Source organism: Mercenaria mercenaria, chromosome 2, assembly GCF_021730395.1.
Source record: "Mercenaria mercenaria strain notata chromosome 2, MADL_Memer_1, whole genome shotgun sequence".
NCBI lineage: Eukaryota > Metazoa > Mollusca > Bivalvia > Venerida > Veneridae > Mercenaria > Mercenaria mercenaria.
Window position 1 is genome coordinate 67,559,199 of NC_069362.1, and position 248,991 is coordinate 67,808,189.

A 248,991-nucleotide genomic window follows, 5' to 3' on the forward strand; every position below is an offset into this window, starting at 1 on the left:
AGATTGTCTTCTTTTTTAGTGTACACGTCCGGCTGTTGTGGTTGCATTTAACAGACCAAATATAATCAAATTTGGCCAATTTGAAATGTTCATCTTCTATTTTACTTTTGAACACACTTACAGTACTTACTACTAAGCACAATATCTTCTGGTAGCTGGTTCCAATGGCCAATGCAGTGGTATGGAAAGGCTTGCACTCGTAACATTTTATTAGGCCAAAAAAAAAAAATATGTATGTTTCCTGTGACATGCCAGAAAAAAATTGGGTAGAGCGGGTGTGGGTATTTCCGAACAGTTAAGCAATAATGTTGAATGTTCGGAAATACCCACTTATATTGCCATTTAAAAACAACTTGTTTATAGAGTGATTCCAGCTGATTTAGCGTGTATAATTCCGAACTATATAAGTATACAGATATTGTCAGTATAGTGTATTGAAGATATTACCTATTGGACGTGTATTTCCGAACAGAGGGGGTAATTCCGAACAACAGGGGGGCTAATTCCGAACAGTTCCAACTTCTTAAAAACAGAATGTTTGTTTGTTTACAATGATAAACAAAGACATTCTTTACGGTATTACTTGCATTTTTAACAAAGAAACTTTATAAAACAAAACATATAACTGGAATTTACAGAGCATCTGTATCTAAACCTAAATTTGCAGAAGCACAGCACAACATCTGTGACAACTTTCTACATGATTAATGTCCTAAAACATTTAATATGGTATTAACACCCTTATACATGATGGAGTGTGCAGTGTTAAAAATGTCTTAGAATCTGTGTTTAAATTAACAGTATTTGCATTCAAACGGAAGTTTGTCTGTATAGCCCAATAATTCATCTGCCACACATTTAGGGTGAAATCTGCATCCACAATTGGTGCATGTAGGGTTTTTTCACATGCATAGCAGTAACGTGGACCTTGTCGTGCAGGGTTGTCTTGGCACGCAAAATTTGCTTGCAACTCTTGACAAGCTCATGCTATTGCTACTTGAGTCGCCGCCTCCTCTACCAGAGTCGCAGCCTCCTCTACCAGAGTCGGATCATATTGCACATGTTTAAAACAAGCCAATATGAATGAAAAGAAGTTGAACTCATTTTACAAAGTAGTAGATTTATTTATTTGTTACTGTATCTTTTTTTATATATATATTTATTTATCAACTTATTTATTTATTTATAATCTAGCTCTAGTTATTTGCTTCAAATATGGTACAAGTCTTTATATATACTTATTTTGGATAAACTGTTCCTCATACATTGATTGTTTGGAATTAGCCTCACATTAATTAACAAGTGTGTCTAATTCCGAACGGCTTCTTTGATCTTTCAACGTTTTCCATAATGAGAAATGCAGTTAACTCCCTTCCCACGGGACACTTGTGATGTAAGAATTCCATCAAAACATTGTCAGCGGTAAAAACCAATACTTTTAGATCCTTACATACTACTTACATCAAAATACGAAAACAGGTAAGAACGACATGCATGCAAGCTGTCATATAAATTGTAGTCAGTTATTTTGAAAAGGTGCGCGACAAAACTTTGCATTCATTGCAATATGATATGGAATTCATTGTTATCATGTATGTGACGCCGTGGATTAGATTGCTGCCTTTCAAGAATACGAAAATGTAATTGGAAAAATGTGTTCGGAATTACCCCCCTGTTCGGGATTACCCACACCCGCTCTAGGTAGGTTGATTTTTTTTTTTTTTTTTTTTTTTTTTTTTTTTTTTAGAATACACATCTTTACAGTAGTGGAATTCCCTTGTCTTTGCTTTTGCACATATATGTCTGTACTAGATGGTAGATGCTATACACTTTAAATACACTGCTTTTTATACACCCTTTTGGCTTTTAGTCAAATTTTTAAATACATGCTGTCAGAATATTTCAACAGATGCACCTTTGGTTTTCCATTGGTTCAAGCCTAGCTTAAACTCATGATTTTTTATGGCAAGGCAGGGTTGTAATTTTTTTCCCCTACCACCTGCCCTGCAGGACTACTAACCACTAAAATCTGCTTGCCCTTAATGAACAGTCACTTGCCCTTATAATTGACATGTTTAATATTGTCACTTTTATGAAAGGAGTATTATACAATAAGTGAATTTCAAATGTAACACTCGGTAGACAAATACTATTCTCTTGTACCCTACATTTCCTTTTTAAGGTGGCATATTTGTTCTTCTTAAACTTCCTTTTTACAGCAGACATTTTTATTTTTCTTTCCTATATTTTTGTCAGCAGCACCAGCCAGTTGCTCTCCAAAATAACTGTAGCGATAGTAATAATAATTTAAGTCTATCCCCTCCCGTGTTTTCCTAAACTATTAGGACAGCATAAAATATTTAGTTATTTTCATTTTCTCAAGACTTATTTCCCGAAAATAATTATTTTGAAAAGTGTCCCCAAAACATGGACATAATTATCATCATCCACACACCCTTTGTGAAAGCAAAGAGCTATAAAAATAAATTTATACTTCTTTGGTGAAAGCGAAAAAAAAACAATTATCGGAAATTATTCTGTTTATAAGTTAAGTAATTGGCCTTGTTTTCATCATTAATTAACACCCTCCAAAGAGCTAAAAGAAGTGTGTCGGTATCATGGCATCTGAAGTGAAGATCAAAGCGGTATAGTTGCCCGAGATTGTCATGGCATTACGTCATGTTTTCGCGCCATGTGAAACATCAATGTTTGATCGTACCGCCTCGCTTCTTTAGACTGTTGAGAAGAAATCAATAAAAAAGTTTCTTCTTTTTTTTTTTTTTAAAAGCGAATGTACAACATCATGAATGAACTGACAGGTAAATGTGTCAAACAATTATACCGGATATCCTACCTCTGTGACCTGTTTGCCCTCAAAGAATTTACATTATTGTTACATTATTGTTAGAGAAGAATATCTTACAAAGTGTCGTGTCAAAAATAATACTTGTACGAAAAGATTCATTTAAAACTTAATTAAAAACCGCAACAACATCATACTGCGTTATTCTAAAGCCACATTTCTATTTACATTCACGAGGTCACGAAACCTATTCTGCCGCGCAAACAGAAATCTGTTTGCGAAAAATCGTTTTACTCCATGTATTTAAATTGCTGCCGCTTTTTCATTATTTACGATTTTTTAATTCTGTTTTTTATACTTTCTGTTCAAAAGTCTGAATTTTATGACCATATTATGTATCATTTATTTACTTTAAGAAAGAAATAAGTAATTAAGATCGCGCTGTTTGAAATGTTACAAGTGATTACATGAAAATTCGGCCGTTTTTATAGATTTTGCCTACATTTTTGTCAATGTCTTATTAATATTATTATATAATTTAAACTGTATTACTTCTCAAGCGGTGTTGAAAATTTGAAGCGATTATATTAAAAAATGAATGCACTACGCGCGTTTTTTTGTGTTCGTGTCGATAAACAAAAGTAACGGCGAGATTAGGTATTACGATAGGTCGCACGTGCTCGTGGAATGGAAAATTACCGGCATGACGTTTTGATATCCTTATGATTCGCGGGTTAATTCCAGTCAATCCAGGTATTTTTTCGTGATATAATTTCAGAATTTGGTAAAGTTACGACGTAAAAACCTCTAGCCCGATCGGTCGAGTATACAGCAAAGTCCACTCGTCCAAAGAGCTATAAAAATAAATATTTCTTTGACTCGTCCTATCCAGAATTTAACTCGTCGATGTATATATAGAACTGTCAGATCCTTCACAAGAAACTGCCTGTCGACTTGTTCAAAAAGCCCGGTGAATGTACATCGATCCGATGTTCCTAAATGAGAGCATATAATTTTTTTCGTACCCGCAAATTTTCGTTTAGGGTCGGTCGGGTCACCGGAAACATACATATTTTTTTTTACGCCTTACAGCAAGGTTTCATTACTTTATACAGATGTCCTCTGGTTGCATGAGCATTAAAGTCCATCAACGTTAAATGCGTCTGATACTATTTTTTAAAGGTAAAAGTAAATTTTATTTACTGTTGCTTTTTTGAAACAATGAACATGTTTGCTCTGTAATACATTTCTATGAAAAGAGAAAAAAATCATCCTTCAATACTGCAGTAACCAAAGTCATAGAGTAAGTAACCTTGGTAACCAAAGGAATATAATGGGTTGTAAATGGACACTTGTGCACTGACACTAAAATTTTGAAAAAGAGTACAGTAAACAAAGCAATATAGTAAGTAACCCCAGTAACCAAATGCATATAGTAGGTTACAAATGGACACAGTTGTGCAGCGGTGCACATTTTGGGCCATATAATATTATGATACCTTACCACCAGCAATTTGGTGGTACCCATTTACAGCTGGGTCAACTGAGGCAATTGTGATAAAGTGCCTTGCCCAAGGACACATCGCAGTTGGAGTAGCCAGGAATCAAAACCGGGGCCTTCACCTCCATAGGAAAGCGTCTTTGCCGTCTTGACCAATGTGTCCATTTTGAACACAGTTAGTTTATACTAATTTGTTTTAGCTCGATTGTGATGAAAGCTTCAAGCTTATTTGAACCACTCTCGAGTCTGCTTCCTGGAAAACCAGTACTGGTGTCATATGAGAAGTCATGGTCTGACCCCAGTGGGGCTCGAACCCAGGACCCCTGGATTGAGCGGCGACACCTTATCCACTAGAGTCTAGACCACTGCTCCCCTTGAACATAGTTATTAAGTCATAGCATTTATGTCGATAATACAGTGTTCTAAGGTTAAGTTTCACTAATCTTTCATGGTATGACAAATTTCTTAAATCTGGAACTATTTTGTTCAAATTGTTGCTCTTCTCTAGAAGTTGCCTACAGTTAACTAACTTTTTCCCCAACTGTAACAGGACGAATAAGTTTGATTTTCGATAAATAAACTTGACAACAACATGAATGATTTTATAAACCTACCTTGCTTTCAAATTTCAAGTTTATTCCATATCAAGGCTTATTACAAGCATGTAAGAATAAGATAAACAACATCTCATCGAAATGTGTAATCCACCATTTTCATAGTCATGTGATTACTAAAAATGTTGCTAATAAAAACCCAGTTTTGATTGGATGCAATATTACCCCTTTCGCCAATCAACTGGATTGATACAAACGGTATTAGGAACGTCCAATGTTGAAACATGGCGGTCGTGGTTTCAAATTATTTTAAGATCATAGTTTACCCACTGTTTTCTTCAAAAAATTAAGATGATTTTGTGATAAAATAGCAGTTTTATATTGCTTCTTTGTGTTACTTTCTAGAACAATTTTGAAAGAAATAAGTTTCTTATTCTGTAAAAGATTACAACAAAAATCGTGCCTGAACATGTCCCAAAACTGCTAAATAATCATCACAGTCCACCCGAATGATTAGTCACAATGAAAAGCTGGATGTTTTTGTGATATTATATCAGTTAACTAGGCAGTACTAATAGTTTTCTTCAAAATGGCAGACGATACAAACAAGGATATTAAGCAGTTTCAGGTGAGAAATACATTAAAATCTGCCTTCCAAAAAAAAAAATACAGTGATTTTTATACAGTATGTGCTTTAGGGAAAGCCAATCTATCTATCTTCTTTGTATAAATTTTTTATTGTGCTTCACGAAGGGCGAGCATATAGTAAGTTGCTGCCTCGTCCGTCTGGCCGTCACACTTTTGTCCAGAATATAACAAACTCATGAGTTGAATATAGTCGCATTAACTAGGTACTTAAGGCTTCTAGTTCTTCAGAGGGCTGTCCAAAGATTCACTGTTGACATGGTATATAAATGGTAAAAAGGTAACTTACACAATATTTCCATTTTGATGGAAACCAAACAGTTACTTTGCAATGGCCTTAAATGTGATTTTTTCTATTCCTAACATAAAATAATTTCAGTTTTCGATTCAAGATTGTAGTTTGTTGTTGTGGATAGTAATTAGAAAACCATTTCAGACCATTTCAGTTCATTTGTGGTGATTCGGTATAGGCGAGTATGACCCGGATTACGCACAATTATACTGGTCTGCTCAATTACAGAAATCTGTTTCAAACAATGTTTTGTTTTGAATTTATTTTCATACTCAGGGGTGTGGAATTCCTATGTCCGACTTGTCCGACTCGGGACTTTTTGACAGCAGACAAGTGAGTTTTCACATTCCATTTGTCTGCGGACAAGCACAAATTTTCTGGTTTGAAATGAAAAAGGAAAGAATAATTTAGAAACGCAGAACAGTGCTTCAAGTTTATGGAGTTTATAAAAGAATTTGACGTACGAAACGGATGTTTCACCAGCCGAGTGGCCTCTCAATTTCTCGAGTTTTGGGAAAACCAAACTGCGTCTTAATTTAGCATCTCTTTCTCTGCATTCTGATTGGTTCCCTGTCACAATCTCGCGTGATTTTTGCACACGATAACTCGGCGAATAGAAACCGGAAATTTAAACAAATATCACAAAGTTTTGGACAAATTCGTTGTTACAACTTCGTCTGCCAAAAAAAATGGAAGTCAACAGTCAAAGCACAAAGCGCTCGCTAGTACGAGTCAAGAAGTATGATGTTTTCTGACAGTCAGAAAGTTTCATGCTTTCTCACGTGGCTTCGCATGGCATGATGGGCATGCTTTTAGGCCTCGCGGACGAACACAGGCTAAAGTGTCAAAACCTTTTTTTTTTGAAACAGCTAATACACTTTATTATGTTTGCTTTTGTAACTACTTGTAGATTATTGTCCAAAATAAAGAATTATTTGCATGCTAAAATGTTGAAAATCTGGGCAAGTAAGTTTTGACTGCGGACAAGTGAAAAACAAGTGAAAAATATTGGGATTTCCACACCCCTGATACTTTTTTGATCATGACACATTTGTCCAGCTTTTAACTGTTTAAGATGAAATTTATATTTTGAATATAAACTTGACGAAATAAAACAAAAAAATTTAAAAACTGGTTCGGAATGGGCAAGTTCGCTGTATTAATGGCATTTGATAGAAACTTCACTTAATTCAAAGAGCTATAAAAATAAATAGATCAGCAACTTGAAAGGCATATATATAGAGCAAATCTTGCCAACACGGGGCACTAGACAACTTTTGGGGACAGGTATCCATACCCTCAGGAAGGGGAATTTTTCGTCGTTTTAAGACAAAAAGGAGAAGTTTTTAGCCATATAAATGATATATATGCTACTACTTGTAACACTTTTTAATACTGTTTTCAATCATTTCTAACTACAATCTAATATACTATATTCCAGCAGTAACCTTCCTTAGAGGCACTATAATGTAACTTGAAAGAGAGTTCATATCTAGTTGTGTCAAACAACCTATTATCAGGGGAATTTTCTTCTGAGAAAGGGAAAAAAACCATATTATTTTATGAGGGGAATGGGGCCCATATTCAGCCCCAAAAATGGCCAGACGAGTGCCCTGCAACATCACGTGGGAACTGAATGAGATCTCGTTTTACCAGTGTTATGAAATAGACAGCAGAAGGATAAAAATTTGTGTCGTGAAAAACTATCGGATTGTTTGTTTATTATGATAATGTTTTTAATGTTTTTTTTTTTTTTTTTTTAAATGTTATTAGTATTTTCTACACAGGGAAGGAATGGATTTACGATTGGAAAATTAAGAAATCAGCAGTTGTCGTTTGATAATTGGACCCGATTCGGTTTATTACGTGTTGGCTGTATTGCCAGTGTAATACTTTAATAAGCGTCTGTTGATTTGATCAGGAGTAATCAAGTCAGCAAATGCTTCAACAAGATAACGCAGTTACACAAGCTTATGTGAGATTTTTCCTGTTTCTATTCTTTGTATTTTATACTTCTTTGCTTAATCATAGAGGCCATTGAGACAAAGTGTAATGTCAAAGAATCATAACTCTACCTTAGGGTAGCTTTATTATACAAAATAAGGCTTGTCTGGAGCATTATTTGAAAAGTATTAATGGCATTACATTGAAACTTCGAAAAATGATACAGGCCATTGACGGGAAGTGCAATGTCTAAGAACCATAACTATACTTTACCTAGTTTTTTTAATTATCTCCCTTTATTATACAAAATAAGGCTTGTCCGGAGTATTACTTGAAAAGTATTAATGGTATTTCATTGAAACTTCACAAAATGATAGAAGCCATTGACGGGAAATGCAATGTCAAAGAACCATAACTCTGCCTTACCGTAGTTTTTTAATTATCTCCCTTTATTAATTTTTTTTCTTTTTATTATCTCCCTTTTAGCTTGACTTTTTGAAGATAAAGTAGAGCTAATGCACTCTCTCCGGCGTCGGCATTCAGGGTTTTTTCTAGCTAATTAGGGAACATAGCCTATACCCCCAAAATTGGGAATTTTGGCGCGTAAATGTTTTGAATTGGGAAATATTTAGTCCCATAGGATATAGTAAAGATGTGTTTAAGCACTTTCTCATACATTTGTTTCACATTGTACAACCTCTTTTAACATACTTCCATTACAAAATTGTCCATAATTTGGTCAATGTTTGTGCAATTTTGATGAAATTTTTTTCAGAATGTAGATTGGGAATTTTTGCACTCATTTTGGGAAAAATACATACTTTTTGGCATTGGGAATATAGCTGAATAACGGCTATAAAAACGGCAAAAAAAAACCCTGCAGCCTTTTCAATATTTTATTAGAATTAATTGGAAAAGAGAACTGGAACACACAGGACATTGAGAAATGTGTCTTGATGATAATGTGACTTCTTTAAAGCTACTCGCCCAGTGTTGGTGTAATGTTTCAACATGTTTATTTCCACCAAGTTTGGCATAGAATGTATATATAACACTGAAAAATGATGGGGTGAAAAGAAAAGTTACAGGGCTAGCGCTGAGTTGAAAAAAGTTTGAGCCAAATTTTTACATCGCGGATCGAAGAGGCTCGCATGCTCATTAGCGTGTCCACGACAGGGCTTTGGTGGGGTTTTTGGGCTTTAGGATATTTCAAATGCTTAGATTGCAGCAGAAAACACCATTAACTGAATGGTCTGTCCTTGTGTAATAATAAGCAAAACAGTGCATCAAGGATAAATTTATTTTTAACCATAATTTATATTTCTCAATATATTAACAGTATAGTCTCGCACGCCCATTCGCGTGCCATGACAGGGCTTTGGTGGGGTTCACAGGGGGCTTTGCCCCCTGAAGCTTTTGGGCTTTAAGGTACATTGTATTTCTAATGCTTAGATTGCGGCAGAAAACACCATTATTCACAAATGTTAAATCTTACTAAATGCTTCATTACTGAATGGTCTGTCCTTGTGTAATAATAAGCAAAACAGTGCATCAGGGATAAAAATACAACGGATTTGTATACAAATGCGATCTCTCTTATTTTCCATTTTTAGCTGGATTTAGAGTCCTAGTTTCACTTTTCACAGATATTGCTTTCTTTGCAGGAGGTAAACTAATGGGTTCAGAAATAGGTTTCTCAGCCTTAATGACAAGCAAGAAATTAATTTAAAAACATTTTATTATATACTTATTGGCATCAATAATGAATTACTCATTTGAAATAATTTTATTTAATTAAACTTTTTTGAACAAAAGAGATCAAACACACCCACCTTTCAACAAGATAATAAAAGATGGCCCATTATTCAATCAAGGAACTTCAGTCATGGCATGTGCCACAAACAAACACCTTTGATCCATGTATATTCATTAATCTATCCATTTAGCTGACAGACAGACAGATACTTTATTCACCCAAGGTATATGATATACAACATGAGGATATGCAATATGTTTGTTTTTTTTTTTTAACAATGTATTGTTTGTTCCGGTAGCAGTCAACAGAATATAAAATATGAACTATTAAATTAGCAGTATACATAAGTGTCAAGGGGGAACTCATAGAATTGTATCTCATAACTCATTTACGTAAGTGCAAATTACTTGTAATCTTTCTATTCAAGATTATATCTAGCTAAACAAAATGAGAGATGCTTTTAATTACCCCAAGGGCACAGGTTTATTGTCACTTGGTGGTGTTAATGGACCATAGACTGTGCCTCTTGTTTATTGCATGTTTTGTCACAGTCTGACTTGGCACTCTTTTGGTCCAAAATAACATTATATAAAAATTGACTGGTTTTAATTCTTAAAGTAGGGGATTTTTAGAGTTTGAGCCATTTCTGAATTTTCTTGAGCCAAAATTAGCATTTAAAGCATTTTGCTCAAAATGCCCATTCCAGCGCTAGCTCTGAGTTAAATATTGGTAGAAATACAAAAAGAATGTAAATTTTCTGCATTATTATAAAAGTGTTGCAACAGCTTACTACCTTCTGCACAATAAATTGGTTATTTATAAGAATATCTTGCAAAAAGCCTATGTCAATAAGTTTGTACCACTAGTCACTTCAGAGTACTCACCTTTTATGGACTTTCGAGAGAAATTATTTTCACCTGAAATGTGTGGGTTAGTCCCTTTAATTGCCAAAAATGTATATAAAAAAAAGAGTGTAGCTTATAGAAGTTTATAGAGTTATAAGAGTGTGCTTATAGAAGCACGGCAATATTTTGTATAACTACTTCATTCACCTCCAGCAATAGAGAGCAGTACGCTCTACTATAATAGCATCTAAATGATGTTCCTGTTTCTTACTACACTAGTATACAATACTAGGCATACTTAACAGCTGTCAGCTTTTATTGTCCGCGCCTTTTTGCCTCTTTCCATTGTCCGTCACATTTAATTGTTTGTCTATTATTCTTCTGTCTGCCTAGGGATGTAATATTTCTTTTGCAGGTTGAAATCATTTCTTTATGTTACCCATGTATCAAAGAAATATAATTTTGCCCCCCCCCCCCCCCCCCCCCCCCCTTCGAAGGAGGGTTATATTATTTTGCAGATGTTGGTCGGTATCTAGACCAATCCGTTTCCGGATGATAACTCAAGAACATTTGGACCTAGGATAATGAAAGTTGATAGGGAGAGATTGGTCATAAAAAGGAGATGACCCCTATTGATTTTTAGGTCAGTAGGCTAAAGGTCAGTGTCACAGTGACCAGGAACAGTAACAGTTTACGGATGATAAACTCAAGAATGCTTGTGCCTATGATTATGAAAGTTGACAGGGAGGTTAATCATGACCAGCAGATGACCCCCAGTGATTCTGAGGTCAGTAGGTCAAAGGTCAATGTCACAGTGACCCGTAACAGTTTAATGGTTTCCAGATGATAACTCAAGAACACTTGTGCCCAGGATCATGGAAGTTTAAAGGGAGGTTGGACATGACCAGCAGGTGACCCCTATTGATTTTGAGATCAGTAGGGTAAAGGTCAAGGTCACATTGACCCGGAACAGTTAAACCATTTCCAGACGATAACTTGAGAACGCTTTGGCCTAGGATCACGAAACTTAATAGGGAGGTTTATCATGACCAGCATGACCCCTTTTGATTTTTGGATCAGTAGATCAAAGGTTAAGGTCACATTGACCCAGAGCGGTAGAACTTTTGTGTACAGAGACCAAAAAATTTCTGCAATTACTGAATGCATCAATGGGGGCATTTCTTGTTTTACAAGCTCTTGTTATTATAATAATACATGGTTTATACAGCAATGTGTTAAACACAAAAGAATGACATCATCAATTGTAATAGTGGTTTGATTTTTTATGTGTTTTATTGCAAATATAAAGTAATTCCCTCTAATGTTATAATTCCTTGAATAGGGTTAATTGTAATGTTAAATCATAACACAAAATATATTGGAACAAATCCAATATTTACTGACATGCCTGACAAAGGTGGCAGACAAGTTCCAGTAATTTTCATTTTTGAAGCTAAACTACTTTAGGATTACGTTAAAGAAAATTTATCTTGTCATGGACTTTTTGAAAAGGCATTACATTTGCTTTCTATTTGTATATCCATTGTTTTATGCAAGACAGTTTCTGAAAAATATAAAACAAACGTTAGCTTAATGTTGATCTTGTTTTACATGCAATATATAGAAAACACAAATTATATAACATGATATGCCAGTAATAATGTTTTAGTGAATCCAGAAATGCACGTTTCTGTATGAAAGTATGAAGCAGAAATATTGAGTATATTGCAAGCAAAACTATTTAAAAACTCAAATTCAGAGGTGCTCATTTTTCCAACAGTGCCATTTGTCAGCTTTGTTCTTGAATTGTTTTGCTCAAATTTATTTTATATACATGTTTTGTATATTGTTTTGTAAATTTAAATACTAGTTCTGGTACCTTTCATGTATAAGGTTATTATTTAATGTAACTCTGAAACTAAATAACTGTGCGACTGTTACTAATTTCATTTGCTCCCCAGTTTTAACATAGCATACAGATATGTTTGTGCCACTTTATAGAAAATATTTGATTACAAGTAGCAGGCACCTATTATATAAGACAGAAAGGATTTTTATGTTGTATAAAATGGAAATTAGTGTCAGATTAAGTTGGCTTATCTGTAAAAAAACATAAAAACTTTCTGTTTATTGATCTTATCGTTTGATATGTCAACAAAGAAGTATTTTGTTGATTAATGTCCATAACTTTCACCACAGTCCAGCAAAGAAAATCCTTGCGTTATTTATAATTTTTGAAAAAAAAAAAAACTGTTTTAAAATTGATCATCTTACAGAAATTTGTTGTATGAGAGATAATGTGTTGTCTTTATGTATGTTCTATGTCATAGAACTTATGGATTGGAATTCTTTCAATTGTTGGCATGATATCAGATGGCAAGGTAACAGCTGATTCTATTTGGGCAGGGTTATAGTCATTACCTATCAAATTGATATTAATTACTTTCCTCTCAATATGTTTACATTGTCACCGACAGTACTATTGTTTTAGTGTGGTGAACTTTCTGCCACGGTTGTCTGTCAAACCTGCTGGAATAGGTCCTTAAGTTCATTGTACTGCTATTTGTATACTGTTTTGTAGAAAAAAAATAGAAACGTAATAGAAATTTCGACATAATGTTTCCTTTTCTGATAGCAATCATTTCAACAAAATACTGTTCCTTGTAGAAAAAAAAGTTTCCTCAAGAATATAGGAAAATTTGTTTAACATAAAATGTCTAATGATGAATTTGTATATTATAACTAAATATATTTAATTCATAACTTAAAACATTTAAATGTGAATTTGGATACCATTGAAATAAGCATGTAATTGAAAACTTAAATTCAGTTGTTGGTGTATATATGTAAATTCAGAAACAATGATGGGAAATAATAGGGTTACAGGAGATATAACTTTTAGACACAGAAGACTGAAGGTGAGATTTTACTTTGTCTCTCTGAGATCTTGCTTCGTCCTAATGAGATAAGTTTAATAGTAAAAGTTGATGTTGATTCAAGCAGTTTCTTTTTAACAAAATTTGAATAATGCATATGTCTGGACTTGTTGCAAGTAAATGTACACTTATGGAATAGTTTGCTGGTCAATAGTCAAAGCTATTGCCCTGGGTCTGAAGGACCATTTATGTTTTGACTTTAGTCCAGCAAAATTTATTATTATTATTATATAAAACTATAGATTAGGCGAACTATGGACCTATGATTTATATAAGGAGTCACATAATAGTATGACATTTTTGTATTATTAGAATTAAGCTAAGAGAAAATGAAAGTACCATATTGATGAAAAATGATTATAAGATTTGACAAAATTCAACATGGAACAGCATTTAATTGTTTACCACAGTGATGAAAACTGATTAATTTCCTTATTTATTATATAATTTAGTAGATACTAAAATATGATCTTGTATAAATTAATATTTTGTGTAATAGTTGAATTTATATTTGCATTGAAGATAAGGTGGATGACTGTATTGATCTATGGCAAATATAGATCACCTTTTAAGAAGTACATCAGATCTGTAAAGTTGCCAGAAATCAATGTTTGGTTATTGATGTGGGATTGATCAGGCAGCTGCCCAGTCACTGTAGCATGTTTATGATTCAAATACTTAATCATCCCAAACTTTATTTAAGTTATTTTGACATATTGATCAGATTGTTGCATGACTCGGGTTATTAAGTTGACAAATAAACCGTGTACAAGTTTCTTTTTCCAAAATTTCTTTAAATGAATGCGGAATTAAACTTTCAGGTGGTGTATTATTTCAAATCTCAGTATTTGCTTTTGAGAAAAACATGAATGTTAAGGGAACAGTGAATTGTATATAGTTATGTTAAGGTATTAAATCGTGTAGATATTAAAGAAAATCTGCTTCTGTTTTAGGAATGGTCATTAACATAATTCTTAAAATGTTGTGTTGGATATTGCCAGGTATTTAGCTTAAATATACATTAATACTGTCTTAGTTTTACATTATTCAGTCTAACTTGACTACAGAAAGCTATATATTAAATTGTAGTCATGATCTTGACAATATGGTTATATGCCTGGTTGTTGTGATGGCTAGTGTGTGCAACAAGGGCAGCATGCAGTCCGCTAGTACTGCTGAGAATATTCTCTTTGTACTAAGTTACAGTGGTACTGATTTGATTGTTTTTAAGAGTGTGTAAAAAGAAATGAAAAGGATCTTGTTTCTAGATAGACATGAAAGAGATATAATCATATAATGCCAGTTTATGTTATTGATCCTGTATGGAACGCTCTGACATCCTTTAATTAATTGTATTGAGAAACAATATTCAATTAACACCAGTTCTCTGTCGGATAGATATTTTATATGGTAGACCAGCTGCTTCTTACATGAATAATTAAATGCTGTACAAGGCTGCATTGCTTTTCAATAGACATGAACTGTTGAATTGATAAACTACAAAGCTTATTATGTTTTAGTGTTGAAATCAGGAAGTTTACGAATAAATGAATCAGTAAGTTGTTTTTCTTGATATATTTAGATGTTATTCTTAATTCTAATATGCTTGTTTCTGTTAAAACACGCTTTAAATACGCTAAAATGACGTAGATGTTTTTTTTGTGACCAAGAAAAAGCGCTACTATATTTTATTTATTGTTTTAGATTCAGGGCATATTAGAGTCAAAATAATGTATAGCAAAATGGTGTTTTACCTAAATTAATACACTCAAAACCAATTATACGTGGCGAGAATAATTCACACCGGCTACGCACTCATGAAATTATTCCTTTTACATATACCCTCTTTTCATGTATTTTAATAACGTTAAAACACACGGTTTTTAGCTCGACTATTCGATGAATAAGTAGTAGCAGCATTGGCGGCACACCTTGGTAGTTTTTTATACTAGTCAACATTTTGACAAACTCTTGAGATAAAGCTTTGAAACTTTCAACACTTATGTACCGTCACCATGTCCAGTTTTAGGCAAGAATATATAACTCCACCAAGGATTTTGGCTGAATTATGGCCCCTTTTAACTTAGAAATTTTGGTTAAGTTTTTTGTACCAGTTCAAATTTTGTGTAAAGTGTTTGACATATGGCTTTGACACTTTTATCACTTGTTTATTATAACAGTCTCTATCTGTAGGCAGGAGTACATAACTCTGTCAACTGTTTTGGCTGAATTATGGTCCTTTTTGGATTTGGAAATTGGTACAATTTTTAGCTCACAATTTTGGTCTAATCTTAATGAAACTTGGTCAGAATGTTACCCTCAATAAAATTGTTTATCATCATGATTTCCATCTGTAGGGTACATAACTCTGTCAAATATTTTGGCTGAATTATGGCCCTTTCTGGACTTGGAAATTGCTTCAGTTTTCGTACAAGTCAGCAATTTGTCAGAACTATTTGACATGTGGCTTTAAAACTTTGAACACTCGTTTATCATCATGATTTCCATCAGTAGGCAAGAGTACATAACTCTGTCAACTAATTTGTTTTTCATACCAGTCCATATTTTGCCTAACCTGTTTGTCATATGGCTTTGAAACTTTGACCACTTGTTTACCATCATACATGTAGTCTACATAATGTACGCAAGACTATATAACTAGGACAAGGACTTTAGCTCAGTTATGGCCTTTTTTGACATAGAAATTAGTTAAGTTTAGCATACCATTCCATATTTTGTCTATTTTGACTGTTTTATATATCATATATGGCTTTGAAACTTTGAACACTTGCTCACCATTATGTTCACACAATGCCATTATGTTCACACAATGCCATATAGTGCAAGACTTATCCAAATCCACAAATGGTACATTGTTTGTCTTATCTATTTTTTTTCTCAAGTCTGAAAATCTCTGGTAATATTTTGACCCTATACTTCTATCAATTCTTCAAGTTGAGTGCGTTGTCAACAGACAGCTCTTGTTCTATACATTATTTCTTAAATAAAAAAGTTGATAGCTTGATATGTTGATTCTTTGCTCTGGATACACAATTTTAGTAATAATTCCAAACTTTAGGCATATTAGCATGATTTTCTTGATTTCATGGGTGGAAGTCATGTTAAGTAGTGTCAGAGGGACCTTCGGTTTACAGCTCTGCTGTTGTCTATAACCCCTTGTAGTATGTATCTATACTATTTCTCTCACTTTTATTTCTTTAAAGACTTTACTGTTTATAAAAGGATGTTGTTTGTGTATTTGCAGGCTCCAGATATGGCTGACTTGTTAGAGTATTTTGAGGCACGGAGTCGAGCCCTGGATGAGGAGGGTCAGCTGGTGTTAGATGCTTCCACTCTACAGTTCATGTCCCTCATCAAGTTTAATGGGATCTCAATACTCCCTCCTGTTGTAAGTGTATCTTTCAATGTGACTCCTGTCCCTGTGTTTGCTCTGTCATATTCTTCTTCATGAACAGATGATGTATTTCTATACTGACATATTTATTACCCTTAGAACAATAGTTGAGCGTCAGATGAAAACATGATATTTTAATTTAAAATAATTTTGTTTGCAGTATTTGTTAAAAGTGACCATTCAGCCAGGGAGTGAAGATAGTGTATTTTCAGTGGTTTTTTTTCTTCAGATTTTGGTAAATGGGAACAGATCTGTTTGATGGAGAAAATAATATAAAGACTAAGTAATTATAAAAATTTTGGGGGTGGGGGGTTGGGGGAGAAAAACTGCAAAATAAAAGTGGTATTTGTGTATATGTTTGTATATATCTAAATTTATATGAGTTTGTCTGTTCTGTACAAAATGGCAATCTAAAGTGTCAGAACTGTGATGATTGATGGTAAATAAAACTAATATATTTTCCAGTTAACTCAGGGAAGACGGGAGGAGATGATGTCATACAAACACGAGGCATTACGACGAGAAAAATGTACTCGTGCTAAAAAGAAAGAAGAGTTACATGCAAAAGTGCAATCAATTGTTGCTGGAGTTGAGGTAAACATTCTGTAAATACACTATTTTGTTCTTAATGATGTATAGATGGAAGCAGTTAAAATTATAAATTCTGTTTTCTCTATACCTTTTTCAAACAGGAAGTGTGCTGTTTGTATGGACATTGCTTTGTTATTTCACTGCATGCCTTTATTCAGCATCATTTTGTATAGATGTATAATTTATATTTCAAACAAAATTTTGATAATAAATATCTGTATGTGGCATGAAATAAGGCTACCGGTATTACAAAGGCTGACATGGCAAAATATCCCATAGGCATGACCAATACCAGAAACTGTTTCGATATCAGTGAACGCATTTAGTAAGCAGTGTCATTTTAGGTGGAGTGTTTGGATGACTATCTGTCTATGGGGTAACAAAATAGTTTAGACTGTTGTTAAAATTGTTAAAGAACTTGTATGTTTGGGAAACATTGTTTAACGAGTGGAGAAATTGATGTTGCAGAGTACATACTCATTAAAAAGCCGTAGCCAGCTTCCAAGAACAAACGGAATGTACAAGTTGCTAGTAGGTCATGTTGGTTCTTACACTTGTTTTGTAACTTTTGCAGGGAAACATTCCATTGACTAGAACACCAAAATGTTACTATAATACTTACTACAGAAAGATCTACATTTTGATACTGTTTTAAGTAAAAACAGACTTTACAACAAATGCTTTCTGTTTTCAAACCAAATATAAACCAGTTATTACCAAAAAATTAATATTGAATGTAAAGAGTGAAATTTACTCGCAGTCAAGTTATTATAGAATATTTCATTCATTGTTTTGGTCAGGTACAACTAAGGAGCAACCGTAACCAAGTGGTTGCTGACTTCAAATAACTTACCCCTCACTGCTTTGGGTTTGAAGTGCACACTTGAGGTGTATAACTGTTTTATATGAGAAAGCCATCCTGTTCGGTTACAGAATATTAGTGCTTCTACCCAGGTGCCCGTCTATGCCTGAAATAATACTCAGACACTCGAGCCGTCTTGCACCATCAAACAAAAACAAAACAGACAAACTGTTTGTTAGAAATGCTGTTAAGATTTTTAATTTTAAAAAATCGACAGTCGTATGACTGGTGACACCTTAACTTACAAGACAAGTGTTATAGACTTCCTGGTAATTTCTGTGTTATTGAACTCTGCATGGAAATGGTGTAACCTTACATACTATTTATGCACACCTGTCATGCTATTACCTTGTTATAACTGGTGTAAATATTTCTATGTTTGAAAGTATGCATGTTCAGAGGTTTAACACTGTTACTGTTTTTACACTCTGCTCTATGACTCAAGTCACATAATCTATACTCAAAGCACATGGTGATGGAACATAATGGCATGGTGTGCTTGGCTGTTTATTTGTGGTTCAGAGATGAAAAAATAATTATTGAAAAACAAGTTGTTGGAATAATCTTAATTTTATTTAAAACTTGTTACAGTTGATAAGATTTTTAACAAATTTAAAAACAAAACTTGAGATCATATATACAAGGATTGTGAGGAAAGTTTGTGGGCTGGATTTTTGCAGTTATAGATGGCCGTATTGCACAGAATCATCATAAAACCAGCACAATTACTCAATTATATTTTAGGAATTTAAAGGAAATAAAAAGTCTTTACTATAAGATTCCATACCAAACTATTTTATTTAATGAATTAATAAGCAAGGTAGCCAATGCATGTAAGCACAAGGTTCCTTGAAATCTCAAGAATCCAGTGCAAGACCTGTAAGATTCATTGTCATTACCGGGTCAGGCATGAATATATTTTTAGGAAAGGAAGTCAGTATCTGCAGAAACAGCATTTGAATAGTCTTTTCTATTAGCTGTGATTTCATATTACAATTAGAATAATCAGGAAGGTTTATTTTGAGTTGACTTTTTGTTCAAATTTCAACTTGTCTTTAACAGCAAACTGCCTTCAGCAACCAGATTGTGTCTCCCTAGATTGGACTTTAGTTTGAATTAAAATAAATCTCTTAAAATATTTTAAAAATTGTGTTGAACCCTCGAAATTGATCATTCACAAAATATCTTAGTTTCAGCTTACTCCCAAAAGTCTTGGTGAGTAGAATTGTACGTTTGTTAATTTGCCACATTTGAACATGATACTCTTGATGATAGTTTGTACCAAACAGTAAGAGGTATAGCTAATGATAGTTGATGGTTTATGATTTCTTCACAATTTCTTCACTTTTATACTGTATTGCAGGAAAGAAGAGCTGCAAAGCAAGCATCAAAATCTCTGAAATCATCAAAGTCACCTTCTCCTGCTTCAAGAAAATCATCTGACAAATACAGTTCAGAGGTCATCTCCAAGGTCACCACCAAGGTCACAAGCCCTGCAGATGTGAAAGTGCCATCAGAAATAGTCATCAATGTAACAAATTCTGGAAAAGAGACTAGTGCTCCTCAGTCAAAAACATCAAGCAAATCCCCATCAAAGTCCTCATCAGCAACTGCCACCAAACATTCAATGTCGCCTTCAAGGTCAACTTCTCAAGGCAGTGGTGATACTAAAAAGAAAGAACATACTAATTATAAATCTTTAGGTAAATTAGGAAGTTTATCCAAACAGAAATCTTTCTCTTCTCAGCATTTAGATAGGTCAGGAACACAAGCTGGTAAATTTGATTCAGATACTTCATCTAATTCAGCAAAGAATTTGTCTCTTTCTCCAAATTCAAGGGCTCTCCTACCCCACCCACCTGTGGGTAGACCACCATCAAGAGGCTCTTCAATGAGGCAGTCATCGTCAACCCCAGATCTCAGGAACATAGATGTTGCTGTGAAAACAGAAGATTTGAAGAAACCTATTCCCTCTAGAAGAAGTTTGTCTCCTAAAGGTGGTCGACCACAAGCACCTGAAAGGGACATTTCAGTGAAAACTGATAATAATAACAAAAATACAAAACTTAAGGAAAAGGAAAGTTTGAAAAAAGATAAGTCTCAAGAAAATAAGCCTAAATCGGAAAGTTCTAATAAAAGGAAACAGATTGTAAGTGAAAATAAGACAAAACAAAATGAAACTGATTTGAAAAAGTCCGCTGAAAGCAGTACAAAGAGAAATGTGGATTCTGCAGCAAAAGATATGAAAGTCAGATCTAGTGCAAAATCTCAACAGCAAAATTATGCATTACAAAATCCACTTGAAGTTCTGGAACAGGAACTTTCAAAGGAAGAGGAATTTGAAATGAATAAAAGATTTGCTAAACCAAATGTTCAAGGTGCAGTTGGGGAAGTGAGGCAAGAGTTGGACCCAATTCAGACAGCAACAGCGGAGTTGTTTCCTTTCCCTATATCAGAGGAACAAGCATTGGCTACCCTTGACTCACTGCAGTCAGATTTTGCTTCACTAGAACAATTTGATTCCCTGCCGCAGGATTACAATGGGATACCTCTAACATCTTTGAAACAGCAACAAATTATTCATATGCTGACCAAACTCTCTAGGGCTTTGAATATGGAAGATACTTTAACTTCTACAACAAATAGTAATGCTCCAGGAGAACCTGTAAGGCAAGGGGCAAAAGTTGAAAGTAGTAGTGATAACAGAAGTGTTCCAGATGGTGCTAGTGGGAGGAGTTACAGTTATTCTGGGCAAACAGACCTGTCTGATATAGTGCATGATTCATCAGTGAGTGTGACCAGTGAAAATAACACTACAAACAGTTCATTTCAGAACTCAAGTGCTCATTCTAGAGCTAGGATGAGTCCAACTGGGTCTTCAATATTAAGTTCAGCCAGTTCAGTGAGTGCCTCTCGTTCAAGAATGAGTCCTAAATCACTGAAAAATACTGTTCACTTTTCAACACTTGTGACAGAAATTAGCACAAGTGCCAGTCAGTCTTATGAAGACAAAATATCTTACAGAAAACTTGATATAACACCTAAAACTAGTGAAAATTTTGAAGATTCTGTTGATGGACACATGGAGTCAAAAAACTTTCATAGTGAAGGACAGGGACAAGGGCCAGGTCCTTCATTATCAATGCCATCAAGTGGTAGCAATATGTTAAGTAATGTTGCGTTAAGTCCTAGTGTAGACTCTTCCGGATCTCCAGGTGAATTCCAGAGCCATAACCCATTTGAAAACAGTAGTCAAGATAGTGATTTAAATACGTCAGATAAAGAAAATGAGTTTGTCCCTGCTGATCCTGAAAGTTCAGATGAAAATTATTCTGGTGATGCAAATGTAAGATCAGGTAGAAATCAACCAGTGTTAAATGTGTACACAGTCAATATACCTGCAGGACCCATAGGAGATAACCACCCAGCTGTTGTACATGTAAAATCTAGTGTTAAATCTGACATGTCTAGTGGGAGCACTTTGAAAGAAGGCCAGGAAAAAATATTGCAAGAAAACTTTTCAAAAACAAACTTGAATTTAGACTCTCAGTATCATTATGGGACCAGCACTGCTGATTTAGACAGATATATCCAAGGTAAAGTCACACCTGATGAAAGTATCAGTTCAATGCAGGAAGAAATTACAAGGGCATACTTACTTTCCCACAGTAAACCAGATAGAGACATTTATCAGGTTGATGAAAATTGTGAATTTAAGAAACCCAAGAAAATTGCTAAAAAGAGACCTGAGGTAGATGACTCTCCAGTATTTTTGAAGCCTGTTATATTTAGTAACACTGGAAATTCTTTACAGGAAAATAGGTCAATGCTAGATGAGGAAGACATTATAAGGAGTAACTTGCAGAAAGTTCAGCTTGAAGATACAGATAGTGAAACAGAACAAGTTGCTGAGAACTCTGAGGAAGAGTGGGAGTCAGTTAAGGATGAGGAAGTTGAACTGGTGAGAGACGTTCCAGAATTAAATGTTATGGAAGAAGATCACAAGTATGGCCAACAGAAAAATCTAGAAACTGTGAATGTTTTTGAAGAAATTGATCAGCCGCTTGAATGTGAGGAAGACAGTGAAGATGAAGTTCCAAAATATGGAAAAGAGCTGGCTTTAACACACAATGATGCTGAAGAACAATTAACAGATGAGGAAGAGACTGAACAAATTCGAACTGATGAAGAGAATGACCATGTCAACTTGTTCCAAAATAATATGAAGATATCTGTTGAACATCAGGCGGGCACTGAACAGCCTACCAGAATTCAGGAAAACATTGAACAACCTTTAAGTATTCAAAGAGACAATGACCAACCAAGCAGAATCCAGGAATACACTGAACAACCAGTCAGAATTCAGGAAGACACAGAACAAACAATCAGAATTCAGGAAGACACTGAACAAGAAGTAAAAATTCAGGAAGTTAATGACCGGCCTATCCGAATTCAGGAAGACACTGACCAACCAGTCAGAATTCAAGAAGACACTAACCGATCAATCAGAAGTCAAGATATTGAAAGAGAGGAGGAAGCTAAAGCTGAACATATACAAAAATATTTAAACCAAGTACATGAGCAGTCTCTGCATCATGAAGAAAATGATGCAAATGAGGACGATATCAGTGCACGTAACTCTCAAACTTTTCCGAATGTGATGGATGATATTGGTGCTTTAATACAGTCTTTCACTTCCAGTATTCAGAATATGAATCATCTATCACAGGAGGAACTATTTCGACTTCAGGCTAACCAGTTTGAGTTGATACAGCAGAAACTGATAGAACATCAGCGAGCCCAGCTAGAAGAGTTGTTTGTGGCACAGAGGAAGGAGCAGATGAGCCTGGAACATGAAATAGAGGTGAGCTCTAGATTAGGATGAATATTATACATGTGTTATACCTTCATGTATATTCCTTTTTTCATGTGATCTGTGTTCTCTGTTATATTATCCATTAAAGCTGTAAACTTAGTACATATTATTGATTAGAATAAGCATTGGCATAATTTTAGAATATTATTGTTCAGTATCCGTTGACCATCAGCCCCTTACTGATTTGTTGAAATTGAAAGTAAATATTCAGATGTTTGAAGTTCAGTTGATGAACAAAACTGCTCAGTGTTCTGATGATATGTTATTGGATATATTGAAACAAAATAATGATGTGTTGAGTAGAAATTTGACATGCAAAACAGATATTTTGCCAAGTTTTGTTTTTAATTTCTTTGCAATGTCAAATTTATGTTCATAGTATTAGCATTTGATACTTTCATAACAGTGTAATTTTGAATGAATAATCAGGTGACGGATACTTAAGAATGTATATGTATTGTAGGCATACCAACAACAAATAAAGTCTGTTGACACAGACGATAATATCAGCCTGCCTGACCCGCTAAAGCCTCAGATGTCAAGGTCAGGGCCACAGGTCACTCAAGCGTGGCAGTCACATCAACACCTGCAACAACACCTCCCAGTACATGTAAGAATTAATTTGTTCCTGTAGATCAAATGCATAATTTTAGGATAGTTAAAGAATCTGCTTTTAAAAAACTTCACTTGAAACTTTAAGCTGTAAACACCATCATGAAAAAGGTTTTGAAAGAAATCTTTTCTTGTTGAGCTTTCGATGTTCGTTTTGATGTATATACTGAAATAACAAACTATTTACTTTATTTTTACAAGAGTTCAGCAAAGAGTCCACCGTTCCCTGTGCGGCCAGTCGCATATACTGGTCCTTACCAAAACACCAACATGTCTTTCAACACGAGTTACAGCACCATTGCACCATACCCGGATCCAAGCACGGTAGGGCCTTATCAAGACCCCAGAATGTGTATGGTTTCCAGTATTGATCCACGGGCAGGTGTGTCTATGAACATTCCAGTAGGGTATATACCAGACCCCAACATGAGTAGTATAAGTCATAACACAAGCTACAGCACTATACCACACAGAGATCCTGGTATGCAACGAGGAAACCCAGCTTCAACTCAGCCTTTAGGTGTAATTCACAGCCAGGACCCAAGCTCGAGTCAGACCAGTAATCCTTTCATCTACCCATCAAGTCCGAGTCTGTACATCAATCCGAAAGATAGAGATAATGTGTCCGAAGTTAGCGGGTTTGCGAAGGCAACACCAAAACAGCTGGTGTTCTCTAACCAGTCAACACCAGTTCGGGTAACAAAAACGTACAAGCCTATCCAACATTCTCCAGTGAAGCAAATGTCATCCCAACGTCAAGATTCAGGCGGATATGTCATACCTGATAAGGTTAGTTGTCACAAGCTATAGTTAGAAACTGTTAACACATCAATACTTTGATGGTACTAGGGATGTAGGTGTCTTGTTATTTTGATAATGGGTTAACCATTAGTCTTACAAACAACTTACCAGTTAACCAGTTTTTGAAAATACATAACTGGTTTACCATTAAATCTTGCAAATAGATTACTGGTTAACCAATAGATTACTGGTTAACAATAGATTACTGGCTAACCATAAAACTTTGCAAACAAATTACTGGTTTACCTAACACAATGATAAGCATCCATTTCTCAGGTTTTTCACATTCACATGCTGGTAAAGCTGTGAGTATATTTAGACATCATTACTACATTTTTGATCTCTTATACAATGCATCCAACTTATTTCTCAGTTTTTACACTGTTCAATTTTAAAGTTATTGATAACACTAATATTTAGTCAGTTCTAACTTTAATATGTTTTTCTGTCAGATTGGTCAAACATTGTATTTGTGTTTCTATACTTCAGGTATTTGATCCAGCAATGCAGCCAAAGTTTGCTCGTGTGTCTGCTGCAGTGAAGGGCTATCTCACACGACGTCTTCTGAGGACACCAAAAGTTCAAGAGATTGTAAAGAAACTGTCTGTAAGTGAAATGCTTAGAATTGACCCTCATTATGATTGCAGTTTTTAGCTCGAATAATCGAAGAATAAGCAGAGCTACCCTACTCACCATTGCGTTGGCGTCTGCGTCACACCTTGGTTAAGTTTTTCGTACCAGTCCACATTTTGACAAAACCTTTTGACATATAGCTTTGAAACTTTCAACACTCATGTACCATCACCATGTCCAGTTTTAGGCAGGAGTACAAAACTCCATCAAAGATTTTGTCTGAATTATGGCCCCTTTTAACTTACAAATCTTGGTTAAGTTTTTCATACCAGTTTATATTTTGTGTAAAATGTTTGACATATGGCTTTTAAACTTTTTTCACTTGTTTAATATATCAGTCTCTACCTTTAGGCAAGAGTACGTAACTCTGTCAAGTATTTTGGCTGAATTATGGACCTTTTTGGACTTAGAAATTGGTTCAGTTTTTGAACAAGTCCATATTGTGTCTAAACTGTTTGACATATGGCTTTGAAACTTGGACCACTTTTTTACCATCATAGTCTCCATCTGTAGGCAAGACTACATAACTAGGACAAAGATTTTGACTCAGTTACGGCCTTTTTCATTTACATGGAAATTAGTCCATATTTTATCTAAACTGTATGATATTTATTGCTTTGAAACTTGTAACACTTGCTTACCATCATAGTCACACAATGCCATATCGTGCAAGACTTACCCATTTCTGCAAATACAGGTACATTGTTTGTTTTATCTATTTTCCTTTTTTTCCATGAAAATCTCTGGTTATATTTTGACCCCATACTTTCATCAATTCCTTGAATAGTCGAGGGCGCTGTCAACAGACAGCACTTGTTTTTATACTTCTGAAGAATAAAATATTGTAGTTATAAATTATGATATGGTAAAGTTGAGCTTCTGTAAGGAATTCAGAAACCGTTTTGTTAGCAGCAGAATAGTTTACATGTTTCAAGACAATGTTACAACTTAGATGTAAATACTGGTGATCTTAAAGGAAATTGGATCTCTTCAAAAAAATTACAGTACATCTTACTATTACAAGGTTTATGTAACAACAGATCATCAGATAAGTTCACAAAAAGTTTATGAACAAAGCTGAATAGATTGTTGTCAGAGTAAGAAGAAACAACAAGTTTTATGCTCTACTGGTAAGTATTTTTGTTTTGATATAGCATTTTGTTACACACATGCTTACAAACTACACTTTTTCAGGACACAAGAAATTTTGCATTTAATTTCCAAGCAGAGACCCCGATTAAGAAAGGGACATTTTCCCGTGAAGATAGGATACTGCTTGAACGTATTGTAGCTCAGGTAATGTACATACTCTCAACATAAATATCATCATATGATGCAAGGACTATAACTCTTACAACAATATTGCATGAATTGTCTTCCCTTTTACTGAGAATTTCAGGTTTAAGTTTTCATGCACTTGCACTCTATCTGTGTTATTACTAAATGGATTTTATTCAAGCTTTAAATAGTTGCTCTATGTCATCATCCACATAGAAATATACATAACACTGGCATCAATATTTCATGAATTATCTTTTTACTTAGAATTTTAGGTTTTGTTGCTCTTTTACTACAAAGATTTGATTTAAACTTAAAAGTTGTCACATCATCAACATCATATGACACAAGGTTAATAACTCTCGAACAAATATTTTGTGAATTACTGTGAAATCATTAATATTCATGGGGGACTAATTTTCGTGGTTGACTCAATCCACGAAATTTAATCCCAATGAACAAGTAAAATTCCCTTTCATTTTATATTCAAAAGTTGAAATCCACGAATTCATATCCCCACGAAATTGCCGTTTTGACCAAAACCACAAAATTTCATGATTTTACAGTATATCACTTTCATTGAATTTCAGGTTAAAAATTAAAACACTCGCTTTATCTCTGTTATTACTAAATGGATTTGATTAAAACTGTTTTGAAACATCACCATTTACAGAGGAAGTAATTAGTCACTCCAGTGATGGCTATAGTTTCTTTAGATATGTCCTGTTTTACTAACGAGCTACTTTTGGTATCAAGCAATAGCCGATCTCACTTCTGACAGCTCTTGAGTGTTTGGGGGTGAGCAGGTCTGTAGTAATACTGACTTTGAAACTGCTGATTATTTCAAACCTATGGACTGAAAGCTGTCAAACTTCGTAGGATGATTGCTTACAGTCAGTAGATCTGTGTTAATTTGGTCTAATGTCAAGGTCGCAATAAAATAACATACCAAGTAACCTCCTACAGGACATCAAGGAGGCATATGTGTTTTTGAAACTGTTCTTGTTACAGTAATTGTACCCCCCGACAACAAAGTTGTAAGGGGGGGTATACTGGTTTCAGGTTGTCTGTCTGTCTGGCCGTCTGTCCGTAGACGCAATCTTGTGCGCACCATCTCTCCTTATCCCCTTGACAGAATTTAATGAAACTTCACACAAGTGATCAGTACCAACAGTAGTTGTGCATGGGGCATGTTAGGTTCTTTTAGAAAAAAAATTTGCAGAGTTATGGGACTTTGTTTTTTTGTTACTATACTATATACATAGACACAATCTTGTGCGCACCATCTCTCCTCATCCCTTTGACACAATTTAATGAAACTTCACACAAGTGATCAGTACCAACAGTTGTCGTGCATGGGGCATGTTAGGTTCTTTTAGAAAAAAAATTTGCAGAGTTATGGGACTTTGTTTTTTTGTTACTATACTGTATACATAGACACAATCTTGTGCGCACCATCTCTCCTCATCCCCTTGACACAATTTAATGAAACTTCACACAAGTGATCAGTAACAACAGTAGTTGTGCATGGGGCATGTTAGGTTCTTTCAGAAAAAAAAATTTGCAGAGTTATGGGACTTTGTTTTTTTGTTAACATACTATATACATAGACACAATCTTGTGCGCACCATCTCTCCTCATCCCCTTGACACAATTTAATGAAACTTCACACAAGTGATCAGTAACAACAGTAGTTGTGCACTGGGCATGTTAGGTTCTTTCAGCAACAAAAATTGCAGAGTTATGGGACTTTTTTTCTTGTTAACATACTATGTACATACAGTCTGCATATGCAATCTTGTGCGTGCCTAATCTACCAAACCCTTACACACAATTTAATGAAACTTCACACAAGTGATCAATACCAACCCTAGTTGTGCATGGTGCAAGTTACATTCTTTTAGATAAATATTCTGCATAGTTATGGGACTTTGTTTTTTGTTTTTATACTGTATACATACAGTCTATATACATACAGTCTATATACATACAGTCCACATAATTATGCAATCTTGTGTGCGTCAAATTGCAATGTACTGTGTCAGTGCATGCGGAGGGGTACATTCATCACCTTTAGTGATAGCTCTAGTTTTAAATCTGCTTTCTGTTATACCTTTTAAGAAATGAATTGGTTTTTTCATTGTTCATGTACTTCCAGCTTCAAGCAAACTTGCTGGATATCCATGATGTATTTTTTGAGATCCCGATATCAGAGAGAATGGCAATTATCTCCGCGGCTAGACAACAGGAACAGGACCGGAGAATGAGGCAGTCTGTAAGTGACATAAATAAACTCGTTCTTATACTGCCTTATTTGTGTAAAGAAAATCAAGGCAGTATTTGAGGGCAAAATTTTATTAGATAAACAAAACTTTATAATTATGCCCCCCTTCGAAGAAGGTGGGGTATATTGTTTGCAGATGTCTGTCTGTCGGTCGGTCGGAATGTAGACCAATCAGTTTCCGGATGATAACTCAAGAACTCTTGGGCCTAGGATCATGAAAGTTGATAGAGAGGTTGGTCATCACCAGCAGATGACCCCTATTGATTTTGAGGTCTGTATGTCAAAGGTCAAGGTCACAGTGACCCTGAATAGTAAAACGGTTTCCGGATGATAACTCAAGAACGCTTGGGCCTAGGATCATGAAAGTTGATAGGGAGGTTGGTCATGACCAGCAGATTACCCCTATTGATTTTGAGGTCAATATGTTAAAGGTCAAGGTCACAGTGACCCTGAACAGTAAAATGGTTTCCGGGCAGTAACTCAAGAATGCTTAGACCTAGGGTCACAAAAATTGATAGGGAGATTGGTCATGACAAGTAGATGACCCCTATTGATTTTGAGATCAGTATGTCAAAGGTCAAGGTCACAGTGACCAGGAACAGTAAAATGGTTTCCGGGCAATAACTCAAGAACGCTTGGGCCTAGTGTCAGGAAAATTGATAGTTAGGTTGGCCATGGCCAGCAGATGACCCCTATCGATTTTGAGGTCATTAGGTGAAAGGTCAAGGTCACATTGGCCAGGAACAGTTAAACGGTTTCTGATCTTCCTGTCCAAAACCATAGGGCCTAGGGCTTTGATATTTGGTATATAGCACAATCTAGTGGTCCTCTACCAAGATTATTCAGATTATTTCCCTGGGGTCAAATATGGCCCCAGCCCGGGGGTCACATGGTTTATATAGACTTATATAGGAAAAAACTTTGAAAAACCTCTTGTCCAAAACCACAGGGCCTAGGGCTTTGATAGTTTGTATATGAAATCATCTAAAGGTCCTCTACTAAGATTGTTCAAATTATTCCCCTAGGGTCAAATATGGCTCCGCCCTGGGGGTCACATGGTTTACATAGACTTATATAGGGAAAAACTTTGAAAATCTTCTTGTCGAAACCACAAAGACTATGGCTTTGATATTTTGTAATGTAGCATCATCTAGTGGTTCTCTACAAAGTTTGTTCAAATTATCCCTCTAGGGTCAAATATGGCCCCGCCCCAGGTGTCACATGGTTCATATAGACTTATATAGGGAAAAATTTAGAATCTTCATGTCCATAACTTACATCATTCAAATTTGGACCACATGTATAGTTTTGAGTGGCAAGATGAACCTTGACATGAGTTGACCTTGACCTTGACCTAGTGACCTACTTTAACATTTCTGTAGCTACAGCCTTCAAATTTGGACCACATGCATAGGTTTGTGTACCAAAAAAAAAAACTTCGACCTTGTTATTGACCTAGTGACCTACTTTCACATTTTAAAAGGTACAGGCTTCAAATTTGGACCACATGCATAGTTTTTTGTTCCAAAATAAAATTTGACCTTGATTTTGACCTAGTGACCTACTCTACATTTCTCAAGCTACAGCCTTCAAATTTGAACCATAAGCATAGTTTTGTGTACTGAAATGAACTTTGATCTTGAGATTGACCTAGTGACCTACTTTCACATTTCTGAAGGTACAGGCTTCAAATTTGGACCACTTGCATAGTTTTGTGTTCCGAAATAAAATTTGACCTTGATTTTGACCTAGTGACCTACTTTTAAATTTCTCAAGCTACAGCCTTCAAATTTGAACCACATGCATAGTTTTGTATACCGAAATGAACTTTGATCTTGAGATTGACCTACTTTTACATTTCTGAAGCTACAGGCTTCAAATTTGGACCGCATGTATATTTCTTTTTGTGTTCTGAATTGAAATTTGACATTGATTTTTACCTATTACCTACTTTCACATTTCTCAAGCTACAGCCTCCATATTTGAAGCACATGTATAGTTCTGTCTACCGAAATGAACTTTGACCTTGAAATTGATCTAGTGACCTACTTTCACATTTCTCAAGCCACAGCTTTCAAATTTGGACCACATACACATTGTTTTGTACCGAAATAAAATTTGACCTTGAGCTAGTCTTGAAATTTGGAACATTCAAAAATGGCTCAGTGGATGGCGCCAAGATCACTCTGTAATCTCTTGTTAGGTTAATAGGTTAAAGGTCAAGGTCAGATTAAACCAGAATGGTAGAACTTTTGTTTACAGTGAGTATATAATTTCTGTTCCTTGTGCAATTACTGAATGCATCAAGGGGGGCATTTCGTGTTCGACGAGCTCTTGTTTATATTAGATACTGTAAAATCCTTTAATTTTGTAGGTACGAAATTTCATGGTTTTAGCCAAAACTGCTATTTCTTTGGAATATGTATTCATGAATTAAAAATTTTGCCTATAAAATGAATGGGATTTTTTTGGGGGGAGTGGGGTTAATTTCATGGATTTACAGTACAACCTCTCCAGAGCGGCCTCTCTTAAGCAAAAAAACCTCTCTATAACAACATCATCAAAATTTCCCTAAGCTGGTATATACTATCAAATTTACCTCTCCAGAACAACAACCTCTGCATAACAGTCAGTATTTGTATCTCAGCCGGGGTGTTGCTCTACAGAGGTTGCACTGTACTCAACCACATTGATGAAAATCAGTCCTCTGCAAATATCAGCAGTTACTGTGATTACACACACATTGGTAAGTCAGCAAGCAGGAACTTATTTGAAAGAAATCTGTATTATATTTTTTGATATAAGAAAAAATCATTTAACAGAACTTGCATTAGAATGAAATTGTATTTCATTAAAATAACAGTACATATGCAGTCTTATAGTGACATAATTTAAACTGTATTACAGGAGAGATATAGCATGGACACTGTGTCAAGATCACAGCCAAAGCTTAGCAAGGCTACACTGAAGGCAATGGAGAGAAAGAAGAAAGCACAGTATCCTTATAAACATTGAAACATTTATACCTGCATTCTGCAGCAAATCCAGTTGTAACAAACAACAGACTGAGAAAAGAAACTAGAAATATAACACAAATTAATAACGTTGATTTTCAGTTATTTTGAAGGGGTTCTGCAAATTTCCAGCTGGCAGTCTGAGTCTTGACTAGTTGTTTGTTTGTCTAGTTAGGCTTTTTTTTGAAGATCTATGTCACTGGATAAAAGCTTGATAAGCACTGGCAATGAATATGAGCTTGAAAACTGTAAATTGAACTGAAAATGATTTAGGCACATAAAACTAAACTTTCCTTTACCATTTTAAAGATTAGCAGAAGAGTCGGTATTTGGCAGTGTAGAATTTCGCCCTAAATCAGCCCCACCTGCAACTAGCAGTCCACACCCTTCCACAGATATCAGGTAAATACTTGTAGCTTTTTTACAGTTTATTGCTAAAATATCGTAATGTGTACATTAAATTGGATCATAATTTCTGTTAAACGACACCAGTTTATTAAGTTAAAATGATATCCATTTTCATGTAGGTTTTGAGAGTTGTTTGAATAAAGAATAAATTAGCAGTGAGTGTTTAAAAAAAAAAAAAATAAGGAGCCAAGATGCTGTATATATGTTTTCTTTTACCTTAGTGATCCTTTACGTCGTCACTACCATTCTCTATTTGTCAGGGCTTTACGACCTATACAAGGTCAGATCTCACCAATCACAGCAGACCATCAAGTGACTGTCAGGTAGTACAAGTTTATAATAATTTTATTCTTAGAGTATTTGTTTTTTTTTTTGGTCCTTAAGCTTGATTACTGTATTAAAATTTAAACATACATAATGGAATTTTTGTTTCGTTATTAGCTCGACTTCGAAGAATAATCTAGCTATTCTACTCACCCTGGCGTCGGCGTCACACCTTGGTTAAGTTTTTGCATGCAAGTACATACAGCCATCAATTAAAGGCATATAGCTTTGAAACTTATTTTATCTTTTTCTAGGTCAATTACCAACCTCTCTGGGTCAAGTCCCATAACTCTGACATGTATTTTGAGCAAATTATGCCCCCTTTTGGACTTAGAAAATTTTGGTTAAAGTTTTACATGCAAGTTACTATCTCCAAAACTAATGCAGATATCGATTTGAAACTTCACGTGTGTCTTCGGGGTTATAAAACTAGTTGATAGCAGCAAGTCCCATAACTCTGACCTTCATTTTGGCCAAATTATGCCCCCTTTCGGACTTAGAAAATTCTGGTTAAAGTTTTGTGTGCAAGTACATACAGCTATTTCTAAAAGGCATATAGATTTTAAACTTATTTTTCTATTTCTAGATCAATTACCAACCTCACTGGGTCAAGTCCCATAACTGACATGTATTTTGGGAAAATTATGCCCCCTTTTAGACTTAGAAAATTTTGGTTAAAGTTTTACATGCAAGTTACTATCTCCAAAACTAATGCAGATATTGATTTGAAACTTCACACGTGTCTTTGTGGTTATAAAACTAGTTGATAGCAGCAAGTCCAATAACTCTGACCTTCATTTTGGCCAAATTATACCCCCTTTTGGACTTTAGCAAATTCTGGTTAAAGTTTTGCGTGCAAGTACATACAGCTATTACTAAAAGACATATAAATTTGAAACTTATTTTTTTCTTTTTCTAGATCAATTACTAACCTCACTGGATCAAGTTCCATAACTCTTACATGTATTTTGAGCAAATTATTCCCCTTTTTGGACTTAGAAAATCCTGGTTAGTTTTGCGTGCAAGAACATATAGCAATTACTAAAAGGCATATAGATTTGAAACTTTTTTTTCTTTTTCTAGATCAATTACCAACCGCACTGGGTCAAGTCCCATAACTCTGGCATGTATTTTGGGAAAATAATGCCCCCTTTTGGACTTTGAAAAATTCTGGTTAAAGTTTTACATGCGAGTTTCTATCTCCAAAACTAATGCAGATATTGAATTAAAACTTCACATGTGCCTTCGGGGTTATAAAACTAGTTGATAGCAGCAAGTCCCATAACTGATATGCATTTTGGTCAAATTATGCCCCCTTTTGAACTTAAAACTCTTTTAATAACTCTTTTTGGGTAATATTTCCCTGCTTCTGGGACAATATTTCGAATAGTCGAGCTTGGCTGTCTTACGGACAGCTCTTGTTTTAGGTATTCAGATGATGTTTGCTTGTAAACTAAATTTCATTTTATTAATGCAGTTTTCTGTTGTAAAGATTAACGTAAAATAGAAAGGGTTATCTGTAATATTTATATAATCATACAATCATACAATTTTGTAAAGGGATTGAAGAGATCATATAAATTGTTTTACTATTCTTAAGACATTTTATTCAAATAATTGCATTTTGCTGCAGAGAAATGAAGGAGAGACCAAGAACTGCACCAGAGAAGAGAAAGTCGACAGAAACTGGCAACAAAACCAAGAAAACAGGTTTGCTGATTCTGAAACATAATATCTTGGAATTTCAGTCATTTTTATCTGGATTTAATTTCTTTGTTTGATGCAAACATTTGATCTATATACACTTCCCACTGAATAATAAAGATTTTGACTTATAAACTGGTTGCTTGCACTCAATGCAGTTGGACCTTATAGGCCACTTTGAGTGTGGGAGATTTTGGGTTTGATCCCCGGCCGTGTCATACCAAAGATGTAAAAAATGGTACTAGTAGCTTACTCACTTGGTGCTCAGCATTAAGAGGATAGTGCTAGGACTGGTCAGCCAGATCTCAGTATATGTGACTGGGAGGGGTATCATGTCACATGACTACAGCGTGATATTCCATTGAGGTAGCACTATAAAGTTGGGCATGTCGTCACTGCTACAAGTAGACACCGTCATTTATATGACTAAAAAATTGTTGAAAAAGACATTAAACTCGAACACACACACAAAGATACTGATAAATGAATAAATCCAATGATCCTGGAGGTGTTAGAATGAAAGAAAGCAAGGTCATGATTCAGTTCCTCAGTGGTTTACACTGAAAATGGGTACCAAAATCCATAAAATAACAGTAAAATTGTGGAAATTGATATATGTTTAGATGCACTCATTTGCTATTGTAAACAATTCATGCCTATGACAGAATATAGTACTTTAAAAGAGAGAAAAAAATCCAACAATTTTCTTGTTTTCAAATATTTTAGGTAGCAAGAGTGGGAAATCGTCTACAAATACAACATCCAACAAACAGAAGACAGCACCTGCAACAACTAAAACAAAGAAAATGGAGAAGGCTTGGAGATGATGAATTTAATAACAATTATAAATGCTGTATAAACAAGTTCCAACAATTATGTGAACTTCAGTAGGAATCACCTGCTTAAATTAAAATGTTAAATCGGAAAAAACTGTTTATAAGGAAGTTTTTCAGTTACAGAAAATTTTGTAAAGAATTTTTCACTTTGGTGTATTTGAAAATGTTTTAATCCTTATCATGCTGGACTTGATTGATTCTGCCTTTGTGACCAGTTTAGATCATGATCAGCCTGCAAATCTGTGCAGTCTGATCAAGATCTGCACTGTTTGCCATTCAGCCAGTATATTTTCAATTCACTGTTTCTAACAGCGAGATTACCACTGTATAGTGTCACTGTTCTAAATTTTGAGAACTTCACTAAAAAATATACTTCAAAGTTGTACAAAGCAAATTATATAAAACATCCACATACTATATATACATGTATACTGTATATTGTGAAATCATGATGTCTGTTAGTGTGACATTGCACAGGTACAGTTTGGTTACAACTATTGAAGTCATGAAATAAAAGGTAGTTTGTTTGTTTTACTGGTAAACACTTGTGAAACACAGTGAAAGATATTTTGATCGTACACTGAAACAAACATACACCATTTATGTATGTGTGTGTCTGAAGTACATGTATGTAACCCAGCCTATTGAGACAGATTTACACTGGAATAACAATTAATTGGAACATTCCAGTACAGACCTTGTTTGCTGCAATGTTGATAGTTTCAGCAGTGACAAATATTTTTATTACACATTGCAAGTTTGTGTGTTCATGTGCAAAATACAATATGAAGTTCCAGGTATGAACTCAGCTGTTCCATTGAAGTTATTGTAAAGTGGTTAAAAGTATTTATAAAGATACTGTGATAAAGTGTGTGATAACTGTATCAAGTAAGGCTTGTAAATCATACACTTAGGGATGGCCTGAGAAATTTAATGATTGGCATGTGCATATTACATCTCATTTTGTTTCTGTTTTGAATGTGTAGTACATGTTTACACATTTGTATGCACAGAATAAAGTGAGAACTTATTGTTATGATGTTATGAATCTGCAGTATTACGTTTAATCTTTTTTTGATTTAATTCCCCAACACACATTTTTACCAAAAAAAACTGTTCTTTAATTTTCCTAAAGGAAAAAAAAAAGAGTGCATTTCCTGTGTAAGATTTTGGTATGAATCGTGTTTTTTTTCTCGAAGTTGTAAGAAATAAGTAATTAAAAGACAATAGAGCAGACACTTGTTCTCAGAAAATCGTTCTATTTATATTTTATGTATTCCTTTATTTATATCTGACCGTGCTGTGTTCTTTATAGTTAATTTTCTAGTTTCTTTTTTAAAAAAAAGATTGTTTTTGCATATGATTGTTTTTACATATGATAATTTGATGATTGTTTTACACTTGTTTAATTGATAATGGATTATGAAACCGATTTGTTCAGGGAAGGTTTTTTAGAATGACATAAATTTCAAATAACCTGGGGCTTGTTTCACATTTGGATCATTATACTTTAAGATTTGCTTCAGCAGATTTAACCTTTACCCTGCTGGTGGCAAGCGATACTGCCTTTGCAACCAGTGCAGACCAAGATCAGCCTGTACATCCGTGCAGTCTGATCATGGTCTGCACTGTTCGCTATTCAGATAGTAAATTTTCAGTGAACACCCCTTCGAATAATAAATGGTACTGCCCAAATTGAATGATGGATCAGTTCATTTTAGAAATTTAGCAGGGTAAAGGTTAAGTATTAAGCAGCCACTCGGCTATCTACCCAAATTGAATTTGTTTGAATTTCAGCTTGCCTTAAGAAGCCACTTGCCTTATTATATTGTACTGCTCACTTGGTTGGCTGTTAAATACAGGTCTGACAATATATGAGCTGTGCCATGGGAAAATCAACATAGTGGCTTTGCGACCAGCATGGATCCAGACCAGCCTGCGCATCTGCGCAGTCTGGTCAGGATCCATGCTGTTCGCTAACAGTTTCTCCAATTCCAATAGGCTTTAAAAGCGTACAGCATGGAGCCTGACCAGACTGCGAGGATGCGCAGGCTGGTCTGGATCTATGCTGGTCGCAAAGCCACTATGTTGGTTTTCCCATGGCGCAGCTCATATGTTTATAAGAACTATGAACTTTCTATACTGTAACCAGCTGGGTATGTCTCAAATCAATTTACCAATGAAATTGTTATCTTTAAATACCTTTGCTCTTTGTAAAAGTCTTTTATGAATGGTTTCTGTATTATGTTAAGATATGCTTATGACACCTGAAGCCTAACATTGAAATTGCAAAATATTTTGAACTTTCATAACCTGTCTGAATAAATGCCATAGAACAAATGTTTGAACTTTGTTTTTTATCTAACAAACATGAGGTAAAATGGTTCTGTGAACAATACGAGCTGTGTGTTGAGATGTATTACCTGGGAAGCATGAACTGGATCATTGCAGCAACACACCAAAGCCTTAACAAAGTGAACATAATCCGTTACATTAAACAATACAATACCATTTCTGACAAGTTTGTTACAATTTTTACATTCCACCTTTCATGGCGAAAGAAGAATTCTATGATCCCGCCCCATCTCCTGAAAAAAAAAACCAACATTATTCTTGCCCTTCAGTATCCGGTCTCCATCAGAGCACACACACACCCTGCTACCTTCCAACTCGCACACCTTCCACCAAAAACAAAAGGAGGTGTGTTCAATAAATGCTTGACGCCCCTGGTGGCATCCTTGTCGATACAAAGCAACCTAAGTCCAAAACGAGGTCAAGCTCAAACTGAGGTCGGGTGATGTTTGAAGATGAGGAATGGTCACAGGTTACATCTGTATTAGTATCAGTTCATTCTTGTAAGCGGTATTGATGCTAGACGAAACTCCCATTTGGTTAACCAAGTGATGGCACGTATAAAGCAACATAAGTCCAAACTGAGGTCAAGTGATGTCTAAAACTGAGGAATGGTCACAGATTACATCTGTATTAGTATCGATTCATTCTTTTAAGCGGTATTGATGCTAGACGAAACTGTCCCATTCTGTTAACCAAGAGATGGCACATATAAAGCAACCGAAGTCCAAAATGAGGTCAAGGTCAAACTGGGGTAAAGTGATGTCTGCAGATGAGGAATGGTCACAGTTTACATCTGCATTAGTATCAAGTCATTCTAGTAAGGGGTATTGATGCTAGATGAAACGGTCCCATTTGGTTAACCTCGTACAGACGCACAGACAGGACAATCACTATATGCCTCCCGCATCAGTAGATGCCGGGAGCATAAAAAAAATCTTTAAATTTTGTTTCTGTGCCCCTCTGACATAACCCTTTTGGCATATATTGCCCTGCTTGGCTGAGCTCTTGTTTGTAAGCTGGTATCGCAGTAACCGCTTTTGAGAGTGGATTGAAACATCACACATATATTCACTGTCATAAACTGACTTACACTGTACAGGTTCCATAACCCTATTTTGCTTTTTTTAGGTCACATGTCACAAAGTGACAAGGTGAGCTTTTGTGATCGCGCAGCGTCCGTCGTCTGTCCGTCCGTCAGTAAATTTTTGCTTGTGACCACTCTAGAGGTCACATTTTTCATGGGATCTTTATGAAAGTTGGTCAATGTTCATCTTGATGATATCTAGGTCAAGTTCGAAACTGGGTCACTTGCGGTCCAAAACTAGGTCAGTAGGTCTAAAAATAGAAAAACCTTGTGACCTCTCTAGAGGCCATTCTTTTCAATAAATCTTCATGAAAATTAGAATGTTCATCTTGATGATATCTAGGTCAAGTTCGAAAATTGGTCACATGCCTTCAAAATCTAGGTCAGTAGGTCAAATAATAAAAAAACCTTGTGACCTCTCTAGAGGCCGTATTTTTCATGGGATCTGTATGAAAGTTGGTCTGAATGTTCATCTTGATGATATCTAGGTCAAGTTCAAAACTGGGTCAACTGCGGTAAAAAACTAGGTCAGTAAGTCTTAAAATAGAAAAACATTGTGACCTCTCTAGAGGCCATACTTTTGAATGGATCTTCATGAAAATTGGTCAGAATGTTCATCTTGATGATATCTAGGTCAGTTTCAAAACTGGGTCACGTGCCTTCAAAAACTAGGTCAGAAGGTCAAATAATAAGAAAACCTTGTGACCTCTGTAGAGGCCATATTTTTCATGGGATCTGTATGAAAGTTGGTCTGAATGTTCATCTTGATGATATCTAGGTCAAGTTCGAAACTGGGTCAACTGCGGTCAAAAACTGGGTCAGTAGGTCTAAAAATAGAAAAACCTTTTGACCTCTCTAGAGGCCATATTTTTGATGGATCTTCCTGAAAATTGGTCAGAATGTTCATCTTGATGATATCTAGTTAAAGTTGGAAACTGGGTCATGTGCAGTCAAAAACTAGGTCAGTAGGTATAAAAATAGAAAAACCTTGTGACCTCTCTAGAGACCATATTTTTCATGAGATCTTCATGAAAATTGGTGAGAATGTTCAACTTGATATCTAGGTCAAGTTCAAAGCTGGGTCACATGCCTTCAAAAACTAGGTCATTAGGTCAAATAATAGAAAAACCTTGTGACCTCTCTAGAGGCCATATTTTTCATGGATCTTCATGAAAATTAGTCAGAATTTTTATCTTGATGATATCTAGGTCAAGTTCAAAACTGGGTCACATGAGCTCAAAAACTAGGTCACTATGTCAAATAATAGAAAAAACGACGTCATAATCAGTTCAAAACTTGGTCATGTGGGGACAGGTGAGCGATTCAGGACCATCATGGTCCTCTTGTTTTTACAAAATTATGCTCCTTTCTTTGGTTAATTTGGTATATAAGTTGGAACTAAGGAGAAAATGAGTGACGCTTTCCTAGCATGACGGATGTAAACCGCTTATTTAAATGAATATTTTGTTGGAATGTCTTCCTTTGCTCTCAGACTTGTTTTACTTAAGCACTATAGGGCTGTCATACATTTACACTGCACCCCAGGAAGTGCATATTTACTTCAGAAAGGGGTGTTAGGGTACTTCTGCATGTTTCAAACAAATTTTGCTCTATAATGTAAAGTTTTACCAAACTTGTGTTCAAATGGAAAGGTACATAAAAACAAACTTAGAATTTCCAAAATTTTATTCATGATCAAAATCATTCAATAAATATAATACTTCTAAATAATATATACACTGCAGCAAATGAAGCATTTTGTTGAATCACTAGAAGAAACAAGGATACATTTGAATAATGTTTAAATGAAATGTTTTAGAAAAATGAGTCTCCCACTCTACATCTACTGCACAACAATCAATAAAGATTATGACTGCAAGGTTTTTACCCTCCCATCTAGAACTGTAGCTTTTTTGAGAAATGTCTTTTTCAAAGTTTTAGGCTATAAGCACTAAAATGAATTTTTACAAACTATACATATTATCATCTAAATAATACAATATACAAAGTAACTATCAGTATTCAATTCCTAAAGTAAGATAGTGTTGTTAGATTGAAGTTTAATATACAAACATAAATACATCCTTGTGCTTAAGTAATAACTTGTTACTAAAACAAGAGGGCCATGAAGGCCCTTTATCGCTCACCTGACCTATTGACCTAAAGATCATCAAGATTAACATTCTGACCAAGTTTCATTAAGATATGGTCATAAATGTGGCCTCTAAAGTGTTAACTAGCTTTTCCTTTGATATATACCAGTGACCCAGTTTTGACCCCACATGACCTAGATTCGAACTGGACCTAAAGATCATCAAGATAAACATTCTGACCAAGTTTCAGGAATATACAGTCATAAATGCGGCCTCTAGAGTGTTAATTAGCTTTCCCTTTGATTTGACCTTGTGATCTAGTTTTTGACCCCACCTGACCCTGATTTGAACATGACCTATAGATCATCAAGATTAACATTCTGACCAAGTTTCATTAAGATATGGTCATAAGTCCTAGTTTTTGATCCAACAAGACCCGGATTCAACCTGGACCTTGAGATCATCAAGATTAATATTCTGACCAAGTTTCATGAAGATATAGTCATAAATGTGGCCTCTACATTGTTAACAAGCTTTTCCTTTGATTTGACCTAATGACCTAGGTTTTGACCCCAAATGACCAAATATCGAAATCGTCCAAGATTTTATTACGGGTAACATTCTGACCAAGTTTCATTAAGATTGGGCCAAAAATGTGACCTCTAGAGTGTTAACAAGCTTTTCCTTTGATTTGACCTGGTGACCTAGTTTTTGACCCCAGATGACCCAATATCGAACTCGTCCAAGATTTTATTGAGGGTAACATTCTGACCAAGTTTCATTAACATTGGGCCAAAACTGTGACCTCTAGAGTGTTAACAGTCAAATTGTTGACGATGCCAACGCCGCTGCCACGGACGACGGACACAGGGCGATCAGTAACTCTGGTTAAAGGTTAACAAAATGACATTTCTGTGATGATAACAATCCTGGATTAAGAGAAAACACATCATGTTTGATTTATTTCTGCCTTAATGCAGCCAGTGCAATCATAGGGCTAACATGCCACACCTTTAAATATCCACTTGACTAATTTAAGTTTCCTTTACACTTCTACTCCGATTTCACACAGTGATACTGTTTGTTTTTACTTCAAGAGTAATGGTTATGTTACAAATGAACTAAATGACTTTTCACAACCTCTGATAATTAATGTTACCAAACAATGGCATCCAAATGTTTAATACAAGCTTAAAACTATAAACAATAAGGCTTTGGATGTTAAAAATGACAGAAAATGACCATTTTAGGCAATATTGTTTTAGGATAAAGTACATTTTGGCACTGTTCAAAGGAAAGCATTCAAGTTATTCTGAGGTAATTTGTGAAGCCCTTCAAAAAGTATGTATAGATTAATCAGTTTCATAGAAAAGACAAATGTCACAAAAATTAAAGTACAGGTAAGTAATCAAGTAAAATGCCGCTATACACACTGTATACTTAATGCACAATTTGATGGTTGTCATCAACTTCAAACTGGAGTCTTGTGTTATGACTATTAAGTGTCTTGACAAAGCAACATAGCAGCAATACCGCTCATTTATATTGTCCTACCTATTAGAAAATAAAAATCCCAAAGATTCATGTATTAGTAAATATTCAAAATCCATCTGATGACAATCCTTCATTAAAGTAAACATACCTAGGCAAACACTGAACATCCAGACCATTTAATTTCAGTCAAGCTTCATGAAACAAGTGTCTAATAATCAATATTATACTAATACATTTTATAAAGATAACTATCATATCTAATATCCTATTAATCAATATTTAATTTTATAATGATAACTGTCATACATGCTGTTAATCAATTATTCATTTTGTAATGACAACTGTCGTATCTAGTATCCTGTTAATCAATAATTCATATTGTAATGATAACTGTCATATCTAGTATCCTGTTAATCAATAATTCATATTGTAATGATAACTGTCATATCTAGTATCCTGTTAATCAATAATTCATATTGTAATGATAACTGTCATATCTAGTATCCTGTTAATCAATAATTCATATTGTAATGATAACTAGTATCCTGTTAATCAATTATATTACATTTTATAATGACAACTGTCATATCTAGTATCCTATTAATCAATATTTAATTTTGTAATGACAACTGTTGTATCTAGTGTCCAGTTAATCAATTATATTACATTTTATAATGATAATTATCACATCAAGAATCCTGTAATATCAAACAAATCACCGGTAACTAGAAGTACTGAACTTTATTAAAAATGGTGCCTCAATGTAGCTGTTCAGATGCTTAGAGACCACTAAAACCCTTGCTTACAATCTGAAATTCAAAAAATTATAGTATATATTCAACCTTATAATGTTATGTAAAATACAATCCGCCTTACTTTGCTTATTAAATGCTATTACGTACTAAGAAAGTTTTGTTTACCACCAAGAATATATACCACAAACTACATCTGAACAGTTCAAATCACTTAAGACAAATCAAGAAAATCTTAGTATATCTAATTATACAATGTATCATATTAAAGTATTAAAGTTATTACAGTAATACAATTATTGTATATAATCCCTTAAATACAGGACAATTAAGAAAGAATGCCAACTTATAATAACAGGATACTACAACTCTTGATGGGGTACAGGAACACTATTCTGTAAAAATAACTGTCTTCAGACACCTTTCATTTACCTGAACAAACATTTCTTGGAACTAAACTGAAAAATTAGACTCATATTTGAGTGAAATTTTTGTAAACTGAAAACACATGTACTGGTCAGCGATCAACAAATCCAGACAACCATCAAACCTGGACACCCCAATAAACGCTTTACTTTGTCACTAGCATTGATCATTTGTTGCCAATCAGACACTTGCTTTCCAACAAGATTCCATAGCAACATCCTTTGAATGCAAGTATTTGACACAAAAATTACCTTTTATTTCGTTCCGCACAAAACATGTATGTTTACATCATAGGGGAAGTGGAATATGATTCACTGTGCATGTGCAAAAATTTCGTTGAGGCCCATCACAAAAACTAGAGGGCCCCCATTTCTGGGCCTCAAAAACACATGCAATTGATATTTAGAGGTAAACAAATATGCTCTTTAGTTTGGAGGATGACCTAACTTTATTCAGTTGAAATTTCAAGTTTAGGGTATAAAAATTACTGGAGATATCATGAAAAAAGTTTAAAAAGTGTCCAGTGGTTGGTCTCCGACCAGTAAGCTTGAAGGATTTAAAAATTTAAAGAACAAATTTAACTACAGCTGCCATATCATTCACTATGACATATATACACAAACATTGGTAAGAAAAAAACAAATAAAATGTAATATGTTAGGGCATGTAACAAAAAAACACACACTGTAAAATGTAGTTAATATATAAACAAATTATAAACTATTTTACAAATAAAATCAAACTGGTAAAGAACATATATTATAATATAACCTTTAACATAAATTGCATATCAAAACAGTTATTTTTAATATTGTCATCACATTAACTTAAAAACTTCTAATTATAACAAAAATGAAACTTTAAATGGTACAGGGCTGGCAGTTTCCACATTTTGAACTAAATATAGTTAGTTAAATATTTTGAAAATAAAAAAAGGTAAACATCTGGTAAATATTTCAGTTTTACATAAGAATGGTCAAACTTTATTCAAACAATGTTTTCAATTTCACCCAAGGGTATAACTTTTGAAAAAAAAGGTCTTTAACTCCTATGTCTACTCCATAGTGTGGTACTGTGAAGAAAATTTCAAACAAAGAGATATGACTTTCAGTTAAACTTAGCCAAAAATGTATTTTAAACTTATTCTTCATGGTGAACAAGTGAACATAAAATCTTTACAAGAGTTAGTATGCAGTTACCATCAATTAGTGACAGATGTGGCAGTTAGTATGCAGCTACCATCAATTAGTGTCACATGTGGCAGTTAGCATGCAGCGGGTACCATCCATTAGTGTCACATGTGGCAGTTAGCATGCAGCGGGTACCATCCATTAGTGTCACATGTGGCAGTTAGCATGCAGCGGGTACCATCCATTAGTGTCACATGTGGCAGTTAGCATGCAGTGGGTACCATCCATTAGTGTCACATGTGGCAGTTAGCATGCAGTGGGTACCATCCATTAGTGTCACATGTGGCAGTTAGCATGCAGCGGGTACTATCCATTAGTGACAGATGTGGCAGTTAGCATGCAGCGGGTACCATCCATTAGTGTCACATGTTGCATTTATCATGCAGCTACCCTCTATAAGCATGTTTCTTAAACATCTGTTAATCACAATTTATTTATTTATTTGGGTTTTACGGCGCACCAACACAGTATAGGTAATATGGCGCCAAACAGGACTACAAATTTTGGTTTCACATCTCACTTACATCAAAATAAATATCTAGTAAATCTTAAACTGTACATCAAATTAACACAGCATATCATATATTCTTTAAGATGGCAACAAAATGAGGTCTTAAAAATAATGATAAAATAGTTACAGGAAGTACAAGTTAACTTTCATGCACTCATAAAATGCAAAAACTGAATACACATATACTTATTTATTAGGACTATTATGGTAAAATATGTCACACACATTCACATGCATCATTTTGCATGCGATGGACAAAACATCACACACCTTCATGACACTAAGAGAATATCACACTAGTATGAATATTGCACAATATACTGTGAACTCTTTTATGTTGGAAAATTGGTTACAACAGAAATTCTGAAAATATGTATCACAATATTTCAATAATTCTATTTTTACCAAACATCGTTTTCTTTAATATTCAAGGGAAAAACTGCAATTCAGGAAGATTGAAAGCCAATCTCAGGGTTTCATTTCATCATTCTCCTGAAGTAGACATTTGCCTAAATGATTATACATATAAAATAAAAGCTGTTTGTAAACACACCCTCCATGGTGGTCTATCTCATTTTCAGTCCCAAGATCATTATAACCTAGCTCTACTGACCCCAAACACTGTAAGGACCATCAATTGACCAAAGGCAATCATTCTCTGAAGTTAGTGAACTGTATGGCAACATGTTTTAAAGTTATTCAGCTGGAACTGTTTTCAGTGTCAATGTCACTGTGACCTTGACCTACTGTGCCCCAAAATAATAAAGGTCATTACTGACCATAGACCCTCATCCTATGAAGCTTTAAGGCAGTAGGCCAAAGAACTCTTATGTTACTGATCCATCTTGAGGTCACTGTTTAAGTGACCTTTGACCTGCTGATATATATGGATCATATACAGACCACAGACAATCATCCTATGAAGTTTGACAACTGTAGTCTAAAGTGTTAATCAGATATCAATCGGAAATTGATTTTCAGCTTAAGATTACCTTGACCTTTGAGCAACTAACCTTAAATCAATAGGGGTCAACTGCCAGTCATGACCTGCCTACCTACTGGCGGGGGGAGGGAAGGTGTGTTTAAAAACATTGATAAATAAACTGTCAAATTACTGTTAATATCATTTTGGTGCCGGATCTTTTTAGTATCATATAAATAGCATAGAACACAAAATACGAGACCAAAATCAAACATGGCACTACAAGTAAATCAGTCAGGACTCTATAAATTCTTTGAAAGCAAGTCCTGCAGGACTAGCTGCATAGTATTTTCACTTGTTCTTATACGAATTGGACTTGTCCTGCTTTTCATTAAAGAAAAACTGTGTTATCATAATATGCCTATTTTGTCCTGTATAACAAAAAATACAAGTATTGATATACAAGTATCATGGACTATCAAGAAATGTGGACTAACAAGCATCTAGCTAAAGTGATCACAATGGAGTAACAGAACCAGATGGAATTTAGAGTTGCAAAATCAAAAGTCAGCCTTCATTTCGGTGATGACATAGTTCCGACATTTCCGCAGTTTCTTTATTGTTGCAGGTCAAGTACTACTGTAAGTTCCACTTGTCTTGACCCGATTTCTACTTGTCAGCAAACAAATGGATCAGTTGAGCCCTGACTGTTTTCTATCTCATGATTATAAATGTTAAATGCATAAGCAGAATGCAACATTCATTAGGCAAAAACACTTTGCTGAATCTCTGGAGAGAACTAATGCTTGTAGGATCAAAATGAATTCTGCATCTAAATTTAACAGTATCAAAAGCAGCAAAATCATGTAGAAAGAAATTAGCTAAGACCTTTGCAATTACGGTTGTAGGACATTTGCCCCCCAATGAAAAAATGTACTACCAGACATTTGCCCCCCAGTTGAAATGGCAGATAGGACATTTGCCCCCCCCCCCCCCACTTCTTATTTTTAGAATGGACATTTGCCCCCCAATATTTTTATCCTATGTGCCAGTAGATTTACTGTGTTTTATGTTGTTTTATTATCAAAATTACTCTAAAAGGTAATTTTCAGTAAAAAAAAAAACCCTATTTTATTGATAAAAATTTGATGAATATACATACCAAATGGTTCACACATACTACATAAATTTGTATATAAAAAATCTCTAATCATTTAAAAAAAACTTGGGAAACTGAATGATATACACGTATATGACTATTTCAATAGTAAAATTTGTGTAATTATTCAATGAGTTTCATCCATGTTTATACGTGAAATACTGCTCAGTGGAGCATTGCTTGCTCAAGCACCTGTGCTCAGTCCAGCAATCCATAGTTGTTTTCCTGATCTTTTTCTGTTTTTGGATTGCTTGAAATCCCTGATAACTTAAGTCATTTTACTCTTAACTTTCACCCTTAAACCACTGATGCTTTACTGTAGATGTGACTGTGGTACATGTTGGCTGGTGATTGTGTGTCATTTCTGTGAACGTGCGAGTAATGTTTAAGTGTGCTTGTGGATCAAATTATCTTTCAATTTAAGCTAAAAAGGTAAGGAATAAGAACAAAATTAACTGGGGCAAATAATCTTCTATAACTAAAATAAAATTTATAACATTGTAATTTACATGCTTAGTTGAATGTTTGGCCCCTCACAATTATCACATCTTGTAATGTAAAATTAGAAAGAAAAAAAAATATCTATAATCCAAGTGTTTTTCACAAACATCTAGAAAATTATTTTCATCAAAAATTATTTTACAAGTATACAATCACTCTGAAGAAATGAATAAACGATAATTAACACTGGCAGATGTGTTACTGCCTGACAGCTTTAAATAATCACCTTAAAGATAAAAGAATAAACACAAACATTAGAAAATAATTTCATCAATTTTCTGTCTATTGGATTTCTTTGCAACTTAACAAAAATCAAACATTGTAACCAGAAAATGTAAGTTAAACTTTTTGATAATGAAGTTTAAATATTGCAAGTATGTCCCCAAAAACATCCAGTTGCAACAGCCAAGTATCAGAGTCTGATGCCGTGTGTTGTGCAAATCACCATCATAAGTTACCCATAAGAATTGCTGTAATATGCACAAACATACAAATAATTTACCCAACCGGAAACATTTCTTTCATCATATCAAATCCTAGCACCATTCACATATCTATTACATCATCTACCAATTCTCTTACAAAATGAGCATTTCGGATTTATTTGCTTACTTTGAGAATTCATTATACAGTAACATGTCTATATTTTTCTACATTCCTTTTACATCTGCCAACAAACTTATCAATATCTACGAGTCAATTTTCTATTTTTACATTGCAATCTTAAATTAGACAATAAACAATCTACAAAAACCTTTCAAAAAACTTTCACATTTATAATGTGTTGTAATATGTTCAAAGAACAAGTATTACAATGTTGGTTGTTAACGTTCTATGTTACATAAACGTAATGCCTTAGTTGAGATGACTAGGCAAAGCTGACCACAGGCTAAATGGAGTTTATATTACTCCACGGGCAGTTAATTTCTCTTGTAACATCTGGAACACTTGTCGCTGCTGTTCTACGCTCATCAATAACACACTCTGAATCACCTTGGAAGGATTTGGCAATCTAGAAAAAAAAATGTCAGATATCTGATAAATTAATTTTCATATTAAATAAATCTGAATTCCCGAGACAGTATATATCATTTTCATATCTATATTTAGGTAACATTTGCCTGACCATGTTTAGACAGAAGGTATATATTTTATTAGTAATACAGTTCATACCATTTTATATGTACAATTATACTAAAAGGGTAACATTTTACCACTGAGCTAGGGAAAAATACCTGACTTTTTTTTTTGCGAAATAATCTTTAAGCAAGTTGTATTGCCAACGGCAAATAAATTACCAACAGCAAATAATGCCAAATTCAAGGTATTTCACTTTTATGAATCAGTCTTATTCCATGCCAATGCCATACGGCAAATAAATTCTTTCTGAATGAAAAATAAATTCACAGCAATAGAAAATACACTTCCAATCTCTTAGAGAAATCTGGTATGACATAAAACCTTTTTTTTAATTTCCCAGGCAGTAATATTTCCTAATAAGTGAATACTTACTTTATAAAACTGGAGTGGTAAACATGTACAAATGTTGCCATGAGAAACTGACAGTCAAACCTATCCATGATACCTCCATGACCTGGGATTGTATCTCCAAAATCCTGAAATAATATATAACATTTTGAAGTTTCAAATAATATATACACTCTCTAGTACAAATATCTGTCAGCGGCTTTTTTCCACTTCAGTTCATATTTCATTGACTGCACTGCGTATTTCCATAAAAATTTATGAAAAACAACTTCCATTATAATAAGAAGACACATCAATCAAATCAAGTCATTGTTTGGGTTCAGTGAAGACAGTACTGGCGGGTCACTGTTTGGGTTCAGTGAAGACAGTACTGGTAGGTCACTGTTTGGGTTCAGTGAAGACAGTACCGGATCACTGTTTGGGTTCAGTGAAGACAGTACCGGGTCACTGTTTGGGTTTAGTGAAGTCAGTACTGGCGGGTCACTGTTTGGGTTCAGTAAAGACAGTACCGGCGGGTCACTGTTTGGGTTCAGTGAAGATGGTACTGGGTCACTGTTTGGGTTCAGTGAAGACAGTACCGGGTCACTGTTTGGGTTCAGTGAAGACAATACCGGCAGGTCACTGTATGGGTTCAGTGAAGACAGTATCCGCAGGTCACTGTTTGGGTTCAGTGAAGACAGTACTGGCAGGTCACTGTTTGGGTTCAGTGAAGACAGTACCGGGTCACTGTTTGGGTTCAGTGAAGACAGTACCAGGTCATTGTTTGGGTTCAATGAAGTCAGTACTGGCGGGTCACTGTTTGGGTTCCGTGAAGACAGTACCGGCGGGTCACTGTTTGGGTTCAGTGAAGACAGTACCGGGTCACTATTTGGGTTCAGTGAAGACATAACTAGGCCATTGTCAAAAGCCGAGAACATCAGGGTTTCAGAAATCCTATGTCTGGCGCCCAGGGGCTACCAGGAAATTCTGTCGGGCTATTAAAATTTTTTTAGAGCGTACCCACCAGGCTTCCATAAAACTTATATCGAGTAACCCAGAAATCAACACTTAAGTCTTCATGAAGGCAACATGAAACATAATTTTGACAGTTGTCTATAACCCCCTTGTTTATCAAGAGATACACGCCAGAGTCATTATCTTACCACCTACTGTAACAATCAGCAAACAATTAACCGTTTAATCATACCCGGAGTCAAATATTTAAAGAAACATGTGCACACAAGATTTTAGACTGATCCAATAGCATCAAAGTCACTGTTTTATAGTGTTCAAAACAATATGCAAATCAGTCTAAAAACCTGGAACATAATGAAGACAGAACTAGGCCATTGTCTTGATGCAGTGCAGATAGGACAAGGTCACTGACTGGATACAGTGAATACAGAACTAGGTCACTGTCTGGTTACAGTGAAGACAGAACTAGGTCATTGTCTGGTTACAGTGAAGACAGAACTAGGTCATTGTCTGGATACAGTGAAGACATAACTAGGTCATTGTCTGGATTCATTGAAGGCATAACTAAGTCATTGTCTGGAAACAGTGAAGATAGAACTAGGTCATTGTCTGGATACAGTGAACACAGAACTTGGTCATCGTCCGAATAAATTGAAGACAGAGAACTAGGTCATTGTCTGGATACAGTGAAGACAGAACTAGGTCACTGTCTGGATACAGTGAACACAGAACTTGGTCATCGTCCGAATAAATTGAAGACAGAGAACTAGGTCATTGTCTGGATACAGTGAAGACAGAACTAGGTCATTGTCTGGAAACAGTGAAGATAGAACTAGGTCACTGTCTGGATACAGTGAACACAGAACTTGGTCATCGTCCGAATAAATTGAAGACAGAGAACTAGGTCATTGTCTGGATACAGTGAAGACAGAACTAGGTCACTGTCTGGATACAGTGAAGACAAAACTAGATCATTGTCTGGATACAGTGAAGACAGAACTAGGTCATTGTCTGGTTACGGATACAGTGAAGACAAGATCTAGGTCATTGTCTGGAAAAAGTAAAGAACTAGGTCATTGCCTGGATAAATTGAAGACAGAACTAGGTTATTGTCTGGTTACAGTGAAGACAGAACTAGGTCATTGTCTGGTTACAGTGAAGACAGAACTAGGTCATTGTCTGGTTACAGTGAAGACAGAACTAGGTCATTGTCTAGACTGGATTCCACTAGGAAGTCAGTGAACAAGAAAATGATCTTACCTTTATTTTAAATGCTCTTTTGAAACCACTGGCAAAGAATCCTCCAAATGGTCCAATCACTGATGCAAAGGTGGACATTGAGACAGAGTGCAACATAAATGGATACATCTTCACAGTGTACCAGGGTATCCCTACCTGTAACATAAAACAATGACATTAAGGAATTGACACATCTTCACAGTATACCAGGGTATCTCTACCTTTAACATAATAAAACAATGACATTCAGGAATGGACATATCTTCACAGTGTACCAGGGTATCCCTACCTTTTACTATTCAGACAGAGTGTGACATGAATGTGTACATTTTTACAGTGTAGCATAGTCCCTACCTGTAACAGCATAGAACTAACAAGAGCTGTCTCCATAGGATGACACATGCCCCTGATGGCACTTTGAATGAATAGTTATGGCAGATGTTAGAGTTTAGGACCTTTGACCTACGGAGCTGGGTCTTGTGCGCGACACGTCGTCTTACTGTGTCACACATTCATGCGTAGTTATTTTAAAATCCATGCATGAATGACAAAGATATGGACCGGATACGCCCATCAATGCACTATCATGAAAAATGACCTTTAACGTCTAAGTGTGACTTTGACCTTTGACCTACGGACCTGGGTCTTGCACATGACACGTCGTCTTACTGTAGTACACATTCATGCCAAGTTATTTGAAAATCCATCCATGGATGACAAAGATATGGACCGGACACGCCCATCAATGCACTATCCTTTAACGTCTAAGTGTGACCTTGACCTTTTAGCTACGGACCTGGGTCTTGCGCATGACAGGTCGTCTTACTGTGGTACACATTCATGCCAAGTTATTTGAAAATCCATCCATGGATGACAAAGATATGGACCGGACACGCCCATCAATGCACTATCCTTTAAAGTCTAAGTGTGACCTTGACCTTTGAGCTACGGACCTGGGTCTTGCGCGCAACACGTTGTCTCACTGTTGTTCACATTCATGCCAGGTTATTTGAAAATCCATCCATCGATGACAAAGATATGGACCGGACACGCCCATCAATGCACTATCCTTTAATGTCTAAGTGTGACCTTGACCTTTGAGCTACGGACCTGGGTCTTGCGCGCGACACGTCGTCTTACTGTGGTACACATTCATGCCAAGTTATTTGAAAATCTATCCAACGATGACAAAGATATGGACCGGACACGAAAATTGCGGACAGACTGACAGACCGACAGACGGACAGACGGTTCAAAAACTATATGCCTCCCTTCGGGGGCATAAAAACACTATGACAAAGTGCAACATGAACATACATATCTTAGTTAGTAGACTAACTTCTTAGTATCCCTGCCTGCAATACTAGACTAACGTCTTAGTATCCCTACCTGCAATACTAGACTGTCTTAGTATCCCTACCTGCAATACTAGACTAACTTCTTAGTATCCCTACCTGCAATACTAGACTAACTTCTTAGTATCCCTACCTGCAATACTAGACTAACTTCTTAGTATTCCTACCTGCAATACTAGACTAACTTCTTAGTATCCCTACCTGCAATACTAGACTAACTTCTTAGTATCCCTACCTGCAATACTAGACTAACTTCTTAGTATCCCTACCTGCAATACTAGACTAACTTCTTAGTATCCCTACCTGCAATACTAGACTAATTTCTTAGTATTCCTACCTGCAATACTAGACTAATTTCTTAGTATCCCTACCTGCAATACTAGACTGTCTTAGTATCCCTACCTGCAATACTAGACTAACTTCTTAGTATCCCTACCTGCAATACTAGACTAACTTCTTAGTATCCCTACCTGCAATACTAGACTAACTTCTTAGTATCCCTACCTGCAATACTAGACTAATTTCTTAGTATTCCTACCTGCAATACTAGACTAATTTCTTAGTATCCCTACCTGCAATACTATCAAGTTTATACTGAGTTAAATCAGTATGGTTTATCTTGAGGTAGTATAGTGACTTGGGTGTGTTACTCAACTACTTACAGCAGCTGGACTGGGTAACATAAATACTCACAGTGCCTAACTACTAGTGTCTGAAGTGTGTTACCTAACTACTAACAGCAACTGCAGCGTGCTTCATAACTACTAACAGTCAACAGTGTGTTACTTTATTACTTACATGCTCTGGAGTGTGTTAGTTAACTAACTACAGTGACTGGAGTGTGTTACCTAACTACTTGTGACAGAAATGTGTTACCCAACTACTTACAGTGACTAGAGTGTGTTACCTAACTACTTACAGTGGCTAAACTGTGTTACCTTACTACTTACAGTGGCTGGAGTAAATTAACTATCTACTTACAGTGACTGGAGTGTTAGGTAACTTCTTACAATGACTGAAGTGTTACCTAGTTACATACAGTGTCTGAAGTGTTACCTAAGTACTTACAGTGACTGAAGTGCTAACTAGTAATTATCAGTAATATGTTTTGCAAACAACCCCACACCTGTCCTAAATACTACAGACAGGTGTATGTTACTGCTTTATGGTAATAGTAGTAAAACATTGGTGATTACCTCCCTTTGAAACTGCAGTAATTAATCTTACGACATCAAATTCACTTACATATTATTTACATCAGCGACAACTTCATGCTCATTTTGATATAGTTTTATTTTCTAGTTCTAAAATGCCTGAATGCAAGAAAAAACAAAGGGAATAGAAGAAACCAAAAAGACTTTGAAAAGATATGGAAACACAAGGTTTCATCAAAATGGTTTGATGAGTTTTCCAATTCAGAAAACAATGTAGATCCTTCAAAAGCAGATTTATCCCATATCTAACAGATATGTTCAAAGAGGTCAGGACAAGTTAGTTTTTGGTCAGAATAAGTACTTTCAGACAGAACTTGCCTGACTGGACAAGTGAAAATAAATGTTAATGTACAGCCTGATAAGGTAGAACTTTCACCAGTTTCATGTTTGATACTGGGAACAGGGTTTAATTGAAAATTACTGCCATAATGCTATATTTAGTTGTTGTTTTTTTTTGGTAAGTTTTTGCAACCCCAGTACTAAAACCTCCTTATTTCCTTGCACAATAACTTTTCAGGTTTTTCAAAACACTAATAGGATCTATAATTTTTACTACGAACTTCTTACTTAATCTATATCATCAGCAAAATATTATGATACCATTATAAGTTTCAAAGACATAAAAATATCAAGCGCAAAGTAGGAAACTTCTCAATTGGACGGATTCAATAAGTTAAAGATTTTAAACTTATTTTGCTATAATTGGTAGAGAAAGTCTAAATACCTTCGACCAGTACCAGTGCCTGAGTAAAGGACTGTGGAGACAACTGTCAAATTTGACTCTCACAGGATGTAAACCTACAATCTACTCATCAGGTGTAAGATGTTCTACCCATATAAAACAGCTCCTTTATCAATCTGTTCATACATATACTGTAAAAGCAGAAATTTTCGCGAGGGTTTAATTTTTGCTATATTCGCGAGGCCTGACATCTCGCAAAAATTAATCCTCGCGTAAATATTAACCATAAGTATAATTCAAATCAAATTTAGATACCATTTTCACATTTTCGTGAATATTAAACCTCTCGAACATACTCAAAATTTCAAATTCGCGAAATTTTGATCCTGCGAAAATATGTGCTTTTACAGTATTGCTATAATGAGTCCCTACAGGATTGACCTGTCTGTCTGAACTTACCAGTTTAAAGAGAAGTTGAATGGTTTCAGGCAGGTTATATTCCTCGAGGAGGAACACAGGATGTCTCTCACACTCCATAGATATCTGACCTTTATCATCATCATACATGATCGGGCACACCAACATGTCAAACTGTATCAGGAACCACGCCAGCTGTAATAAAATAACATCAATATTTTTGTCTGTATTCTAAAATGCTTTAAAAACTGTTTGGCCATGCAACAAATAGATACTTTTATATCCTTGTATTTCCCATTTCTTAATGCAGTGAGTTGTTACAGCCTAAGTGAGGAAAAGACTGGAGCTTATTTGAATCATTTAGGTGTCCTCTTCCTGGAGAATATCAGTACTGGTGAAACATGAGGAGATATGTAATTGTGACACCAGAGTGGTTATAAGCCATAGCTCTAGTGTTGAGTGGCCAACACCTTGATAGCTACATCAGCTACTTTTTTTATTAAGGACTAAGGACTATCTGTGTCACCCTATTCAGTTTGACCTTTGTGAGACCAAGCTTTCCTTATTGATCAGAAACAAGATAGTCTACCCACAGACAGACAGACAGGCAGGGAAATTGTTGCATACTTTGATATATTGATATATGTACGTACAGGCAGCAGACTGTTCTCTTCCCATCAATACCTTTATTGTCAAAGTTCACCTTGAGATATTCTGTGAGTTTTAACATCTTAAAAAAGAGCACCGCCTTGCAGGTGCAGATGCTCATCTGACTTTTTTGTCTCTGTATAATAAAAACATTGTCCTAGTCATGATTTTCTAAGTCCAAAAGGGGCCATAATTCTTGCAAAAAGCAATGTAGAGTTATGGTACTTGCTGTGCAGAGTCAACTCTTAATGGCAAATAACTGTTCCAAGTTATAAAGCAATAGCAATAGCTTTGATCGTTAAGGAGAAAAGTTGACCTAAACGCAAAAGTTAACCAAGAAATCTGGTATTTTCTAAGTCCAAAATGGGCCAAAATTCATGTAAAAAGCAGGATAGAGTTATTTTTCTTACTGTACAGAGTCAGCTTTTGATTATGAACAAGTGTTGCAAGTTTTAAAGCAATAGCTTTGATAGTTTAGGAGAAAAGCTGACCTAAACATAAAACTTAACCAGGCAATGCCAATGCCAACGCCGAAAAACATCAGATGAGCTAAAAATTGTTTGTTGATAAATTTCAATTTTTACTTTTGCAATATAACAATGATTCAGTTCTGAACTGGTAAGTGATATGTTATCAACAACGGCTATCACAGGCTAGATCATTAGGCGTAAAACAAGAGCACCGCCTTGCGGGTGCTGACGCTCATCTGATTTTTTTTGTGTAATAGAAATATTGTCCTACCCATGATTTTCTAAGTCTAAAAAGGGCCATCATTCTTGCAAAAAGCAGGATAGAGTTATGTTTCTTGATGTACAGTGTCCACTTATGATGGTGAAAAACTGTTGCAAGTTTTAAAGCAATAGCTTTGATAGTTTATGAGAAAAGTTGACTTAAACATAATACTCAACCAAGAAAATGATTTTCTAAGTCCAAAAGGGGCAATAATTATTGCAAAAATCAGGATGGAGTTACGCTGCTTGCTGTACAGGGTCAGCTTATGATGGTGAACAAGTGTTGCAAGTTTCAAAGCAATAGCTTTGATAGTTTATGAAAAAAAGTTGACCTAAACATAAAACTTAACCAAGAAATCTGATATTTTCTAAGTCCAAAAGGGGCAATAAATCTTGCAAAAAGCAGGATGGAGTTATGTTTCTTGCTGTACAGGGTCAACTTATGATGGTGAACAAGTGTTGCAAGTTTTAAAGCAATACCTTTGATAGTTTAGGATAAAAGCTGACCTAAACATAAAACTTAACCAAGAAAACTGATTTTCTAAGTCCAAAAGGGGCAATAAATCTTGCAAAAAGCAAGATGGAGTTATGTTTCTTGCTGTACAGGGTCAGCTTATGATGGTGAACAAGTATTCCAAGTTTCAAAGCAATAGCTTTGACAGTTTGGGAGAAAAGTTGACCTAAACATAAAACTTAACCAAGAAATCTGATATTTTCTAAGTACAAAAGGGGCCATAAATCTTGCAAAAAGCAAGATGGAGTTATGTTTCTTGCTATACAGGGTCAGCTTATGATGGTGAACAAGTATTCCAAGTTTCAAAGCAATAGCTTTGATAGTTTAGGAGAAAAGCTGACCTAAACATAAAACTTAACCAGGCAACGCCGACGCAGACGCCGACGCCGACGCCGACGCCGACAACCGCTCAAGTGATGACAATAACTCATCATTTTTTTTCAAAAAATCAGATGAGCTAAAAAAAATTGTTTGTTTCCGGTATCACCGACCTACCCTAAATTTTTGGCCTGACCCTAAATGTTTTTAATGGCCTTGGAGAATATTTTTTCAAATTTGTAACAAAAAGTTGCAAAACTGCACTTTTATGCTTTAAACATGACCATTGATGTTAGAAATCAACTTACTGGTGCTCTAAAGGCATAATCCCCTTATTTGTATTCATTTTTTGACACAAAAATAATTTCCGAAAAGTCTCCCTTAATAAAAAAAAATTCAAAAAAAAAATTATTTTTTCCGACCTACCTACTCTAATTTTTTTGAGCATGTTACCTGAAACAAAGAATTTTTTTTTTAGGCCTTATATATATGCAATAATTAAAAGTATTTGCAACAACCTTTATTTACACTTAGAGAACAATGAATGAATAACATCCAGTAACTTTTGGACACATTGGTTTTGTTTTTTTTATTTTGCCTGGCTAAGCGCAAGTTTATAATTCCACCTGTGACAACCATCAATTCACATAATTATATAACTACTCATACAAGTAATTTATATTGTGTAACCTCTAGAATCTGTTGAATACACATTCTAATATGCTTTTTTCTGTTAAAATACGCTTACGCTAATATGACATGTTAACGTACGCTGACGTCAATGTTTTTGTTGCGACCAAGAAAGAGCGCTATTATTTTTTCTTCACTGTTTTAAATAAAGGGCATATTATTATCGGATTAATGTATAGCAAAACTGTGTTTTTTCTAAACTAATACACTCAAAATCAATTATACGTCTGCAGAATAATTCACTGGGCTATGCCCTACAGACGTATAACCTCTTTCCATGCATTAATAACGTTAAAATATGTTTTTTCTATACATTATTTCTTAAATATATTTTATTAAAAGGTACATACCGCCATTCCAAATACAATAGTTGAGAGACCACCACCAATAAATCCTTCCCATGTCTTCTTTGGTGACAATTTGATGAGAGGAGTTCTCCCAAAGAAAAATCCAAACATGTACGCCATGATGTCATTACAGATTATCATGGAACTTGGAAGCAGGAACCTGCATACAATAATATTTACAGGATAATTAAAATTTAACAATAAAACATAAAATGATGTTATATATTTCCAGTTTTGCTGCAGTGCATTTCATATATTATGTAAAACTTTACATGAAAGCAAAAAATATTCAACATGCCTCCTTCATTGGTTAAGAGGGTATTTATGAAATGATCATTAACAATCAAGCATGTAATAATTTTTTCACATTCATCCTATGGACTGTTATTGTTATGTTACAGATCCCATGGACTGTTATTGTTATGTTACTGATCCCATGGACTGTTACTGTTGTTACTTATCCCATAGAGTGTTATTGCTATATTACTGATCCCATGGACTTTTATTGTTTTGTTACTGATCCCATGGACTGTTACTGTTGTTACTTATCCCATGGAATGTTATTGCTATATTACTGATCCCTTAGACTGCTATTGTTATGTTATTGATCCCATGGACTGTTACTGTTTTGTTACTGATCCTATTGACTGTTAATATTTTGTAACTGATCACATGGACTATAATTGTTATGTTACTGACCCCATGGACTGTAACTGTTAAATTTCTGACAACATGGACTGTAATCGCTATGTTACTTATCACATGGACTGTTATTGTTTTGATATTGATCATATGGAATGTTATTGTTATGTTAATGGTTACACAGACTGTTATTGTTTTGTTACTGACCCAACGGACTGTCATTGCTATATTGCTGACCACATGGACTGTAATCATTATGTTACTGATCACATGAACTGTAATTGTTATATTATTGATCCCATGGACTGTTATTGTTATGTTTCCAATCACATGGATGGTAAACATTTTGTTACTGATCACAAGGACTGTAACTGTTATGTCACTGATCCCATGGACTGTTACTGTTTTGTTACTGATCACACGGACAGTTACTCATATGTTACTGATCCCATGGCTTGTAATTGTTATGTTACTGATCACAAGGACTGTAATTTTTATATCACTGATCCCATGGACTGTTATTGTTATGTTTCTGATCACAAGGACTGTTATTGTTATGTAACTGATCCCATGGGCTGTTACTGTCATGGACAGTTACTGCTGTGTTACTGATCCAACAGATTCTAATTGTTATGTTACTGATCACAAGGACTGTAATTGTTATGTTACTGATCCCATGGACAGTTACTTACTGCTATGTTACTGAATCCATGGATTATAATTGTTATGTTACTGATCACAAAGACTGTAACTGTTAAGAAACTGACCCCATGGACTGTTATTGTTATGTTTCTGATCACATGGACTGTTAATGTTTTGCTACTGATCACAAGGACCAATGACTGTTATTGTTTTGTTACTGATCCCATGGAGTGTTACTGCTATGTAACTGATCCCATGGACTGTAACTGTTATGTTACTGATCAGATGGACTGTTATTGTTATGTTTCTGATCCCATGTACTCTAACTGTAATGTTTCTGATCACATGGACTGTTATTGTTTTGTTACTGATCCAACTGACTTTTAATTTTTTGTTACAGACCACACAGAATGTTATTATATTGTTACTGATCAAATGGGCTGTTCTTGTTTTTAGAATGATATTTAGAAATGAAACCACTTCTATCTTTTAATAGTGAAATTTCTGAAATTAAGTTTCCTAGTAATATATTCAATAAACAAAATCACAAAGGGAGTATGACTTGCAATTTTCATTGAAACCTCAAATTGACAGCAATTAACAGCATCTTAAGTGCTGACCTTAAAATATACCTAACTGAAACACCCTTTTAGTAAACAACATCTTTAACAAATATGATTGATTAATCAATTTCTGTGATTTCTGTTTTGCATTTTATGTAAGTTCAATATGAAACTCAAATTAAGGATTAGATATAGAGCAACATCAGCAAATATGTATTGAATTTAAGAAAGAGAAATATCAACTATCAAAATTGTATTAAACTTCAGGATGACTTGGCAGATTTTAGAAAATTGTCTTATATTGTTCTATGGAAATGTGGGTAAAATGGAGGAAAATTCTGATTAACAATGACAAAATGGAAAATTGCATAGTTTCATATTTCAAGAAATCTACAGTGAATTCCCACTGGAAACACTAGTTCTCAGCATAGTTCTGTTTGATTCATAGCATGTTTCTTATTGTCTCAGTTTCTAAACTGCTGTTGAATTTTTGTACCTGACACTGCTTGAAGAGTCATTTAGATTTAGTGACCACTTTAAAACCAGTGACAACATATAATCGGGCCCCAGCAGGTAAAATTGTCTGGGAAAGTATCAACTAAACAATCGTGTACGAAACTTTCCAAAAATGTTTAACTGCAAATATACATGTATGCAATTAACCTTTTATAATAGTAAGGCAAGCAAATAATTGTCCAATCAGTGGGATGGGAGAACTGTTTTCCATCTTAAAAAGAAATCTTGAACAATATTTATCACAATTTCAAACTCTGACTTGCAATTCTATATCAACAGCTCAACATATCACTTGTCTTCCAAATTCACCAAAATTTATCAAAAGACCACTTTAATGCAGTCCCTTGTGTAGTCTCTCAATACAATGTCTATGGTAATACTGTCTCATGAAACGTACATTATTTACGGTAATTCAGTCACAACTAATTTGCTCATCCTGAAAATGACTTCAAGGTTTTCTGTTTACCACTATACCAGACAATTACATAATAATTTAATAATATCTTGCTGTGATAAAGTAGGATACCAATAGACAGTGATCATTACACCATCTGAGACATAGGAGTGTGTTATAAAAAAAGTAGTATATGAAAGATTAGCAATGTAAAGTTTCTTCAGTAATAAAATGAAAGTATGGCCTTTCTGTATCAAATGTTCAGGCTGTCTTTGGTGGAAGGTGTTTAAATGATCAAACAGGTAGGCTGTCCTGGGTAGAAGGTGGTAACAAGATCAGATGGGTAGGCTGTTCTGGGTGGTAGGTGGTTACAAGACCAGAAAGCGGGGCTGTCCTGGGTGGTTTGTGGTTACAAGATCAGACTGTCTTGGGTGGTAGGTGGATATAAGACCAGACAGGGAGGCTGTCCTGGGTGGTAGGTGGATACAAGATCATTCAGGGAGGCTGTCACAGGTGGTAGGTGGTTATAAGACCAGACAGTGAGGCTGTCCTGTGCAGACGGTGGTCAAAAACTCAGACAGTGAAGAGTTCTCTAGGTTCTACAGTGAGCTATATTCATTGTATGCAATATCAACCAAACACCACTTACATCATTTGAGCCGCGCCATAAGAAAACCAACATAGTGGGTGTGCGACCAGCATGGATCCAGACCAGCCTGCGCATCCGCGCAGTCTGGTCAGGTCCATGCTGATTCGCTTAATAGCCCAATTGCAATGAGACTTTAAAAGCGAACAGCATGGTCTTGACCAGACTGCGCGGATGCGCAGGCTGGTCTGGATCCATGCTGGTCGCACACCCACTATGTTGGTTTTCTCATGGCACGGCTCATTTATAATATTTTAAAAAGACATTATTTGCCTGACTATTGTAAGAATGTTGCAGTATATGAACATTACCATATGAGTCCTTCAAAGATGTTCTGCATGATCAAATGAGACTGGGTCACTACCAGTAGCAATGTCACATGGGTCCAGCCAAACTGTAACATAAATAAACACCTGTATCAGCACATGACATAATCACATGATAAATATAATATGTAAATATTTACACTCAGTGTACAGATTACTCTGTACATGTTATATAACATTATCCTGAATCCAAGAAAAACATTTTACCGTTAAAATGGTGTACAAACTACCGACATAACATCACTCTCCCTCTTCCACATCTTTGCACAAGAAGACTAACTGCCCCTCCATTTTAACAACCACATAATTATCTATTTGAAAATACTGACACTCATAAAAAAATTCAAAGATACACAGTCTTTCATAACAGAACAAAACCAGGTAACTTTGGGCTGGCAAGATGAAATCAAACATAAACCCCAGGTACACAACATCCCCATACTGAATAACAAACTTCTGAGGTTTGATGACTTGGTCAAATACTTTTGGAGATATGCATAACACAAAAGTTAGACACAGACAAAGGCAAATCTGTGCCCAAGAAATTAGTACGGGATGGGGTGCACAAAAAGGGAAATAGACAGACAGGCAGAGGCATAGTAATATATAATAATGCACAGAGCAAACAGAGAAACTGTATCTCTGTAGAATAGCATCAGTTTATTTCAACAGAGAGTTAAAGCTGGCATGAATACCTTCACATACTTCTGTTGTAAAATCAGTTGGAAAACTAATTACTGTATTGAAGATGTGACTTGTAGGCGGAGATCAATACATGAACAACACTTACAATGAAATCAATAATATCATACTTCAGTGAATAAACAAAAAAATCAGCACATGATCTGACTCCTACACAACCTTAACAATCAATGTGACAGTAGTGGAGTGAGACCCCTGGTGTCTATTCAGGTATTATTCTATGCATGCTATGATACCTGAGTAGAGCAAATGACAATCATTAAGCTAAATGCATGGCTGCCTTACATGAAAAAATCTGATCCCTGATGAGGTGGAACTGAAATTCAGTGAGGGATAAGTATAATCTTTTATAACTCAATCGCAGCTACTCTGACAAATATCCATACGGGTACCACCTATCTTATGACAGAACAATTATTAAACATAAATGACATGTAGACTGATATGTAAAAGTATTCTGGACAATCACTTTACAAAAGATGACCATCATATTGATCACTGATTGTGAACTGTTTAAGGATTTATTTATTTATTTTGTTGGGTTTAACGTCACATCGACACAATTATAGGTCATATGGCGACTTTCCAGCTTTGATGGTGGAGGAAGACCCCAGGTGCCCCTCCGTGCATTATTTCATCATGAGCAGGGCACCTGGGTAGAACTACCGACCTTCCGAAAGCCAGCTGGATGGCTTCCTCACATGAAGAATTCAACGCCCCGAGTGAGGCTCAAACCCACATCCATGAGGGGAACTGTTTAAGGAAGGCTGTATATACGTACCATTGTGAACCATTTATAGAAGGCTGTATATACATACCATTGTGAACCATTTAAGGAAAGCTATATACGTACCATTGTGAACCGTTTAAGGAAGGCTGTATATACGTACCATTGTAAACCGTTTAAGGAAGGCTGTATATACGTACCATTGTGAACCGTTTAAGGATGGCTGTATATACGTACCATTGTGAACCGTTTAAGGAAGGCTGTATATACGTACCATTGTGAACTGTTTACGGAAAGCTGTATATACGTACCATTGTGAACCATTTAAGGAAGGCTGTATATACGTACCATTGTGAACGGTTTAAGGATGTCTGTATATACGTACCATTGTGAACCATTTAAGGAAAGCTGTATACGTACCATTGTGAACTGTTTAAGGAAAGCTGTATACGTACCATTGTGAACCGTTTAAGGAAGGCTGTATATACGTACCATTGTGAACTGTTTAAGGATGGCTGTATATACGTACCATTGTGAACCGTTTAAGGAAGGCTGTATATATGTACTATTGTGAACTGTTTAAGGAAGGCTGTATATACATGCCATTGTGAACCGTTTAAGGAAGGCTGTATATACGTACCATTGTGAACCGTTTAAGGAAAGCTGTATATACGTACCATTGTGAACCGTTTAAGGAAAGCTGTATATACGTACCATTGTGAACCGTTTCAGGAAGTCTGTATATACGTACCATTGTGAACCGTTTAAGGAAGGCTGTATATACGTACCATTGTGAACCATTTACGTAAAGCTGTATATACGTACCATTGTGAACCATTTAAGGAAGGCTGTATATACGTACCATTGTGAACTATTTAAGGAAAGCTGTATATACGTACCATTGTGAACCGTTTAAGGAAGGCTGTATATACATACCATTGTGAACCATTTAAGGAAGGCTGTATATACGTACCATAGTGAACCGTTTAAGGAAGGCTGTATATACATACCATTGTGAACTGTTTACGGAAAGCTGTATATACATACTGTTTAAGGAAAGCTGTATATACATTGTGAACTGTCTAAGGAAAGCTGAATATACATATTGTTTAAGGAAAGCTGTATATACATACTGTTTAAGGAACGCTGTATATATATTGTGAACTGTCAAAGGAAAGCTGTATATACTTACCATTGTGAACTGTTTCAGGTAGTGCCTCTTTCTCAAGCTCATAACAAACGAGACAAAGCCAGCCACATACAAGCAAAATGATATAATACGATGGTAATTCACAAACGGTCGCATGAACTCCTGAAAAAAAAGAGGCTCATTTACAGTAACTGATAATTTTGTTCTATCTACATAATTATTCAATGTCTTTCAAAAAGAGATGCCGGTATCTTTTTCATTAAGCAGCTTATACCACTGACATCTTTTTTATTTAATTAGAGATTTTATTTGATCAATATTACACTGCAGATACCATTCAACTACTTCATGAAACAGAAGATACTTTCAATAAATCAAAGCTGATCATGATCACCCACTTCAAATAAAATCTTATCATAAGTTTAAGTTTATACTGGTTGGCAAGATAACATCTGCACAAACATAAAATCAGCGCTTCAAATGTTAAGTTTCTTTCTGAAAACTTGGCCATGAGGGGAAGGGTCTAAGGGGGTGGAGCAGGAAGGGAGGAGAGTTAAATCCCGAACAAAATCTCTGGTGCACAGCTTCACATGCTGAACAACATTCCCACAAAGATTCATAATCAAGACAAAATTCTTTCTGAGATAAATATAGCACATGTTCTGAGGCCCTTCATGCATACTTTTTACTATGCCAAAGGCATTACCTAAGACTTGCAAAATCCCCTCCTAAAAAAAAACAAAAAACAAAAAATGCAGGTGCAAAACTTCACATGCTGATTACCATTTCTATATAGTTTTATAGCCCTATGTCAAATATTTTTTTATATATTATATGAGACAAATCTTTAAAGTATCATTATGCGCATCTTACTGCACATAGTGTGTTTTCGGTGAATGTTTTATAAAAGCAGTTTTCGGTTGCTGTGCATTTAAATGTGTTAAATTACATTGAAGCCCTACAACTACTGAAAGTCTTGTCAAAATTGGCAAGCAGACTAAGTCTTGCTGCATTTATGATGACACTGAATTTTTGTTTACAAAAACTCACTGTCAAAATACCAAGTAAATTCTGGTGCTTCCGATATGGCAAGCAGTCATCCAGCAAAGAGTGGTAAAAGACAAGTACAGAAGTACAGGCATCATTAAAGTGAGACCTATGAAATTTTATTAGCAATTCACTTTAACAGTTATTTTCTGATTTAATGTATAGCTCAACATCGACTGTAAGCATACCAAAAACTACACTCAGCAATCAGGAGTAAATAAAGAGAAATATTCATGAAGCCACTGTAAACAACATATAAAATATTAACAGTATCATTTTCTGATGAAATTTTCAATTTTTATTGTGCAGATTTTATCAATTGTGATGCAGACAAATTTTAGGCACCCCTTTCAGGTTTCCCATTTTCCAAATGCAGCTTTTGGAAATTGACAAGCTGGAGATAATGCAGAATTGTGAAATATCTGACAAGTGAGTAAAACATTACTAAAACAAGAGGGCCAAGATGGTCCTAGGTCGCTCACCTGAAAAACACACCTTAACTGTGTAAACATGTTTGACCTAGTGATTTAATGGAAACAAATATTCTGACCAATTTTCTTTAAGATTGGACAAAAAATGTGGTCTCTTAATGTAAACAAATATTTTCTTCAATTTGACCTAGTGACCTAGTTTTTGAGCCAAGATGACCTACATTCCACCTTGATCTAGATTTGATCAAGGCAGTCACTCTGACCAAATTTCATCAACCTCAATTGAAAAATACAGCCTCTATTGCATACAAAACGTTTTTCTTTGATTTGTCCTAGCGACCTAGTTTTTGATCTGAGATGACCCATATTCAAACTTGACCTTAATTTCATTAAGACAATCATTCTGACCAAATTTCAAGAAGATCAATTGAAAAATACAGTCTCTATTGCATACACAAGGTTTTTCTTTGATTTAACCTAGTGACCTAGTTTTTAATCCTAGATGACCCATATTCTAACTTGACCTAGATTTCATCAAGGAAATCATTCTCACTAAATTTTATGAATATCCAGTGTAAAATGTAGCCCCTATTGCGTACACAATCTTTTTCTTTAATTTGACCGGGTGACCTAGTTTATGACCCTAGATGACCCATATTCAAACTCCTTCTAAATTTCATCCAGACAAACATTCTGATCAAATTTCATGAAGATCCGGTGTAAAATGCAGTTCTTATTGCATATACAAGGTTTTTCTTTGATTTGACCTAGTTGCCCAGTTTTTGACCCAAGATGGCCCATATTCAGATTTGATCTAGAATTCGTCAAGGCAATCATTCTGACCAAAATTCATGAAGATCAATTGAAAAATACAGCTTCTATCGCATACACAAGGTTTTTCTTTGATATGACCTAGTTTCTGACCCCACATAACCCATTTTCGAACTTGACCTAGATTTCATCAATGCAATCATTCTGACAAAATTTCATGAAGATCAGTTGAAAAATACAGCCTCTATCGCATACACAATGTTTTTCTTTGATTTGACCTAGTGACCTAGTTTTTGACCCTAGATAACCCATTTTCAAATCTGGCCTAGACTTTATCAAGGTAATTATTCTGATCAAAATTCATGAAGATCAATTGAAAAATACAGCCTCTATCGCATACACAAGGTTTTTCTTTGATTTGACCTAGTGACCTAGTTTTTGCCCCCAGATGACCCATTTTCGAACTTGGCCTATATTTCATCAAGGTAATCATTCTGACAAAATTTCATGAAGATCAACTGAAAAGTACAGCCTGTATTACATACACAAGCTAAATGTTGACAGACAGACGACAGACTGACGCCGGACATCGAGCGATCACAAAAACTCACATGCTCAGGTGAGCTAAAAATGCAATTTAGTGTCAGGTTTATCAGCCAACCAGTATGGGCTATTAGTTAATCCCAGTGTTTTAACCACTACATACTAAAAATTACCCACATTTTCTGTGTGAAATAAGATAAAATATTGACTACTTTAATCAGCATGTCATAAAAGTTTGCAACAAAAAAATTAAGCTGCATGGACCAAGTGCCTGGGTAAGTCTACAAACAGTAAAGCACTTTCTTCACTAGCAGTTCCTGCATTCTCAAAACATGACGGGCGCAAGACTACTGGTGATTTAGCCTTTAGTCACATTTAATTGCTTCTAAAGGCTGAGTGTCAACTGGGAATTATATGTCATTAAATTATATTGTAAGACATTACACAAGGGAATAAGACTTCCTAGATAATGTTTTCTTGTGAATCAACAATACGAAAGAATGTGCAATATTGAAAATGAACAAAATCAAAGGCTGAATGCAAATATAAACCAGATATATATACATGTTTTTTTTATTTTGTAAATGTCTGAACATTATCAGATAAGCTGTGTGGGTGTAGAATGTGTGGATGTTATGTCAAAGTGACATACTGATATTAACCTTAAGCTTGCTAAATTTCTAAAATGGACTGGTCCATCATTCAATTTGGGCAGTACCATTTACTATTCGAGGGGTGTTCAATGAAAATTTACAAACTGAATAGCGAACAGTGCAAACCATGCAGGCTGATCTTGATCTTCAGTGGTCGCAAAGGCAGACTACTTGCTGCCGCTGCAGACTAAAAGTGAAGTGGAAATAATTAGTGCTGGTAACAGGTAGTTGAATACATCAGAAGCTGGGCCATTTAGTGCCTGCTGTAGTATATAAGTGAAGTGTCTGGTATAAAGAATGATGCTACACTAAAGTTACAACAGAAACAGAATGGTATATTGTGAAAAAGGAAGTCATACATATAACCAAAACTGCAGAAACTCATATTTATAACTTGCTCTGTGGGCACATGTATGATGGAAGGATCTTAATACTCAACTATAAAATATATCTTCTTTATTATGATCAAAAGTTATGTCTTTATTATAACTAATCTGTTATTTTATACATTCAGAATCAAATCTGTCTTTACAGTTTTTTAAAAACTCTACTTATGTAAAAATATTCAGTTTTGTCTTAGTTGTTTATGATATCTTTGACTATGGCATACTTCAGACTGAACTGTGCATTTAATACTAAAAAGTGGCATATTTCAGACAAAATCTGTATATCCAGTACTAGAACCTGACATATTTCAGAAAAAATCTGTGCCTTCAGTACTAGAACCTGGCATATTTCAGACAAAATCTGTATATTAAGTACTAGAGCCTTACATATTTCAGAAAAAATCTGTCCCTTGTACTAGACTTTTTCAACAAAATCTGTTATGTAAACAATATTCAGATTTGTGCCTTCTAGTATATTATAATCCATCTTATTAAACTAATGGCATATTTCAGAAAGAAACTGTGCATTCAGTACTAGAACCTGGCATAATTCCGCAAAATCTGTATATTAAGTACTAGGACCTGACATATTTCAGACAAAATCTGTGCCTTCAGTACTAGAACCTTACATAATTCCGACAAAATCTGTATATTAAGTACTGGAACCTGACATATTTCAGACAAAATCTGTGCCTTCAGTAACTAGAACCTTACATAATTCCGACAAAATCTGTATATCCAGTACTAGAACCTTACATATTTCAGACAAAATCTGTGCCTTCAGTACTAGAACCTTACATAATTCCGACAAAATCTGTATATTAAGTACTAGGACCTGCATATTTCAGACAAAATCTGTGCCTTCAGTACTAGAACCTTACATAATTCCGACAAAATCTGTATATTAAGTACTAGAACATGACATATTTCAGACAAAGTCTGTGCCTTCAGTACTAGAACCTTACAAAATTCCAACAAATTCTGTATATTAAGTACTTAGAACAGGGTATATGTATCACAAAATCTGTGTACTTTGGTACCAGAACCTGACACATTCAGAAATATAATCTGACTTATATCAGACAAAATATATGCATTCAAACCTGGCATATTTAACACAATATCGATATATATTCAGAACTTATAACCAGGCAAAATGAAGACAAAATCTGTGCATATAGTACTAGAACCTTCCATATTTCAGGTATTATCTATATATTCAGAACTAGAATCTGACTTATTTCAGACAAAATCTTTGCATTCAGTACTAGAACCAGGCATATTTCTGATAAACTCTGTACCAGCATACATCTCAGACAGTATCTATACATTCAGAAATAGAATTTCACTTATATCAGATAAAATCTGTGCATTCAGTACTAGAACATGGCATACTTCTGACAAAATTTGTATATTCAGTACAAGACCCAGGCATATTTCAGACAAAATCTGTACATTCAGTACTAGAATCTGACGTATTTCTGACAAAGTCTTTGTATTCAGTACTAGAATCTGGTATAATTTAGACAAAATCTGTATATTCAGTACTACAAGCATTTTTTTTTTAAATATAACAAACTGGTTTTGTACAGTCACTTGAACTAAACTATTAAGGAATTAAATTTGTGTCTGGCATTATTAAGAATACTAAAAACCTTTATATGGAAAGCATGTGCACAGTCACATGTGACAATACACGATGCATTTTTAATAACTGTGTTTCCCTTCTAACACGTACTGATCACAGATACTGGTACATAAATAAATGATGCTAGATACCTTATAAGGTGATCTAATAAAAGCCAAGCAAAATTATTCTTTCATATGTAATAAACACAAAACAATCTATATCTGTGTTATGCCTGTTTAATTTACCAAAATAAGTTTGCTATTATTTAAAAAAAATACCTAACAAGAACCATCACAAACAATTTCTACAGTGTATCTTATAATGATTATATTAAACAAGAGCATGACTATTCAACAGCTCAAACTCGGCCTGGCAAGATCACCAAGTTATTTTAAAACAATTTAATACAAATTTAAGTTTTATTAAGGCGACTGTAACTTATGTGTAAAACTTAAACAAAACACAAGGGCAATAATATAAAATTTCTATTTCAAACAGGATTTCTCTTAAGCTTGGGTATGTATGTAAGTATGATAAGAAGGATGCATTGTGTGAAGTTTCAATCCAAATTTAGCAGTTACTGAGATATAGTTTGATTTTTGCATGCAAAACTTTAAGAAATATTCTGAAGTAGAAAAACGGCCATATTTTACACATTAAGTAAAATCTACATCTGTTGTTTTAGTAAGTGTGATAACTGGGAAGCCATGTAATTGCTACTGAGATACATCTTAATTGCTAGTTGCTCACAAAACTCTAACCAAATTTTCTAAGAAAAAAAAGGACATAATTTGAATGAAATTCAATCATATGTTACCTAACTTGGTTATTCCAATAGAGTTCATGATTTCAAAAGCACTGCGTGCAATTTGAAACCAATACATTTAGTTGTTACCGAGAAACTGCTAGATATTTGCATGCAGAATTTTAGGCGACTTTTCTACATCGAGAGAAGGTCCATAATATGAATATTATTAAATTTAAACTTGGTTGTTTCAGTAGGTTTGGGACTAAGAAGCCTTGTATTAAGTTTCAATCCAATATATGCCATGGTTTAAATACTGAGATATGACTTAAACTAAAGTGTGATGGAGACACCAACATCCAGCTGACTAGAAAAGCTCTCACTATTGGTAGAATAGTCAAGCTTAAAACCAATGAAGAAACCTTGGTTATGTAAATATGTTTGATTGAAGGGAAAGCCATGTGTGAATTTTAAATCCGATATTCTTTATATGGAGTTCAACACAGACTTAACTAACTTTCTTAAGCAAGTAAATTTACTGGGTAGGAAGCCTGGAGTGAATTTTCATCCAACATCTGCTATGGTTACTTGCATGCAAAATTTTCAACAGGTGGGATGCTTGAGTAAGAAAAAATAGCTCTACCTATTCTCACAAAGCCAAACCAAAAATGAACATGAACCCAGCAAAGAGGGACAATATATGCTTGAAGTTCTATATCTGAAGGAGGAGAAAGTAAAATTTAAAGAAATTGTTTTAAGTGTGTATGTCGGAGGTAGTATGTGTAACATGGCAGTGAGCAATGTGGATTGTTGTAATGCTCAACTTGTCTTATCGCCACCAACCTATATACCAAGTTTAAAGTCAATACCCTGGACGGTTTTGGACAAAAAAGACAAAGGACAAACTTGACATTTAAACCCAATTTGTGACCTTGATCTTTGACCTGACCTTGATCTTTGATCTATCAATCAAGTTCATGCACTCAGCATTTTGTCTCAACATCATCTATCTATATGCCTAGTCTGAAATCAATAGCTTGAATGATTATAAAGTTATGCTCTAGACACAAAATATGACAGACAACTTTGACCTTTGAGCTCCATCTGTGACCTTGACATCTGACCCATCAACCTGGTTCATGTGCTCTGCCCACCATCTCATTGCCACTTACCAATATTCCCAAGTTTAAAGTCAATATCAGTACACTGAATGGTTATCAAGTTACGCTCTTAAAACGAAGGATGATGGATGGACAGACAGATGGATGCACACACATGACCACATAATATGTTGATTTTTTCAAAATTGGCACATAACAAGGAAACAGTGATCTCACAGAAACTTGAACTCAACACTGTAAAATAAATAATCCTAGTTTAGAGTTCTATCCACTGGGCAGCATACTAAATGATACTTCTGACAATTTCCTAGAGGTTTTTAATGAAGAGTGTAAATCCTTAATCTTCTATAACAGATGATAGGAAAATGCTGTTTTCTTTTCCTGACTTTCTAGAGAATATAGTGTGACAACATAAAGAAGTTCCTGTATAATAATGTGCTCTGCAGAACAGGGTCAGAAATCTTTCCCACCAGACAGAATTAACTCATATCAGCATGCTCTATGTGTCAGGTATTGACATCATGATAAAACAAAACTTTGCATGTTTAATAAGAGAACTGAAAAAATCTTTAAAATGTTTCAAAAATTGCAAAGCCTGTGAGTGTATGCAAGAAGTTTTACACAGCATAATTAACAGACTTTCAGACTTCAGATATAGAGTTAATGGTAGCCATCTTTGATTTCTAACCCTGCAGGATAAGAAAGAGAAGAACTTACATTTTGTTCTGACTGCAAGCATGCCATACATCATAAAACAGACAAATAATCTTGGCTAACAACTTTACAATACTAGATATAGACAAACATAAATACATGGAAGGTATGGAACAAATAAATACAATGAAACTGAGTGGGTTTACAATGACTCAGAATGAGATATAAAAAGATATAAATACACCAACACTGACTAGGTTCCTCATAAAATACTCTGCCTAAACTAAAAACTTTGGCCTATATAATAATTTAATAAAATACCTAGCATATAATATAAACATGTTGAGTTAAACAGGATAAGACTTTTACAATGTTTAAGCATATGAGAGAAAGTGTAACATATTATTGACAGTAAGGAACAAGTTTTTAAGAGCTGTTGCTGATGAAAAAGCCCTAGTTCCTCAAAATGAGGAGTGGCACAGGTCCTCAAAACAAGATGGGTAGTGTAGGTTAGACACCACTAATTCATAAAAGTACATGAATCTATACTTGGAAATAATGTTATGCTCAGTCCAATCTGATTTTTTCACAGTTATATAAACAAACCGAAGAAGTGATATTTTTCTTCAGATTAAACCCTTTCTACCAAAGTATGCTGTTATCTGATTACGCAATTTGATAACATTTGCAACATAAGAGGGAAGGTATAAATGTTTTGACTTTGGGAAGTCAGTACATGTCAGAATGTTATATCAAGTTAGTATATGGAAAAAGAATTGGTGGTCTTGAACCTGGAGCTGGACAAACAAACAATAGTAAGATAAGGGTCACCATTACAAACTTAGCATCCATCTAACATACAATATATTCATTTGATAAAAAAAGTCCTCTTTTAAACTGATTTGTTAATAACTACATATGCATGACAGAAAAAGAGCATATATGAGGTGTTATAGTTTAATGTATGTTTCGCATATATGCTTTCAATTCTAACAAATCAAGAATTTACCACCTTAGAATCTTTACAATGTTTACATACCATAAATTTAAAACCTCATACATGTAGATGTCAAAATATCAGATATTGCTTACAAGTTATCAAACAACCCTTGAAGGTTGTAGTTAGTTATATTCTAACGTTGTAATACCACTGAACTTTGCTTTCATTAAAAACCTGGAACATACCTGCATTAAGGGCCCCAAGTTTCAAAAATAACAAATCACCAAAGCTGAAGTTCAACTAGAATTCTAGAAGACCTTCAGATCAATATTCAATCCCAATTTGTAATTTTACTTGTTTAAGCTAAGAATCAGCAATGAATAATTCAATATATTCCCTAAGAATACACAAGATTGTGTCAGATTTTAGAATTCAGAAGATTTCCTTTCACTGAAATATTCAGCCTGTCGAGTCTAAATCCAATTAAGCCACAGATATACATATCCCAAGATAATATAAAGGTAGACATTTTGAACAACAATAACTTTTTAGAGAAAATGTATTCAAGAATCTGCTTGTAAACTTTGAAACACTCGAGGTATATATTACTACCAAAATGAAGTCAACATTATATGACACCAGGCCCTTCAAAATTTCTGACAGAATACACACACCCCTTCTGCTAACAAGAGCTGTCCGTAAGACAGCCAAGCTCGACTATTCGAAATATTGTCCCAGAAGCAGGAAAATATTACCCAAAAAGGTTAAATATCAAAAGAGTTTTAAGTTCAAAAGGGGGCATAATTTGACCAAAATGCATATCAGTTATGGGACTTACTGCAATCAACTAGTTTTATAACCCCGAAGGCACATGTGAAGTTTCAATTCAATATCTGCATTAGTTTTGGAGATAGAAACTCGCATGTAAAACTTTAACCAGAATTTTCAAAGTCCAAAAGGGGGCATAATTTGCCCAAAATACATGCCAGAGTTATGGGACTTGACCCAGTGAGGTTGGTAATTGATCTAGAAAAAGAAAAAATAAGTTTCAAATCTATATGCCTTTTAGTAATTGCTGTATGTACTTGCACGCAAAACTTTAACCAGGATTTTCTAAGTCCAAAAAGGGGAATAATTTGCTCAAAATACATGTCAGAGTTATGGGACTTGATCCAGTGAGGTTAGTAATTGATCTAGAAAAAGATAAAATAAGTTTCAAATCTGTATGCCTTTTAGAAATAGCTGTATGTACTTGCACGCAAAACTTTAACAAGAAAGTCCAAAAGGGGGCATAATTTGGCCAAAATGAAGGTCAGAGTTATGGGACTTGCTGCTATCAACTAGTTTTATAACCCCGAAGACACATGTGAAGTTTCAAATCAATATCTGCATTAGTTTTGGAGATAATAACTTTCATGTAAAACATTAACCAAAATTTTCTTAGTCTAAAAGGGGGCATAATTTGCTCAAAATACATGTCAGAGTTATGGGACTTGACCCAGTGAGGTTGATAATTGATCTAGAAAAAGAAAAAATAAGTTTCAAATCTATATGCCTTTTAGAAATAGCTGTATGTACTTGCACGCAAAACTTTAACCAGAATTTTCTAAGTCCAAAAGGGGGCATAATTTGGCCAAAATGAAGGTCAGAGTTATGGGACTTGCTGCTATCAACTAGTTTTATAACCCCGAAGACACATGTGAAGTTTCAAATCAATATCGGCATTAGTTTTGGAGATAGTAACTTGCATGTAAAACTTTAACCAAAATTTTCTAAGTCCAAAAGGGGGCATAATTTGCTCAAAATACATGTCAGAGTTATGGGACTTGACCCAGAGAGGTTGGTAATTGACCTAGAAAAAGAAAAAATAAGTTTCAAAGCTATATGCCTTTAATTGATGGCTGTATGTACTTGCATACAAAAACTTAACCAAGGTGTGACGCCGACGCCGACGCCAGGGTGAGTAGAATAGCTAGACTATTCTTCGAATAGTCGAGCTAAAAATGTTTCACAAAGTATAATATTAGAAAGTCTGACAAATGAAACTGGCCAAGATATTATACCCATAAGCAATATAACCAAGTCTGGTAATCCTTGGATAGGAACAGCTCAAGTTAACACCGAGGGTAACTTTAGTGGTTGCTGCTAGCCTTGCTTACACCATGGATGACCCTTAAATATGTCTTGTTTCAAGGTTCATATAAAAAAAGAGGCTAACTACAGAAAAAATATCAGGAAAAGATGCTCCCTATAACAATTTGATGACGTATACTAAGTTTCATCTGAATTGGAAGGAAACTGTTAAGAGGACTGAAGCATACAAGGTACAGACTGATGTGGTTGTGATATTTTCATGTGCAAAACTGGCCAAATTTCAAGGAAAATAATCAAAAAAGAAAGTTCCGACAATATGCTCATGGTCACTTCAAGCTGACGCTGTACACTAAGTTTCATTTAAACTGAACTGGAACTGTATAAGGAGCCAAGTAGACACGAAAAAGTTGCCAGCTTACATAATTTGCTCACCTATGAGTCATGTGCTACTCATATCTTATTTCCTTTGTTCATTTTAACCACACAAAGTCAACTTAATGAATAGAATGTTAACTTGTGTTCTCATAGCCGCTTAACCTTTAACCTTCTAAATTTCTAAAATGGGCATGTCCATCATTCATTTTGGGCATTCCATTTATTATTCAAAGGGGTGTTCACTGAAGATTAACTGACTGAATAGTAAACAGTGCAGACCAAGATCAGCTTGCAAGTTGTGTATGCAGGCTGATCTTGGTCTGTACTGGTTGCAAAGGCAAAATCACTTGCCACCAGCAGGCTAAAGATTAACCACTCTCCTGCGTATGCAGACCAACAAATAGTTAAAACATTTTATGCCTACTGGGTCTATACACTGAGGGCATTAATTCTAAGAACTAAATACATCATGTTCCTTTCATACAATAAAATGTCTTTATACAACCTAACCAGGTAGTAACATTAAGAAGAAAGCAGATACTGAAAAGAAAGCAAGATCTACAAACTACACATAACATACAAGTGTAGGTCGTACTTACAGCTCTGTGCAGTAAAAGACCGAAGTGATCAATCAAACTTTCACCGTAGAAGTAATAATTTGAAGCAAACAGAAAGTACCAGCTGAGGGTACGAAACCATGGAAGCTCGTACGACTTGTAAACAACATAACCAATTGTGATGATCTCATGGAAACATTTGATCTGCAGCAACATTATCTGAAATATAGCACAGAAATATAAACTCAAACAGGAGACTTGGAAATTCCACAAAAAACAAAGGATTTTCAAACATTTTCTATTTTAAGTAACAGTGACCTTGACATAACAGTGATATTGATCAAAACTATAACCCAACTTTCTTGTCCTAATAAAGTACCTACTCACCAAGATCCATTGCAATATCTCATTACTAGCACATTTCACTTTTAGATATTTGCTTCAAATATAGAAAATCTTCATCAGGTGTATTTAACCTAATGTATCTAGTATGTCTGTTTCTGGGTTTAATGCCATCTTTCAACAATATTTCAGTTATGTAATGGCTAGCAGTTTACCTAACTGATGTTTCTGGATTCTGTACCAGTACAAACCTGTTCTCCGCAAGTAACTGCCAACTTATGAGCATAGTAGGCAGACTGTCTGTCTTTAAGAAGGGAGGACTGGATTTAGATGTCAGTCCTTGGAATGCTTGTTGGAACACGGTTTGGGAAACATTTTAACTGATTTCGTCGTAACTAAGACAGCGTCTTTCTCAGTTGCTGGATCAAACCATTGTAACGCTTGTCTGTACAGGGGTTTTGGAAACGAAGATGATATTCAATACTGGTTAATACTTATGAAGGACAAATATTTGATCCTTCAGACTGTGTTCATCTTACAACAGCAAGTGCATTCAAATGACATGGTACCGGATATGAATTTTGCATGTCAATATGGAAAATATTGAAGTATGAGGTTTCAATGTAACAACTGAGTATGTTGTAAATAGTTTTGCTGACCTGACTGGAAGTAGTATTGACAAGAGTACATTGTCCACAGTACACCCAAGGTCTTAACTACTTTCCAGCTGGTCAACAAAACTACATATTGACCAAAACATAACTATACAAACAACAGCAACTCTTAAGTACCCTCCACCCAACTTTTTAAAAACAATTAGGGGTTTGGTGGGGGCACAAAAAATGCATATGTACATCTCTTATTTGTTTCTACTGCTGTAAATATGTTATATGCTTATATTGCTGTTTTTCTGTTAAATGTTTATACTAATTAATGCATATATTGATAATGTTACTTAAATAATTTCAGTCCAATAAGAACGTTTTGCCAGACAAACAGCCACTTTCAATATATTTTTTTTATCCCTGCCCTCCGACATTTTCAGTTATCCAATTTCCTACCACTTTAGCTGCCAATGTTCCTTTTGATATCGGGAAAAAAATTACATGTAATTTCTTTGTATGTTGCTGATTCAATACAAGCAAAACAAGAAATGCCCACAAACAAATTTTTATAATGGGCCAATTCTATGCTGTTTTTGACTATTTTTTATCTGTAATGTAAATAATGTATTACCATGGTGCATAATGCCAGTGGTCCGAGATAGATGATTAGCCCAAATCCACCAATCATAACCCACGTAAATATACCACGTATTATCCAGTTGCGCCATCTGCAAATAAACAAGCAGCAAATATATCTTAGTTTATCATATGTCAAGAGAGTAATCAAAAACATACATTAACACCAACAGTGGATACAGACTTTTGTTATATACTGAGCATTCATTTTCCCTATCTGTTCGTTCATGTCTTGCTCTCTTAATTATGACTGTAACTCTTAGTCTGGAAAGGTTTCCCTGAAATACCTATTATAGCTATACAATCAGGATTTGTGAATTACAGTAACAGTCGAAACATAATTTTGCACATAAACTTGTCATAAAACTGTGGTTAGTTGTCTGTTTGAGAAGATGATGTAACATGACCAAGATCATTTACAACATTTCACGTGCAGACCATCTCTAAGTTCTGCAGTAAGTCTATCAAGATTGAAATAATGTAGATACTCTTAATATATACTTTTATTGTTCCAGGCCCAGCTTCTCTGGTATAAATATAACAAGAAGTATTGGCAACCTTAGGTAAACAAGGAATTCAACTAGATGTGTGTCCATAGGACACAGGTGCCCCCACCTTCTGCCACTGTAACATGGTTTTATGACTCAGGTTAAATAATTTTTAAGATGTTTGCAACACAAACTTTTAAGAACTTTATGTGTATTTTTCACTTAGTCAGCCATAACTCTGGCCTAGCTGAGTAAAATCCTAAAGAGAACACTTCACAGGCTATAAAACAATCCTCTAATGTTTTATGATTCTAGGTCAAGTACATTTTAACATACATGTTTCACAACTTTTTTTTTTGTGAGTAAGTCGGGACAAGAAGTCAGGTCTTGTGTAATGAAAAAACTTCAAAAACAAAATAAGTCAGGGGCCATAACTCCTACACGACTGAATGAATCCGGATGCGAAACCCCAGGTGCAAAACTACATATGCTGACTAACATTCCTGTAAAGTTTTGTGACTACGTCAAATACTTTTGGAGCTACGCGCGACACAACATTCTCGGATTAGGACGGACGGACGGACGGAGGATGGACGGACGGACAAACGGACAAGAGCAAATCTATATGCCCCTACCACTCATGGGGGGCACAAAAAGCAAACAGTATACCGAACTGTCATATGCCTGTTACAGCAAATTACCTTTGACTTTTAAATACTCTACGTACTGTCCAGATTACCCATAAATTTTCTCAATTTTGATTTATACAAGTACCATAACTTCAGATCCATAAAAACTATCTGGCTGGTTATCAGACTTGGCTAGGATAATATGCCCATACATATTTTAAGTTTGGTGGACATTGCAGATAACCTACTTAAGTTATTAAGACGACACTGCAAATTTTCACAATTTAAGTAATTCAAGGGTCATAACTCAAGACTGACTGGGAGTATCTGGCTTGTTACTGATTTTGTCTGAGATATAATAGGCCCATGAGAACTACTAAAGTCAAAAGACACTTCCGGTTTTCACAATTTTAGTAAATCAAGTGCAAAAACTCCAGAGAAACTATAACTCTCTGGACTGTTATCAAACTTGGCCAAGACGTTATGCCCATGAGTATTGTGACACAGTTTTGTGAACACTGGATCAAAACAGTTCAAGTTCGAGAAAGGGCGCAGTCAAATTTTGCAGTTGTCAGTTGCATATCAAACTTGGCCGAGATATTATGCCCATTAGCATTGTCACTAGGTTTGGTGAACATTAGGTATGAACTACTCAAGAGAGCACTTCAATTTTTACCATTTTTAGTAAATCACGATCCATAACTTCAATACCACTAGGACAATCCAGATGGTTATCAAACTCAGTTGAGATATTACGCCAATGAATATTCTGGCCACGTTCGGTAAACACAATAAAAATGACACAAGTAAGAGAGTGAACACTGTCTTTTGCACAGACTGTCAATTACACTATATTTAAGTGCTCAGGGTCAAAACTCTGGTGTTCTCTAAGCATTTTCACTGAAACTTGCAGGGCTGTATTTGTCTATATCAGTTGGCATTACAGGTTTAATTGAAATACTTTTTCTAACCATGTCTTAAATTATTATATGGTTCCAGAAAGACAGATGGTGGAATATATACAGTCGAATACCGTTACCTCAATATTCAAGGGACTGTAAAAATTTCATCGACATATCTGAAGTTCGCCGTAACGATATCGACTATCTGGGACTACTTTGTACTTGTGTCGGACGTCTATATTGTCATTATATCCAATGCATTTTCAAAGGGTTTGAAAGGGGAAAGAAATAATATAAAACGAAAATACAATTTTAATTTTGACAAATAAAACACCCTATTTAAATAGTACATACATACATACATACAACTTTTTTATTTTTCAAAAAATACGTGTTAACATTAGCATTTTTATTCCTCCCCTAAACAAGTCTGAATGTTGCGGTAATGTTCCTAGATGAGTAGTCATTTTGACTGTGCTTCGATAACTAAATTTGCCAGTTAAATACGCCTATTGTTACTGACAACCCTAAATGGCAGATCTTTACTCCGTCAGACAGTTTTGTTGTTATATTGGACGCTGTTTTATAAGACTAATTATTGGGAATTGAATGCAAACTTCCTGATATTTAAATTGGATTAAAGATTAAATAACAAACAACACAAACACACAAACCAACTTGATTATGATTAATACATCGCCGGACAACAATTGGTTGATTTTCACACCTTACACATAACATTAGTTTTTTGACAAGCTATGATATCGACGAAACCAGGTGTAAAAACAGTACAGATAAGTTGACGGGACTGAAAAATCTCATCGAGCTAAACAAAATATCGAGCTAATCATATCGAGATAATGATAAATAATTACATTAAAATATATAGGGAAAAATTGGGACCGACTAAAACACATCGTACTAACCGGAGTATCGAGCTAACGATATTCAACTGTATATATAATAGGAAAAGACTAAAATGTCACTACTGATTTGTGATACATGAAAACAGAGATTTGAGTATATATATATACAAATGTTGAACCAGTACGACTGTGTAGTACAATTCGGGCTTGTATATAAAGCAGCACCGAAACTAATCTTATTGGGTTAGTGGACTTGCTGTGGCATGTGCGTGTTCGTTTGTACTGCTAGGCGCTTTGCCGTAATTGGTCTGGTATATTGTGGTGGTGATTTAGTTCATAACAAGAGCTGTCTCCATAGGATGACACATGCCCCCGATGGCACTTTGAATGAATAGTTATGGCCGATGTTAGAGTTTAGGACCTTTGACCTACGGAGCTGGGTCTTGCGCGCGACACATCGTCTTACTGTGTCACACATTCGTGCGTAGTTATTTTAAAATCCATGCATGAATGACAAAGATATGGACCGGACACGCCCATCAATGCACTATCATGAAAAATGACCTTTAACGTCTAAGTGTGACCTTGACCTTTGAGCTACGGACCTGGGTCTTGCGCGCAACACGTTGTCTTACTGTGGTACACATTCATGCCAAGTAATTTGAAAATCCATCCATCGATGACAAAGATATGGACCGGACACGCCCATCAATGCACTATCCTTTAATGTCCAAGTGTGACCTTGACCTTTGAGCTACGGACCTGGGTCTTGCACGCGACACGTCGTCTTACTGTGGTACACATTCATGCCACGTTATTTGAAAATCCATCCATCGATGACAAAGATATGGACCGGACACGTCCATCAATGCACTATCCTTTAATGTCTAAGTGTGACCTTGACCTTTGAGCTACAGACCTGGGTCTTGCGCGCAACACGTCGTCTTACTGTGGTACACATTCAAGCCAAGTTATTTGAAAATCCATCTATCGATGACAAAGATATGGACCGGACACGCCCATCAATGCACTATCCTTTAATGTCTAAGTGTGACCTTGACCTTTGAGCTACGGACCTGGGTCTTGCGCGCGACACGTCGTCTTACTGTGGTACACATTCATGCCAAGTTATTTGAAAATCCATCCATCGATGACAAAGATATGGACTGGACACGAAAATTGGGGACAGACTGACAGACTGACAGACCGACAGACCGACAGACCTACAGACGGTTCAAAAACTATATGCCTCCCTTCGGGGGCATAAAAATTCTCTCTACTATATAATAGGAAGTACTATATACATGCAAGTAAAACTGGCCAAAAGTATTGCTGTCATGTGGCAACCAAGCTGAAACATTCAGAGCTGCATTTCCCTATCGCAGTTAACATTTCTACCTTGTTTCATTGAAATACTACAAACAATGTCTTAGATATGGCTCAAGACAGACAGAAAATGGAATAAAAGCACCATGTACATATTATATAAGTAAATAGGGCCATAAACCTTGTCTTCCTGAAATTTGCAGGGTGGCATTCCCTATAGCATTTAATACTTTACAATTTTTCTTAAAACACTCAAAACCTTGTCTATGAGACTATGACTCTGAATGAAAGGATGGAATCACAGAAAGACAAAGCCAAAACTATTCCCTCGGCCTTTTCCAGGGGATAATAAGAATACCTTGGTGTGAGGTCTTTTAGTGCAGAGTCTATGGCCTCTGTAGTCTGATCAGATGCTTGAGGAAGCTCCCTCGAGGCATTTGGATTGAACAGCGGGACTTCTTCCTCTTCGTCGGTGTCTGGAGTCTTTGCTTCCTGCTTTGGTGTTGATACATCCTCTGCCTGCAGAGAGAAACAGTTACCATATAATGGTTTCCATGTTACTTTCTTAATATTCAGTTGCCATTTTTTCAATGTTAAAAAAATCGAAATATAAAATGACCATAGGAACATACATATCTGTCTGTCAGAGTACTTTTCATTGCCTTTAAACCAACCAATGCTTATATCATAAACAGGGTATAAAATTGCTTTCAGAGAAAACTTGTCCTGAACAACTTGTGATTTCTCGTCCTGCATATAAGTTCACTACTCTTGCAATTTATGACACTTATACACTGTGATGAAACTGATGTCTGTACTATGTCATATGCATATTAATAGCAACACCCTGGCACCTTTTTTAGATGGTTGATACATGTGGAATCAGTAATAGACAGCCAATTAACTAAGACATTATGGCAGCCTTGCTAGATTATTTCAGCCAGGAGGATCTGATTACCGTAATTGGTACATTAATTGCATTACTGATTTCTACCAGGAAAAATGCTCTTGTCCTGCACAACAACCTATTTCCCTAAAAATTTCACTCATAATTAGGACGTCTCTAAACATCAATACGAGCAGCATTTAAATAAATGTGAGAGAGGTCCATGGGGATACAATTATGCTACAGATGAAGTTTGGTGAAGATCAATTACATGGTTCGTGAGATGAATCATTTAAAAGTTTTTTTATTTTTAGCACTGGTTGCCCAGCAAAACAGTTTGAACAAACTAAGAGGAAACCTTACACAGAATGATGTTTTTAAGGCCAAGTTTCAATTTGGATTACACTACTGTCATCGGCATTTGGCATCTACTAACAAGAGTGCAAGAATGTCACAATATACGCCTGTCACAGCAAATTTCTTTACTCTAGCACCTGTATTTGCAAATGGAATTTTAACTTTGTGGTTGTTTAGTAATAACTAAGTGTTTTGTTTTTCTAAGTCCACAAAAAAACTCCTTACCAGGTAGAGATACCTTAAAATACACCTAAAATTGGAAAGTAACATCTATGTTGTACCACAGAAAAGTGGTCTTGGTTTTTCCCTACGGTCAATTATAAAAAAGTTACAATATAAGTTATTTATAGTAACAACTAAGGGAAGTTAATCTTAAAAAAAAAAAAAAAAAAAAAAAATAAAAAAAAAAAATTTAAGTCCTCACAAAAATCTTTACCAGGTAGAGACTGGTCAAAATACACCTCAAAATTGGATGAAGCATGCATATTGTACTACAGAAAAGTGGTCTCGATTTTTCCCTATGACTAGTAATGAAAAACTTACAATATAAGCTATTTATAGTAACAACAAAGGGAAGAAATTCGAAAGAAGGGAACTGCGCATGACACCTCATCTCATGATGGTGTATAATTGTGTCAAGTTACATCAAAATCCCTCCATGCATGAAGAAGAAATGCTTCGGACAAAGTCATTCTTGTATCTGACCTTTGGCCTCTAAGTGTGACCTTGACCTTAGACCTAGGGACCTGGTTCTTGCGCATGACACTACGTCTCGTGGTGGTGAACATTTGTGCCAAGTTATATCAAAATCCCTCTATGCATGAAGAAGACATGCTCCGGACAAGGTTTTCATTCTTGTATCCTTTGACCTCTAAGTGTGACCTTGACCTTTGACCTAGAGACCTGGTTCTTGCGCATGACACTCCGCCTCATGGTGGTGAACATTTGTGCCAAGTTATATCAAAATCCCTCTATGCATGAAGAAGAAATGCTCCGGACAAAGTTTTCATTCTTGTATCTTTTGACCTCTAAGTGTGACCTTGACCTTAGACCTAGGGACCTGGTTCTTGCGCATGACACTCCTTCTCATGATGATGAACAATTGTGCCAACTTTCATCAAAATCCCTCTATGCATGAAGAAGATATGCTCCGGACAAAGTCATTCTTGAATTTGACCTTTGACCTCTAAGTGTGACCTTGACCTTAGACCTAGGGACCTGGTTCTTGCGCACGACACTCCGTCTCATGATGGTGAACAACTGTGCCAAGTTTCATCAAAATCCCTTCATGCATGTAGAAGATATGCTCTGGACAAGGTCTGTGGACGCCGCCCGCCCGCCCGCCAGGGGCGTTCCCATAATACGTCCCGTTTTTCAAACAGGCGTATAAAAATGTAAATATAAAAACTTCAATGTCAGTTATATTTCACTGAGAGATGTTAGTAAGTTTACACTCTAAAAGAACATGTAACAGAAATCTTGGCAAAACTTACCGATGAAAATGGTGAAAAAACTGCAATTTATTGTTTTTCTTTTATCAGAAAATTCCTGTTAACATAGCTTAGTTAAGAATGGCATTATATACAAACTCGTTACAGTCCACAAAATCATTCGCATTTGATGGAGCAACGCTTCAGACTGTTACATTGTTCTATACTTAAGCTTTATATAAATTGTGGGTCCATAGTTTGTGCTACTGACTGGTCAATTGTTAAAGAGAGCCCTTGGTACTTTCAACCTCAGCAAACAGTTTTGACTACTGACAATCATGCAATTCGAATATAATATTGCCCCTATATTTAGCAAACAGGAATATTATTGGGTACAAAATGAAATGATCTCAAATTTTTATATAAAACATTCTGTTATCCCCTTTGATATTTCTACTCTAGAGGTCCAACAGGGTGGCCAACACACATGACTTTGGATACAGTACACACAGAGAAAACGTCTCAATTCAGGTACCATTTTGCGAATAATTTCCTTACTAATTTACGGATTTTCATAAAATGAAGTGCATCTAAGACAGCAAGATGAGTGCTTTCCTCTGCACAAGGCATCTGCAATCAGTTCCAAGTACTTTTTTCAAACACTTCGCCCAACTGTTTATGATAATATTAACATATTAACTACTTTGTATGATCATAAGGTGTTCTAGAATGTCTATATTCCTATCCATTCCATTACCTCAAATAGATGATTGTCAGAATCTATATTTATCACATGTTTGTCGTTGCGGAAGTGAAAAAAAGCCATTTGATAAATTGATAATACACCTGTGTAATAAAGCTTTGATGTCGACGTCGTTTAAAGTATTGGAGATAATTTTTATTGGTCAAATTGAATTGTTTATAACAGTTAAATAAAGTATATTTTCTATGTTTTGGCAAGAAAAGCTCACATGTGATAAAAAGAATATTACGTCTGTGACTTTCAACACTGAATTTATTTAACTGACGTTTAATAAAATTGATAAAATGCTTGGCAGAGCCTCGCATTATTTTTTTCAACTTGTTTAATAAATTCAGTATGAAAAGACACTCATGTAATATCCTCTGTATCTATGATAGTTCCAAATTACTGGATAATTATGATTTATCTGTTGATATCTAACTCGTTATACAGTAGGTACTTTATTATCTGATGATCAGATCACACGTAAGATGATATAAGAATTATATGTTCCAAATTACTGGATAATTATGATTTATCTGTTGATATCCAATTCGTTAAACAGTAGGTACTTTATTATCTGATGATCAGATCACACGTAAGATGATATAAGAATTATATGTTCCCTAGTGGCAATAATAGAAATGAAAGAATCATAAGTGAGTCGTTTTCATTGTTTTACTGCAATCCAAATACATTTTACATATGAGCCGTGCCATGAGAAAACCAACATAGTGGCTTTGCGACCAGCATGGATCAGGACCAGCCTGCGCATCCGCGCAGTCTGGTCAGGCTCCATGCTGTTCGCTAACAGTTTCTCCAATTCCAATAGGCTTTAAAAGCGAACAGCATGGAGCCTGACCAGACTGTGTGGATGCGCAGGCTGGTCTGGATCCATGCTGGTCGCACACCCACTATGTTGGTTTTCTCATGGCGCAGCTCATATATCTAGAGACATGATCAGATTATATCTTTTTCTATTAAATTTCATAATCTGAAAAGCTAAAATTTCATTACATTTACAGATTAAGGTTCCCTCAAGTTATCAAGAGGTTTTTCCCCATTTAGTGACACTGCAACGCCCATATTACCCAGTAATGTGATCCCAGCGTTCATTACACATATAAATTTTAAAATCTGTTTCATTGGATCATTCTTCTATAGTATTAAGGATACTTTTTGCATTTAGCAGTGTTTACATTATGACGCAAATGTATGTGATTACATGAATAAATTGTTAATACAGTAAACATTACAGTAAACATTTTGACAATTTTCAGTATTGTATCTGATAAATCTTTTGAAGATTACTTTAATTTCTTTAGGTCACACCAAACTGATTACTTGTTCAACGGATTTCCCACTCCATTTTTTTCCAGAATCAAAAAAAATTTTTTTTTGAAAATCAGCTTTTGCTCGCTTCAGTTTTTGCAGACTGATTTCAAAATTTCAGGACGGACCATTTTTCACTGTTTAGGTGCCTTTTTTCACTGTGAAGCGACAGGAATTCATAAAATTTGATACTTTTAATCATAGTTGTCCATTAAACAGCAGAAGAACATGTCTCAAGCCCTGTATTGCACCAGTATGCAAAATTGACAGCCGATATGACAGTTAGATTGTGTAAATAAATCTTGGAAAGGTCATTAGGAAGGTCAATATTTAAAACAGTGTCATCTAATAATAATTGGTGATAAGAACAAAAGTTTTGCTGCGATCCTTAAAATTATACACATATATCAGCAATAACTGGGTAGCAGTTAAATGATAAACAGGTGGTATAACTACACATCCAGTGTTACATCACTGTCCATTCTAAAATGCCCATCAAACTTTGATATACCGGTTTCAGGTGAATTCCAATTTCAGCAATTTTAATACTTTTTGTACATATGGGAAGAGTAAGTTCTTTTACCTGTACCCAGTCCATAAATCCATCATGTGCATACTTTACCTTGAGACCAAAAATGGTTAAGTCTGTTGTAAAGTTTGTGTGTGCATTCTTAGGACAAAGAAGGACAATGGAACTACATACATGTTTTCGAGTTTATTTAGGGTTGAAGCCTTTGACATCTGCACATTTACCTGTTCCATAATGTTATGTAGAGCTAGACGCATAAAATATTTTATGCTGTTTACCCTCATAACTTGTAAGAAAGAAGTATTGTTGACATAACTTTGATTTTAAGGAATGGTACATTGCTTCTATCCGCTATGTAAAATGAACACAATTTTCCAACGCACATGGAAGTTAATTAGAGCAAAATAATCCTAAAGAGCCTAGTACAAACTCTCAATCCGAGAAACATGCATTAAAGGCTTATTTTTTTTTATTTTTCGAGTAGAGTTGAAATACAAGAATATTATAATTTTGTTTACAGATTTTTTTCTAATTTGTTTAATGGGTATCATCAGATCTATTTATCAAACAAGAGCACCGCCTTGCGGGTGCTGACGCTCATCTGATTTTTTTTGTGTAATAGAAATATTGTCCTACCCATGATTTTCTAAGTCTAAAAAGGGCCATCATTCTTGCAAAAAGCAGGATAGAGTTATGTTTCTTGATGTACAGTGTCCACTTATGATGGTGAATAACTGTTGCAAGTTTTAAAGCAATAGCTTTGATAGTTTATGAGAAAAGTTGACTTAAACATAATACTCAACCAAGAAAATGATTTTCTAAGTCCAAAAGGGGCAATAATTATTGCAAAAGCAGGATGGAGTTATGTTGCTTGCTGTACAGGGTCAGCTTATGATGGTGAATAAGTGTTGCAAGTTTCAAAGCAATAGCTTTGATAGTTTAAGAGAAAAAGTTGACCTAAACATAAAACTTAACCAAGAAATCTGATATTTTCTAAGTCCAAACGGGGCCATAAATCTTGCAAAAAGCAGGACAGAGTTATGTTTTTTGCTATACAGGGTCAACTTATGATGGTGAACAAGTGTTGCAAGTTTTAAAGCAATAGCTTTGATAGTTTAGGATAAAAGCTGACCTAAACATAAAACTTAACCAAGAAAACTGATTTTCTAAGTCCAAAAGGGGCAATAAATCTTGCAAAAAGCAAGATGGAGTTATGTTTCTTGATGTACAGGGTCTGCTTATGATGGTGAACAAGTATTCCAAGTTTCAAAGCAATAGCTTTGATAGTTTAGGAGAAAAGTTGACCTAAACATAAAACTTAACCAAGAAATCTGATACTTTCTAAGTACAAAAGGGGCCATAAATCTTGCAAAAAGCAAGATGGAGTTATGTTTCTTGCTATACAGGGTCAGCTTATGATGGTGAACAAGTATTCCAAGTTTCAAAGCAATAGCTTTGATAGTTTAGGAGAAAAGCTGACCTAAACATAAAACTTAACCAGGCAACGCCGACGCAGACGCAGACGCCGACGCCGACAACCGCTCAAGTGATGACAATAACTCATCATTTTTTTTCAAAAAATCAGATGAGCTAAAAAAGAAACTGAAGATGATAATGCATTTATTGTTAAGATTTGCAGCGTAAAAAGTATGTCTTTCCTTATCTGCCGAAGTTAAATGTTAAAACAAAAAACAACTGAACTGCAAATTAGTCACTGAATTTACAAGTGATTGGGCTATCCTATCAGTGGATGATGGATTTCCTGGCATCTGGCGAAATTGCATTGCAAATTGACAGACACTATAATGTACAGATCATGGGTACCTAATGTACGGGTGAGGTGAGTGCAGTGTTTTCCATATACAAAATGTACATAATGATTTCTGTTATACACTACTTGAGAGAAACAGCTTTCTTATTCTTATGTATGGACATAGAATCCAAGGAGAAACCCTGTGTTTATGTGGCAAAGGCACTGGCTGCCTACTAGTAGGATAAAAACTTAGCAAACACATTAGTTCTATACACTTGAAATACCAGCTTTTCTTGTATCCGCCTGTTGCCCCTTCTCTCAATGTTTGTAAATATTACAATGTAGCGCGTCCCAGTAAACATTAAGATATATTGGAGCAGGGTTCCCGCTGTCGGTCGCCAATGGCGCCAAATGCGACAAAATGTAAATTCTGGCGCTAAAAATCTTCAATTGGCGAATTTTCTTTCTCAATGACGCAATAACGGATCATCCGATATATAACACTACATGAAGACAATACACAACGTGTCAATATCGATTTACACCTCGGGGCATAATTTAAAACTTCGCCGAGTCACTAGAGCGTTCCTCCACGCAAGAACGATTATTAGTCAATCTGATTCGCCAAATTTAGCCCCGCCTACTTACACGAAAGCAAATGAAACTAAGCTGCGTGCTTCGTCTAATGCACCACCTTTTTTATGATGCAAAAAACGCGAGATAAATTTACATGTTATTTTAATGACAATCCGATTCGCAGAAGTAATTGAGACCGAGAAAATGCCGGAAATAATGACACGTCAAAGCGCTATCAAAAGATACATTTTTGCACAAGCATTGTTAAATAAATCTATGCGTTTGTAAATTTCAGTCGCGGTCGTATAATTTCAATCGGAGAATTTTTGAGATACAAATGAACTAAAGCAGTTCTTTTACCTGCCCAGCGTAAAGCATTGATACACTGGAGATAATTTTTAAAAGCTCAACCCCAGAGCTTCAAAACAAAGTGCTAATAATACCTGTAGGTGGTATTTTCTCTATACATTAGTATGTATGACAGGTAATAGAAATTTAGTTATATATATAATGAAACTTAAGCATTTTAAAAAGCTTTTCAAAAGTTATAAAATAATATAAAACAACACTGTTTTTGATAAATGACCTAAATTAATTTTGAAATAAAAAGTTAAAAGAATAAAGAGATAAATGTTCATGATTTAAAAACATCTATTTAGTGAAAATGACCATTAAAGGGAGATAATTAAAAATGGCAAACTATATAAAGGGATAATTTTATAGATTGAGCAATTACTTTGTTTAGAAAATGTTCTTGAAAATGGTTGAGAAGATTAAAAACTATTTTTGATTTAATGTGATATTAGGATAGACTGGTTACTGTAAAGAATCAAATGAAAAAGAGATTGAAAAAGAAAATGGTATGTCGCCCATCACAGACTATTGGCTCCAACTTGAGAGCCACTGGCGCAAACTTTTCCTGATTGGAGAATTTGTTGGCGCAAAGTGAAATTGACCCAGAGGAAACCCTGTTGGAGTCAGGTGTTGAGTGGCTGCCATGCATTTTTGTCAGTTTGTCATTAAACCTTCAATATTTAAGGATCTTTAAATTTGTTCTTTTATGTATTTCCAAGCCTTTTTGATATGTTTTGGCAGTGGTTGTTGATTCTTGTGACAAGGTTTTTTATTTTTTTCTTCGAATCGCTCCTCGCCCACACCAAAAATAGGTGAAATTCAAAGAAAAATATTTTTATTTTTATTTCGCTCGCCCCGCTCCTAAATTTTTTTGAAAAAATCCAATGACCAAGAAATTAATTTGGTGTGGCCTTACTGACATATCTGAATCATGAAAATATATCAAAATATGTTTACCATGTATTGTAATAGAGATAAAAACATTTTTTGATAATTCATGTTGATATAAACCAGTACGATATCATCTACATCTGAGCAGGTTATTTTGCCTGGTGAACATCTATAGTAAAAATGCGTGATTGTCTTCAGTAGCTCTAAATTAGAGCTTTGCCAGTAAAAACTTTATAAAACTATAATAAAAAAGTCGAAGTTAAAAAGGGGCACAACTCTGTCAAAATTTAAATCAGAGTTATGGGGATTGTTTCTCCTGGTGTAGACTTATATAGTAAAAAACTATTCTAAGTTTCAAGATCAATAGCTTTGATATTAACAAAGGTATTTGACTTTATTAAAAACTTTAACCAACGGCGATGCCAGGGCAAGTGCAATAACTCTACTTTTTCTTCGAAAAGTTGAGCTAAAAATGAAGAAACACTTACTAAAACGAGATTAGATTCTACCTGAACTGATAGTAATTCATACAGTGTCAGTGAAGACAAAAGAAAAGACAAGAGACCAAAAATGATGACCGAGTAAACAAACTCATCCAAGACTAATCCAACTAACTGTACGCGAGTTGCGATATTGTGATAATTTTTGCACAGGTCAATGTCCCTCCTCCACGTACAACATAGGAAGAACCTTTTCTGTGGTGAACCTTCCGCAACAATTGTAAGCAGTGATTTTTAAATCACATTTTAACTATTAAAAAACAAAAATATTAGTGAAATTTTAAGATACCTGGAAAGAATATCCATTTTTTCCTTCCATTCAACTGACGTTTATGTGAATAAACGGCAAAACACAAGTTTGTCACTGTTTTAAACAATGCACATTAAAGTTCACACACATTTTACATGGCTCCGATTCGTGTCATGTGATCGATACCGACCAGCCACACTGTCAGTTGTACTGAGTGTAATGGCGGACATGTAAATACAGCGAGGCAGCCAAATGAAACAAAGTCTACACCAGGAAATATATAGTGTGTACGCTTTATTGAAGTGTTTTACTGTTATGTTAGCCTTACTCATTTGACTTATCGAGATGAATTATTTTATAGTTGTCATCCCTCTAAGCCTTACCCGTATCTGCATTTTACTGTTAGGAAAACGAAGACATTAAAAAATCAAAAGAAATCACAATATACTAGTCAAACTTACTTGCTTTAATAAATTAAACATTAACATTCGTGTAGAAACTTCAAATGGGTTAAATTTAATCCATATTTTTAAATCAGACACTTAAATCTTTGAAAATATGATGTGACAAGTGCGAGGAGATAATTATCTACCGGTCCCTGACACCGGTTCAATAAACAGCAAGCAAACTGCTGATGACACTAAATTGCAGAAACAAAAAGCAAAATATACATTCATAAAATGTCAGCAAGGCAAGTTTATGCTTTAATGTCAACATAAATTCATTATAAGAGATGTAATCATTACAAATACCTTGTACATTTCCGGTAACCAGACTCCTAACCTGCTTTCTAGCCGTCCGGTTACTGTACGGCTAGCAAATCCTAAGGGGATTTTCTAGCCGTTCAGTAATTGAGTTCTTAATGAATAAGTAATGACTTTATATAGTTTTAACTGTTATTGACTTAAGATATCAATATTTATCTGTAAACAAAATATTGTGTGAATACATACCAAAGTATATTTTTCTTCGTCTCGAATAGATTACTGATTTTTCATTTGATAAAACGAATGTGTTAATATTCTATTTTTAGAAATGATAACACACTGATCGCCAAACTTCCATGTTATTTTGTAATAAGAGATTTTTTTCTAACGACTTAAACTTTAATTGTTAAAACACAAATTTGTAGATATTTTTTTGATGAATGGAAAGCTTGTAAAACAAGCAATTCATTGATTAATTTTGACCGTTATTTTGAAATAAAATGGATTAATTAATAACGCTTAACTACTGTTTTTCTAAAAGTTTTGAACATCACACTGCCGCTATTGAAATTAAATGTCATTTAATAAACAGTTATTCATTAAAAAATATTTGAATACTAATATATGAAAATTGTAAGTATTTCAAAACTGTTTTAATTTTGAAAATCCAGTGAAAATGTTGTTAAAAGTTAAAAATTCTGATCCAGTAAAGATATTGTTTTGCAACAGATTTTAAAGAGTGACGTCACGGCGATCTTGCCATTATTTTTCGTTTTATTGGCTGAATAATGCAGTGATATATTCGAGACGATAAAGAGTAAATCTTTAGTATGTTCACACAAAATTTTGTTAGCAGAGAAGTATCGATACCTTCTGTAAATAACAGGTATAATTACGTATTCATTAGAAAATCTATTACCGGATGGCTAGACGTAGGCTAGGCGTCTGGTTACCGGACGGCTAGACACTTCCTTTGACTTAAGGAGAGGAATTCTGCCCTATTGATCAGGGGGGCTGACGAGATTAACTGATATAAAGACAGTGTACAATATTAGCGATCGTTTTTGCCAGAAGATAAGGATTTAGTCAAGTCCTTACTTTCTCACAATGGAAATACTATTCTACGACCTCAGCAACAATTTTTTTGCAAAAATAATCTGTTTACCTTGAAAAATGTGAATAATTTCACACCTTCGGTATCGAGCCACGGAAGCGGCAGTGTAGAATAAAAGATAAAATTTCAAAAATAAAGTAAACTTTTTGGATATTTTTGCTACATCTTAAATACAACAATGTTTAATGATAATCTGCAACTTTTTTATTCATTTTCTTTGTTTAAAACTTGAAAAATGGATAATCTAAACACTACCGCCTCATAGCGTAATGGCCGATACCCCCTCACCATAAAACCGGGAACGGGCGTTTATTTGTGGCTAATACCAGAAAACAGGATTTATCCTATCATGTTGATATCGAGAATCACGAAAATATTTCAGAGTCAGTTCTGACATCAAATTATTTCGACTAATCCAAGACCACTGAGGCAGAAAAATGAACCAATGCAAATGAGGCTGAAAAAGTCACTTGCATCGGTTGCATCAATAGTCGCCACGGCCACGGTATGTACATTTTAGATTTGACAGGTGTCCCTTCCCCACCCACTTTCGTTTTGCTTAATATTCAGGTAATTCGGCCTGTTATTACATGAATACCAGACTGCAGATCTTGTAAATTTCTGGACAAACCTTTAATTCATTTTCAGATTTATCAGGTACGTTTCTCTGACGGACTTCAGACATCTGTACTGCCTGTAATTTGTAAATTTATTTTGTGTTTATGTTGATTAGTTGCAAGTGACTTTGGTCTCGTCGCGTCTCGTTTTCAGCGAGAAAACAAAATCCTTGGAAAATGGCGACCAGTGGAGTTTCGTGGGTTGTCAGGCAGACTTTTAACAAGTTTGCACATCCGCAAAGGTCACATTTCCTTGTAAAGAATGTTCAGGTATGCAAACTCTGTTTATTTTACCATTAATCATAAATTTTAGAAAACAGAAAAGCAGTATGTCCGATTTATTTCCTGTTTAAAAGTTTGGAAGAAGTTATTTCTTGTGAAAATCATAGCGTGTTGTTTTTACGGTATTGTAACAGGAGCATTAGATAGAGTTATGTTAGGAAAATCATAAAAATAGTATTCCATATATATGTCATAAATTGCATAAAAACCTAAAATTTATCCTAGGTAAGCTATTTATCCAGGGTTGCTCCAGGACATTTCAGACAAGCTCAGCGTTGTTTTTTTTGTTGTTTTTTTTTTAAAAAGATTTCAGGGCCCGTAAGGAGCGTCATGACCACAAAAATTTGGGGAAAATATGCACTAAAAAGGAAATGATTTACTGGCCTCTTAACTCATACCGTCATGGCGATAGATTTCATTAGGACTGAGGTTTCGAGAGATATTGCCCCACTGATCTTTTTTTGAATGTATATTTTGTGTTTTGTTTCTGCAGTTTATTGCCATTGACGGTCCGCTGTGTATAAAATCTGATGCCTGGGTAGATATCTCCTCGCACCTGTTCACAGATTTAAAGTCACTTATGTAAAATTATATATTATATTCAACTCATTTGAAGTTTCTACTTGAATATTAGTGTTTTAAGTTATTGGAGCAAGTAAGTCTGACCTGTATTTTATGACATTTTTGGATTTTTGAATTTCTTCATTTTCCTAACAGTAAAATGCAAATACCGGTAAGGATTGAAGGGATATAAACCATAAAATATCAGATCATAAAATAAGCTATTCCATTCATCTGAAGGAGTAAGGCTAATCCTGGGTATACTGATTACCATGAGTCCACAGGCACGGTACAAGGGCTGTTCAAAAATAACATATACTTTTACCAGTATCCGACAAATCAATTGCCCAGAGCCCGCAGGCTACCAGAAATTTTCATCGGGGTACCAAAAAATCCAGACGTAAGCCTGTCGGGCAACCATAAATTTAAAGCATCAGTAGCCCGGTCATTGCATGTTTTACAGAATCAACATCTGTAGTTTACTCGATTATAGCTTGCAAATGGCTATTTTGACACTGCTTTTGTGATTCCCCCGCCTAGATCAGGTTTAATAATGCGAAAAACATTGCCACGAAATAGATAACTGATGTATATTTTTCATGTAATACCTGGCATTGCCTTTTAATTCAGTCCGTGAAACATGATTTTCATCTTTATTGACGATAACGGGTAAATATCTCGCCTAGATTTGTTTTTATTTACTTCAGTCAACGATGGCATATGTCATCAGGTATAAAGGCGGAGCTTAAATAATTTTGCCGATAAAATATGTCACACATTCTACACCCAAAGCTGTCATTAGTTTATCGAGGCAAAGATCGAGAGGCACGTGGCAGTGTTTGAATACACTATTGGTTTATTACATGTCGCTCGGCAATTAAGGGATGGTGGGAATAGTAAATGATGTTGAATTGAACATTCGGAGAGTTCTTTAGACAAATTAATACAAACAGAATTGTGGTCGGCGGGTTTAACATTTTAGGCCCGATAAAAAAAATGCAGTTTGAATCGGCCCAAATGCCATTTGAACCATCCATTTTGGCTGGCAGCCGGTTCTTACTGACAACCTGTATTATACTAGGTATAGAGTGTAGATCTTCATATTGACAGAAACTTGTAAGCAGTTGTATTCTTAAAATATTTAAGTGAAATGTTTCTTTTATCTGATGTTGCATTATCTTCAACTTGTACATCTATAGTATGAATCAGGGGTGTGGAAATCCCAATATTTTTCGCTTGTCCACGGGCAAATGAGACTTAAAAATCTACTTGTCCGCAGTCAAAACTTACTTGCCTGGATTTTCAACACTTTAGCATGCAAATAATTCTTTATTTTGGACAATAATCTACAAGTAGTAACAAAAGTGAACATAACAAAGTGTAATACTGTAGCTGTTTCAAAAAATAAGCTTTCGACTCTTTAGCTTGTGTTCGTCCACGAGGTCGTCGAACATTCAACAGAAATACCTAAAGACTGCTCATCATGCCATGTGAACCCATGTGAGAAAGCATGACACTTTCTGACTGTTAGAAATACAAACATGAAACTTCCTGACTCGTGCTAGTGAGCTCTTTGTGCTTTGACTGTTTACTTCAATTTTTGTTGGCAAACGAAGTTGTAACCGTTGAACGAATTTGTCCAAAACATTTGTGATAATTGTTTACATTTCCGGTTTCTATTTGACGAGTTACCATGTGCAAAAAACACACGAGATCGTGACAGGGAACCATTCAGAATGCAGAGAAAGAGCTGCTTAATTTAGACACAGTATGGTTTTCCCAAAACTGGAGAAATCGAGAGGCCCTACTTGGCGGGTGAAACATCCGTTTCGTACATCAAATTCTTTTATAAACTCCATAAACTTGAAGTACTGTTCAGCGTTCCTAAATTGTTCTTTCCTTTTTTCATTTCAAACCAGAAAATTTGTGCTTGTCCATGGACAAACGGAATGCGAAAACTCACTTGTCCGCCATCAAAAAGTCCCGAGTCCGACAAGTCGGACATAAGAATTCCACACCCCTGTAAAGAGAATGAAATATTGACCATTTTTTTCTGTTTTCCAACATTATTAACCAAGGGGTCTATAACAATATTTGGACAATGTCATCATCAAAATAAACATTTATTGTCATTCATATATATGTAGATGATAGGAATGTGTCTGCGGAACTGGAAACAAACACACAGGTTTATTTTGATGTTTTTAAATTTATTAACCAAACATTGTTACAGACCCCTTTGACTCTCGCATCTCAGTAAGTCGGGTTCGAATAGAGCAAGTTTATACTTTCAGGGTTTAAATTTCTGGGCAACTACAAAAAAATGCTGGGCTAACAGAAAAATATTCTTATTATTGAAGGTTTAATGACAGACTGCCCCAAAAATACATGGCAGCCACTCAACACCTGACTCCAATATATATTTTTATGTTTCAGCAGGCAGATACAAAAAAATCTGGCAACCATATTTCTAAGCATTTCATCCTTCTATCAGGCCTGCTTCTATAGCAGAGACTGATATTCGGCCACTTTCAGAACAATGTTCTTTTTCCCCAATTTTATGACAGAGAAATTTATTGTATGAGTAGTGCATGAAAGGTTCAAGAAAATAACATAATGATTGTTCCTTTAACCTTTTATCATGGACAATTCAAGTACTCTGTGTGATTCTTTAGAAGTTCATGAACTGTTCATGAACACTTTTAAGGACAGTTCATGTCCAAAAATTCATGAACACAAATCAAGAACTGTTGAAGGTTAGTTCATGAACACTTCTTTAATGGTTTGAAGTGTTCATGATTTCAAGGACTGCATTTCACAGGGGTTGGTGTCAGGTTTAAACAGCTTTGTTTACTTTGCATAATTCAAAACAGTTGCTTAATGGCTTTTAGTGTTATATCATCTTTTATCATAATCAGAACTTAATTGTTTCTTACTTGATAAGCAGTTTATCACTGAAATGTGCAAATAAGCCTGTCAGAGAAATAGATTAATTCAGACATTTCTCAAAGAAATTGAAAACAAACCGGTGTTAGGAGGTGTGTAAAATATTTGATTTCTCCTTGGATCAAAATTGACAAAACATGTGTTCACATTTAGGCCTATAATGGGGAAATAATATACAGTCAGTACTGCTCAAAGATAACTGTATTATTTAGCTTATACTAATTTGTTTTAGCTCAATTGTAATGAAAGCTTCAAGCTTATTGTAACCAATCTCAAGTTGGCTTCCTGGAAAATACTGTACTGGTGTCATATGAGAAGTCATGGTCGGGACCCCAGTGGGGCTGGAACCCACGACCCCTGGATTGAGCGGCCGACACCTTATCCACTAGCCCACCGCCTTCCATTCAAGTTTTTGGTATATTAATAACATATATGAAATATAAACAAGCAAAATATGAATGTCTTTTCAGCTGTGTGTGAACAGTGCCACATACTGTCACGATCTATAAGGTTAATCAATGTTATTCAATGATATTTTTAAGTTTGTGTCCTACTCCCTTACGGTTTGATGGTAGAGCTGCAAATCTTTTAAAGACCAGTATCCTCAAAAATGCATCATCTTATGATAAAGCAAAAATAAAAAATATAAAGCACAAGACATGGTGTATTAGTATTACTTACAAATTGAATGAGGTACATTAGGAAGAGAGGGGGCCAAGAACACTACCCTACAGGTGGGACATTTGTCATATCTTCATTTTGGGTATGGATGTATTCTTGTTTTCCTGTATGGAAAGGTCTATAATTATTTGTTTGCATACCAAGTTATTTTTCAAACATTTGAATTAAGTTAAGCTCGTAACTTGTGAGAATTGTGGTAAAAAAAGTGATAAATTATGTGATTTCTGCTGGTAGTACAGACAGTAATTTCCTAACTATTCTGTTATTGGTTAGAGGTTTAAACTCACACTTGCTGACTGATGGTTTGTTGTAATCATTGAGAGTATGAATTTGACTGAATAACAATATTGCCTACCTGGTATATACAGTTCACAGTTATATAGTCCAGTGATTAGCAGCAACAGGCAGGGATCATTATATACTGTTCTACCCCTGCTGGTAGATAATTGCCAGACTGTGTTCAGAACACATAGAAATTGTCAGATTCACAGGCTAGATGCTGAAGTCTTGGCAGGATTTCTGGCAGAATCAATCATTATAACAAAATAATAGCTACTTCTCTCCATTTCTTTACTACAAATTGAATTGTTTTCTTAGCATGATATATCATCTTCTGCACTAGCAGCATTACTCCCACTTTCTTGGACTTGTCTGTAGTACATGTACTCAACGCTTCCTTTTTAGTTTTTTTTATGTTGTTTTGTTTTGTTCTTGAATAATAAGGAAAACTTGTTAAAAGTTACAGAGGTAATATAATATACATTCATGATGCAGATTGTATAATATTGTAAACTATAATTTACCCATTATTATGCTTTTGATGTATTAGCTGCTGGTAAGTAGGTTATCAGGGTTTTTTCTGCCAGTCTCACTGGCCAAGATCAACCCCATTCCCTTATGCACTTAGTATTGTTATTTTCATGGCCCATTTTGAAATACAGTTAAAAAAGTTGTAACTTATGAAAACATTTTACTGCAAAAGTCTGCTCAAATAACCACATACATTTAAGAAAAAAGAAATTACAAAAAATTCAATACATGAGGTATCTTACCGTAAACATCCCTGTTACCATGGTCACATATAGCTTAAAAAAAAAGATATGTAAAGCGTTTGATAATCTGCACATAGATTAACCCACTATAGCTCATAAAGAAATTGGCACTGGTCATTAAAAAAGTTATTCCATGGAAACCTTTAGGTGGGGGGGGGGGGGGGAAGCAGATTTCTTTTCATACTAAAATTGTAAGAATTGTTAAATGTTTTAGATGGTGCGGATCCTAAGTCAACCTCAGATATTTGTACAATGGTAAGTTTGTGTTCTATTCCTGTCCCTGCTAAACTGCTATTATAAATTATAAATATAAGTTTATTAGATCTGAAAATACCCTGGCCTGGTCAAGGACTGCACCCTTAATTTATTTTGAAAATATTCCTGTGATCTGTATCACAATACACCAGTCCCAGTGTGACAGCCTTAGGTCTAATATTTCTAGACAAGAACAAACTTGACCAAAGTTTCTTTGAAGGGAAAGGAAACTAGATTTTATGCATGGAAACAACAGTTTATTCAGCTTAACCTATCATGGGATTAGGTATTTCTACTTTATGAACTATTGAAAGGTTCTCGTCTTTTAGTCTGAAATTCTCTCAGATCTCTCATTTACTAAATTAAAGTTTCATTTAGGGATTCTCTCTTTTTCTATCGTATGTCCCAGATATCAGAAAGCAATAGACATTTCCCAGTGTGCTGAACATGAAACACTAACACTCTATGACAAGTCTTTGTACAGAATTATAGCCTTTGACAGATAGTTCAGTGCAAAATCTGAGTTAATGAATAAAATAATTGTTGCCTTGGAAATTCGTGATCTAATTGCATTGACAATCACAGCAGCTATCAGAATAAAAGCAGAAAGTTAAGTCTCTGTCTTATTTAAATCAATACAATACAGGGTAGAACTCGGCATGATCACATGGGTCTGTCATCAAAGTACAATTACGTTGCTTTTTCAATGTAACCAATAACATTACATTTACTTTGTCAAAGTAATTATGATTACTATTACTTCTGTCAAACTCGTATGTGCAGAATTATTTACTGAAATAAATGAATAATAGAAAGAACAAACAAAATAGTGTAAATACATTGATATACAAACAAAGCTGATTTTTATGTAATAGAATAGAGTTTATGAAGTGAATTCTTCTTGAAAAAGAAACCGATAGGTAGAATTCTCTTCATGGACTGTATCTGACATAGTGTGAAATCTACGTTTGACCAATCAGAGTTGCAGAGTCAGTCGTGTCGGATTCCTGCCTACCTTTGACTAACAAAAATGTGTCGGCTTCCTTTGAAATACGATGAAGGGGTGGTCATTCGAACGCATGTGCATTCAGTCGACAAGGTGTAGAGCTGTTCTTAATTATTGCCACAGTCACATTGGTCTTAAGGAATAAGAAGCCACATTTTTAGCTCATCTGATTTTTTAAAAAAAAATGATGAGTTATTGTCATCTCTTGATCGGTGTTGGCATTGGCGTTGCCTGGTTAAGTAACTATCAAAGCTATTGCTTTGAAACTTGCAGCACTTGTTCACCATCATAAGCTGACCCTGTACAGCAAGAAACATAACTCCATCCTGCTTTTTGCAAGAATTATGGCCACTTTTGGAATTAGAAGATCAGATTTCTTGGTTAAGTTTTGTGTTTAGGTCAATTTTTCTCCTAAACTATCGAAGCTATTGCTTTGAAACTTGCAACAGTTGTTTACCATCATAAGCTGACTCAGTACAGCAAGAAACATAACTCCATCATGCTTTTTGCAAGAATTATGGCCCGTTTTGGACTTAGAAAATCATGGGTAGGACAATATTTCTATTATACAGAGACAAAAAAATCAGATTAGCATCTGTACCTGCAAGGCGGTGCTCTTGTTTTAAAAACAACTCACTCTGATTGGTCAAAAATGTAGGTTGCACACTATAATAAGAATAAAAAAAAAATTGCAGGTCTTTGACACAGACATAGATGGAGAAATGTTTCTACATATTATCACCATGTCCAATTTTAAGCAACTTAGTACATAACTCCATCAAGGATTTTGGCAGAATTATGGTCCCTTTTAACTTAAACATCTTTATTAAGTTTTTACCAATTCATATTTTGTGTAAACTGTTTGATATAATTATGGTTTTGAAACTATTATCACTTGTTTATTATAACAGTCTCTATCTGTAGGCAAAAGTACTTAACTCCTGTCAACTATTTTGGCTGAATTATGGCCCTTTTTGTACTTGGAAATTGGTACAATTTTCGTAGAATTCCATGTTTTATCAGAACTGTTTGACATATGGCTTTGAAACTTTGAGCACTTGCTTATCATCATGATTGCCATCTGTAGGCAAGAGTACATAACTCTGTTAACTATTTTGGCTGATTTATGGCCCTTTTTGAACCTGGAAATTTGTAAGTCTGGTTTAAATATTTAGTTATCAAATTAGCATGGTCAGTGTTTGATTTCAACAGCAGTTAAAATATTTTTACTATGGTAAAATAATTAACTTTGTGGGGACAGGTAGTCTGCAGTGGTCAGTCAATGGAGAGTGGTTGAAATTGGTGACCACTCAATACTTCTATCATGCTAGTGTTTTGAATGTCTTTTTACTCTTTTGGCCCTTGCATATGATTTCTTCTTATATTATGAACATATATTATGACATCTTGTTTTAGTTAATGCATGTCCAGAAGAAATATAAGAGAGTAGCACCTTACAGCTTGAAATGCTTAGCAATGTATAGATCTTCTAAATAAGACACTTGGAACTATAATTCTACATTTGAGCTGTGCCATGAGAAAACCAACATAGTGGGTTTGTGACCAGCATGGATCCAGACCGGCCTGTGCATCCGCGCAGTCTGGTCAGGATCCATGCTGTTTGCTAACAGGTTCTCTAATTGCAATAGGCTTTGAAAGTGAACAGCATGGATCCTGACCAGACTGCACGGATGCGCAGGCTGGTCTGGATCCATGCTGGTCGCAAACCCACTATGTTGATTTTCTCATGGCGCGGCTCATTTGTTTCTTCCGAACAAAATATTAATTGCTATATCTGTTAGAAGCAACTGGTTGTATATTGATCTGTCAAGATTTAGTGAATATGCTCTTTTTAATAGGGTGATTAGTTTGCAGGGAATCTGGTTTATTGGTTTCTTCAGCATTAATTCTAGATCTTACTGGCATGCATTATATATTGGTTGCATTCTTGAACTATTGACGTATGTAGTAGTCCTTTTACATTTTTTTTACTATGTATAATAATGTTTGAGAATTTGAGTATGATTGTGTTAGTTATTGTGTTTAAAAAATCTACATTTTTATATCCCAGGAACAAAGTATATACGGGTTATATTGGAGTCATGTGTGTTGGTCAATCTGTCTGTCTGTCTGTCTACAATTCGTGTCTACTGGATATCTCATAACTGCTGGAAAGATTTTCATAAAACTTGCATCATATTAACCTTATCAAGAGGATATGCAGAGGGCACAACCTAATGTCACTAGGTCCAAGGTCAAGGTCATGCTTGGAGTTAGCAGCGGTATAGGTTAACTTTGTGTCATATTGCCTAAATTCATGAGATTTTTTTTTCATAAAATTAATGTCATTTGTTTACTGCACTAAGATGACATGCAGAGTGCACAACCAAGATTTCTAGGTTCAAGGTCAAGGTCATACTTTGAGGTCAAAAGTCAAATAGCTTAACTTCGTGTTAGCGCTATCTTCTATATGATTATCATAAAAACTAGTATAAAGTATTAAATACTTCATCAAGATGATGCACACAAGCAAGCAAACGAGGTCACTAGGTCAGTCTCCCAGGAACCTTTGAAAAAAGCTGGCACAAATGTTCACTGAGTGCTGTAAGATGACACAGACACTTGGGGTTCGGACCCCCGTCCATCCCGCTCTCCGCTGCCCCTGGTTAAGTTTAGCCAATAATTTTTAGCATTTTACCATGTATTGAGCATAGGCGAAGATCATAAAACGCATTTTGTAACATTTCAGTGTGTTTTTAAAAAATGTATCTTTTACCATCAATGCTCTCAATACCTGGAGATTTGAAACATCGCACGGACACTATGGAAACTATAGCCAATTAAACTTTTAAATTAACCGCTACCAATGAATCACTGGTATCAATCGACATGTCTGTTACCATTCTGTCAAATGACACCGGTCTTGACAACTGTCATTTGTTTTCCGACAGGAAATCAATAAATATCATAAATCAGTCAGTCTAAATTTTTATGGAACACTTCCTTGCGAATTGATCCCTGCTTTGTACTGTGCATATCGTTGCCAGACTGTTACGATTACATTATACCGGATTATCGCTACAGCACGTGTTACTCGAGGTTTGTTTACATAGCGGAACTGTTTGTTTGCACCTTGGACAGATATTTTTATCGAAGCGTATAATTTTGGTACCCGATTTATGACATGCGCTACACAAAGGGTCCAGCACAAGCAAGTGTTCCCATTGTTCGTGCGATGTTTCAAATCTTGTGGTATTGAGAGCATTGATGGTAAAAAATACATTTTTTAAAACACGCTGAAATGTTATAAAATGCGTTTTATAATCGTCGCCTATGCTCAATACATGGTAAAATGCTAAAAATTATTGGCTAAAATTAACCAGGGGCGGAGGAGAGTGGGGTGGATGGGGGTCCGAACCCCAAGTGTCTGTGTAAGATGATAGATCCTCTGCTTGTAGTAAGAAAACAGTTAACATAATAAAGCTTTCATATTAATATCTTAATATTCAATTGTCCAATTTTTTAAATGTCAAGAAATTATCAAACTGAAAAATGACCATTTGAAGGACCATCCATCTGTCTGAGTACTTTTTAGCTCACCTGAGCAATGCTCAGGTGAGATTTTCTGATCGCTCGATGTCCGTCGTCCGTCGTCTGTCGTCTGGCGTCTGGCGTCTGTCGTCCGTCGTCTGTCAACATTTAGCTTGTGTATGCGATAGAGGCTGTATTTTTCAATTAATCTTCATGAATATTGGTCAGAATGATAACCTTGATGAAATCTAGGCCGAGTTCGAAAATGGGTCATCTCGGGTCAAAAACTAGGTCACTAGGTCAAATCAAAGAAAAACCTTGTGAATGCGATAGAGACTGTATTTTTCATTTCTTCTTCATGAATATTGGTCAGAATGATAACTTTGATGAAATCTAGGCCGAGTTCGAAATGGGTCATCTCGGGTCAAAAAACTAGGTCACTAGGTCAAATCAAGAAAAACCTTGTGTATGCGATAGAGGTGGTATTTTTCAATTAATCTTCATGAATATTGGTCAGAATGATAACCTTGATAAAATCTAAGCCGAGTTCGAAAATGGGTCATCTCGGGTCAAAAACTAGGTCACTAGGTCAAATCAAAGAAAAACCTTGTGTATGCAATAGAGGCTGTATTTTTCAATTTTTCTTCATGAATATTGGTCAGAATGATAACTTTGATGAAATCTAGGCCGAGTTCGAAAATGGGTCATCTCAGGTCAAAAACTAGGTCACTAGGTCAAATCAAAGAAAAACCTTGTGTATGCGATAGAGGCTGTATTTTTCAATTGATCTTCATGAATTTTGGTCAGAATGATTGCCTTGATGAAATCTAGGTCGAGTTCGAAAATGGGTCATCTCGGGTCAAAAACTAGGTCACTAGGTCAAATCAAAGAAAACCTTGTGTATGCGATAGAGGCAGTATTTTCAGTTGATCTTCATGAATTTTGGTCAGAATGATAACCTTGATGAAATCTAGGCCGAGTTCGAAAATGGGTCATCTGGGGTCAAAAACTAGGTCACTAGGTCATATCACGTAAAACCTTGTGTATGCGATAGAGGCTGTATTTTTCAATTGATCTTCATGAATTTTGGTCAGAATGATTACCTTGATGAAATTTAGACCAAGTTCGAAAATGGGTCATCTGGGGTCAAAAACTAGGTCACTAGGTCAAATCAAAGAAAAAACCTTGTGTATGCGATAGAGGCTGTATTTTTCAACTGATCTTCATGAAATTTAGCCAGAATGATTACCTTGATAAAATCTAGGCTGATTTCGAAATGGGTCATCTGGGGTCAAAAACTAGGTCACTAGGTCAAATCAAAGAAAAACCTTGTGTATGCAATAGAGGCTGTATTTTTCAACTGATCTTCATGAAATTTAGCCAGAATGATTACCTTGATAAAATCTAGGCTGATTTCGAAAATGGGTCATCTGGGGTCAAAAACTAGGTCACTAGGTCAAATCGAAGAAAAACATTGTGTATGCAATAGAGGATGTATTTTTAGCTCGACTATTCGAAGAATAGTCTAGCTATTCTACTCACCCTGGCGTCGGCGTCGGCGTCACACCTTGGTTAAGTTTTTGCATGCAAGTACATACAGCTATCATTTAAAGGCATATAGCTTTGAAACTTATTTATTCTTTTTCTAGGTCAATTACCAACCTCACTGGGTCAAGTTCCATAACTCTAACATGTATTTTGAGCAAATTATGCCCCCTTTTGGACTTAGAAAATTCTGGTTAAAGTTTTACATGCAAGTTACTATCTCCAAAACTAATGCAGATATTGAATGAAACTTCACATGTGTCTTCGGGGTTATAAAACTAGTTGATAGCACCAAGTCCCATAACTCTGACCTTCATTTTGGCCAAATTATGCCCCTTTTGGACTTAGAAAATTCTGGTTAAAGTTTTGCGTGCAAGTACATACAGCTATTACTAAAAGGCATATAGATTTGAAACTTATTTTTCTTTTTCTAGATCAATTACCTACCTCACTGGGTCAAGTCCCATAACTCTGGCATGTATTTTGGCCAAATTATGCCCCTTTTGGACTTAGAAAATTCTGGTTAAAGTTTTGCGTGCAAGTACATACAGCTATTACTAAAAAGGCATATAGATTTGGAACTTATTTATTCTTTTTCTAGATCAATTACCTACCTCACTGGGTCAAGTTCCATAACTCTTAACATGTATTTTGAGCAAATTATGCCCCCTTTTGGAATTAGAAAATTCTGGTTAAAGTTTTACATGCAACTTACTATCCCCAAAACTAATGCAGATATTGAATTGAAACTTAACATGTTTCTTCGGGGTTATAAAACTAGTTGATAGCATCAAGTCCCATAAACTCTGATATGTCCCTTTTGAACTTAAAACTCTTTTGATATTTAACATTTTGGGTAATAATTTCCAGCTTCTGTGACAATATTTCGAATAGTCGAGCTTGGCTGTCTTATGGACAGCTTTTGTTCAATTGATCTTCATGAAATTTGATCAGAGTGATTGCCTTGATGAAAACTAGGTCGGTTTTGAATATGGGTTATCTGAGGTCAAAAACTAGGTCACTAGGTCAAATTAAAGAAAAATCTTGTGTATACAATAGAGACTGTTTTTTTCAGTTGATATTTATGAAATTTGGTCAGGTTGATTGCCTTAATGAAATCTAGGTCGAATTTGAATATGGATCATCTGAGGTCAAAAACTAGGTCACTTGGTCAAATCAAAGAAAAAACTTCTGTATGTGATAGAGGCTGTATTTTTCAGTTGATCTTCATGAATTTTGGTCAGAATGATTGCCTTGATAAAATCTAGGTCGAGTTTGAACATGGGTCATCTAGGGTCAAAAACTAGGTCATATCTAAGAAAATGCTTGTTTTGTCGCAAGAAACCAATTTTTTGGTCCAATCTTAATGAAAATTGGTCAGAATATTTGTTTCCATGAAATCACTAGGTCAAACATGTTTTACACTGTTATGGAGTGTTTCTTAGGTGAGCGACCTAGGGCCATCTTGGCCCTCTTGTTATTGGCTTATCATACTGGGCAGTGATATAAATATTATGTCATGAATTTAATACAGTGAAATGTGTGATGAATTTCTTACAGTGCTATTATATATTTATGTGATGGCTTTCATGCAATACAATATGATATTATATGATAAATTTCATACAGCACAAAGATAAAATACATTTTTACACTGCATTTAGGTGCATAACATTACCACAGGCAGGGGTATTAGACATTTGGTTATCAAAAGATTGATTAATTAATACAAGCACCCATGATTAATTAATACAAGCACCCATTTTCATCCCAAAACATGCCAAAATGAAAATATAGATTCTAACAAGTTGTTTGAATATTCTTTAATTATATGACATAAAGAGATTTTTATTTCAGAATGAATTTTTCATATTGGCTTGATATGGGATGAAAACTGTTTTTGGCCAGGATTTCGAGGAAAAATCAAGCTTGTAGATTAGGGCTGTCTTAGGCAGATGTATGGGCGGGCAAGCGGATGGATGGGATTATGAGTCTCGCATTAACCTTTTTGTTCATTCATTTTTCTCAACAACTACTTATCCAAACTTCAAAAAACTTGGTCAGAATATTACCCTAGTTGGTCCAAAGTGAGAATGGGGTCACTGGGCCAAAGGTCAAGGCTTGCTTGACACTCAGCATTAAAAGGGAAACTGGTTTCTCTTCCCTCATACCCTCGTGGGCAGATGGATTCCATCAGGAATGAGGTGTTGAGAGTGATTAACCTTTAGTCTGCTGGCGGCAACTGGTTTTGCCTTTGTGACCAATGCAGACCAAGATCAGCCTGCACATCTATGCAGGCTGATCGTGGTATGCACTGTTCGCTATTCAGTCAGTAAATTTTCAGTGACACCCCTTTGAATGATAAGTGGTACTGCCAAAATTGAATGATGGACCAGTCCATTTTAGAAATTTAGCAGGGTAAAGGTTAATATAAGTTGTAGAACTTCCTTCACAATCGACCTAAAATAAATTATGCATAAACTATAAACTAAAGGTCAAGGTAACAGGGACCTGAACATTGAAAATGGTTTCCGCTCAATATCTGGACAAGTATTTCACCTAGGACCTTGAAACTTCATAGGTATGTTGGTCTTGAAGTGAACATGACCCCTATTGATTTCGGGGTCAAAGGTCAATGTCACAGGGATATAAACATTGAAAATGGTGTTTTTCTTACTTTGATATTTCATTTTCTACCTGTCCATTTCTTTTTTTCCTTTTTCCTTCAAGTTATTAATTTGGTGGTTATTTATTGTATGACTTTATTAGAACTTTAACTCATTATCACAAAATTTGGAAAACCCGGTCAAAACGCTGTCAGGCTTTAGCTGCTTGTTTTTTGTCTATCTGATCATGTATTTTCATTCTATATATAGGTAGGCTACTCCTGCCTGTGGACATTACATGCTGTGTTCAGTAAATTTATTCTGTGGGAAGAGATGATTTTCAGCTTGACTTGCTTCAAATTACAAGCATTGATTCCGAGCTTAGAATTTTGATGAAGACTAGGACTCTAATAGTTTTTGCATCACATAATGCTACTGGCTTGCATCATTCCTAAATCATTTATCAGAATTGATGGAAATTATTGTCACTTTTTTTGAAATGTCTGGCTATTTAATAATGTAATTCATCAAAGGAAGTGCTCTTAGAATACAATGAAAATAAGGAAATAAAACTTGTCAGACAAGTACAGACTTGGCTTGCAGAGATACACAGCCTGTACTTGTTATTTGTGAGAAATGGTGTGGTATTTTGGCCAAACGGGGAAGATCTTGATGTAAAGTCAGTCTTAGGAGAAAACTGCATTATTTGAAAGAAATTGCCTGAGGGGTAAGGGGCATAAATACAGGTCTTGCTATAGAAAGAAAAAAATCTGATGAAGATAATTGAGAAAAAATAACAAGCAGCACAATGCCATTTAGATTCATTGTACATCAGTAGGTGTTACTTTCATTCAAACAATATCATTGATATAAAAAATTTTGCATAAACATAATTTAGATCATAATTATGTTGACTTTCAATGAGTTAGCCTAAATATCCCTCTAGGCCTTTCATGATCCCTGCTAAATTTCTATAATGAACTTGACAGTCTTCCAATTTGGACAGTATCATGAGCTGTTAAAAGTGGTGCATACCAAAATACTGACTGAATAGTGAACAGTGCAGGTCATGATCAGACTGTACTGATGTGCAGCTGATCATGATCTGCACTGGTCGCAAAAGCAGAATTGCAATAGTGTTCCGCATGATAAGAGCTAGACATTATTGAAAACATACACTTGGAAACTACTATTGCAGCACAGGCAGTCTGCAAGCAAGCAGCATAGTGTCCTCATTAAAGACTGCTTGACAGTTGCCATAGTTCCAAAGCAGGTATTCTATTCAAATGGATAGACATTAAAGGCACTGACCTCCAGGTTTTGGCTAGAAAATTATCTTTCTTTCAAATTGAAGTTTGGTCATATTATGAACATAAGAACACAAGTTTTTGTTTCTATACTAATTTAAACATGCCAAATCAAGAAAAAAAGATGAGCACGTCGGGAATCGAACCCGGACCGCCGCGGCAGTAAAGAAGTTCTCCACTGTCATTACCAATACCGCTAAAGACGATTTAGTGTTCAGTGCACGTTAAATATAGATATTTATAATCGAGGCAATTTATCGTAAAAATTAGTAAAAAAACTAATTCTATGTGTTTAGAAAACATTTGTCTGTCAGAAACTAAGTTTCAAGGCTTTCAAAGGTGTAGGGGTGTAATAGCAAGTTTACAAAAGGCTTTGCTGGTATATTTTTAAAGATGACCGTGTTTTGCACTGTTTGAAATTTTAAACAACTTTTACATCCCTTTTTTTTAATTTTGTAAAAATTGTGGTTCCCCTTGCTCAAGTAGAGAAAATTTCAAGTGATTGCCGCTATATAAAATGTTTGCAGAAAAACCATTTTTACCATTAATTTTAATAAAAAAATTCATCAAATATTGTTTTAAAAACAATTATTAAACACAAAATAAAAAGGTGGATATCATTTTTATAGTGTTCCTCAAGTAACGGATTTAATGATACAAAAATTCTTATTTCAACGTTGAAAAAATAAGGTCGAATCCTTGTTTCTGTTTTGAATTTTGCTTATTCATTCAAAAATTACCTTGGGACGATGTAAAACCTACCTAATTTCTTCCATAATATGTATCTAAAAAATGGAAGAAAAACAGAGAACTTTTACCACATGTAACTCAATATTTTTACAGTTGTGTAAACTCTACCCCTTCTGTTTAAGTAGAAAATTCACTTTAAACAGCAAGAAACGCTTAGCAAATGTTTTTTTTTTCATTTTTGTACAAAAAATCTATCATAAGTCTTGAAAGAAGTAAAAATTACTAAAAAAAATCGAAATAAGGGGGAAAAAATTTGGGTCCCAGTAGGGCTTAAAACCTACGCCCCCTGAGAATTGCATTTAAGTGGGTTTTGGTAGGAATTGAATCTCTTCAAAAAGGAGGTACTTATTAACATCTACTACCTTAAGAAATACAGCATTAATTTCCAGATATCAAGAAAAAAAAAACTTATTTTTTTGTTTTCGAACGATCTAAAGGTCAGTGCCTGTTGATAAAATATGATAATTGACCTGTATAACATATACATGGAGATTTAAAAAAAGGCAAGCCCCTTTTAAAAGTATTAGGTAAATATCAAATGTTATGAATTGGTTAACAAGATTCTCCTACATTTTAATGAGCTATTTCACTTTCATGTTTTAGTGTTTATTTAGTCAATGTATTTATATCCATATTAATCTCTTTTTTTTCCAGAAACTCCCTCACATAAATGCTGCTGTCTGTCCATGTGCATCCTACTGTACAACAGTCCTCTTCAGAAATGGTAAGTACTGTTGACTGCTTCTTTGTGTTCTACACTGATAGGATTGATTGTAAATTGTCGGGAAACAAGGTTTCTGATCATAATGTGCATGGTTTTGTGGTATACATGTAAAAAGTTACAGATTTCTTTTTCTGTATCTTTTGAGTTGTAAAATACCAGACCTAACTTGAGCTATACATTATAAATGAAACAATAATTTGATTTTATCGCATTACACAGTATTTCAATAATGTTCAGTGATTGCAGGTTTATGATTAAACCATTTTACCAGCAGTTGTTTAGCTACAGGGCATACAGCGATTAAACTGTCTGTCTGTCCTTCAGATTTTATGATTTTTGCCTAATGACCCAATTTAGTTCAATACTCACATTCAACAATCCTTATAGCAAGACCTACAAATTAACCTATATACATTTATAAATGACCTTAAACCTTACATGACCTTCACCTTGAAACTTGAAAATAAACAAAAATAAACAACATTTTAGGTCCTACAGCCCACATAAATGACCCAATTTAGTTCATACTCACACCCAATAATCTTTATGGCAAGACCTACAAACTGACCTATATATAAATGACCTTATATGACCTTCTACTTCAAACTTAAAACCTTAAAGAAAACATTTTACAGTCCTACAGCCCACATTAATCACCCAATTTAGTTCATACTCACACTCGACAATCCTTGTGGCAAGACCCACAGAATAACCTATATATAGATGACCATGACTCTCTTTTGACTTTCACCTTCAAACTTAAAACCTTAATTAACACAGCCCAAATAAATGACACAATTTAGTTCAAACTCACACTCGACAAACCTTGTGGCAAGACCTACACATTGACTTATATATAGATGACCTTGACCTTCATATGGTCTTCACCTTTAAACTTAAAATCTCAAAAACATCTTTGTTCATGATTTTGCATTTTGAAAATGCATTTCTGTTTTCTTCCAAAAAAAAAAAATGGGGGGGGGGGGGGGGGGGGGGGGGTTTGTGGATCAATTAGAGTTGCCCTTGCCTGTCTGTCCGTCATGCATATCTCAGAAAGTAGTTGACCCAGATTCATCAAACCTCACTGGATCGTCATACAGCATGTGAAATTGTGCACCTGATGTTCTGTTTGCAATTTCACTCAGCTAGACCATAGTTATGGTTCTTGACTTAGTTAAAAACAAGAGTGCTTAAATGTTTGTAAAAAAAGAAACATTTCACATCTAGTTTTATAAGTATAATTGTATATAAATATAAAGGTCAGATCACTTTCATTAATTTAAACCTTTCATTATTATTATTATTTTCAGATATCAGTAAACCCAAATAAGAGTTTTCAAATTACTGGTAGCTTCCCTGTATACTATGTGCGTGTTATAAACTAGAAATTTTGAGATTCTCATTCTGCATTAAAGTTTTGACTTACCAACTTGAAATTTTAAGATAACTAACTCAAAAAATTGACATACATAACAAAAGTTCCATCACCCAGCACCAGTGTGCTGCCTCAGGTTTAGGTGATCCCACTTTGCATATAAATCTGCTTTTCATTTGCACTGGAAAGTGTGCATTGTTGTATAAATATTTATTTTTGCTTTCTCCATTACATTAAATGCAGTGAAGTTTGAACTTACAAAAACCTGCCTACACCCACACAGGAGTTATGTTTCATTTGATAATTTTGTAGTACAAGGATATTTCAGCTTGCCTACACCCACACAGGAGTTATGTTTCATTTGATAATTTTGTAGTACAAGGATATTCAGCTTGCATAAAATATTTTTTTGGTGAAGTTTTTCTCTGTTTTCTACATTAAGTAAAAGGCACACATACATTAATAATTCATTTTGTTAAATATTTTATTTTATTTTATTTTGCTATGTGAATATATTTATGCAGTGAAAAGAAAACTTAATCCTAAGTGTCAATATCTATGCACTCTATTTACTATAGATATAATATCATTATTCATCGTACCGTATTGATAAATTAGCCACGTTTACAAGTACTTGTAATATAGCTATAACTTAAAGTGACGAACCAACATTGTGATTTTCTTTTACTTTATTTAAAGATGAAACTCTGCAATGGTTTCATAAATTAACTTAAATCTTGATGGTTGACAATTTTCTCATTCCCAGAAGTGCACATACATCTAAGTTTTCACCCAAGTTCTTAACCTTTACCCTGCTAAAGTTCTAAAATGGACTGGTCCATCATTCAATTTGGGCAGTACTAGTTATTATTCAAAGGGGTGTTCACTGAAAATTTTCTGACTGAATAGTGAACAGTGCAGACTATGATCAGTCTGAATGGACGTGCAGACTGATCTTGGTCTGCACTGGTCGCAAAGGCAAAATAACTTGCCTCCAGCAGGCTAAAGGTTAATATGTGCTTTTAATGGTCTACTCCATAAATATTAGCTTAGAATAGCAGATTGAGCATTGTGTATAGGTAACTTCTGTAGGTCATGACTTCAAATCTACGAATTTTTGTTCTTACAAAGTAAGTAATTTGGCTCCAACAAAATTTACTCCTACAAACTTTGATAATTTCACACTAATACCATAACATACTTGTAATAGTGTTGAAAGGATATTAAGCAATAAACAAGAAAGACGTAATCAGTTGAATAACTTGGCAATGACTGTATTTGCAGATGTATCAGTGGAGTACAGACACGGGTTGTCGGTGTTCTCAGTGCCTTTACCATCACGGAAAGAGTCTTGTGAATTTGTGCTCAAACCAGTCTCCCATACAGTGAAAGATCTTATCTCATTTCTTAGAGAAGAAGACAAGGGTATCGACAGAGTTGCTGTATATAAAGATAGTAAGTTTATATTCTCTTCATTTTTGTGTCCATGCAAGTGACCAGACTTTTTACCTAATACTTGCTAAGGTCTGCTTTTCTGGTACAGCATCCAAAGATGCATAAGTACCATTAGACCTGAAATAAACATTATTGCAACCTTGTACTCATGTATTTGTCAGATACCTAACTGTCCGTACCTACATTCCTATACCAGTTTAGGTATAGCTCGAAAAGTTTCAGAATTTTTATTCAAACCATCCCTGTTCTACCACGCAATGTCTTAAATGATAATTGTTTCATTCTGGATGATAACAACATGTATAAAGCAGAATTTCTCTATTAGAAGCTGAATTCTTGGTGTCATATATATGAGGTTTTCTCTTCATCCCCAGTGATTTTTTTTGCGCCGATTGACCCCGAAAATTCGGGTCTTCCAACTGACAAAAATGGTCAAAACCCCAAAAAAAATGCTTAAAAATTCCCCAAAACGAGATGATTTTTCCCAATTAGATTGATTTCTTGTGAAAGTTGAACTAAAACGATGCAAATAATCATAAAAATTCCGACTCTAATTATGGTTTATTCGCAGAATTTTGTTGCCAACTCGAAGCGCTTGTTTACTAAAACGGGTTCACGCATAGTACGGCATTTAGTATGACTTCCATCAAAGGGCACTAAACGCTTTTCGTGCGTCAAATGAGCCGTAAAAAATTGTTAGAAAATTACCAAAATTATCGAAAAATGTGCATAATTCCAAATATTATAATAAAAAATAAAACTTAAACACAAAATCGGTACTCCGGACATTCGCACATCTTTGGAAAAGTTAAAAAGAAATTAAAATTTAAAAACAAATGTCAGAAAAGCAAAGTGATCTGTCCAACAAATTTAGTCCCCACAAAATACAGAAATCAACAGAAGTCAGGTGACCCTAAGCTATCTGAGCCTCAGATCCTTGGACATCAGAAAATAACCTGTTGTCCTGTTGTTCAACCTCAGTGCATATTTGAAATAAATTTTCCTTAAAATAAAACTTTCAAAATGATTTTCTTTTTTAAGGTTTGTTCATTTTTCCCAATTTTGAAGTTTATCGCGCTAAAAATTCCCAACTGAAAAGGCATGGGCTGTTGCCAAAAAAAGTAAAAAAATCACTGATCTCTCAAAGGAGACCGATAAGCATAAAAAGACAACCTGTAAGGAATAGTTCTATGTAATCATAAACACAGTGACTGTACAAGGCCTAGGTCAATTTTGAAGAAGATTTTTTTTATAATGGATTGTCTGATGTATATGCCTGCAGCATCATGGGATAGGCATCTGTAGATTAATCAGAGTAATTACATGATAACCTTTTGCCTGTTCTGTTAGTTAACATGTAGCCTTCACGTGTTATTTTGGCAGGACAGGCCTAATGGTGTCTGCATTGTTAATCTTAGTGATTGACTGTTGTATTTGATATCCGTTTGTTGAGCTTCAGCCAGTATTAGATAATTTGAGCAAACATAGAGAAACCATGGTATTTTATTTCAGCAGTAAAGACTTAAATGACTTAACCCTAACCCTGATTCTGCTTTTGCGACCAGTGCAGACCAAGATCAGCCTGCACATCCATGTAGTCTGATCATCATCCGGTCTGCACTGTTCGTCATTAAGTCAGTATCTTTTTGGTAAGCACCCCTTTTAACAGTTAATGGTACTGTCCAAATTGAAAGATGGACAAGTTCGTTATAGAAATTTAGCAGGGTAAGGGTTAATGATATACTGTTTAATCTTTTGACTTTGTAGGCACTAAATTTCACGGTTAGGCAACAAAAAAACTGCTATGTCATGGGGATATAAATTCCTGAATTTTAACTTTGAATGAGCAGTTTACTACTTTGTTGGGATTAAATATTGTGAATAGACACTGCAAAAAATAATGATTTCAAGGTATATTTCAAGGTATATTCAATCCTACTTAAGATGCAAGCTCTTCCTGTGTTTGACTGGCATAGTTGTTCCTGTTGATTGCACAATTCTAAAATCACATGTCCATGTGAAATACTTCCAGTAAGCATATACTAAACTTCCAGTAGTTGATGAAATATGTTTGATGGTGTTTTGTAGAGTACACAATGCAGCTCCAGTGAAATTTAACTGTTAGCAGATATAATGAGATCCTGAATGTTCCATCATTGTTTCAGTAACTGTATAGATTCAGTTTCTATGACAAAAATAAAGCCTAATGGGATTGTAAAAGATTTTGCTGAAGCAGCATACAAGATTTATGTTTCTAAGCAACATATTCAAAGCTTTATTCCTTGTTAATGTGAATAGGAAATCTAATTTAGAGGCATTATGTTTCCAGCTCTGTTGCTGCATATAAAATGAAAATTAGGCTATTGACATCAGAGACAATGACAGCACAATAACAGGTAATTGTACAACCATGTAATTGAGTTTTGTAAGACACAATGCTGACAGTTTTATATTGTAGGAATACAATACAACCAGCAATATACTTACCTTGTACTTTGAATTTACCAAAGAAACTGTTCATAACTATCAGTCATTGTAAAAATATATAGTTTTAGCTCACTTGAACTTTGTTTAGGATGAGTAATTGATACAGGTGATGCATCATCCATCTTCCAGAGTTTTCTATATGAACATTCTGTAGACTCGGTCTGTAGCATCCTTGTTTTGACCTCTTTCAAATTTGTTAAAAGGGCCCTTTTAAGGAGCCACTACAACTTAAAATAGAAAATAATTTTTAAACAACTTATCTTGAAGCTTGTAACGGATCTTCACCAGACTTGTCATCTGTAGTGTTCTTGTGTTGTCCTCTCTCAAGTATGTTCAAATGGTTCTGTTTCTACCTGTATAGGGACCGGCTAAAACTAAAACAACTTCTTCCCATGAACCACTAGATGGTGCTTCACCAAACCTGGTCCCTAGCATCCTTGTAAGGTCGTCTCTTAACTTGTTTTCCAATGGTTGCTCTTGGACCCTTGTAGGGGCCACCAGAGCTAAAAACTTTAAATGACCTTTTTCATGAACTAGATGATGGATCTTCACCAAACTTCTGCAGCATTATTGAATTATAAACCTGTTTGTTTTGTTCAAATGGTGTTGTTTGGTCCAATATAGGGGTACAATAAACACCACATCTATTACTGAACACTAGGGGCCTCTGTGACCTAGTGGTTAAGGTCGCTGACTTCAAATCACTTGCTCCTCACAGATGTGGGTTCGATCTTTGATCAGGTTATTGAATTCTTCATATGAGGAAGTCATCTAGCTGGGTTACGGAAGGTCAGTTGTTCTACCCAGGTGCCCGCATGTAAGGAAATAATGCGCAGAGGGGCACCTGGGGTCTTCCTCCACCATTCAAGCTGGCAAGTCACAATATGACCTATTCTGTGTCGGTGTGATGTTAAACCCAACAAAAAAATAACTGTACACTAAACACCACATCTAGTACTGTACACTAAATACCACATCTATAACTGTACACTAAACACCACATCTATAACTGTACACTAAACACCACTTTTATTACTGTACATTAAACACCACATCTAGTACTGTACACTAAATACCACATCTAGTACTGTACACTAAACACCACATCTAGTACTGTACACTAAACACCACTTTTATTACTGTACACTAAACACCACATCTAGTACTGTACACTAAACACCACATCTAGTACTGTACACTAAATACCCATCTGTTACTGAACTGTACGCTAATTACCACATCTATAACTGTACACTAAACACCACATCTAGTACTGTACACTGAATACCACATCTATAACTGTACACTAAACACCACATCTATAACTGTACATTAAACACCACATCTAGTACTGTACACTAAACACCACATCTATAACTGTACACTAAACACCACATCTATAACTGTACTCTAAACACCACATCTAGTACTGTACACTAAACACCACATCTATAACTGTACACTAAACACCACATCTAGTACTATACACTAAATACCACATCAATAAGTGAACTGTACACTAATTACCACATCTATAACTGTACACTAAATAACACATCCATTATTGTACACTAAACATTACATCTATTACTGTACATTAAATACAACATCATTCTATTACTGTACACAAAACATCTATAACTGTACAATAAACACACATCTAGTACTGTACACTAAACACCGCATCCATTACTGTACACTAAACACTGCATCCATTACTGTACACTAAACACCACATCTATTACTGTACACTAAACACCATTTCATTACTGTACACTAAACACCTATTACTGTATGCTAAACATTAGCATCTGTTACTGTACGATAAACACCACATCTATTACTGTACACTAAACACCACAACTGTTACTGTACACTAAACACCACAACTGTTACTGTACGCAGGGGCCTCTGTGGTCGAGTGTTTGAGGTTGCTGAGTTTGAATTATTTGCCCCTGATCGATGTGGGTTCAAAACCTCAAATGGGATGTAGAGGAAGCCATCCAGCTGCCTTATGGAAGGCCAGTGGTTCAACCCAGGTGCCCACCCATGACTGAATCATTGCCTGAAAGAGCACCTTAGGTCTTCTTCCACCATCAAAAGCAGGAAATTATTGCAATATGACAATTGTGTCAGTGTGGCCCTTGACAGAACAAAACAGATTCAAACTATTACAGTATTACTATTACTGTTGGCTAGAAAAAGCTGTGAATGTGATGCCTATCAATTTATCAATTTGAAAACCAATTTTCTGTGGTAATGAGGTAAAACAGAATTGTCTGTGTTTTTTGCCACTGGACATGGAGGCTGTAGAATTCATTGTCTGTGTTCTATAGGTCAAATTTATATATTGTCAAAATATTTTTGGCTTTTTGTGCCACCATGAGTGGTGGGGGCATATAGATTTGGTATTGTCCGTGCGTCTGTCCTTCCGTCCGTCTGAAGTTCGTGACGCGCCTAGCTCAAGAAGTATGTGATATAAATTGATGAAACCTTGCATGAGTCTTTATCGTGACATGAACTTGAGCACCTCCTATTTTTCGTCTGGCTCTGCTCCCTATTTCCAGAGTTATGGCCCCAGAAAGAGTAAAAAATGCACATTTTCACCTTGTGACACGCCTACCTCAAAAAGTATTTGATATAGATTCATGAAACCTTGCTTGAGTCTTAATCATGATATGAACTTGCGCACCTCCTATTTTTCATCTGGGTCCATCCCCTATTTCTAGAGTTATGGCCCCTGAAATAGTCAAAAATGCACATTTTCACCTTGTGATGCGTCTAGCTCAAAAAGTATTTCATATAAATTGATTAAACCTTGCATGAGTCTTTATCGTGATATAAACTTGCGCACCTCCTATTTTTCATCTGGCTCTGACCCTATATCCAGAGTTATGGCCCCTGAAATAGTCAAAAATGCACATTTTCACCTTGTGACATGCCTAACTTAAAAAGTATTACATAATAATTGATTAAACTTGAACTTGCGCAACTCCTATTTTTTGTCTGCCTCCGCCCCTTATTTTTAGAGTTATGGCTCCTGAAAATAGTCAAAAACGCACATTTTCACCTTGTGATGTGCCTAGCTCAAAAAGTGTATGATATAAATGAATGATAACTTGCATGAGTCTTTATCATGATATAAACATGCACACCTCTTGTTTTTTGGCTGGCTCCACCCCATATTTTTAAAGTTATGGCCCCTGAAATAGTCAAAAAATGCACATTTTCACCTAATTATGTGCTTAGCTCAAAAAGTATTTGATGTAAATTCATGAAACCTTGCTTGAGTCTTTATCATAATGTGATCTTGCATACTTGGCATTCTTCTTGAGAATCTTAGCACTTATTACAGAGTTATGGCCCTTGAAATAGCCAAAATAGTTGAATTTTTTGTTGCATCATTTTTTGATGCTCATAGCTCAAAAAGGATATGGCCTAGAATAATAAATCCTTTTCATAAAATGTTTGTTGAGGCCATACTTCATTAAGACTGCAAACATTTGAATTATTTCCCCTTATTTGTGACAAATGTAACAGTGTGGGGCACACCCTGTGTCCTGCAGACACATTCTGGTTTATTTTTATTAGCTCATCTGATTTTTTGAAAAAAAATGATGAGTTATTGTCATCACTTGAGCGGTTGTCGGCGTCGGCGTCTGCGTCGGCGTTGCCTGGTTAAGTTTTATGTTTAGGTCAGCTTTTCTCCTAAACTATCAAAGCTATTGCTTTGAAACTTGGAATACTTGTTCACCATCATAAGCTGACCCTGTATAGCAAGAAACATAACTCCATCTTGCTTTTTGCAAGATTTATGGCTGTGACAGGAAAGGCCGTACCGGCGACAGTAACCATCAAAACAAATCAACACCCTTTACAATATTTACAAATTTATTTACATAAGATGATTATTAACAATGAATAGATATGAAAAGAAAAAAAAACTGATTATAAGAAAGAAAAAAAGAAAGTTCAGTATCTCTAGATACAAAAGTTCTTATAGTCCATTCTAATCTGACGTGACACAGGTCTTTAATGTAATTGTGAACTTTAAGTAGCACAAACAAAACATAGCTTCTAAATCAAAATACAGTCCCTTTAAACCGTGAATACTTGATTCCGTGTTGGCTCCCTATGGTGGTAGGTGATTGCATCCCTGAGCTGACTTCAGAGGATAACAAAAATCATCGTCTTTGCGGTTTACGGCACAACCATGGGACGAAAGCTCTGCGCTGGGGAAAATCACCTCCAGGCGAGTGAAGACAAGTTAACCTCGGGCATTGTACTTCCGTGTTATGACATCACCAGGTAAAATCGTCTGGCGGAAGAAGCTAAAATATATAACTAATGGGAAGCACCATAGCAAAACAAAAAGTCAGGGCATAAAACTGCTCCTTTGGGTACACCATACCTCCGTAGGATCCCATAAATAATACGTGCTACTTATACAAAATATATGTGCTACTAAGTTCAAACGTCACATGATTAAAATACGTCACTTTATTACTTCCATTATTACCAAAATTAATTACTTACTTAAAAGACTAAAGTTAAAGTATGAAAAAGATATGAAAAGTATATGATGAAACATTATAGATACGGATATGATAAACTGCAGCTATTATTTACAACTACAAATTAAAAAAATTAAATGTAAATCAAACGTTATATGATATTTGGCACCCATTAATTTTTAAATCCCTACTTTTAAAAACGGAATTAATTAGATGTGCTATGGACGGCACACAATTGACTTACGCCAATGCCGGGTAGCAGCCAAACCATTTTTTAAGGGGGAAACCCCAATTATGCTAGGCCCAAAAAATTTAAAAAGGGAACAAATGGCGACGGCAAAATTTTTTGGCCGGGCTTTTCTATTTTGTTTTCCCGGGGTTTTGGTTAACCCTAAAAATTTCCAGTATTTCTAAAGTAAAAAAGACAAAACAAAAAAACACGTTAAAAATTTGGATGTTTGTACAAAAACTTTAAAATTCTAAAAAATAAAAAAACTTTAAAAGGGGGAAACTGCAGGGGAGTATGAGGAAAACAAAAACAATTAAGGCGGGGGGCCGGGGGGAAACACTTTAAAAAACGGAAATTCTGAAACCTTTAAAGCTGTTTTTTGGTTTTTTTTTTTTTAATTGTCCTTTTTTTTTTTCATTTTAAAAAAGGGCAAATTTCAAATCCCCCGGGAAAATTCTGTAGGGTACGATTTTTTAAGCAGACTAAAATTTTTGATTTTTTTTTAAATTAAGGGGGGGAAATCAGATGGATTCTTAAACCCCTATTTCAAAAAAATTTAGAAAAAACTAAAAAAGGGAAATTTACAGTAAAAAAGTCACTTGTGTTATTTAAAAAAAGTCGGTTTTCAAAATTTCCGGAAATTTCTTTTAAAAATGTCTTTATTGTTCAAATTTTTTCGAACATAGCATTTAATGTCAAACCCTTAGCATGATGATTTTTAAGTATAAGAAAAGGGAAAGTTCTCTTATTAAAATTTTAAAACGTTTTAAAATGAAAAAATAAATAAGATGGGGGCCAAGGCGATGTTTAGCCCCAATACTCATTTTTTCAAGACAATCCCCGGCGATCGCAGTTAAAAACAATTTTTGACCCTCCCAAAAAATTTCTTTATAAGTTACAGAATGAATGTTTTTTTTTTTGTTTAAGAAATATCTTCTTTATACAAAATATGCTTTTTTTTTGGGAATTTTTAGACGAAGTTTCCCCTGTCTATTAAAATAAAAATTTTAGAACAAAAGCCACCCCGAGTGTTTAATTTAAAAACCCTTTAAGCCCCTGGAAAATTGTTGTTTTGACTCATTAAAAAAAATTCTTATATTAATTTTAGTTTTTTATCATTTTTAAATTATTTGTTGAAATTATCCCCCCCGGTTTATGAAAAAAATTTACACCATTGGGAGATGATGAAAACCAAAAAATCGTGTTTTCCGGAAACTTTTAAGGGGTTAATATTTACCTTTTCCATTCAATAATTAAAACATCAAATACTTGTGTCTTTTCGTAATCCCAGTTACTTGGAAACCTGAGGGAAATTTTTCTACTATTAAATTTAAAGAATATTTGGGGCACTATTGTTAAATAAAAATTTTAATTTTCATAAAATTTTTCCCAAGATTTAAATGAAAAAATTTAAAAGGTTATAACACAATGAGTGCTAAGTCGAATTGCGTGTTTTTAAAAACACTCTTATAAAAATTTTTAAGATAAAACTATTTTTGAGGACTCCAAGAGCCTGATACTTCGTTGACAATATGCGGGTTGAGGGGGAAATTTGGAAAAGGGGAGCGCTTTGTATTACACTCTTTTCCCTGTGTCTGATGTAAAGGTGTCGTAACTTCCCCTTTTTTTACCTTTTTGGACGTTTTTTTTTCGGTGGTTTTATTTTCTTTGACTGGGGGAGTGGGCCAAAAGTTTGACGGCAAAATGGCGGCAAAACAAAAAAGGCTTATCAGTTCTGTTATTGTTTGGTATTGGGGAACCTTTTTCAAAAAACACTGGCTTTAAGGTCAATTACAAATTACAATAATATTTTAAATACATGGTATAGACTTGCCATATAGATTTATACATAAAATTTCCCAAATCCCATTTAATGGCGTTCCATAATTAACAAAAATGTTTGACTTTAATTTTTTGAAAAAAAGGACTTTTAAATATCATGTTAAAAAATTTCAGTAAAAATTTTACATCTTAAATAAAGGGAAAATTTTTTGGGTTTCCCTCTTTCAAAATTTAATTTCCCAAAAAGAATGAAAAATTTAAAAAAATCATCCGGACAAAACCAAAAAATAGCAAAAATTTATATCCCGAAAAGTAAAATGTTACGTTTGTGGAATTTTGAAAAAAAATTTTTAAAAAAATTTAAAAATCTTTAATGCAAAAATCATACAAAAATCTAAAAATAAATTTTTTAAACCTCGATCGAGCTTAAATTTTAGCAAGAAAAAAAATTCAGAATGATTCGTCTAAAAAGTCGAAAAGGTGGTGTGGGGCAAGGCATTTTAAATTTTCCAGTCTTTTTTAAAGGAAAATTTTCCCGGCCAAAAAAAAATTTTCAGGGTTTTTCCGGGTTAACCCGGTGGACTCGACTTTTTGTGTTTCCACGGGATTCACGATATACCCGGGGGAATCAAAAACTACTTTGGCGCGGTTTTTAAATTGAAAAATTTTGGGGCCCTTTATAGGGGTTTTTTGGGGAAAAAAAACAAAAATTTACTGAAGTTTATAAAATTTTCAACTTTCTTATTATGAACAGAATTTAATAAAATTTAAATGGAAATTTAAGTTATGAAATACGGGAAAAATATGAGAGGTATTTCATGCGTAAAATCGGGACATTTCCCTCAATAACTAAAAAAATTTACAAAAAGATGATGCAATACCTGTTTCCCAATACTTATAAAAAAAGGGCCCCGTATGCCCAATTTGTGGAAAACGCCCCCCTTAAAAAAAAAATTTTTTAATTTTTTTTAAAATTGAAAGCAAAATGACATACTGAAAATAGCAAACACAAAAAAAAAAACACACACTGTCACATTTTGTAAAACCATTTTTTTAAAAAATTTTTACCACGGGCTCCACTTACTCAAAAAATCTGCCCTACATTTTCTCTCCCAAAGGAATTGCTCTAAAACTGATCCTTTGGCGGCAATGCCAATCCCCATTCATACCCGGAATTAAAAAGTTTGCTTTTTTCAAATAAGTGAGGGGGTGATGATCTGTCTCAAATACAAAGTCTTTACCGAAAAAATCCCGGGTGAAACTTAGCAAATGCCCAAAATTCCCCTAAACACTTTTTTTTCAGGGGTACTTTTGCTCCCTGGTAGAAATTTTTACTGGGGCATAGCAAGGAAATTTTTTTCCCCAACCCATTTTCCTGAAGAATACTGAGCCAAAAACCTAAATCAAAGCATCTATCTAATAAAAAAGTTGATTTAAAATCTGGAACTTAAAAATTTGGCGGCCCATTAAGAAACCCTTCAAGTCTGGAAGCCTTTTCTTGACTTTCCCCCAACTCTCCCAAGATTTGGTTTGACCCTTTTTCGCCCAAATCTTTTGAGTGGAATTCCCCAATGGCCCCAAAATTTTAAAGATAAACTTAAAAAATATCAAAAAAAAATAACATACAAAAAAAAATATCTGTCAAAAATTTTTGGAGAAATTGTTAACAAATCTCTACTTCCTTTTTACATGCTACTGGAAAACTCTGGATTTACCTTAAAACTTTGTAGTTTCTGTACCCTGCTTTATAGGACACAAAACTATTTTTTTTTTACTCTACTGAAAATCTTCACTACTTTCATTCGGATCTTTTCTGTCAAAATCTCTTGATCCCCTCTAAATAGTGCCCCAAACCCCTTATTAAAATACCCTTATTGGTATAGACTTACTTCTGTTGAGGGTAAACTGCGATCCAAATGGGTTTTAAGCTTTTCCCTCTGGCATCCAAATTTTTATAAATATTTTCCAATGCCTTGTTACTTTTTCATTTTCAATCCCTAGGTAGTGCTGTAGCTTTGGAAAACTGTAGCATAATTTTTTAACCATAGTAAAAATTGTACCTTTTTTCCTATCAGCATGGGGTTCGATCGGGCCCAAACCGATTTCGACGGAACCTCCTAAAGGGGAGTTTTTCAATAAAAGGTTTTTCCAAACGGAACTTTACTTACTTACCCTTAGCTTTTGTACGTTAAAAATTTACTACATGATGACAGTCCCCCCTAACCTCTGCCATTACTCCTGGCCATTTAAAATTCCCCTTTAATACCCTATAAACTTTTTTCCTTTTTCCCTAAAGGGCCCTGACAGTAAGAATCATGTGAAAATTTTTCATCCCCCGTTTCTCTAAGCCTTTAGGTTTACAATCAGCTGTCTATTTTTGTTTTAAATTTGGGCGGTTACTTCTATTTAAAATCTATTTCCCTTTTCTCAAACCTAACTGAACCTTTACCTCTACACTGCTTAATGTACCTTCCCCAGCCTTTTTTCTACACAAAAACTAACGGGGCTATCTTTTTGTTGCTTATCTAGGGAAATTCCCCTTAAGAACATCTAAAATCTGAGACGGAAAAATATAAGTTTTTCTTTTTCTTTAAATTTGGGTTCGGGCCCCAGTTTTACTGCGACGCTTAAAATTTCTAAACGGGGGTTTCAGCTCCCCCTTCCCTTTACCAATTTTAAAAATTTATTGGTAGGATTATCTACAAACCCCAAGCCTCTTGTACCCCTTTAAATTCGGACAATCCAATATCTATTCTAGCTACATCTTGCCTATGTTTTACTCCCCTCTATGTACTTTTAAATTTCGGGTTTTTCTCTAAAAAACTGATTGTTCTACTTTAAATCCCGTTTCACTATCACACTTTTTACAAACCTGTATCCCCCATAGCGATTACATCCCCTACCATTACAAGTACCGGGTTTTTTTTTGGAAAATTTTTTTTCACTAAGCATAACCCAAATCCTCTTTCATCACTTAGTTTTATAATGCATTTGCACTCTCTGACCCCCCTTGACTTAAACCTATTCTAAACTCTATTTCTTCCCCTTTCCCCTACTCCTAAAAATCGGTCACGGGCCCCTACCTCTTTTTTACTTTCCCTTTCTATTTTATTCTCCCCCTTTCTTCTTTCCGGGTTTCCCGCTCTATTTTAACTCTGCTGCGCATTTGCCTTTTTTCCGCCCCTACCCTTTTCCCTTTCCCACCCGTAATTTGAAAAATGCCCCATTCGACCACCCTTATAACACTTCGGACACCAAAGGGTTGATAACCTCTTCCCCTTTTAGCCCAACATTGCTACTACCTCTATTACTAGTTCCCCATTAGATACTAGGATACTGTCTTGAGGTGTTTCATATGGTTTATAGCTTTCCCGGGGGTTATTGGTTTGATTACGACAACTTGGGACCTCCACGAGTCTTTGCAAAAAAATCTGCCAAACTTCTGCCTTTCTCCTTTGTTTAACTAACTTTTATACTCAAATTCTGGTTAGTTCCCCTTTACATAAATCTAAAAATTGGGTTTTAAGAATAAAATCTAACCCAAACCTTCGTACCTTTTCTTTTACCTTACTCAATCTTAAACCCAAACCCTTTTAAATATCTATTATTCTGGCTTTGAACATCACAAAGGGCTCATTATCAGGGGGCCCCTCGTTCTAAAATTTTTCTTATTGCCATCGTCATGAGTTCGAACTGACGTTGCAAAAACGGCTTTTTAGTTTAAACAAAAAACCCTTTTATCTTCCAACGGGGGCCCATAAAAAACCTTTTCTTGCCGTCCCCTTTTGAAGGGAAAGGTAAGTTAAGTGACCCCTATCTCTTTTTCCCAATCCTTTCGCCAGGTTTCGTTTTTGTACACATTCAAGTACGCTTTCCTGGAATCAATTTTTATCAAAAGGGGGACTTTTAAACCCTTTTCCTTTTTCTTCTCTTTTTTTCTAAGTCTGTCTTAAACTTTATGCTCTGTTTCTAAATCCCCCATTTCTGCTTCCTCTTCTCTGTTCTAAAATTCCCAGCTAACATTAACCCTTTTCCTTTTTTCCAAATTTTTAATTATCCCGTTTTTAACTTAAGGCGGGATTCTAACTTATTAATTTTTAACTTACGTTCAAAACTCTATTTTTTCCCTTTTCAAAAACCCAGCCTTTTAACTCTAAACTTTCCTTATCTCTTTTTCTCTCTCTTCTAACCTATTTTCTCTGCCCCTAAACTACTAGGGTTTTTCCCCACGTTCCCCGCCTGTCTTACTTAACAAGAGTTAGGAATCCTCTCCTTATAACCCAAATCCTTTTTCCCCCTTCGTTAAACTTACTTTCACTTGTATGATTACACTCGTTAAAACTATATAACACTAAAAGTAAAACAGTACTATAAAAACCTGAGACACTAAAGAAACAATGTTTAAAAGGGAAAAACTAGACTACACTTGGGTTTTCACTAAAGCTCTACAGTTTCCAAAGGAGCCAAAACAAAATACTTTTCCTTTCGTATATCCCCACAAAAAGTTCCCCACTAAAATAATACCCCTAAGTTGGCAAACAAATACTATGTGTTTAATCAAGGTTTCTTGGAAAAAATCAACAAAAAAACAGTGACAGTAGGCTGTAAAAAATACCTAGCCCTTTTCAAATTTTCAATAACTGTAACTAGGTTTTTTAAATTTTTGGGATAACAAATAAACAAATTTAAAAAAAGAGCTTTACCTAAAGGGTAAGTAAAAGGTATAACACAACTGTTTTAGCACCCCAAAAATTAAAAGTAGGTAAAAAAAATATGCAAGTAAACAAGCTTGCTAACAAAACCCCCAAAAAAAAAAATTACTGTTTTGTTATGTATTCACACACTAAATCCCCCAAAAAGGGGTCACTGGGAGAAGTAGGGCCCCGCACAATTTAAAAGTGAGTAGGAAAACTTCTTGTCCCAAAGGGGGGTCACTTCGCCCAGATAATGGTGGCTTAAACATGGGTGACACAAAATAAAACCCCAAAAGGGAAAAAAAAAGGAACGAAATCACCCCCGAATTTCCCGTGTCGTAAACAACTGTCTAAACAGTCTGTTAAACCCCCTTTAAAACTGGTTTTGCTGAAGTATGGTTTTGTTTGTCTTTTCTGAGGTAAGACGTCATCTGAAAATTTAATTTAAAAAATTTTTATTGTAAAAAATTTGAAAAAAACAAAAGGGGAATCTTTTCAAAATTTAAAGCTGCAGTTTAAAAGGGTTTTTAAAAATGTTGAATTGCTACTGTTGTTGGTTTTTGGGCCCCCCTCCCACTTTGGAACCCAAAATTTGGGTAAGGAAAGGCCGGAAAAGGCCCCACCCCCGTACCCATCAAAACAATAACAAACCCCTTTTCAAAATTTACAAATTTTTATTTTTCATAAAATGATTTTTAAAAATGATTTTTTGGGAAAAAAAAAAAAAAATGATTTTAAGGGAAAAAAAAAAAAGAAAGTTCAGTATCTTTTAGATACAAAAAAATTTTTTATTTGTCCATTCTAATTGAGTGGGCACAGGTCTTTAATGTTTAAATTTTGAATTAAGTAGCACAAAAAAAACATAAACTTCTAAATTCAAAAACCCGTCCCTTTAAAAACCCTGAATACTTTGATTTCCCTGTTGGCTCCCCCTTTTGGTTGGGAGGTGATTGCATCCCTGAAACTGATTCAGAGGATAACAAAAATCTTTTCTTTGCGGTTTACGGCACAACCAGGGCGGAAAAACTCTGGGGGGGAATATACCTCCAGGGAGTGGAAAACAAGTGAACCCCGGGGATTGTTTTTTCCGGGGGGTTTTGCATCACCAGGTAAAATCGTTTGGGAAAGGGGAAAAATAAAAAAATATAAATATGGTAAGCACCCTAGCAAAAAAAAAAAGTCAGGGCATAAAAAATGCTCCTTTGGGTACACCCTACCCCCCGTAGGGGTCCCTTTAAAAAATACCCTTTTACTTAAAACAAAAAAATATGTGTTTTAAGTTCAAACGTCACTGATTAAAAATTTCGTCATTATTTCTTTCCCTTATTTCCAAAATTAATTACTTACTTTAAAAGGCTAAAGTTAAAAATATGGAAAAAAAATATGAAAAATATATGATGAAAATTTTTAGATGGATATGATAAAATGCAGCTTTTTATTTTTCAACACAAAAATTTCCCCAAATTCAAAAGTAAAACAAACGTTATATGATAGTTGGAAACCATATTAATATCTAAAGCCATACTTACAACGGAATTTTTTTGATGTGCTTTGACTGGCACACAATTAAAAATTACAATAATATATTAAAAAACCTGGGACTAGACTTGCCTATAGTTTTACATAAAAAATAAAAAGCAGTAATGGGTTCCCTAATTAACAAAAAAGTTTGACATAAGTTTTTGAAAAAATACTTTATTTTAAAAAATATGTTACCCCAATTTTTATTTCAAATTTTAATTTTTATAAAAAGAAAATTTTAGATTCCTCTTTCGAAATAATTTTTACAAAAATCTGAAAAATTTTAAAATTTTTTTTCCTTCCTGACATACCGAAAAATAGCTAAAAAACATATGCCGAAAAGTAAATGTTACAGAATTCTGTAGAAAAGAACAAAAATTTTCCCAAAAAAAAAATTTGTTTTTTGCAAAAAATTTATACAAAAAACTAACAAATTTAAATTTTTTACCTCGATTTGAGCAAAAAATTTTTAGCAAAGAAAAATTTAAATTTAAGGGCATTGAAATTTGTCTATTTAAAATCGTAAGGTGGTTGTGCGCCCAAAAACTATCTAGTCCAAGGGCTATTTAAAGGATAAAGTCCCGCCAAATACAAAATTTCATGGGGTTTTAGGCTAAGCTTGTGGCTGACTATTTGTGTTTTCCCCGGGGGTTCACGTATAGCCGGGGGGTTTTAATACTTTGGGCGGATTTAAATTGACAATTTGAGGCCCATTATAGTGGTTTTGGGGATAAAAACATAAATTACTGAAGTTTATAAAATATCAACTTTCTTATTACTGAACAGAATTTAATGAAATTTACATGGAAATTTAAGTTATGAAATACAGAAAAATATGAGAGGTATTTCATGCGTGAAATCTGACATTTACCTCAATAACTCAAAAATTTACAAAAAGATGATGCAATACCTGCATTTACAATACATATAAAATAAGGCCCGTATGTCAATTTGTGACAATGGCCCCTTTTGTACTTAGAAAATATCAGATTTCTTGGTTAAGTTTTATGTTTAGGTCAACTTTTCTCCTAAACTATCAAAGCTTTTGCTTTGAAACTTGGAATACTTGTTCACCATCATAAGCAGACCCTGTACATCAAGAAACATAACTCCATCTTGCTTTTTGCAAGAATTATTGCCCCTTTTGGACTTAGAAAATCAGTTTTCTTGGTTAAGTTTTATGTTTAGGTCAGCTTTTATCCTAAACTATCAAAGCTATTCCTTTAAAACTTGCAACACTTGTTCACCATCATAAGCTGACCCTGTACAGCAAGAAACATAACTCCATCCTGCTTTTTGCAAGATTTATGGCCCCTTTTGGACTTAGAAAATATCAGATTTCTTGGTTAAGTTTTATGTTTAGGTCAACTTTTTCTCTTAAACTATCAAAGCTATTGCTTTAAAACTTGCAACTCTTGTTCACCATCATAAGCTGACCCTGTACAGCAAGCAACATAACTCCATCCTGCTTTTTGCAATAATTATTGCCCCTTTTGGACTTAGAAAAATCATTTTCTTGGTTGAATATTATGTTTAAGTCAACTTTTCTCATAAACTATCAAAGCTATTGTTTTTAAAACTTGCAACAGTTTTTCACATCAAAAAGTGGACACTGTACAATCAAGAAAACATAACTCTATCCTGCTTTTTGCAAGAGTGATGGCCCTTTTTAGACTTAGAAAATCATGGGTAGGACAATATTTCTATTATACAAAAAAAATCAGATGAGCGTCAGCACCCGCAAGGCGGTGCACTTGTTTTAGAAGAGATGCAGAAATTAGAATATTTATTTGTTTTCTTTCTTGACAGTTACTAAAGTTTTTAAATGATCTTTCTTATTCGGTTTCCCCACTATTTTACATGTAAATCGGTGTAAACATAATTTTATAATATCATATCTTAGTTTCCCCATTTCCAGTTCTGGGAGTTTGAAATTTAGAAATTTAAAAATTGAATTAAATATTTATGAAGACATTAAAAAAATGAGCAGTAGAAATTTAGATAAATTTCCAAATTTAATATTTGATGCTCTTATCTATTTAATGAAACAACTCAAAATGGTAACTTTACTTCCGTTTATGGGTAACTTTCTATATTTGGTAACAAATTTCTATATTCCTTTTTGGAATTAGTGAAAAAAAAATAAATATAAACTAATTTCCCAGAGATAAACAAAACATTGATTCACTGCACACTTTATGATTAGTTTAATATTAATTTACCACATGTTAAATACGTCTGTTCCTAAAATATAATTACAGTATTTGTAGAGATTCTTGCACTTGCATTTCTGTAAAGATTACCAGTTTGATTCTGCTGGCGTTCTTGGATCAGCAGCAACTTTGTGTTCAGAAAATATAAAATGAACGACATTAACAATAGGCAACAGAAAAAATAAATAGAAACTGCAGCAGTTTACTGGATAATTAAAGATAATTGGCTAATGTCTTGGAGTGTTTTGTAGCTGAAGTTGTTTTTTTCAGTGCATTGTAACCAGTAAGAAATAAATTAGAATTGTACATGCACATGCTACAAAACATTTGTTTTGTTCTGCTATCATTGCTTTTCAAGGAGTTGCCAATTTTCTTAGGCACTTAAGTTTTAAGTTTGTAAAGCTGTTGTGCAACAAAACTGATAGTTAAAGAAAATGAAGGATGAAAAAAAAAAACAAACAAAAAACATTTATCACTTATTTTTCACCAGCTGTTCAAATCTTTTATCATTTTCTCAAATGTGAGGCATATGGCGACTTTGGCAGACCCTGCCTTAAGGTCCTGGTCAATTTCATTCAGACTAGTCAGCCATGATTGATCAGAAAATGCCATATTTCACATTATTTACACTCCTGCTTCCTCATTTCTGGACCAGTCTAAATCATAATAACAGGGCCTTGTCATTAATGTTGCTGGCTAGGAATCACTTGCCCCTTACTGGTATGGGTTTGAAGCCTGTATTGGTTGTTGAATTCTTTCATGTAAGGAAGACATCCAACTGGCTTATGGATGGTTGGTATCCAGATGCCTGCTCTTGCCAGAAAAAGTGACAGAAGTGTACCTGGGATCTTCATCCGCCATCAGAAGCTGGACAGTTATCATAAATTGACATAAAATTGTTTTAGTGTCAGGTTAAATTCAACGTTGTTTACACTCAGTAGCTTTAGTTTGGGCCACACCAAATTCAAAAGTTGTTCATCGGATTGTTTTCTGAAAAAAATTGAGGTGGCGAGCGAAAATATAATTTAAATATTTTTTGGGTTTTTTGAGAAAAATCAGGAGCGAGCGAAGAGCGAAGAAATATATTTGTCTTGATTTGGCTCTCGATTGACTAATAAAAACTTTAAATTAGAATGTACAGCCCTTTTACATTAAAAATAATTCACCTGGGATTGAGAAAATTTGACCTGCAGATGCACAACAAAGCAAACTCAAAAGGTAATAACATTGGCATACAGTACAGTGTAATCAAATAATGTATGCTTTTGAAAATGCAGTTAGAAAATATGTAATATACAACAATGCATAACCTTAAACCATAATCAGCATGACTTAGATATGTGACTTGAATTATTTACTGCGCTATGAAAATTTAGCATTTTTAGTTCGACTTCTCGAAGTTTTTAATCAAATATCTCTGTCACTATTAAAGCTTTTGACTTGAAAGTTAAAATAGTTATTCACAATCAAAGTCTGCACCTGGAGGAACAATCCCATAACTCTGAATTTTGACAGAGTTGTGCCCCTTTTTACCTTGGATTAGTTTTGTTTAAGTTTTATATAACGTCCAATAGCTCTGTTACTTTCAAAGCTTTCGACTGTTATGCCCCTTTTACTGACAAAGCTCTAATTCAGAGTCAAGCACTTAGAAAAGTTGAGTGTGCTGTCTTACGGACAGCTCTTGTTCTAACTTGAAACTTTCTTAACAGATTTATCATTAAATTTGTTGAAACAAAGTCTCAAGGTCTGAAATGGATATTAACTTGGATTAACAATATTCTACTCGAGGATTGGAAAATTTGAAAATCTAAACTGGTCTGGACACAACTCATAATGGTAATTCCTTACCCCACCCACTTTCATATACAAATGCTGATCATTTGGACAGGAAAAACAGAAAATACCCTTACCAAATAATGTAGATTGATGTTGTCAAATAAATTAGTATGTTTTTTCATCCGATTTTCAATGAAATAAATCAGATTTTTTGTAGCAACACAATTTGGTAAACATTTGAAGAAAATGACGTAACTGCATCAAGGGGAAATAACTTTAATGCAACTAAATATAAACATTATGATATATTATAGACAATGTGTGCGTAGTACGTATTTCTTAGCTCGACTTTTAGAAGAAAAAGTAGAGCTATTGCACTCGCCCCGGTGTCGGCGTTGGGGTTGGTTAAAGTTTTTGATAAAGTCAAATATCTCTGTTACTATCAAAGCTATTCACTTGAAACTTAAAATAGTTATTTACTATCAAAGTCTACACCAGGAGAAACAATCCCCATAACTCTGATTTGAATTTTGACAGAATTTTGCCCCTTTTTAACTTAGAATTTTGGGTTAAAGTTTTTGATAAATTCAAATATCTGTTACTATTAAAGCTTTTGACTTGAAACTCAAAGTAATTATTTACTATCAAAGTCTACACCAGGAGACACAATTCCCATAACTCTGGTTTGAATTTCACAGAATTGTGCCCCTTTTTAACTTAGAATTTTTGGTTAAAGTTTTTGATAAAGTCAAATATCTCTGTTACTATCAAAGCTTTTGACTTGAAACTTAAAATACTTATTTACCATCAAAGTCTACACCAGGAGAAACAATCCCCATAACTCTGATTGAATTTTGACAGAATTATGCCCCTTTTTAACTTAGAATTTTTTGTTAAAATTTTTGATAAATTCATATATCTGTTACTATTAAAGCTTTTGACTTGAAACTCAAAATAATTATTTACTATCAAAGTCTACACCAGGAGACACACTTGCCATAACTCTTGATTTGAATTTTGACAGAGTTATGTCCCTTTATAACTTGGAATTTTTTTACTTTCAAAGCTCTAATTCAGAGTCAAACACTGAGAAAAGTCGAGCGCGCTGTCTTTTGTACAGCTCTTGTTGTGATTAAAGTCCATTTTAGAACAATCTGGGACTGGAATTATAAGCATTTGTACACTGTTACATCCGTAAAACGTAGCGCACCAAAAAATTTTGGCTTGATTTTTTTCAATGGGGCGAGCGCAAGCCAAAAACAAACAAAAAATTATTTTGTGTGTTTCTGAAAATATATGAGCGGCAAATCTGATGAACGACTTTTTAATTTGGTGAGGCCTTGGATGAACCTCAGTAGACATGGTATGTAAGTAACTTTTATCAAGGCAAGGGTTGGTCACTTGGATGAAGGTTAAGGTTACTGTTCCTAAAATTAGAGAAATGGTTTCTACTTAATTGCTTAAGGTTAGTTGGCTTCGGATATATAGCAATAATTGTTATACAATGATTATAACAACTATTATTTTTTAATCTATGTAGTAGGGGGCCTCTGTGACTGTGTGGTTCAGCCCGCTGACTTCAAATCATTTGCTCCTAAACGCTATGGGTTTGATTAATTTTAAAAAGTCATATTGACTCATAGGTGGTGACATACTGACCTCCAGCAGTGATGTGATGATATTTCAACGTCATAACAATGACTTGATACACAATTTAAAACAAACACACTATAAAAAAATAGCCACTTGCTGCAAATGTTTATATTTGTCATTTTGATAACTCTTGTCTCGGAGCACTTGCACTTTAGGGGTCCCTATAATAATAGTAGTTTAATAATGTCTTAAATATCAAAAGTTAAAAGGGGTAACTTTATTTTGAGATGAATATGTTTGGGGGCTGCTGCCCCCACACCCCCGCTTTACCCCACACCCCCAACTTGCGGCGCATGCGCATTGTAAACTTCCAGGAACCGCTAAAGTGCATTCTACCCCTTGTCTCGAGCAACCTTTGCATTTAATAATAAAACAATTGTTGCCTTCTAGGTTCAGTTGTTATGTCACATAAAGGAAACAATTGTATACTGCATTATCTGGGCTTAAAGAACTTGATAGTTTTAAGCATGACCAAGATTCCAAAGTTTAGTTTAATGTAAATATTCACCAGTGTTTGATTGGCTGAGACAGCTGACTACTCAACATACTGTTCAATCATTTAATTTCGTGGGCATGAAAGTTTGTGGTTTCGGTCAAAACTGCAATTTCGTGGGGATATGAATTCGTGGATTTCAACTTTTGAACATAAAATGAATAGGAATTTTACTTGTTCGTTGGGATTAAATTTCGTGGATTGACTCAACCACGAAAATTAGACCCCACGAATATTAATGATTTCACAGTATGACTTAATTTCTTAAGAAATGGGGTATAGTGTTCAGTTGCTGAATACCTGATACAGTGACCAAGAGACTGCACTTTGCATGGTATTTGGATTCCTTGGCAGTTCTTCTTTGTCCGTTTGATCTATTTAGTCAATGTGTCCATTGAATACTAGAATAATAATACTTTGGCTTTGGTAAGGTTGTACTGTTCATTGAGGAGATATATACTCAGTAGTGAAACATATTTAGTTGTAATCCTGTATTACAATCATGCACATAATGAATCAGACTTGGCTTTTCTGGATATTTGGGTGTGGATCTATGACCTTGAACTTGAACTTGACAATGTTAGCGATAAAGAGCCATCATAAACCTTTTGTTGTACTACTTCATGCATGTTAAGTTTAAAGCATAATGCTGTGAGAAAAAATATACAATGCAAAACTATAAAGTGTTTCCCACTGGGACCATGAAAAACCTGTGATATATTACATTAACCCTTAGCCTGCTGCAGGCGAATTTAACAGCCTTTGCAAACAGCTTGGAACCAGATCAGACGCCGATTTTATCGGCGTCTGATCAGGTTCCAAGCTGTTTGCTACTCTGACAATATTTCTTCCAATTTTGGAGCAAATTGAATGAACTTAACAATTTTAGCAGACGACATTTGCAACAGACGACAATTTACCTAGCATGCTAAAGGTTAAAACAGTAATGAACACAAATACAGCAGAGGGAAACAGACACTATATATATATTTTCAGACAATGTCTTTCAGCTTGGAAATGCTTCAATATATCTCTGTTAGTTAGAGAGACAGCAATAACTGTCAACCATTTCATTATCTGCCAAAGGCTTTCTATATAAATCGTATTTTCCCAGATATAGGCAGTCTGTGATGACTTTGGAACAATAAGTTATATGGGAAAATATTTGTTTGGTATGGTTAGACAATGTCAATTTTCCCTCTATTGTGTTTAGATTGTAGCATTGTGGTCAGAAGTACTGGTTTTTCATGGTGCTTTGCAGTGTATGGTTAAAAATCCACACAGAGTTTACATTTGAGTTTCTCCTGTCTTCTTCATGAAAACTGCTAAAAGGTTTTACTAATTGACTAATGTAATATAAGAGCAAACAAATGGTAGCAATTCTATAGAGGAATATGGTAATAGGAGTTCTTTTTAAATGTTGAAAGTAATTTCATTTGATGTAGAATTTTTTACATGAAATTTTAATGGAAGACAAGGGGCTGTCCCAGGTCAAGTTGTTACAATTGTTGACTTGGAATCACTTGCCCCCCTCCACTGTGGGTTTGAAACCTTGCTTGCGATGTAGAGAAGCCATCTAGGTAGCTTATGAAAGGTAGGTTTTTTTGTCTAGGTGCCTGCCCTCATGGTGTCTCATTGCACATTTAAAGGAATAAGCTATAGACAGTTGTGTCAATGTAACTTTCAACCCAACAAAAACCAAGTATCAAAAGTTGTCGAAGACAGTAGTGAACACATGTAAATCAATGTTGATTTTTAAATGGAAACGAAGACAAGAGGGAACAGTAGAAATCAATGTAATCTTAGATTTTTATATGGAAATGCATTATGTGTATGGTTGCATGACTGTTTCTTGACTCATAATTCAGTTGAGAATGACAGATTTAATTACTGAATGGGATTGCTTCTTGATATAGGACTACTTTAGCTGTAAAGTTTGACAGTAGTAAGCACATGGAAATATTAACTTTCTGATAGCAAGCATCTTCATTTTCGTATTCCTTACTCATTTTCCAGTCTTTGTGAAGAGCAATCTAGATTGTAGAAGGATAGCATAGGACAGTTTTTAGCTCACCTGAGCACATCCATCATCCATAGTCCTTTTAAAGAACATCATTCTGTCCCTAACTACCAAGCCAATTTCAAGTAAATTTCACAGGAATGTTCCTTTGGTGGTTACCTTTCAGATTCCCTCAGATATAGACCATCCATTTAAAATTCTGGTTGTTCTCTATTTATAACCCATAAGGAAAACATTAAAATCTCTACAGAAACCACATGCCCCATTTTGAATTATTTAACAGAGATGTTCCTTTGCTTACCCTCTGCAAATTTCCTTCATATCATACTGTGTCATTAAAACTTGGTCACTAGGGGGCAGGGCCAGTTTTTGGTATACTGCTATATTGAAAATTTTGTCCAATTTCTCTGAAACCACTGGCTTTATTTCAAATTAATTTCAAAGCAATTTTCATTGTGAAACCCTCCACCAAAATCATTCAGTCCAACTGTGGAACTCTGAGCGATTAATGACAATCATGTCTGTCTTGTCTTCATGAATAAGATAGAAAATTATTTGTTTTTATTTACATAATCCAGAACATTCAGAAAAAGTATGTGTAACTATTTAAGCCCTCTACAGACGGTAAGTTTTTGTTGTACAACACCAATTAAATTCAAGATGTACAGCCAAATATTACCGTGTGTACGATGCTATTCCTTGATTTCGTAAATCTTAAGTCTTGACTTACAGATTAGGACATGTTCTATTTCGTAAGTTTTGCCTTACGTACCACCCATGTTGACAAGCAGCAGACTGGTAATAATTAGTTGATAAGAGGCAAGTGAATGAAATTCCAGAAACAATTGCCCAAAAAATAAACACAAATCTTAATATAAAATGGCTTCTGATGCATAGTAGAAAAAGGATGACACCGCAAAGTTAATTGATTTGAGCCGCGCCATGAGAAAACCAACATAGTGCGTTTCCGAGTCTGGTCCATGCTGTTCCCTAACGGTTTCTCTAATTGTAATAGAGTTTGAAAGCAAACATCATTGATCATTGATCATGACCAGACTGCACGGATGCACAGGCTGGTCTGCATCCATGCTGGTCGCAAAGCCACTATGTTGGTTTTCTCATGGCGTGACTCATTTGTGTCATACGTAATCAAATTTATGGAACATAAAAAGGTGAATACTATTTTTGTTATTAATAGTTACATTTTTTTCAGTACCTGATGCACTATGTTTACTAGGTAAATCTCTTTGATTTTTATGAGAATGGAATACTGTCTGTATGTGAAAAATGTACAATTTCAAAATTGTACATCTTTGAGATAATTAGTGTTGTACAACAAAAACTTACCGTCTGTAGAGGGCTTAAAGGTTGATATCTTAGCAGGTTTATGTTGCTGATGAAACATTGCCTAGAGCTAACCTTGTGGCATTATATCTTGTAAACAAGGATGTAAATATCTCCTAGGAATCATTATCCTTTGGTTACAGCAATTTTATGTGACAGATCAAAATTCTAGCCTCAGTTCTGCTATTTGATTGATGCTGTGTGAGACAGGCATTCAGCTTTCTGCAATAATAATGCCACCAGTACAGTAAAAACAGAAACTGTATTTTATGTACTACACTTGTTAGCTCACCTGAACTTTATTCAAAAATTATCTTTTAGTATAGGTGGATGATCCGGTGTCCTTCATTTAGCATCCTGTGTTCAAACTTTTACTTAACCTTTAGCATGCTAGATAAATTGTCGTCTGTTGGAAATGTCGTCTGCTAAAATTGTGAAGTTCATTCAATTTGCTCCAAAATTGGAAGAAATATTGTCAGAGTAGCAAACAGCTTGGAACCTGAGCAGACGCCGATTTAATCGGCGTCTGATCTGGTTCCAAGCTGTTTGCAAAGGCTGTTAAATTCGCCTGCAGCAGGCTAAGGGTTAAACATCTTCTCCTATGAAACTACTGGTCAGAATGACTCCAAACTTGGTCAGTAGTATCCTGGCATATACTTCTATCAAGTATGTTCAAAGCTTTAAAGCTGAAAGTAGAACTTAAAACAACTTCTTCTTCGGAACCACTTGATGGATCTTCATCAAACTTGGTCCATAGAATTATTATAGGGTTTTCTCCCATTATTATTCAAAGGGGCGCTTGGCCTTCTTGAGGGGCCGCTAGAGCTAAAATTAGAAATACCTTTTAATGACTTTTTCTCATGAGCCGCAAGATAGATCTTCATAAAACTTGGTCTGGTACATCATTGTAAGGTTCTCTCCCAATTTTGTTCAAATAGGGGTGGTTGGCCCCTTGTAGGGGCCACTAGGGCTAAAAACGAAAATGCCTTTTAACAACTTCTTCTCATGAACTGCTCAGTGGATCTTCAACTTGGTTTGTAGCATGATCATAAAGTCCTCTCCCAAATTTCTTCAAAATAGGGCGATTGGCCACTTTTAGGGGCCACTAGAGCAAGACATTTAAGTAGTACCAATAGTTTTCTCCCTTGGCCCTCAACATAATAAACATGATTTATAGCTTCCTTCCTATGCAGTCATAATGATTAAACAGTACCAATAGTTTCCAAGCTTGGCCCTGGGCATAATAAACAATACAAGTAGCCTCCATGCTTTTCTGTCAGCATGATCAGCAGTACTAGAAGCTACCTCGCTTGGCCGTCCATATAAACATTACAGTAGCTTCCTCGCTTGACCCTCCACATGAACAATTCTAATAGTTTCCTTGCTTGGCCCTCGACATAAACAGTTCTAGTAGCTTAAACAGTACTTAAAGTTTCCTTGCTTGGCCTTGAACACAATAAACAATACTAGAAGCATCCTTTCTTAAGTTAAAATGTTGTACTTGTAGCTTTCTTGCTTGGCCCTTAATATAGTTAGCAGTACTAATATCTTGATTGGTCCTTGACCCTAGATCAGTATAATTTGACTCGGTTGGGTATCATGTCATATGTCTACGGTGAGTTGCTCTAGGCAGACTGCACTATAAAGAGGACATAGTGCTCCCTTCTACAAGTAGACACCATCTTTATACAACTATACAGTTGTTATTAAAGGTTCTTGTTTAGTAAGAAATTAAGGTGTATCAAATTACCTGTTATAATTTTTCATAATTTCACTGTTACACTGACACACAATTAAGCCAGTCTTTAAAGATGAATGCATCTTGCCATACTGAAAAAGAAAGGATTGTAGAAGTGGCATCTTGGCATGCCTTTTATAAGAGTAGTTCAGTATTTAACTTTGAAGCTTTAGTAGGCCTAAGTCCACCTGGTGACTATAACTGGATCAGATAGAGGGAGCTACAACAGTTGCTGAAATTTTATTGTATATTTACAGATGGAGCAAAGATTGCTGGTTCAACTACCATAGACATACTGCTGAGGTCACCTTTCACAGTGACCATTAATGAGAACACATACAACATTACCCCTCCAGAACCAGGTAAGAACATAGATATACTGCTGAGGTCACCTTTCACAGTAGACATTAATGAAAACACATACAACATTACCCCTCCAGAACCAGGTAAGAACATAGATATACTGCTGAGGTCCTTTCACAGTGACCATTAATGAAAACACATACAACATTACCCCTCCAGAACCAGGTAAGAACATAGATATACTGCTGAGGTCACCTTTCACAGTGACCATTAATGAAAACACATACAACATTACCCCTCCAGAATTTAACCAGGTAAGAATATAGATATACTGCTGAGGTCGCCTTTCACAGTAGACATTAATGAGAACACATACAACATTACCCCTCCAGAACTAGGTAAGAATATAGATATACTGCTGAGGTCGCCTTTCACAGTGACCATTAATGAGAACACATACAACATTACCCCTCCAGAACCAGGTAAGAACATAGATATACTGCCTTTCACAGTGACCATTAATGAAAACACATACAACATTACCCCTCCAGAACCAGGTAAGAATATAGATATACTGCTGAGGTCGCCTTTCACAGTAGACATTAATGAGAACACATACAACATTACCCCTCCAGAACTAGGTAAGAATATAGATATGCTGCTGAGGTCGCCTTTCACAGTGACCATTAATGAGAACACATACAACATTACCTCTCCAGAACTAGGTAAGAATATAGATAGATGCTGAGGCAAACCTTTCACAGTGACCATTAATGAGAACACATACAACATTGCCCCTCCAGAACCAGGTAAGAACATAGATATACTGCTGAGGTCACCTTTCACAGTGACCATTAATGAAAACACATACAACATTACCCCTCCAGAATTTAACCAGGTAAGAATATAGATATACTGCTGAGGTCGCCTTTCACAGTAGACATTAATGAGAACACATACAACATTACCCCTCCAGAACTAGGTAAGAATATAGATATACTGCTGAGGTCGCCTTTCACAGTGACCATTAATGAGAACACATACAACATTACCCCTCCAGAACCAGGTAAGAACATAGATATACTGCCTTTCACAGTGACCATTAATGAAAACACATACAACATTACCCCTCCAGAACCAGGTAAGAATATAGATATACTGCTGAGGTCGCCTTTCACAGTAGACATTAATGAGAACACATACAACATTACCCCTCCAGAACTAGGTAAGAATATAGATATGCTGCTGAGGTCGCCTTTCACAGTGACCATTAATGAGAACACATACAACATTACCTCTCCAGAACTAGGTAAGAATATAGATAGATGCTGAGGCCACCTTTCACAGTGACCATTAATGAGAACACATACAACATTACCCCTCCAGAACCAGGTAAGAACATAGATATACTGCTGAGGTCACCTTTCACAGTGACCATTAATGAGAACACATACAACATTACCCCTCCAGAACCAGGTAAGAACATAGATATACTGCCTTTCACAGTGACCATTAATGAGAACACATACAACATTACCCCTCCAGAACCAGGTAAGAACATAGATATACTGCCTTTCAGTGACCATCAATGAGAACACATACAACATTACCCCTCCAGAACCAGGTAAGAACATAGATATACTGCCTTTCACAGTGACCATTAATGAGAACACATACAACATTACCCCTCCAGAACCAGGTAAGAACATAGATATACTGCCTTTCAGTGACCATCAATGAGAACACATACAACATTACCCCTCCAGAACCAGTTAAGGGCATAGATAGATGCTGAGGCCACCTTTAACAGTAGACATTAATGAGAACAGACACTCTTTCCCCACAGGAAGCAGGAAAAATGGACATACTGCTGAGGTCTCCGTTTCAGCCCGATAATTTCATTATAAAAAGTATGTATCTACTCTGAAGTTATACACTTCTGTACTGGTTACTGCTGGTAACTTTAAGTGCATTTGACACTTCAGCAATGTTTCAGACTGTTCTGCAATTCTGATTTACGCTTATAGAGGAGTGACTGTTAGCACTTATAAGTTACAAATTAAAAATGGGTGTAACAAACTCCTTAATGGATTGATATATTCTACCATACACACTCTTTTTTCATGGTTTGTATTGACTGGAGGTGTAAGAATCACAAGAGAGGTGTTTTTACTGTCTGCCTGTACTAATGTATCTGGAGACATGATTTGACACCCCATTTGTAACATGTAATCCCACGTTGAATGTCTATATTTTCAGAAATAACAGTTCCTGCAGAAAGTTTTGATAGATTTACGGAAGTAAAGCTTTTAACAGCGAAGTTATTCTCTCAGCTGAATGTAGAAGAATACCAATTAAAGAGGGAGAAAGAAATAATAGAAAATTTAGAAGACTATAAAGCACAAATTGCTCCTTTTCTTGTGGTAACTATTTGACCAATTTGTTTATAACATATGTTGAAATTGAGAATGAGGACTTTCCATTTTAAAAACTAATATTTGTTAGTCACTGCCAGAGGGAACGTCTAGAATATTGTACTTATGCACAAAAAGTGGTATAGAATCAGGGAAAGATGGGGACTTAAACTTACCAATATTTGTAACTCTATAACAAACTATAAAATCAAAGATTTGCTTATACATCTGTATAATCCAATGAGACTAGACAAAAGCTTTTTTAATGATTTTCTTTAACTAAAGATGTATTGGCTTTTTAATAGCAACAATTTTTTGCTAAACAGACTTTTGGAAAAAAGAATTAAGAGGTAGTCACTTTATTGTTGGTGTAAACATGGTATTAGTAAAGATTTTAGCTCACCTGAGCACAGAGAACTCCTGGTGAGCTTTTAGGATTCTTGGATGTCCGTAGTCTGTCCATTGTCATTCACATTTTTTAAAAGAAAATCTCCTAAACCACCAATTTAATTTCAACAAAACTTCACAAGTGTTCCTTGAATGGTCCCATTTCTAATTCCTTCAAATCTAGGTTATCCATGCAGAATTCTGGTTGCTATGGCAACCAAAAGGAAAATCTTCTCAGAAACGGTTGGCCCAGTTTTAAAATAATTTCACTGCAATGTTTTTTGGATGACCTACCGAATAATTCTGTCATTCTGTTTCGTTAAAAAACATGGCCATCATGGTGTGGGGCTGGTTTTCCCCGATTTGGTTATATGGAAGAGTTTGCAAATCTTCTCCGCTTAAACAGCGGGCTCTATTTGAAAATAATTTCACAGAAATGATCCATGGTTTACCCTCAAGCAGATTTCTTCAGATGATTTTCTTTCATAAAAAATGGCTTTCATGGGGCATGGCTAGTTTCTCCTATATGATTATATTGAAAACTTTGAAAATCTTTACCTTGCAAAGTGCCGGTTAGATGTAAAATAGTTGGACAGCAATGCTCCTCGGGTGACCTGTACCTGTTTAAAACATGACTTCTTAGGGGTGGGGCTAGAACCATAATTCTAATTTACAATTTGTCAGTATTATGGCCCTTTATGTACTTAGAAAATTCCAGTTTAGCTCCACTTTGCTTGAGTACTTCGAAGATAAAGCTTTGAAACTGTGTACATTCATTAAATATCATTAGCTTAGTAAGTAGGTCAAGAACCATGACTCCCTTTCACATTTGATGAAACTACAGTCCTTTTTATCTTGATATTCCATGTTTTTTGTTGATTTTTTAGCTCGACTCTTCAAAGAATAGTAGAGCCATTGGACTCGTCCCGATTTGGTTAAGTTTTTGTATGTAAGCTGGTATCTCAGTAACTACTTGTGGGAATGGATTGAAACTTCACACACTTATTTACTGTGATAAACTGACTTACACTGCACAGGTTCCATAAATCTATTTTGCTTTTTTACAAAATTATGCCCCTTTTTCGACTTAGAAATTTTTGGTTAAGGTTTTGTATGTAAGCTGGTATCTCAGTACTCACTAATGGGAATGAATTGAAACTTCACACACTTGTCCACTGTCATAAGCTGATATGCACTGTACAGGTTCCATAACCCTGTTTTGCATATTTAGCTCACCTGAGCAATGCTCAGGTGAGATTTTGTGATCGCTCAATGTCTGCCATCCGTCTGTCAACATTTAGCTTGTGTATGCGATAGAGGCTGTATTTTTCAACTGATCTTCATAAAATTTTGTCAGAATGATTACCTTGATGAAATCTAGGCCAAGTCTGAAAATGGGTCATCTGGGGTCAGAAACTAGGTCACTAGGTCAAATCAAAGAAAAACCTTGTGTATGCGATAGAGGCTGTATTTTTCAATTAATCTTCATGAATTTTGGTCAGAATTATTATCTTGGTGAAATCTAGGCCAAGTTCGAAAATGGGTCATCTGGGGTCAAAAACTTGGTCACTAGGTCAAATCAAAGAAAAACCTTGTGTATGCGATAGAGGCTGTATTTTTCAACGATCTTAATGAAATTTTGTCAGAATAATAACCTTGATGTAATCTAGGCCAAGTTCGAAAATGGGTCATCTGGGGTCAAAAACTAGGTCAAATCAAAGAAAAACCTTGTGTATGCGATAGAGGCTGTATTTTTCAATTGATCTTCATAAAATTATGTCAGAATGATTCTTGATGAAATCTAGGTCAAGTTTGAATATGGGTCATCTGAGGTCAAAAACTATGTCACTAGGTCAGATCAAAGAATAACCTTGTGTATGCGATAGAGACTGTATTTTTCAATTGGTCTTCATGAAATTTGGTCAGAATGATTGCCTTGATGATATCTAGGTCGAATTTGAATATGGGTCATCTGGGTGAAAAAGTAGGTCACTAGGTCAAATCAAAGAAAAACCTTGTGTATGCCATAGAGACTGTATTTTTCAATTGATCTTCATGAAATTTGGTCAGAATGATTGCCTTGATAAAATCTAGGTCAGATTTGAATATGGGTCATCTTAGTCCAATCTTAGTGAAAATTGGCCAGAATATTTGTTTCCATGAAATCACTAGGTCAAACATGTTTACACTGTTATGGTGTGTTTCTCAGGTGAGCGACCTAGGGCCATCTTGGCCTTCTTGTTACAAGATTATTCCCCTTTTTCGACTTGTCTTCATTCAATTGACAAGGCTGTTGAATAGTCGAGCGTTGCTGTCCTCTGACAGCTCTTATTTAGTATAGGACTATTTTTTCTTTCATATTAAAGCTTTAAAACAATATGTTCATCAATAGATGGGTAAGAAGGACAAAAACTATAATTCTTTCTTTGCGTATTGCCTTGTATCAGACACTTACAGAGGAGTGCTGGTACCAGCAGACAGTGCTCTTATTAAATTAGTAATCTCTTTTTCAGCTTTTCCTGTTGTAGAATTTTTTTTTGTTGAAGCTTGTTACTGGAGCCAAATCACTGGAAGGTAGTTTATTTGGGTTTCATATTGTTACAGTCTCATAAAGGAAAACTTAGAAGTATTTTAACAGTAATGTGTTTATTAATCTACCATGGCTTTGTCTCTCTAATTGTCTCTATCTCTTCCATGATTTGAATGAAGTAATTCTCTTGTTTCCGTGATGTATATGGAAATATCTGATTAAGAACTATTTAGTAGAAGCCATAAATCAGGGTACATAATTACAGGTTTTTTACACTTCAACATTAATGACTTGTTACGAATGATAAAATTAGCCAAGAGAGTGCGGACAATACCGGTATTTAGAACACATCAGATTGAACTTTCACTTTAAAAATGTCTATATTAAAACTTGCCTACATTTTTTGATTGATTGAAAATTCAGGGAGAACATTCTGGTAAATGTGTATGCAGCTTCTGATTGTTCATTAGTTATTCATTTTATTTATAATTTACTTGGCAGAACATTTTATGACATTATCTATTAATAATGAGATAATTTAATATTAGGAAATTAATTGAAAAGATTATTTTGTTATATTTGGCATGTTAAGTTGAAATTACTGTATGTCTGTATAGTGCCTGGTGATAAATCAAACTGCTATGTTATAAAAAATGCATTAGATTGGAAATGTTGGGAATACAATGTGTTTGTAAGCTGTGCCTTTTGTTTACAAAAGGTCGACTCCCACGGTATGGGCACTTTGTTACAAACTTATCAGACACATGCAAGCTCACCTGACTGTAAAGTGCTCACTTTAGCATCCATGTTTATAAAGCAGCTTTAAACCAAGTTGAATATAGTGTATTAGGCCGTAAGATGTCAGTTAAAATTATTTGTTAGAATCAAATTAGAATTACAGGAGTTCTATGCCCTTGGTTAATAAAAATTGTTCCATATTTACCATGTTTACACTCTAGCATCTTCGTTTCATTGCTAATCCTAATGATATTTATTATGCCTTCCTTCGAAGAAGGAGGGATATATTGTTTTGCAGATGTCGGCCAGTCGGTCCGTAGACCAATCAGTTTCCGGATAATAACTCAAAAACTTGGGCTTAGGATCATGAAACTTAATAGGGAGGTTGGTAATGACCAGCAGATCATCACTATTGATTTAGAGATCAGTAGGTCAAAGGTCGATGTCACAGTGACCCTGAACAGTTAAACGGTTTCCAGACGATAACTCAAGAACGCTTGGGCCTAGAATCATGAAAGTTGATAGGGAGGTTGGTCATGACCAGTAGATGATCCCTATTGATTTTGAGATCAGTAGGTCAAAGGTCAAGCTCAAAGTGACCTGGAACAGTTAAACAGTTTCCGGACGATAACTTGAGAATGCTTGGGCCTAGGATCACGAAACTTAATAGGGAGGTTGATCATGACCAGCAGGTGACCCCTATTGATTTTGAAATCTTGGTCAAGTTATACTATGGTGTGACAGGATGTCACTTTTCTAGAGTTAGGAATTTTTGTTTTGGAGAAGTTATTTCAGCCCATAATAAGTTGTATAATATTTTTGTGTTCGGGACTGAACTATTTATAAATTGCCAGTTGCAATATCTAAAATATATAAAGCCCAGATCATTTTTAGCTCACCTGAGCCAAAGGCTCAAAGAGAGTTTTTGTGACCGTTTGATGTCCGTCATCCGTCGTGCATCCATCAACAATTTCTAAAAAAAATCTTCTTCAAAACTACTGGGCAGATTGACACCAAATTTATTGACACCAAACTTCACAGGAATGATCCTTGGGTGGCCCCCTTTCAAAATAGCCCAAATAATTAAAATCCATTCAGAACTGTGGTTGCCATGTCAACCAAAAGGAATATCTTTAATAATCTGCTCAGAAACTGTTAGCCGGGTTTCAAAAATGTTTTGTAGAAATGATCTCAATGTGACCCTCTTCCAAAATTGCTTCTAGCCATTCTATTTCGGTTAAAGACATGGTAGCCAGTGGGCCAGGCTTATTTTCCCTCAATGGCTATATTGTAAATTTCAAAAATCTTTTTCTTCAAAACCACCGGGCAGATTTACACCAAACTTCACAGTAATGATCCTTGTGTAGCCCCCTTTCAAAATTGCCCTAAGAATTAAAATCCATTCAGAACTGTGGTTTCCATGTCAATCAAGAGGAAAATCTTTAAAAATCTTCTCAGAAACTGTTAGCCAGATTTCAAAAATATTTTGTAGAACTGATCTCTAGGTGACTTTCTACCAAAATTGCTTTAGCCATTCAATTTCGTTATAAAATATGGCCGCCAGGGGGCTGATGCCTTGGTCAATATTCTTTTTCAAAGTGAACATTTTTCAGGTCATCTTCTCAAGGATGCAATATTTAAATAACAGTTTACAAATATATTTTTATGCCCCCGAAGGGAGGCATATAGTTTTTGAACCGTCTGTCGGTCTGTCCGCAATTTTCGTGTCCGGTCCATATCTTTGTCATCGATGGATGGATTTTCAAATAACTTAGCATGAATGTGTACCATAGTAAGCCGACGTGTCGCGCGCAAGACCCAGGTCCGTAGCTCAAAGGTCAAGGTCATACTTAGACATTAAAGGATAGTGCATTGATGGGCGTGTCCGGTCCATATCTTTGTCATCGATGGATGGATTTTCAAATGACTTGGCATGAATGTGTACCACAGTAAGACGACATGTCGCGCGCAAGACTCAGGTCCGTAGCTCAAAGGTCAAGGTCACACTTAGACATTAAAGGATAGTGCATTGATGGGCGTGTCCGGTCCATATCTTTGTCATCGATGGATGGATTTTCAAATAACTTGGCATGAATGTGTACCACAGTAAGACGACGTGTCGTGTGCAAGACCCAGGTACGTAGCTCAAAGGTCAAGGTCACACTTAAACGTTAAAAGATAGTGCATTGATGGGCGTGTCTGGTCCATATCTTTGTCATCCATGGATGGATTTTCAAATAACTTGGCATGAATATGTACCACAGTAAGACCACGTGTCGCACGCAAGACCCAGATACGTAGCTCAAAGGTCAAGGTCACACTTAGACGTTAAAGGTCATTTTTCATAATAGTGCATTGATGGGTGTGTCCTGTCCATATCTTTGTCATTCATGCATGGATTTTAACTACGCATGAATGTCTGACACAGTAAGACGACGTGTCGTGCGCAAGACCCAGCTCCGTAGGTCAAAGGTCCTAAACTCTAACATCGGCCATAACTATTCATTCAAGTGCCATCGGGGGCATGTGTCATCCTATGGAGACAGCTCTTGTTGGAATATTAATGTGTTTCAGCTTAATTATCTAGAAAGCTGCATGTCAGCTTAATAACAAAAATATGAAGAAACCTGCAGACAGAATATCCCTGCCATTGATTGGCCAGTGTTATAATACTTTCATGCGATACCTTGGCATTGATTGACTAGTGTTATAATACTGCCATGCTATACCTTGGCATTGATTGACCAATGTTATAATGCTGCCATGCTATACCTTAACATTGATTGACCGGTGTTATAATACTGCCATGCTTTACCTTGATTGACCAGTGTTATAATACTGCCATGCTATACCTTGCCATTGATTGACCAGTGTTATAATACTGCCATGCTATACCTTGCTATTGATTGACCAGTGTTATAATACTGCCATGCTATACCTTGCCATTGATTGACCCATGTTATAATGCTGCCATGCTATACCTAACCATTGATTGACCAGTGTTATAATACTGCCATGCTATACCTTGCCATTGATTGACCGGTGTTATAATACTGCCACGCTATACCTTGCCATTGATTGACCAGTGTTATAATACTGCCATGCTATACCTTACCTTTGATTGACCAGTGTTATAATCTTGCCATTGATTGACCTGTGTTATAATACTGCCATGCTATACCTTGATTGACCAGTGTTATAATACTGCCATGCTATACCTTGCCATTGATTGTTCAGTGTTATAATACTGCCATGCTATACCTTGCCATTGATTGACCAGTGTTATAATACTGCCATGCTTTACCTTGCCATTGATTGACCAGTGTTATAATACTGCCATGCTATACTTTACCTTTGATTGACCAGTGTTATAATCTTGCCATTGATTGACCTGTGTTATAATACTGCCATGCTATACCTTGATTGACCAGTGTTATAATACTGCCATGCTATACCTTGCCATTGATTGTTCACTGTTATAATACTGCCATGCTATACCTTGCCATTGATTGACCAGTGTTATAATACTGCCATGCTTTACTTTGCCATTGATTGACCAGTGTTATAATACTGCCATGCTATACCTTACCTTTGATTGACCAGTGTTATAATATTGCCATGCTATACCTTGCCATTGATTGACCGGTGTTATAATACTGCCATGCTATACCTTGATTGACCAGTGTTATAATACTGCCATGCTATACCTTGCCATTGATTGTTCAGTGTTATAATACTGCCATGCTATACCTTGCCATTGATTGACCAGTGTTATAATACTGCCATGCTTTACCTTGCCATTGATTGACCAGTGTTACAATACTGCCATGCTATACCTTACCTTTGATTGACCAGTGTTATAATCTTGCCATTGATTGACCTGTGTTATAATACTGCCATGCTATACCTTGATTGACCAGTGTTAAAATACTGCCATGCTATACCTTGCCATTGATTGTTCATTGTTATAATACTGCCATGCTATACCTTGCCATTGATTGACCAGTGTTATAATACTGCCATGCTTTACTTTGCCATTGATTGACCAGTGTTATAATACTGCCATGCTATACCTTACCTTTGATTGACCAGTGTTATAATATTGCCATGCTATACCTTGCCATTGATTGACCGGTGTGATAATACTGCCATGCTATACCTTGATTGACCAGTGTTATAATACTGCCATGCTATACCTAGCCATTGATGGACCAGTGTTATAATACTGCCATGCTATACCTTGATTGACCAGTGTTATAATACGCCATGCTATCCCTTGATTGACCAGTGTTATAATACTGCCATGCTATACCTTGCCATTGATTGTTCAGTGTTATAATACTACCATGCTATACCTTGCCACTGATTGACCAGTGTTATAATACTGCCATGCTATACATTGCAATTGATTGGCCAGTGTTATAATACTGCCATGCTATACCTTGCCATTGATTGACCAGTGTTATAATACTGCCATGCTTTACCTTGCCATTGATTGACCGGTGTTATAATACTGCCATGCTATACCTTGCCATTGATTGTTCAGTGTTATAATACTGCCATGCTATACCTTGCCATTGATTGACCAGTGTTATGATACTGCCATGCTTTACCTTGCCATTGATTGACCAGTGTTATAATACTGCCATGCTATACCTTACCTTTGATTGACCAGTGTTATAATACTGCCATGCTATACCTTGCCATTGATTGACCTGTGTTATAATACTGCCATGCTATACCTTGATTGACCAGTGTTATAATACTGCCATGCTATACCTTGCCATTGATTGTTCAGTGTTATAATGCTACCATGCTATACCTTGCCATTGATTGACCAGTGTTATAATACTGCCATGCTTTACCTTGCGATTGATTGACCAGTGTTATAATACTGCCATGCTATACCTTACCTTTGATTGACCAGTGTTATAATATTGCCATGCTATACCTTGCCATTGATTGACCGGTGTTATAATACTGCCATGCTATACCTTGATTGACCAGTGTTATAATACTGCCATGCTATACCTTGCCATTGATTGACCAGTGTTATAATACTGCCATGCTATACCTTGATTCACCAGTGTTATAATACTGCCATGCTATACCTTGATTGACCAGTGTTATAATACTGCCATGCTATACCTTGCCATTGATTGTTCAGTGTTATAATACTACCATGCTATACCTTGCCACTGATTGACCAGTGTTATAATACTGCCATGCTATACATTGCCATTGATTGGCCGGTGTTATAATACTGCCATGCTATACCTTGCCATTGATTGACCAGTGTTATAGTAATGCCATGCTTTACCTTGCCATTGATTGACCAGTGTTATAATACTGCCATGCTATACCTTGCCATTGATTGACCGGTGTTACAATATTGCCATGCTATACCTTGCCATTGATCGACCGGTGTTATAATACTGCCATGCTATACCTTGCCATTGATCGACCGGTGTTATAATACTGCCATGCTATACCTTGCCATTGATTGACCAGTGTTATAATACTGCCATGCTTTACCTTGCCATTGTTTGACCGGTGTTATAATACTGCCATGCTATACCTTACTGATATGTTTAATATTTCAGAGAAAGGAGGAGATGGAAAAGAAGATAGTCTCAAAGAACTCTTTAGCCATGTATGTAGGTTCAACGTTGATGGGTTTACAGTTTGGGTTTTTTGCTCGGCTTACATGGTGGGAATACTCCTGGGATGTTATGGAACCAGTCACATATTTCGCAACTTACGCTGCTGTCATTGGAATGTATGCATACTACACTGTTTGTTCACAGGTAAGTACACAAGTCTCTGATCTTTACCCATTAAAAAGTTGACATCTGACCTAAATTGTGTAGGGTAACTCTAAAACCAATAAGACATCAGTGTTACCAGCTCACCAGTCCATAGTTTGTGCTATTTACCAGTCTATAGTTCAACAGTAAATTTTGTTGGGCAAAAATAGAAACTTAAAGAAAAAAAATATGAAAATATGTATTCTTAAGTCAGGTAATAAAACCAAGAACTACTTGCCTGACAGTTGAATTTTTCATGTGAGGAAGCCATCCAACTGGCTTACGGAAGGTCGGTGGTTCTACCCAGGTGCCCGCTTGTAATGAAAAAATGCACAAAGGGGCACCTGGGGTCTTCCTCCACCATCAAAGCTGGGAAGTTGCCATATGACCTATAATTGTGTTGATGCGATGTTAAACCCAACAACAAAAAAACTTGCCTGACAATAACTGTATAATATACAGTTTAGTTAATAAGTATATGTTTCACCAAGATATAAATTCTGCATGGTGTAAACAGATTAGATAGTTAACTGGTGAAAATTGGACCGGTTTTATGTTATTTCATCTTCAAGGTCAAAGTTCCACATGCTTGTTATTTTTCCAGGAGTATAACTTTGTGGATGTCTGGGACAGGGAATTTGTCAGCAAATTCTACAAGATGGCAAAGAAAGAAGGTTTTGATATAGAGGAGTACAACCGTTTGTCCAACCTTATAGCACAATGCGAGTCAGATCTACGCAGACTTCGAGATCCACTCCAGCTGCATCTACCTATACGGGAGTTATAAGTCATGTATATAGATAAATATAGCCGTATTCTCTATTTATACATATATCCTAAAACTGTATAGTATACCTTGGTGAAGACAGAATGTGATAGGATTTGGAAGTGTAACTTACATGGGTAAATCTGTTTGTTGAATCGTCAGAATAAGACATGATGTTGAGAAGTTCATGATTTTGAACATAGAAGTGACAGAACATGCAGCATTATTTCATGTACAGAAATGAGCCGCGCCATGAGAAAACTAACATAGTGGGTTTGCGACCAGCATGGATCCAGACCAGCCTGCGCATCCGCGCAGTCTGGTCAGGCTCCATGCTGTTCGCTTTTAAAGCCTATTGGAATTGGAGAAACTGTTAGCGAACAGCATGGATCCTGACCAGACTGCGCGGATGCGCAGGCTGGTCTGGATCCATGCTGGTCGCATACCCACTATGTTGGTTTTCCCATGGCACGGCTCAAATGTTCTTTTGCAGTGATGGTTGCCATGGAAACAAATTATTTAGTGGTCCTCAACAGCAAAGGAAGGAGATTGGCAGGTGATAAAATGATGACAAATTTGTATCAAGTGTATAATAAATGGTCCTATACTTAGGTGATTACAGGAATAAAATGGTATCAATAATTGTTACAGTGTTGTCTGGTAGAAATATATAAAATCAAGAAGCCTTCTAAAAATGTGATCAGTGTATGATAATTTGCCTTTTAATGTATTTATAGGTAGTCTATTTCCCTTGAGGTTTATAGTATAGACAACTTGTATTAACACTGGAAAAGCCAAGTTTAGAACAAAGTCGTGTTCATCCTATGTCATGTTCCTTTTTATTATCTAGTTTTAAAATTATGTGACAATGAAGTAACTGTATTTTTATATATTGATAAGGTTGAATTACATGTATTCATTCAGGTTCATAAACCAAACACTGGTAAAAAGGTAATATAGGGGTAGTACTGAAGAGTTTTCCTGTTCAAGGTATATTTCTATTTTTGAGATGTACGGATAATACAGTTTATTATATACCTATATAAATTCTGTCAAAAATTCAGATTGTATTTCACAAGTAAATATGATCAGGCTGAAAAAAAAATTGATTGTACCTTTTGTTGCCGGACTTCTTTAATTGAATATGCATGAGCTGACACAGTAAAATGTAAAGAACGCACACAAAAACATCACTCTTTTCATTTTAACATCAACAATCATTTAAGTTTTTGTTCGATTACAAATAGAAATATGGAGGTATATAATAAAAGGGTCATTACAATAGTAGCTAGATCTGGGATTTTGTATTTGACTCACATGGATTTTGCAAGGACAGATCACACAAGGTGCTTGCGCGCTGATCTGGCAAAATCCGCTTGAGGCAAATACAGCATCCCAGATCAAGCTACTATTATAATAACCCTATTATACTTTACAAAATTTCTACTTCCTTTGAACTTAACAGCAAAAACGGAAGTATTTTTTCACAGTCTAAAATGACTGTTTCCTCTCTTTTTAGCTCACCTGAGCAATGCTCAGGTGAGTTTTTCTGATCGCTCGATGTCCGGCGTCTGTCGTCCGTCGTCTGTCGTCTGTCGTCTGTCGTCCGTCGTCTGTCAACATTTAGCTTGTGTATGCGATAGAGGCTGTATTTTTCAATTAATCCTCATGAATATTGGTCAGAATGATAATCTTGATGAAATCTAGGCCGAGTTCGAAAATGGGTCATCTCGGGTCAAAAACTAGGTCACTAGGTCAAATCAAAGAAAAACCTTGTGTATGCGATAGAGGCTGTATTTTTCATTTAATCTTCATGAATATTGGTCAGAATGATAACTTTGATGAAATCTAGGCCGAGTTCGAAAATGGGTCATCTCGGGTCAAAAACTAGGTCACTAGGTCAAATCAAAGAAAAACCTTGTGTATGCGATAGAGGCGGTATTTTTCAAATAATCTTCATGAATATTGGTCAGAATGATAATCTTGATGAAATCTAAGCCGAGTTTGAAAGTGGGTCATCTGGGGTCAAAAACTAGGTCACTAGGTCAAATCAAAGAAAAACCTTGTGTATGCGATAGAGGCTGTATTTTTCATTTAATCTTCATGAATATTGGTCAGAATGATAACCTTGATGAAATCTAGGCCGAGTTCGAAAATGGGTCATCTCGGGTCAAAAACTAGGTCACTAGGTCAAATCAAAGAAAAACCTTGTGTATGCGATAGAGGCGGTATTTTTCAATTAATCTTCATGAATATTGGTCAGAATGATAATCTTGATGAAATGTAAGCCGAGTTTGAAAGTGGGTCATCTGGGGTCAAAAACTAGGTCACTAGGTCAAATCAAAGAAAAACCTTGTGTATGCCTTAGAGGCTGTATTTTTCAATTCTTCTTCATGAGTATTGGTCAGAATGATAACCTTGATGAAATCTAGGCCGAGTTCGAAAATGGGTCATCTTGGGTCAAAAACTAGGTCACTAGGTCAAATCAAAGAAAAACCTTGTGTATGCGATAGAGGCTGTATTTTTCAATTGATCTTCATGAATTTTGGTCAGAATGATTGCCTTGATGAAATCTAGGTCGAGTTCGAAAATGGGTCATCTCGGGTCAAAAACTAGGTCACTAGGTCAAATCAAAGAAAAACCTTGTGTATGCGATAAAGGCGGTATTATTCAATTGATCTTCATGAATTTTGGTCAGAATGATTACCTTGATGAAATCTAGGCCGAGTTCGAAAATGGGTCATCTGGGGTCAAAAACTAGGTCACTAGGTCATATCACGTAAAAACCTTGTGTATGCGATAGAGGCTGCATTTTTCAATTGATCTTCATGAATTTTGGTCAGAATGATTACCTTGATGAAATTTAGACCAAATTCGAAAATGGGTCATCTTGGGTCAAAAACTAGGTCACTAGGTCAAATCAAAGAAAAACCTTGTGTATGCAATAGAGGCGGTATTTTTCAACTGATCTTCATGAAATTTAGCCAGAATGATTGCCTTGATAAAATCTAGGCCGAGTTCGAAATTGGGTCATCTGGGGTCAAAAACTAGGTCACTAGGTCAAATCAAAGAAAAACATTGTGTATGCAATAGAGGATGTATTTTTCAATTGATCTTCATGAAATTTGGTTAGAGTGATTGCCTTGATGAAATCTAGGTCGATTTTGAATATGGGTTATCTGAGGTCAAAAATAGGTCACTAGTTGAAATTAAAGAAAAATCTTGTGTATGCGATAGAGACTGTTTTTTTCAATTGATTTTAATGAAATTTGGTCAGGTTGATTGCCTTGATGAAATCTAGGTCGAATTTGAATATGGGTCATCTGAGGTCAAAAACTAGGTCACTTGGTCAAATCAAAGAAAAAACTTCTGTATGTGATAGAGGCTGTATTTTTCAGTTGATCTTCATGAATTTTGGTCAGAATGATTGCCTTGATAAAATCTAGGTCGATTTTGAACATGGGTCATCTAGGGTCAAAAACTAGGTCATATCTAAGAAAATGCTTGTTTTATCGCAAGAGACCAATTTTTTGGTCCAATCTTAATGAAAATTGGTCAGAATATTTGTTTCCATGAAATCACAAGGTCAAACATGTTTTACACTGTTATGGAGTGTTTCTTAGGTGAGCGACCTAGGGCCATCTTGGCCCTCTTGTTTTTTTTTTCACATTATTATATATTGAATGTTTTAAATATGTATATGTTTGCTTTTAAGACTGTTAAAGTTTCTTATAATCATGTTGTATGAAATGAGGATGTAATATTTTGTAGAATTTGATTGTTGGTCTATACATATACATATATCTGGCATGAAACCTACTTTTTTTATAGGAACTGCAGTTAAACTTTGTTCACTCGAACTCGATGGGACCAACACAATTTGTGCCAGTTATCAGTAGTTTGAGCCATTGAACGTAAGGATATTATCGGGACCTTTCAAGTGAAGGGTAATGTTCCAGTTATCCGAGTTTGAGGGAATGAAGTTTTGCTGTATATTCTGAATTACAATCTGTCTTTGATAAATATATGTGATAGTAAGTACAGTGACCATGTCCGAATCTCAAGGCTTTTCAGCTTACTGTTATAGCTTATGAGAAACCTTTTCTTGCATCAGGTGATAACTGATTTTAGTCGGAACATTTACCTGACCAAGCATGGTTAAGGTAGTTCTGCACGTTTGGATCGAAATTATTTCTACAATGTAGAATTTGATTAAACACTGATTTTTCAAATCTTCAGAATATACCTAGAAAATTAAGCAAATAAAAAAGATAGGGTCGTGTGCTTGATTTTTTGCTAGACTGATTTGAAAAATAGGGACCTCACGCAATATTTCATAATGAGAGTCTATGGGAAAATCATAACTTTCTTAACATTTTCGCGAATAGAAATTTTTCTACAATGTAGATTTTGATGAAACTTCTCACAGTTGTAAATAAAGACATGGCCTATAATTTGATGAAATAAAATATATAGGTCTGTGTGCTTATTTTTGAGATATTTGACCATGATTAAAGTAAACCGGACATTTCACGCTAATTTTAGGACGTTATTTTGAATTATTTAACATGTGATATGTTTTAATATCATATTTTGACTTTACAATATAGCAACAGTACCATTGTAATAAATTTACTCACAGGTTGCAATTAATTCATAAAATGATTTTCTGTTCCGTACGCCGAATCCAGTCTTTATTCTACGTTTTCCGGAAAAATGGCGTCACGCCATCACTTCCGGTTTATCAAACGTGCAGAACTACCTTAATGAGTAAATTATTCCATCATAATATTTAGTTACTGGATTATATTGCATAGAATTTGTTTTGTCTTTTTCATTAAATTCTGTTATTGGTGTTTGTGAAAATATGATAAACTTTTTCTGTAACTGTTCTGTTTTAGATATGTTTTTTGTTGTCAAAATTGAAGATATACGGAAGAAATGTAACTCTGTTAATAATGTTCCTGCATGGTTAGAGTTACTTACCTTGTGCAAGTCTCTAGATACTGTATATGGTAATACATAGTTGGGATGAACCTATGTAATGTTTTAAACTGACTTGATAACTAGTTTAGTTCTTAATTGGTATGAAATATGCTATACAGATACCAGTTGAAAAGTCAGTGTTGACAAAGTATGGCACTGCACAATTCAGTGAACAAAGTTGATGTTAGCTTTTACTGGAGAGGGGAAGAGAGGAGTTTGTTTGTTTGGTTACTTTGTAGATACAGAACCTTTTACGTACTTATTTTTAAAAACTATTAGGAATTATTTATGCTAAAGTTGTGTTAAGTTTCATAGTGATACAATTTTACTAATATTTTGTAATAAGCCAAACACAGATGGTAGACAGTAATTAATCATGAAAATTTAAGACTTTCTCATGGCAGATGCTGTAACTATATTATCAGACTTGTTAAAAATAAGGACTAAGCTGTTTAAATGTGAGGATATTCTGACCATAAGTTTCGTTTTTCGTTGAAGCAGAATTCCTGTTGCTTGAACTACGGATAGAATTAGGAAATGATGAAATGAAGCATTTAGAATGACATGTAACTACATTGTCAGAGTTCTAGCTGCTATTGTTGTTTAACATTTCAATATTTTGTGCTTTTGCGAGTTATAGTAGATATTACACATATATATATGTATTAAAGGAAAAATTTGGTATTATTATGTTGAAGTTATCGATACTGGCTTTTAACTCATTAATTAAAACTGATATTCAGAAATATATATTTACAGCCTATGTTAAAATGTGTTTCCATAAACTTAAGTTAAAGTATGTACAGTACAATTTCATATATAGGATATAAGTCTTGTAGGATATATATTGCTAGGTGAAATATTGTATATACCATACTACAAGCATATTACTGTATTGTTTCTGTATCTGTCTCTCTGCTCAAACCAGGACACCTTCAGGTCCAAATCTTCAAGTCTGTGATGTTTGAATATATTTGGATACAGCTAGTATGTATGCTTCAGAGTGATATTTGGTGATAATTATTCTGTTGTATCGTATAATGTAATAGGTGGATCAGAGTGTTTATTTATTGCTTACTTTAAAAAGTTAGTACTTTTAATAATGTTAACTAGACTTTGTTTTCATGTTTTCTTTAATATTTTTTGTTAATGGTGAGCTATTAGTACCCGCTTGGTCTTTTTAGGGGCAGCCAGAGTTAAAAAAGAAAAACCTTGAAACAAATTCTTTTCTATACCTGTCAGTGGATCTTCACCACACTTAATCTGTAACATCCTTCTGCGATCTTCTCATGTTTTTCAAATGGTTTGGCTTGTCCCTTTGCAGGGGCTGCCAGAACTAGAAAAAGGGGGAAAACAGTTTTAAACAGCTTCTTCTCATGAACCACTAGATAGATCTTCACCAAACTTGGTCTTATCTTGTTTGGACATCCCTCACATTTACTTTAATGGTTCCATTTGCCTGCTTTTTAGGGGCTGCCACAATATAGATAGAAAACCCTTATAATAAACCACTTAATGGACGTTACCAAACTTGAGTAGAAGCAAAGTCTGAAATTAGTATTCAAAGAATGCTGTCACGAAGTTGAATGTGAAGTTTGTTAATAAAACTGCTTCATAGAACAATGATTGAATAACAGAGAATTAATTAACACTCATGTATGTCAAAGTTTGAATTGGAACTAATCTATCAGTTATCATGCAAAGCTCACCAGGTAAACAGGTTGAGTGCCGAGGAGTATCCCAGTGTTACCCAGGTTCATTGAACTGAACACATCAAATCAAAAACATTTGCCTCCACATGTCATTGATGTGGAGAAGTTGATACTTGTAGAGAATACTCTTGCATCTGTATCAAGATCAAAGGGTTCTGGCAGAATAGATACCTACCATACTGGACTGATAATGGATTAAAATTGCCATGAAGTTGATACGCAATTTAGACAATTGTAGTAAGTTATTGTACTGTATTTGTCCCTGCATCAGAAGCTCATTTAAAGGGAAGTATACTGCAGACTGTTGACTACACAAATCACAAATCATATGTAGTATGTAAATAAACCTTTTACATACTTTAAGTTCAAAGCATTACATATTTATTTTCGGTTGATGTATGAGCTTCATAAAATATGGGCTGTATATTTGCCTTTTTCACATTTGAGTAATGTAAGATCAAATAATTAGCTTGCGTAAAAATTTCGTTATTTCAGTTAAAATGTTTTTTACTTGAGTAAATATTGCTTGATTTAGATAAATGGAGAATTTGTGCATTTATTGCATTTTAGTACGAGGATTGTCACTATCACGAAATGTACAAAAAACTAGCCCTCTATTTCTCAGTTACAGAATGTACTACATGGTCTCAGCTTGAATGCAGAACTGTCATTTATCATTAAATTTAAAGAATGATATTTTGTGAACACATTGTACAGTCCTATAATTTTTGTATCAGTTATATTTTGGTGATAATTCTTTTGTTTCCTCAAGATTGTTTTCATTTGAAGAATATTATGTATTATCCCTTGACCAGCGCATGTGTGTACCTTATTGTACAACAAATATATCAGGCTGTATCAACAGATATATCATAGTGCTCTCCCCCCCCCCCCCCCCCTATCTGAATTTGTGTTGTGCACATCTCAAAAAGTGTTTGACCTTTGGTTAACATAGGAATGTTATGCTTATTTGTGATGTGAAGTTATGCACCTTAAGCTTTGTTTAGGTTCACTCACTAAGACTAGACTTGTGGCCCTTGATTTTTTAAACAAAATTTGCATAAAGGACTTTAAAGTTTGTGTTGAACTTATCTCACAGGGTGTTTAACCTAGCATCATGAAGCATTATAGGAGGGTTTTTTTCATCATGTGAAGTTGTGCACCTGGGGTTTTCATTGTGATTTCACTCTACAAGACCAGAGTCATGGCCCTTGACGTAGTACAAATATGCATTAAAAGTGTAAGTTTGTGTTGAACATTTTTGAAAAAGTTACTTAAGGTTATTAAATATTAAGGGAATGTTATTTATCATGTGAAATTGTGCACCTCGGTTTTATTTTGGATTTTATGTAGCCAGACCAGAGTTAAGGCACTTGATTTAGTAAAAATTACGCAGATAGAATCTAAAAAGTTGTGTCATACTTATCTCAATAAGCATATGACCTTAAACCCAATAAGAGTGTTTTTGGCATGTGAAGATATAAAAAATGTATAATATACTTTCAGTTTCATTTATTTTGTGTTTCTTGATGATATTAACATGTCTTCTACCACCACTTCCCCACTTACATCCCCATCCCAGGGTTATATTAAAAGTTCTCTTTGTCATAAATTTTCAGCAAGTAACATGACCATCAGTGACAGTAAATAGCGGCATCTACGGTATGTCCTATTGACACATATCCGGTTTACATTACATTTCATGTTTTTCCTCGGACAACATATCAACATTTCATTTTTGTGAAAAATATTTTGTTCAATTGAGCCGTGCCATGAGAAAACCAACATAGTGGCTTTGCGATCAGCATGGATCCAGACCAGCCTGCGCATCCGCGCAGTCTGGTCAGGATCCATGCTGTTCGCTTTCAAAGCCTATTGTAATTAGAGAAACTGTTAGCGAACAGCATGGATCCTGACCAGACTGCGCGGATGTGCAGGCTGGTCTGGATCCATTCTGGTCGCAAAGCCACTATGTTGGTTTTCCCATGGCACGGCTCAATTATTTTATTCTTGTTACACAAAATATGGTTTGTACATTATGTTTGATATCATTGGGTGTTATAGAACTGCGATCTGTAACGTCTCTGCTTGAGTGTTTCCACACTGAAATCTTTCATAGCAGTTATAAGGTGTGTTCTTGTATTTTTTTACAAATACAATTTTTCCTGAGTGTTAACAACATTGATATTCATATGTCCAGTTTCTCCCAGTGTTATTTAATTCATTCTGAAGGAAAGGGCATTTTATTTGTTGCTTTTTCTTTGTTTTTATTCACATTCATAGGTTGATATTAGAATCACAGGATATATTTATTGAAATCTTAAATGGTTTTGTCGCATTAATGACTGATTTTATATATATTTCTTGCACACCGGACTGGTGTTTCCGGTGATTTTACCCATGCCGGCAAAACCCATCTGGCACACCCCATGCCAGATGACTCTGGTGCTGTTAATGACAACAAGTGGTTCATGCACTGATAATATATTGTTCATGTAAAATACGAAAAATGCAGGTACCTTGATAGTTTCTCTCCGTTCCTTATAGTATATTTCTCGATTCAAAACACGTTAGTTTACCGAAAGAACATAACGTTACGCTACAAACGATAAAACTGAAGTGGAACTTTGTTATTGTGCGTAACGCAAAACATGACGCCACTTCTGCTTACGGACGTTAATTTCCCGCGCTTTGTGTTCATTCTCAACTATAAGAAAGAGTGCTACGTTAGTATTTCTACCTGTTATTTGTAAAATACGGTAAGCAAGAAAAATAATCTGCCGGAATTAAATGCCAACATGTATACGATATGCAAGAAAAAATATCAGTCATGTGTTTACGAATCGGATAGAAATATCCGTCCCTCGGCCACCTGCGCATGGGCGGTAATTGGGCAAGCCTCATTACGGCCCAATGCGCAGGTGCCCTTGGGACAGATATTTCTATCCGATACGTAAACACATGACAGATATTATTATTCCAGTTAATGAAAAATCCTGTTCATATCACTAAATGTGGGTAAAAGTGTAGTTGGAAAAAAAAACTTGATACTCTGTTGATATTATTTAAAGACGCATGCCTCTAGAAGAAGTTCAGAATTTCAAATTTTTTTTGAAAGAAAGAACGCAATGCATGTTAGATGTCAAAAATTATAACATCAATTTTATTTATGAGTTATTTGTAAGATTTAATTAATTTTTCAGTTTATGTTTATTCTGTTTGAAAATTTTATAAGGAACAAAAAGATACGTTTACATATAACTAGATCTGTTTTTATAATTTTCATAAAATTTGATAATTACTCCCTTTGAGTAATTTTTTAAGAAGCATGCTACAGTGTATTTTCTTTTGATGGCAGTATATTTCACAGACTGAATTTGTGTTTTTTTGAAAAGGCAACATACATAACTTATTGAATCATTTTATTTTTACTTTGTATTTACATTTACTGACTAACTGGGTTTTGAAAAAAATGGATATAAATCAGGAAATATGGCTCAGGTAGTATGAAGTCAGCCTGATACAGACACAAATACACTCTTTGCTTCGTGGTTTTCTGTTGTTTAAAATAGAAATAAGAAATAAATAAAAACATTTACCAGTACATTATACTTAATGTTTATTGTGTGAGCTCATAGTATTTCTGACATCTTAATTTAGTAGAATACTTTAGTTTAGGTAGTTGTATTTAATGTAGGTATGACGGGCACTCTTGTAGCATAGAATCAAACATGTTTACATGAAACACTGTAGAAACAGATATTTGGGTGGGATGTGTTTTTATAGCATATGCAGTTTTTGAAGATACACAAATTGGTAGTTTTAGCTTCCTGGTTTAATTTAACAGATAACTTAAAATCACCCAGTCTTAAAATTAGTTCCCCTCTACCAATATGTTTGCTTGAATAATTGGTTATTTCTGACTTTCTTATCAGTTTACTTATATTTACCAAGTGTTACAAAAAGCAAAACAAGGCCTTTGATTGTATTAAATCAGAAAGCTAAAACTACCACTTTGATCTATACTGCTGCTTCTTACATGCTTCAAATCAGGTATAACCAAGTCTATTTGTATATTTATGTGACCATTACTGTGGTTTACCTGACTTCCCCAGCCAAATTAAGTAGTTGCTGGTCACGGTTTTCAAAACACCATTCTAAACCTCAAAAATCTGTTTTTACAAAGTAGTTCACAGTACACCAGTACAAAATAGTTAATAGACTGTTTCATGATGTACAATTTATCACTTTTTATCCTTGGCCTTACTGTAGTTTTCCTTGATATATTAGACTTGTTACTTCTTTTATTTATCTTCAGAAATCTTTATTTTCATCTTTACACTAGTGTTTAAACATCGAATAAAACCTGTGAAAACCTGATCTATATGTTTTTGTTTTCCCTGTTTGTGCATCCCTGAATTTTTTTTGTTGGGTGGGGGTGGGGCACTTATAGTTGCTCTTGTCTGTCGATTCGTATACCTGAATTTGTGTCCAGCATATCTCAAAAGGTGTTTGACCCAGTGTCATCAAACCTCACAGGATTGTTATTCAGCACTGGAAATTGTGCACTTGGTTATTGACCTTGGCTTTGTAAAAAAATGAATAGAAAGGGCCCAAGTTAGTGTCGTATGTATCTCAAAAAGTATTTGACCCTAGATTATGAAACATTACAAGAATATTATTCAGCATGTGAAATTATGCGCCTGAACTTTTATTATAGATATCACTCGGCCAGACCTCTCTTACTGCCCATGAACAGTCTCAATCAAACCGAGTCTGCAGTTTTAACTGTTTGCTTTGTTCTTGGTGCTTCCAAGGGATCTACTTTTCAGATTTTAGTCAAAGTATGCATAAAAGGGCATGAAAGTTTGTTTTACACGTATCTCGAAAAGTATTTAACCTACTCCTAGGGTTATGAAACTTCATAGGTAAGTTATTCAGCATGAAAAGGTCTGTACTTTAGACTTTATTATTGATGTTTTCAGCCAGACCAGAGTTTAGATTTTTTATGGATTTTTTCAGCCAGACCAGAGTTATGACCCTTGATTGTCAAAATATGCATAAAGGGCATACAAGTTTGTATTTGCTGAGTGTTATATAACGTGTCAAGTTGCCCACCTGATGTACGATTTAGGACTTTACTCAACCAGACCTTGGGGCGTTGAATTCTTCATGTGAGGAAGCTATCCAGCTAGCTTATGGAAGGTCGATGGCTCTATCCAGGTGCCCGCTCATGATGAAATAAAGCACGAAGGGGCACCTGGGGTCTTCCTCCACCATCAAAGCTGGAAAGTTGCCATATGACTTATAATTGTGTCGGTGTGACGTTAAACCCAACAACATAAATAAATACTCAACCAGACCAGAGTTATGGTCCTTGACTTAGTAAAAAAATACACGAAGTGATTAAAAGTTTGTGTTGCATATATCTTAAAAATATTTCACGTTAAAGCATGAAACCATGAAGACATAGCCAGCATGTGAATTTGTACACCTGAGTTTTTTTATATTTCATTTTGCAAGACCGGAGTTATGGCCCTTGATTTAGTCATAAAATAAAAGTTTGTGTCCCATGCATCTCTAAATGTACTTGACCAAGAATTATAAAATATGTGATGATTGTTACATAGCATGTTAAGTTGTGCACCAGGTCTTATCTTTGAGATTTCACTCTGCTAGGTTAGAGTTATCGTTAAAAATGCACATAAAGCGCTTGAAAGTTTGATTTGCCTATATCTTAAATTTACTTCAACTAGAGTCATGAAACCATTTACAGTGACAGGAGTGGGGGCACTTCTGTGTCCTATGGACACACATTTAGTTTTCTAGTTTTTTGTCTTGAACACCGATTATGAAGATCCCGGAAGAACGGATCACATTGATCCAAGGAGTGATTAAACTTTGGAATCTTAATGGTGTTCATAATGTCTATACCATTGTTTGCTTCTGTAATATGCTCCTTTTTAGCTGGACTATATGAAATATATGGAGAGCTATCCTACTCGACCCGTCGTCGGCGTCTTTCCGCGTCCCCACCTTGGTTAAAGTTTTTTTACACTTTCTCTTTTTTCAACTTATCTCTGTAATTACTGGATGGATTTGATTCAAACTTGAAATACTTCTTCCTCATCATCATCCACATCATCTGACATAAGGGCCGTAACTCTGGCACCAATATTTCATGAATTATCCCCCTTTTCACTTAGATTTTCAGGTTAAAGTTTTGATGCACTTTCACTCTATCTCTGTTATTACTGAATGGATTTGATTCAAACTTAAAATAGTTGTTCAACATCATCACCCACATCATATGACATAAGGTGCATAACTCTGGGACCAATTTTTCATGAATTATTTCTCCTTTGTACTTAAAATTTTAGGTTAAAGTTTTGATGCACTTTCACTCTGTCTCTGTTATTACTAAATGGATTTGATTCAAACTTATAATAGTTGTTCAACATCATCACCCACACCATATGTCGCAAGGTGCATAACTCTAGCACCAATTTTTCATTAATTATTCCCCCTTTTTACTTAGAATTTTAGGTTAAAGTTTTGATGCACTTTCACTCTGTCTCTGTTATTACTGAATGGATTTGATTCAAACTTAAAATAGTTGTTCAACATCATCACCCACACCATATGACACAAGGTGCATAACTCTGGCCCCAATATTTAATGAATTATGCCCCTTTTTGCTTAGGATATACTTATATAGTGTTTTGATACATTTTAATTTTACCTCTCTTATTACTTTAAGTTGATATTTTTGACATAGACTCAGGCTATTGTGCAATATCTTCATCCACAATTGGAGTCATTAAACACTCCAGTGACAGCTCTAGTTTCCTCAGATGTGCCAAGTTTAACTATCCAGCATCGAAATAGTCGAGCACGCTGTCTCCTGTGACAGCTCTTGTTCTATGCCTATTTAATATTTTTTAAAAAAAAAGACATGATGAAATGACTGTCTCTCCGTTCATCAATATTTTCTGTTCTATACTATAATAGCTACAGCTTTCAAATCTTACAGGATGACTAAGCAATACTTGATAAAGATCCCTTTTGTCACAGTTACCTACACATGGAAAATGGTTTCTGGGCTGAAAGTCATAACAGCTACAGCTTTCAAACCATTCTGTGACCAAGTACCAAGTACAGAAAGAGCTTAATTGATTTTGGGTACAGTGGCTCAATGGTCAAGGTAACCAGGACCGGACTTAACTTCTGGTACTTTTTAGCTCAGTACGTCAAGCACAAAGTGCTAAGTGATCAGGTTGAGCTATTGTGATACCCCTTTGTCCGGCGTCCGTTATGTGCCGTCCGTCGTAAACAACTGTACTATTTAGTACTCTATAGAGGTAACAGTCTTGCCGAATCTTAATGAAACTTGATCAGAATATTTGTCTCTATGAAGACTTAGTATTACAGATTTTGAAACTGGATCATCTGGATTCAATAACTAGGTCATTAGGTCAAATTTTAGACAAAAAGAACCGACTCTACAGGGTATGTTTTTTCCCGATCTTCATAAATCTTTGTCAAAGTGTGAAATCTATGTTAGTTTCGAAATCGATTTATCTGAGATAAAAAACTAGGTCACTAGGTCAAATAATTAAAAAAAAAATTGTTAACATTCTAGACACCAAATTTTCTACCCAATCTTCTTAAAATTTTGTCAGAATGTTTGTCACTTTAAAGCCAAGGTCATATTTTACAAAAACCTTGTAAACTTTCTACATCCCATATTGTCTTGACAATGTTTGTTTCTAGGTCAATATTCAAACCGGATCCGGTGTTTGATAAGTTTTTAAGTGGGTCATCTGGCATCTAATATTAGGTATAGCTAAACCTTATTAAGTATCCTAAGCCACAATTTTCTGTCTTATGTTACATTTTTCGGCGAATGCCGTACTCACTAAGAGTGAACTTGTGACCTGGACCGACCCATGCCACGTGACCGGAGTTTGCAAATCGGACTACTTGATAATGCATCAAAATTGCTCTAACATGTATATCTTGTAAACTTTTAGAGCACATCGTATCATCCAACCTTTCTGCTCATTTTAATAAACATATCATCTTATACGACTTGCAGCACGGTTTTCGAGAACGCCGCTCTTGTGAGACTCAGCTTCTGCAGCTTGTGGACCAACTAGCCAGAAACCTCATCTTTGGACAACAAACCGACTTGATTCTCCTTGACTTTAGTAAAGCATTCGATAAAGTTTCTCACCTCAAACTTCTCTTTAAACTTCAGGAACATGGTGTTAACACCGCCACCATCAGTTGGATCCATTCTATTCTCATAGGCAGAACTCAGCAAGTCGTCTTGGGTGGAGAATCATCAAATCAAAACCCGGTTACATCAGGGGTCCCCAAGGTTCAGTACTTGGTCCTCTTCTCTTTCTTCTTTATATAAATGATTTTCCTGAATCTCTTTCTTCACAGGTCCGTCTGTTTGCTGATGACACTGCCGTTTACCTTGTGATCAACAACAAGCAAGACTGTTCCATTCTCTAACAGGATCTAGATAAACTTGTGTTGCGGGAGAATGCTTAGGAGATGGAGTTCAATCCAAGCAAGTGTGTTGTCATTCATATATCTAAAAGTACCAAATACAAAACCAATTTCAATTACATCTTATATGGCCAAATATTAGAATCAGTACCCAGTGCAAAATATCTTGGAGTCAATATATTTGAAGACCTTTCATGGAATAAACACATAGAGCAAATAACATCCAATGCAAACAAAACATTAGGATTTTTACGTAGAAACATCCAGACACCAAACCAACATATTAAGGAAACAGCCTATAAGACCATGGTGAGACCGCAATTAGAGTATGCCTCTAGAGTCTGGAGCCCCCACACAGATACCAACATTGATAAATTAGAAAAAGTTCAGAAAAGATCAGTTAGATGGGTTAAAAATAATTATTCTACCTATGACAGTGTCACTAGCATGCGGAACGAGTTGGGTTGGCAGACTTAATTTACAGGACAGACGCGACCTAGCCCGACTGATCATGTTTTACAAGATCATGTATGGTTTAGTTGCGGTACCAGTTCCATCTTATTTAGAAAGGCCTGTGAGAATGTCCCGGAATATGCACGAACTCTCCTTCCGTCAAGTCCATACTGAAGCAAATTACTTCAAATACCCCTTCTTCCCTTATGCTGTCGTGTTGTGGAACCACCTGCCTTCTCAAACTGTATTCCAGCCTGGCCTTGAGGGGTTCAAACGATGTCTTGACCCCTCGGTCCTCTCTTACCGCCCTGAACTCACAAAGGGGAGTCCAGCCGTATACATAGATAGATAAAATGAAAGATTTATGCAACACTCTGCCTGATTAGAAGAGAGTGAATATTTTTAATATGTCTGCAAGCCAGTAAAATTTATACGATTATTTAAGTCTCAATGCAAAAATTGTCAGCCAAGAATCCACTATGCCCTAAAAGCCGTGACACTTCCATCATTTCTAACTAGCTTATAATCTTATGCCAGCTCGAAATTGAAATTCAGCTTCATAACTTGCCGAATTTCGATCCCAAGCTATAGCCCTAAAAATTGAAATTCAAAGTTTCAAAAAGTCTAATTTCAAAGTAGCATTTAATTGCAACCCAGCGCAATGATCGAAATACATGATATTCAAAAAGCCGAATTTCGACCTGGTAATGAATTAACAGCCTGTTCAGAGACTGATCCTGAAAAAAGTTTAAACTAGCATTGAGTGTCGAGCCAGCTCGACATTTGAAAAGCTACATTTCAAAGAAACACTGAAACTGGGATCTGCATAAGATCATAATTCAAAGTTAAAAAGCCTTGTCGAAATTCAAGATTTTAAGAAGCTAAATATATCAATCCTGGTATAATATTTCAAGCCTGCTTGAATTTTCAAAACAATCGAATTAAAAGCTAGAATTTAATGTGAAACTAACTTTTGAAACAGTTGAATTTCGATCTTGCATTGAATTTGATTTCGAGCCCGCTCGACGTTACGGAAATCAAGCACTGTATGACGAACCAGCTCGAATATCAAAATTCAAGTAGGCCTATCGGGCAAGTAATGAATTTAGTGCCGGTTCGAAGATCGCATTTCAAATGTTCAAAACGCCGATTTACTAGAAATTCATGCTAGCTCGAAATATTTGAATTTCGATCTTCCAATTGGTCCGATTTCAATTTTACCTCGGAATTCTGTATTTTCTTTTGATTTTGGTGTGCTCGAAATTCAATGTACATTTGTATGGATATGATAAGAACGAAAGATAACGTCAGGAATTTGCTAACCAAACATGGACAGAGCAGGATAATGTTGTTGATTGATTTTCCGAGAGATAAGAACAGACACGGATTTGAGAGAGTTAATCCAGTCAAAATAGAACGTGAAAATGACGTGCTCTTTAGGCTTAGAGCACAAATTCGAAATTATAGTAAACGCGATACCAGCACTGGACTTTGGCCTACTTCAGTGTGTAAAGGAATGTGAAATGTAGATGTGAATCAATGTACTAAGAAACAATATATATAGTAGAAACAACATTATATATTTTTGATATATTTAAATATGACAAACATGTGTATAATAAGCCTACATAAAAATCAAGAGGGCGCAACCCGAGTCAGTTATTCTATGCGGCGTGTAAACAGATGGTTCTTCTATATAACATTTCCATTCCAGTAGGGAAGCACTGTTTCTTGCCACACATATGGCGCCAAATAGTAGACAAGACGTCAACGAGACCGTATTTTAATTATATAGGCATGCATGGCGAGAAGTTTACACGTCCCATACAATACTTTAGGTGAATTATTCTGCGTTCAACCGTCCAGTTATATAATTTCAATTTTGAAACGTCTTTTACATCAAATTGTTGAACAAGTAGTGCATGTATATAGCATATTTCTCAGTGCCTTTTTTGACGTCAATATTGCAGTGTTTTCATAAAAATAAACGGGATTTTAACAGTTGTTCAATAGAAACAGAATGTTGATTAAAAAACCACATATGATGTCTTTCCTTGGTATCGTGGAGTTCAACAGTCAATAACTGTTGATTTCAAGTTAATCAGTACAATAGTGCCCCGCTTATGCCTAGCGAGCGTGAGAGATGTTGCAACCCGACGAAACAAGTCTGACATAGCTTTCTTTGGTTATATATATTATTTACTACCAGTTTATGAAATACAAATATCTATCTAGACACAAAATGACAGGCATTTTTTCAAACGTTTGCCCGTATTGTTACTTGTGAATGAACATATAGATACAGCTTTAAGAGTCTCAAATATAAGTGAAGAATGTTGTCTGAGCCAATCACTGTCGACATAAACTTGTTAATTTTTAAAAGCGTTATTCGGACAATTTTATATCCTAAAACTACAAGCAATTATATAGCAAGAAGACGTCACACATTTGTTTTTTTTTCTCCTTGTGTTCGTAAACTTATTCAGAACTATATCTCCATATGTTGATCCTACGGTTTTCGTCCACGGTCCACAAACGCCCTTTTGGGCATACAGCCATAGCAACGATATGTTCCGCAAGAAAATCTGTAGTAAATCTATGAACAAGTTTCAGATTTTCGTCAAGCACGTGAATACCTTCTGACGTTTCCACCAAAATGGAACCTGTATTGTCGCAAAAAACGTTAGCACAAACAAAATCCTTCCGACCCATGTATTCGTATTTTGGCTTTCCGTTCGGTCCAACACAGACAATTTTGTTTTGGGCGAAATCGGACACTATGAGATCACCGCTGTAGCTCATGGAAATCTTTCCAGGAAAGGTAAAAAGTGGGCATCCATCGAAAAACTCAATTGTACGCTTGACAGAACCTTCATTTGACAGTACGATAACTCTGTTTACACTATATGGTCTGATTTCTTTTAAATCCGTTGATTCGACGCTGCAAACAAACAGCTCATCTTTGTAACTCGCTATCCCCATTGGGTTTCTAACACCAGAAAGTTGATAAACATTATGTTCATTTTCCAAGACACAGATCATGTTTTCTTTTGGCATTGTAACGGCTAACGTGCCGTTAGAAAAACTGGTCATAGAGTTTATTTGTCCTGGTATTTGAAAAGATACTAATAGATTTCCGTCTGCCCTTATCTTCCTCATCATGGTATTCTTATCCGATTCTCTCTTACTTCTGATCGCAAACCAGGCATCTGTGTCACTAACTGGTAAGATACTCTTCACATACCTTGTTTTGTCTTTCAACACTGAATCTAGTGTTGTAACATGTTCTAAGTAATCTTTAATTGCACTTCGGCATTTCCTCATCATGACTTTTCCAATTGTAAATTCGATTTGAGTATCTAGGGCTACGTCTGACATCTGGACGACCATTCCGGGAAATAAACGATCTATATTAATGCTTGTTCTCATGCCCTCCGCTGTCATACGGTCCACCTTTTCTCTTACTTCAGATATAGCTTGAAGAAGTAAGATGGGATCGTGTGATTCCATCGTTCGTGCTAATGACGCGGTGATCTTTTGTAACTTGTCTTCGACAGTTTTTGTCTCTTTCAAAGAGCAAGTTATATTATTACTGGCAGCCTTTGTCAAATCAATCAAACTTCTTAAAGCTTCTTCGGCCTTACGTGTTATTCTTTCTTCAAGAACTGTTTTTCTATTGATGATATCGTCCTTTATCCTTGTCCTTTCATTTTCAACAGTTTCCAGTTTGACATTTAAGTCGATCTGATACTTATGTGCTTGTTCGGTCTTTGCCTTTATTACTGAAAGTAATTCACCGGCTTCGTCAAGAAGCTGATTGGCCTTTGCTACAAGTTTCACAGAATTATGACCATCGTGTAATTCTATCTTACAGTCTCGGCAGCATGGGAGTTTACATTCCTCACAATACAAGCTTAACATCTCCTGATTGTGTGTTGCACAAAATCCACTCTTTAAATCAGCTAGCGAAATCTTCAACTCTTCTTTCTTTGGTATCTCTTGTGCAGCTTTTGTCGCTTCAATTATATAAAAGTTGGACTGAAATCCGTCAACGCCATTTTTAGGATTTCCGATGACAGCGCGACACACGGGACAACTGAATTTTCCATTTTTCAAGACACGTTCCACATGCGCCCATAGACAATCCCGACAGAATGTATGAAAACATGGAAGTATTTTTGGATCACAAAAGTCCTCAAAACAAATGCTACATATATGGATACTCTCCATCATTGTTTCCTTGTATGAACTTATACGTAAATACAATGTCTTATGATATAAATGTATTATACATGGTTATCAATTATGCTGATAATATGTAACAGTCATGCTGATATTGAATTATTTTATCTTTATAAAGATAAAGAGCATGTACATCCGCATGACTGGTACGTTATCTGACACAGTATCCAAATATATATACACAGAAAGTGCAGCTTTTTCCCCTTCAACTGGGTTTCACGCCATTTTTTTTCAACAGTATTTCAGTTATGAAACAGCGGATAGTTAACCTAAGCAGTGTTCCTGGATTCTGTACCAGTACAAACCTGTTCTCCGCAAGTAACTAACGACTTCCCCACAAGAATTAGAGGTGGAGGACGAATGACTTCAGACACAATTTTTTTTATATAAAATTGCCACGGAGAATATCATACCCGTCTGTGAATCGGACAACCCCATAATCAATAGATCTGCGTTCTCCCTATCTAGTTAAGGAGGCGGGCTTTTTCAACATTGCAGTGACATCAGCTTAATTTAAACAGAGATAATTTATTCAACACCGTATTTCAGCATTATCTTCTGCATTAAGTTCAAATGTTGCGTTAATTTTGGGTAAAATACTTTAATACTTTATCGGTTGAAATAAAAGAGACAGAGACAGAGCGTATATACACATTTTCTCTTGAAACGGACAGTTGCAGATCTCCTCTTACCATCTTTTGCGACAGTTTTCATTTAATGTTGTCATATCTGTGAGACAGATAAAAACACACGTCAACATGCTCTTTCAGAATATGTTTTTATTCTGCTACAATATGATCGTAATGTACTACACTGTACTGTGTGTACTGTTACCGCCAACAGTCGAAAGTTGAATAATAATATCATCATTAATCAAGCGATTTCATATTGGCCTAGTTATTTGTCCTCGGGTAGTTGTATTGGCCCTCGGCTGTATGGTCTGCACTGTTCGCTATTCAGTCAGTAAATTTTCAGTGAAAACCCCTTTGAGTAATAAGTGCTACTGTCCAAATTGAAAGATGGACCAGTCCATTATAGAAATATAGCAGGGTAAGGGTTAAACAAACAGGTTAGAACTTTCCACCAACGTAAACATTCTCAGAAACTGATCCATCGCTATTATATTTAAAATACAAACCTGAAAGTTACAAAACATTCTATATACGTATATTCGGGGAACAATCGTGACAGTAAAATTGTTTATAGTGAAATTTATAACATATGTTTAAATCTATAGCTCATTGTGCAGCTCGTAGCTGTTATGAAACCATGATATGGAAACAAACTTAGTTTTTGTATTTCTGATTCATTTTCAGTTGTCATTAAAGCAATAAATTTAAATTTGCTAGGATGGTTCAAACAATATTTCTTAATATATTTCACACGCAGTTCTTTGAACATGTTACATACAAGCACAAAATGGTATAAGGGACACAAAACCGGTTTTCTCTATCCACCAGATTCAACAGCTCATCTCTGAGACGGCATTCGAAAACGTGATAAAGCTATTTTATATTTACGGATGGTGATAACATCTAAGTACTTTCTTAAACTGGAGCGCACTATTGTTCTAAAGAATACATCTCTTGTTGGCTATATTGACCTTATATTGACAACATTGCCCAGTTTGATGATTGCTAAAGCAAAATAATATTTCCAGATGCTTCAATACTTATTTCTGACAAGTACACAGTTCATACTCATACACATGCAGTTCTTGTTTTAAATGTTATGTTGCTTAAGATTATACTGGCCCAAAATGGTGTGGACCCGGACAAGAACAAAATTAATTCGTGAAACTTTGAAGTTCATTATTATAAAAGTCAAATAAATTTTTGTTAAGGCATTAAAATAAATTTAAACGGTATGTATTAAGGTAAAGTATGTAAGTTTAATTTGGCATATTTCATTTAATAACGCCATACTCATGATGTCAGCGACTGACAGTCGCGCTGGAACAGCGTGAACGGCGGATTTGACACGATGTCCAATGGTGGGTAGGCCTATATTGCCATTGACTGCTCTGACAGATACCATGTAGATGTAACGGTGTCGAGCATTGCGCTTACACAAATGATGTTCGTATCAACCGCACATAGAATGTGGCACTCAGGTTCGTCTTGTGTCGACAAAGCCTTGAAGTAAGAGAATAAAGTGATGAACACGCCATGCCGTTTTTGATAACTTGTTTCCGAGTAAATAAAACATTCTGAAAAATATGTACATTTCTGTATTGCTACATGTACATCATATATAAGTTGATTTTCGGCGGGTGTTTTATAATTCCTAGCTCCGTACTTCCGGTTGAGGCTAAAACACAAATATCAGAACAAAAATTCGGCCAGACGCGCGGCTGTCATCCATCCACTTTTTTTCAAGTGATAATTAGTGAAATAAAGTGGTGGCTGGCAGACACATTCCACACCACCTGAGTATGCATCTATGTTCGTACTATACATATATGCTAAGAAATTGGATTTAAAAATAGAAATGGATGAATGGCAGAGTTCAAAGTGAGGCCCGGTTAGGCTACTTTTGGTCTATAAAATTTGGGTGCTTTTGGGTCCCGATTTTCACTACATCTGGCGTGGAAAGCGACAGGTGCATAGGACCGGAGAGGCGTCTTTATGTAGTCTATAGTATCTGCAATGGTCCATAGTAGTTTCAAAGAAAAATAAGCAAAAACGAGATTTATATGGATATTTCAACACTGGTACCCACACGTCAATGTGGAATTCGCAAATTTGCACTCCCCTGCCACCTAAAGTATTAATAAAATATTCTATAGATCGCAGTATGACTCCTTCCAAAACAAAACGAGAAATGGAAAATTCTGAAATTCAGGTAAATGTTAGCAAACACTTGCCTTACGTGGCACAAACGTTTCAAAGACGGCTGGGCGATTGATTCAAAGAGAGGACTACACAATACTTTGCATATATTTAGCGATTATTGTGTGCTGTCACGTCAGTTGAAGAAAACCTTTGATTCGCCTGATATCATATTTGCTGATAGTATATTTAGAATATTATTGGCAGACCTATTCAATTTTTATAAACAATATCAATATCAAAGGTAGCATATCTCTCTCTCTCTCTCTCTCTCTCTCTCTCTCTCTCTCTCTCTCTCTCTCTCTCTCTCTCTATATATATATATATATAAAAGTAGCAAGCAGCGTATATGCGTATTTGAAACTTGCATAAAAATTGTTCTTTAAATTGTTTCCCTTAAAACTAGGCCATACGATAATTCAGCTTTAAAAACATATGCAATAATGAGTATAAAAATAAATAAAAAGAAAAAAAAAGGAAAAAAAAAACGACAACAAAAAAACGCGTAAAAACAAATAGAACAAAATTAGAATCATTACTATAGTGTTGCATACATGTGGACCTACATACATGTATATCTGCAATATATTTTCATTTGAGCATATTAGGCCATTTAGAACATTGATACCATTCCGTTTGTTATCTGTCTTATCTATGTTTAACAATAAAGTTCATGTTTAACTAAGAGCAATTATTTTCATTTTGAGGACTTATAATGCTGGTTTTACTTTTGTTGTTAGAAAATATAGGTAGATTCTACGACATTACTATGAACGTACATTTTTTAGTATTGTTAAATTTGATTTTAAATTAATTCTTATATGTGGACATGCTGAGCTAACATATTACGGACATTATTTAAGGGTGTGTTTTAAGACGTCTGAAAAGGCATTGATAATTGCCTAATCAAATAGGCCTATACTTAACATATTTAAGACGCACGTATCTTCAGTTTCATTTATTATTTAAGTGAACTAGTCCATAAAATATGCACAGAAACTAAATTTGGGACAAGTAATACTTAATTCTTTTTACTTTTTTCATCTTACAGGACTTCTACAAGGGGCTGTCCTTTGTAGCTCTGATGTAGACTGTTCAAAAGAAAGCTGCCTTTCTCCGCTTGCTACGGCATACTGCGACTCTGGTGTATGTCGTTGTTCTCCGTGTACTTCAAACAGTGATTGTCCGCTACCATGCCCTTTCCCAACAACAGGATATTGTAACCAAGGCAACTGTACATGCCATGCAGATACAAACAATTGGAAGTGTTCTTCAGACAGTGATTGTCCACTGCCATGCCCTTTTCAAATGACTGGATATTGTAACCATGGCAAATGTTCCTGTCATATTGAAAATCACCGGAGGGTTGCTTCTGTTGTAGCTAGGTGTACAAATGATTCCAGTTGTCATTTATCGTGTCCGGAAAGATTCCTGATGCGGTGTGATTCCGGGGTCTGCAGTTGTCAAAAGAAATGCTCCTCAGACCATGAGTGCCCGATTCCTTGCCCTGTCGGCGAAATAGGCTACTGCAACGCCGGAAGTTGCAGCTGTCATATTCCGTGCAAAACAGACAATGCTTGTTATCTGCCGTGTCCCGCCGGAGAAATTGGCTTTTGCGATGCAGGAAGCTGTCGGTGCCACAAGCCTTGTCAGTCAGACCGAGACTGTCCGTTACCATGTCCGTACCCAATGTCAGGATGTTGCGACTCGAGCACCTGTCGATGCTGCACATAGTAGGACAAGTTTCTGGCAAACATTACAACTTGAAATATAACACCACTTTATTGAAATTTGCAAGCTGGAATACAATTCATGACTTCTTCATGTATTGAATATGTATTTTGAATCCAAGAAGATGTTTAAAGCATTGCAAAAGTCCCAATATAGCTACTTTCTGTGTCACACAGAAATCTTCAGCAGCCGTCATGAAACGTTCCATTTATGTTTCATATAGCCTTAAATCTTAAATTTGTAGAGACCCTAAACCACAATTAGACCAGCGTGAAGACAGCAATAGAGCAGTAACAGCAGTAACAGCAGTTTTACTGACATTACTGTAACTATTTTATTACTGGTGTTACTATTCGCAGTTATAACGATAAAAGTAGGGTCACTTTTGGAAAGTTGTAGCAATTACAACAGTAGTCAGGGATTGTACTAGATACACTATAAAATCTGTTTTAGCAATTTCTGCAGTATGTGCCGACGCAAACGTTATTGAGAGTAATACGTACCGAGCTTGTTGTCTCAGAAATGAGATATAATCCTCTGTTCAATATCCAAAACGATGAAAATCTGACCGTAGATTAGCCATCTCTGTGATTATTTAGTGGTCTTTTTAATTCAGAAAGTATTCCTTTAGATGCTTCTATTTATCCTCGAAACCTGGTAGGAATCTGGTTTTCATTGACTCACATTGTGTATAGACAAAATTAAAATACCTTCTGCAAAAGGAAAACAATCTCGGAAAAGTGTCACGTTGTACGATCCGGTGTCATGTTACATTGCCAACCAATTATGTGAAAAGAAGGCGTCATTATGTCAAATAAACATATCTAGGTGCTGTTACTCTACCGAAACGGCGAATTCGAGCAACGATTTGGCCCATTCAAATTATTCTCGGGGACTGTATGATATATACTATGAAATCGTTTCAATAAAGTAGTGCAATATGTTCTATCGAAAATAGTTTATAATTTTAGCCGTTTTATATATGTCAGAAAATAGGCTTGAATCCTTTTTTTATCACTATCAGAAGAGTTCTGTCTACATTATATATTTCTGTAGTCATTTATGACTTCATCAGAATATTGTATATTATACATGCGACTTAAAAGCTCATTTGGCCGGGTTATTTTGCAGGTATTTGTATGATCTAATTTTTGAAACTATTTACATCAGCCACTATAATAGACAATTTACTTACTAACTAACTACTTTACTTACATTAACCTGACAAAATGATCTAAATAAAGAAATAATCTGTGTGCGTGCGTACGTGCGTCCGTGCACTTGATAATCACAAGATTAAATGACCTGCTTTTTAATGTTCGCCTGTCAATGTAACATATATGGTAGAGGTCATGAAAATAAATATGTTAAGAGGCACCATTTAATAATACCATAGGAATTAATTTGTAAGTATAGAAGTCGAAAAGTATTTCCGCCACTTAGTGTTTTAGATACCTTATCCCAACATAAGAAAACTAATTATCACAATAATCAGCAAATTACACTACACTATTTTTTGTCTCATTAAAGTAAATGACAGTTTCGTATTTATTTTATTTTGGAATACACTGATGTTGTTCAAGTGTGCTTACTTGAAACTGAAATGCTGAACTATGTACAAATGAAAGTTAATCACTAAAGGATCAATTTTTTACAATTACTCTCACGTTGTTTAGTAATTCATCTTGAAGTGTGTTCTACTACAGCCATACTTTTTCGTCTGACGACATTGGAAAAAAGATGAATTGCGACATCCAGAAATTATCCGATCGGGCATCTTTAATTCCATGCTTTCAGCGGAAAGTAGGACACTTTATGACTTTAGCCGTTTTGTGACGTGGGCAATCTCGGTAGAAAAAGGTGTAGTTAATGGTAACCGGATAAGGGGGATAATATTATCGACAAGTACGAAAGTTGCTGCAAGATGCAGCAAAAGGAAACTCCGCGCCAAACGAAGCAGTGTATGTAGTACTGACAGAACAGGGGATGATATAACGATACTTGTGTCTTTGTTGTAGACCATAAGCAAACAGGCATTCTGATGGGGTTTCATGAATGTTGGAGAAAAAATAGTGTCTTTATAGAGTGAGCAGGATTTTTATTGTTGTATTTAGTGATCTAATTATTGACTGATCATGACCCATATGCGAAATTGACTTCTAGGTTTTGGTATATGAAATGAAATGTATTGTATACAAACGGTTGTGCTTAAATTCAGACTTACATAGTTGTTCATCCGAAATGACTGCGTTTCAAACTTAGCTCAGATGTTATCAAGACCATTATTCTGATAAATGTCTAATCAGGAATGTGGACTCTTTATGATACTTTCAAGTTAAATGATGAGGAAGGACTAAAATATACAATGAATGAAACACAACAAACATCATTTTATCCCACCTAGGGGCGTGAAACTCAGTTTGAAAGGAACCTAAGTTTTACATGTTGACGATTACGTTGGTGTATTTACTTAGAGGGTATTGCTGTTGTTGTTGTTGTTTTCTTCACCTCCTCATAGGAGAACAGCTTCTGAATACGCAGCAATGAATATTGACTTAACACTTTATACAGTCATATACTGATCAATTGGTATTTTGGAAGGACAAACGGTCAATGTTGTGCAATCAGACGCCTCTCAAGAAAGACCATTGTTCTAATATTGCTAAAGAACCTACATTGAGATAATAGAGCAAGGATACTTTAAAATGCCAGTCACCTAGGTTCAAATGCCAGTTTTTTGCCATATTGTTGTTTAATCATATTTTATTGCTTATTAATATTTACATTTATAACAACAAACATTAAAAATGTACATGTACAGCCAAGAAAATAAGCAAATGGGTCGGGCCACAAGTTCTCACAACATCAGTAAACGGCCCTTCCCAAAATGCCATATTGTTAGGTGACATTTGTAAAAGATTTGACTATAATTATCACTGTGGCGACACCACGTGACCAAATGCTATGATAGTGAGCAGAATTTATATGAAAAACCCCTTCAGCTCAGGTACCATTTTTAAAGATTACTTTCTAATTACTTGATGGAATTTCATGGAACAAAGACGAAGGCCGTCTTCTTAAAGAGATATGCACGTTGCTCTTAATTGTTTTGTCGGAAATCCTTTTATTTCGTCAGAAACATGATTATGCATATTAAACATTAAACACATAAATACTTAACTTAAAAAATAATCAAAGTGTAAAACTAAAAATATAAGACACTGTTGATGAATGTTTGTGTAATAAGGTTGGTGTTGATTACCGAGAGAGAATTGTGGTATGTTTAAACAAAATAAAATCCCTATGGATAATATATGCATTTTCCCACTCAGATTTCAGATATATTGTGTTCATTAAATGCTGATGATATGGTAATAACTAGGAGGTTAAATTTATATTCTAACTGTTAATAACATACCATACTAACATTCTGTTGTTGTTAAATATCGATGATATTATTTATTCTTGTTATATCAAAGAATAATACGCATTTTAATGTTACACTATTTCAACTCTCGTATGCATAGAGCAAATCGTGCGACCTTTCCGTTGTACGGATAGAGTACTAGATTTTATACCGGTTAATCAATACAAAAACTCAAGTCTCCTTTATCTTATTTTTTCCTGTTTATTTTCATTTTCTTATTATAATAATTGTATTTAATGAACATCCAAGACATAAATAAATAGATACATTTCTTTTCAATAAGTAATTCAGATACATTATTGATTAATTCCTCCCTTTATTATTTTTCTTAATTTCTAAATAGGAGTTTTCTTGTGGAAACCTATAACTTTCTATAAGTGGCGCAGGTTTTTTAAGTAGTTCTAAAGTATGTACCCAAATTTTGGCGGGTGTACGTCGATTGTATTGTCGATTGTATTGTTTACGTAAACGTCACTTTCGTGATTCCATATAACGTTACTTATCTTAAGTATTTGTTAGCCAGAATAATTGCACAATGTGTAATCTGCAAATTGTGCATGTAACTTGATAAAAGCACTGGACCGAAACGTTGTCGCAATTAGTGATAATAAAAGTTAAGAAAAACAATCCCTATATAAATATATATTAAATAAATACAATAAATTCTACATATAACTTGAATATATAAATTACCGATAAAAGTAACCCAATCAAAAAGGTTTAAAAATTAGCATAAATTAATTTTAAAAAGCAGTATCCGGAATTTCGCTAGAATAAAAGGTCTATACCCCCTATTATAGATAATAAATGTTGCAAAAAACAATGTCAACAATATAATGAATCAATGTTTGAAATAAAATAGAAAATAAAAGTATTACAAATGAAAAAGGAAACCTTCTTTATAGTGAAAACGAAGGGAATTTTCAGTGATCTCCGACACAAATTGCATTCTTTTCTTCACTTTGATATCTTTCCTGCTTCTTTATTTTACCGAAACTTATTTTTCTCATTTGTGTTGTTTAATCTGATGTCATTTTTATTGGCCAGAGCAGACATTTAAAATAATCTTCATTTACGACATACACTGTCCACTGCACTCACATAAAACCATCACAAATACTCCGCGCGGAGAATAACCAAATTGTAGATCATGATGTTGACAGTTTGGCTGTATGATTTCCGCATAAAGTTTCGGAATGTGCGCAATACTATCTCAATTCACAGAGTGGTTTGACATGATCCACCTATAATATATCACTTGAATCATTTGGTGTTTTGCTTTCGGTCATGTAAAGGTGTTGTAAGTTATATTTAGACCTCGTCGGTAATTTACATAAGGGTCATTTTACAACGTTGAAAATTGACCTCCTGAGTCATTTCAACGTTACACCGCCATTACATGATAGACTTATGAAAATCTACATGTATTGAAAAAAGAATATCATATCCAATTGGACTCTGTTACAATCCTGTTATATTAATCAGAGGGACCTCCGTGGCCGAGTGATAAAGACCGCTGACTTCAAATCACTTGTCCCTCATCGATGTTGGTTCGAGTCTGATTCGGGACGTTGAATTCTTCTAGCTGGCTTTCGGAAGGTCGGTGGTTCAACCCAGGTGCCCGCTCTTATTGTGAGAAGCAGACAAGAATTCGGTCTTTATGAGAACATACTCCATAAATGTCTAGCTGACACGGAACCCCAAGCTGAGAGGGGATGGGAGTCACGGGATCCGCACTCCAGACATACTCCTGATTTTACAGATATATATGTTAAAATTCTTCAATCACATTGAAAATGACATATCACCAGACACCTTCACGATAATTGACCCTATCCAGGCGCGAAGGAAGGCTTCACTAAATAGGCGAGGGGTATATAGACGTAAGCGTCTAGGGCAGAGCCCTGGTGGGGGACAGGAGGGCAAAGCTGCTCCCACCCCCCGGGTGAAAATAAAATTGGTTTGCAGAAAATTATTTTCTTATTGTTGATATTTTCGATCAAAATTTTACAATTTATGGTAATTGAAGAAACCTTATAAACATATACGAATTTAAAGCCGTATAATTATATAGGCCAATTTTAGACCATGATTTTAAAAAAAATGTAGACAAATCCTTACACCCATGTGATATGTACCAAAATGTTAAGTCTTGTTTAAAATCATGCATTCCGATTACTTCAGTTACGTTATCGGTTTACGTCAAGGGGAGGTAATGTCGCCGCTATTGTTCTCACTGTTTGTAGAAGATTTAGAATTATTTTTACAAGATAGTATACATTCTGGACTGCATATTGATGATATTGTTTTGATTTTGCTATTATTTGCGGATGATATGGCCATTCTAGGTAAATTGCCCGAAGAAATCCAAAAGCTAAAAGACAACCTTTATTTATACTGTAGTGCTTGGGGTTTAAAAGTTAATACAACAAAAACAAAAATAATGGTCTTTCGAAAACGGGGGAGATTACGCCATGATGAAAAATGGTCCTATAATGGCCAGAATATTGAAGTACTTGATAATTTTAATTATCTAGGTACTGTTTTTAAATATACAGGTAATTTTCCATTAAACCAGGAGCATTTAGTTGGTAAAGCCCTTAAGGAAATGAACACACTATTATTTAAATGTAAACAATTTGATTTGTTCTGTTCTGTTCTGTTCTGTGTGTGTGAGTGAGTGAGGCTCGAACCTACATCGGTGTATGGCAAATGATTCGAAGTCAGGCATGTCATTTTGCGCAGTCTTGAAAAGATGATGTTAGTGGTCTTGTTGCAAAATATCAGGGACATAAATAGATACACTTTTCCTGAAGATATACAGCAGAGATATTGAGAATAAAAACACTCATGGAAATATCTGTTAAAATTTTACAACAGTCCGTTAAAAATGAAGAGTGGCGCATTCTACCATAAACGAGAAAACTATAATACCCTTATTATTACACATATATTTGTTTTCGAGTTTATGTTATTTGTTAAAACAGTGACTAGGCATCAGTGACTGATTCTTGAAACTTAGTGTCACATACGTAGGGGTTTTATGAGGACTATGAATACATGTACTTTATTTAAGTAATTTTCGTGTGAATGTGATGACCCTCAGTTTACACCGTTGGCAAGGCGGGAGAAATTCGTCTGATAAAATTATTTTTTTTCGTGACAAATAAAATGTGAAATAGATAACTATAAATGCATGTGGTCATTCTGAATAGAATTATAAGAGACTATATCTAAAAGCCATATCTGTACATTCTATAAATGAATTAAAACCGTAGATTATACATATTTGTAAAGTTAAACATCCTAATCATGAGATAAAATATTTCGAACCTGGCATTAGGACGCATAAAGACAAGATTTTTTTCAACGTAAAAGAATAAATCTCTATGCCTTACAGAAATATCACTTATAAATATCTTGTTATGATAGGAAAAGGTGCTCCTGTGTGGAAGTCTCGATGTGCCTACACACGCCCACCTGTCGAAAACCATTGTGTTAAACGTTCGTTAACAGTTTCCTGTCCAACATATAGATGATCTCGCCTACCTCGGCAAAATTGTCAGTTTGAGCCCGGACTCGGCCTTGCGAAATTATTTTTAAAGAAGCTATCCAGCAAGCCTGCGATAGTTTCTGGTTCTTTCCAGTGTGTTTCTCTACTACACACAGATGATCTCCGACGTTTTACTTAAATTTAAAAAATGACCCCATTACTGATCAAAATTTAACGACTGATCAGGTCTCAACGACTTTTTGATCAAAATTTAATGTTGAAATGTTGACAGGATTAATTCTCAACGTTGAAAAATGACCCATTTTCAACGGGGTCAAAATTAATGTTACACCGGTACAGGTCAAAGGTATCCGCGTCATATGAGATACAGCAAATGAGTCCGAAACGCAACTAATGGTCAAAGTCTATCAGTCAAGGGATTTAATCGGCATTTTTGTGAACTTTTCCCCAAACAAATAACGTAACATGCAAAAATCTCAACTTGATCTCATTTCGGAAAGTATATCATATATTTGCTATTTATTTATTTGGGTTTTACGGCGCACCAACACAGTATAGCGTATATGGCGCCAAACAGGACTACAAATTTTGGTTCCACATCTCATTTACATCGAAATAAAAACATGAGGTATGGAATCAAAATTTGCATACGTGCTGGAATCACAGAGTTACTGCAGAACCATGTGTTAAGACCCTATTAGTCGCCTCTTACGATCATGCAAGGGTAATGCAGTGGTTCCAATTCTTTTCATACACAGATCGTCGCAGAACCACATGAGTCATATATTGCTACACAGAACAGTGGTGCGGTGCAATGACCCGGCAACTTAAATGAACTCGTACAAAACATGTTTGACACAGTCTTACGCAATTCACTCAACCTTTTGTGATTTAATCAACGCGTTTATGCTCAGTTCACTTAGCGCCTGACTTTCTTGACAACATATTGTTATTGTTATAGCAAGCGTGGGTTTTCAGAGAGGCGAGTCAACAAAATTGTATGTATTTTTTTTATTCTCTGTTTTCTTTTCTATTTTCTTTCTATTGCTGTCGTTATTTCTTTTCTCATTTCTTCCGTTAAACTTGTAAATGATTCATTTTGTGGTTTTTGTCCATCTTTACCTGTGATTATCATTCAAATTCCTGTAAACGCAAGAAACTACTTCTAGAGAAATATGTAATACAACAGTTTGTTTTTTTTTACACTGATTATAAAGATTGATTCCAAAGAATATTCATTAGCTTTAATGTATTTTACTGGGGGTGAAAAGCCAGTCGTTCTCGAGATTTTTTCAGCACGTATTCATTCCGTATAGGGACCGATGCCATTATTATGCACAAACTAGATAGGTATGATTGAATTTTCGCCTGTACTTTTTGCTATTGCCTGAAGTGAACGGTTGCTATGGAAACAATCAAATTAAGTATTGTGCACGTATTTGTACTGGGAACATGTTTTAAGTCTTATTTATTTGACTATGACAACAACTTGGCATCCTTCAAAAATTGTGCAAAAAAGGGATGCATGGCGTGGCTTACAACAGACTTCCGGTCTACCATTTAAATTGAAAATTAATTTGAAAATATTGATTTAAAATAAAGTTATATACTGTTCTATGACACCATATGTTGTCAAACCATTATAGACAAATAATTGGTTAATTGGTTTATTTTAGGGCCAACTTTTAACGTTAATCATATCCTGGAATACAGATTCCGGGTCTTTCTATCGATTGCAAAGTATCATGCAGGTATAAACAAATATTTTTAAAATTGCTTTAACTGCAAGTGAGACATTTACGTTTAATAAATCATGTTTTTTTTGCAGTTTTACAGGTTGCTATGGTGGCATTGCATAGATGAGAGACCATCCATGATTCATACACAACATCGACTGACGTGGTTTCAGATTTGGAGCAGGAAGGGTGTGTATTTTTTCCTTTTTGTTTGAAGTTTTAGCTCGTCGGATTTTTGAGAAAGAGTCTACGCGGTATTGTCGTCACTTGATCGTCGGCGTCGGCGTTTGTTAAATTTTTTGTTTAGGTCCGCCTTTTCTGATAAACCATAAGAGCTACAGCTTTGAAACTTTGCGCACTTGTTTGTCATCATTAGGTGACTGTGTAGGCCAAGAACCGCAGCTGTGATATGCATTTTGTCAAAATTATGGCCCTTTTTATACTTAGAAAACTTGGGTTTCTTGGTTAAAATCTTTGTTTAGGTCCCCCTTTTCTTAAAACTATACGAACTACAGCTTTGAATCTTTGCACACTTGTTTATCATCATTAGGTGACCGTGTGTAGGCCAAGAATCATAACATAACTCTGATATGCATTTTATCAGAATTATGGCCCTTTTTGTACTTCGAAAATTTGAGTTTCTTGGCTAAATTTTTTGTTTAGGTCCACCTTTTATTATAACTATACGAGCTACAGCTTTGAATCTTTGCACATTTGTTTATCATCATTAGGTGACCATGTGTACATACAGATCTTGGACTAAGGTGTTGTCAGATCTGCAGCATAAATGGTGTGTATGTTTTCATATTTTCTTTGTCTGGAATGTCTAAGGTACCCCTAGAATTAATATAGGTTTCTGTTTTACACATAACTTTCTGTTTTTTTCCTAAATGTTAAAATGGGTAGCCGCGGAAACATACGTCTAGGCAATGAAATAAATAGATGGCAGCCGTTCAGATGTACAAAGTTATACAGCAGATTTTGGAATGTACATGTATGTTTACTTTTTCTTTTTTGTGGAAACATTTTGATACATTTGTTTCTGTTTTTACACATGTCTTTCTGTATCTATACACTCAACGTGAACAGTGTTACCATGGAAACGTTTCTCTACATCTAGGCAATGGTGTAATGGATGACCAACGTTCAGATGTTCAAAGTTGTATAGCAGATTTTAGAGCATATAGATTGTGTATACATACTTTTTCATTCTTGTACATTAGTTTACAGCAGATTTTGGAGCATAAATGGTGTGTATGTTTACTTTTTAGCTCATCTGATTTTTTGAAACAAAATGATGAGTTATTGTCATCACTTGATCGGTGTCGGCGTCTGCGTCGGCGTTGCCTGGTTAAGTTTTATGTTTAGGTCAGCTTTTCTCCTAAACTATCAAAGCTATTGCTTTGAAACTTGCAACACTTGTTCACCATCATAAGCTGACCCTGTACAGCAAGAAACACAACTCCATCCTGCTTTTTGCAAGATTTATGGCCCCTTTTGTACTTAGAAAATATCAGATTTCTTGGTTAAGTTTTATGTTTAGGTCAACTTTTCTCCTAAACTATCAAAGCTATTGCTTCGAAACTTGTAACACTTGTTCACCATCATAAGCTTACCTTGTCAATCAAGAAACATTTCTCCATCCTGCTTTTTGCAAGAATTATTGCCCCTTTTGGACTTAGAAAATCAGTTTTCTTGGTTAAGTTTTATGTTTAGGTCAGCTTTTCTCCTAAACTATCAAAGCTATTGCTTTAAAACTTGCAACACTTGTTCACCATCATAAGCTGACCCTGTACAGCAAGAAACATAACTCCTTCCTGCTTTTTGCAAGATTTATGGCCCGCCCCTTTTGGAGTTAGAAAATATCAGATTTCTTGGTTAAGTTTTATGTTTAGGTCAACTTTTTCTCTTAAACTATCAAAGCTATTGCTTTGAAACTTGCAACAGTTGTTCACCATCATAAGCTGACCCTGAACATCAAGAAACATAACTCCATCCAGCTTTTTTCAAGAATTATTGCCCCTTTTGGACTTAGAAAATCAGTTTTCTTGGTTGAGTAATATGTTTGTCAGCTTTTCTCCTAAACTATCAAAGCTATTGCTTTAAAACTTGCAACACTTGTTCACCACCATAAGCTGACCATGTACAACAAGAAACATAACTCTGTCCTGCTTTTTGCAAGATTTATGGCCCGTTTTGGACTTAGAAAATATCAGATTTCTTGGTTAAGTTTTATGTTTAGGTCAGCTTTTCTCCTAAACTATTCAAGCTATTGCTTTAAAACTTGCAACAGTTGTTCACCATCATAAGCTGACTATGTACGTCAAGAAACATAACTCCATCCTGCTTTTGCAAGAATTATGGCCCTTTTTGGACTGAGAAAATCATGGGTAGGACAATTTTTCTATTATACAAAAAAAAAAAAAAAATCAGATGAGCGTCAGCACCCGCAAGGCGGTGCTCTTGTTTAAGTCGACTATTCGAAGAATAGGGGAGCTATCCTACTCGCCCCGGCGTCGGCGTGAGCGTCACGCAAATATTAAAGTTTGCGTACCACCCCAAATATTTTTAAAGTCCATTGAGATATTGCTTTGATATTTTGCATACTTGTTTACCATCATGACCCCAGTCTGTAAAAAGGAGGAGGCAACTCTATCAAGCATTTTGACTGAATTATGTCCCCTTTTCGACTTAGAATATGCTTACTGTAATGTTTAAATTTTGCGTATCACCCCAAATATTTTTAAAGTCCATTGAGATATTGCTTTGATATTTTGCATACTTGTTTACCATCATGATCCCAGTCTGTAAAAAGGAGGAGGCAACTCTATCAAGCATTTTGACTGAATTATGGCCCCTTTTCGACTTAGAATATGCTTATTGTAATGTTAAAGTTTTACTCATAGCTTATATTAGACTATCAAGCACTGAGAATAATCGAGCACGCTGTCCGTTGACAGCTCTTGTTCTTTCATTTTGGCAACACTTTGATATACTTGTTTCTTTTTTTACACATGCCTTTTGTATCTATACACACAACTGCAACAGGGGCTCCATGGAAACGTTTCTCTACGTCTAGGCATTGGTATAATGGATGGTGGACGTTCAGATGTACAAAGTTATACAGCAGATTTTGGAGCATAAAGGGTGTGTATGTTTACTTTTTCCTTCTTGTGGCAATACTTTGATACATTTGTTTTTAGCTCGACTATTCGAAGAATAAGTAGAGCTATCCTACTCACCACGGCGTCGGCTCGGCGTCACACCTTGGTTAAGTTTTTCGTACCAGTCCACATTTTGACAAAGTCTTTTGAGATAAAGCTTTGAAACTTTCAACACTTGTTTACCATCACCATGGCCAATTATAGGCAAGAGTACATAACTCCATCAAGGATTTTGGCTGAATTGTGGCCCCTTTCGACTTAGAAATCTTGGTTAAGTTTTTCGTACCAGTTCGTATTTTGACAAAGTCTTTTGAGATAAAGCTTTGAAACATTCAACACTTGCTTACCATCACCATGTCCAGTTATAGGCAAGAGCACATAACTCCATCAAGGATTATGGCTGAATTATGGCCTTTTTTGACTTAGAAATCTTGGTAAATATTTCGTACCAGTTCATATTTTGACAAAGTCTTTTAAGATAAAGCTTTGAAACTTTCAACACCTGTTTACCATCGCCATTTCCAGTTATAGGCAAGAGAACATAACTCCATCAAGGATTTTGACTGAATTATGGCCCCTTTTGACTTAGAAATCTTGGTTAAGTTTTCCGTACCAGTTCATAATATTTTAAGTGTTTGACATATGGCTTTGAAACTTTTATCACTTGTTTAGTATAATAGTCTCTATCTGTAGGAAAGAGTACATAACTCTGTCATCTATTTTGGCTGAATTATGGCCCTTTTTGGACTTTGAAATTGGTTCTGTTTTCATACAAGTCCACGTTTTGTAAAAACTATTTGACATATGGCTTTTAAACTTTGAACACTTGTTTATCATTATGATTTCCATTTGTAGGCAAGAGTACATAACTATTTTGACTGAATTATGGCCCTTTTTACCTCGACTATTCGAATAATAAGTAGAGCTATCCTACTCACCACGGCGTCGGCATCGGTGTCGGTGTCGGCGTCGGCGTCACACCCTGGTTAAGTTTTTCGTACCAGTCCACATTGCAAAATTTAGCGTTAGTGCTTAAATTGCCGCAAGATACTTTGTAGCTATCACGATAATATTCTTAACTTTCCAGAAAAGTTTTTCTGAAAACATAATCGCAATAAAGTATTGTTTTCAAGAGATACTTTTAATTTCCAGGAACTTCAGGCTATTGTATGGTGGCATAGCTATCACGATAAATTGTAAACTTTCCAGGAAATGTGTGCTTTTTTTCTCAAAACATTTCAGCAATACATAATATTTTCTAGATATTTTTATTTAGAAATCTATATTCTGAAAATGTTTTAGCGTAAAATTTCGAGTAAATGCTTGGAACAGCCACGAGATGCTCGGTAATATTTTAAACTTTCCAGCAAAGATGTGCATTTTTCTGAAAACATTATCGCAATAAATTAGTTATTTCTCGATATGCTTTTTATTTCCAAGATACTTTCGGCTTTTGCGATAAACTTTTCAGAAAAGTTCGAAATATCAAGATAATTTCTGAAAGTATCGAGAAAGCTTATCTTGCTAATAAATGGCAGTTGTGGGCACTAACACAAACGGTATCGAGAAAATAATGTAAATTATCGCAATAATATTTCCAGGAAACCTTCCATTATTGAGAAAATCGTTTCAGAAAACATTGCTTTATGAAGATAATCTTTTAAGTATCTTGATAGCTACCTAGCTATCTCGTGGCAGAAATATGCCACCATACTATTGAGATAAAGTTTTCAGAAAAGTAAAAAAATCAAGGTAATTGGTGAAAATATCGTGATAGCTACCTTGCTAGTAAATGTAGTAAATGGCACTTGTGGGCACTCACAGAACAAAATGTAAATTACCGCAATAATATTTCCAGGAAACTTTCGACTATTAAGATAATCTTTTCAGAAAACTACACTTTATCAAGATAACGTTTTTTTTAAGTATCGCGATAGCTACCTTACTATCTCATGGCCGATATATTCCACCATGGTAACCTTATTTTCAGAGGCATTATATTTTGGTCGTAGAGCGAATAGACGTTAATACCGTATTCGCCCCCTTTCCTATTTTTAGCGAGCTTCCCTCCTCGATCTTGTTAAGAAGTGTTATCGCTTGGTGGGATTGAGGGACGAAAAGAAGAAACAGCTCAATTCAGCCCTCATGATATGCAGACACATATCAAACTTGTATCATCTCACTCTAGCTACTGTGTATATCAATGCAGCTCATCAGCATGTCATGTGGCACCATTTTCGGAGATTCATTCCTTCCAACAAATGTACTCTTGTTTCATCTAACACTCTATCATGGTTTGTTCCCCCAGCATATGTCATGTGACATTATTCATTTTCAAAGAATATTGTTGCCTAACAAATTCCCTTTTTATCCATCCAAAGACTATCACTGGCGATTTATATAGGGTCATGTAATATTTTTTACTATTCACCGGTAAGCATTTCAATATATGTATAATAGTGGCTCATTTGACATTGACCTTTTATAACGTCATATTGTAACGTGTAAATAAATAGACTAATATAAAATTTTAGCGACAATTAGAAACTGGAAAATTCTTGCAATATCCACAACGGAACTATAGATGTCAGATGTCACTGTTTTAACAGCCACACGCTAAGGTATGGTAGAGACTATATATAATATGACTAAATGTATGAATATTTGTGTAATGTAGTGGTGAAAGATCATGCTGAACAAAGTCCATTAATTCGAATTTCTTGCTGAATCTTGTGCGTCGCATATCCTAAAAGTTTTCTTTAAAATACCTCCATATACGAATTGTGATGTACAATTCTTCCATTTGAGGAAGCCATTTCGGATGTGGATCTACCCAGGTGTCAGCTCGTGTCTGAAATAATGTCAAGATGGAAACCAAGGGTTTTTGTGAGAAATGTCTGACAAATGGCGATTTGAAAAACAATGACGTTTTGAAATATCCTCAAATATGATATAAACAAGAACAAGCGGTTATACTTCAAAACAAAATATCACACAATTTATTGACACACTGGTATACCACTGTACACAAAGCTCAACCAATGTTTCAGGTGGGTGTTCTGTTCACATTACTTATTTTACTTGACAAACTCTTCAGTAACAATAGCTACACCCAGCTGACTTAATTCATGTAGGTCGTTTTAAAGGCAGTAAATACTTTCCGAATTCATCGACCGTGTCCACTGCTACGCATGCGTGTACCGCCCCTTGTTTTCCCAGAAACACAGACTCGTCTTTGATTGGATAAATCGGCTGGTGCCAGATATCTGCATGAATTTGGACACCGAAACTTCCATCGAAATAAAAGGCGACAAAGTTTTCAAGTTTTATATCATCCCCAGGCAGAGCAAGCAAAGCAACAAAAGGATCTTTATTCTTCGGGAAGAAAACTTGACCACCATCTGGGTGATAGTTTGCCTCTCTGACGAGCACGTGCGTCCGATCTGAAGATGAAATATGTTTTGGCAGTCTGTCAGTTATAAAATCTCCGTCTTCTGTATCGTCAGTTACCATGGACTGATCTCCGACCCATTTGTAGGTTAATTCATCATTAATTAGAACACCGAGTGTACCTGTGCCAGGACATAGTCTACGCCAGCCTAAAATGGTGTTCTACATTCAAAGACAAGATAATATTTTGCTAAGATTATTTCAAAATTTAGACATTTCAAAAGAATGCGTTTCCATGTTCACACGTACATAATGACCTAATGGCGTCATCATCGTTAAAATATGCAATTAAATTATCATTTAAAGAAGAAGAACGGATGAAAAATAATGACAGAAAAATGGCTTATTATTCATTAGGTACAGATATTGGATTAATATATGATCGAGGTTTACATTTAAGGAAAGTGTTTATAAATGATATAAGCTTCTAGGCCTACAAATGTTAGTGGTGGTATTCAACAATAAACTTGATATTAAAAGGTTAATTATGCGAACAACAAAATTCGAAACTCATTTGTATGTGGAAATTAAACTGAAAATATAAAGTCATCAATAGTGCTAGACACTAAATCCATTTTTGAAACCTTAAGCATTTGTATACTACGACAGGTTCAGTTTATCTAGAAATTTCAAAATTCGATGATGCATTCAGAGGTTTTATAATGCATTCAATTGGACTCAATTGGATTATAAATTAAGATATCATTACATGTATTTTCTGAAGTCCTAAATTGATATCATAAAAATTATTTCAGAATATCACAAAAGAGAATATTCCGCGGACACCTCTTAATACGATTACATTTCTTATCCTTAATTCGAATTATTGATATTCTAACTTCGTTTTGTGAGATCTAAATTCAAAAAGCTCTCATCGTTTTGGGGTTTCCGCATAAACTTCCCGAATTTGCGCAATACTATCTCATTTCACAGAGTGGTTTGACATGATCCTCCCATAATATATTAGGCATTCGTATCAGTTGCTGTTTTGCTTTCGGTCGTGTAAAGGTGTTGTAAGTTAAATTTAGACCCCGTCGGTAATTTACATAGGGGTCACTTTACAACGTTGTAAATTGACCTCCTGGGTCATTTAAACATACTTGACAGACCTATGAAAATCTACATGTGTTGAAAAAGAATGTCATATCCAACAGAGGCACTGTTACAACCCTGTTATATTAATCAGAGGGACCTCCGTGGCCGAGTAGTTAAGATAGCTGACTTCAAATCACTTGCTCCTCATCGATGTTGATTCGAGGCTCATTCGGGACGTTGATTTCTTCCTGCTGGCTTACGGAAGGTCGGTGGTTCTACCCAGGTACCCTCTCTTATTGTGCGAAGCAGACAAGAACTCGACCTTTGTCAGAACATACTCAATAAATGTCTAGCTGACACGGAACCCCAAGCTGAGAGGGGATGGGTCATAGGATCCGCCCTCCCGACACACTCTTGATTTTGTCCCAAGTTATTTGCTTACTACCAGTGTAAATGAACCAAACAAAACAAAGACTGAGCACAATAATGTACAATTTGCGACCTTGACATTCAAGCTTACGCGTGACATATTGTATTGTTATCTGAAATGTTTGGTTCAAATGTCTCTCAGTACTACAAAATTTGCTAGTTATGGTCTCTTGGTAAACCTTGACATTTTAACCAGGGATAAAAGTCTTTGCACACTACACTTTCTCGTTAACTGGAATATCACGCTGCAGACATACGAAATAATACCCCAAACAACCACATTATACTGACGCCGGGCTGACCAGTCCTAGAACTGTCCTCTTAATGGGCGCAAAGCGATGCAGCTTCTAGTACCATTTTCGCGTCTTTGGAAAGTCCCGGCCAGGCAGCGAACTCACGACATGCCGCACTGAAACCGGGCGCTGTACAAGTATGCTACCAAAGCGGTATAGTATTATGGTAAAATTCAAGTTAATGTCAAGTTTATCAAATATACACTTATGCATTATAAGTTTTAGACGGGACGCGAACATTGAATTAAAATTTAAGTTATTTGTTTAAAACAAGAAGAAACATTTAATCATTTAATGGGAAATGACATGTTCATGGAATGATACCCTGGACTAGCAGAGGGCTAATAGACAAATATCATACTAAATGCTAGAAGGTCATTTTTGACAGAGCTGTACGTAGAACACCATGCGGCAACTGCTTCGTATCAATCACATAACAAAGTACTTAAATCGAAATGTATACTTAAACACTGAAGTATGAAAAAACATAAGCTCAAGTGCTTTTAAAATTATTTTGTAACGCCTTTTATAATCCATACGGTAATATTCATTATTCCTAGATGTCAACTTTAAAAACAGTGAATAATACATCAAACTGAATTTTCAGTGAAGCGATGATCGAGGCGGCTCAACTGGAGTACTACCGAGAACAAATCTTGACAAACAGGAAATGGCGACAATTGATGGATACCGAGAAAACATTCTATGAATCCATTATTAAATTCCTTCAGCAAAAAGAAAAAGAAAAGATGCAGTAAAAACTACATCTTGTTGGCTGGATGACTGTCAGAAGACTAGCTGTTTTATCGTAACAATGATGCTTCTCATGAAAGTTTTCGCGAAACGGAGCTTGAAGCAGACAATATCAAATACTTTTTCCGAATGTCATGTATCTACATTTTACGTACATTTGATACTACCTTTTGTTTCATATTTATTTAGAACATTTATGAAAGTCTCAATCATGTAACGTCTAATGGTTCATTACTCCACGGACGCTTGGAGCTCTATATCAATGAATATTTATGCATTGTCATATCCCAAACCACTTAATAGGGAATCGATTCTACAGGTTTTCGTCGCGAATCAAATTTAAAAATGTGTCCTTCCGGCACGTGCACAGAGCGTCTGACTTTGGATTTTTTGGAAGAATACGCGTTATCCTTGTGCCTAATAAGCGACCAAATAGACAGTTCTTTTCAAATTTTATGGGATGAGTTGAGTTCTTATTTCATATTATACTCTTCAAGAGATCTAACCTGCATATATGTTTATTGATTGAGCTTCAAAGACCTGTGATTACTCCCTTTTATGTCTTTGTGTAAACTTTTTGCAAGTTATTAATTGTTCATATTCAAATTTACCTTGTAAATAAATCACTATAATATCAGCTATAGAGTTACTACATACTGCTTGATAGCTGGCTGAATTTCATAAGAAACACATGGCTTATCATCCAATCATCATTTTATCTTATGAACTTGAAATGTGAACCAGTGCCCAATGTGGTTCTGGGACGATCTGTGTGTGAAAAGAATTGGAACCTCTTTGCATGATCGTAAGAGGCAACTAACAGGGTCTGAACTCCTGTTTTTTTTCTGTATCTGTGTGATTCCAGCTGATATAAAAGAATTGATTACATGCCTCATGTTTTTATTCCAATGTAGATGAGATGTGAAACCAAAATTTTGTGTCCTGTTTGGCAATTTATCGTATCTTCGAGACTTTCACGATTAAAAGCATGTGTCCAAATTTGATTATGGCAAATACAAACGTGTTGGATCAACTGGACTGTCACTAGTTGGCAGTATGGAAGTCAAAGTTATGGTTCAATATAAGATGACATTCTTCTATCGAGAACAAAAACAAGAATAAGTCGAATCCGTTACTTTAAAATGATCATACAATACTGTCTTTTATTTTCGATGTAGATCTCTTAAAGGGGGATGTTCATTTCCCAGGGAAACATATTAGCACTCCAGCATGTCAATTATTAATAGTCATCAGCAAATTGGATACTCGGTTAGTGGTCAGCCAGATATATTCGTCTTGCATATTAATTACCGTCAAATGTGTTTTATGGCTTAGCTTGGCGTTATCAGTACTTTCTTTTTTTAAGGATAAAAAAGAGATTGTGGGAACGATGCTTTTTGCTGTTGTAGTATTATTTTCTTTGCAATGCCATTCTCGCTATTACGTCTTTGGGGTCGTGTAGTCACTGTCAGTAAAACTTAATTCGTCAATAGTATATAATTGCTGAAACAAAATGCAAGCACCGAGTTGGTTATATTTCAATATATTATGGATGCATTTCATAAAAACATAGCATGATGTAGTCAATGATTAATTATATGATTTAATTATGAGATTGCTATAAGTATACGCTGGTCAATATCAAATCGTTAATGTTATGTGCATTGTCTGCAAATGTAAGTATATACGATTTTTTAAGTTAAATTAAATTTCGTACTAGATCATAAGTTGACGTACACTTTTGAGGATGAGACGGGGCGGTTCAACCTTTGAATTGGAATCATGCCGACTGGTAGGCATTTGATTCCGTGTCCATGTTAATAATGCAATATTATTTGGTATTCCGTTTAATAATATTATGACGGCAAATTTTTAATTTCTTTATAATTAAGTGAGTTCTTATGAATTTTATTTTAGAATAAATCTGCAGTATAAAATCCTCACAGTATAATGCATAGAATGAATTCAATACATCGGTCACACAAAGTGGACACCATGTAATGTCTTGGTATGAAACCTGGCCCAGGATTACAACAAATACTTCCACTCAACACTCGAATTTTATTTATATAAATGCGCTATTATTTGTCTAAGATTGCAAATGTAGATAAAAAGACCTATGGAATGTTTTAAGTGTATTGAAAATAAAATTTGGTACCTTTTTTGGCCAGGTTTACTAGTCATGAGGTATCTAGATGTGATTATTTAAAGTAAGAGCCACATTCTGCACTCAGGCTCTGGTAAATTACAGTTATACTATATAATTACAATGTACTGAACTATACTTGAACATGTAAAAGACCAATGTAAAAATCACATTTTCTTGCTCTCAAAATAGTGTCATTATGCACCTCAAAAGAGGAAATTTCACATTTTATTTTTGTAGCTGTATTAATTACAGGATTACATGTAAGTGATTATTGATGACAACCCTGCCGGTCAATTTTGAGTGATATTTTCAAAACAGGGTAATTGAAAAAAAAATGATTAAACAATCAAACAAACAATAATAAGAAAAACTATTTCTGATAAAAACCTAACTATTCGTCTCTATAGAAATTGTTTTTGAAATGCATAAAATAAAATGGAAATATCTCGTATATTATTGAACAGTTTGGTCCTTGATCACATACGTTCTGGCTGGGTACATACTGGCTACTTTGAGTTGTTCATTGTAAATATATAGTATACACGTTTAGTACATATTCCTGACTGATAGATAATCACAGCAGGCCAGATGGTCAAGCTAGAAATGGAGGGTCATAACCTGACAATAAGCTACATGCTATGACCACCAAGCGCTACGAACGCTTTAAAAGAAATAAAAAGCATTCACATTTTTTGGGGAATGCTTTACTTGTGCAATATCTTTGTAATATGCAAACTAATATGCAAACTAATATGCTATCAAACCGTCTTAATTGTGTTTAAAAGTGAAATGTAACTACTTATTTACATATAGTAACGAGTGATTTTACAACCTGTGTACCTAACTCATTTTGCATCGGAAAACGGTATTTTGTACTATTGGAGCATTCGTCGATTGCATAAATTGATTATGTTTGCCTATTATGGGTTTTTCATATACAGTGCACCTTTGTGGCACCTTTGTGAGACGATGTGTCGCTAAGATCAATCAATTCTGCGGCATGAGGATTCCATAGACAATCCCTTTACTTTCCAATGTTTCATAGTGCCTATAGATGGATTTCCAATTTGAATGTTTACCAATATCACACAATGTGAAGTTTGGCTCTGGCCGTTCAAATAATTTGTTTTATTTGTTTAGGGTTTAACGCCGTTTTTCAACAGTATTTCAGTCATGTAACGGCGGGCAGTTAACCTAACCAGTGTTCCTGGATTCTGTACCAGTACAAACCTGTTCTCCGCAATAACAGCCAACTTTCCCACATGAATCAGAGGTGGAGGACAAGTGAATGAAGTATTGCCTTGCAATACAAAGTCCTATAGTGGAAGGCATCTCATTTTCTCTACTGCAGTATAACATAATGAACTGATATCTGTCAATGATTTATAAACAGTAGTGTACTATATATACAATATATTATAATAAAACACTTGGATTATCAATTGCATATATATAAACCTACAGTTGTTTTCATATAGAATTTTTTGGCCGATCATAAAATGTTATCATATAAGTTATTTATAGTAACAACAAAGGGGCAATTAAGCCTTAAACAATTTATATAATATAAGTCCACAAGAAAGTCTTTACCAGGTACAAATAGGTCAAAATACACCTAAAATTGGATGTTGTACAACAGAAAAGTGTTCTCGATTTTTTCCTACGGCCAGTAATAAAAATGTTACAATATAATCTATATATAGTAAAAACGGACGTAATTCTAAAAAAGGGTGCCTAATGGTTGTGAACATTTGTGCCAAGTAATATCAAAATTCCATTAGGTGTCGACGTAGCCCAGTCGGCAGTTATTTGTCAGGGTTCTTGATTGTCCGTCTGGCCGTATAGATAACTGCAAAATCAGCAAAATATGTAAATATCCTACATATCTATTATCATATAAATAATGATATACAAACGTAACTTAGTACATCAATGTCAAGATATCAAGTGCAATGGAGAATAACACAACATCACATGTTAGAAATTGTTAGTACAGGGAGAAGTAGAAGTACGTAAATAGGGCAATAACGGGACATTAGGTCAAGATCAAGAATGAATAACAGGTAGTACATCTGATATTTAGATTTCATATTTTATTCAATAGCTTCAACCACTGGCACCAGAACAGAAAGAAAATGCCTCTGTGCATGTTATACCATACCCCTGGGTATTCTATAAGAACCATGGTCATGAAGGGGAAAATATACTAACTCGGTTCAATCGTACATTTCTCAACTTAAACGCGCAGTTCGGTGAAAGAGTACCTAGTATATTGAACAAGTGGTAATTTATCTTCCATCGTGCATCAATCTCATTGTCTCAATATTCCATATTGCTGAGATTATCAACATATTTATGCTTTCGTCAACGTTACAGAAAAAACTTGCGTTATCTTCCCTAATGAACATCCGGACTAGAGGTCACGGCAGTGTGCACATGTTTGGCAAAATGTAAACAAACAAAAACAGAATTTTAGAAAATCACAATTATACACTAAAACTCGAAATGATGAATGAAATTCATCTTGTATATGATCTTTAATTTGAAATCATACATTGGTCTGCATCTGTTTTGTTTATTTTATTCATTTAGCACATTTATGCTGCATTTTCACATTTTAGCGAACACGTGTAGTAAAATTATGATTGACATACATTTTCACAACAGCCAATCAGAATGGTTTTGTAATCTAGACCGGAACTTCACCAGGGCAGTTCAGTCAAGTTTTTTGTGTAACGTTGAAATAACTAAACTACACGTTGTTTTTCTAATATAAGATGTATTGAAGAAATGTGACCGGTACAAAATGGAAGATAAATTACCACTTGTTTGATATCCTTAGTACACATTTACCGATTTGCGTGTTTTAGGTATGAAATGCGCGATTGAAACGGGTTAGTATATTTTCCCCTTCATGACCATGGTTCTTATAGAATACCTAGGGGTAGGGTATAACATGTACAGAGGTATTTTCTTTCTGTTCTGGTGCCAGTGGCTTCAACTACAATGTAACAACAATTACAAGGCCAAAAGAAATAAAACGCGTTTCGCGTCCTATGACATTCTTTCCCAGGTTCGTGAAAAAGCTCCTGACTTTTCTTTACATCTGCCTAGAGTATACGATAAAAATAAAAACACAATATACAAAAGAATAATACATAGTAATAAAGTGTACATGCTAGCTGGGCTACAACTCGAAGTAAATGTGTACGTTACCAGAGGTAAGTGTAAACATATTACATAAACCATTAATCGAAACTATCTAGCAATGTAACAAAGTAAGTGGCACAGAACCCTAAGGGTGGCGAGATACTACACTAAGGTATCCGGTAGGTAAGTATTTAACTTACGCAGGTAAGTATTTCTACCAGAGGTATATAAGGTAAGAAAGGTAAGTATACATAATGTATGTATCAATTTTATTACCGTTTACAGTGACCAACGTGATTCAACCCTAAACAAGGTTATCACATATAAACTGCCTATGCTAAGGTTTTACAAACTAATACATACCGTACCTAAACAATAAGCTAACACATATTCACTCATACCTTTAAAAAATCAATACATTAAAACAATAAAAAGCTGGTATCGCTGAGGTCAGAAGTTGTTATGTTGGCTGACTATCATGTAGCTATCATGTCTTCCAATCGCCTGTTATCATCCATTTAGGTTTCTGTCACTTCCTGGCTTGCCTGGATGGTTTTGAGAGTCCTATATCTCCTGGATTACGTCTTATAGGTATGTAATATGGACGGGCGGAACGATCACTTCCCTGATCTACCCTATCGTTATCATCATTCTCTTGTAAAGAAACATCATTTGGTGTCGATTCCTCTTCTGAAATTCTTTCATCATTGGTTTCTTCACCAAGATTATCATGTCGATCCTGGTCCGGCTGTTCTATGCCAGGCCCATCTGTGAGGGCCATAAACGGAAAAGGGAGGTTTCGATGTAAAGTCCGAGACTTCTTCAATCGTGCGCCTTCCAGTTTGACCTCATGGACAGGCATGTCTTCTATAGGCTGGCGAAGAACAATGTAGGGAGTATGTTCCCATTTATCGGCAAGTTTCTGTTTACCGCGGATAGAGACGTTACGAATAACACGATTTCCTGGGTATAGGACAGAACAGCGTGCCTTTTTGTCGTAATGGGCCTTGTTTGTTGATGACGTTTTTGGGGCGATTTGACGGGCTTTTGCCTAGGCAGAGCGGAGACGATCGCGAAGCTTAACCACATACTCTGAATGTATGCCTGAAGACAAAGTGTCTGTAGGAAGCTCTAGAAAAGCATAAATGGCGAGTCTAGGATGCCTGCCAAAACATGAGGAAGTAAGGGGAAAATCCGATACTTTCGTGCCGTGTGGCGTTGTAGGCATGCACTAGACTCGGAACGTGAGCCTTCCAATCCAACTTTTGATGCTCCTCTTGGGTACCAGGCATCTTAAGCAATGCTGGTTAAACCTCTCGACCATTCCGCTGCCCATTGCGTGATATGGCGTGGTCCTGGTCTTTTCTACGCCAGCCAGACTACAAATTTCCTTGATTAGGGCCCACTCAAATTTTGACCCTGGTCACTGTGTATTCTGCCAGGAAATCCATAATGAACATCAAAGTTGTCAAACAGAATCCGAGCAGTTGTCTTTGCTGTCTGATTGCGAATAGGATTTGCTTGCTCATATCTACTGAACTGATCAGTTAAAACCAGGATGCTTTCTAATCCTCCCTTGGACCGTTCTTAGGACAAATAGTTTATGCAGACTATGTCCATAGGTGCCATTGACTAAATAGGTGTCATCTCAGCTGTGGTAGCGAGAGACTTCCGACGAATGCAGCGGTCACATTTCGGACACTGTCTGCCTGACACGAAACAGACCCTGTTCATGCAATGTTAACATTTGACTGCCAAGTGTGACCTTGACCTTTGAGCTAGGGGTCTGAAAGTTGTACAAGAAACATTGTCTTATTATGAGGTACATTTGTGCCAAGTAATATTAAAATCCCTACATAGATGACAGAGTTATGGACCGGGCAGGAAAAAAAACCCTTCCAATTTTGACCCTGACCTTTAAGCTAGGGTCCGGATTTTGCGCATGACACATCGTATCATCAGGAGGGCTATTTTTGCCAAGTAATATTAAAATCCCCTTTATGGATGACAGAGTTATGGACCGGACACTAAATTGCGGATGGACGGAAAAGCACATTTCTATAGTCCCCGAAACCGGTTTTCAAGCATTAGGGGACTTACTTACTAGGATGATTTACTTACTAATTAACTAACTTATATGCCATCATAAACCTGACAAAATGATCTAAATAAAGAAATAATCTGTGTGCGTGCGTTCGTGCGTCCGTGAACAAGGTCGCACTTGATAATCACAAGATCTAATGACCTGCTTTTTAATGTTTGCCTGTCAATGTAACATATATGGTAGAGGTCATGAAAATAAATATATTACTGTTTAGAGGAACCATTTAATTATACCATAGGAATTAATTTGTAAGTATAGAAGTCGAAAAGTGTTTCCGCCACTTAGTGTTTTAGATACATTAGAAAGCTAATTATCACAATAATCAGCAAATTCATTACAGTGTTTTTGTCTCATTAAAGTAAATGCCAGTTTCGTATTTATTTTAATTTGGAATACACGGATGTGGTTCAAGTGTGCGTACTTGAAACTGAAATGCTGAGCTATGTACAAATGAAAGTTACTCACTAAAGGATTAATATCTTACATTTACTATCACGTTGTTTAATAATTCACCTTGAAGCGTGTTCTACTACAGGCATACGTTTTTGTCTGACGCCTTTGGAAAAATTGATGAATTGCGACATATGCAAATCTATCCCTAATTTTATGCCATGTCGCCATTCTAATTTTCCCCGCTTGACCTATCTATGACGTCATCGCACGAAACTGTTATGATGAGATGATTAGTTGGAGTAACAAGCTTTTTATGCCAAAACGGGTCATCAATATCGTAGCACATACATAGATCTCTCGCACTGTATTACAGTCTAACCTGTCTTAAGTAGCCAGCCAAGGGAAGCAGACAATTTGGCCGCTAAAGCCAGGTGACCGCTGACCGGAGGTGTAGCCAGTATATGTATTTTTCCGACTTCTGACCAGTCTATAGCCTTTAGGCCCATTTCTTTTTGGGTTTTCCATTATTATTTTACCAGGATACAATGACGTGCATTTGCCTTCGCAATACGAATGGTCTTCTTAGCAATCTAAAACTCCGGCGTGTTTTTTTTTTACTACAAAAATTGTTACAGACAATTTTCCAACTTCAAAACAAGTTTGTTTACAATTTTCGCCATTTTGGTAAGGGAAGCTACTCTCGGCGCTTATTGTCTACGCTAAATCTAAGATTGCCGTTACGTTCCGTAAAAGATAGAGTGGTTTATATTTTTTTTCAAACACAATTAATTTCGTATAAATTTAATAGTATTTTGATGACAGAAGTATAAAAAAAATCACAGATATTATGCTACTAATTAGTTATCGAGTATTATCTTTAACCGAGGTCAAACTGTGAACAACAAAATTGACACGAGGTGACACGCTAATTACCGATAATTACTGGCCATTTGATCATAACAAAAGGGGATTACACCTTTGGTTATCAGTTTTAATTGAGAAGCTCATGTCATTTTGTCGTTCCTGTGGTGAAGTCCCGCGAAACTTAGCAACCACGTGCTTCTCAAAATCGGGTATCTTCGGCGATTATTGCCTAAAAATAATTGGTTTTGAAAGAAAAATGGCCGCTGAAAGGGGTCAAATACGGCAGTCGGGAGGCAATTTCGGTGGCCGCTGGCCGCGGACGGCAGGTGGCCGCTGAATAAAGTGATAAAATAGAGGAAAATCCGTCGGGGGCGTCATAAAATGGCCGCTGAACGGAGGTGACCGCTGATCGGAGGTGACCGTTAGTACAGGTTAGACTGTATTTTTAATAAAACGGACGTTAGTTAAATACAATATCAAAGATGTATTAGGCTAAATACATTTTCGTAATTTTAGATATGACTAATTACCACACATGATCTATGCATATATATTTAAACAGAACTGCATGTTTGTTTTAAACACTGCTTATTTATGAATGCTTATATTTTGTGAAGTGGCTGTTACAAACAACTTTAGACATTACGTGTGATTGTTACATACACAACTAGTTTACAGTTACTTTATATAGCCAAATTAAATATATTTGATGAGAATTTTCTAGATTAAAATATTTGATTTAATATTGTGTTAGTAAAAGATAAATATACGTCATGTTTAAAGTAATGTGGAACAAACAAATTGCTTTGATAAAGTCCTTTATGCCGCAACTTTTGAGAAACGCACCCAGTTTATATTTCATATGTTTATTTATTTAAATATATATTGGTTATTTAAGTCCCATCTAATTACATTGCATATTTCAATTATAACATTATATTACATATAACAATTCTACTAACAATTATAAGAGACAAGTATAAACAATGTACGTATTAAAGCAACATAATAACACAGGATGAGAGACATTAAATATTAGTAACCGTAAATAATTAAATAATGTCAGGTCATATAACAATCTAGTACAGCCCATAACCACACCCTATAAACGACTGTAGCCCCCTCTTCCTCTTGCGAGTGATCAAAACAATAAACTGACAGCTAAAAGTTAAAAAATAACATTTTAAAGTGACTGATTTGCTTTGAAGGTATGTATATTTACATTTTATTGGAAGCTGAACATGATTTATTTCTGTCTTTAATGTGTTAGTCTGATGACAGGTAGAATTATAGCAAAAAACTTGATTGATCACTGATTTTGTCCAGAATTATACATTGTCGGCGTCAAAAGTACTTATTTTCTTGCTTGAAGAATGACCTACATGTAAATTTCACTGTTTCATGGCTGAAGAAACAATACTAGTTTGGTAAAATACAATAAAATCATTGATAAATTCTCCAATATGTTCATACCCGTCAATGAAAGAAGATTCGGTGTTATTTCCTGATTGTATGCGTTCTTGCTTAAATACTGTACAAGTCCTTGCGAGTTTCGTAAAAAGACTGTATGCCTGTTTGTGAGTGACTTCTTTATAAAATATCGGCGTTTCCTATGGTCCTGTAGTACTTCTTCATAATTATAACCCGCAAACAAAGTTTGAAGGAGGGTGGAATATAGCAGTCAACATGCGGTCTGTCTGTTCGGTCTGTTTGTATATGTGTCCTCATATATTTGGTTGTGCAATTACTTCAATGCTATTACACCTACCTCTTTCAAAGATTACGTACAAACATCGGCAATATGTACTTAATGTCCATCTTATTATTTTCCTTTTTCTTTTTAAAGTAACACCTAAAAGTGAAACATGGTCTGCTTTTTTTGTGTCAGTGCCGTAACTTCTTCATGCATTAAGGGATTTTGAAGTAACTTGGCACAAATGTTCACCATCATGAGACAATAATTAGACAATGTGTCGCATACAATTCTATACTTTCTAGAATTTCAAACCATTGAAACCAGTATATAATCGCAACTACAATTAATAAGATGTGAAAATATGAACAGTGAATGGGGTGATTTGGAGTGAAACGGCGACAGACTGAATCTACTAATCCTTTGTGAATCGCTTTCTTGATAGCGTCACACAGTAAACAGCATTATTTTAGTTTTGTCTTTGTATTTGCCATAAACACACGAACTTTAACATGAAACTTGTCTTATTTTACTGAAAATACATTCTGCGAATGAAATAAGTTCCCATTTTACAAGCAGAAGTGCCATTAGAGGAAAACCTAACCTGAGCAAGAAGTGCTCAAGGTGAGCTTTTGTGATTACCCTGTGTGCGTCGTCCTCGTCCGTCGTCAACGATTTGACTGTTAACACTGAGAGGTCACACTTTTGGTCCAATCTTAATGAAACTTGGTCATAATGTTACCATCAATAGAATCTTAGACGAGTTTGATATTGGGTAATCAGTGCTCAAAAACTAGGTCACCAGGTCAAATCCGCAAGGACAGATTCCTGACGTGTTATCACTATCAAATGTAAATTATTTCTAACCTGAGAAATAGCAGTAAATCTTGACAGGTAGTAATCACGACGGCTGTACTACTCGCGCAAGGTATTTATAACGATAACATGTTTATGTTATTATTGAGGAAGGGGGACTCGGGTAGTTAAACCATTAGGCCATTCGTGACAAAATAGTTGTACTACTTTTGAATCATGTTGACTGGTTTACAATGAAGTAAACTCTGAATTACTAATAAGGACTTAATCGACTTTCCCGGTAATGTTTTCGTTATCCTTTTCTATTTATACGTTTATTCGCAGGATACTTGCGGGTGAAATAGTTCTTTTTTAAAAATCAGAGGATCATTTTGTTGCAGACGGACAGACAGACGGGAGTCAACCTAAAGTCCCCTCCTGTCTCATCTCATATTTATTTTAAAATCGTCAGATAACCGTGATTGCCGTAGGGAATCGACGGTTTATTTCTTGCATGAAATAGTAGGGACCCTGTTTATACTTTCAGTTTCTAATTCGTATTTTATGATAGTATATGCTGTGACAGGATGGACGTACCGGGGACAATAACTATCAGAACAAATCAACACCCATTACAATATTTACAAATTTATTTACAGAAAATGATTATTTACAATGAATAAATGAAAAGTGAAACAAAAATCTTATTATAAGAAAGAAAGAAAAAATCTGAGCTCAGTAACTCTTTTGTGAAGTGTAAAGTTCTAACACTGACTGTTCGTTGACACAGATGTTTCCGTTAACTTTGAACATTAAGTAGCACAAAAATACAAAATATCTTCAAATAAAGTCCCTTTAAACCGTGAATACGTTGACTCCGTTTTGGCTCCCTATGATGGTAGGTGATTGCATCCCTGAGCTGACTTCAGAGGATCACAAAAATCATCGTCTTTGCAGTTTACGGCACAACCATGGGACAAAAGCTCTGCGCTGGGAAAATCACATCCAGGCGAGTGAAGACAAATGAACCTCGGGTATTGTACTTCCGGGTCGTGACAGCATCACCAGGTAAAAGTTGTCTGGTGGAAGAAGCTAAAATATATAACATATGGTAAGCACCATAGCAAAACAAATAAGTAAGGGCATAAAACTGCTCCTTTGGGTACACCATACCTCCATAGGCTCCCATAAATAATATATCAGTTTGATGTAAATTCTTCTAATGTCGAAAGTGGTGTGCACTAGGCATATCTAGTCCAGTCTATTTGTAGGGTAATGTCCCGTCAAATACTAAATTTCATGGGACTCACGGCTTATGTGTGTACTCTGATTATTTGCATTTTCACGGGAATCACATTATAGCCGGGAAATTTGACTACTTTGGCGCGGATTGAAATTTACAACGTAAGGCCCGTTATAGTGGTTTTGGGGATAAAAACATAAGTTACTGAAGTTTATAAAATACCAACTTTCTTGTTACTGAACCGAATTTAATAAAATTTACATGGAAATTCAACTTATGAAATACAGAAAAACATGAGAGGTATTTTATGCGTAAAATCTGACATTTACCTCAAAAACTCAAAAATTTACAAAAAGATGATGCAATACCTGTATTTACACTACAGATACATTGAGGCCCGTATGTCAGTTTGTGACATATGTGTGTAAAACCAACACCGAATACTTGCATGTAAACGACGCTGAAGCATTCAATTAATTATTTAATTAAGTAGGATAGCGAGTCACAGACACTCCATCCCCACCCCCAATGGATTAGTACAAGTATCGCACGAAGGGTTAGACATTAAATGACATTATAAACATGACGACTGATCAAAAGAGACAATTTTGTTTGCATTTAAAATTTCATTGACGCCTTTAAAAGACATAAATCGCCTACTGTACTCGCAAGATGGAATACAGTATCACTCGCAAGTACGCGTTCAGATAAAATATCAAACTTGGCAAGTCGGCATACAGTTAATGTTTTTACACAGACTAGATAAAAAATCAATTTCATTCAAAAACGCAATAAATACGAAACATTTTATTTACATATATTTATGGAGTATGCATACATATTACAGAAAGCATCATGGATAATTGGATTACAAATCAATTTGGCGTAATCTTTATCAGTTTCGTGACTTGGTCGAGTGAATTTTCATGCAATGAGTGTGATTAGACAACATTTTGTAAACATTACCTGCCAGTTTCATCTATTATATCACCATATACACATATTTATGTTAGACTTATCGTTAAACTTTAATACACATACAGTGTAAAGCAAAATAATGAATTTGAAGACGATTCTTACCTTTCGCGTGTCTGTTTATTGTTTTGATCACTCGCAAGAGGAAGAGGGGGGCTACAGTCGTTTATAGGGTGTGATAACTAATATGAATGATGAAGAACAGATGTTACGGTGGCGTGCGATTGGCCACGTGAAACTCATGGCCTATACGCTAGAGGTGGCTCGAATACACAAACAGGGAGGTGATAAGGCCATGAGAATATAGCAGACCTACTGGCAGTATTTTGCACAGATGGCTGCTCTGGGTGAAAAATCCAGAAGCCTCCAAGACCTTCATGAAAGTGGACCTCTGATGCCCGGGGAGCTTCTACAGAGACTTCGTCCCAGGTTAATCAAGAAACGTACCTGGTAAGGGCAGCTCGTGTTGTATCCGCGTCCTCTTCCTGGCACGAATAGATGTGGACATATACGGTTCATGTGTAAATGTTGAGTTCTGCTCAACCCGGGGCTAGAGGGCGTGGACGGTAGCATGCATTTCCACTACCGTCCGTGAACAGGCTCAATCAAACCGAGCCTGCAACATTTTTGTTTTTGTCGTGTTGAGCGACCTGCGAAGTTTCCACTTTTCTCTATTTCATTATCACAGCAGCGTTGTTTGTGTCGTGTGGCGGCCGTAAAAAGTCTCCCCGTACATTCAATCAGGGCTGTTATATTTCGATCTTTTCAGATCGTTCAGCACGACTTTTATGTCGTGTTATTGGTACTGTTTAGTTTCTCAACATGACCATTTCGGCCTGGGTGGTTACAATACTCCCGCTTTCATAGCCTTGGGTATTGTTTAATCACCTCTTGGATATGGTGCCTGCTTTTTAATTTTGTCTTTTGACAGTTCCTGTGATATGCAGGCTCCATAACCTCAGATCCCCTTCCTAAATTCCAGTTGGTTTAGTTCTGCCCATTGTTTTCTCGATTGGGGCAAACCCTTTACTTTATCTGGGGACCAAACGCCGCTCTTCATGGAATTACACGCCTCAACACGTGTATCATTGAAGGTTCCATGTTCACCGCCGTTTAATTACATCTGCGGATGTCTCGCAACATTTTCGTTTTTGTCGTGTTGAGCGACCTGCGAAGTTTCCACTTTTCTGTATTTTAACTACGGGTGTAATAAGGATTAAGTACGGAATTTTGAACTGTTTTGGAACGATCATTTTGGAGTTAACTTATACAGGAATATAGCCGAATGATGCTTCAAAACTGCAACAATAAGGACATTTTAATTATATTCAAGATGCAAACATGGATATCGGGTAGCGAAATTGGTGGGGTGTTTGGGCCTGTGGAAAAAGCATAGATGAATATTCAAAAGAGAAGGCTGCAGGGAAAAATGCAGGGAAAGCTACGCTCCAAAATCAGTTTCCATATTCCACAAACATTGAAAGTGTAAACATCGGCGCGCGCAAGTCCAACGCACACCCACCCGGGCAAGCACTCGCGTGCACACTCACTGACAAAGCAACACAACACATTGGGCTGGTGGAAAAAAAGCAATAGGGAGCTCCAGCCAGTATATACTGGATACCTTATCTCACACATAGTAAACGAAGAGATGTGTGCGTAGAAGTAGGGGACTGGAGTTGAGGGAAATAAAGAACGTGATATCACCAACAAACAAGACAATATACATAGCATATAATATACAATGGATGACAAGCTAGCACTGTCCAATGACAAGTAACCACTGCCGATTAGAAGTCGTGTTTGGCATTCCATATACCTTCTTGTGACATTCAGTCACATTCAATCGCTGCTTGATATTTCCGATTGCACGAGATGTCCGTTCTTCATACAGTATAGTGGTGGATTCTTTGGAAGTCATAAATATTTAAAACGACATATTATCCATGATTGTTATGCTCGTCTGATTTGTTCTAAGCTGGTGCTAGGGGGCGTGAGAGGTGTTGCACATTCCATTTCCTCTCATGAACAGACTCAATCAAACCGAGTCTGCTATTATTCTTCTTGGTCGAAGGTACAATATGGATGTGGATTGACACACAAATAAACATATACACGTACGCACGCACGCACACACACACAGCCTGGAAAGTCATTGATAATTCATGCTTTATCAGAAGAAATCATACCTACTTTCTACGCATTAAAGATCCCACTATATCTGCGCTAAATAGTGTTCACTGGCATCCATCGAGGTTCAGATAATATCAGGAATAAAAGTTAGAAATTGTAAAACTGGACCCCCAGGGTAACATATCGTGTGTTTGTGTGTAAAATTTAAATTTGTAAGAACACTGTGCACATTTACATGAAAGCAGAGCAGATAATGAAGCTTCATGAATATGTTGTGACAACTGATGAGCAATGTGTATGTCAGATGGCGACACAAAAGAACAAACAAATTCAAAACGTCACTAGAATTGTCCATCAAATAATACAAGTCGTCCAACAGTATCACGAGATGTTTTTCGTTGTTGGTCCGAGCAGGATGAATTCGTTTATCGATGATAAGCAACGATGAATAAACAAAGTGCTGAGATATATGCATAATGACGTTTTTGTTAAACATTACAGGTTGTCATTAAATACAATTTTAGCTACGGGTCATTCGGAGTTGTGCACCTATATCACTACCTCTCATAAAAAGATTCAAGTCACGGTCCATTATTATCTTGCTTGGTCGCGTTCTATGTTTCTAACTTGTCTTCTTATAGATTTTAATAATGGTTGATGGAATTGTTTGAAAATAAAGAAAATATGGCTGTCTCGTCACCATCATAATGCCGCTTCCGAGCGGGGTTTGTTCCAATTATTTATTTGTCTCTCTAAATGTTGCCCGATTTCGGTGAATTATGGATAACATCAACAAAAAAATCATTAAGACTGGATGTCTCGCCATTTTGTCGTGCGTTGCAATGTTTTTCGTTGCTGCATGTATGTTCTATTGATGTTTTGTCAATAACACTTTTAAGGGTTTTGTTACAAATAACGTTCTTTTTCTTATTCATGTGAGCACCCTATGAATATGTTAACAATATATTTTTTTATTAAATTCAAGTTTTGATCACATCATCCGTAGTGCATACCTTTAAATAAGCATTGTATTTTGAAATGCATTAAATTTGGATAACAAAGAAAATTTCTGCTTTTTACAGAAGACAAGAATAATGTTTAAAGCTGTTGTTAAAGTAAAACCACGGTAGTTTATCTATATTACAAATTATTTAACAGTAACAATGATGAAACTCAAAGACGCGAGATATTGTTTTGAAAAGTAAAACTTGATCATCCTTTTACTAACAGTAAGGAAGGATTAATGGCAAATATTGACATTTATCATGCCGTATATGCATGCCCAGTAGCTAAAGTTGCTTTTAATAACAACCCGTAATGTTGAACAAAAACGCCATTATGCATATTTAACTGCGTTGGGAATAATTAGTTAGTTCAAGAAACATCCTTTAGACAACATGTGAATTTTCTTTTCTGAAATCCAAATTCACATTTTAAATGTCTACATTTTGTCAGATTTGTGAATGATATCAATACATATCGCACATAAAAGCCGTTCTCAGTGGAATTTATCACCAATAAAATAAAAATATCATTTAGTTGAAGTCCGTTTGCGTGTGCACTTTTTATCTAACAAAATCATTACTAATTATCTAAAATTAAAGTAGTAGAGGCGTAATAGCAATGTTACAAAATGGCATTTGCTTGGTATATTCTTAAAGATGACCGTGATTCGCACTGTTTTGCAATTTTTAACAACTTTTATCGTGCCGTTTTTTTTCTAAATTTTGTATAACTTATGGTATCTCCTCTAGCTCAAATAGAGACACTATACAAAACGTTTGCAGAGAACTCATTTTACCATTAATTTTGATAAAAGAATAATCAAACTATTGGTAAACAATTATAAAACACAAAATAAAAATGTGAATATCATTTTATCTAGGGTTCCTCAAGTAAACGGATTTAATGATACAGAATTCTAACTTCAACATTGAAAAAATAAGGTCGAATCCTATGTTTCTGTTTTGAATTTTGCCTACTTCATTCAAAAATAACCTTGGGGCAGACGTAAAACCTACCTAAATTTCTTCTATGATATGTAATCTAAAGAGTGAAAGCAAAACAGAGAACTTTTACCGCATGTAACTCAATATTTTTAAAGATGTGCAACTCTACCCATTCTGTTTAAGTAGTAAATTCACTTTGAACAGCAAGAAATCGCTTATCAAATTATTTTTTTTCCAATTTTTGTACAATAAATCAATTATAATTCTTGAAAGAAGTAAAAACTAGAAAAATGGAAAATAAGGAAAAAAATTGGTCGCAGTAGGGCTTGAACCCACGCCCCTCCTGAGAATTGCAGTAAAAGTGGGTTTATGGTAGGAATTGAATACTCTTCAAAAAGGAAGTACTCTATTACGCCTCTACTATCTTGATTGATAAATATAAGCAGTGGTCAAAAACACTTGATCCCTCTCAATACATGTTCTCTCCCCTCAGGAAATGAGATAAAATCTCCCAATTGTGTAATTAACACCCCGATGATGCAATCTCTCCTAATTAACTGATCAATCAATTAATTAATTACGCAACCTGATCCGATCTGATCCGATCCGCTCCGCTCCTGCTCCTATCCTTATCACCGAGAATGCAAAACTCTCACAAACACACTACTACGGGTAGCCTGGGAAGCAGTTGATAATATTTGTGCTTTGTCAGAAGAAATCATACCTAATACATGTACCTATGCATTACAGATCACTTAATTTGCGCTAATTAGTGTTAATTGGCATTCATCGAGTTTCTGATATTATCAACGCCTGGGGAAATCTGAAGGAGTTTCCATGTCACTACTAATTATCGATTTTCTATAATTAGCCTAATTAACATGTGATCATATTTGCGCTTTGTTTGAAACGAAAACGAGGCAATGCTGCCGAAAATTCGTCAATTTTCGTAGATCACTAGGTCTGCATTAATATAACATCTTGATAGCTATGACGCAAATTTAAGTTTATACTGACATATCTGAAAGTTGTTACAACTTGCTGGAAAAGCTATGGGAGGTGTAAACCGGTATTTGTCTATGGCCCGGAATTGTTCGGAAACCTTCGGAAGTACACGATTCCGATCTGTGTTTTCCGTGAGAATTCCGTTTCTATTTTTAGCCATGGATTATTGCTTCCAGAAGTTATCGTCCTTTATCAAACACCCGCTTATTTCGGGTGTAATATAGGTGGCGCTGCGGTCGGAAAACAGGTTTCCCCAGGCTGTCAATTGTTAGAAATTGTCACACTGGATTCCCAGGCTATACTGCGGGACTAAAATTTTAGTTTAACATCTCATTTACATTGGAATAAAAACATGAGGTATGGAATCATAATTTTATATGTGCTAGAATCAAACGGATGAAGCAGAACCAACAGTTCAAACCCTACTAGTTGCCTCTTACGATCATGCAAAGTTAAGACAGTGGTTCCAATTCTTTTCATATACAGGTCGTCCCAGAACCCCACTGGGCTCTGGTTCACAATTCAAGTTCATGAAATAAAATCATGATAAGCCTTGAGAGATGTGTTAGAGTGTTTCTTGTGAAAATCAATCAGACAGCTACCGAGCAGTATATGTAGTAATGTGGTAACTATATAGTTGATAGTTGATTTTATAGCGATTTATATACAAGGTAAATTTGAATATGAACTACTCATAACTTATACGATAATGCATATACATTTATTAATATAGAGCTTCAAGTGTCCATGGAATAGAGACGTTACATGATGGAGACTTCCATACATGTTCCAATATGAAACAAAAGGTGGTTTCAAATGTACGTAAAATGTAGATATATGACATTCGGAAAAAGTGTTTGACATTGTCAGCATCAAGCTCTTTTTCAAAAAACCTTTTACGAGAAGCAATAATGTTACGATAAAATAGCTGATCTACTTATTGTCATCCAGCTAATAAAAATGTAGTTTTCATTGAAGGTTTTCTTTCTCTTTTTGCTGAAGAAATTTAATAATGGCTTCATAGAATGTTTTCTCGGTATCCATCAATTGTCGCCATTTCCTGTTTGTCAAGATCTGTTCTCGGTAGTACTCCAGTTGAGCCGCCTCTATCATCGCTTCACTGAAAATTCAGTTTGATGTATTATTCACTGTTTTAAACCTTTACCCTGCTAATTTTCTAAAATGTACTGGTCCATCTTCCCATTTGGGCAGTGCCATGTATTTTAAGGGGTGTTGAATGAAAATATTACTGACTGTACAGCGAACAGTGTAGACCATGATCAGTCTGCACGGATGTTCAGGCTGATCTTGGTCAGCACTGGCCGCAAAGACATTCACGAATAAGACCTCTTCTAAAAAAGCCAAGCCTACATTCTAATGTCCTAAAAAACTATAGACCTGTGTCAAACTTGCCGTTTCTGTCTAAAATCTTAGAAAAAGTGGTAGATGTTCGAATTGAAAATCATCTGAGAAACAACGAACTTCATGAAGTTAATCAATCTGCTTATAAAAAATTCCACTCAACCGAAACCGCCCTATTAAAAGTTCAAAATGACATTCTTCAATCGTTGGATAAGAACAATGTGACTGTTCTTGTGATGCTTGATCTCTCTGCAGCATTTGACACTATTGACCACGGGACGTTGATTCATCGCCTTGAACGTCACTTTGGTGTTACAGGCAAGCCACTCGCATGGATGATGTCATACCTTAGTGACCGCTACCAGACCGTATGCATAGATGGCGAGCTATCACAACCAGTGCTAATGAAGTACAGTGTACCCCAAGGGTCTGTCCTGGGGCCAAAGAACTACACAATGTACACAAAACCAGTCGGAGCTATCTGCAGAAAGCACGGACTGAACAATCATTTCTATGCGGACGATTCGCAGTTATATCAATCCTTCAAACCAATAAATAAAATGTCTATTGAGGAGACCATTCATCGCGTTGAAAGTTGTTTAAAGGATATAGTAAGTTGGATGAATACTAACATGTTGAAACTCAATGCTGAAAAAACAGAATTAATCATATTTTCATCTGAACACAAGACACAATCTGTTTCAAACATATCTGTGAAAGTGGACGGCTCTGAAATCAAACAATCAGGCAGTGTCAGGAACCTCGGTGCTTTCCTGGATTCGAACATGAGGATGGAGCAACATGTGAATAGTGTGTGTAGGAATTCCTATGCACAGTTGCGGCAAATTAGTCACATCAGACAATATATAACCGCAAACGCAACCAAATCTCTAATCAACTCTCTTGTTACATCACGTTTGGATTATTGCAACTCTCTTCTATATGGAATTCCAAAACGGTCAATGAACAAAATGCAATATGTCCAAAACACGGCAGCTAGAATCGTAACCAGAACATCCAGATACGACCATATAACGCCTGTTCTGCGTGAACTCCATTGGCTTCCTGTGCAATGTAGGGTAGAATACAAAATTATAACACATACATATAAGGCACTCAAAGATCAATCACCAGCTTATGTAGCGAACATGCTAGAAATATATACACCATCCAGAAATCTGAGATCGCAGAATAATGCATTAAAACTAGTGGTGCCCAAATGTCGAACAATACGATTTGGTGACAGGAGCTTTCAGACAGCTGCTGCGAGGTTATGGAATGCCCTCCCATCTGGCATAAGAGAGTGCAAGACCGTGCAAAGTTTCAAAAAATCGCTAAAGACGCATTATTTCATACAATTCTTTGGCAACTAACATCTCACTGATTACCTGATTTATATGTAGGTACTTTGCCGGCCAATTAATTACTTTAATTAAGAACTCCAGTGTGACAGAATAATGTTGGCGGTGTTTTTTTTTCTGTGGGATGTATCATGGATGTTCTCCGGACCGTTTAGGTAGGGATTGACCCAATCATCCGGGTCGGTTTGCATGCTGTGATGCATTTCGCAGACATCATACTGTTTAATTCTGTCTGTTCAAAATGTAAGATATCTTCTGTTCTATTCTGCTCTGACCTGTGTCTTTGATAGGTCAGTTAATGTTTTATGATATTGTATTTTTGTTTCATGTTTTGATCTGCCTACCTTCCAATTTAAAATGCTTGGTATCTTATTACCGTAATGTAATTTTAATTTCTTCTATAATAGTTCAATTTCCATTTTTTATTGAACATTATATAAATGTTTTTATGTAAAGCACTTTTGAACGTATTTTTATATGAAAAGAGTGCTATATAAATGTGGTATATAATAATAATAAAAAAAAAAGATAAAATCACTTGCCGTCAGCAGGCTAAAGTTAAAGTTGATATTTAGGAGTGATATTATAAAAGGTATGGATTATAAAATGTGTTACAAAAAAATTTTAAAAGCACTCGAGTTTGTTTTTTTCATACTCCAGTATTTCAGTATACATATCGATTTAAGTACGAATGTATTTTGTTATGTAATTCATAGGATGCAGTTGCCGCATGGTGTTCTACGTACAATTCTGTCAAGAATGACCTTATAGTATTTAGTATGATAGTTGTCCATTAGCCATCTACTAGTCCAGAGTATCATTCCTTCAAACCATGAACGTGTCAGTTCCCATTAAATGATTAAATGTTTCTTCTAGCATTTTATGACGTACTGACAGATATCTAAATCATTTTGAACATTTCATATACTACTAACAATACAATATGTCACGCGTAAGCTTGAATGTCAGTGTCGCAATTTTTAGGTAATTGTGCATGACCTTTTTTGTTTGGTTCATTTACATTGGTGGTAGGCAAATAACAAATGACAAAATATGGTCAGAGCACGATAATAGGCAATGTGCGGGATGCAGACCTCCTAACATCATACAAAAAATATATGCACCATGTAAGAAACAAAGAAATAAACCTTGGAGGTGTAGCTGTCTTATTATTCCTCTCTGTGGCGTTTTCTCTCTGAAATATGCAGAATATAGAAATGCCTTTTCAACAAATATATAAAAATATGTACAGAAGCTATACAGAAACACACACTATATAGTACTTGCTTCATATCGTTCCTCTGGGACAATTTTGAAATTTGAAAGGGACCGAATAAGTTGCACTTAAGTTTATTGTATATTTGTTTTTTTTTCGCAAGAAACTTTTACCTGAACACAGAGAAGATTTATACCTGAACATAGAAAGGTATTTAAAGTGTAAAATGATCTTTGATAAAAATTATCACTTACATCTCTGGGTGTACTTGATGTTACAGTGACTTGTTCCCCAGTTGTTTCCATTGTTGGCGTGGTTGTTGTTTCAGCCATATAAGCTTCTGTTAATATTTAATATACGTAGGGAAATCAGACTCATGACCATGAAATTAAACAACTATATGTGTTATCGAAGAACCATGGTCCAAGACAAAATAAAGTGTATAAATTCAAATTGATTCTCATAAGTTGTACAGTAATTTAGTTTGTATATTCTGGTATTTTTATGTCATCTTTCAAATGTCTTATTTGCTTTATTAAGTGTTTGTCATCTGAAATAAAGGTTCCCAACTGCACATGGGCACATAGTTTCGTTCAAGAAAAATCTTTAAACCTTTTAACAAGTATTGCCAAAAAAAAATCCAGCCAGTGCTTACAAGTACACAGGCATAATAAAAAATAATTTTCGAAGATTTATCTCATATTACCTTTCAAAATAACAGAAGCCTGATCCTGTCCTAGGTAATTCTTTGAGAAACAGATATATTCGCCATAATCGTCATGCTGCAAATCCATGATACGCAGGTAGGCTGTTTTTGAGTGTATTTTATCTTCACGGTACTCTTCCAACTAAATATTTAAAGGGAATTAAGTTGATTGCGAAGTCAATGTAACAAATCTATACGCAAACATATACACATGAACTCAAATATAAGGATATATTTACATATTGAGCATTTAAAATTGAATACATGAAATATGTTCGACAGATTGGCTAAATATATAACACAAATTCGAACTTCCAAAGTACAACATGCGTTCTTTCAAAATATCTTTTTTTTTGTTTCTCAATTAGTTCTATTATAAATCTTTACAGGTACAGTTACATAGCAAGTTCCTCTCCGTGACCAGAAAGCGGTAAACACAAATTTTCACAAGCCATTTCTTTGTTTGGTTTTGGTTCACGCTGACACAGGTTAGGTCATGTGGCACATTTTCAAGCTTTTGGTGGTGGAGGAAGACCCTGGGTGACCTTCTTGGCATTGTTTCAGGAATGGGCGACGACCTGGGTGGAACCACAGATCTTCTGCAAGCAAGCTTTATGGCTTCCTCGCATGAAACGAATTTGAATAGCCAATGTATTTGATAGAAACGATTGAAAGGATGAAATAGTACCTGGTATTTTGAACTATCATATAATGAAATGCTGCTGCCATTCTTCATCCAAGTAATATCATGCAATGGATTTGCGGTAATTAAACATTCAAGAGTGGTGTCCCTTCCAGGATACTTTGTAGATAATTTAACTTTTGGAGCAACTTTGATGATAGAAAAAAAACCAGATTGATTTGAATTGATTCACATTCAAAATGTTACTAAACATTTTAGACAGGAATGGGTTAAATGACATGTAATTTTGTTAGGAACAAACACAGAAAGCACATGTTTATATCCCGAAAACAAAACAAAAAGCAAATTTGAAAAACTAAATTAGTTATCTCGTTATTTCTCTTTTATAGATCTATACTGAATAAAATAGCATTGCATGGTTATTTTAAAGTAAATATGATTCATTGTTTTTCTTACAACGATATCAACTTACATTGAACATTCACATTAATTTCCATGCTGACAGCTACTTCCAGTCCGTTTGATCCAACGCATTTATATGTGCCGTCATCATATCTAGACACGTTTTGAATTGTAAAAACATCTCCCGAAGATTGTACAACTGAAATATTTTCATATTCTACTTAAGTAATATATGATAGAAACCGAATAACATCTATAAGAAGATCATTCGGAAGCACAATCTGCAGCCAATCAAAACAATATCAGATTCGGCTTAAATGAGTCTGTTCATGAAGGGCAAGGGAAACCGACACAAGCGGAATTCTATTACATAGATATTGCACCCCATGATACTAAAGAACAGAGCATGTACCAAAACCAAATTCAACCGAGCATTGTAGATATTAGTGATCTAATAATCTTCCACATAGTAACACATCATTGTCGTATAAGTGATCACAGAACCTACCACAGAGTAACACAATATTGTACATATCAGTATTCTCACAACCTACCACAGAACAACACAGCCTTGTGCGTTTTAGTAATAACATAGCCTACTGCCGAAAAAAAAAACACAGAGCATTGTATATATCAGTCATAACCTACTACCGAGTCATACAGCATTTAACATATTAACTTTAGTAACCTCATTACATTCCGCAGAACAACACCGTAGTGTACATATTGGTGTTCACATAACCTATTACCGAGACACATAGCATTTAACATATTAACTTCAGTAACCTCATAACCTACCGCAGATCAAAACAGAATCACACATTCTAATGATCTCATAAGAGCAACACAACATTGCGCATATTAATAATGTCATAACCTCCCGCAGAACAACAAAGCATTCCACATTTTTCTGAACTCACAAGCAACCTCAGAGTAACACAGCATTGCACATATCATTGTTCTGATAATCTACCTCAGAGTAACATTACATTGTACAAAAACGTAATCTCAACGCCAACCGCACATAAACACAGCAAATTACTGAAAAATTGCAATACAATTTAATTACGTTAAAAGACACTCGTACTACTTATTTTTCTAGTTGAGATAACTTTTAAAGAAGATTCGCTTTGTTAGCCAACCATCAATCAGTATGTGTTGAATTACAATACTAGGATGACGAACTGTCAGGTCTATCATATCTAAAAGGCAAGAACGTACACTTCTCTCTTACGTTCGATTAAACATTTTCAACACGAATTGGGATTTAAAGTCTGTAAAACAGCATTATTATTTTAATTACCTTCTACCAGTTCCCTAGACCATGTAGACACGAAGTACCACTTTACTACTGGTTCAGGCACGCCAGTCATATTGCACACTAAATCTAAGTTCCTCCCCTCTTCAACAGTTTGGTATCCACTCGACGACAACTCTTCTATGATTTTGGGAGGCACTATGGGTGTAATGGTCAAAGATATGTTTCTTGTTAAGAAATCACGCATTAAACTAAATGACAGCAGATATTTTCTGGTGGATGATATGACAGATATAGATCTTAAAACGAAAATTTCTTTGAAAGATGTGATAGATCAAGCGAAAACTGATGAAAAACCGTGGACATTCAGAAATTCCGGACCGACATGCTATTGATGACATAAAAAATCAGCGGAGTTTTATGTTCATTGATTTTCTTAAAAAGTGTAAATTATTGTATGCTTAATGGTAGATTCTCAAGACATGCTGACAATTTTACCTGTGTTTCTCATAAGGAGAAATCCATTGTTGTTTATGTTTGTTCCCCAAGAAAAAATCCATTTTGTTGATGACTTTTCCGTGTTTTCTATCTCAGATTTATGTTGTTTATATAACATTCAGCCTCAAAGGGCAATGCCAGACCATTCCGTCTTAACAAGTTCAATTCAGAATGTTTTGATTATGCATAATGAATCAAGTAAAGATGACATAACTACAAATACCTCTAACGCGCTTACTGACCGTCTATATTTAAAGCACTAAAGGAGCACAATCCCTGAAAACTAAATATGCTGAGATTTGTAATACAGACTACAGTGAAATGGACAGTAAAATGAAATGCATATCACCCCGTCACTTTGGTCAAAGTCAATAATTAAACCTATACCAAAAAAAAAAAAATACAAAAAATGACCCTTGTGTACAAGTAAACTACAGAGGAATCAGTCTAATAGCTACATCTTGTAAATTGTTTACGAATGTATTAAATAAGCGACTCGTTACTTACTTAGAACAAAATGGCATTACAGAGGACGAACAAAACGGCTTCAGAAAAGACAGGTCATGGGAAGACCATATATTTGCCTTGACCTCAATTATTAGAAATAGGAAAGCAGAAAATCAAGACACATTCACTTGCTTTGTAGATATGGCAAAAGCCTTTGACAGGGTAAAAGAGAGACATCTTAAATATCAAACTAGCCAAGCATTGCTGGTCACATCTTTGAGTCACTGAAAGTACATTACATTGAATGCAAGGCTGCTGTTGACGTTAACGAAAGTTATACAAACTTTTTTGACATCACTTCCGGTGTAAAGTTAGGGGACGTAATCACGTCTATGCTATTTTAAATATCTATAAACGATTTAGCAGAGGCAATTAAACGTTTTGTTGTTTGCTGACGACATAGTGTTGATAGCTCCAAGTGAACAAAATCTCCAGCTGATCTTAGATACTTTAAACCACTGCTATAGTAAAAACAAAATGCAGGTCAATATAAATAAAACAAAAGAAGTGCATTTTAGGATAAAAAGCAAACACAGAACTGGTTTCACATTTCAAGGGAATTCCTATAGTTTTTATGCGCATCTTTCTGCGCAGCCCGACACTATCTATGGAAAATTGAAGTAAAGTCAACATTTGTTTCAACATGTGACAGACAATCTTAAATATGAGGAATCTTGAATAAAATAACATTTTTCAATAAGTTTTATCAGTAAACAAATGTTGATACTGGTTTATGTTGTATTGACATGTATCATGCAACTTGCCATTTGTGGCTGTGTTTTGACAGCGCATTTTAGAACAAAGACCGTATTGTTCATATAATGTAAGACAATTAACTCGGTATTGATGAGACAATATCTCTTTTCAGATCATTTAGTATTCAATTATAGAAAGGATCAAGATTTTTTAAAACTTTTTTTTAACTTCAAGCATATATAATCAATTTGGTCAGGTTCGCGCCATTTTTCGTCCGACAGATGTTGCATTCAAACGGTCTTAACATACAATTTAGCCTGGTGACCCATACATTTTTGGCCATTTTTATGTTCACAATTCAATTATCTATAGACAAGGAAAACAGGAAAAAAATTATGAAACAATTTTTTTCAAATTTAAAAAAAACAACATTCTTTACTATAAGTATTTTTCATTGAAAAAAGTTCACAAAAGAGAATATGAAACAAGATTTCTTTATTTGTACCCATTATTGTAATGATATAGTATTACAAATATGACTATGACATCAAATAAGTATATAATAAAATCTGTAAAAAGAATAAATCTTATTGTGCTGTCTTGATGCGTATTTTGGTTGGTATTTATAAAAAAAGCAGAAAATTATGAAAATGTTGAAAAATCTCTAGCATTTTCAGCAACAGTGGGTATGTTCAAAACAATTTTTCACAAAAACAAGCCCGGTGACCTGTTGTTTTTATTTGCTCATTGTTTTCAGCACAAATTTTCCTACCATATATATGAAATTGAAATAAAAATCTATGAAAGGAAAAAAAACTATAGGAATTCTCTTTAAACTGAGTAGTTCTGTTGTTGAAATTTATCAAAACTTCAAATATCTAGGCGTTGTGCTTAATGAATTCTTACAATATACTTAAACAGGTAATGTTTTAACAGATCCTGCAAGTAGAGCTTTTTCAAGTTTAATATCAAACTTATACAGTCAAAATGACCTTATGTTTACTACCTACACGAAAATATATGAAAGAAGATTAGTCCTATTATGGACTACTCGTCTTCTGTATGGGGTTTTAAACTTTATTCCAAGCCGGACACTTTGCACAACAGAATCATTAAATATTTCTTCGGTGTCCACAAATGTACTTCAAATCCCGTCATTCAGGGAGATATGGGGTCGATACCACCTATAGTCAGAAGAAAGGTGAACAGCATACGTCTTTATAAAAGATTTATTATTGTACCTGTCACTATGATAAATAATAAATATATATGTTCAATTTTGTTGAAAAGCTAAATTTATCACAATATTGTTCTAAGGTAAACTGTCGAATTTACTTATTCTTTATTTTAGGCGGATATTTCAGACACGCTTAAGGTAATTCTGCACGTTCGGATCGATTTTTTTCTGTAGAATATGGTTAAACCTTGATTTTACATAACTTTAGAATATACTTATAAAAAAATTATTTACATATTTTTTAAAAAATACAGGGTCATGTGCTTGATTTTTTGCTAGACTGATTTGAAAAATTTGGACCTCACGCAATTTTCCATAATGGGAGTCTATGGGAAAACTACAACTTTCATAATATTTTCGCGTATAGAAATTTTTCTACAAAGTAGGTTTTAATGCAACATCTCATAGTCGTAAATAAACATATCGTCTATAATGCGGTGAAATAAAATGTATAGGTCCGAAGCTTATTTTTGAGATATTTGACAATGTTTAAAATGAACCACATATTCAAGATAATTTTAAGACATTATTTTGAATTATTTGACGTGTCATATTTTTTTAATATCATATTTAATTTTAGAATGATAGTGACATTGCTATCGTAATAAATTTACTCAAGGGTTGACATTTAATTTATAAAATGATTTTCATTACCGTTCACCAAATCCAGGCTTTATTCTACGTTTTCCGGATAAATGACGTTACGCCGGTTTATCAAACGTGCAGAACTACCTTAACATTTTGCGAGTGTATTTTTTACTATCAGGAGTGAAAAAAAAAGTGTGGAAATAGTGTAGGAACTTGAAATGGGTTTCAAAATTGTCTTAAAGCTCAGGCTTTTCATAATATGTAGTCACACTTAAACTGCTTTGCTTTACTTTTAGAACACCACTTATCTAAAATTTGATATAGACGTGCAAAGCTGACATGGTTCGAGTCAATTTATTGAAGGGTCAACGAATTAATGATAAATCAAATTGGTAGAGTGACAATTAGGCCATTTAAAAGGTTGAACCCGGACTCAATTTTTAACAAAGCAAAATATATACCAAAATGATTGTAAATGTCTGAATGTCTGAAGTTTATCAGGCTGCCGTCATAAATGGGCATACACGGTGGCGATCTGAGAAATCCAAGATAGCGTTCAAGATGGCCGCCACAAAAGTAATGATGCCTACAATGTTAAACACACAATCATGTCAACATTTTAATTATTTCTCTGTTTAATATTTTACTACGATATGTCAGATTTATAAGAATCTTTTTAACATAAATTGCCTAAAATTATTATGCAGATTAAAGGTCAAAAGGTCAAATAATCATAAAACTAAAATAAAAGTATATATTAAGCATATGATTTCAAGACAGTGTCTAGATTTCAAAAGTAGTATGCAAAAAAAATGTCTTTAAGTTCGGAAATTTTGCATACTGAAAATATAGAATATATACATTTGATAAAGCCTATGAAAACTCGACAATTACGAAATGCTGCAAATCCCAATTATCAATGATGTAGGAAGATCCTTTCTGAAAAAACTTAATAAAGGAAAATTATTTATTCATGATTTATTACAGCAATCTACATTACACGAATACTTTTATATTCAACCTTTCTAGTTTAATGCAGTAATTAACGGTAGGACCAAATGTCATGGGTATAAACTAACATGACACAAAAGTTAAGTGGGAGGCAAAGTCGAATCGAAGTTATAACATAATGTAAATAACCATTCCTTTCAGAATTTATTAAATAAATTCAAGTATCAACTTATTAGAGATAAATCAATTTTATCATGTAAACTGTGAATTCAATTTATTCACCTCTTACCTTTAATAAATGAGTTGATAACTCGGAACTACATTTTAAGTGTAATTGGTAAACAAGTAATGACCTCCACTAAATGTCTACTTTATTCAATACGAATAAGTTGTTGCAACAACATTGAGCGATAATTTTATAAAAGCTATTGACAATATTGGGTCAACTGATTTTGTTGTCTGTATGATATTCACCAGTGTTTATATATAAAAATTGCACTCCTTAGAGGGTCATATGAAAAATGTTCACCGCGAGATATATGAATATCTACCGAGGGTTGAACATTTGTCATATCACCATCTCAGGAATGCAATATTTATGTTATTATATCGAAAATGTATAACGTTAAAGGTCAAAAGATTAACTGAAAAATCAAAATAATGATTTAAAAAGTAGCTACTAACCATAATATGACGCCAATGCTGAAATCGACAGCAGCAACATTCGAAATAAACAGCGATAGCCTATTTCTAAACGAAACATATAAATGTGAGCACTCATTTTCTTAGTTAGATCATTTCCAATCTGATGGTTATAGTTTTGATTCAATTTTTTATAAAAAATTGTTTTCGAAATTTTTGGCATGTAAAACAAATCATAAAAAGAAAAAATGGCCGGGTTCACACAGGCATGAACACCTAAAAGATAATTTACTCTTTAAGCGCCTCGTCAGAAACTTTATCGTCTAAGTCATTTAATATTTGCGAAAGTATCAATCTCTCACCGGATGATATGAAAAAAACAACAAGAGGACCATGATGGTCCTGAATCGCTCACCTGTTCCCACATAACCCAGTTTTGAGTATGACGTCGTTTTTTCTATTATTTGACATAGTGACCTAGTTTTTGAGCTCATGTGACCCAGTTTTGAACTTGACCTAGATATTATCAAGATAAAAAATCTGACCAATTTTCATGAAGATCCATTGAAAAATATGGTTTCTAGAGAGGTCACAAGGTTTTTCTACTATTTGAACTATTGACCTAGTTTTCGAAGGTACGTGACCCTGTTTTGAACTTTACCTAGATATCATCAAGGTGAACATTCTCACTAATTTTCATGAAGATCTCATGAAAAATATGGCCTCTAGAGAGGTCACAAGGGTTTTCTATTTTTATATCTACTGGCCTAGTTTTTGACCGCACGTGACCCAGTATCGAAACTGACCTAGATATCATCAAGGTGAACATTCAGATCAATTTTCATGAAGATCCATTGAAAAATATAGCCTCTACAGAGGTCAAAAGATTTTTCTAATTTTAGACCTGCTGACCTAGTTTTTGTCCGCAGTTGACCCAGTTTCAAACTTGACCTAGATATCATCAAGATGAACATTCAGACCAATTTTTATACAGATCCCGTGAAAAGTATGGACCCTGGAGATGTCACAAGGTTTATATATTATTTGACCTACTGACCTAGTTTTTTAAGGCACGTAACCCAGTTTCACACTTGACCTGGATATCATCAAGGTAAACATTCTGACCAATTTTCATGAAGATCCATTCAAGGGTATGGCCTCTGGAGAGGTCACAAGGTTTTTCTATTTTAAGACCTACTGACCTAGTTTTTGACTGCAGTTGACCCAGTTTCAAACTTGACCTATATATCATCAAGATAAACATTCAGACCAATATTCATACAGATCCCATGAAAAATATGGCCTCTAGAGAGGTCACAACGTTTTTCCACTATTTGACCTACTGACCTATTTTTTGATGGCACGTAATCCACTTTCAAACTTTACCTAGATATCATCAAGATGAACATTCTGACAAATTTTTATGGAGATACATTCAAAAGTATGGCCTCTAGAGAGGTCACAAAGTTTTTCTATTTTTAGACCTACTGACCTATTTTTTGACCACACATGACCCTGTTTCAAACTTGACCTAGATATCATCAAGATGAACATTCAGACCAATTTTCATACAGATCCCATGAAAAATATGGCCTTTAGAGAGGTCACATGGTTTTTCTATTATTTGACCTACTGGCCTAGTTTTTAAAGGCACCTGACCCACTTTCAAAACTGACCTAGATATTATCAAGATGAACATTCAGACCAATTTTCATACAGATCCCTTGAAAAATATGGCCTCTAGAGAGGTCACAAGGTTTTTCTATTATTTGACCTACTGACCTAGTTTTTGAAGGCACGTGATCCACTTTCGAATTTGACCTAGATATCATCAAGTTGCACATTCTGACCAATTTTCATAAAGATCTCATGAAATATATGGCCTCTAGAGAGGTTACAAGGTTTTTCTATTTTTAGATCTACTGACCTAGTTTTTGACCGCACATGACCCAGTTTCGAATTTGACCTAGATATCATCAAGATGAATATTCAGACCAACTTTCATACAGATCCCATGAAAAATATGGCCTTTAGAGAGGTCACAAAGTTTTACTATTATTTGACCTACTGACCTAGTTTTTGAAGGCACCTGACCCACTTTCAAACCTGACTTAGATCTTATCAAGATAAACGTTCTGACCAATTTTCATGAAGATCTTGTGTAATATATGGCCTCTAGAGAGGTCCAAAGGTTTTTCTATTTTTAGACCTACTGACCTAGTTTTTGACGGCACGTGACCCAGTTTCGAACTTGACCTAGATATCCTCAAGATGAACATTCTGACTAATTTTCATGAAGATCTTTTGAATATGTGGCCTCTAGAGAGGTCACAAGGTTTTTCTATTTTTAGACCTACTGACCTAGTTTTTGACGGCATGTGACCCAGTTTCGAACTTGACCTAGATATCATCAAGATGAATATTCTGACCAACTTTCATAAAGATCCACAAAAAATGTGACCTCTAGAGTGGTCACAAGGAAAAGTTTACGGACGGACGGACGGACGGACTGACGGACGCACGGACGACGGACGACGGACGCCGCGTGATCACAAAAGCTCACCTTGTCACTTTGTGACAGGTGAGCTAAAAGAGAAAAAAAATCTCATGCGCATAAAAACAAAATAGCGGTTGCACATGTGATTTGAAATTACGGATCATATCAAATGCGCTGAAATTGAACTGGGGAATATGATATATTATTTAAGTTTAACTAATAGAAAATTTGCATCGGTCATTTATGTGAGATATAATAATGTAAAATATTCCAAAGGTAGCATATCCCGTTATTTAAATGTACGTTCTGATAACATAGTAGAACCACCGTAACTTCCGTAAGCCAGCTGAACGTCTTTTCCATATGTAGAATTTAACGCCCCAAGTGGGGCGTGGACAGTAGCATGCATTTCCACTACCGTCCATGAACAGGCTCAATCAAACCGAGCCTGCAACATTTTCGTTTTTGTTGTGTTGAGCGACCTGTGGAGTTTCCACTTTTTCTATTTTTTTGAACCAACATCGGTGAGGGGGCAGTGATTCGAAGTCATCGAACTTAACTACTCGGACAAGGAGGCCCTCTAATTAGGAAATGAAAAACTGAGAACTTCAGCACTGATAAAGGCTTACCGCAAGGCTCAGTACTCCCCGCTTAGCTCTTTAGGTTGAATCTAAGATACATTTAAGGAGTATCAAATGTGCAAATGATTTTTATGCGGAAAATAGAAACTATTTCAGACAATAAGCAGTAATTATCAACAAAGATCTAGAATTGAAACAATAGTTGGACACAAAATGGAAAATGAACCTGAATACGAACAAGACCGAATACTGCATATTAACACGCTGGAAAAATCAACATACCAAACAAGCCTGCTTTTCGATAAACAAGAAAGAGATAAGGAGAAAAACAAGTTCAGAGATAAACATTGCACACACTTTTATTCAACAAAAGAAGAAAAGGTTCAGCTGATGTTCAGAGATAAACACAGCACATAGTTTCTTTCTTCCAACGAAAGAAGAAAAAGTTCAGCTGAAACAACCAATTTCCAAATTATCATATTTTCTTGTCGGTGAAACGGTAACAATCAAAATCACCATTCTGGCTACACTTGAAGAGCATGTGAAAAATAACTTCATACACCTCTGGCCAGTTTGTCCTAGATTATTGTAAAGCTTGCCTATAAAAAATATATACTATAAACGCATCTGAACAGAAATTTGACACCTTTGGCAACAACTGGAACAATAACGTATTTATATTGATTTTACTGGACATCGGGCCATGCAGTGATCACAGGCAATGAAATACTGAGGGGCAAATACTTTATCAGATGATGGACGGATAACATACTAGACCGATATTAGAGGGTAGTGGACATTTTAACCAGATCAAACAGCAGATGCAGCACATGAGCATAAGCTTTAGGGGAATAAAAAAACAGACGTCTATGCTTCCGTTTCAAAGTGATTACTGTATGAATGTTTATCTTCACGATGTAAAAATCGATATATTTTCAGCCAGCACGTATATTTGGAGAATCCAAAGCAGCAATACAATCCATTGTAGTGTGCAAACTGTATGATGCTGTCGGAAATACAACCAACAGTTCTAGAACTTACAGCAAGATACTTCAACAAAGATAACTTGACAAACTCCAGTATACTTCATTGAAGCATGTGAATGATATCCTTTACTTTAAACTTTGCTTATATATTACTAAAAACAATCGTTTTCAAGCAATCATTTTATGTGCAGGTTACTAACTGCTTTTATCATTTAACATCCTTTACCAGAGTGTTGAAGGATACGATACAATCGCAACACTGAAAATTTAAATAAAGAATTGATTTTGATTAAATTATTTACTCCCATCAATTGAACTATGATATAAATGCCAAGAAAGAACTACATAATTTATTTATATAACAAGATAGTGTTTGTCTTTTTTTCAATTATGTCCGCGAAGCAGTGAATATACCAAAAATATAGTGCTGAAAAAAAAAAATCAGATTTATTTGTCTTTGAAGTGTTGTAAACTGACGAAATCAATTTGATTTCTTTCATCAACATTCCCTTCTATTTATTGGTACATCAGAAAGTTCAACGTTTATTTCTTCTTTTCTAGACATAAAAATGATACTATTTTAGTTCAAAATTATTATAATTGAAATATTTAGGTAATATAATGTAATATAATCACACTTCTAAAAATTAAATTCATATAAATGTATAAATACAAATGTTGCAACAGTTTTTAAAAATATGAGATATAAATTTAAGTCTATAGTAAAAAAATTAGTTTTTTATTTGTTTTCGCACATAGAATATTAAGTACTGATGCATACATTTATCAGGTTACTATTTGTACACGTCAATTGTAATCTTTAGCGATACGGAGCGGATATTTTCAAAATAGCACATATTCAAATGGAATATAAGTTTATATATAATGTATAAATTTTATAACTACGTCCACCTTTAATTTATTACTATAGACATATAGACATACAAAGAAAAAACATTTCAATAGTTTCAAAAGGATTAACAAGTTCTGATTTTCAAAACTACAAATAAGTGACAATGAATGAATAGAATTCGTATTTTTAGCATGAATTTGACCCTTTGACTAAATGAATGGGTAAAATTTGTATTTTTAGCATGAATTTGACCCTTTGGCTATTGTTTTTCCTTTAAATGTAACAATTTGGATGTTTTGTATTTCATGAAAGTTGTGTTGCAGTAATTGTACAAAACAATACATTCCAGGAGTTTATTTCATCAAAAGTGAATGAAAAAAACCTCGTTATTTTTTTTTAAAAAAACCCCACCTTTTTCATTTTATGGCGGCCATCTTGGACACCATCTTAAATTTCTCATCTCGCGACCATTTATGCTCATTTCATGCCGGCACTTTCAGAATCTACAAACTTTTACGAACATTTTTCTGTATAACATGCCTTGAAAAAAAATGGGTTACCTCTAGAAATAGTGGACTTTCTTGGCCGAAGTCACTCTACCAAATCCATTAATAGCTTCTGTGACTGCACGAGACTGGGCATGATTCTATACCCGAAAGCTTGCTATAGTGGTTTGTAAATAAACCAAGTCAGAGCTTTCAACATGCAAATATTTCTAAGTAATTCTTGAAAGAAACAAACGATGTTTGTGTTACCTTTGACATCTAAGTTTACAGTTGTATTCATAACAGGGTTTGTGTTGATACTGCAGCTGTATCTGCCACGGTCTGTGTATAGTACATCACGTATATGCAAATTCCAGTCTTGACTATATGGGCGTTCTACACTAATGCGAGTGTCATCTATCAGACGCCGGTCTTGATACGTCAACAAGATGGCATGCATGTTAGTCCACACCACCTACATTAGTAATGAAATATTCCAGTAAGATATGAATATTGAAATATTCCCATACTTCTCAATAAATAAAGATATATTCTCATAACTGCACACGTTGGTCAATATCATTTAAAGAGGTAAGCTAAAGAACGTTTAATTCAGTTCATTGTTAAAAAATGCAGACGCCGTTATGGCCAAATACATGTTATGAACATCTGAATCAACGACTGAGTTTTATCAGTTTGACAGGAGTTTTAGAATTTTTTGTCACGTTTACCTTATGATCACCAAGGTTTACAATAGCACATGGTAGAATGGCTGTTCCGCCTTCCAACACTGTTATGTTTGTTTTTTCTACGTTAAATTCTGGTTTTGAGAATGCTCCACAAACTGAAAATGAAATTACGAATACCCATTGATCGATGCTAGTAAAAATACTTCCAACACTTTAAACAAGTAATCTCAGTGAAATTATATCCCCCGTCGAATAGGTTGTTTTGTGAATGAGGGGACTACATTTTGAAAGATAAAGCAATTAAAGGGCAATTACTCTGCAGTTACTGAAGAGATCCTGGCGAAAGTTTGAGATTACCACCGCCCAATTATGATCTGTATCTGTGTTGAATTTTATAAAGATCCATCGATGAGTTACTTTGTTTTGTTGGAATCAATGAATTTTAAAACAATAAAAAGGAAATAACTCTGCAGTAACTGAAGAGATTGTGAGTAAAGATGTACATGCAACATTGATGATCAATTAATGGATTTAAATAAGATTCTTTCAATAGTTGTAGATGCAGATGGGAATATCTGCTCAAGGGTAACTGTTTAGGTGGTAACGAGACTCAGCCGAGCTGCCGCGTAACAGTTTCCCGAGAACCAGAGATTTCCATCTGCACCTACAGAGAGTGATCGAATCTTTTTCTTGCATACCATATTTGTTAAAATAAAATCAATCGAACGAATTACTTTTTAGAACTATTTCTTATAGCCGCGTATTTAAGCAAAGTGCGGGAAACGAACGTCCGCAAACAGGAAAGACGTCACGGCATGACATTTCAAAGACAAAAGCTTAGTTCCGATTTTCGTTTTTATCTGTTGCAGCATAACGTTATGATTCGTTAATAGAATAACGTTTTTTGAATCGAGAAATATACTATCAATTAAATAAATTACTACATAAATCTAGATATATGTAGTTCGCAATATGTCATTTACAGCACGAAGATTTATCCAGCATCGGTAAAAATACCGGAAATCCCCGTCTGGCATGCAAGAAACTGTTATGTGGGACTTGATGATCAGAGACCACCAATTCAAAAAAGTATTATAGTGAAATTACTTGGAATGAAGTGTATACCAGGGAACAAGATAGCGTCTGTGCGTTCTGATTGGTCAGTCATGTAAACAGACCCAAGAAGTGTTTTTTTTTTTTTCAAAATTGAGATTTTTACTGCATTTACAGTATTTTATCATATGTTTGACGTCGCGGGAGTGTAATAAAGCCATTAATTAAAAATAATAATACACTAGTGTAATAAAGCTTTTGACGTCGACGTCATTATAGTATGGGAGACTTTGGTCAAATGGACTTGTTACTATAGTAAAAGAAAGTAGAATTTTTGATGTTTCGACAGAAAATGCTAACATGTAATAAAAAGAATATTACATTTGTGACTTTTACATTGAATTTATTAAACTCGTTGAATAAAATTGATAAAATGCTCGGTAGAGCCTCGCATTTTATTATTTTATTAAACTCGTTTAACAAATTCAATATGAAAAGACATCCGTGTAATATCCTCTATTTATTATACATTTTGACAAAATTTGCTATACATTTTATGTGTATTGAAAAAAAGTTTTAACAACTGAATTTCTCCCGCCATGTCAGCGATGTAAACACGAAAATTACTTAAATAATCAAATTAATAATGTATCACTATTCGTATGTTTTTCGTCCAATATTTTGGTAGAACTAAGATAGTTATTGAAAAACTTGTAATTAGATATACATATTTCGATTTATTAAAGGCCGTACACAACATGATGTTATAATGTAAATATATGGGAAATCAATTGGTGGTCTCTAACCTATAAGGGCAATAACTTTGAAATTACTGAAATGATCCTGATAAATGATGCGTGTGTACTAATACGCATTTGTGTAAAGTTTCATTAAGGTTCAATAGGTTACTTAGATACAATCCAAAATTCTTTTCCTAACAAGTCTAGGGGAAAACTCTGCTTTTACAGTGTCAAAAGGAGATAATATTATATGTAAGCAATAGTTATGTGCTAATTGATAATTATGTGAGGTTTGGTGTGTCCAGCTAATATATAATTCAATTTTTCTATTTCGGACGGACGGACGGCTGCACGCACGCACGCACATACGCATTCATGGACGGACGAACAACTACTTTTAACAATCCTTTTTTCGTGTTTTAAAGGCCACTTGTAAATAATAAAATAATTCTGACTCTTCCAAACGCACGTTCTTTATATATATGATTGAGTTTACATAAAAATTGATTTCTTTAAGAAGTTTCACAGGTTTTAAAGAAATCAAAATCAAACTTATCATGTATTTTAGTTAGATAGAAATGTCAGAAGCAAAATATCGATGTGCTTGTAGCAATTTAAAAAATAAGATATATTTACCATTAATTAAGAGCACTGTCAAACATAACAAAAAGGGTAAATTCCCATGTATATCCATCGGAAGAACTGTATACACCTACAATTCTTTATTAAAACAACAGAAAAACTCCAGTTAAATCCTTTCCATATAGATGTAACTCTACAGTGTACATTGTGGGTCAAATACATACATTTTGATCGTTTATAAAATATAAAGGGTTTAAAACTTAGAGGCTGTATGAACTTTAATACTATACTAGTTTAATATTGTTTTTAACTGTGTCGCTTTTGATGCACAGAATAACACAACTGATGTACATGCAGTAAAAGCAATACATGTCGGCCGAGAATAGATTTCCGTCCTTTCCGGGTGTGTAAATGCAGTATGTTTAATATGGGAAAGGAGGCAAATCTGTCTAGTATTTTAAGAATGTTCATTCATTTTGTGATAGAACAGCGAAGACGCCTTGTTAAATTGCATGTTTACTATTTTACAACATGCAATTATAATTGTAATAAAATGCCAGAAATAAAAGAAGTAAACAAGCGCATCGTCTACGGGTGCCATCGCTCGTCTGCAAGTGCTGGACAATATGTAAGAAAAAAGTAACAGATAAGATTTTCAAAATACAGAAAGGGCCATAATTCTTACAAAATGGAGGTTAGAGTTATGGTTCTTTATCGACATAGTTCCCTAATAATGTTGAACAAGTGTGCAAAGATTAAAAGCTGTAGCTCTTATAGTTTTTGAGAAAAGGTGGACCTAAAAAAAAAAAAATTAACTGATGTTTACGCCGACACCAACAATACCTCGTAGATGTTTAATCAAATCTGTAAAAAGATCCTTTGGAAGAGTAATAGCAGACTCGGTTTGATTGAGTCTATTCACGAGAGGTAATGGAATGTGCAGCACCTCTCACGCCCCCCCCCCCCCCCCCCCAGCACCGGCTTATACGGAACTCTATTACACATATGTTGAATGGACACCATCCCAAAGGACCAGAAAATATACCAACACTGAATCCAAGTACGCTGAGACTTTTTACAGCCGCCACACGACACTTCAAGATTGCTATTGTGACTTGAACATATACTACCATACATCAATGTATGACCTACCTTAGCCTCTAGAGCTACTCCAGATTTCAAACTGTATCCAGGATATATAGCTTCATTTACAAGTATTGCACGTTCAGGTGTTAGGGGCTCGAACTAGGTCGAAAACCTTCCAGATATGGTCAAACTAGTGAAATATTCTAAGTTTGAATACTTCCTGGTCACCTTCTATGACCTCTCCTCAAAATCTAGATCTGTCCAGGTACCCGATCTTGGCCAAACTCATAACTACACGTTCATTTAGGGTATGTCTATATTTCATTGCCATATGGATATCAAATCGAAATTTCGACTTCGTAACTCGAAATCTCGAGTTAATAGATAACATACACCTGGCACTAATGCTCTTCCGTATCTAGATGTACCAAAGTTAATTGAAGTTATAATAACCCAGTAATCATGTAACGGTAGGTTTATCAAACAATTGTGTACAACGACGGGCATGTGTTTCAGTCAAGCAAATTACAATCTAAATAGCATTAATGGCTTTATAATTTCCAGAATCACATTTATCTGAATTGTATTAAAGCTATTTTACAGAATTAATTACATAATTTGTATGAACCACTAATATACCGCAATAACCTAATGGAGTTGACGGTTAAATGTCATGTATACTTCACAACATTATTAATCGCGGTTACGAACTGGCTTTTGTATTGTCCTTTTGGTCGATGTTTGGCAACAGTTCCCGGTAGTTTGGATGGAACTTCCGACGTCATTGGTTGTATTTTCTTAAGCGGTTTGAAATGTAACAAGTTTTTCTCCGTGTTTTACGGTTACTATTGGTCCCTTTTTCTTCACTATGATTTTCCTTCTTTTGTTTCAACAGTACTGTATCACCAACTTTCAAATGTACAGGTCGTGCTTTCTTCTTCTTGTCTGCGTAAAGTTTGTTCTTTCTGTGCAAATTTGCATCACGTTTCCTTACGGATTTATCAGGTCGCACGGGTCTGAATTCCGGTAGTTTCGTTTGAATACCCCTTCCGAACATAAGGGTACTTGATGGGAGATCAGTGCTGCTATTGGTAACTGCACGGTAGTTCAGTAGAAACGTATTGAGTTCTTTAGAACTTCAAGTTTCGTCCTTGGATGTGTGAAGTAAGAACTGTTTTTTGTTAGTGTTCTATTGCAAAGTTTGCAAGAGCCTGTCCTTGAAACGGTGGACCATTATCTCACAACTGATGAAAATCGAAACATAGAGAATATATAACTCAGTCGTGGAATTACAGTTGCTGTCGAAATATTGTGTAAAATTTCAACGAAAGGATATCTGCTATAGTCATCTACCCCGGCCATAAAATACATGTTCGAATTCGGAATTGGTCTATGAAAGCCTACACTTATTTCGTTCTATATTCAGTTTGGCAGTGTACTAATAACAGTTGAAACAGTATCCATATCATGTACAGAAATTTTGTACTTTTTGCAGATAAATTTTATCATACCCCACCCATCCTTTTTCTAATTTCAAAGTCTGCGTCCCCTTAAAATATAAAAAGCCGTCATTTTCGACATACACTGCACTGCACTCACAACTGAGCGGAGAATGAAATAAAAACCAATCGAAATATAAACTGTAACGTTTTACAGAAATTGTAGGTGCAATGAAAAGTCTGAAGGGGAATGTATGACTTTAGTTAAAATCGACCCCAAAATTTTAAAAAACATTAAAGTCAGAGACTAGGCCAAAATTACTTATAGAAAATCAATCTGAATCTTCAACTGTTAGACAATAGTAAAATACTCTTTGTATATTGCGATCCCTAAATCGCCCTAGAAAAGCGGCAGAAATGCACTTGTATGGCATTTTCGAAAATGCCCGAAAACAGTTGAAAATAAGTACTTAAGGAACAAAAATAATTTTCCTTTATTTTTGAAATGCTGCAGACCTATCTCCCACAGTTGCAGTTTGCGTGTAAAATTGATTAAAGATTTTGTCATAACAGACTTTATTGAGATCCTACCCCAAAATTTGTAATTTCACTTTCTACTACAAAGTCAAAGAGAGAGAGAGAGAGAGAGAGAGAGAGAGAGAGAGGGAAAAAAGTTCCCTAAAGTTTTACTTTACGTTTCGGTATTTCGAGAAAATTTGACCGTAATGACGTCATTATAACGATACTACTTTCTTGTAATAACGATATTATTTATTGTAATAGCGAAATATTTTCTCGTAAAAACGAGAAACGAAGTCGTCATAACGAGGGAATATCTCAGAGTTACGTGATACGGATAATGTTCTTGTGATAATGATAGAAAATATCTTAATTACGGGATAACAAGCTTATTTTTTTTCAAATATTGTAGTTTTGAATTTGCTGTCAAAATTCCATATGCACCAAATACATTGTCATTGTACAACCTGGTTTCATGACTAAAGAATAAATATTTTTAAGATATATACCACACAAACTTTTACGTTTATTCATCTCTAAGTCAAGTACCATATCTAGTCTGGCTGAGTGAAATCCCAGACAGAGCACCAGTTGCACAACTTCACATGCTATATCATAATCCTGTTTTATCACCCCAAGTTAAATACTTATACATGTGACAGAAACTTGCGTACCGCATATACATATTTTTGACTTAATCAATGACCGTAACTCTGGTCTGACCGACAGAAATCCAAAACAAATTCTGACGGACGGACAGGCAGCACTTCACCAGACAAAAGAAAGCTGTTACAGATAGTTCGAACCAAGCAGTAAGATTTTCCTTCCTAACATATTAAAAGAAGACATAAAATTGAATTGAATTTTATTTTTTATAAATTTATATACATTGTGCATAGAGCTGAGCACTGAACATCATCTATGTTAACAAAACTTTTAATTACAGTACACTTGTATGTGTAATTTGTTTTTTGCTCCGTCTGACTTGTCTTTAGTTTAGTGCAGATACACTTTCAATAAATTGTCTTTGCCTTAAAGAGGACAATAACACAGAAATTCATAATATCACGAAAAACTTGATTTTTTCGTAAGGGCCATGTTTTAAGTCAGAGAAAAGCTTCAAACTATCCATTATGTGAAAAGATGGACCATCTCGTCGCTTTGTGCCTCGATTTGTCCTTTCTTTCACATAATGGACAGTTTTTGGCTTTTCTCTTATACATAGGTCCGAATAATTCATTACCGTAGTAGAAAATATAATTCAATCCATTGTCTATGACAACTTCCCTTTACGGATCGGTCTGCATAAGTTCGTGTGTGTAATATTAAAAAGTATTGATTTTTCGAACGTTTGATGATGCATATTTGAACAACCGCTTCATCTTTTTTAACATGAAATCAAATGTCATGTGTAACTGTAAAGCGAGTTTGTTTCTTATTGTGTTCTGTGAAGTTGAAGCACTAAAGACAGACACACAAATAAACACACACACGCTCGCGAGAGCACGCACGCAGATATTTAGCCTGGAAAGTCGTTGATAATTCGTGCTTTATCACAAAACATCATACCTAATATCTTTGCATTAAAGATCCAACTAAATCTGCGCTTATTAGTGTTCATTGAAATCCATCGAGTTTCTGATTATATCAGAAATAAAAGTTAGAAATTGTAGACTGGATCCCCAGGGTAACACACGTCGTGTGTTTGTGTGTCAAATTTAAATGTATAAGAACACTGTGCACATTTACATGAATGCCATAGAGCAGATAATGAAGCTTCATGAATATGTTGTAACAACTGATCACCAATGTGTATGTCAGATGGCGACACAAAAGAACAAACAGATTCAAAACGTCACTCATCAAATAATACAGGTCGTCCAAAAGTATCATGAGATGTTTTTCGTTCTTTGCCCAGGCCTCGACATCAGAGCGGGATGAAATGAAAGTGCTGAGATACATTTACGTATCTTTAAACTTAGGTGCACACGTTCAAACATAAAAAAGAATTTTACAAGTACAAATATGCTTTACGTACTCAGCAATGTGCGCGTTTCTTCAATAATATGTAGCTTATATATATGTTTGTTTTGTTTGTTTGTTTTGGGTTTAACGCCGTTTTTCAACAGTATTTCAGTCATGTAACGGCGGGCAGTTAACCTAACCAGCGTTCCTGGATTCTGTACCAGTACAAACCTGTTCTCCGCAAGTAACTGCCAAATTCGCCACATGAATAGTCACGGAGAACATACGCCCCGCCCGAGGATCGAACTAACGATCCCGCGATCCGTAGACCAACGCTCTTACCTACTGAGCTAAGATATGTATTCTGTCAAGTATCTTGAAAGTATTATAATAACATTAAACGCAAAGATATTCGATTCCATAACAAGCTTAACGCTGTGAAAGTTGAGAGGGTATAATATGTTTCTTTTTTTTTATTCTTTGTATGATTATTTATATTTGGTTACAGTTTTCGAGCGCAAGAAGGTGAAAGCATGAATTGCCATGAGCATGTTTGCTTTCCCCATAGGTTCACGTGTACGGCATGATTAATGTCAATATTTGCCATCAATTCTTGCATACAAAAGATGTTAGTAAATGTATGACAAGTTTTACTTTTTAAGACAAAATCTCATATCTTTGAGTTTCACAAACTTTACCTATTATAAATCATTGTAACTGTATAATAACTTTATAACATAGAGAAACTACGATGACTGTTATTTTAACAACAGTTTTAAACATTGTTCTTGTCTTCTGCAATAAAGCAGGCGTTTTCTTCGTTATCTGAATTTAATGCATTTTAAAATACAACGCTTATTTAAAGGTTTGCACTCCGGATAATGTAACCACGACTTAAATTGAATAGAAATATGTCATTAACATATTCATAAGGAGGCGTAGAAACTATAAGTATCAGGTTCAAATAAAGGTTTACAGGAATGACACATTACATGCGGTTTTTTGGACGTCTTGCTTTAGTTAGGCTGTACTAGATGTAGTTTTCAGACAATAAGTAAATCAGCTAATAGTGATAATCCGAGAAAACAATATAGGTATCACCCGAGGCAGACTTGTAACAAGCTCGAAAAGCAACATTGATACATGTTACAAGACGCTTGAAAAAAATCGTATCACAAAAATCCCGTAAGGTCTTAACTTTGTAATACTTGAAATGTAAGGGTGCTCACAAGAACAAGAAAAAGAGCGTTCATTTATAGAACATACATGCAGCAATGAAAAACATTACAATGCACGACAAGATGGCGAGACAGCAAGTCTTAATGATTTTACTTTATTGATGTTATCTATAATTCACCGAAATCGGGCAACATTTAAAGAGACAAACAGATAATTGAGACAAATATCCCGCTCGGAAGATGGTGACGATCGAGACATAGTCATAGTTTTGAAACCGAAAGATACGTATAATTATATCCCGATGCCTCTAAAACTCAGATCAGCACTGACTAAGTTTAGGTGTGGAGTTGCACCCATACGATTAGACAGGGAGATACGAGACAATAGCTGTACATGATAGAATATGTCCAATTTGTAAAACAAGTGTAGAAACTGAAATACATTTATCAATTCAATGCCCAGCCTATGAACCACTTCGAAATGTGTTATATGATCAAGCTAAGGATATTAATCAAGATTTTGAAAATTTAAATGATGAACAAAAATGTATGTTTGTGTTCTCCAATGTTAACATTGCTAAGCTAACTGCCAAAACCTGTTATCATACACTTCCAAGTACGTTTTGAGACACTATATCGATAGTGTTTGGTTAATTTACTAACCATGTATTTTAAGCTTGGTAAAGAATTTTAGTACATAGGTGTGTATTATATGCTATTATTGTTTTAATAATACACTATCTCTTATTATGATGTACGAGATGTCTGTTAATCTGTTCTCTACCAATCTGAATGGTTGTGATACATGATATTTAGACCATTTCATACCAGAGCGCATATAGTGCACCTTTCACCCCTTTTTAAAATTTTATCATTTATTTTTAACGAAGACACTACTATAAATTGTGTTATGATTAACAGACATAGATTTCTTTTTAAGTAATTTCTGGTATATAAATTGAGACATGCTGTAGTTGGACCTTTTGAAGTATTTGATATGAAAAGTAGATATTTGATGAAACGTGTATTTTACAAGTTGTATGATGGTTTAGTAACAATACCCCAATATCAGAAATAAATACTTGAGAAACTTTAAAACTCTTCCTGTATCAAACAGCTGGCTTGATTTTGAAATAAGTTCACACAAATAATCCTTGTGTGACTTTCTACCAAAGTGAATCAAATTATTTTGATTCGTCAAAAAACATGGCCACTAATGGGCATCGTCACTTTTCCCTATATGTATATAGTGGACTTTTAAAAAAAATTTCGTTTGTGAAACTGCGATCTTGATTTTAAAATAATTTTACACAAATAGTCCTTGTGTGACCCTCTTCCAAGATTGTTCAATTTTTCCGATTCGTCAAAAGACATGGCTGTCAAGGTCAGTGGTCACTTTTACTATATGCATATATTAGAAACTTCTTGTATGAAACTGCTGACCCTATAACAAGAGTGTTCAAATTATTTTATATTTTGATTCGTCAAAAAAAAAAAAAAAAAAAAAAAATGGCCGTTAGGGTGTGTGGTCACTTTTCCATATATGTATATGGTTGAAACTTTAAAAATCTTCTTATAGGAAACTGCTAACCCGATTTTAAAATGATTCCACATAAAAGGTCCTTTTGTGACCCGCTACCAAGATTGGTCGCATTATTCCGATTCCTTAAAACACATGGTTGCCAGGGGGTGCGGTCACGTCTCCCCATAATGTGTATATTACAAACGTAAAAAATATGTTTTTGTCAGAAACAGCAGGCCAAATTTTAAATTCTTTGACAGAAACTGGCGGCCCTTTACAAAGATTGTGCAAATATACTGTTTCTTGATAATTTCACAGACATTTTTCTTTTGTCTTTAACAACTGTTGAAACAAGCAGTGTATCTCAAGTGACTGACCTATGGCTATCATGGCCTCTTGTATCTTCGAGGGGACTTTCACAATTAAAAGCATGTGTCCAAATTTGATGATGGCAAATACAAACGTGTTGGATCAACGGTATTGTCACTAGTGGGCAGAATGGAAGTCAAATTTATGCTTCAGTATAAGCTGACATTCTTCTATCGATAACAAAAACAACAATAGGTCGCTTCCGTAATTTTAAAATGAGCATACAATAATGTCTTTTATTTTCATCATAGATCTCTTAAAACGAAATAAACAGCATTTCTTGGGGAGTGCGTAATTGGTATTACTTGGTAATATCTATGTAATATGCAAACTAATATGCTATCAAACCTACTTAATTGAGTTTACAAGTGAAATGTAAACTGGTATTTAATTTTATTTATTTACATGTAGTAACGATTTATTTTACAACCTGTGTACCTAACTCATTTTGTATCGGATAACAGTATTTTGTACTATTGGAGCATTCTTCGATTGCATAAATTGATCATGTTTGCCTAATATGGTTTTCTCATATACAGTGTAAAGTTGTGAAACGATGTGTCGTTAAAATCAATCAATTCAGCGCATGGGGATTCCACAGACAGTCCCTCGGTGACTGGTGCTTTACTTTCCAATTTCGTACTGAAATTACTTCATGGTGCCGGTTTCAGTGTTTACCAATATCGCTTAATATGAAGTTTGCGCTCAAGACACAAAATCAGATTTAGATAAATCCGGACTGCTCGGAACGTATGGACCTCTAACCCTTCAAATAAAATCATGAAAATAGACATATTGTAATATCTAAGATTCTCGTTTGATGATTAACAATATAATCGAACAATGTTGGCCTTTCAACAGTTTAGATGTTATAAAATATAAACCCACATACATTTACAATACAGTCTAAGCAGAACACTAAAGAAGAAGGACCGCCTTATACAAAGCTGATAAAAGTACAGGTACTTCCAAAACGATTCCAAACGCCAATTTCGAGATGAATAATAGAACCACAACAATAAAGCTATTTAAGAAGGTATCCAGTCCAGTAATTGTACACAATTCTGAAAGTATATCAAACCCAAGAAACACAGAAATTAAAACTAAAGTTGACACCCTAGTATAACAATTAAGTCAGTTTTCATCAGAAATAATGATTTCACCAGAATGCCTGTGCCAAAGACCTGCCCCCAGTACTGCGCAGCATCTATCAACATGGCGTATAATTAACATCATACTTACCTTTACTTGGCTGTAGTAGTTACCACTACATAAAACCTTGGCTAATTGTTTATACATGTCTAATGTGTTGATATGGTAGAATTAATACAAACGTCTTATGCAAGGTATCAGTCGCGTTCAATGGTAAATAATTATATCGTGATAATGCTTATTTTATATTTGCATGTATTTTAATTGTTCTTAACTTTTAACCTGATATTTGAATGATTTTATTGATAGTTCTGAGGAAAATGTTAAGACGATGTTTCTTCAAGTAGACGGAGTATATGTCAAAGGATTAAACCATTATGAAAAACAGTAGTTTTTGTTGTTGTTGGACATTTCTTTATATCGTGGAATGATAACATAATTAAAGATAAAATACCGTCCTTACGTCAAGTTAACGCTATATATTACAATCCAACAGTCCCATTTTTCATGTTATACATCCTTCTACCTTCCCGTGCTAATCGTTTAAGTACTGATGTCCATCTGAATTGATGATCACTGCACTAGTCAGATGGTTATCCTTCTAAATTCGTAAATCACTCTAAATGTTTTTGTGCCAAGTGATAAAACTGACTAATTTAATGCTCTTACTTTATAACAACAAGTTAATTGGGGTCAAGAGAAAGACAGTACCACCAAGCAAGTGTCCGTTGTTCTTCTTCCGTTATAGTGGTAAACGGTCAAATGCTGAATGCATGAAGCTTAGATAAGTGAAGTGTCCTTTGGGATCATGGAGAACATTCAGTTTTGTTATAATAAAATTCCGCTGAAGCCGGTTGGGGTGTTGCATTTCATTATCTCTCATGAACAGACTCAATCAAACCGAGTCTGCTATTGTTGCTAGGTTAGCGTTCTAGGTAGTCCAACTCGTGACGTAGGCCTAATTATCACTTTCATTTCAGTCTGTGGACGGACCGTCAGGGGAGGTAACTAGAGTAACTAGATTGGGACTACGTTCTATGCATCTAAAGGATCTTTTTCACAAATTCTATTTCCTAGGTTGCTCAGTCCACCCAGGAGTTACGTAGTAGCATGATTAAAAGACAAGTGTAACCTTAAAAGCTTACGATATTCCTATAAAGTATGTACATGGCATTAATGTGAATCCGGACCAGCAGCTTTACGTGATAGTAATTTTAGGAGCAGTTTCCGTACACCGTTCTCAGTAATATTGATTCTTAGATGTTTGTCCTACTTACTACAGAGTTTATGTTCATTGTTTCACAAAGCAACGGCAAATAAAATTTACCTTTACCTTATAATCCAAGATACAAGATACAAGAAGCTTTTAAGTCGGGTAGTATAAACAAAGAAACATTAGCTAGACAGCTATTTTCCGACAAAAACAAAGTCATGCAACAACAAAACGAGAAAAACATAAAAACCTGTAAAAGAAATATTAAGCGCATAAAAACAATTAAGTTAAAGAGCACATTTAAAGAGAGATCATGCAGATAAAACACATATCACAAAAAAATATCCAGCATGTGAATTTGTGCACCTGAGGTTTTTTTTATACTTTGCAAGACCATAGTTATGGCCCTTGATTTAGCAAGAACATAAAAATTTGTGTCCAATGTATTTCAAAATGACCTACTTGACCTAGAGTCATAAAGCATCAGGGGATTGTTTATAGCATGTGAAGTTGTGCACCTTGTGTCCTCTCGTCACCCAGCTAGGTCGGAGTTTTGGTCCTTATTTGGTGAAAAATAAACATAAAGTGCTTTGAAGTTTGTGTTGTTTATAATCTTAATAATTACTTGAATTTATTCTTATTATGCTTGAAAACACTATAGAATTAAATAAACGTTCGGGCTTATAGGCTACAGATTCTACTATAAAGTCACGCGAGTTCAGCACCTAGTCTGTTCCACTGGTGGCACAGGGTAAAACGCAGACCACATACAGATAGAGTGACTGCAAAAAAAAGAAAAAGAAAAAGCATGTAATGCCCTGTTTGTTTTTATTTTTAAAGAAAATGTTTCTAGAACCATTTGTTCATTTTTATTTTTTGACCTCATTACAAAGTAAATGTATCTGATAGTGTTTTTTTCCAATTGGATCACCAGAAAAAAATACAGCAAATTAGTACATGAAAAACACACAGTTTTACCTTAATGCGTTAGCATCTGTTTTTTTTTTACTCCTTTTTCAAATTGAAAGTTCTATTTTCCAAGTGAACAAATCATTTATTTTTTTACTGTTGAAAAGAAAGTTTTATTACCTTTACATTGATATATATAATAATTCAAGACATATAGTGCAGTATTTTTATTACTATAACTTTTTAAATAAAAAATGCTCTGCGTAATGCCTGCAAATTTATAAAAACCATTAAGTACTAAATTTTTATCACATTAAAGAACTCTAAACATGAACTGAAAAATTTTCTGTTTCAGTCAATCATACTATAGAAGTAATCTTTATTCTCATCGTAATACATACAACAAATAGACAGCTATATATATTTACAATTACATATGTACTACGTACGCCGTTCCATGTTGGAACTATAAGAGATTATTACAAAGTCATATCTACAACAATGGTTTTACAAAAACTATAAAACAATATAATCGAACTAGTTTTGCTTATCCATAGGTATCTTATTAAAAATAATTAGATATAAAAAAAAGCACAGAGCACAATAAAAATATTTAAAATTTTTTTTTTACTATTTCACACACTTTAATAATTAAAAAAAATGGTTGTGGGTGAAAGAAAACCTGTCGATAAGATCAGCCTTGCATTGATTAGCAAACAAAAAATTCAGTGGACAAAAATATTTGTACACAGATAAAAAAAACCAAAAAAAAAAAAAACCAAAAAAACAAACACAAAACGCTACCTTATTTACAACATAAATATCACTACTTACATGTTAAAAACTGACGTCTTTTGAGAATTTAAAAGCAGGTTTTGGCGCTAGTCCTGATCATATTTGGGTCAGAAAACAAGCATATACATTTATCCGTTTCAGACATAGAATGAAAATTGTTTCTATAAGTAATTGCCTTTTGAAACAGCGACTGCCTTATATCATTATATACTGAACAATTTAACATCACGTGAATCTCATCCTCAACGGCACTGCAAAAAGGACATGTCCTTCTTTCAAGTTCAATGCCTTCATAACGACCGGTTTCAATTCTAATTGGAGCTACACCGCATCGAAATTTACTAAAAGCTGCACGATGTCTTGGAGGCATTATCAATTTGCGGTACCGCTCAGGAATAAAATCATGTTTGAACAATTTATAAAACCGAAGTTTATTACAACCTCTGCCAGAATTACATACCACAGCATTGATTCTAGTTGACCACTTGTTAATATAATCATTAATTAATACCGTTTCACAACCATTAATAAACGAATTTGGTAGTAAATGGTCTATATCTGCATATACTTGCAAATTGTTGTCTTTGAGAAATTCTCTAATATGATAAAAAAACATTTTTTACATGATCTATTTGCTTTATTATATGCCCACAGTGCTATTCGCTTGTTGAATCGTATTCTATCAAAAGATCCGAGACGTGACCAGTATAAAAATATACTTTTCCATTGCCGTACCATTGGAGGCTTCCATCCCATATCCCCCGAGACCCCGTCATTAGGAGTATATCTTCCGACGCCTAGGAAGAACCGTTGTGCTCTGTTATGTACAGCATCAATACACGAAAAGGACTTGAACCCCCACAACGGAGCACTGTAACTGATGACTGGCCATACAACGGAATCGTATAATTTACTAAATACATCATACGGTACACCCCCAATATTTTTGCATTTGGCAATTAATAGACCCAACGCACGACTAGCACTCTGAGCGACTGATTTAACCGTTACATTTAAATCAAGGTTTTCATGCAGTACCACTCCTAAATAAGTGTATCTATCTACTATAGTCAACTGATTATTACCACACATAAACTCCACATTAGTACATGTCTGAGAATCCGGTCAAAAGTGTACAATATTACTTTTTGTAGGATTAATAGTCATATCATTTATTAAACACCAATCATTTAATGCATTTAACAATATTTGCGTATCATGCGTAGACTCTGCTATCAAAACAATATCATCTGCATACAGCATAATGCAAACCTTTTCATTTCCAACAGAAATACCAATGTCAAGAGATTTGATATACTATATGTAAACACCTAGTAATAACTGCTTTTTAAACATTTCAAATAAAATTTTGGTGAAAAAATCTATTTTCCCTAAAAAATTCAGTTTGTTTCATTATATGCCTTTAAAATAAGGGAACGGATGTTACAAAAAAGGGTCAGATGTTACATTGTTTTATGTCGAAGTATTTTTCAACTTAAATAGGTTAAAGCCATGCAAGTCTTTCCTATGAATTTTAACATTTTAGTCAACAAATAAGCCAAAAAAATTCAAATTTCTCGAGGGGGAGGGGGGGGGGGGGGGGGGAGCAGGAAAAGTTGCAGATTAATAGGTGTTAATAACACCTTTTCAATTAGTTATAAAAACACTGAACTTCAGGGGCATGAGCTAATAAGCAAGTTAATCCCCTCTGATAAAATTGAGGTCAAAGGGCCTTTTTATTACCTAATTGGATTATGGTTAACAACAAATGGACCCTGACCTTGCTCCTGTAAAAATAATATTTAAATCTTAACGAGCTTTGATTAGACAAGTTGGTCATGTCCCACCAAAGGAGGGGGAGGGGCTACTTGTCGGAATATTCAAATTAGAAAAGTGACCAGTGCTTGATAAAATTTAATGCTAAGAGCCTATAAATTCATATGTTTGAAAAAAAAACAACAGTATTGTTAAAGTTCTCAAACATTGACCAACAAGCTAAAGGAGAAAGAGAG

The 248,991-nt window shown here is 35.2% G+C and overlaps 6 protein-coding genes across 12 annotated transcripts; 3 read left to right on the plus strand and 3 right to left on the minus strand.

The window, feature by feature from the left end:
- The first annotated feature begins 5,127 nt into the window (after positions 1-5,127).
- Positions 5,128-37,254, plus strand: LOC123562253 (uncharacterized). 6 transcript variants are annotated; one of them, XM_053536825.1, is made up of 15 exons: positions 5,128-5,486; positions 16,542-16,685; positions 17,157-17,285; positions 17,751-17,813; positions 19,508-23,008; positions 23,484-23,630; positions 23,834-24,421; positions 24,923-25,039; positions 26,261-26,362; positions 28,503-28,619; positions 31,536-31,624; positions 31,952-32,044; positions 32,272-32,373; positions 34,008-34,084; positions 34,805-37,254. In XM_053536825.1, exons 1-15 carry the CDS (start codon positions 5,448-5,450, stop codon positions 34,903-34,905), a joined length of 5,409 nt encoding a protein of 1,802 aa, XP_053392800.1. In that variant the 5' UTR covers positions 5,128-5,447; the 3' UTR covers positions 34,906-37,254. The 6 variants fall into 6 exon arrangements, with proteins under 6 accessions (XP_053392800.1, XP_053392799.1, XP_053392802.1 ...); XM_053536824.1 differs by lacking the exon at positions 5,128-5,486 and adding an exon at positions 12,985-13,258; XM_053536827.1 differs by lacking the exon at positions 5,128-5,486 and adding an exon at positions 12,986-13,258 and having other exon boundaries at positions 32,311-32,373.
- Positions 37,255-40,021: 2,767 nt separating this feature from the next.
- On the minus strand, positions 40,022-94,232 carry LOC123564181 (phosphatidate cytidylyltransferase, photoreceptor-specific-like). 2 transcript variants are annotated; one of them, XM_045357554.2, is made up of 11 exons: positions 94,100-94,232; positions 82,406-82,566; positions 77,832-77,928; positions 76,296-76,472; positions 64,349-64,468; positions 61,713-61,795; positions 58,002-58,158; positions 54,793-54,945; positions 51,104-51,238; positions 48,914-49,017; positions 40,022-48,413 (listed from the first exon to the last, which is right to left on the minus strand). In XM_045357554.2, exons 1-11 carry the CDS (start codon positions 94,151-94,153, stop codon positions 48,302-48,304), a joined length of 1,353 nt encoding a protein of 450 aa, XP_045213489.1. In that variant the 5' UTR covers positions 94,154-94,232; the 3' UTR covers positions 40,022-48,301. The 2 variants fall into 2 exon arrangements, with proteins under 2 accessions (XP_045213489.1, XP_053392805.1); XM_053536830.1 differs by lacking the exon at positions 94,100-94,232 and adding an exon at positions 92,400-92,518.
- Positions 94,230-159,670, plus strand: LOC123564182 (calcium uniporter protein, mitochondrial-like). Its single transcript, XM_045357555.2, has 7 exons — positions 94,230-94,355; positions 111,262-111,331; positions 113,991-114,161; positions 140,883-140,987; positions 143,188-143,351; positions 152,601-152,804; positions 153,409-159,670. Exons 1-7 carry the CDS (start codon positions 94,263-94,265, stop codon positions 153,589-153,591), a joined length of 990 nt encoding a protein of 329 aa, XP_045213490.1. The 5' UTR covers positions 94,230-94,262; the 3' UTR covers positions 153,592-159,670.
- Positions 159,671-170,800: 11,130 nt separating this feature from the next.
- LOC123562802 (E3 ubiquitin-protein ligase TRIM71-like) lies at positions 170,801-173,515 on the minus strand. The gene has a single exon (XM_045355398.2). The coding sequence runs from the start codon at positions 173,472-173,474 to the stop codon at positions 171,720-171,722; it is 1,755 nt and encodes a 584-aa protein (XP_045211333.2). The 5' UTR covers positions 173,475-173,515; the 3' UTR covers positions 170,801-171,719.
- A 3,425-nt stretch (positions 173,516-176,940) lies between these two features.
- Positions 176,941-178,136, plus strand: LOC123562803 (multiple epidermal growth factor-like domains protein 11). Its single transcript, XM_045355399.2, has 2 exons — positions 176,941-177,063; positions 177,366-178,136. The coding sequence occupies exons 1-2, from the start codon at positions 177,030-177,032 to the stop codon at positions 178,046-178,048; spliced, it is 717 nt and encodes a 238-aa protein (XP_045211334.2). The 5' UTR covers positions 176,941-177,029; the 3' UTR covers positions 178,049-178,136.
- A 36,858-nt stretch (positions 178,137-214,994) lies between these two features.
- LOC123564183 (limbic system-associated membrane protein-like) lies at positions 214,995-235,083 on the minus strand. The gene is made up of 10 exons (XM_053536831.1): positions 234,887-235,083; positions 232,500-232,612; positions 232,039-232,243; positions 221,293-221,445; positions 220,060-220,188; positions 219,633-219,775; positions 218,945-219,086; positions 218,493-218,578; positions 218,171-218,217; positions 214,995-215,419 (listed from the first exon to the last, which is right to left on the minus strand). Exons 1-10 carry the CDS (start codon positions 234,942-234,944, stop codon positions 215,269-215,271), a joined length of 1,227 nt encoding a protein of 408 aa, XP_053392806.1. The 5' UTR covers positions 234,945-235,083; the 3' UTR covers positions 214,995-215,268.
- Positions 235,084-248,991: the final 13,908 nt, after the last annotated feature.

What these genes read in the sequence shown, in the direction of transcription:
- LOC123562253 (XM_053536824.1), top strand. Translation starts at nt 13,202, where the DNA reads ATGATGGGAAATAATAGGGTTACAGGAGATATAACTTTTAGACACAGA. An exon ending in GCCTGGAACATGAAATAGAG is followed by an intron (nt 23,009 to 23,483) that starts GTGAGCTCTAGA and finishes TATGTATTGTAG; the next exon opens with GCATACCAACAACAAATAAA. An exon ending in TTGAACGTATTGTAGCTCAG is followed by an intron (nt 26,363 to 28,502) that starts GTAATGTACATA and finishes ATGTACTTCCAG; the next exon opens with CTTCAAGCAAACTTGCTGGA.
- LOC123564181 (XM_045357554.2), bottom strand. Translation starts at nt 94,153, where the DNA reads ATGTCTGAAGTCCGTCAGAGAAACGTACCTGATAAATCTGAAAATGAA. An exon ending in CACTGGCATTATGCACCATG is followed by an intron (nt 76,473 to 77,831) that starts GTAATACATTAT and finishes GCTATATTTCAG; the next exon opens with ATAATGTTGCTGCAGATCAA. An exon ending in CTATTGTATTTGGAATGGCG is followed by an intron (nt 54,946 to 58,001) that starts GTATGTACCTTT and finishes ATTTTATTACAG; the next exon opens with CTGGCGTGGTTCCTGATACA.
- LOC123564182 (XM_045357555.2), top strand. Translation starts at nt 94,263, where the DNA reads ATGGCGACCAGTGGAGTTTCGTGGGTTGTCAGGCAGACTTTTAACAAG. An exon ending in AACAGTCCTCTTCAGAAATG is followed by an intron (nt 111,332 to 113,990) that starts GTAAGTACTGTT and finishes CTGTATTTGCAG; the next exon opens with ATGTATCAGTGGAGTACAGA. An exon ending in AGTTGCTGTATATAAAGATA is followed by an intron (nt 114,162 to 140,882) that starts GTAAGTTTATAT and finishes GTATATTTACAG; the next exon opens with ATGGAGCAAAGATTGCTGGT.
- LOC123562802 (XM_045355398.2), bottom strand. Translation starts at nt 173,474, where the DNA reads ATGATGGAGAGTATCCATATATGTAGCATTTGTTTTGAGGACTTTTGT.
- LOC123562803 (XM_045355399.2), top strand. Translation starts at nt 177,030, where the DNA reads ATGCTGGTTTTACTTTTGTTGTTAGAAAATATAG. An exon ending in TTTGTTGTTAGAAAATATAG is followed by an intron (nt 177,064 to 177,365) that starts GTAGATTCTACG and finishes TTCATCTTACAG; the next exon opens with GACTTCTACAAGGGGCTGTC.
- LOC123564183 (XM_053536831.1), bottom strand. Translation starts at nt 234,944, where the DNA reads ATGGATATACATGGGAATTTACCCTTTTTGTTATGTTTGACAGTGCTC. An exon ending in TAAACCTTGGTGATCATAAG is followed by an intron (nt 232,244 to 232,499) that starts GTAAACGTGACA and finishes TTACTAATGTAG; the next exon opens with GTGGTGTGGACTAACATGCA. An exon ending in CATCAAGTACACCCAGAGAT is followed by an intron (nt 218,218 to 218,492) that starts GTAAGTGATAAT and finishes TGCATATTTCAG; the next exon opens with AGAGAAAACGCCACAGAGAG.